This window comes from Urocitellus parryii, chromosome 15 (genome assembly GCF_045843805.1).
Source record: "Urocitellus parryii isolate mUroPar1 chromosome 15, mUroPar1.hap1, whole genome shotgun sequence".
Classification (NCBI taxonomy): domain Eukaryota; kingdom Metazoa; phylum Chordata; class Mammalia; order Rodentia; family Sciuridae; genus Urocitellus; species Urocitellus parryii.
Genome location: NC_135545.1, coordinates 53,757,254 through 54,020,572, shown reverse-complemented (window position 1 = coordinate 54,020,572; position 263,319 = coordinate 53,757,254). Strand labels below are relative to the sequence as shown.

The window sequence follows — 263,319 nt, the reverse complement described above, 5'->3', positions numbered from 1 at the left end:
AGAGCCCTGTTGATTTGCAACGAATGCAGCACCTTGGAGGCAGTAGTTATGGAATATCAATGCACAGTGAGAAAGATGTTGGGCCTCACCCCTGCCATTTCCTCTCCCTCTTCCTTTGCCCACCTCTTTCTCTGTCTCTCTCCTCCTCCTCTCTCAGCAGGCAGTGGAGCTCCTCCTGGGTATGAATTTTGGCTTACTGTTCACTAGCTGTGTGACAATGAACTTCCCTGGTCTTTCATAGCCCTACCTATCAAATAGGGGTCAAGACCCCTTCCTCAGTTCTGGAACGAGACCTGGAGGATAGAGCACAAGCATGCCTCATTTTATTGAGCTCTCCTTCACTGCACTTCACGGAAATTGCATTTTTAGGAATTGAAGGTTGGTGGCCACCCCGTGTCAATCAAATCTATGGGTTGCGCTCACTTTTATCTCTCCATCACATTGTGGAAATTCTAGCAATATTTCAAACTTTTTTATCACTATCATATCTTGTTATGATCTGTGATATTTGATGTTGCCATTGTCATGGGTTTGGGGCACCACGGGCCGTGCCCACACACAGCGAACTGACAAATGTCACCTGAGCTCTGACTGCTCTACTGGCTGGCTATTTCCCACGTCTCCTTTCCTCGGGCCTCCCTACTCCTCGACACACAGCAACATGGAAATGAGACCAAGCAACAGCCTATGATGACTTCTCAGTGTCAAAGTGAGAGGAAGAGTCCCAGGTCACTCCCTTTAAATCAAAAGCTAGGAATGGTTAAGCTCAGCAAGAAGACACGGGGAAAGCTGAGGCAGGCCGGAAGCCAGGCCTCTTGTGTCAAGTTGGGATGCAAAAGAAAAGTGCTTGAAGGAAGTGAAAAGTGCCACATGACTGATAAGAAAGCAGAAAGGCCTGCTGCTAGGCTAGAGAAAGTTTCAGCGGCCTGGACAGAGGGTAGCACCAGCCACGGTGCTCCCTTAAGCCAGAGCCTAAGCCAGAGCCAGCTCTCTCATTCCAGGAAGGTGGAGGGAGGTGAGGGAGCTGCAGGAAAGGCTGGAGCTAACAGAGGTGGGCTCCTGGGGTTTAAGGGAAGAGGCCGTCTCCACAGATGCACGCTGTACTCAGTGTGGACGAAACAGCTTTCCCTTGGAAGAAGATGCCATCTAGGACTTTCACAGCTTAAGGGAGAAGCTTCAGAGGACAGGCTGACTCTCTTGTTAGGGCTAATGTAGCTGGTGATCTTAAGTTGAAGCCACTGTTCATTTACCCTCCCAGAACCCCTATGACCTTTAAGCAGGTTACTAAACCAACTGTGCCCGTGCTCTGTAAATGGAATAACAGTCTGAGGACACATGTATTCACAATGTGGTTTACTGGGAAATTTTTATGTCTGCTGTTGAGAACTACTGCTCAGGGGGAAAAAAAGGGTTCATTTCAAAATATCACCACTCATTGACAGTGCACCTGGAGTGGACATGTACAAAGACATTAATGTTGATTTCCTGCTGGTGGATGCAGCATTCATTCTGCACCTCACGGATCAAGGAGTAATTTTAATGTTCAAGCCATATTATTTAAGAAATACATTTTGTAAGGCTGTGGCTGCCATGGATAGTGATTCTTCTAAAGGACTTGGATAAACCTCCTGGAAAAGATTCACCATTGAAGGTGACATTAAGGACATTCTTGGTTCATAGGAGGAGGTCAAAATATCAACATGAACAGGAGTTTGGAAGAAGTTGCTGCCAATGCCCATGGATGACTTCGAACAGTTCAAGAATTCAGTGGCAGAAGAAACTGCAGATGTGAAAAATAGAGAACTAAGATTAGAAAAAGCCTGAAGAGGTGATAGAATTGCCACCATCTCACTGTCTTACGAAACTGCCACCAGCATCCCAACTTCCAGCAGTCACCACCCTGATCAGGCAGTAGCCAGCAACGTGGAGGCAAGACCATCCAAGGCCAGAAAGGACTGTGACTTGCCCAAGGCTCAGGTGATTGGTAATTTTTTTTTAAGCAATAAATATTTCTAACTAAGGTAAGTACTTTTTATACATCAAGCTCTTGCACACATAATAAACTGAGTATGGGGCAAACACAACTTTGACATCCACTGGGAAACCAAAACCCTCGTGTGACTTGCTTTATTGCTGCATTCACTTTACTGAGTGTCTGAAACCCATCCGCAGTTATCTCTGAGGTAGCCTGTATCCGAAACAATCCAGGGCGTGGCAGGTACCAGGTGTTCTCCGCGGGGTTGTTTCTCGCCAACTCCAAGTCCACTAACACACTTGGAGGGCATGGAAAGCAGGAAATGGCTTTAATGGGAAGCGCCCAGTTTTGCTTTCATTCTGCCCTTGTTCTACTTAGGCGTGCTTAGAGCTCTGGGCATGCCCTTTCTTTTGATATTTTGTTTTTTCTCAAAATAATCAAGGAAGCTGGTAGGGAAAAAGAAAGCAATATTGAGAAACAGGGAAGTCAGTTTCCCCGGTGCATAAAAGGCAGAGGGGCTCTGGGCGGAGACAGCGTGCTCCACGTCGCGGATCACCGGGGTGATGTCCGAGGAGGTGTAGATTCCCATCCGACGGAGGAAATCCTTCTGCCGGAGGATGTAGTCCCGGCCGTAGTCCTCCTGCAGCTCTGGGGGCAGGTGGTCCAGGATAACCTTCTCTTTCTGGTTCCAGCTCTCACTTGTGCCCGCTATATCTGGGACACAAGAAGAAAGGGAGGGTCAGGGGCCAGGACCTGGCTGAGCCGGGGAAGCAGCTGCGTGCAGAATTGGCCTCTGTCGGGAAGGACGGGAGGACCCACATGCACAAAAGCCATTCCCAATAGTGCTTCCTGAGGGCGTTCGTTGTTGTTGCTGTTGAATGTATATATTTTAGTCGTAGTGAACTCAATGTCTGTGTTTTATTTTTATGTGGTGCTCAGGAGCGAGCCCAGCGCCTCGCGCGTGCTAGGCGAGCGCTCTGTCCCTGAGCCTCAACCTCAGCCGCTCTGGTTGGCTTTCAACCAACATACAGAGCACTCGGGGTTGGGTTTTTGCCAACTTGATAATCCACAGAATCAGCGACCAGACCAAAAGTAGAACGGGACCCGAGGTCCGTCCTTCAGTCCTCGGTCCCTTCCCAGCGGCTACTGTCCCCACGGACAGGCAGGTTCATTTTGCCTGGGTTTGAACCCTGTATAAATGCAGTCCAGTAGACGGCCACAAGGATGTGTGTCGTTTCTACTTGACGCTCTTACAAAAAACGGCTGACACGAACATTCTAGCACATGTCTTTGGTGACTACTACATATAATATGTCTACAAGATAACATATATCACATATAACCTATTTTATCAGTATACCTGCACCTATGTAGTATACATATATAATTTGTTAAATACAGAAGTAACACCTACTCTAGTTAAAAATATACAACTTAAAATATCATATCTATATCATTTTTAAAATGCAGATGAAATTTAATGTTAATATAACTTAAATGTGGATTTAAGTTTTAACATAAATTACATATGATTAAGTATAAATGTATTTTTAATATAGAGACAATGACAGCTTGTTAGATAAAAATTAAATAATATATATTTACTCTAAAATATATCAGCAATGCCTGCTTATTTTATAATAAGGTGACTAACAGGAAGAGGTCTATATTTTTAAATTGAAAGAAGGACCTGAACCTGGACACTGCACCTGGGGGGATCTGGTTGCTGCTCCTCCATCACATGGTGAGCCAAATACCTGCTCTGGGGCATAGTACTCCTAGCTCCCTCACCTGGAGAATTATGTCAATCAAAACTATGCCTTATGTATTGTATAAAAAAATATAAGATGGGAGTTCAAAGGCTCCCAACAGGAAGAAATGATAACTATTTAAGAAGTTGGAAATGCTAATTACCCTGATTTGCTCATTACACATCATATACACATATTGTATTATCACACTGTACCCCACAAATATGCACAATTGTTATATGCTTATTAAAAAATAAAACATATATAGAAAAGGTGGAAGTACAAATTGGAACAACATTTTAGGAAACAATTTGCCCCATCAAACTGAACCTAGATAAAGTTTTGATCTAGCAGTTGTGATCACTCCTGGGCATATATCACAGGAGAATTCATGTATACCAAAGCCCCAGTTTATGTACCAGAAAGTCCAGAGATGCATTGTCCACAATCTAGAACTGACCCAAATATCTCATCAACAATAGAAAATTTGTTGTGGCATAATCACAGAATATGCAATAAAAACAAATGAGCCACAGCTACACCCCACATAGATGAGGTGTAAAATCACAGTATTGAGTGACAGAAGGATATATGCATATTCATTCTATTCAAAGCTCAAAAACTAGTAAACCAAACTCTGTTGTCTGAGGGTAACTGGGTGGATGTTAATTCTGTAAAGAAAAGCAAACAAATAACCATTAAAAGGTGCAAGAGAGTGGTTACCTCCTGGGTAACCACTTCTGGGTGCTAATGGTCTTTTATTTTTTTTTTATCTTAGCATTAAGTACATGAATGTTCATAATATGGTTAAACTATACATGTTTGTCTGCTTTTTTTCCTATATATGAGATATATTTCCCCATTTAAACAATAAGATCAGCTACACCAGGAATACGTAGTGGGTGAGAAGTGGGTAGCCCATGCCCGATAAGAGCAGATCCCTAGAAATATTAGGTATAATTGTTTTGCTGAATCCCTGAAAGTACAGTTTAACTGCAGGGCTGTTCTCTGGTCCAAATGGAGTCTTACATCTCTGTGCTAGAATTTTTCCTGGGATTATGCACCAAACTTTAAATCGTCCTGCCAGGTGGCAAGACCCAGTCTATCATCTCCCTCCTCCACTAGCTCCAGCTGGCTTCCCTCTCTCTGTAATACCCTTTCCCTCCCAGGCCCATTGTCTGGAACACCTGGTTTCATCATTGACCAACTCCCATTCTCCACCAACTCCCCTCAATTCTCCTCCCTCCCATGGAGTCCCCAAGTTGCAAACCCCTCCCAATGCTTCATCTTCTTTCCACGTCTACCAGCTGCTCCTTCCTCTCAACCTAGATGGCCAATGTCCTTTTCTCTCCACTCTTCCTAGAACAGCCCTCTGGGTGCCTTGAGCAACCCCCATAAGCTGTGAAGTTCCCAGCTGCTAAGTGCTTCAAGCCAAAAGTTCAGTCTTTCTTTTCAGAATTTATCTTTGGGCTAATATTCGAAGCTTTAGGGCTTATTCTTGTTGTGTTAGTGGAGCCTCCTAATATTTGGTCTTTAGTCACAGATACATTTTACATCTTCACTGAAATTACCGATTAAAATTTTGATGACCCAAAAAAGGACTGGGCCTGGGGTGATCTATCTCTGCTCAGAGTTCAGAAGTTCCAGGAGGAGAGAGGTGAGAATGAAAATCTCCAGGAGTCAGGGGAGGCGGATCATTTTCTTTAGGAGGAGAATAACTGTTTTCCAAACACAAATAAGTGGGAGGAATGAAACCATTTTAGCCAATGAGAATGGGGAATTAATAAATGTTACCAACATATCCACTGAGACTTCTATGGGAAAATAAGTTCTAAATCTAAATCAACAAACCCGATAAGAGGTTCATGGGTAACATATTGGAAGAGAGGTTTGGGTGGTGTAGGGAAAATGATCAAAGTTGGTCAAAGTCAGTCAAGAGCAGTTCTTCGCCGTTTTCTCACAGGTCAAACAAAACTCAGCCCCCAGGAAGCAGGTGTGAGTCCTAGGAAGGCCCTGTTCCAAGGGACATCTGGTTTCATACCCGAATGGCCTCTGCTTGCTTATAGCTTTGAGCTAACTCCAGCTGTCCAGGGAAGGAAGCAGAGAAACAACCCTTTGTGAAGGAGCTTGGTACTTGCTTCTCGAGTCTTAGATGAAACCACTCATTCTGAACTCTGGTGGACATGGAGAGCTACAGCATGCTGGCCACATGATAACTCTGCCAAAACCCCTGCACTAAGAGACTTGGCCACCCTGTAACATAGCTTCCAGCAAGCCCTGTCCCTCAGATGACACCAGTTCCTCACTAAAATGCCTGCCTGAGGAGCCTCCAGGCTTCCAGGAAAACTATTTGATGGGTTCCTGAGTCCACTTTCTTGAAGCATTTGAAAAGGTCTTTTAAGTATGAATCTGTATCTCTTGAACTCAGAAATACCTCCCTCAAGGACCTGAGAGCCATTCCTTTGAAATGGAATCACCCAGAAGGCTGAGGCTTCAGCCTCCCAGCCTCTTTGGGAGTATTGAATCCTACCTTCATTCCATTCACAGTGCCCAGCTCTTTGTACTTTACCACTTGTCTGACTCTACTGAGCCCTGCTTTCCACCCGCCTCCATTTTCCCTTCAACACACCCAAATGTCATCTGCACAAATCAGAATGGAGCTTAGCTGTCATTACTACTGAGTAATATATGTTTTCACCACTTTAACTAATACCTGGCTGTGTTTATCTTTGAAACCCCGAGGTGTCAAACTCATGCCCTATCAGGCCCAGAGGACCCTCGGGCTTCCTTCCACATTGAACATCACAGGGTTCTCAGGCTCAGGCACCTACTTGTTCGGAAGCCTCCAGGTTGGATGACAGAGACTTTTACTCCCCACTTGGAAAGCTCTTGTCTCATAACTGATGAGAACATGGTGAGAGCTGCCTTGGATGAGCTGTAAGCTGCCAACTGTTGCATTGGGAACACTCCTGTGGGAATAATGGGAGGAAAAAATCAAATATTATGCTTCTATTCATTCATCCAATAAATATTAAATCAGCACCTAACTGCAGGCCAAGCCTCATCACAGGAATAGTGCTCTTTTATGAAGTCCCACAAGATGGTTCACTCTCTCTCCACCATGTGAGAACACAATGAAAAGACAGTATCTGCAAGCCAGGAAGAGGCCCTCACCAGACCCTGACCATGCTGGCACCTTGATCTCACTTCCAGCATCCAGAACTGTGAGAAATGAATTTCTGTTGTTTATGCCACCCAGCCTATGGTATTTTGATATGGCAGACTGAGCAGACTCATATCCAGGATGGGGAGGAATAAGAGGGATTAGGAAGGGAACAAGGATGCTTCAGGCAGGGGATACACCCATACGCTGCTTTGACTGTGGTGATGGTGTCATGGGTGTAGACACTTAAAAACTTATCAAACTGTACACGTTAAATATGGTCAGTTCAATGTATTCCCATTGCATTGCCCCAATTTAAAAAAGAAAGAGGAAGAGGAGGAGGAAGAGAAGCCACTGTACTTCAAAAGCCCATGGACATCCCAGCAAAAGCTAGAGAGGGTATTTTATTCATCCTCACATAATCAGGACATTTGTGCAATATTCAGAAGCGGAAGGAGGAACTCCATTGTTCCTTGCTTCTATGTTCCCACACCTCCTGGTTCTACCAGTCTTCCCATCCTCCAGTGATTCTTACCAAACCAAATATGGAGTTTGTATGTGTGTGCATGTGTGTTTTCTCCTGACTATAGCATCTTGCAATTGATACTTTTTCCTTGCAGAGTTTCTTGTCCTTCCTCAGTTAGAGATGCTACATCCATAGGAGAAGAGCTTCTTAGTATTGAAGTCTCTTGCCTTAAGTCCTACCTCCATTCAAAAGTTAAATTTTGCAGAATGAATATTTGAATCCCTAAAACACAGCTCATACTCTCGTCTGACATTTATTAAGGCTCACTGGTTAAGGCTGGCCTACATCCTTACCTCATACTCTGCCCTAGGTAGGATGGATGCTTGTTCATATGTAGGCTTTCAGGAGCTCTAGCTAGACACCCAGAAAAAAAAAACTGGATTCAGCATTTGCTCTGTGACTCAGGATTCAAGCAGTGAGAGTACTGCTTCTCATAACGTGTGTGAAACAGGGAATTCACTGAAATTCAATATTGGACAATTAAAGTCTCCTAGAGACTCAAAGCTTCAGGGACATTGAAAAAAAGAAGAAAAAAGAATACTCTGAAGGCAAGCCAATTAGAATGGTGGCAGCAAACTGGTTCATCAGAAAGGGGAGGTATAGCACAAACAGAGAAACACAGTGGACAAATTTGGCATGGAAAAATCCACAGAATAAAAAAGCTCCCGAACTTGAACTAATTTAGAGGCTGCACATCAAACTGGTATTTGAAAAGTGATCTGGGTTTCTCAATTGGCAGATGGAGAGCTGAGGTGGGCGCCATCTTGAGGAGGCCACGCAGCAGCCTGCTGCTGTGGGAACCCAGGAGATCATAGCAAACATTGCATTCTGCCCTGGAAAGGGCCTACTGTGTGGCCTAGGGTGTACTTAGCAGAATGTGAGTGAAACAGTACAGAGAAGATTGTACCCAGGTTTTCCAAGTCAGAGATACAGTAGGAGTGCAATTTGCTTTCCCTTTGAGTCTGGAAGTTCATGTGACCAGCTAAAGAGGGCCAGGAAACAGAACAGGTGGGCATGAATACTCAGGGACTAAGCCTGTGAGTGCCATGTCCATGGAAGCAGGTGTGAGAGACCTGTGGAGGGCTGGCTCCACTGCCCTGAGAGTAGAATTCTTGGGAAGCTCCTGAGATCCACACTCCCAGCAGAGATCAGCATCTGCCTGGCCCAGAGATATGTTGATCTGATCTTTCTTTTTTTTTTTTTTTAAACAATCCTAATTGGCTTCATTTTTAATTTTAAAATCAGGTAACACTTCATTCCATAAAACAGAATCAGTTTTCCTATGAGCCAAGCACTCATCAAAAATAATTTGATGAGTTAACATCAGATTATTTATTTTGCTTGCACAAAATAAGGACAAGGGAACGTCACTATTTCGCCAGTTGAGAATGGCTGTTCTCCCTCCAGTCCAGATTTCTCTTGGAGGACCAGATGTGTCAGCTTGGTTTGATTGACTCCATGTTGTTGTTGTTGTTGCTTTCCCTGGAATATTGTCTCTGTTGAAAAACTGGCTTCACAAAGAAGGTGGCAGCAGGAAAATTTCAGAATCCAAAGCTTAAAAATGAGTCTTGGGCAGTGTGGGGTTATTTTCTGTCTCTGGGAGGGATCATCCCTCCCATTTCTGAGGCCTGGGGACAGAGGCAAAGTCCCCAGCTGCCTATCCAGAAGAGTCACTCTCAGTAGCGTCTGGTGTCCTGACCTGTGCTCGCCCGGGATGACGGTGGGTAAGGAGCAGCAGGTCACAGGGGAACCCTGACCCTCTAGGAGACAGCTCTCCCTGGGCAGACCCCGGGGCTGAGAGTCAGCAGCCAGGGGAGAATCATGTCAATGACTGTCCTTGCTGTGGTCCCTGAGGTCCTGGGGCAGGGATGCAGGAGGCAGCCAGTGTCACAAGACATCCCTGTCCCCAGCCAGGCCAGGTGCCTGGCTAAGCGAGGAGAAAGACGGTGTCCCTCCTCAGGGCCTGACCACTGCGCCTGGTCTCACTTCCTCCCCGGCACTGCCTGGAAGGGGAGAAAGGGACACCCAGGGGAAGGCCGGGAAGTGAGGCCACCGTCACATTCAAATTCAGGGTGTGACAGTTCAGTCTGCCCCCAACAGGCCCCATAATCAGCTCCTCTTCATGGGCCACGTCCCTCCTGAGGGTCATGCCCTACCATTTATAGGCACAAGGACCCAGAAGTTCCAGGGACGTGTCCATGTTTAGGCCCTCGGATCCGGAAGTTCCTCAGACATCCATGTTTAGGCTCCCGGATCCGGATCCAGAAGTTCCAAAGGTGCACGTCCATGTTTAGGCCGTAGCATCCGGAAGTGCCTCAGATGCACGTTCATGTTTAGGTCCCTGGATCCGGAAGTTCCTTAGTTGCACGTCCATACTTAGGCCCCCGGATCCGGAAGTGCCTCAGGTGTCCATGTTTAGGCCCCTTGATCTGATCTTTCCAGAGAAGATACCACCCAGCAACCTCCTCAAGTCCCAGAACTCTGCAGCAGCCCAAGCCTTTTTCCCTGTGCATTAATCTGCTCTGCCCAGACAAAACTCCCTTCAATGGTACTACTTTATGCTGGTGAGAAGGGGAAGCTGAGAGCTATTTCAACCAGCTGCAGTGACCATCCATCCTCATCAACAACTTTGACCACCTCACTGGAGACAATTCTTACATTTTTCATTAAGATTTGTGTGTGTGTGTGTTTGTGTGTGTGTTTTCTTGCTGTGCTGGTTAGTTTGCAGATATATATACATATACATTTTTGTTTCTTTTTCTCATTTTAAATATTTTTTCACAATAGTTATTTTTTCTTGTCTTTTAAGAATGAGGGTTTCTTTAAATTTATTTTGGTTGGGTTTGGTTTTTGTTTCTTTATTTCTCTTTTTCACTTACTCTACTTTATTCTCCCATTAACAGTCAAATCTCTTCCCTCCCTTTGTGTTTTATTCTGTTTAACACCTCCTTCTTCATAACCATCATTTGCTACATCTCTTCTGCATTCTCTCTGTTCACATTTTGACCATTATAAGTTTTCTTTATCTTCCTATCACATTTTCTTTTCTCTCACTGAACAGTATTTTTAGCATCTTTTAAAACTATTTGATTGATAGAACTCCTGCCTCTACCATTCACATTGTTGCAGTTACTAATACTAATACCAATACTGTGGATTGCACAGTTAAAACCTGCTTTAATGCCAAATCTAGTTCATGGTTATTTATTGTTTTGCTGTCCCCAACATTTCTGATTGCGGTAGTTAACGTTGTAGATGTCATAATTGGCACTAGGCATTTATTTTAATTCTGTACATTGGTTGCTGCTATTGTTTGTTTCCCTCTTTTCAGTGAGATGCTGGGAATACACAGGGACACTACAAATTCACAGGGTACAGACTCAACTGCAGAACTAAACTCAGTCAGATACAGCACACCTTGCCACTCACAGATTAACCATACTCAAAGTGAAACTATAATACAGAGCTGAGGATATAGCTCAGTTGGTAGAATGTTTTCCTCACATGCATAAGGCCCTGGGTTCAATTCCCAGCAACAACAAAAAAAAAACAAAAACAAAAAAACTTTAATACAAATAATAGAAGAAACAAAAATTCCAAACTGGTAAAAGTAGGAATGGTTAGCAAAAAACATCAGGTTCCATTTATGAACATGCACTTTTACAACAAAAACAGAGAGAATTAACACAAGGGAAGGGAAGGCTGTGAATACCACTACAATGGGTCTCAATCTAGATCATTCTAGGACATTTTGGCAGGAAAATATTGTGCTAAAAATATCCATTCATAAAAGTAGAAGAGAATTACATCGTAACAGATGCATAAAACCCAACACAGGAATCAAAATATATGAAAAACAAGGTAATACAATGCCTCCTAAATTTCATAATTCACCAGCAACTGACTTCAAAGATATTGAAGTGAATGAAATATCAGATAAAGAATTTAAAAGAATGATTTTCAAATTACCCATAAATTCCAAGAGAACACAGAAAACAACTAAATGAATTAAGGAGATCAGTACAGGGTATAAAGAAATATTTAATAACAGATAAAACTATTGAAAAAGAACCAAACAGAATCCTTGTAGTTGAGATGTATACTAAATCGAATAAAATGCTTAGTTGGAAGTCTCTCTAATAGAGTAGGCCATACTGAAGGCAGAATCACAGAGCTGGAAGACAAAGTATTGAAAATTCAGACAGTATTTTTAAAAAAGTAAAGAAGTAACCATGATAAGAATATATAAGAACTCTGGGACAACATTAAGAGACCAAATTTAAGAATCACTGGAATTAAAGATGGATATGAGATGCATGCTAGTGGCATGACTAATCTCTTCAGGGAAATAAAAACAGAAAACTTTCTAAACCTTGAGAATGAGATGGACATTCAGATACAGGAGATATTCAGACCCCAAATAGGTAATATTGGAAAAAAAAACTCTCATGACACATTATAATTAAAATATCTAACAAAGAGAACAATAATAGAATTTTATTTTTTAAAAAAAAATTCATTGTTGATGGACATTTATTTTATTTATTTGTATGTGGTGCTGAGAATCGAACCCAGTGCCTCACGCATGCTAGGCAAGCGCGCTACCACCGAACCACAACCCCAGCCCCCAATCATAGAATTTTAAGAGACTCAATAGAAAAAAATGTTAGGTCAGGTCATAATTGGAATGGTATGTCCCAAGTCCTAAAAGAAAATAAGTCAACAAGATCACCATATGCATCAAAGCTATCCGTCAGAATTAAAGTAGTAATAAAAACTTTCCAAGATAAGCAAAAAACTAAATAGAATTCAAAAATACTAAGCCAGCACTACATAAAATATATAAAGAAATATTACACAGAGAAGAATCAAAAACAAACCCCAGAGCTCAAAAATGTACAAATCTTAATTAAAGAGTACTTAAGCAAATGAGAAACAGGACCAAATAATAGACAACAAAATACATAGGAATAAATTTAACCAGGGAGGTGAAATATCTCCAGAATGAAAACTATAGAACACTGAAAAAGAAGTTGAAAAAGACACAAGAAAATGGAAAGACCTTCCATGTTGGATAAGCAGAATAAATATTGTTAAAATGGCCAATATTTCAAAAGCAATAAATAGATTAAATGCAATTCCCATCAAAATACCAATGTTCTTCACACAACTGGATAAAATAGTCCTAAAAATCATTTGGCAGAATAAAAGCCCCAGAGAAGCCAAAACAATTCTAAGCCAAAAAAAAAAAAAAAAAAAAAAAAAGCAATGCTGGAGGTATCACAATATCTGACTTCAAGTTATACCACAGAGCTATAGTAACAAAAACTACATAATACTGGCATAAAAACAGACACATAGACCAATGGAAGACACAGAGACAAACCCACATATTTACAGCCACATGTTCCTTGAAAAATAGGTTGAAAACATGCATTGGAGAAAAGACAGGCTTTTTAACAAATGATGCTGGGAAATATAGGTTATCTATATGTAGAAGAATGAACTAGGGCTGCGGCTAGGGCTCAGCAGTAGAGTGCTTGCCTAGCACGTGCAAGGCCCTGGGTTCGATCCTCAGCACCACATAAAAATAAATAATAAAATAAAGGTATTTTAAAAAAAGTTTTTAAAAATAATGAAACTAGACCCTTATCTCTCACCCTGAACAAAATTCTACTCAAAATGGATCAAAGACCTAGGGATTAGATCAGAAACTATGCATCGCCAAGAAGAAAATATTCCAGTGTATAATCACAGGCAACAACTTTCTCAGTAGGGCCCCTAAAGCTCAGGAAATAATTCCAAGAGTTAGTACATGGGATGGCATCAAATTAACAAGTTTCTGCACAGCAAAGGAAACAATTAAGAATGTGAAGAATCTACAGAATGGGAGAAAATCTTTGCTAACTACTCTTCTGACAAAGGATTAATATCCAGAATATATAAACAACTCAAAAACCTTAACACTAAAATAAACAAATAACTGAATGAAGTAAACAGTTTTCAAAAGAAAAAATATATGAAAAATATATATTTATATAAAATATATGAAAAAAATTCAACATTGTTAGGTGTGAGGGAAATGCAAATCAAAACTACACTGAGATTTCATTTCACTCCTGATAGGGTGGCAGTTATCAAGAATACAAATAGTAATAAATGCTGAATAGGATGTGGAGAAAAAGACTTTTACACTATTCAGATTGTACACTTGAACAACTACTATGAAAATCAGTATATCAGTAAATCAGTTCTATTCCTCAAAAGTTTAGGAAGAGAAACTCCACACGACCCAGTTATACCACTCCTCAGTATTTATCCTAAAGAACTGAAGTAAGTTCCAGGTTTTTTAAAGCATGCCAATAATCCCAGCATCTCAGAAGTCTGAGGCAGGGGATTGTAAGTATGAGGTCAACCTCAGCAACTTAGCAAGACCCTGTCTCAAAATAAAAAGTAAAAAGAACTGAGGATGTGGCTCAGTGGTAAAGCACCCCTGAGTTCAATCCTCACTACCAAAATAATTAAAAATAAAAATCAGCGTACTATAGAGGCACATGCATACCCATGTGTATAGCAGCACAATTCACAATAGCCAAGCCATGGAACCAGCGTAGGTGTCTGTCAATGGGTGAATAGATAATGAGAATGAGATCTATATGCACAATGAAGTTTATCCAGCCATAAGATAAAAGTTCTCTGCAGGAAAAATGGGTGGAACTTGAAAACATTATGCTAAGGAAAATAAGTCAAACACAGGAAATCACAGGTCATATATTTTCTCTCATATGCAGGAGCTAAAGAAGAAAAAGGAAAAGAAAGATAGGAGTGAATCTCAGGAAAATCAAAGGGAGATCAGTAGAGGAAAGTGACCAGAGGGAGAAAGGAAGAGAATAAAAGGGGAAATACTAGGGAATTATATTGGCCAAATTGTATTTTTATATTGTGTGTATGCCTGAATATATAACAATGAGTCTCAGCATTATGTACAACTATAATGCACCAATAAAAAAAAATGGGGAAAAAACTGAGATCCTATCTACCCATAGAGGGAGCAGGAATCTCAAGGACATGGTGCATTGCTTAGGTCTATTTTTTAAAGGTAATCTGAGTGGGGACATTGATCATTTCCAGGTACTTAACAAAACCGTATCTTAAATTGGGGATTGAGGTTCAATTGTGTGAAAGTCACACAGCATAATAATAAATAACATGGAACTATAAAATTATATGGAACCATACATAAACACATATCATACATACACATACATGTAGAAGTAAAACTGGGTAAATGTGAAGAAAATTGGTGAATTTTAGCAATACCAATATGCTAATAATATCATACTATAATTGGGGGCATTGGGATATGATATGTAAAGGATACACAAGATCTCTCTTATTCTTGTCAGCTTCAGGCAAATCTACATTGAACTCAATAAAACTTTCCATTCAAAAAAAGAAAAAGTGCATTAAAGTGCAGATACTGTGCTAGTAATGTTTCCATCACTACAAGAATACACCTGAGAAAGTCAACTTAAAGAAGAAAGACTTATTTGGGCTCACATTCCTGAAGGTTCAGTCCGTGGTCACTTGGCTGAATCGCTATGGGTTTGTGGTGAGGCGGAGCATCGTGGCAGAGAGGGTGTAATGGAGAACAGCTGCTCACCTCATGGCAGCCAGGAAGCAGAGGAAGAAAGAAGAAGTGGCTGGGGAGAAGACACACCCTTCCAGGGCACACCCCAGGGACCTATTTGCTCCAGTAGCCCACCTCCTACGGTTTCCATCACCTCCCAATGATGCCTCAGCTCTGATCCCATCAATAAGGTCACAGCCCTCATTATCCAATCACCTCCCCAAAGCCCCACCTCTGACAGTTGCTGCATGGGGGGCCAAGCTCTCAACACATGAGCCTTCGGGGTACATTTCAGATCCAAACCAAAACAGAGAGCCAGCCTCGTTCATGTCAAATGCCACCATTATTCTTACATTATTATGAATGCTTTAGTCTGATCACAGAACTTCCTTTTGGGGCATGGGTCATCTTGATAAGAAGGATATCCATCAATGGTTCTGTCCGGCTCATCTAGAAAGAGACGCTGACCAGTCATAATACCCCATTGCCTAGCCACAGAAATTGAGTCTATCAAAGGAGAAGAGGTGTTTTCAGAGAAGGGTCAGAGGAGTTCTGGAAGGAAGGGGGAACTTGACTCTGGAGCAGTGGACTCCTTGGCTCATATGATAGCAAAGAATTTCAGCATGAGCCAAATAGAGACATAGAAGTTTATTTAGGAAAGTAGGTACACTTTCAAGGAAGAATGTGGGCCATCTCAAGAGGAGCAGACACACTTTGGGGGTCCTGGCTTTTCTTTTAAAGGACACTTGGTGAGAGGTGGGTATGGGAAGGGTATGATATCAGCCTGGCGGTCTCAAGATGGTTTATGTTGTCTGATCAATTGCAGGATCCTAGGTTGGTGTGGTCTTCATTACCTGATCAACAGATAATGCTGGCAATTCTATGTTTCTCTTTGCTTAATCTACTTGTTGGGAGGTTCATTAACAGTTTCCATGGAGATTTACAGATTGACCAGGAATTTGAGGCTGATAGGTCTGGGAGAGAGACTGGCATAGGAAGTGAGATGCCTAGAAAAGTATGTAGAACTTATGAAGAAAAAAATGTATTTCCTTGTCCTTCCTGTGTCTCTTTTCTACCTGTACTTTCTGATCTCTTCTATCCTACCTCAGCTTGGGGTGGGCACATGACCCACAGTGAGCCAGGGTCCTTTGGGAAGAACTGATATGTATGATGGAGAAAAGATGGTTGGAATATTTTTTCCTGGCTTCTTCAGTACATTATCACACCATCTTTGGAGGAAGACTGGTTCTTAGGGGGGCTGCTTTTGCTACGGGAGAAGGTAAGCTGAGAAAACAAGGGAGGAGGGGTCAGAGATGGGGGGAAATTGTGATGACTTCATCCTGAAGCGTGGTCTCAGCCAAACGGTAAGCTAGTACCTTCTTCTTCCAGTTTTGGTTTAAGCTAATTTGAGGTTTGATCCTGTCACTTGCAAATGAAGAGCCCCAAGGCTTAACTGATGTAATTTAAATAGAACATCTGGCATCAAAAGGCTCTCCTTAAACTGGTTCCCTTCCAGCCACACAGATAACCATCTGATTTTTATTTAGGTGATTTTTAGTTTACAAAATCTTTGCATCAGAAAATCTAATCACTTCCTTCTATTATTGGCAAGAGAAACCAAAGACATTGCATTATTATTGAATTGTGGAGTAACCACAGTCTAGGGGATTGATCTGTGTTTTCACTGCTTGGCGAGTTTACAGGTGACAGAGGTTGCCCAGCCAGGAGGCAGGCAAGCAGATCAGGATTCTAGAGCCAACACTGCCTGGGTTCAAATCACAGCTCTGGCATTAGCCACCTGTTCTCAGGAAAGTGGCCTTGTTGTTTACGTGACTCTGCCATTTAATCTGCAAATTAAGAATAATGATGATACAGGCATCAGAGGGTTGTTGAGAAGTTTCAATAAATTAATAGGTCGGGAGAGTGCCTGGCGGAAAGTGGGCCCCATGTCAGGGCTTCCCATTGTTCGTGCTACTCTGTCCCTCACAATCGAACCTTGACAGCCCAGGCTCTGTGTGCCCAGGGTTTCTTAGCAGGACAGGCGCCCTTGCTCCAGCGTCTCTGGGATCACATGCTGTGTGGGTGGTTAAGACCCACCTCAACCTGAGTCACCATCTGCATTTAAAACCCCAAACCCAGTCCAAGCATGGGCTGGAAATTTAGTCCTCGGTTCCACAGTGTTGGGAGACTGGGGCCTGATGAGAGCCCACTGGGCCAGGACACTGAGCCATCATGTCGGGAGGGGTTTGTCACAGAAGAAAGTGTGTAAACCCCCCCCCCACTCCCTCCCTCTCTCTCCTTCTTTTGCCCTTTTACCTCCTGCCAAAGAAGGCACTTGCTGGATGCCAGCCCCTCAGTCTTAGACTTTCCAGCCTGTGGGACCACAAGCCAATGAGTTTCTGTTCATTATGAATCATCTAGTCTCAGGTATTCAGTTACATCAGCACAAGAGGGACAGTGAGTCTGACATGTGGAGAATGATGAGAGTACGTTACATCCCACAGTGTCATCTAAAAAAATCACGTTTTGGACCAAACATTCAAGACCTATTTATCTATTGTACTATATTGAACCCTGTGAAATTGCCATTAGACCTCTTAATCACAAAAAATGGCCTATTGTAGGGTCCAACCCCACAGACCCAAGTTCATGGGTGCTGTCATTGATGCCAAAGATCCCTGATGGCCTAAGATGAAATGAACACAAGTGTACCAGCCCCAACAGCCCAGGACCAGATGGATTTTCAGCCAAGTTCTACAAGACTTTCAAAGACGAATTAACTCCTCAAAGTATTCCATGAAGTAGAAAGGGAGGAAATCCTTCCAAACTCATTCTATGAGGCTAATATCACCCTAATACAAAAACCAGACAAAGACACATCAAGGAAAACTTCAGACCAATATCCCTGATGAACATAGATGCTAAAATTCCCAATAAAATTCTGGCAAATGACATGTAAAAATATATTTAAAAGATAGTGCACCACAATCAAGGGGAGTTCATCCTAGGGATACAGGGTTGGTTCAATTTACAGAAATCAATAAATGTAATTCATCATGTTAATAGACTTAAAAACAAGAATCATGATCATCTCAATAGATACAGGAAAAGCATGTGACAAAATACAGCACACCTTCATGTTCAAAAAACCAGAAAAACTAGGGATAGTAGGAACATACCTCAACATTGTAAAAGCTATATATGCTAAACCCAAGGCCAGCATCATTCTAAATGGAGAAAAACTGAAAGCCTTCCCACCTAAAACTGGAACAATACAAGGATGTCCTCTTTTACCACTTCTATTCAACATCATGCTTGAAACTCTAGCCAGAGCAATTAGACAAAAGAAAGAAATTAAAGGGAATCAAATAGGTAAAGAAGAACTCAAACTATCACTATTTGCTGATGACATAATTATTTATCTAACGAAAAAGAAAATTCCACCAGAAAGCTTCTAGAACTAATAAATGAATTCAGCAAAGTAGCAGGATATAAAATCAACACCCATAAATCAAATTCATTCTTATACATCAGCAATGAATCCACTGAAAGACAAATTAGGAAAACTACTCCATCCACAAATAAAGAAAACTGGGAATCGACCTAACAAAAGAGGTGAAAGATCTCTACAATAAAAACTACAGAACACTAATGAAAGAAATTGAAGAAAACCTCAGAAGATGGAAATGTCTCCCATGCTCCTGGATAGGCAGAATTAATATTGTCAAAATGGCCATACTCCCAAAAGCATTATACAGATTTAATGCAATTCCTATTAAAATCCCAATGACATTATTCATAAAAATAGAAAAAGCAGTCATGAAATTTATTTGGAAAAATAAGAGATCCAGAATAGCTAAAGCAACCCTTAGCAAGAAAAGTAAAGCAGGAGGCATCACAATACCAGGCCTTAAAGTATACTACAGAGCTATAGTAACAAAAGCAGCTGGTATTGGCACCAAAATAGACTTGTTTCATTTTAATTTTTACTTAACTGTCGGAATATGGGATCTACCCCCTGAACAGAATTTCAAGCATACGATAGGATTAACAAAAGGCACAATGTCATTCAGGAGAGCAGCAGAACCGGCTCATCTTGCGTTACTGAAGCACTTTGAGAGAACTGCTATTGGTGAACAGAATAGCCCTTATTATGAATCGAAGGCTTGCATTCCCCCCAAATTCATATGTTGAAGCCCTAGCCCTAGTGTAGCTGTATTCCCCTAGTGTAGCTGTATTCGCCCTAGTGTAGCTGTATTCGCCCTAGTGTAGCTGTATTTGCCCTAGTGTAGCTGTATTCAAAGATGGGGCCTCCAAGAGAGTCATATAGGTTAAATGAGATCAGGATGGGGGGCTAATCGGATAGGTTAGTGTCCTTTTAAGAACCAGAGATATTCACGTGCTCTCTCTCTCTCTCTCTTTCTCGCTCTCGCTCTCTCTCTCTCTCACTAGCTGTGTGACAATGAATTTCCCTGGTCTTTTATCTCCCTACCTATTAAATAGGGGTCAAGACCCCTCCCTAAGATCTGGAATGAGACCTGGAAGACAGAACACAGGTATGCCTCATTTTAGTGTGTGTGTGTATACTCCTTTCTCTCCATCCTCCTTCCCTGCCTCCTTGCACACACACACACACACACACACACACACACACACACACACACACCAAGGAAAGACCACATGAGGACAGAGAGAGAAAACAGTCATTTACAAACCAGGAAGGGTATCCTCACCAGAAACCCACACCTTGATCCATGGCTTCCAGCCTTCAAAACTGTGAGAAAGCAGTTTTCTGTTGTTGCAGCCACTCAACCTAAGGTGTCTCATTATGGCAGCCCAAGCAGACAAATTCATCTGTCAACAGCAGGACTTGTTTTAACCAGCCGCCTACAGCCCTTCCGAGACCTAGTTGGCAGACCTGCTGTCCTGACTCCCTGTGCGACCACTAATGTCATCCCCCTCACCTTTTCTGCCTCTAGGAGCACTCAGTGAATTAGTTCCTTGACCCCGTGTTCCCTGCCTGGAGAGTGAATAAATCCAGAATTCACTTTGTTGACCACATGAGTGGTCTTTGTCCTTCCTTTACATTGTGGTATGTTATCACTAGGATAAAAATAGGGCACCTGAAGTTACCATTTAGGAACTTACAAAAGACTTGAGATGCTCTCTCTTTCCCGGAGAATGGATTCAAAGCCAGTCTTTGGCTCCCTTGGTGTAGCACAAACCAAAGTTAGCAATGTTCCCTGAAGTTCTACCAGCCGAAGGTCTTGATGTCAGCTGAGATTTCACAGGACCTTAGAAACTCCACAGACCCACAATAAGTAGCACCTCCATAGTGATCCCTCTTTTTACAACAGGAAGCTAAGAGAAAGGGCTTTGCAAGACAATACCCAATCAACACAGCAGGGGGCAGAAATCTTTCAGCCCTTCAGCCCCAGGCTGTATCCATCAAGAAAGGGGACCGAGGTGCTGAGCCCGTGGTGCTCAGGAGAACACCATAAGGGCTTTCAAGCAGCTTCTGCCTCCTTCAAGGTCAAGTAGACAACTCAAGGCAACAAAGTTTGCTCTGCATGGCACTTTTCCAAGCTGAAGAATACAAACCAGTTCCATAACCTAAGGAGAGGCAGGTCTGCGAATTTCTATTAGGCTCGAGGAGCAGAAACTTAAAATTGCATCTGGTGGTTTCCTTATAACATGACAGTCTCTGGGACTTTGACCAGCTGCTGAGTATCACAAAGTTAGGACCTTGTCACTCAAAGTGTGAGTGAGAGCCTCTTGCAGCAGCAGTATCTAGGAATCGATAGGAAACCCTCTGGTCCCACTTTAAACTGTGGAGTCAGAAATTCTTGGGGCCCAGAAACTTTTATTGTGGTAAAATTCACCACTTTAATTCTCAGGTATACAATTCAGTAAGCAAATTAGTGGCATTTGATACATTCAGAATTGTGCAGCCATCACCTCTATCCATCAAGAATATCTTCACCACCTCCAAAGGAAACCAGATACTTATTACTACCTACTAAACAGTCACTGCACTGGGAAACACCAATTCTGCTTTCTGTCTCTATGGGTGTGCCTGCTCTGGATATTTCATATAAAGGGAATCATACAGTAGGTGGCCTTGTGTGTGGTTTCTTTCACTCAGCGTCATGTTTTTTAAGGTCCATCCATACCATAGCACGAATCAGTATTTCACTCCTTTTTGAGGCTGAATAATATTCCACTGCATGGGTACACCATGTTTTATTTATCCAATGATTCACTGGATGTTCGGGTTGTTTTACCCTTGGCTATTATGAGTAATGCTGCTCCGCAGAGCCCTTCCTGTTCATCTGTTTTCTGTTCTCTTGGGTATACACCTAGGGGTTGCATTGATGGGCCACACGGTCCTTCTGTCTACCTTACTGAAGATCTGTCAGATGCTTTCCACAGCAGCTGCACCTGCAGAGTTTGAGGGTTCCAGTGTCTGCACGTCCTCACCAGACTGTGTTGTTTTCTGTTTTGTTGCGTATAGCCATCTTAGTGGGCACGTTAGTTTACTGTGGCTTTCAATTCCAGACATTGTGTTTGTAGAAGCCCTCTTGGTGATTCTCATGCAGCTAAAGCTTAAAAGAGTGGCCCACAGATGAGTAGCATTAACATCACTCAGACACCAGCACAGAAATGCAGAGTCTTGGGCTCCTCCCAGAACAACTCGGTCAGATTCTACATTTTGGCAGGTGAGTCCCTCAAACATTTGTATGTTTGAGAAGCACTGATGTAGGAGATAGCCCTAAACCGCCAACCCTTCCCAATCATCATCTAAATAGAACAGAGTTAGGGATTTTTTTTTTTTATGCCCCTGCGTGTCTGATAGGGTCTTCTTTGGTGGCCTGGAAAAGCGGGAAGGACGTAGAACTTGGGGCAAAACAGAGACACCCAGTTTCACACCCTGACTCCATCACCTTCCCGCTATTTGAATCTGGGCTAGCAGAGTTCCGACATGAAAAATCAATCTCTGCATCCTGCAGGTGTTAGAAGTGCGCGACTTTAGACATGTAAACGCCTAACACATCCCACCGTGGACAGCATGGAAGCGCCACTCAGCCTTGCTCTACCCACTGCCCACTGCCCCACAGCCCTGGACAGTGTCGGGGAGGTAAGCCTCAGTCTTGGCGTGCTCAGTCAGGAAGCAGTTGGAGTCCAGCTGACTGATTTTCCAAAAGATTCCCTTGAGGCAGCAAACTGGAAAGAAGTCTAGGAATGACCGCATGGTCAACCTTAGGCTGAGTTAGATTAAGCCTTGAACTCTACGGTATCCCTTGAATATATGGTCTTGTAAGGATATCCAAGGCTGCTTCGTTTGGTGTAAGGTGATTTTAAATCAGCTCGAGATGGTGGGCAATGATTACTACAACTGAGAGGTCCCTTTCATAGGGTGGAGATACGATGGGATGTGGTTTGTCCCCCAGAGGTGCATGTGCTAGAAGCTTGGTCCCCAGTGTGTGGGTGTTGAAGTGGTGAAACCGGGACTAGTGAAAGGCAGTTAGGAAACTGGGGGTGCCGCAGTCTGGCTGGGCACAAAATCACGAGCCACTCAAGCAGGAACAAACTTTTTTTCCAAAACTTCCGCGAACACCACGCACACGGCCTTCTGCCGGGCCACACCACACCAACCGGAAAATCCCTCCTACGGAAATCCCTCCTACCGAACTTCCCCAACCAATGGGAACTCTCCGGGAGTCCCCGCCCCAGAGCTCCAAAGTAGCAGGCCAGGCGGACAGCAGGGGTCTAATATCCAATTGAATGCACATCTTAACATAATCATTATCATCTCAAAGGCTTGCTGGAGTCACCTTTCAACCAAAAATGCCACGAGTCATTCCTAACCCTGGCCCCATGATGTTTGGACCTTTCAGTCACCAAAATGAACTGTATATATAAAGTACCTAGCTTAGGTTCTGTGTTATAACACCAACAGACTGAGATGGGTACTTTCAATATTTCACTGGCTGTGTTCAGGCTTCAGAGCCTGCAATGCATTTAAACCAACAGCTGAGACCATAGGTTCTCAGCTGGGGTGAATTTTACCCCCCACCCCAGGGGTCATGTGACAACAGCTGAAGATTTGTCACAATGGGGGTGGAAAGTGGGACTAGGATCTAGTGGGTGAAGGACATGGACACTGCCAAACACCACCCCCACTATAGGACAACCCCCCCCCAAAGAAAGAAATAGCCTCTCCCCAAAATGTCAAGAGCACACAGGTTGAGAAACACTGCCCCAGGTGCCCTAGATGCCCTAGCGCCCTTGAAAAATGCTCCCAGGTGTTATATCACACCCACTTAAAAGATGATAAAACAGAGTCAAGACAAAACAGAGGGCCTGCCCCAGGTCACCCAGCTGATTCAGCAGAGCACAATGCAAATCAGGACCAACTCAAAATCCCTGTGGCCTGAGTCCCTTCAGAAGCATTTGCCTTCTCATTGAAGCTCAGCATGCAAATGTGTAGGAGTGGCTACTCGGTAATTTCCCAAGAGGAAAACAGGCAGAAAAAGCTCCTAGGCCTCAGGAACAGGAAGATTATCCAACTGCCTTGCCAGGATGGGGGTTAAAGAGCATAATCCTGGTGTGGGAGGGACGATGACTATCTTATTACAGGGAAAAGTCTCCTAGAGCAGGCATGGCCCCATCCAGAAGTGGTGGCCTGTTGGGGTTGTCCACCCCTCACCTGAGGAACCACGCTAAGAACTTCAGGTGGATTATTTTATTTAAGCCTCGGAACACCTCTGTGTGGTCAGCACTCTGGTTTCCTCCACTTCGTGGGGAGAAAATGGGAGCTTAGAAAGGCTCTGGGAGTTCTGGGAGGAGGTTTCTGGGAGTGTCACCCGATTAGGAGGTGGAGTGGAGCTCCCTGCCCCACCCAAGGGGCCCAACCTGACAGAGAGGAAGCGATTGAGAAATTGATAAGGACTCATCCCTGGATTGGGGCCCTGGGTAGAGGGAGGGGCCCAGAGAGGGAAGGGCCAGCAGGGAAGAGAAGGAAGGAAAGCAGGAGGAGGAGCAGGGGTGAAGAAAGGAGAGGGGGGTGGAAGTTCACGTGGATGGCCTCCGTTTGCTCGTGAGATGCAGACAGGAAGTGAATACGGCAAGCACCACTTGTAACCAGGGTCCTCTCTCCTCCTGTGCACACTCTTGCCTCCTGGGGAAGGCAGAGCCTGTGGGGGGGTTTATTTACTGAGCGGCTCAGAGTAGGTGGATGAATATTCTGGGCATTGGGAGGGGGTAGAGAAAGAGCTGGGAAGAGGAAAAGGAAAAGGACCATCAAGATTTGGAAGCATGGGGAAGGGGAGGTGACCCAAGGGGAGGTGGCCAGCAACTGAAGACCACAGGGCATTTGCACCAAAATGTGTTGTGAGCTATGGGATTTAACCTCTACTCCCTCTTTGCACAGAGTCTTTACAATAAAATCTTATTTTATTTGGGCTTTGCCTTTGGGGGTGCAATAAAGAGCTGAGTGTCAATTCAACATGGTGTAAAACCTCTCCAGAAAGTGCTAGGAGTCTCCCTTGTGTTCCTCATCCATGAGGGTGTTAGAGACTGCATTGGGACTCCACTTCCTCCTAGAAAAATTCAAATGTTGAACCCTGGCCCTTAGTGTTTTGGAGTGTGACTGTATTTGGAGATAGGACCTTTCTAGAGGCGATTAAGGTTAAATAGGACCACAGTGCAGTAGGGCTAGCATCCTTGCAAGGAGAGGAAGAGACCGCTGGGATGGAAACACACAGACTGTCGACATGAGGAGGTGGCCATCCACCAGAGAGACTGCAGGAGAAACCCTGATCTTGGACTTCAGCTTCCAGAACTGCGAGAAAAGAAACATCCGTTGCTAACATACCTACATTTTCTCCTGGAAGCCCTGGCAGACTAACACAGAGCCCAAGTGTTAGCCACAATTTTAAGAGCTGTGTTTCTGTCTGCTCACGAGCTCCCTGCCCTGCGGGTACACAATCCTCCACATCTGATCTCCTGGTCTGTTGGGTGATTTCTAAGTCCTATCAATAGGATCATTTCTAGAGCTTCTCTGGAGCAGGGTTTCAAAGCTGGACATGATGAAGGAAGACTTCATACACTTCAGGGACACACAAGGAGGAACAAAACAAAAAGGCTCCCAGCTCTGAACCATGAAAAACCGGAGGAAGCCTGGACCGCAGGCTCCACAGCCCGAGAGCAGGACCGGCTTCAGCCATGTTGGCTTGGAGCTGATCCCCAAGAAATGGAAGAGTGAGGTCAGGTGTCAAGAGTTTGCATAACCCGGGAGTGAGAATAGATGTGAGATGTGTGATTTATTTTAACACTCAAGGTTACTATTTGAAAGGGATACAAGAAATCAGAGAAAGAATTTCTGGCTTGAAAAGAGTGTTCAAGCCACGCTGGAGACACCCAAAAGGGCGACCTCTGTCCTGCAAGCCCTTCACTCACCCATCTTCCATTTCCTGCTCACTCACACATCTGCATTTCTTTCTTTATTAATTGAGCTGGTGCTACCAGACGCTGGGCCCACGGCACCGATCCTGCATGTTGGAGATAACCAACATGAAACTTTTCAAATGAGTGAGCCGCTCAAAGTGGGGAACAAGGTGGAGAGAAAAGGGGAAAAACATCCTAGTTAATGTGCCAAGAAGGCCATGATCAATCATTTCAGTAAATACTTGTTAAATGAGTGAGGCAAGGTGTACTTGAGACTTTGCCAGAAGTACCAGACCGTACCAGGGAGCTGCGAGAGGTGATGCTTCCACAGAGGTCAAACACATCAAGGCCAAGTTCAGAACAAAGTCAAGGGTAAAATGCTGCTAGGTCATGGTGGTGGTGGTGATGTGGGGGGGTGTTCCCCTCAGAATTCATTTGCTTCCTCCAAGTAACAGAAATTGGAAAAATTTAGGAGTGGTCATACAAGTTAAAAGATAACACTGGTTGCTCCTAACCCCCCTGGAATCTGTCTCTCTCGCCCACTCCCCATCTTTCCTTCCCTCCCCCTCTCCCTTCTTCTGCCTCAGGCCAACCAATGACACCGACCCAAGACACACACCACAGTGAGATTCAAGGAAGTGACTGAGTTAGGAGACAGGAAGCAGAATGTGACGGACAGCGATGATTGTCTCAGAAATACAAATGCCCTACAAAAAAAGAAATTCTTCTAGAACCTTTGTTCATATTGCAAAACGCAGGTCCGCTCCTCCCAAACCAAACAAAGAAAAAGAAATTACACAAGTTGGACGCAGGCAGGGTTGCAGGCAGGGTGCTGGAGTTCCACAGTGCAACCCCGTGACTTCCCTCTCACCCACCCCGTCACTGGAGAGAGCTTGTGGGCACTCCCCAAAGCTGAGGAAGGATCTGAAGGACCATTTGAAAATGTCTGTTCTAGAAGGAAGCCTATGACATGCGAGGCACGGGTGTTGTTTATGGAAAGGGAGACGACAAAGCCTTTGAATGACTGAGAAAGTCATCAAATGTCACATCCTGACCCAGCTGTGCCCGTCTGCATGACACCAATGATCCTGGGTTCAACAATGGTGGGCAACAGGGGGGCACCAACAGGACCAACAGAGGGAAGGATTTACTCCCAGCTTGCAGAGAGCAGCAGCAGCAGCATGCTGAGTGCACAGAGGGTTGGACACAGGCTTCCTGCCACACCGGTGTCACCTGTGATGTGGGATTTCCTGTCCCAATCCAGGAAAGCCTTGGTTATTGCAGCATGAAGATACTTAAGAAATCTAAAATCCCCAGTAATGAATAGATGGATTAAAAAGTAGATAAGAGTTTGTGCATGAAAGGATTTGAAAGGAGAGAAAGGTCTCATTGTTGTTAAGATCAGCTGGGGATATTCAAACTGACTAAACCTGACCCAGCCCTGTCCATGACTGCCCTGCTTGCAACAGGCACCCATGACCATGGGTGAGGAGGCTGACTCACCTCCCATGCTGCTGATATTCACCAGCCTCCCCTTGGATTTCCTGAGAAGAGGCAAAAATGTCTTGGTGACTTCTACGGCTCCGAAGAAGTTCACGGCCATGCAGGATTTGTAGTCGGCCATGGGAATGAGCTCCCCGTCCATAGGGAAGCCAATGATCCCAGCATTGTTGATCACCGCCCACAGTCCTGGGGGCAGAAAGGAGCAGCTGTGAGGAGGGGCAGGACAGGAGAGCTCTGGAGACCCACATGTCAAAGGACAAACAGTCTCCACGAGTAACCAAAACCACCGACCATGGGGTGCTGTGTGCAGAATCAATCTGTGAAATATCAAAAAGGGGAGGGGTGCTTTGTGGGTCTTTCCTTTTGCCTCAAAGTCCTTGCCTGCACCCAGGAAACTGGCTATGTTTCAAATATGGGAAGGGGCACAAGCAGAGGGTAAGAATATCTTTGCCTGGCTTCTTTGAAGTTCAAGAGCTTCCGCCATTTCCCCCTGGAAGGAGTGGGTGAAGACAGTAGGATGTCTTTGCAACAATGTAGGATGAAATAAGAGCCTGTCTTCTCTCATCCTTGATCTGGTAACGATTCCCTAGTTCAGGGAAACAGAAAAAACTAGGTGGGAAGAACAAAGACCTGGGATAATTATGGGTCGCTTTTAGGGTTTTGAGCCCTATACTCTGCCTGCACCAGCCTGAACCCCCAGACGTGTATCAGAATCACCAGGAAGGTTCCCACAGACTGCTGGCCCCGCCTTCAGAGACTCTGAGTCAGGGTGTTCGGGGCAGGGCCTGAGAATCTGCATCTCTAACATGTTCCCTGGTGCTGCAAGTCCAGACCACCCATGGACAACCACTGCATAAACAGTGGTTTTCAACCCTCGCTGCACATTAGAATCCTGTGCGGAGCTTTGGTAAATCCCAGTGCTCAGGACTCATCCCAGCCCAATTGTTCAGAAACTCTGGGGTGGGAAAGACTCAGAACCTAGGCACGAGTAGTTTCTAAAATTCCCCAAGGTTCAAGGAAGCTTGGGAACTACTCTCTAAATGATAGGATAGAGGGAATATCACAACACCCGTGGGGTTCTTTGGGGTTTTTTTTCTTTTCTTTTGGTTTTTTCGGAGGAGGTGAGGGGAACAGGAACAGAGGTAAAGATCCGGGAGAAGCAGAGATGCTAAGATCTGATAGAGCATGGTGGGAGATGTCCCCAAGGCGTGGTCCTCACCCAGCAACATCAACTGAGAACTTGTTAGAAATGCAAACTTTTGAACTTCACTCTGACCCGCTGGATCAGAAACATTGGATCAGGAAGTGTTGCTGAGCTCAGCATCTGTGATACAACTTGCCCTCCATGATCCTGAGGAACACCAGGGGGTGAGGACCCATGATGAGGGGCCAAACAGGTCTCAGGTAGGAAGGACAGCACTGGCCCTACTGGTGCCTGTCTGATGGCAATAAGGAGGTGGTGCCAGCCAAACTGCATGAGGACTCCATGTAGCAGGGATCTCTCAGCAGGGACCAATTGAAAAACCCCAGTCATTTCAACACTACCCCAGGGGAATGAGACCTAGTTCAAAGGGGCCCATACTGTTTTTGCCACATGGCAGAAAGATGGCTCTAAGCATAAATTGAGTTATAGAAAATAAAATCGAATTTCTTGCACACCAGTTTGACCTGAATTTGCACACAATGGTGATGGTGAGTACTAAATGAGAGGGTGCCTGGCACATAGGAAAAGCTCAACAGCTATTAGGTGACAAGTGGGAGGATGTCACCTTCATAGCAAGTGCTAGTTTCAGCCTACCCAGCCAGATGCACACCTCTGGCCAGTCCACACAGAGCCTGATAACGTCCTAGACTAGACACTGGGAAAGTAAACATTTCATCTTTGCAGGCGCTGCTGCCCTAACTCCGCTGTTACCACAGAAGCAAGGGCAGCCCCAGGCCACGTGATCCAGAGTGGCTCTGCTCCAATGAGAGTTTGCACATGGTCATTGACATTGAATACTATATAATTTCCATGTGTCTTTTTCTGATTTCTTTTAATTGCTTGAATTAAAAGAAGCCGTTCTTAGCTCATAGGCCACACAAGAACGGAATGTCAGACCTAGATAACCTTCTTTAAATAACGAAGTTAAAGAGGTGGAGAACAGATTTGCAATTGCCAGGGGTTTAGGGATAACATATACAGCAGCACCAGAACTTTTTCTTCTATCTACCTGAGTTTTGGTACCTGTTAACTGCTATAGAATTCTAAACTGGCCACTAAGCCCACTATGGAACTTAATAACAGCTTAACCATAATTAATATTAGTTAACAATTAGCCGTCTGTTAACACCGAGTCAATAACATGCTTTGTAGGAAGACAGCACCTACTGGTCTGTCTCCAGGTCCCCCGTGGTTCTTTGACAAATAAAATCCTTGGTCATGGTAAAGCCCTGTCCCTCTGCTCCAGTTCCTCTTTGACTTGGGATATGGAAGTTAGAAAGACCCCAAGAAGAGCAAGTAGAAGGTGTCCTGGCCGTCCTGTTCCAGAGGAGGGATGCTGGCCACAAAATAGCCGGTGCTCACACCATGGAAACCAGTCCCCTTCCTGCCTAGACATGGGGATTTCCATTCTCCAGGCGCTCAGCACTGTCCTTCTGGGCCTCACAAAAGGGTTCTGAATTGAACTTGACCTTGAATAAGAAGCCATGGAGCCAGACTCATGAGAGGGATGAGCCCAACCCCTGCCACAGCAAGACTCCAGGCCAAGAACCCTGCCTCTCTGCTAAATGACTGCCAAGGCTACACCTGCTGAAAATTGATCCCTAGTGACCAACAACTTAGTTTTTCTCTCTTCATTTCAGGTTTTAGATGTTTACTTAGGATTTACTGCTCTGAATGTTGAGTGAGTGGAAATACAAGCTTTTTACTAAGCCTGTGCCTTGTGCCAGGGACCCTTCTAAGTGTTCTCTGTATAATAGTTAATCCCTTGAGTACAAACCAAGGCAGTCGCCATTATCTCTTTATTCTAGGAATGCTTGCTGAAAAGGGGTTGTAAACTGGAAGTACCAGAGGCCTCCATGGGAAACCTCCAACAGGAGCCAACAGAGGAGAAAGCAGAACTAAGAAATGGATACTGGATCCAGCCGTGCCTGAAATCAACAAGCCTTTTCAATTATATAAGCAACATATACATCTTACAACTCCATCCATCTTTCTTTTCGCTTTAGCAATTTTGAATGAGGTTACTTCACTTGTAACTGAAAAAATCCTGGCACATATGTGGTTCTTGTTCTCAAGGAACATAGGGGTGGGGAGTGGGAGATGGGCAGATACTTAACAACTGTGCAGTACAAGAGGTGCAAGCAAGATATAACGAAGAAGTGTCTGGAAGAAGAAGCAAATAATGAGAGTTGAGTTACCAGGAATGTCATGCAAGAGATGTCACGTGTGCACTGGTCTCCTACAAGAGCAGAGTCGGCCACGAAGATGCTGTTGAACCAAGGCAATGAACAGTCTTAGGGAAAGGGAGTGGAGGTGAGGGGCCAAGTCAAGCAGGAGGAAGCTGGGTGTGCAGAGGTGGGAATTATACATCCTGTTCTGGAAACACTTCAGAATTTATTACATAGACAAGCAGGTATTGCAGATTAAGGATTTGGCAGGGGCCCTTATCCTGAAAGTCCTTTTGATCCTCATGATGGTGCTTCAGTTCTGTTTGGTGACAGATAGGAAGCCACTGAAGCAGCCAGTGAACCACTGAGAAGGCAAATGTCCATCCCCAGTCCTGGCTCGTGGGAGGAACTGAGTCCGCAGAGGCTCTTTATATCGAAGGGTTTTTAGGATCCTACACGTGGTAAAGATTACTCTCCCTTTGGAAAGTGGTGGGGAAGGGAAGACGGGTTGCAGGGAGGTCACTGGGGACTCAGGCGGAGATGGTGGGGGCCTGCAACAGGCTGCCACTTCTAGGAGATGGTGGGAAGCAGCTGGATGATAAGTGTCAAGGAGACGGAACTGATAAGGAGTCCACAAGATGCAAGATCAAGGGAAAGCTGGAGGTCACAGTGACCCCTGGATTGCTGGCTTCAGTGATTGATTAGGTGGCAGTACCAGCATCTGAGCTGCGAAACGTGGGATGGCACATTGATTTGCAGCCTGGCACCAAGGGAAAAAGACAATCAGGTCCGTTTTTGGCAAGTGGAAGTGGAAGCCTGAGATATATTGGAAATGTCTGGTGGACAGTTTTCTCCGTGTGTAGATCTGGATGTGGAGAAAAAGAGCTCAATTGTCCACACAGCTCTGGAAGCCAGTGGCATACATCAGTGTTTCCTCCACCCTCACCAAACTCTGGCATCACCCAGGGACCCTTAAAACCACCGACAGCTGAGGTGCTCCCCAGAGGACACTGATGATTTGACTGGATTTTAGGGTGGGAGAATCCAGGCAGGGCAGACCAGGACTGTGGGATCTATGATGTCAGAGAGGGTGGGAGTTCGGAAGGAGCCCACCCTTGGTTAATTCTCTGCTGTCTCCATTTTAAATTCTCAATCATTTCTTAAACAAGGGAACCCCCCCCCGCCCCCGCCGTTTTCATTTTGCAGCAGGTCCTGTGGGTCATGTGTTCCATCCTGGACCCAAGACTGGTAGTTTCAACCCCCCACAGGTGGTCACAAGGTGAGTAGGAAGTTGGGGGTGGAGCCTCGGAAGCACTCGCGTTTGCTGGGGAGAAGGGAAAGACGCTCATCCAGGAGAAGCAGAAAGGGTGATTAGAGAGCTGGGAGTCGAGGAGGGAAGCATGCTCTCCTCCTCTAAGTGCCAGAGAGGAGCTCAGATGTTGGACCTCAGATCAACACCGATGACCTTGGCCAGGTCAGTTAGAGAGGCATGCAAGAGTCCACTATCACTTGGGCATGAAGTAAAAAGCCAGGGGGACGGGCTGCAGAGAGCTTGCCATGAAGAGAGAGAAAAGAGGGTAATGGAGGCCTGTGGCCGTGCCGTGTCTTCTGCCAAGCTGGGGAGCCCGGTGCATTTAATACTGCTGGCCCTGAGGAGGAGGAGATGGGGAGCGGAGAGTGACTGAGAGGAACTCAGAGGGAGACGGGCAGAGACTTCTGCAAGTGCCCCAGGACAGGGCCTGTGTCTGAGTCATCCCTAACATCCGGGTGTCTACATTGGCCACAGCATGCGAGAGGGCTCAGTGCAGATGTTCTCAGGCGCTGTGAGCCAGCAGCGTGGGACACAGGATGTGATTTGCTCATCGGAGGCCAGAAAGAGTGCTGGGTGTTGGTGAGACAGGCATGGGCAACCAAGGGCTCAGGTAGTTTGGCAATACCTTTGTCCTGCACCTTTTCTACGACTTTGCTGTGAGCATCTTTGATCTGCTGCGGGTTGGTGACATCCATCTGCAGCACCGAGAGGCGCTTGGAGCAAGATCTTCGCAATTCCTCTGCTCCTGAGCCCTTTTCATCCAAAACCCCGGCAAATACCGTGAAGCCCAGCTTGTCCAGATGCTTGGCCAAACCATGGCCGAACCCAGAGTCACCACCTGCAAAGGGCCAAAGCAAGACAGCATGAGCACAAACCAGAGCGGCAGGAGAGATGACGAAACAGGGAAAGCCTCATGTGCTGTTCAGGGATGGCCAGGCTCTCTGAAGAGGGGATATCCTGGGAAGTTTGCTAAGCAGGGAAATGGGTGGCAAAGGCAAGGCAGACAACTTCCCCATAGAATGAAAGGGAGGTATAGACTTGGGTGTGGAAGGAGTCGATGGACATAGGGACAATGAGCAAGACTGGGGAGACGGTGGTGTCGGATTGGCTGTGGCCAAAGAAGAGAGGACAGAGAAAACCAGCAGTATGTTGTCATATTTTCTATTTTTGCTCTGGGTACATGTTTTTCTTGTGTAATTCCTTTTTCCAAAGGTCGTGCTGATAAGAATGGAGACTGGCCAGCCCTGCAAGGGCAGAGGAGGGCGTGAGAGAGAGGCCAGCCTGCCTAGCATCTGCAGACACTGCCCGAGAGAGCGAGCAGCCCGGACAGAAGGCCATAAGCACACTGTTCTGTGAGGACACAGGGTAACACAGTACGGGGAAGATGTGTCAGTTCTCTCAGAAGCAGAGATGGAAGTTTACCCAGTCCCATTTGGAAGATATTGTGGACCATAGGAAAAATGTCTCCCACCCACAAGTACAAGTACAGATCTCTAAAATTCTAAAGTTGAAGAGACATGAAATCCCTGAGCATAAGAAAAGGGTAACAATCAGTTATCCCAGAATAACAAACATGTAACGATTAGTTTGTCTCTACAGTTGTAACAGTGAGAAAAACGTTTACATCGGCTATGTCATGTGGCCCTTCCTGCAAGCCTTGAGGGCTCCCTCTTGTCAGTACTTGGGGACTGTAGTCAGGCATCCTCCCTATACCTGTTGCCCGAAAGGATATGAATTGACCTGAAGGTAGCTTAGAGCCAGGATTGCAGCCAGTCCACGCTCCTCTGGGGAAGCCAGGTGTTTGCTGGACGGCCCCTGACACTCTGTTCTGCTTCCCACCCTACCCTCTGCTGCACCATTGGCACAGCTGGACATATGGAGGCTCCTGGTTCCCCTCAAGTGGTGTGTGATCTCGGACACTAATTAGCATGTTCCCTCTGCACCAAGAGAACAGTTCTGCAATACAGAGACGCTGGCCGGGGCTCAGCTCTCTGCAGCACCTACTGACCTCTGCATGCGGACAGGCTCCTCCACCCGTTCAGGCTGCCAACCACAAAGGTACACCCACTGTCCACTTGCACCCAGGCCCAGCTTCTGTCATCTGCTGCTTAACTTTGAAGAGAAGCGTGAACTCTGCCCTTTCTTCTTCTCATCTGGCCTTTGTGCCCCACTCGCAGGTGAGGTCAGTGCCTTTCCTTGTGTGCCCCCGCCCACAATGCCAGGGCTGCCCCTCCCCCACAGGGATCCTCGGGCTCACCAGTGTCCTGTGAAACTCCCCCACTGGATGAGGGCTGACTGAGGCAGGGCGACCAGCTTTCCCCACTCAGCGCTGTGGAACTGTGACTTGAATGTGCTCCTGCTAAGATTCAGGTCTATGTAATGGTGGTAAGAGGTGGAAAACCTTAATTAGGCCACAAGGGCACCTCCTCTCATGAATGGGAATAGGTTCCCAGATCAAAGACCTTGAGGAGAGAGAGCACATCCTGTCTTCTGTCATGTGAGGAAGCAGCAAGAAGACTCCACTCAACCCCAGATGCCAGGACTATGACCTTGGACTCCCAGCTCCAGGACTGTAAGAAACTCCTGTTTCACCCAGCCGGTGGGGTCCTGTTACAGCAGCACCAGCAGACTAAGTCTGCCCCGGAGGACAGGAGTCTCACAAGCCAGCTGGGCAGCGACCACCCCTTCCATCATGAACGCACACGAGGCACTGCTGCGTTTTTCTGAAGCGTGGTAGCAGGCAAAGCCACAAATAGAGTCTCACGTCCCGTGGTATCCACAGAAGTAGGACAGTAGACTTCTGGCTCATGACAGCACCCAACTTGGGGTGAACCTCAGGTGAGCTCCATCACACGCAGGCTTAGAGACACCCCACACCCTGATTATAACCCCCGCCTCTTTCTCAAATTAGTTTCAGTGTCTTGCCTGAACCCCACCTTTTTTCCTTATTATAGACTCTGACACTTGCCTCTTGGCATTTCCTCAGAAGGCTAAACACAGAGCCCCAGGTGACCCAGCCATCCACTCCTAGGGTACACCCAAGAGAAGCACAAGAGGTACACAGTGCCCATGGCTACTCTCTTCACAAGAGCCCAGAAGAGGGAAGTAAGCCACGCCTGTCACCCGGGGACGGATCAACAGAATGTGGTCTTTGCCTACAATGGTTTATTCACGATGGACAAACAGGAGTGACACGGGCTGTCACCCAGAGGAACCTGGAAGCAAGAAGCCAAGTGGCAGGGACAAGAGCCAGGAAGAGCTGTTTTCACCTTGTCCCCATTTTCTCTGAGTGTAGAGTGACTTGGCAGGTGGTGTCCAAGGCAGTGCCTTTGACCATCTTTATGAGTCTGAGGTCTTAGGAAAGTTCCTAGGGCGAGCCTGGCACGGAGCAGGTGCTAGATGCAAACCGAGCAGACTCAAGTGACTCAAGTCCTTTGATCCCCGAGAACAGCGAGGGTTAAGAAATCCTCCACCCCCGAGTTCTGGGAAGGGCTCCCATGAAGGGCTCCCATGAAGGGCTCTCCTCTCCCTGTGGGATTTAGATAAGACTCAGAGCGCCCTTGTTCTAGACCAGAGCTGCCAGACTCCTCATCTGTCAGGTAGTAAGAGATTAGCTGAGCTGCTCATTCCCACTGATCAACTGCAGCTAAATATCTGTTAACCTAAGGATTCTGTCCTCCTCCCCAGGTCCTGGCCCACCTTCAGCCTGGGCCAGAAGGCCACCCCTTTTCCACAGCCCCTCCTGATCTTGCGGCTCCAGTTATCTAGACTCCCAGCGCCCAGTTCCTTCTGGACTTGTTTATTCCTCCCTATGAAAGCAGACTCCTTTTGTCTGATCCTTGAGATGTTTTGCAGATCCCAGGGTCCCTGCCTGGCCAGTCCCACAGACTCCTGCAGTAATCCTCAGGCATAAAGTTTCTCCTAACTACCCATGATTTGTTTTGATCTGGAGGAGAATGAATGGACCCAGAGTTTACGAGAGACCATCTGCTTGTGCTCAGCTGTGTGGGTGCTAGCCGACTCCACATCCCTGCTGATGCCGTCCGTCCTACCTCCCTGCCTGAGCTTCCTTATTCGCAAAACAGGTTTAATAATAGAACCTGTATCATTAATATCTGTGAAGGGCCTAACAGCGTCTCTGAGTGATGACTCTATAGGTCTGTTTTTAAAACACTGTCATCCTTCCTGGTTTTCAGGACTTTGCACAGACAATGTTAGGAGATGGAGAGTTTTTCCCCATGATGGTCTGCTGAGCATCCTGGTTAAAAATCAGACTGCTTGGCTGCCTCTGCACCTTGGGAGACAACATGGCACCTTGCAGAGCCTCCCCCTCCTGTGGGAAAATGGGGTTCTAACAGCGTTCCCCACGTAGGTCAACTGAGGAGGTCACAGAGACAGAGGGTTTCACACAAGGCCTGGCATGTCAGCAGTAGAGTGACCAGCCTGCTGACTCTCACCCCAAGTCACTTCTGATGTGCAGGGTTGGAGATCAGGCTGTGCTGAGGGGGGCCACCCTGAAGCTGTGCAGGGGTCAGGGGACCTTGGGAAAGTCTGTGGCCAAGAGCCCCTCTCTATGGAGATAAGCTTTATGTACTCTGGAAATCCTGAGGACGGTGACGCCCATGTGAGAGGGAAGAGGATGCCCCAGGAGCTGCACAGTCATTCCTAGAATGGTTGACGCACTTCCTGCATGCCAGCCAGCCTGGCAGAGGCCCACTCCCTGAACGCTCCAGCCACCTCGGGACAAGTAATGCTATTATGACCAGAGGAGGAAACTGAGGCACAGAATGTTCCATCTCTTGGCCAGGACACAGCAGAGGTAGTCTAGACCCAGACATGGCTTAGGATCAGAACCCCTGGGGGAGAAAATATTAAAACCCTTCACGACCCAGTAGGTGGTCAGTAAGAGCATGTGTTGAATGAATGAGCATTTTAGAGGTCTCTGGAAGGTGAGTGCCTCAGAAGAGAGAAGGTCCTTTTTCACCAGGCTGAGAGTACCTGATGCATAAAGTGCTCAACAAATCAACTAATGTTTGTGGAGTCAGATGCCTCTCCTAAGAGAGGGCAGAAAACCGCTGAGGCTGGTTTTAGCTGTGCCCCTTGAGACCATTCTCTCTCTAGCGGGCTGGAGACCCATCCACTTAGAGCAAGCCATGAGTCTAGAGTCTGGTCTGTGCACTACTGGAGTGAATCTGGAATCGCACTTGATCTTTAAAGTATTGATAAAGGCTTGATTGATGTGCAAAATGGAAACATTGTGACTCATCTTGAATATGTAAGAGTTCACAATTGTACAGTTTCTAAGTGTGTTTGTGCTCCTGCCACCGGGCTGCTCTGTGTGGGCTGGGGAACTCCTCGGTCAGGTCTTCCAGGGAGCAGGCTGTGAATAACGCAGGTTGGGGACTTCTTCAGGCCACACGCACCCTACCTACCGAGAGGGATGGGTGAAGGGATGTGAGGGCTCATTGACAAAAGTGGGGGCCCTTCCAGAGAGAAAGAAGAAGGGAGAGGAATTAAAGATCTGTGAAAGGTATCTAGTCTCTGACACGTCATATAAGTAATGAAACCTCGTGGTCAACGAGACCAATGGAAGAGGCATTGTCCATGTCCTCAACAATCTTGCATAGTTTTCATAATTTTCTCCTTTTTTTTCAGGTCTTTTTCCCCATACAGGTAGTTCTTTAACGGGACTATAGCACACATAAAATTTGCCAGTTAATTTTTAAGTTAATACTATATAAAGCAGTTTTACATATTTTGCATAGTCTTCAGAATCCTAATTTTTTTATTGCTGGATAAAAATGTGGCCTGGAAGAAATGGTGAAAGCCCACATTCTAGAGCCAGCAGACTTGGGTTCAAATAATTCTGCCACTTACCAGCTGTGTGCCTTCAGCAAGTCACAGGGCCTCTCTGTGCATTTGTTTCCTCATCTGTAAGATGAGTGCTGCAAAGGACCTGCTGAGGACCTGCTCAGAGAGTTGTTAGGATTAAATGATTCAATGTAATAAGATAATTAGAATAATGCCCAGCACACAGCAATTGCAAACTTGGTGTTTATTCACCAAAGAGTAAATTTTTTTTCTTTAACCCATGCTGCACTTTCATTGGCTACTTCTAGTTTCTAGAACAAAAAGGGTTTCAGTTTGATTCTCCCTGCAGAAGATTGTCACAGCTATCAGAACCACAGCAATGAATCAGCCAAGGACACGGCTCTGTCCCAGGGTTCCTTTGAGCCCCTCCCATGCCAGTGACAACTCCAACCCACAGCAGCCCCACGCAGAGCCCCTCAGGGGCCTGCTGCTTCAGAGGCTCCAGACTCCCTCTCATAGTGAAGTCCACTTCTAGCGGGGGACAGCCAGAAATTGAAGACCTACTGTGTTTCGGGAAGAGGACATGGTCTGAATATGTGTTCCATTTGGCCCACACAAGGTTACTTTGTAAAAATTTGAACCAAGACTCAAAAGCAGGAGAATTTTCACCTGCAAAACCCAAAGCAACAGCTTCTCTTGATCAAGCAGGCCCATGTCACCGGGGACTCACGAGCTGAGGCTCAGAGCCCAGTGGGCACCCCCCAGATGGAAGCAAGGCTCCCCACGTGACCTGCCCTGCCTGGGGCCCTGAGCTGAGGCTGTGACATACATTGTCCTACTTACAAAGTTCACTTGGATCAAGAGTTGTTTATCTGGTTGGAAGCCTGTAGAGAAAGGCCTTTCCCCTCCCTTGGGATAAGGCTTGGGCAATCCATCCATCACCACCTCATGTTGACATTGCCTGTGCACCATAAAATGGCCAAGGTACGATAAGCTGGCAGGTAAATAAAACAAAACTAGTGCACTTTAGACTTCCCCGAGGCCCCAAAGGCCTCAACTTCTAAATTAGGAAGAATAAATGCTTGGCACCCCACCTCCCTTGTTGGTAGCACTCCTAAGAGATTCTTTCTGCTGGGTGGAGAGACCCTGGAAAATAGCTTGTTCCTTCATGTCCCATTTCTAATGGAAACAAGTATATTTTCCATGGAACATAACCTCCGGGAGCGATTGTCCCATAATCTGTCCCTCTGTTAACACGGGCAACTGAGACGCAGAGAAAACACTTGTTCCAGGCTACCCAGGGGATACCTAGGGTCAGCCCTCAAGCCCAGAGGCACTCTTTCTGAAGTTGTTCTTTTACTGCTGGGATTCGTCATCTCTGTGAGCTCCGGGTGGGTGAGGGGAGGCATGAGCAAACTGGGGACCAGTGATGGTCGCTCCCTTCACAGTGGGTGGATGCTGGGCACCACTGCGACCGCGCAGACTCCTTACCACTGCTCTCCCAGCAGGGGAACTGCAATGGGTTTGTGCTCAGTGGTGTGTGAAGAAATGCCTCTAAGCCTTGCCAAAAAATAGGCAGCCAAAGTGGGCCAGCTAGATTTGAGCAAATGGTGGTACTACGGTTTGGATCTAGCATGTCCCCAAAGCCCATGTGACAAAGGCTTAGCCCCAGTCCATAGTGCAACTTTTTGGGAAATAGGGAGAACTTTAAGAGGCGAGGCCATCAAAGGGGATCATAGGACCCTACCCCTTCCTCTGCCCCTCTCATTCCCATCCATGAAGTGAACAGTTTGCTCTGCCATGAGCTCTTGTCATGATGTCCTGCCAGAGGCACAAAGCAATGGGGCCAGTCATGGGCTGAATCCTCCAAAGCTGAGCCAGATCCACTCCTCTTTATAAACTGATTGTCTCGGGTATTTGGTTATAGTCATGGAAAGCTGACTCATGGAAATGAATACTCAAGACACAATTCAACCTCTCCTGAAACCCACCTGCTGCTCTACTCTCACCTGTTCAATTCATTGCTGCTCATGCCCAATGCTTCACCTTCTGAAACTCCTTGTTCTACACAATGTCACCTCCTTCCAGTCACCCAAAACCAACATCTTCTCTCCCAATCCACACACCCATTCAGTACCCACACATTCCAATCCTAAAATTTGGACATCTATCTCCATATTTCCTTTTCTGTACCTTATGGCAAAAAAGAAAAAAAAAACAGCTCAGCTCAATTTCACCTGCCCCCAGATTGCCCACACTGGAGCCAGGCATTCCCAGATGTGGACATTATGACTTCTGTATTTTCATATAGCCTCTGTCGAGGTCTGCACAGAGCAGGTGTCACCCCACCACTCAGTTAAAAAGAACTACATGTGACTCACGATGTTGACATCCCTGAAGTCCATGCCCCTGGGACTGAGGTGTGGTCAGCTGAGATATGCAGAATTTCAGGAGTTCCCAGCCAGGCAAGAGGACATTAGAAAACAATGAACTGAGTATCCAGACAAGGGTGAAGAGCTCTCTGCTGGCAGCAGTTAGGGACCAGCCAAGACCCCCCATCTGTTTCCTCTCAGAACATCCAGGGAAGATTTTTTTTTTTTTTAATTTATTAGCTGTCCTCCCCAAAAGGAAATAAAACAGGAAAGTCCCACCCAACTGCTTATATCTATGACAATAAGCAAACAGGTGATCTGGCTTACCCCAAAGGCCACTGCTCACTCCCGATACTTCTGGCCTCTTCTCACCTCCCTTCATTCATTGATTCATTTATTCAGGGGTCACTGTGTTGGGTCCTAGCAATGCCACCCTTAAAGACAGTCCCTGACTTAGGAACTGGCCACCAGGGACAGAGGTCTTCAAACCTGAGTCCCTCTAGAAACTGAAAAATGCCAAAGCCCAAGACCCATCCCAGAGTCTCATTTAATTAGTCTGGGAAGAGGCCAGTACTCATAGGTGACCATTTCTAAGTCTCTCCAGGTGACTCCAGAGTGCATCCGGGGTTGAGGAACACTGATGTAGGGTAGTGGGGTTTTGTTCCCCAGGGAACATTTATTAATTCCCCTAAACAACACTGTGGTTGTGGGTGGAGGCCATGTGTTATGGTTTAGATAGGAGGTGTCCCTCAAAGTCCCTGTGTTATTCAGGAATATTCAGAGGTGAAATGAGTGGATTGTGAGAGTGTGACCTAATCGTCTGTCCTAGTTTGAATGGACTGACTGGATGTAACTGTAGGCAGGAGGGATGGCTGGAGGAAGTATGCCCCTGGGGGCATGGCGTGGAAGGGTTCATCTGCCCTGCCTCCCCTTCCCCTCCTCTCTCTCTGCTTCCTGGCCTCCAAGAATGGAGCCAGGCTCCCCCACCATTATGAGCTGCCCACCCTGGGCCCCGAGCCATGGAGTGGACCCACCATGGACTACACCTCTGAAATTGTGAGCCAAAATAAACGTTTTCTCCTCTAAGTTGTTCTTGTCAGCTATTTTGGTCACAGTCCTGAAAACCTAACAAACACATCAGAGATGTTTTTCAACATCCTTGGGGCACAGGGCAGACTCCACCACGGAGAACGATCCAGCTCCAAAGGTCAATAGTGCCAAAGTGAAAAACCTGATCCAGGGAGAAGGCAAACTTTAGAAAACAATTAACAATATTGATGAATGGTATAAATAGAAAAGTTCTGGGATTTACGGGCCATCATCAAAGTTTATAAAGAATCAAAGTCCCTCCTGAAGAAATATTCTCTGGAAAAGAATTTTGGCAGGGAAGAAGAGGAACTTGGTCACCTCTGAAACAGCATGAACTCCTGCTGGGCTATCTGGTTTGCTGTTCTGACCCCCACAGTTGAAACAGCGCCGGGCACACTGTAGTTGCCAAGCGAGTATTTGCCAAATAATAAAATGACCAGCCGGCTATACAAAAATATCATAGTCCAGGGATACCACATGTCCCCTGGCTTAGTGTCAATATCCTGCCAATGTTGGCTTCCTGGGTGCCTCTTACTCCTCCTCTGACCTGCACATGTCCTTCCAACTTTGTGATCCTCTGTGCCTCCCTCTGCCTCCCAAGGGTATCTCTGAGCCTACTTTTCTTTTGCTTCACAACCTCAGTGCTTTCCAACAGCCACAGAAAAAGATTCAAGCTTGTAACCCCAGCCTGCAACCCCAGGCTGCAACCCAGGCTGCATGGCCTGATTCTAATCATCCCCATTGTCATCCCCATTTCTCCCCCTCCCGCCACCTATCCTTTCTCTCTCCCTTCCTACTCTCAGAATCATGTGTTGGCTTTCCTTTTTGCCTATTCTGGACTGTTGCCACAATTTAATAAATCCCACACTTAATATCATAAGTGTTACCTATAAACCTGTCAACCTGTTAATATATTCCACTCATAGATGAGGCCATTGTAAAATGTCATATCATTGCAAACCTGGTAAAATCAACACTTCTTTAAGATCATCTCACACTCAAAATGTACTCAAAACTTCTTCTTATGTTTTCCAAACATACTTTCTTACAGTTGATCACACTCAAGATCAAACCAGGTCTACCCATTGTATCTGGTTTTTACACCTCTGAAGCCTCTTTTAGAACAGCCAATGGTGCATCAGAGATCTATTCTTCCAGATCCTTTCTTTTTAATGACAATATTCATCCATTCATTTCTTTCATATGAGCCTATTAAATTTTTCTCAAATTTATATTTGTAAAGAAAACTGGAATCCAGTTGTCTCTGGGATTGAGGGACTGGTTCCAGGATCCTTGCAGATACCAAAATCTGTGGATGCTTAAGTTCATATATAAAATGGCATTGCATTTGCATATATCAAATACACATCCTCCCATATATTTGAATCATCTCTCGATGACTTACAAAACCTAATACAATGCAAAGGCTTTGAAAATGGTCAGACTATATTATTCAGTAAAGCAGCAGAAGAGAAAAAGTCTGCACATGTTCAGTACACATGTAATTTTTTTTTCAAGTATATTTGACCTCCCAAAGTTCAAGTCTACAGCTGTGAACCTACAAGTTCAGAGAGCCAGCTGTACAGATATGACTTTAATGCAGCATTCAGCTTGGATCCGATCACCATGAAAACCCACACTGACCTTAGGACCCAGGTGGAGTGACACAGACGTGTAGAAATGGGAGGGAAGGTAGGCACTGAGGACATTCACCCAACTCAGGGAACTAAGCCCAGTGGGTGTGGGAGCCTGATGTTTAAGTGTGAAATTTCATGCCTGTGATCGCAAGGTAACATCGGTCTTTCCCTGAGCTTTTTAAAGAGCAATTTTAGAGTTACAGAAAAATCAGGAATGTAGTATTCGAGAGCTTTCATATTCTTGGCCTATGGATTCCCCTATTAATATCTTCCACCAGTATGTTACATACTACAACTAATGTCAACACAGTATCATTAACTAAATTTCACATTTTATTAAGATTTCAGTACTTTTTACCTAATGTCCTTTTTCAGTTCAGTGTCTCATCCAGGACCCTCCTTATATTTAATCATCCGGACTCCTTAGGCTCCTCTGAGCTGTGACAGTTTCTCAGACTTTTCCTTGTGCTCAATCACCTGAAGGAGCAATGTGTGTCAGGTTTCTCCTCACTCTCTCCCACTTGCCGCCCTTGGAAAGGAGGTCACTGGGTGCAGCACACACTTCAGGACTGAGTGGTCCTTATTTCCCTTAGGGCAGAGAAGCTACATCAATTATCTGCAATTCTGCATAGAAGATTTTTGTTCTCACTTATTAATTCAGTCAGTCACTTATTTATATCAGTATGGATTCATGAATATTTATTTTATACTTTGGGAGAAAATCCAATACTACTTTATTTTAGTGCCCAAATTTTTTCAGCTTTAGCCATTTAGAGCTTTTTTCTGTTAGCACCTATCTTTTCCCCATTTTTCAGATAAGGAAATGAAGCTTCAGGAAAAATATAAAAAGTTACCAATGTCACCCAGCTAACAAGAGAAGAAGTTCTATTTGAATCCACCTCCACAAGATTCTAAAGCACGAGTTTGTTCTTCCTACCCACCATACTCTATCTAAATATAGTCAACCTCTGCAAATCAACGACCAGCGTATATTCACCTGATAGAGACATTTAAGGCAGTAACATTGAAACCACCATTATTGAGAAACTTCCTTTTTTATTTAAAAACTTTTCACTAAAGTAAATATACACAAAGAAAAGTGCCCTCAAAAACCTAAGTGTACAGATTACTGAATATCCAGAGTGAACCTACTCATGCAACCAGCCCCCAGATCAAGAAACAGAACATAACCGACTCACCAGAAATCTTCCCGTGCCTCTTTCCCATCATCCCCAACCCCCAAGGATCCTATCCTGACTTCCAAAAATCATAAATCAGTTTTGACCATTTTTTGCTTTAAATAAATGGATGCATGTATTAGCCTTCTTTGTGGCTGGATTCTTTTGCTCATTTTCCCATGTCTTCATGCGGTTTGGTTGGTGGAATTTTTTTTTTTAAGGTTCCAACCATATATTTACAAAAAAGGTTACAAGCAAAGTAACACTTGTAAAAACATGCTAAGTAACTGCATAAAAATAGTACAGTACTATTCGGAAGAGTAAATTTACTTAAGATTAAAATAACCAGAAGGGAAAACTACTTAGAGATATGGCCCATTATCCCAAGGTGGCTTAGTTCCCCTTCGCTATTCTTATCTAGAGTCTTATTTACCAAGGTCCGCCTTATTATTGTCCCTGAGAGACATTCACGCAAGAAGCCTGCTTCCTGACTGACAGGGTGCCGTTCTTACCAACACATGGTCAAAAACTTACTCAGCTGCCTCTAACATATAATGTTACAAAATGCTGCTCTCCAAGTTTGACTAAAATACTGCTCATCAATCCAGAAGACCTATGATTTACAAGTGTCTACATTTTCTATCTCACTAATAATCACTGCCTCTGACCTGCCGTCTCACACCAGGGATGGCAAACCCTTGGCTTCGTGCCGCAATTCATTCTCACGTGGCCATAGATACTGTTGAATGAATGCACGGTCCTCTTGGCATCTCCTCGGCCCAGCACGTCTCACCAATGAGAAGGAATCTGTTTGCCAGCTCTCTCTACTCACGCCCAAAACATTGGAGTAATTTTCTACTTGGCTTCTGGCTTCCCCTGCATCGTTTTTAGGCTTCTCACTTTTATCACATCTCTCTCCTACTTATGAACCTACTCTGGCTCCCACTTGCCTGATAGGTAGTAGACAAGGTACCCTGTCTAAGTTTCAATAACATCTGTATGGAAAGCCTACATCCTATCAAGCTTTCCATATTCCCCAACCTCAGAATTTACTTTCGTTCCAGTTGGCTGGCTCCTTCACCATCTCACCCAAGTCCTGTATATCCCATGCTGGGTGTTCCCACCTGCCCTTCTAATCATTTCTACAACCCATTCTTCCAATGTCATTTTATGAAGCACCTATTATGTGCTATGCTCTTTTCTAGATCATGGGGGTCATAGAAAAACATAAAACCATCCAAGTCCCCACTCCACAGAGCCTGCGATGTAGAGGAAGATGGGTAAATCCTAAAAACAAACAAATGCATGTGGTGTATCATGATGATGAGCATCTGAAGCAGCACAGTGACTGTGGATGTCATTTCCTGCATATCACACTCTGTGTAGGGGTCAGAGAGGGCACCTCTGAGAGCATCACAGTTGAACAGTTAGTTATTCCAGGGAAAAGACTACCAGGCACAGTGCAAAGCAGGTGCAAAGGCCCTCAGACAGGAACATAATTATCAGAAGATGCCAAAAAGTTTATTTTAGCCAGAGCAGAGTGAAGGAGAGAACAGGGGGAGGTAAATCTGAGCAGTAGCTCTAGTTAACATGGGACCTTTAGATCAGTGGCTGTTTCCTTAGACAATTACCCCCATGCTCCACCCAGGTGACATCTGACAATGTCTAGCAACATTTTTTGGTTATCCCTCCTATTCCCAGGACAACAATCTCCACGTTTTCTGGAAATTCCTGAAAAGGAAGTCTCCTAGTGGATAATATTCTGGGTGAGTTTTCTAAGTAGTTATTGCTGTACCTTACTACTCTCTGCTTGTAAGAATTCGTTTATTCATTTATCAAATGTGCCCTCCGGTGCTTGGCACTGGGATACACTCATGAGGAGGAAGGTGTCACCCGCCCCCTTACTCTTCAGCTCAGCCTGAGATTGTAAAACTATCACAGAACAAACAGGTGGCTTAAACAACCAAGTCCATTCTCCCACAGTCGTAAGCCAAAGTCTGAGACCAGGTGCCAGCATGGCCACGTTCTGGTAAGGGCTCTCAGCCTGCAGATGGCCACCTCCTCCCTGTGTCCTCCCATGGCGGAGAGAGGGAGAGGAAGAGCGAGTGTGCCTCATGTGTCTCTCTCCTCATCAGAGCAGTAACCCTCTCATGAGTCACCCCCCAAGAGGCTCGTCTCCTAAGGCCATCACATGAGGGGCTTGGGCTTCGACCTCTGAATGGGGCAGGGGGACACACAGTCCTCACAAAGCTACCCGTCCAGTGCTGGACGCAGACGCCACACACACGACAGGAACAGTGAACTCTGCCTGTGACAAGTGGCCCCAAGAGGAGCCAAACTGAGCCCTGGGAGGAATGATTGGGTGGAGCTGGCCACAGAAGACCCTCCCGAGGGAGCACCTTGCAACAGTAACCCTTCAGCAAAACAGCTGGTTCACAATGAGTATATCGACGGCATGCGGAGACGACACACGGGTACACTGCTTTAAATAAAAGGTGTTGCTAAAATTATGTTCACCTATTTCTCTTTCTACTTTTTAAAATGTGACTATCTGAAAAATTTAAGTTGTGGCTTGTGAGCACTCTCTCTGTCACATGGGGTTGTCACATGGGGCTCTAGCACAGGATATCTCCACCTCCTGGGTACGGCGCCATCTGAGTCCCTGATTATCAGCAACAACTGCTGAGTTAAATAAAAAATAACAAACTTCTACCTATGGTTATATATATATATATATATATATATATATATATATATAGAGAGAGAGAGAGAGAGAGAGAGAGAGAGAGAGACAGAGACAGAGAGAGAGACAGAGAGACTGAGAGACAGAGAGAGAGAATGGCACCCCCAAAGAGATTAGGTGGGATGGGCAGGGATAGAAGGCAGCCCACCAGGAGTAGAGAAGGTGAGTTGGTAGGTGGCATTTTAAGAATAGGGCAGGCTGTGCCAGGTACGGGGCTCTCTCCTGTAATCCCAGCTACCTGAGAGGCTGAGACAGAAGCATCCTAAGTTTGACCACCTTGGGTAACTTAGCAAGACCCTGTCTCAAAATAGAAACTAAAAAGGGACTGCGATGAGCTCAGTGGTAGAGCGCTTCTGGAATCAATCCCCAGTACTGCAAAACATAAAGTTAAAATTAAAATAATAAAAAGAAATAATATAGGCTGTTTACGGGTTTCTTTTGATAAAAGCTGTAATTGGTAGTTATGGTCGTATAATTCGTGATTCAATTTTTTTTAAATTACTGAACTGTACTCTGTGAAGGGTGGGTTTCGTATGTCAAGTACATCCCAATAAAAAGGAAGATAAGAAAGGAACAGACAGTCTAATTTTAAAATCCCTGATATGCAAGAGGAGCCCTGAATTCTCCAGTCAGTCACCCCCCGTCTGATCTAATGCAGCTTTTCTTTATCGCCTTTTAAATGTGCAGGTTGAGGGTGAGTAATTAAGGGACGGGCTCTGGCATGTTTGGGGTGATAATGGGAGAGGACATGAGAGTTCACCTTCAGGAGCAATCAGAGCCAGAGGTGGCCTGGAAAGGTGAGCTCGGGAACTGTCAAACAGGCTGGGAGGTCTGTGGGTTGTCACATGGGGCTCAAGCACACGATACCTCCACCTCCTGGGTACGGCGCCATCTGAGTCCCTGATTCACAACTGCTGAGTTAAATCAAAAATAACAAACTTCTACCCATTGTATGCATCCATGTTAGAACTTCCTCATGTGATGCAAAAGGGGACACTCTACCCTTCTGCCACCCCACATCTAGTGTTGCGTTGTTACCCAGGAGCAACCGGAGATGAAGCTTTCTCTCTAGACTTTGCACAGAGGAGACTTTGTGCAAAGTCTCACAGTTAATTTAGAACATCTTTAGACCCTAGCCATCACCAAGTTGTCTCCACTGGCTTCTCTGCCCCACGATGGGCTGGGTGCTGCAGGTAGGTACAGAGCCAGGTGAACCCAGCACCTGGCCCAGGGGCTTGCATCCAGGAGAGGACTCAGAGTCCACAGCCAGAACCTTTTTCTAATCCTGCAAAATTTATCACTGGTTATGCCAGCATTTCTTATTTTAGTTTTCCATTTCTGCTATTTGTTTTGAATTCAGAAGAATTTTGATAACCAAAAAAATTGAGAGGTAGGCAAGGCCTCAATTCAGACCCCAGCTTTATCACTTAGTGACCCAGTGGGACTGGGGTGACCTGGTCTAAGGCAAAGCTTACCCTGGGGGCTGCCTCCTTGACTCAATTTCCAAACATCTAGAAGTGCCTTCAGAGGGAGCAAAGGAGCATCCCACTGTTTTATAAACTGGAGCTCACTGGCGACTCTACATGTGGGAACCCCTCTTGAGCACCATTTTGGAAAAATGAAGATAACTTCATTCTGGCCAAGGAGGAGCCACTGGGTATTACTGCCACACTCAATTCCGGGGAGTGTCAGAGATGCTCAGTGAATATGATTGTTAAATTCACTATTGGCAAAGGATGTGGCATAAGGAAAGAGAGAGAAATCCTGAGGTGCTGGCCTACCTTCCTAGTTCACTGCAAGAAGCCAGAATCCCAACGTGAAGAACAGAGAGGAGTGTGGCCTCCCCAGTTCTTCAGTCCAGCCTGGGAGGACCTGGATTGGTTCCTTTTCTCAGGGACCTTTCCCTGTGGAAATTGTTTTAGCAGACTGTTAAGCTGTGGATACAACTTGGCTCCTGGCCATGCTGCACTGAGGTCATCTCCTGAGCGTCTACCATGTGCTTGGCTCTAAATGAAGGACAAGCATTCATTGAGAGCCTGATCCTGGCAATGGTGAACCCTGGAGACCTGTGCCAGGTTCCAAGGGCACATGGAGGAGCATCTAAACCCCAATGGGCCCAGGATTGAGCAGGGAAAAAGACCACACAGAGCATCCCCAATCTGCAGATGAGTAAATTAAGACTCTGAGATGTCAATTAAGCCGCAGTAGAAGGCAGAGTGGTGAAGCTGCAACTCAGTGACTTCAAAGTCCACATTATTTCTGCTGCACTAGAACACCACCCCGCAGAGTTGCGTCCATGGGAAGCATTCCCACCCGCTCCTACGTCCATTCTCCCAGAGCTGCACTTGTTAGTACACTCTTCTAAGTATATGCTGTGTATGAAGGAGCTGTATTCGATGCTGGTATCACAGGACTGAGTGACAGTCAAGGTAGTCTAGAGGGGCTGGGGCACAGATCTTAACAGCTAATGATAGATGTAATTTCAAGGTGAGAAAAAGGCTATGAAAGTAACAAACAGGACTTGGAGATTGAGAAAAACAGCTGGGCTCTTAAAACCTAGAGACCTAGGAACACCTGTTCTAAAAGGTAATTCTTAAGCCAGTAGTTAGCACAATTTGGGGCATTTGGCAGTGTCTGGAGACCTTTCTGTCATCACAACTGGGGAGTGGGATGCTACTGGCATCCAGTGAGGAGAGGTTAGGGGAGCTGCCAAATACCCCCCAGAGCCCAGAACAGCCCCAGCAACACAGAACTCTCCAGCCCGGCACATCAGTGGTGCCAAGGCTGGGGGACCTGGGTTTAGACTAAAGTATGCAGGTGATAAAGAATCCAGCCCTCTAAAGGATCGGGGAGCACTCCAGTGCAAGGAACAGCATGAGGCATGGCTGGAAAACCATGCTTCAAGTTCAGGAGTTTGTGGAGGGATGTGACAGGAGGGGCCAGACCACGCACAGCCTCAGTCTTGTACAGAAGTTGCCCTTTTCATTCTCCGTAGTGGAAAACCTTTGAAAGGTCGTAAGTGTCAAAAGGACACTCTGGCTGCTCTACAGAGAAGGAGGGGGGAAAGGCCAAAAGCAGAATCCCAGAGGTCAAAGTGCGGCCCTGAAGAAATGAGGGTAGATTTGACCAGCATTGAATCTTGAGATTCAGGTCACTCCACAGTGCTGGCTGATACAGCCCACCAAGGGCCAGGTAAGAGAGGGATCAAGAACTCAGCCTCAGACTGTACAGTGTGAGCCACCCAATGAAATTGGGCACAAAGGGTGCTGGAAAGAGCAATCGTTTATGCAAAGTTATGAGCTGTAGTTTGTTCTCTGTATAGGGCTACATCAACTTCACCTCGTATGGGGGCTTTCAAAGAAACACCAATGCCCAGGCACACAGCTTAGATCAGGTAAGCCTGAGCTCCAGGAGCGGGTCCAAAGCCTCAGTGTGCTTTAAAAAACCCCTGGTGATTCTAATGCACAGTGCTATTGACATCCATCTTCCAACCTTGAGAAACTGTCCCAAGGTGGAGAGCTCTGTGTGCATGGCAGCCCCTAAGGGGGCTAAGAAGCCTCACCTTTGTGCATTACCAAAGGAACTCTCTCTGTTTTGTGTCTATTTACAATTCTGTCTCTGCTGCTTCTGTGGGTGGCTGAATTCTATCTGTCAAAACAATGAACCGCGGGTAGTCTCGAGTGTTCTTGGTTACCTGCAGTTCCAGACCTTTGGTTCTGAGACTCTCTTGTTTATAGCAATGTCAGTCTCCTGGTGACGCCCTGGGGCTGATTCCTCTCTTCTATCCTCTGAGAGACAGAATATTTGCATTTTCCTTTGTGAACTTTCTTTCCAAACAACCCCCAGCACCCTGTGCCACTGTGTACTCAAAGCAGAAGATAAAGCAAACCTGGCCTATTCTTCAAGGTCCAGTCCAATCTCCATTTCCTGTTATTATTGGGAAACCATCATGTGACTTTCTTTGTACCTGGTGCTTGGGGGTACCATGATCCATGTGAATGTCATGGTCCTGGGTCTAGGGAGCTCACCCTGTAGGTCAAGGTGTCTCAACCTGAGAGCTATTGACAGTTGACGTGGGGTAATTAATGCTTTGTGGTGGAGCCTGTCCTGGGCATTATGGAGTAAACATCCTGGCCTCAGCACAAGATGCTGGTTCCCATGCCTCCCAATGTGGCAACCAAAATTACCTCCAGACATTGCCAAATGCTCCCCTAGGAGAGCAAAGTGTCCCCATAAAGATAGTGCTCAAGGGGGAAGATAACAGCACATAAATACTTACTCATAGAAAAAGCTGATGAAGGTGATGAACTGGCATAAACAAGAGAGAGCTAATTGAACTTGGCATGAACAGAGAGATAAGAGCTCAACTCAAGAGGCTCTGTTCCAGCCCAGAACATAGCTGGTATTATCTCCTTAATGTTGCTTCCTCTGATGGCCTTATTGCTTTTCTCCATCTCATTTGATTGTTTGCTATGCAGCCAGGTATAATATTGAACATTCACCCAGCTCTATTTCATTTTATTCTCATAACTATCCAATGACCACAACTGGCACCACAAATGATTGAAGTTTTTTTTTTTTTTTTTTTCTTGGCACTGGGGATTGAATTCAGTTGTGCTTTACCACTGAGCTATATCTCCAGGCCTATTCTATTTTTTATTTTGAGACAGAGTCTCAGTAAGTTTCCCAGGCTGACCTCCAACATGTGATCTTCCTAACTCTGCCTCACAAGTAGCTGGGGTTATAGGCATAGACCCCCATGCACAGCTTGTGGATTTTATATATAAGTAAATTTCCCTTATAATCAATAGCTGAGAGGTTTTTCAAGATGGCAGAGCAGAGAAAGTCGCTTTCTTGGCTGCTCCCTGACGTGAAGCCAAGAAAGCAGGCAGGCAGCTTCTCAACAAAGTGGGTAAACAAACAAAAGAAAAGTTGGGGAGGGGGACTTTACTGGAATTTAAAACTGGACATACTAAAGAGATCATGGCTCAAGAGGTTGGATATGATAAAATAAGGAAGAAATCCCCAGCAGCACAGCTGCTGCTTATTACAGGTGTGCACCACCATCCCAGGCTGATCATATCATTTCTGTTTATTGGGATAATTAACACTGTAGATGTCATAGTAAGAACTATTTTGTTTAATGCTATATGTTTTTTGCATTGGTTGTTATTATTATTTGCCTCCCCCTAAACAATGAGGTACTGGAAACCTTCAGGTACAATATAAGTCCACAGGGTAGAAACTCTACCACCTCAGATCCATGCTGTTAGATGGGTAGACACACAAACAACATGAAAAATCGAGGAAACAAATCACCCGAAACAAATCAATGTGCTCCAATAATGGGATTCATTATACCACAGTAGGAAAAATGTCAGAGAAGGAGTTTAGAATATACATAGTTAAACTGATCTACAAAGATCAGTATAAGAGCAGTATAAGAAGTGAAATCATAGAGAAAATATAGGAAGTTAAAGATTAATTCAATAAGGAGATAGAGATTCTGAAAAAAAAACAAACAAGCAGAAGCCTATAAATGAAGGAATCAATTAACCAAATTAAAAATTCAAATGAAAGTATCGCCAACAGATTAGACCATTTGGAAGACAGAGTTTCATGCAATGAAGACAAAATGTATAGTATTGAAAACAAAGTTGACCATGGAGAAAAAAATCTCAAAGAGACCACGAACAGAACTTCCAAGAAATATGGGATAAACTGAAAAGACCAAATTTAAGATTTACTGGGCTAGATAAAGGCTCAGAGATTCAAATGAAAGGAATGTACAAACTTTTCAATGAAATAATATCAGAAAATTTCCCAAATCTAAATAATGAAATGGATAATCAAATACAGGAGGCTTACAGGACCCCAAATATATAAAACTACAGCAGACCCACACCAAGTCACATTATTATGAAAATGCCTAACATATAGAATGAAGACAAACTTTTAAAGGCTGCCAGAGAAAAAAGACAGGTACCATTTAGAGGAAAACCAATCCAGATGGCAGCTGATGGCTCAACTCAGACTGTCAAAGCTCGGAGGCCTCGGAACAACATACCAAGCTCTGAAAGAAAATAGACGCCAACCAAGAATACTATATCCAGTAAAATTAAGCTTCAAAATTGATGATGAAATTAAAACCTTCCACGATGAACAAAAGTTAAAAGAATTCACAACTAGAAAGCATGCATTACAAAACATACTCAATGAAATATTCCATGAAGAAGAAATGAAAAATAAAAGTGAAAACCAGCAAAGGGAGGAAGAACAGTGAATCAATGAAGAAACTAATTCAAATCAAAAACCAGAAATAAGTCAAAATGACAGGGAATAAAAATCTTATCTCAATAACAACATTGAATGTAAATGGCCTAAACTCACCAATAAAAAGACACAGACCAGCAGATTGGATTAAAAATAAGACTCAACAATATGCTATCTCCAAGAGACTTACCTCATAGGCAAAGACATCCACAGACTGAAAGTAAAAGGATGGGGAAAAAACATATCACTCTGCCCTTCAATAGATGAATGGATAAAAAAAATGTGGCATTTATACACTATGGAGTATTACTCTGCATTAAAAAATGACAAAATTATAGAATTTGGAGGGAAATGGATGGCATTAGAGCAGATTATGCTAAGTGAAGCTAGTCAATCTTTAAAAAACAAATACCAAATGACTCCTTTGATATAAGGGGTGTAAACAAGGACAGGGTAGGGACGAAGAGCTTGAGAAGAATATTTACAGTAAACAGGGATGAGAAGTGGGAGGGAAAGGGAGTGAGAAGGGAAATTGCATGGAAATGGAAGGCGATCCTCAGGGTTATACAAAATGTCATATAAGAGGTAAGGAGGGGTAAGTCAAGAGAATACAAATGGAAGACATGATTTACAGTAGAAGGGGTAGAGAGAGAAAAGGGGAGGGGAGGGGAGGGGAGGGGAGGGGAGGGGAGGGGGGATAGTAGACAATAGGACAGACAGCAGTATACATCAGACACTAGAAAGGCAATATGTCAATCAATGGAAGGGTAACTGATGTGATACAGCAATTTGTATACGGGGTAAAAGCGGGAGTTCATAATCCACTTGAATCAAACCGTGTAATATGATGTATTAAGAACTATGTAATGTTATGAACGACCAATAAAAAAATAAAATTAAAAAAAAAAAAAACATATCACTCACATGGATCTCATAAACATGCCGGGGTTTCTATCCTCCTATCAGATAAAGTGGACTTCAAGCCAAAGTTAATCAGAAGGGACAAAGAACAACCTTTCATGCTGTTTAAGGGAATTTTATATCAATAAGACATAACAATCGTAAATATTTATACCCCAAACAATGGAGCATCTACGTACATCAAAACACTTCTCAATTTCAAGAAGCGAATAGACCATAACACAATAATACTGGGTAACTTTAACACACCTCTATTGCCACTGGATAGATCCTCCAAACAAAAACTAAATAAAGAAGCTATATAACTAAAAAATACAATTAGTAATTTAGACTTAACAGACATATATAGAATATTTAACCCATCAATGACTGAATACGCTTTCTTCTCAGCAGCACTTGGATCCTTCTCTAAAATAGACCATAGCTTAGACCACAAAGCAGCTCTTAGCAAATACAAAAAAAAAAAAATAGATATAATACCTTGCATCCTATCAGATCATAATGGAATGAAATTAGAAATCAATGATAAATTTTTTTTAAAAGATACCTGGGAGACTAAATAATATGCTATTGAATGATGAATGGATAGCAGAAGAAATTAGGGATGAAATAAACAATACTTAGAGGTAAATGAGAATAGCAACATATTAAAATCTCTGGGACACTATGAAGGCAGTGCTAAGAGAAGAGGTCATTGCATTGAGTTCATTCATTAAAAGAATAGAAAGTCAACAAGTAAATAACCTAACAATATATCTCAAAGCCCTAGAAAAAGAAGAAACCAACACCAAAAGCAATAGAAGACAAGACAGGAAATAATTAAAATCAGAGCTGAAATCAATGAAATTGAAACAAAAGAAACAATCCAAAAAATCGACAAAATAAAAAGTTGGTTCTTTGAAAAAATCAATAATATTGATTAAACCCTTAGCCAAATTAACAAAGAGAAAGAGATAAAATGCAAATTACTAAAACTTATGATAAAAAAGGAAATATCACAAAGGATGCTATTGAAATACAGATGATAATCAGAACTTATTTTGAAAATTTATACTGTAATAAAGTAGAAAATCTTGAAGACATCAACAAATTTCTAGAGATATATGACCTACCCAAAATGAATCAGAAGGACATAGAAAATTGAAACAGTTTAATTTCAAGCAACAAAACTAAAGTCGCCATCAAAATCCTACCGAGAACAAAACGCTCAGGACCAGACAGGTTCTCAGCGGAGTTACAACCAGTAGCTTTTCACTGTAAACTAAGTAGGACAAAAGTTGAGATACCCGTGGCTTCTACTTTTTCTTTTATCTCCTATGTCATTAAGTATCACAATCTTTTTTTCCGTGGTCAGTGTCTTCTTTGTTGAGTTCTTTTGTGTTAGTCAACTTTTTTGACACTGTGACTGAAACATTTGACAGGAACAATTTAAAAGAGGAAAAGTTTATTTTGGACTCCCAGTTTCAGAAGTTCAGTTCCTGGTCTGCCAACACCATTGCTCTGGGTCCAAGATAAGACAGAACAGTTACACAGAAGGGCATGGCAGAGGGAAGCAGCTCAGCTCATGGCATCCAGGAAGCAGAGGACCCAAGGACAAGATATATAATCCCTAAGGGCATGCTCCTGGTTACTTAATTCCTCCAGCCACATCACACCTACCTATAGTGACCAGCCAGTAATTCATTCAAATTATTAATCCATCATGTGCCTAACCCACTGGTTATTACAGCTCTCAGAATCTGATCATTTCACCTCTGGACATTCCCACATTGACTAGCATGAGCTTTTTGCAGGATACCTCATCTCCAAACCATAATACCTTTCTTTGGACCTCCACAATCACTCCAGATTTTCTCCCTTTCCCCCCATTTTTTCTTTTGATGTCACTGTGTTATTGTTCCCTACTGCTGATTTACACCTTGCTCCTTCCCTTTTCTACTGGTGTTCCAAAACTTCAGCATTGCCCAGTAACATCTTCTACTCACCAGCTTTGTACTGGGCCTCCTTCCTACACCCTTCACTAGACCAATTCTGTTGTGGGATGCAGAAGTAGCTTCTCATCCCATCAGTCTCTGCTTCCAGTCAGATGCTGTTTATAACTCTCTCCCTTGGAACTTTCTTCTTCCTTGGAACACTATCCCACCTTCCGCCTCCTATCCTATAAACATAGGTGGACTCCACTGCCCAGTTCCTTGTCCTAATCTCTGTCTATACTCTATGCTCAGATGTCTTTTTAGCTTCCTGGGCTTTATTGGTCCTACCCATGTGGAAAGCTAGCCTAATTTTATCTCCTGTCGTGGGCTTTCTTAAATTTTAGTCTGACTTCTCCATTTTCATCTGAACATCTCCATATGAATAGAAGAATGATGGCCTTCAAATCCAATACCTCTCAAACAAAAGACATTGCCTTTCTCCAAAGTCAGCTCCTTCCTCTGGCTCTCTCAAGAACTGCTCTTCCTCTTTGTGGTAAAAATCATTCTCTGCATTTCTTTCCTGGAGCACCCCTTCCTGGACACCATCCACAACAGGGGTCAGTGCCTCCTCTCATGGAGCTACAGTCCACCCGTCAAGCCAGACGTTCAAAAGAAGGATTACATGAGGCGTTGAGGGAGTTGCGATGGGGAACTGCAATAGTCAGAGGGTCTCTCCTCTGCTAGGTCTAGTGAGCAGCAAGTCCTGTGATTCTCCCAGCAAGTCCAATGACTACTCCCCCAACTCATGGCCTCTGCCCAGCCTCCTCTTACCTCCTCTCACTTCTGCCCATTTCTCTGAATTGTCACACGTGACACTGCCTTGTAATGTCCTGGTTTCTTCCCCCTCCCCCCACTGCATTAAAAGCTTATGAAATATAATGGATGCTTGCCATTTGCCACTGTATTCTCAGGACCTGTCACAGAGTGCTCAATAAATATGGGAAAAATTGGGAAGGCATGGATTCTAAGTCCTTTTTGGAGTTCTTGTTTCTTTTTAAGCCCTCCTCTGCAGAGTTCCCTTCTCGAGCTCTTCCTGAAGCTTCACCTCAACAGCATGCCATGTAGGTTCTGAAATAAGGATCTAGAGGGAGCCAAAGTCACAACAGCACAGCGGGGGATATTTGGAAAACAGTGATTGGCAGATGAGTAATGAGAAGGCTCCTCGCACAGGGCACATGTGGCTTCTCCTAGAGAACTGCTAATAGTGGAGGGGGACAGGTTTCACCTAGCTGCTGGGTCTTCAGTGTCCTCTGATGCTGTTGAAGGGAGCCTTGCTGGGGAGCCTCTCTTTTCATTGCCGAAAACCAGCATTGCTACAGGAGCCAAGTCTGAATGCAGAAGCCCAGATTCCTGCGGCCCTTGACATCACCGTCCTGTCCCCTCAGAAGTGCACACACTTGTCCTCTGCCTGACTGCACTGCTTATTTGATTTCCATGAGCTAAAAGAGAGATGGCATACAGTGCACTTGGATTCCCAACACTATCACTTACTTATTCCTTACGTGATCTTAGTTATGTAAACTGAAAATCCTCAACGTCTCCTTCTTTGCGTGGAGTTAATAACAGAAATCATCTCATTGACATCTTGATCATGGTCATCTTAGCATGTGAGAATTGGTCATATTGTGTCCACTGGCTCTTCTTTTTGTATAGTTAAAGCTTTAAAAAAATATCTTATAAGCTCTTTGGGAGAATTAAAGGGAGTTTGATGTGGAAAATGCTCTTCACCATACCAGGGAAGCCTTGGTGACACCCCTGTCCTTGCCCGGAGGGTCTTGTGGTGCTGAGATGGAAACGGAGCCCTTTTAAAATTAAAAGCAAATTTTCTGATAACTGATTTTCTGGATCTGGAGTTTCCTCATGTTGAGAACAGAAACTGAGAAATGATTCCCTGACCCAGATGGGCACCAAAGAAACTGCACTGCGGTGTCTTCTCCCACTGTCACACCCTACTGGAATCTGCATGTGTCTCCCTCCTGGCTTCTGTTTCTGTGATTTGTAGTCGTGTCTGTAGGGTTGGTGGGAAGACAGACTAGCTGCCTTTTCCCAGTTTGGGCAATCCAGATGGCATTAACTGCACTTTTCCTTTTTTATATTATTTATTTTGCAGGTGGTGATCAATCTAGCCAACCAAAAACAAAGCAGTGTCCTTGGCTTGGCTGCTGGAGATAAAATTCTTTACTCTGTTCGTTGGTTTGTTTGTGTCATCTTTGCCCACTAGAAGTCAGCTTCATGAGGACAGGTCCTTATCTGTCTCTTCCCCCTCTGTATGGCAAGTGTACACAGCAGGCAATCCACAGACGGTTATTCAAAACAACTGCACACCCTGCTCCTCTCCAGCACCCTCCAGCCCAGCCTGAGAGGGAATGTCCTGTCATGGGGAGCTGGGGATCCCAGAGGAAAAGAAACAGATGACCATTTTGCCTAGATCAGAGGTTTGTGCAATCCAGTGCCTCCCTTCAAACCAAAAAGACAACTCAGAGTAAGGGATCAGGGCTGAGAAGATTCAGAGGAGGAAACACAGGAGGCTGGAGTGGTCACAGGGGGATGCTCTCAGATGAGGTCAGGGTTAAAAGGGAAAGAACCAAGTGTCGACACAGCACACAGCCAAGGGACCAGACACTGGAGAAGCCCTGTCCACAAGCAGGGAAAGCATCTGTAAGTGAAAACCCAAATAATACTTGGGCCTGAGAGGTAAAGTTAGCTGCAAAAAGAGGGTGTGCCAGCCAAAAATGGTCAGAATGCAAAAGAACACAGGAGTGGGCCGCCTCCTAAGGCCTAAGAGGCCTCATCTAGAATACATAAAAGGTGGAATTGCTGGACTCCTCCTGTTGCCCTTTGGTCTCTTTGTCAAGGGGATGGCTGAACAGGAAGAGACAAGAAAAGGATTAAAGACTTTATTGTTGCATAAATCATTCACTATGTTCAGTCAGTGACACATATTCACAATCTTACTTAACCCTTAGAAGGTTTCACCTAGATATTGTATAACTTAAGGCGGAAGCTTGCGGTGTGTGGGAGGGGTGGCTGTGGGCCAGCAGTCCAGCACTGACTCCATGTGTGTTTGTAGTCCCGCATCCCTGGCTGTTCTCACACAAGCTGCAGTTTAGACATAGGGTCCTCCACCCAGAGTTGATTTTCTGAGCCCAAATCGAGGAAGGAACACTTCTTCCCCACTTCTTATGTTTCCTGCTGTATGGGGGAACATTATCAGTGTGACGTTCCTAGCTACTGTGGCTCCTTCCTCTCTGCTTCCTGAGGAGATGGAGTAAAGTATCGGATTGGTGAGTTTGACAGAAAGATCTGTACCAAACACTCAGACTTGTGCAAAAGTCTTTCTTTCTCCAGCAGAGAACCAAAAGGACAACTCAAAGCCAACAGAGGGCTGGGAAGTAGAGAGGAAACTCAGGAGGCCAGAGTGTCCCTTGGAGGCTGTCCTCTCTGCCTCATGGTCTACAAGGTGACCACTGTGAGCACCGCCAGAGACTCTCCAACCCTGCCTTGACCAGCTGCGCCTTTGTCACTACAGCAATGCTGCTTCCTCCAGGAAGTTTCAATTAAGAACAAAGGTGACATCTGATCATTGCCTGTTCCTCCCACCTTCTCATAGTGCAGGACTCACGGGGGAGATGGGAGTCGTGAATTCACCCCACCAAACTGAGCAGTGACATCCAGTGAAGAACTCCCTTTAGTTCTGATTTAATTCTTCGCACTGGCTCATAACGTTAACCCTGAGTCAACATCTCAGAGGAGTCAAGAAACAGGAGTTGGGCCAGAAGAAACCCAAGAGAATGGTGGAAGTTCTGAAAACTGGGCCATGGGAGAAATGGTGAGAAGAAGAAGAATATTTAGTTCAAGGAAGATTTTGGCTATGGTAGGATGCAGTCCGTCTTCACATGCTTCAGGAATGGCCAGGCAAAGGAGTATTTGACTTAGGCTGTGTGATTTCCAAGGGCAGAACTAAGTCCCAGGAAGAACCGGCTCATTAGAAGGAAGATGTTTACAACTGTTCTCATTGTATACAAGCAGAACGATTTCCCTCAATGGGCAGTGAGCTCCCTGTCACTAGGGCTATTCAGACAACCTCACTCCATTAAATGGAATGATCCCCAAGAGGACATTCTGGTGTTGGGAATTGGCCAGTTTAAAATAAAGTTCATCTGAGCTTTTTTAAACCACACGGTAGCAGAATGAGATGTTCTTGCCTCCTCCCCATTTTCTCTCCCCAGGATCACAACTGGCCTATAAAAAGGAGGGTGGGCCAATTGCCAATGTCCAGACCCCACCTGGGAAGCAGAACACAAGCCCGCACCAAGCTCATCACAGTGGTGGGGGGAGGCTGTGGAAGCCTCAGCCCACAGGATCCAGGGGGAAATGTTTGGCTCAAGAACACCTTGACCCTCCCATGACCCTTCCTTGAAGGAGTCTGCAGTAAAGCCTAAGAAGAAAGAAGCCCTGACAGCAAATCCATGGATTCTACCGGAAGAGAATCAAGTGATGTAAAGATATGCGGTCATGGGAGCAAGAGAAGATTTCATTCTCTTCCTGCTCCTCTCTAAAGAATTTAAAGGAAGCAACGCAGAGCTTGCAGCCTGACATCTGGCCATGAGGATATGTTTTGTTGGACCAATGGGATTGTTTAAGATATAAGAAGGAAATAATTACCACCTTTTTTAAATAGGAGATTTTTACACACAGAAGTCCACAATTTCCTGCTTCTCATGAAGAATCAGAAAAATCTAGCCAGCTGGCAATACTTGGCGGGAGGTGAGAAGCAGCTGCCTTCTGTGGTCAGGGGCCATATCCTCCAGTTTGTGTGGGACTCGCCACCCTGTACCCACTCCTAGATACTGAGGCCAAGTATCGAGGTATCAGTTGCCATTTTCTGCAGTCAGTTCTGTCTCTATCCTGTGTTGCTATGGGAACAGAAAAAAACTCATCTTGCTCAGGAGGCAGGTCGTGTTTCTTACACTCCTCCTGGCTCACCACCCTTCATCCTCTCCCCAGCGTCTGGGTGTCAGGACCAGTTGACATCCCTGGGTGTCTGGTTTACAGCTTCAAACACCGATGCAACCTTCGGAATGGAGCTAGGGGGGCGGCAGATGAAACTGTGGGGGCATCATGGGAGCAGAGAAAAGGAGAGAGGCCAGAGGCAGACAGGTGCTGCCAGGGGCCATCTGAGACAGTCTGTCTTGGCTGGGCAGGGAAAAGCCAATGTGTTTGACCCCATCTTCTGCCAGGTGTGTCCTGGGAAGCTGATGGTGACTGAGTGGAAATTTCTCCTGGTCATCAGGGTTTTACATTCCCCTCTGATGACCTCTCAGGTCACTATCTGTTGTTTAGACACAGCCTTTATGTGGTTTATTCTAGAGACTTCCCTAAAACTTCAAATGGGAAAAGGTGTGGGTGTTGGGTGGGAGTATCCTGAGTGACCCCCACCCCAATCTCATACCCCACGGTCCGCTGCAACCCCACACACTCTCATTCTTCCCTTTCCAGAGCTGGAGCCTCCTTTGGGACTCTCATCAGCATCCCCACCCTGACCTCTGAGAAGAGTGGCCAGCTCCAGATGGCCCTGCATATATGTTATCTCAAGTGCACTATCCTGGGGACAACCCCAATGGGATCAGTATATCAGGACTGCCCCATTTTACAGGTGAGGACACCGAGATTCAGGCAGGTTAATTAACTTTCTTCTGGCAGAAAGCTATTAATTGGCAAGGCAGGCGCTGGCTGCCAGATCACTCTCCTAAGCACGTGATTTTAACCCCACTGCCTCCCCCCGTGAAGGACGGGGCTGGGCCTGCAGCCAGGATCACTGATGCATGTGTGTTATGACTTTGTTTCAAGAAAATAGCAGAGTTTGGGTTTTGTTTTCAGTCCTCCTGTTGGTGATGCCAAGGTTTGCTTTGATTCTGTTGGCCACAGAAGCCCTATAGACGTGACTCTGAAAGACAAGTTTCAACAAATCCCAGGTCCCTCTCTGATACTTCAATTCACCTGTCAGCACCTTGGTCCCATAAAAAAATAAACAAATAACTTGGATTTCATTCCCTCAAAGGCCATGTTGGGCACTGACTGGCTCAAATGGAAATGAATCCTATGCAGTCCCTGGACCTTGAGTTCTCTGACATCAAGAATATGCTATGAAAGAGCCACAATAACTCCTCTTCTTGAGCTTGGGATTTGTTCTCCGATGAAGGCATGTCTTTTACACATCCTTTCCTCGACACGCAGTCCAGGGGATTTGGCAGTGCTGATTCAGAGAAAGATCTGAGCATGGCCATGGGTCAGGGCAGGCCAGGGGGAACCAAAGTAGTATATGTAGCGGGTCTTGTGTTAAAAAGAGGTTGTCACTTGGTGATGATGGGGCATGGACAGAAGCCCCATGTGACCCCAGATCACCCAAACAGGACACGATCTCCTCCTGGAACTGGCTGAGCCACTCACTGGCCTGTCCACCTTGTTGTTGCACTGGTCTTGCTCAGAATCTTCACCCTACCATGTCCTAACACAAACATCAACTCTCCCTGGTCTAACATAAGCCTCCACCCTGAGGGCCCAGCATGGAACACCAAAATCAGGAAGGCAGGGGTGGGGCACAGGAGCCACCTGGGAAGGGTTCGTCTTTAGGAGCATAAAGCATGAAATCTGTGGGACAACAGAGGTCCAGACACTGACATGAACAAGAGGACAGGCAGCCATGGCCAGGAGGCTGTAAACAAGATACCTTTGATAATTTTCGAGACCAAGACAAAGCAAAGAAGAACAACCAAGACTCTATTACAATAGTTCAAATGAGAAGTGACAAGACCTTGGACACAGGGAGTGGCAGTAGGGATTGAGAGGAGAAGAGAGAGTCCAGAGGGAACGAAACGCCATGAAGCATGAGCAAGCAACTGGTTGGACGGGACAGGAGAGCAGAAGGAGCTTTCGAGTTCCAAGTGGTGGATTAATAGGAGGATTAATGGGGGCAACTGTGAACCTTCTGACTTGGGCAGGCAGGGGTCGGCAAGGGACCCATGGGCTGAGCAGAGAGTGCAGAGACATGGCAGGACTCAGCAGAAAGTTTGAGTGCAGGCTGGGGCGTGTTGACTCTGGGACCTTCAGGTGGTGGCTTTCAGGAAGCTGTGGATAAGCATCCAGAGAGCAGGAGACAAGTCTGGGCGAGACAAGAGATGTGAGCATCACCAGAACACAGACGGTAGCAGAAGTCCTCCATGCAAACACGATGACTACAGGACAGTATGAGAAGTGTAGGTGGCACCTACAGGACAATGCAGAGAATTGGGGTACAGGGAGTGCTGGTACCTGGATGGGGAGACAGAGTTAGATGAGCCTGTGAAGAAATCAGAAAAAAGTGAAGTTGGAGCTGGAGTGTGACTTGGCCACACAGCACGTGCTTAGCATGCACCAGGCCCCGGGTTCCATCCCCAGAACCATAAAAAAAAAACTGTAGTGGAAACCTGTAGCAAGTGACTGACATTAAGTAGTGGAAGGTGGGGCGGGAGATGGGACAGTCAGCCTAGAGGAAAGATGGGAACCAGAGAAGTTAAGGAAAGGAAAAGAAGGAGGAGGAAAGGTGGTCAGAGTGTCCTAGAGCACGAAGCCAAGTTTAAAGCCTCAGGCTAAAATCCTGGAAATGGGTCAAGAGCTCATAAGGACACTGGATGCACCAAACCAAGAACACTCCAGTCCTCAACAGGTGAGAAAGTCAGGTGGGACTTTGCTACATGGTAGAGAATGTAGCAAAACAAGAGGACAAAGGACAGAGCCCTAGAGGTCACCCTCGGGGAAGCTGGGACAACCTGGAAGAGCAAAGGGATAGGGAAGAACGTGCAGCATCCTGGGAGGCAAAGCAGGCCAGGCCCTGGAGGAAATAGGGTCGGCAGTGCTGGAGCCGGAGTCAAGCTCTGGTGACCCTGGAGGGCAGCTTCCACAGCTGTCCCACTCGCTCGGGCCACATGCTGTAGGAGCCCACTCAGAACCAAGTAACACAAAGCCCCGTGCAGAGCAAGCCATCAACTAGGTGGCTGGAGAACAATAGGGCCCCCCCAGAGCTCTGCCGTGTCACACTGCCCTTTCTGTACAGGTGACACCAGCAAAAAGAGCCAGCAGAGATAAATGCTGAACCCGCGGGCCAATTGGGACAGTCCTATTGTGTCCAGCCAATGACCAGAAAAGGGGGGGGGAGGACATTTCTTCAGCATGACTCACTATACATGGCTCACTCATTCTCATCGTCTTGAGTCCACTGTGCCTCAAGTCCGAGAAGGGGGATGTAGACATAGAAGAGATCCCGTCCCTGCCCTCAGGCAGCTTACAATACAGTTGGACGGATTTCCATCCCATGGGAATATCCCCCCATCAAAACTCCTCATCCGCAATGCCCGGTGAAATCACCACTGGCGCTTTTTCAAAATGACCTGAGTGTAACAATCATTTCCATGCTTCCCTGGAGATGGTTAAATTCAAACTGCATGATTAAAGAGGGATGTGGCTCAAGTGCCCAGCATGTGCAAGGCGCTGGGTTCAATTCTCCAACATGGCCAAACATAAATAATCTGATAAAGATTCTAGGCTCTCCCAGGCCCTCGTTGCCTCCCTAACAGCAAGGTGCCGCAGCAACCCTTCCCTTAGGAGCCACCGTCACTGCGCCACTCCTGCTTCTCCAGCCTCCACCCCCAAACCTAGCAACTTCTACTTCTGTGTTTCCACCTGTCAGTGACATTCTACTTGAGCCACCTTCACTGCCCTCAAACTCATTCTGAAGTCATACTTACCATAAGACATCTCTAAAACTGTCACCCTCTTCAAACATCGCTATCCCTGTCCATGACACCCTCCTTTCATCATCCCTCGGATGCGTCTCCTGCATTGTTCAACTGTCAAGTTCTGGGCAAAGCAGAGTCATGTGCACACGGTGGGTGTTCAATGTTTGCTTGCAGATTGAATGTGTATGTTCCGGTAGCCTCACAGTCTACTACCAACTGTGGCTACAGCCCTGGTGGTCGAAAGGATGGCTTTGGGAGCAGGTGGGTCAGAAATCCAATAACCCAAAATTGAGTATCAAAGACCACAGACTAGTAACAGGTGTGTAGCATACGATGCCTGAGGCCCCTGTCACTTTCACCAGAGCCTGCTGCTCCTTTCCCCAAGCAGCCCCAGGATGTGGCCAGTGCCACAGGGAGCCAAAGTGGGCACTCCCAGGGACTGGTGGGCCACAAGATGGGCAGCCCTTAACTAATGATTGGCAGACGTGATGAGACTACTCCCTGACCCTAATGGGGTAGCTCTGATGTGAAACCCACAGAGCCCCACACCCACCTGGGCTGAAGGCCTCACTTGGCATCTTCCCCGTCCCTGTCCATCTTCCTTAGAAAAACCTCACCATCACCACCAAAAAAAAAAAAAAAAAATTCTTCCACACCAGGCCCCCCACCTCTTGCCCTGGCCCTGGGGAGCAGGATTGGGGGAGCGCAGTCTAAGGCAAGGTGGATGAGGCTCCTGCCCACACCTGTCTGACCATGCTGTGCTTGAGATGTTTTTGCAATCACTCTGCTCCGCTCTTTGTTAATGTTACCGTCATTTAAAAAGTCAAATGACCATTGTCGTTCCAGGAACCTTGGAGACAAATCCATTCAAAACACTCTCTGCAGGCTTATTTCTTCTTCTTACTATAATTATATTGTCTCTGAAGTGAAAGAGCTTTGAACATCATAGCGAAATAAAATAAAGGACTCAAAGGGAGAAAAAGGGATTTTTTGAACTTGTCTTTATAATTGTCCTTTACCTGGGTTGATAATTAAATAGAAACTAAAATGAATTTGACCAGTTTAATGTTCTCTCTCTTCAACGTTTTTATAATACAAATCATACGATGACATTAGAGAAATCTGAAATCCGGGGTGGGGAAACATCTCAATACTCTAACCATTTACAAACTATTTTCTTGGTACTATGCCTCCCTGATCTCTGCCCTTTACAAACTACTTCCTTCCAGCTGTTCCCGCAGCGTTTCGCCCAGGCACCTCTTGCTCAAACACTTGGCTCTCTGGTGTATTTTCCTGCAGCCTGGACCGTTCTCCATGCTGTAACACAGTCCTCGTGGTTGTCAACATCAATGGCTGCACGTTGTCACATCGGGAGGACGTGCGATAGACTGTTACCATTTTGGTTGCTTTTGATATTTCACTATTTTAAATAAGACTGTGCTGAAGAGGCCACTTTGTTTTGCATCTATTCTTTCTCGATTTCAAGTATGTGTGTTTTGTTTTGTTTCTGGGCTGTGCTGGGGATGGAGCCATGGTCTTACAAGTGCTGGACAAGCACTTCACCGCTGAGTAACATCCCAGCCCCCAGATGATATCTTTAAGAGAATTTTCAAGATTTGAATTATCAGATAAAAGAATGCTTAAGCCTCTTTATGTATACTATGACATCTTCCCCCACCCCATCCCACCAAAATGCATACCAATTTACAACACAAGCCAGCTTGAAAACAAGATGATTCCAACTCAGGGTGGTTTCTCAGGTTTTAAAATGAGTTCTATCTAACTAAAGGAATTTGTTTGAAGTTTCTTCATTTACTGCAAAGGGTACAAGTCCTCTCTAGCATGACACTTAGACTGTAACTTTCTTGAAAACCATAAGGAACCTGATTGTGACATTCCAGGTCCTCAAGTACACACAGCTCTCTTCCTAATTCCAAATTTTCTAATTGCTGAGAATTTTATTTAGAAATTAGTCAGGGGACTTGAAGTGCTTAATTGATTCAGTTATTTTACTGGACAATAAATACAAAAATTCCAAAGGCTGTCATGTGCTCCTAGATTAGGTATGGGTTTCATGAGATTAGTATGGTGCTACGTGTTCTAAAGCACAGGATGAAAAAATGTTGACAAGATAAGCAAGCAAGAGTGGATTCCTATTTTCTCAATTGCCCTAAAGTTGGCCTGAGTTTGTCGTAAGATTAAATTTTTCAAATTTTTGAACCATGGAAGCGGTATCCCAAATGGGATTCCCCAGGAAGGTTTGGACCCGTAGGAAAGACACACCTTGAGTGGCAACCATGGCATTGCTAGTTGTTTTGAAGCATGCTTAATTGTTCTGTCTTCTTCCATGCAACTGGAAAAGCACAAACAATAAATTTGACCTGGAATTATTTGGGTGCCCACTATTCTACATAGAACAGAACAGTACTCCAGCTCCCCCTCCCCCACCATCTGAGATTCTAGTGATAAAGTGAAAGACCCAACAGCCTCCCAGACACAGACCCCCTGGTGAGACCAGAGTCCTGTAGATAAATGTCCCATGGATTGGCTGAATTGCCTACTTTTGACTTTTCTTCCCTTAATCTAAAGAAGCTCATCTTCTGTTACACTTCACAACTCCAACAAGAACCAACTTGCATTTCATGAGAGAATGTTGTCATTGGGTTAAAGTAAAAAGCAAAACAAAAAAAGTCACTTTAGAATCTGTTTCTCAATGACTGTCACCCCACTGACTTTCTTTAACCACACCCAATGCTGGCCTCCAGCGGGGCACAGGAGGGGGTGATCACCTCCCAGCACCTCCCAGAGATTCTGCAGCTGATGGCCTTTCTGCATCTTGCCAGAACTTCCTGGGTTAGGATAACTCTGGGTAATCCTAAACAAGGCTCTATCCAAGCTACAACTTTGCGACCAAACAAGCCAGTTTTACAAGTCAAAGGAATTTAATTTGGTCTCACACTTGCAGTGAAATAAAACACAAAAGAAGAGAAAAGCTGGCAGCTTTGCTAATGAGCAACTAGCTTTCTGGACACACTGCCAACTTAGTCTAATTAAATAGCATTAGCAGTCTAATGACACACTTAAAGAGGAAAAGTTCAGACAGGATGCAGGGTTCTTGACAGCAGCAGGGCAAACCTCAAAGTCTCCTGCACAGGTGAGTCCCCAGAGACACAGCAAGGTACAGGGGAGCCAGGCTCTGCAAGTTTTCCTAGGGAAGAAGACCAGGCACAGAACCTAAAGAAGTCCAAGTGCAAGGAAACCTGAAATATTGCAGTTTTGAATGTATTAATTCTTATTCCTGAAAAACTAATAAAAATTTTGGTAAAGTGACTTCACCTTCACTTCCTCTCTTACCACCAGCCCCTTCCAGTTCACCTCCTGAAGAAAGTGCACCAAAAATGTATGGGAACCACAGATAAAATTGGCACATTATGTGCATGTATGAATATACCGCAGTGAATCCCACTTTGATGTCTGTCTATAGTGCACCAATTTTAAATACAACAAATTAACAGAAGGAAGACCAATAAAGTAGAGAAAGGGGACCAAGGGAAGGGAAAGGCTAAGTACTGGAAATTGAAATGGAGCAAATTATATGACATGCTTGTATGAATATGTCAAAATGTACCCTACTATTATGTGTAACTATAATGCAGCAAGAAAAACATGAAAAAAGGAAAAAAAGAAAGAAAGAAAAACACTTGGGTCTATGCTCTGATTTAGTCCATGCCAAATATATTATACTTAAGCCAAATTTGACAAAGTCCTGCGAAGGCAGTGCCTCCACTTACCTGTCACCAGGACGGCCTTTTGATCCACAGGTAACAACTCTTGGCTCGGTGAGCGCATATACAAAAGGAAACATGACAGGGAGAAAAGAAGCAAGATCCAGAAGAGGGACAGTCTGAGCAGGCAAATCCCTCCCCAGAGGGCTGCGAGGCAGATCGCTTGGCTTCCCAGCTGCCCAGGGCTCTTGTATTTGCAAACAGCTATGCTTCCCACACCTGCAGTGACAGCCAGGCACAGCCACACCGCCTCTGAGAAAGGCATGCTCATTCTCCACGACTCACTGCACTTTCACGCACTCAGGGACAGCAAGCCTAGTGGGCAAAGGCTAGCAGGAGGCAGCTGGGGTTATATGAATGGAGAGGAGAGAAGGGGGGCGGACACAGGCCCAGCACCCTTTGAATGAGCATGGATTAAGTGTAATCACCCAGACACATATTCCCACTGGCTAAGTTAAACCCGTGTGCATTGCAATATAAATACCAGGGCCCTTCCTCTTTGATCAGGCCCCCCCTCCCGCCCTTCTGTGCACACAAAACACACACACACACACACACACACACACACACACACACACACACCCCACGCTCTCCCAGAGACAAACATGCACATTTGATTATTTTAATGATGGTTCCACCTCTGGAAAGATGATTAGTTGGATAATAATTGACAGACTTGGAACGGAACAGAAACTAACAAGCCCTCCGGTTCACAGGGGCATAGTCTCTTATCCTTTGAGAGCTCACAGTGAGTCAGTCTCCGAGTCCCTTTTCTGACTCAGGAGAGTGTGTGTGTGTGTGTGTAAACCCAAGCAGTCAGTGAGATTTGGAAGGTGGATCGTGGTCGGGGGAGGCAACCCTGATCTGGCCCATGTCCACGGGACTCCTGCCTCTGATAACTCAAGAGGCTTCAGGGCTGGACGGAGGAGAGGGGATCCAGAGGAAGAGAGTCCTCAGTCTTCCCGCAGGGGAGTTATGACAGGGAGAAATGAGAACAATGACAACAGAACTGAGCACAGTCAGCACTGGTGCTTCATTGTGACAGGGCTGTGCTCAGCTACTCCACTCATTCATCCTCTTTATTGAGAGGCTCCTATGCCACGCTCTGTTCCGGGCAGGGGGGCTCAGCAGTCAACATGCTCAGTCTCTCTGAATACAAAAGCCTTATAACAGATTCTGTTATTGTAGCAGTTTTGGAAGAAGCTAGAGCACAGAGAGATCAAGAGATATACCCCAGATCACACAGCCTTGGAGCCAATCAGCCTCATCTCAGCACTTTAAAGCCTTAACTATTCCACTGCCCACTTTGGGTTAGAAATGGAACACAATCGGCAGGTTCATAATCTTGCTCTTTCCTGCTGCTGCCTCATCTGCACTTTAGGAAATACTTTAAGGTAGTTCTTTAAGATAGAAATCAACATTCTCAGTTTTTAAAAGGGAAAATTCAGTCTGGAGAGGCTAAACCACACTTAGCCAAGACTGGTGAATCCAGACCCATACTCACATTTCACCAGCTCAAAAGCCATGATGTGGCTGCCGCTCCATGCAGGTCACAGCGCAAGGCTGATGGCCCCAGGGGGAGCCGCTCCCCTGGACAAGGTGGGCCTTGACCTTGCCACACTTTCCTGGGAAGGGTTTAGAATTCTAATAAAGTCCTGGTGTTGGGGGAGCCTGAGAGACAGAAGAGCTCGCACTCTGAGTTCAGATTGCCAGAATGAAAAGCCGGACTTCGCTCCCGGCTCATTAACCAGGTAGTCTGGTGGGGGTCACTTCATCCTGGGGTCTCATTCTACCTGGAATGAGACTAGAAAGAGCCTCTCAAATGCTAGTGGTTTGCTTTTTACAAATAAGAAAGAAAAATCAAGAGGAGGTCATGTAGTGTCCAATAGGACAGAGTGGAATTGTCCTGACCACGGGCTCCTCCAGGAGTGGCGGGGAGAAGCCAGCTGCTGCGGCTGCCGTGGGGGAGGCAAGGTCGGCGCAGGGTGAGAGGACGGCTCAGCTGTAAGGGGGCCGAGGCCAGGTCAACCTGGCTTAGGCTACCTCAAGACCCAAGGGAGAGGGGTGGGAAGCAGCAGCCTGTGAGCTACCCCTGCTGTGAGCTGTGTGATCTTAGAACCCTCGAGAGGTGGCAACTCACATCTGCCCTCCCAGCTTCGCGGGTACCTTGGTAGGAAGGTTTTGCCAACTCCAAGCCAGAAAGCTTCAGCCTAAGGATCTGGGGTTCTCTTTGGCTAGCCTTGGACTCTCCCTCTCTCCCTCCACAGACCCCACTTCTGCTGTTGACTGTGCCACCGAGGGCCAGGGCACCTTTCACGGGTCTTGTGCCCTCACGAGCCAGGAGGATTCTGTTGTCAGATCCAATGGACAAATGCCTTCCCTCGTGGACATGCCGGACAAGTCGCAGCCCTTTACAGGGGCTTTGGCACTTTGTCATCGACCCCCACATCTGGGCTGGGCCAAACATATCTGTGTAAGTTTCCTGACGGGTGCCCACCCACCTGAGACCAGGTGACTCTTCTCTGGGAGGCAGCCAGGTGGCTCTCCGGCTGGAAGCCCAGTCCTACAGCAGCCCTCGTGAGACACGGAAGCCTAGGTGAGGGTGTCCCTGACCCTGCTGAGTTGGAAGCCTGGCTCCACCACTTGCTGGCTGTGAGGCGTTGGGCAAGTTAACTGCCCTCCCTGAGCCTCAGTTTCCCCATCGGTCAAAGGGGGGATGGAGACAAGTCCTGCTCCCTGGGTTGTTCACAAAGCAAACCACTCGGTTCCTGCAGGGCTCCTGGCACAGACAGGTAGTCATAAAGGGAAGCCACTTTCCTCGTTGTCAGCAGAGCTTAGAAGTTAAAAGAAGTTGGAGTTAGAAGAAGGGACACCCTTGCCCGTCTCTTCCCTAGTCACTAGTTCTCCATTCCGGCCATCCCTCAGCTCATCCCCTTGGGTCCTTCAGACTTCCGCTTGATGTCACCTCTTCACCACCCACTCTGTGCCCACACCTGATCCAGCTGCTTCATGACACTTAGCCCAAAGTACAATTACGGACTCCATTAGTTCATTCAAGGAAAGCGCTCTGTCACTTCTTCTAGACAGTGGACTTCCTGAGGGCGAGGCCCTTGTCTCAGTTGTCCCCATTGTTGTTTTCCCCCCCGCTCAAGTGCCTGGTACACTTGTGTACCAAATCATAAGTGGCCTCAGGGAGGAGCGAGTCTCTACTGAGTGCCTTCTAGGTGTCTGGCTCTGCACCAGCCCGGGTGGAATTCAGTGGGGAACCATAGGGACCCAGCTCCTGACCTGCAGAGCCAATGACCAGAGCTCTCGGGAGGCTGCCGTGGTGGGGGTGAAAAGGAAGGCTCTCTACCAACCAGGGTGCAGGTGGAATTGCAGCATTTCCAGGCTGAAAACTCTCCCAACCCCTTCTGAGCCCTGAATTCCCTGAGAGCTGCTCTTGGTCTGGATGAAGACTCCTCCACCCAGCTGGTGGAAGCCTGTCTTCTTTTTGTCCCCATCATTTTGTCCTGAAGCTAGATCCTCAAGGACATCCGTGCTTGGCTGGTGCCCTGTGCCTGTCAAGCCTGAGTGCAGCTTTCCAAGAAAGAGAACAATTGGATGAATTATTGCTATTGACGCCAGTGTGTTGGTGTGCTAGGTCCTTCTGCCAGAGGAGGGGGGGCCTCTTTGAAAACAAGACAGTCTTACCAAAGGCAAGGATTTCTCAATCTGGGCAAAAGAAAAGAAGAGAAAAATATTGCTGAGAATCCTCAAATGTACACTTTCTTAGAATAAGTGACTCAAGTTTAGACTGGAATTTGAAGAAGTAACTTCCCATCTAGAGTGGGGAATTCTCTCAGTAACATCCCCACCAAGTGGTCATCCTCACTATTGCCTGAGAACAGGCCCTTCACTGCCCCTGCAGGCTGCGTATCCAGGTCCCAGTGGCTCAGGGTGACACAACATTCCCCTCTAGGCTCAACTCAGCCTTGGCCTTTGTCTTCCTTTCCCACTTGGAGACACACAGAGGATGGCTGGTTCTATTGTTCTCAGGTATTTGAAGACTGCTCTCATGTCTTACCTTCTCCAGGCTGATGGTCCCTGGTTCTCTCAAATGTCCCTGGCACACAGTAGAATATGTCTTACCTTGTGCTAAATTCTTTTAAAAATTATGTTGTTGCAATAACTGAAGAATATTTTGTTATGGTGCATGTGTAGCATGGCACGATTCAGCAAGCAGAGAACAGCCACATGTTGGTGTTAAAGTTCAAGACATGAACAGATCGGTACAGGTCATAGCCGATAATCTCAGGGACATTGGGAAGATGTTACCAGTGATGCACATTTGTATTGGTTTCATTGAATGCTTGGGTAATAATTAATATTTTAAGTATACAATTGTAATTGAGCAAATATTAAGCATTTCTTTCATACAGTGAAAGGGACAATCACATGCAGTGGACAACCAGAAATTGGAGCTGGATCAAGTCTTTTTTTTCCCCCTGTTCTTGCAACACTGTGTAGTGAAGATGTCTAAACTCCACAATTATCATTAATTGCAATCTCATTTATCGTAGGACATAATTCACGTTTCTTTAGCAACATGACCCTTCACAGAATGGCAGCTATCCAGCTGCTAATTCCCCCTGAAAGACTCGACCCAGAACTGGACACAATAATTTTAGGACAGTGCAAACATCACAGAATAGAATCAGATTATCACATCCCCATCCTGAAGCTATGTTTTCCTTTACGCGTCCAAAGAATCATTTGCCCTTTTGACAGTAATGCCCTATTGGCTCCATAATAGAAGTTTATCAAATAAAATTCCAGATTTTGTAGGTATTTCATTTTAGCTTTTTATTTTAAACTAAAATACATGTGAAGAATTGTCCAAAACATAACTCTAAATAAATTTCCATGAGTCCATACTGATATAAATAAGTAGTGGGGGGAAGCAGAGAGAACTTTATAAAATTCCAACATGACAATCTTCTTCTCAGCCAGATTGGCTTATTTACATTTAATGCAAATATTGATGTGTTTCATTTAAATCTGTCTGGTCTAATTTCTAAGTCTCTGATTCATTTCCATTTCATTGTTATGCAGCATGAGAGATAAGGGTCCAGTTTTCCCAGCACCATTTGTTAAAAAGGCTGTCTTCTCTCCAACATATATTTTTGGCACCTTTGTTAAGTATCGGGTGGCTGTAGGCATGTGGATTTTTCTCTGTGTCTGGTATTCTGTTCCACTGGTCTTCGGGTCTATTTGGTGCCAACACATAGGCTGGGTTTGTTGTACAGTTCTATAGTATAATTTCAGGTCAGTTATTGTGATGCCTCCTGCTTCGCTTTTCTTGCTTAGTATTGCTTTGGCTATTCTCTTATTCTTCTGAATGAATTTAAGAATTGCTTTTCTAGTTTTGTGAAGAATGTCATTAGTATTTTGATGGGGATGGCATTGAATCTGTACATTGCTTTTGGCACTATGGCCATTTTGACTCTATTAATTCTTTGGCAGTTGTTTTATTTCAGCATTTTGATGGCTTTGAGGAGATCTTTTTTAAAAATGTTTTATCAGGCTCTGTTCAATAAACTTTCAGCAATAGTGTTGATCCCAATTACCTTGTCTGCCATCCCCAGAAGCAAAGTTCTGAAGTCTTTTTTTAATATCTTGTGGTAAGGATCAACTCCCTCTATTCTTGAGACATTTTATTTGACTCCAAGTGGAAACCTTCTAGATTTCATTCTATTAAGATGAGGTCCACAGTTCTACCCTTTCAGCACCATGTCACTAGAACCAGAACTCTCAAGCTTCTCTTCCATAGCATTTTCTATGTATTTAAGATATTTAATAAAACATTAGTCCACTGAATATTTATGAGAGTTCCTACTATGTGCCAGGAACTACTCTAGAACTGAGAACATAGTGATGAATAAAATAGACAAGGTTCCTACACTCACAGAGCTTAAATTCTAGTCTGAGAAACAGACCAATAGGTTGGCAATTCTAGCTATGAGAGACAGACCACGGGCCACCTTTTTCCAAGTTGAATTAATCACATTTCTTTATCTTACCAAAAATGATATCTGAGTGACCTTGTCAAAACCCTGGTTGAAATGCAAAGTCACTGTTTTTATGCATCCTTCTGATCAGAACGGTCATTCTACCAAAATGCAGAAGCAGGCTAACCTGATCACTTATTTATTTATTGACTGTGTTAATAACTGATGACTGCCCTTTCCTTTTCTAAGATTATGGGAGCTGATGCTGATGGTGTCCCTGCTCCTGCAGCCTGACCTATAAAACCCTGGGCACAGAACCGAGGGCACTGTGGAAAGGGTCTGCGTCACTCATCCAGCCAGTCACCCCTGGACAGATCACCGTGAGGAGGAGGAGGCACCATGAGGGACAGGGGTGCTGGCACCACGGCACTCTTCCTGGGGCGGTCTCTGGTCTCTTGTAAGCCTTCCCAGTAAATCCTAGGTCTTGCTCACTGGCTCCGGGCACTTTCTCTGGGCTTTCGGCAACCTACCTCACTGCCCTGGCACGATGGCACTGTGGATGTGGCAGCAACATTTATGATTCTCAATTTCTAGGTTATAAACCTCTTCCTGCATATTCTTCTTAGAAATCCTTGATGTGATTCTGACTAACAATTTCCCGGGGCTTTAACGAAATAATTGGACTTCAACTAAACAAAGGAACCGCCTGGCTCAGCAGTTCCCACAGCACAGGGAGGCGCTGCTGCTGGGTAAGGGGTGTCTGCTGAAGTGGGTGAAGGGGCCGTACAGAGCCCTGGGCAAGAACGGCCTGAGCACACTGCCCCTCCGTCTGCTCACGGACGCCCCTCCACCACGTCGGCACCTGGTCAGCCCTTTCTCCTGGAGCTCTACGTTCACTTGTTTCCAAACTTTTAAAGACGGGACCCTTTCATGCAAATAAAATCCTTCAGTGAAACGCAATGAAGGGCAGGGGAGAAGTCTAGCTGATCTGGTTTAAGCCAGTGTTCTAGACTATTTCCTCACCACAAGGCAGGCCCAAGGCACATCCCCAGGGCATATAATCAGATGGTCACCAATTTAATCCAAACTTGGAGTTTGCAGTGAAGCACCAAGGAACAGGGAGGGGACAATACCTGACTTCACTCAGAGAGACAAGCTCCAGAATTTGGTGAATAACTGGGGCTTTTGCTCTGGTGTGTGTCTGTGTACACAAGTGTGTCTCTCAGGACGAGTGTATATGCATGTGTTTGTGCATGTGCACTTGTGTATGTGGGGGAGTATATGTGTGTATGTGTGTCTGAGGGCTGAGGGGAGTAAGTGTGAGGAGTTGAGGGTATTTCCTTTTTTTATACTAAAACTTTTTTAGAATATTTTTATAGTAGATGAACACAATACCTTTATTTTATTTTTATGTGGTGCTAAGGATTGAACTCAGGGCCTCACATATGCTAGGCAAGCATTTTACCAACTGAGCTATAATCCCAAGCAAGGATATTTCTTTATATGTGTGTGTATGCATGTGCATATTATAGATCTAGAGATAGAGACACAAAAGTGTGTGGCATAGGTGTTTGTGTGTGCATGTGCACACACATAGGGTGTGTATCTGTAGCTGTATGTGTGGAGGATGTAGACAAGGTGTCTATATATATGTGCACATATGTGTGCAAGCATGTGTAAATACATAGGTAGGGGTGTGTGTGCATGTGTCCCTGCATCTGTGTGCATGTGTGTGCGTGTATGTGTTTGTGCACATGCATGATGAGCTGCGAGTGAGTCAACGGTTAGTCTGTCTCCAAGGCAGAGGCCTTCTCATACCTCCTGTGGGAGGCCGGTGTGCATTCCCAGCTGCTCAGCATATCCTTGGGCTCTGCGCTCTTCAACCAGGGGTAACATTAGCCATTCTCCCTCATCCTGTGCATCTGAGATTAATGCTGGTCAAATGTTTAGTACAAAATCTGGCCCAGGATTTTCATTCAATACTGTGTAACTTCAAGAATTTTATTCTTGTATTCTGCTGCCTTTCCTATCCTCTACTATCCCCCAGAATACAACAGACACTAGAATGGCAATGTGTAAATCAATGGAAGTGTAACTGATGTGATTCTGCAATCTGCATACGGGGTAAAAATGGGAGTTCATAACCCACTTGAATCAAACTGTGAAATATGATATATCAAGAACTATGTAATGTTTTGAACAACCAACAATTAAAAAAAAGAATTTTATTCTTATGGTAAGTCGGAACATCTCCACTTGCATTTCTTTCTTTCCTTCTTTCTTCCTTCCTACATTCCTTCCTTTCTTTCTCTCTCTTTTTTTTTCTTCTTCTGGCAGTGCTGGGGGTCACACCCAGGGCCTCGTGCATGCTGGGCAAGCGCTCCACCACTGAGCAACACCTGGGTCCACTGACCTGGCTCTCCTTGACCTCACATCTGACCTTGTTATCTACAGAGACAGCACACAAGTCAACTTTGCTTTTATGTCCATAAATCCATGACTTCAACAGCAGGGTGAGTTGGGACAACAGCTGGGGTTAAACAGTAGCAGACTTACCTAATACCTGGCTTTTAGTCGTCAATTATTTACTGTGTTCATTCCAGGCCAGCCACTCTTCCAGCATCTCCTTGCTCAAATGTGTGAGGACGTCCTCTTGCACATGTGTCCTTGCCTCTTACACACTGAATGGGAACAATGGCATCACTGGAAGGCCAGCGTGAGAGTCTCCCGAGTTCTATGCTGGCTCATCCCCTTGGAGAGCCGCAAGGGATCTCCGTACAGCTCTCTTCCTAGGAACCCATGCAGAGATCCTGGTGTAGAAACATCTTGCTGTCCACGTGTCCAGATATTTCTCTTCTCCCCTTTAAATTCAAGTAGAATTTCACATCTACTGTCTCCACTCCCTTTCCTCATTCTTGGCAAGGACCTGAGTGTAAGAAATCCACCCTGAATAGAAGGAGGTGAAAGCGTGAACCCCTGCTGTCACAGTTTACGTCATCAGAGGGCAGGTGTCAGCTGGACACAGCTCCCTCTGCACTGGCCAGCCAGCCACTCCGGGGTCACCATCTGGAGGAACAGTGAAGATATTGACAGCACAACCTCTAGACATGGTTTGTAGAGAGTGCCCACTTCTCCCCGGTCCATGGAGAGATGATGATCAACAATAAGGACAATATACTTCATTTCCACCAGATTGAATTCTCATTATTACAAGGACTGTCTTTCAGGGCACATAGCTTTCCTTTTCTTTTTGGCATGAAAATACCTTTCAGTGTGTGAAATCGTGGTGGTGACACAAGATCATGGCTTAGTGGCTGCTCAGTTTTGGTGCTTGGCAAAATTAAAAGTGGGCACACCTATCCAGGCACAGTGATCCAGGACCTATAATTTCCAGCTACTCGAGAGGCTGAGGCAGGAGGATTGCAAGTTGGAGGCCAGCCTAGGCAACTTAGCAAAACCCATCCCTAAAGAGAAAAACAGTTGACATACTATATGGCTTCTTAAATTTTGATCTGAAATGTTACCACTATTCAAAAGGCAAAGACACGGGCGCCCCATGGACACAAACAAGATGGGTTTGAGTCGAACACATCTGGGCTAGAATTCCAACTCTGTTACTTAATTGACTGTGAGGTCGGCACTCCCTGCGGAGCTCCAGCCTGTCCTCAATAACAGAGGATAACACGTACCTCAGATGGGTACATGTTATCATCTGGGAGCTGGGCAAGTCACCCGGCACACCACAGCCTTCAGTGGCAGCCACAGTCCCAGGAGTGGTTTTTAGTCCCAACAAAAGCCCCTGGACTGTACTCCTTTCTGTTGTCTGCCCCACCTCCTGGGCTTTTTCGAGTTGAGAAATAATTTTGTGGCAACTAACGCAGAACTTCAGCACTGCTTTTCTCCTGAGGTCAGGGCTCCCGGCCACAGTTGCATAGGAAACACACTTGCATCTGTACCTCCAGAAGGGAGATTAAACCTGGGATGACTCCATTAGGAAGAAGACATTTCAGAATTGGAGAGCACAGCTGAATACCAAAAGTAAATTACGCCATAAGCCAGATGTTCCAAGAACTTCTTTTCCATTTTTTTTTTTCGCCTCAAGGAAAAGTGTTAGTTCATAAAGAAAACAATGAGCAGAAATTGTGATCACAAAACAGCAATTCATGGTTCATGGTTATTTAAAATGAGCCCATTTGAAAATAATCAAAGATGTGCACAATGATTTATAAAGAGAGTTGTTCATTTCAGTGGTATTTATCACATGTACAATGTAGCCCACATGGCTTTCTGTAAAGGATTCATTATATAAATTACGATACTTTCATTTGATGAACTGCTATCTGGTCACTAAAAAAAAAAAAAATTGTGATGTTGAAGAATATTTAATGATTTTTTTAAAAGTTTGCAATATTTTTAAAGCAAGAAGAGCAGGTTATAAAGTAGAATAAATGGTCTAATCATATTTTACATCATTATAAACCAGATATCAATCAGAACCTCCTAAAACTTGGGATCCAAACAAAACTGGCTCAAATTCCCCATCCCATGGCTTTGGAAAGTCTTGCCAAGATTTTTTTTCAAGTTTTTGGAGACCCACCTTGGCAGTGTCCCTTCTACCTTTTCAGTCACCACCTCCTCCACCATTTAGACTTCAACATGCAACTCAACCTCTCTCACCTGAGGGCAGAAGAGAAGTCACAGCCGTAAAGTCAGACTTACTGACATTCCTCCCACCTTTGGTGCCTGCGAGTTGGAGTGAGATACATAATGAAGCGGAGGAAGAGTTTGTAGCACTGTAGTGGCATGAACAGTGACACCCCCCCCCCCACACACACACACACTAAAACACATCCATGTCCTAACTCCAGGATCCTGTGAACGTGGTCCTATTAGGAAAAAATGGATCTTTGCAGGTGTAATTAAGAGAAGGCTCTCCGGATGAGCTCCTCTTGGATCAGAGTGGACTCATCCAATGACGCATATCTTCATAAAAGACAAAAGAGAAGACGGATGGGATTCAGGGCAAAGGCCAACTGAAGACAGGTAGAGAGTAGGTGCCACACCCAGTCAGTGGGGCTGAGTTATAGAAGCCCAAACTATGACACTGTCTATCAGAAATGAGTGGTTTTCATGAGAGTCCCGTTCACGTGCCTGTTGGAACTGAAGCCACCATAAGCTGAAAGAGCCTTCAGAGAACATGGCCCTCCCCGCCTGCTGACCTCAGTCTTTTGGCCTCCAGAACTTGTGAGAGAACACACTGCTGTTGTTTAAGTCACCCGGGGAATTTATTATGGCAGCCCTGAAAACCAACACCGTCACCATCAACTGTGCAGATGACACTGTGAGGTCCTTCATCTCCTCCCGCCACGGCGGAGTTCCAGTCCTCTCACGGATGCCTCCTCGATGGCCTGAGGGTCCCTGTGTGTTTGCTTCCTCCTCTTGTCCCCTCCCACATGGTCCCAGGGACTCCTTCTCCCTCTCCTCTGCACTCGCCCCAGCTCCTTCTCCCCGACTGCCGCGCAGCTCCATCCTGATTCAGGCACTGAATCCCATGAGCTGCTCTTGACTCAGCCCACACCCAGGCCATCTTGCTGGCTCTGCCTGACCCACTCCCACCCCCTCCGATGCAGCCGACCTGAGCAGATCCTCTTGGCCTGCGGCCTGCATCCTGCAGTGGCCCCCACCAGGTCCCTCCACCACCCTCACCCCACCGTCCATTCTCCCTCAGCCCTGGAGAGAGGCTTTTCTATCCTTGGTCCTGTCTTCCCCAGCATCTGCTGAAAACCTGGCAAAGGCTCTCGTTTCACCCAGAGTAAAAGCCAAAATCCTTAGGCCCCTCTAGTTCTTGGGCCTCATCTACGACTTCTGTCCCTCATTTACTCCATTCTAGTCACAAGGGACTCAGCCACTTCTCAAACCCACACACACCCTCCCGCCTTGGAGCTTCCCTGCAGTGGTCCCCTCCACCTGGACACGCTGTCCTCTGGCCTGATTCCCCCATGTCCTGTAATTCCTGGCTGGAGGAGTCCTGCTCAGGACACCCTGCCCCACTTAATGAGCTCCCACTCTTCTCATGAGGATTATTTAAATGAACGGATGGCAACAACAAACTTCATGCTCCGTCTGTCTGTGTGCAATGGATCGAACGTTTGTGTGCCCCAAAATTCATGAGTTGAAGTCTGAACCCCCAACGTGATGGCACTTGAAGGTGAGCCTCGGTATGCATGTAGAGCCCTCATGGATGGCCTTAGTGCCCAGGGAAGAGTCCCAGGGGGCTGGCAGTCCACAGAGTAGACCAGGGCTCTCCACGGAACCCCTGGCACCCTGTCCTCCAAGGTCCAGCCTCCAGGACTGTGGAAAATAAAATCCTGTGACTTAGAAGCCACCCAGTCAGTGGGGCTTAATTATAGAAGCCCAAACTATGACACTGTCTATCAGAAATAAGTGGTTTTCATGAGAGTCCTGTTCACGTGCCTGTTGGAACTGAAATAAAGAGTCATGTTTTTCCCAACAGCTGACTGTTAAATTTGATTGGACCATATAACTCCAAAAAAATTCAAACACTTTGAATCTGCAATCTACAAATCATGGCTTTGCTAATTGTATGTTGACTATTTTCCATAAGATCAATGGATTAAATCTTCAGTTATAAAGTTGTTTTAAAATAAATTTAAGACACATAAAATCAAAGCATTTTGTCAAAACTACTGCATTCACAATGTTGTATTTGTACAGTTTTGATTTTCCCAACTCTGAGAACATGTAGTTAAACAAGATGTTGTTAAGTAAGAGAATGACAGGTATGACTATCATTTGATTTGGGTTTAAATTCACTTTGGTCTACTTTCCAGAAACTGAGATGGATTGAGTTATACATTCTTTTCTGATAATATTGTTTCCTATTCTCAGCTTTCAGAAAAATTGAATAAGGACCTAACCTAGTTGTCAACTGATCATTAAATTTCGTTTGGGATATATAACTCAAAAGAAATTTTTAAAATTGAGTATCCCATCTATTCCTAATTTACTAAGAGTCTTTATCAAAAAAAGATGTCGAATTTTGTCAAATGTTTGTTCTCCATCTATGAATATGATCATATAGTTTCTCTTCATCTATGAACATTGTGAAATATATTGATGGGTTTGAGAAATACTAGGTAACTTTGCTATCTATATCTGGTTGTATTCCTATCTACCAAACTCTGCAAATGAGACTTCTCAGAGATTCATCTATAAAAATAAAAATATATTAATAGAAATCATGCTGAACTTACTTATTCTACTTCCATAAAAATAAATAGCAAAAATAACACTCATGATGACCCTATCTGAGACTATTAGCAAACAACATGCAGTCATGAATACGTGAACAAATTGGGGTGGGGAGTTCTACAATTGGGATGGGGAGTTCCTACTCTTTATATTTAATAATTAGATATATAATATTATTTTATTTGTGCATATGATTTAACAGAAATTTGAGACTGAATACCTATGGTCACAGGGCATAAAAACTAAACATACATACATACACACACATATTACAGAGAAATAGGAAGAAGAGCTAATAAGAAATAAGTAAGGAATATATTGCATGAAAGTCTTTGAAAGCAGTAGGCTAGAAATGTGGGTGTAAAAAGATATATATAAAATTTTCAACTGCTAAAAAGAGACCCTTCTTATAATGTATCTTATAATGTTGTAAGATGCTGAAAATATTAACTGTCAAGCTATTTAGATTCTTCTAGATATAATTAAAATTGTGATATAATAGTTTATCTGTTACCCCCAAAAAATAGTTTATCCTAAAATGTCATCATTTATAATATGCTAGTTATCCCATTCTTTACAACTATTTGGACATTAGCCAAAATTTTGAGACATTGGCTTTAAAATGTGCCAAGAAGAATATAATTTTTTAAATTCCCTTTAGGGATAATGAACAAAAGTGAAAATATCTAAAAGCAAGCTATTCCATTGTGTTACTGTTTTCTGTCACTATAATGAAATGCCTGAAGCAATTAACTTATAAAGAGAAAAGGTTTATTTTGGCTTACAATTCTAGAGGTTCCAATTCAAGCTCAAGTGACTCTATTGCTTTGCGTCTCTGTCAAGGGCAGTACATTATGGCCCAGGGGATTCTGTGGTAGAGAAATGAGTCAGGAAGCCAAGCGACTGATGGTATTCTTTCAAGGGCACACACCCAATGACCTAAGAACCTTCGACTAGGCTGCTCCTCCTGAAGATCCCACCATCTCTCTGTAGCTGCTGCTCTGGGGATCAAGTCTTTAATACATGGACCTTGGGAGGCTGGCCATAATCAGACCATAGCACCCACTTATTAGCAAAAAAATCAATATAGTATTTTTGTAAGTAAGCAAATAGAGTCATCCTAGCCGACTGTGCCCTGGCTTGTCATTCAAGGTCCCTTCCAAAGGAGATAAGACACTTTCCCAATGTACCAAACAAATGTGCCCTGACTCATGTGGGGCAAATGGCCACGGGGGGTGGAGACTCGGATGTTCTTCACCACGTGATCCATGAGGCCACCTGAAGGGGTCCTGCGTCCCCTCTCACCGCGGTTCTCTCCTCTGTGACCCAGCCTCATGGAGATGCTCCTGGGCCCCCGACATCCCAGATCCATCATACTTTGTGCCCCTTGCTGCTCCCTCCCCATCCCTTCTGCTCACTCCCTTTTCCCTCCAGGACTCAGCTTACACACCACCTCCAAAAGGAAGCCATCTAGTGTCCCTGCACAGGCCCCAGGGTTAGGACCTCCTCCCGTTGCCCATGCCTACCACCCAGGTTCTCGGCATTATAACAGCCTCTACTTATGGCAGAGCAGTTTCAAAAATGCACTGAGAAAACAGCTTCTGAGGCATGTTGCCAGGAAGGCTAACTCCTGGGCTGGGTGAGGGTGGGGTCCAGGAAGCCATGTTTAAGACACACCCAGTGATCTGATCTGTTCCAAGTGGCACAAGGAACACCTCTTGAGAAATTTTATTGTTATGCAATTGCTTGTTTATTTGTCTGAGCCCACACTAGCCTCTGAACTCTGAAGAATCAGAATATCTTGATGATTATCATCTCTTTTACAGTCTTAAAACACTCCCTGGCACATAGGAGACACTCAATAAACGCATGTTGAATATATGAAAAAACGAGTTAATTAACTGGCCAGTGCTTCTATTCTCCCCACCCCCCTCTCTCTCTCATCAAGGCTTACATTAACCCAAGTCAACTAAGCTAGCATGTTCTTTGGTTGGATTTGAGCTACATGCAGTGAGATTAGTCAGGTTTACCCTTACGGATCAGAAGCTATGTGCGTCTCTGATAGTATAAATTCCAAAGCACCCTAACTTTCACCAATGATGCTTTTTCGTCGACACCAACTTGAAGAGTCTAGCGTCCTTAGTGTGCAATAAAAGGTTGCGAGCTCTTGCCCAAGCAGCCTGCCGCAGCCTGTAAACTCTGTCTATGTGCCATAGCTTGTGTAACCACCTCCCTCAATTCAGTGCAAAAAGGAGCCGGGTGCCAGGTGGGTGGCAAACGGCTGGATGCTTGTGTGGAACCCGGGAGAACTTACAGGGTCCAGGGTGGAGCCATGCACCACGCCTTGGCATCTGCAGGGGAGATTCTGGAATGACTTTCCTCCCTACTTTGTTCCTCCCAACCTCCCGCCACCTCTCCTCTGGCTCCAGTGTCCTGGGGATCACTCAGGGGGACACCCACAGGCAGTCAGCAACCTTTCCACTGCGTCTCTCCTTCCACATTCCCAAGGCCCTGCAACCCCTGTCCCTTCGTTTCTCACACCCTCCCCTGCCTTGGCCCAACTGTTGTCCTGCTCTCTGACCCAAGGCTCTGTCTCAACTTCGGCTCATTCTACAGGACTCAGGGGAGTGGTTCAGGGGAAGGTGTCTCTGCACCCTGGGAGTGGGAGTGAGAAACTGATGTGACTCCATTTTTGAAAATAAATAAATAACAGCAGCTTCTACCTCAAGGCCTGTCCTAAGGAAGGGGACCTGACCCTTGTCCTTGGAAAAACCCACAGAGCACTCCTAGGCACATACCCACCCTGCTGAGTTGTTTGTCTGCAAATAACAGGAGAGATCTGTGGTGCCAGGTGACCCTGACTCAGTCAGGCTAGGTGGGGACCCATAGCAACCCCCCCTAGCAACCACCAATCAGCATGAGACAGGGAAATACCTGGGATGCCAGATGACCCCCCCCCCAGTAGTTTATGGTGGTTGATAACATGTTGGGAAACCATGTAGTTCAGCACGTACACCCCCCCCCCATGGCTTAAACCAATCAGTTCAAAGGAATCCCCCTCTTGTACTAACCAATCACCCCTACCCAAATTGTTCCCGCCAGTGAATGTGCTAATCAATGTTAAGAGTTGTTGTTTGGTTTTCCCACGGTATGGAATGATTTGCTGTGTGATGTGTGACACATAGAATATCCCCCCCCCAAAACCTATAAAATCTCAGTGAACAAAGGACTGGGACTCACTCCCTGGGACCACTGTGTTGGAAACAATTGTGGTCCAGGCTCAAGCTTGCAATAAAGACTCTTGTGTGATTGCATCAGATTTGGCTCCCGGAGGTCTATTGGGGTCCCACAAATCTGGCATTATAGGAGAAAGGCGTGGAAGGCAGCACAGTGGTTTGGCCGCAGGATGGATTGTCCAAGAGGTTCTCAAGCCCTGCAGGCCCTGGAGATGAACTTTCTGACACTCTGGGGTGGGACTCTGGTTAGGAGTCCATCAGGAAATCAGGCAGCTGACAGAGACAATGGACAGAGAGAAAGAGTCCAAGAGGCTTTGCAGAGTCAGATTAAACTAACCTGGAAATGAAGGAGAAGAAGAGAGTGTCAAAAGAGTCCACCAATGCCGGGTGTCGCTGCAGTAAGGAATCCACCCTGACATCAGTCAAGATAAACCCGACCACCTCCATGACCACCGTCCAGCTGCAAGTTCACGTACATCTGGGGGTCATCAGCCTCAGGTTCAGAGGTGAAAGAAACTAAGGGGGTTGAAATGTTCTTTCAGGCAAAGGATGTAGATGTTGAAAGGGGAAAGGCTGAAGGTTGATTCTGGGGCTTTCCCCAGGGAGGAGCTAGAAAAGGAGCCAGAGGAAGGAAATGAAGATGGAACGTCTGAAAAAGTGGTTGGTTTCCATTTGTCTTCCATAACTGAATCCCTAACAAAACATCTGTGCTAGAATCACAGGGAGCATCACATACTGAGCCATGGCACCCTCAGTGCCGTCCTTAGCTCTGCAGAAGCATCTGAATACTTCCACCTTGCTCCCCAGGAAACACCACCTGAATGTTCCTTACACACAGGGGCGAGGAACTGAAAGGAACAGCGTCCCGCACTGCACCACCTATAATATTATATTGCGCGACCGCCATCTCTGGGGAAGAAAAGACACGTGGGTATGCCGCGGTTTAGGCAAACACCCACTAAATATTGATGCAGGCATAATTAGAATGACTAAAATAAACCTGGCATAAAATTATCCTCCCAGTCAGAGGAGAGACAAAATGAAGTAATTTGGTCATGAAAATTAATACAAGTTGACTCTCAATTTTCAATGCAGCTAATTGGAAACCACTTATTATTCAAACTTCGCTTTTGCCTCCTGCCTGGTACTTTTTTTTTTTTTTTTCCTCCTGGCTCTGAGAATGAGGAAAGTGAGACGGAGGCCTCAGGGGCAAACTCAGGGTATTAAGATAGTGGAGCAAAGAGAGTCATGTTTATTTTTCTAAGGTGGTGGCTTCCAAAGTTACACCCCTGCTAATTGTGCCATTCAGCACACACCTCTGTGGGCATGGCTCAGGAGGTATGCCATCCTGTCCTCTCCTATTCAAACATTAAAATTAGAATGAGATTGACACCATTGTAGGTGTGATCGCTCGTATGACAGCTTTATTGGGATATAATTCATATATATATTATATGTTATCTATTCCTTACAGCGTTGATCAGTGGCTCTCAGTATTCAGAGTTGTGCGGCTGCCTTTACATTTCATCACTCCAAAAAGAAACCCTAAGCCCATCAGCAATAACGATTCACTCCCAGTTTCACCCCCAACTGCCAGCAACCACCCACCACTTTCCGTCTCTATGGATTTGCCTGTTGTGGACTTTTCCTCTAAATGAAATCATGTATTCGATGGCCTTTGTGTTTGGCCTCTGAAAATGGCTGATGAAAATATCAGCATGATGTTTTCATGCTTCGCCCACGTGGTAGCTCACACCAGTATCTCTCTGCTTCTTACAGCCGAATCATTCATTCACGGGATATAACAGACTTAATCCGTTTGTTCATCAGTTAATAAACAATAGGGTTCTTTTCACCTTGGAGCTCTTACGATAATGCTGATATGAATGTTCCTATACAAGTTTTACCCACATAACCTTGAACCTGATCTGTGTTGAGGGCAGCTCACCCGCCCAGGGGTGTCTGTGTGGAATGCGGGCAGCCTCTGCTGCAGCTCAGGACTTCAGTGTGCGGAGACAGATCCGCGTCTCCCCTGCTCTCACGCCAAAGTCCAGGCTTCTGGTCTTGCTTTACTTCCTCCAAGGTAAGAGATTAGAAAGGGCCCATCTTCCATGACTCTGGATGAAGTACTAGACTATAAGTAAGACACTGGTTACATAACTCGGGGCTTATTCCAACCATCCTGTTGGAAACCCACGACCCCTAGCGTGTGGCTCCCTGGAGAAAACACTTGGAGGGGTAGCAGGAGTCCCTTGGAGGATATGGAGATAGTTGTCAGCTACTGTCACTCTATAAGCTCTCAGGAGGTTTATTCTCAGAAAGAGGATAGGGTAGTCTGAATGTTTATGCCCCACCCCTAAATTTGTGTGTCGAAATCCTTGCCCCCAGGGTGATGGTATTGGGCCTTGGGCCTCTGGGATTATTTAGCAAAGCCTCATAGACAGAATTAATGCTCATGAAAGAAAAGGTCAGAAAGCTAGCTCATGCTGCTTCCTCCACGTGAGACAGACCCAGCAAGAAGCCAACGTCTGTGACACAGGAGGATGTGTCACCAAGAGGGTGGCGCATGAGGATCCAGGCTACACCCCCGCCCTCCCGGAGGCTTCCTCCATCTTGCTTTGGCTTATGGGACAGTTCCAGCAGGTGGACAAGGTCTTCCTTTTCAGATTAATCGTGACACATACTGTACAAAATAGTGCCTCCTCCAGCCCTCATGACGCGACACCCAGCACCTCTCCATCCCCCAAGCTCAGTCCTGACTCCATGCCTTTGCCCCGTTACTTCTACCCAAATTTCCCTTGCTTCTCTTCTCCCTAGGCAAACTCCTCCGGTGCTGCAGGACTCACCTCGCATGCCACTTCCTCAATAGACATTTAAAGAGCTGTGCCCAAGAAAACCACCTCCACGGGAGACTATGGAGAGGGGCTGGTAGGGCGACCCTCGAGGGCACAGCTCTGTGGAATTACCATGTGTAGCAGGTACTATGGGTGCCCCCAGCCTTCCCCTCAACCCTCCCCTGCATGCCAGCACAGCTTCCAGATGCCAGCCAGCAGCTGTGTTCTTGTGTGTTGCTTTCTCATGGGGTGACTTGTAATGACAGCAAATGAATTCACCTCCCACACATACACCCTCAACAATAACAAGTCAACACTGACCATGCTGAGACATGAATGAAGACAGCAGCGTCATCACGCAAGTAGGACAACTCCCCAGAAAGGTGTGACACTGCATTCTAGAGCTTGGGAGGGGGACAAAGCTCTTTTCCTTACTAATGCTGGCTGCCTTCCCCTCCCTGTCTCACTTCCCCGATCCTCCTGGTATTTCCTAGGATCACCTCCCAAATAAGCTACTTGCACTTGAATTCTCTCAAGGTCTGCCTCCAGGGAGACTCAAACTAAGACACAGTGGTAATCTCTTGCAATCCAATCACACCGGAACTTCTCGCAGGGACTCCTGAGATACTCACTCCTTCCTGAGGGAAATGTCCCTCCTATAAGAGAGACGTTTGTGCTTTGTGCTTCATTGTCTAAGAAGGTTCAGAAAATGCAGGGCAGGAGTGCATGTTTCCTGGGGAATGCAGACGTTATGGAATGAGTATATTTCATATTCAGGTGGCTGCAGAGCATCAGGAGCAGGTGGTGGAACCTGCGCTGGATGAGACACAACCACTGCAGCCATTGTTCCTGGGACTATCTTACCTCTTGCTACATTCTCCCAGCACTTAACAAGATGCTTGGTACAGAGCAGGTGTCCAATACAAGCTGACTATCTTCAGTAAAGACAAGATTTGCAGACCAGTGCACACAATACATTTCAGGATCTTTGCCTTTGGACACATCATTCTTCTTTTGTTAATTTTTTAATTTGTTTTAATCAGTTATACATGATACTAGAAAGCATTCTCTCTTGGCATATGTTTTACTATGTTGCATTTACATAAAGGTTAAACTACGGAACAAAAAACCAAATCCTCAAAATATAGTAGCTTAATACATAAACCTACATGTGATAAAATCATCAAGACTAAACACACACACATGCATACACACACACAAGTGGGTACAAGTAAAAAAGAAAATCTGAATAAGATCTGTAGGTTGTACCAATGTCAACATCCTGGTCATGGTATTTTTTCAAACTATTATCATTAGAGGAAAGTGAGTGAAGTGTATGTATGCAGGAGTTCTCTGCATTGTTTCTTAAAATGGCATGAGGATCTACAAGTACCTCAAAATTTCAATTAAAAATATACAGGGCCATAAATAAGAGTACAGGTAATCTAGATTTGTGAACCTAGTGAGACAGCTCCACTCCATAAGGTCATTCAGGGATCTAGGTTCCTTCTTCCTGTGTCCAACATCAGACCAAAACCTTGACATTAGCCCAGTGAAAGTGATTTCTAATTTCCGGCCTCCAGAACTATAAGAGAATAAATGTGTGTGGTTTTAAGCCACCCAGTTTGAAGTAACTTGTTACAGTTGCATTAGGAAACTGATACACCATCCCAGAGTGGGTCAAAATTCAGTTTCAATCAGTCAGAATGTATCATCTCCAGCTACAGTGATCAGTTAAGAGGTGGTCACATGGCTCATGGACTGCCCAATCACAGTCTTCCCTGGGAGTTTTACTGGAACATTCTGAAGGATTTGGAGAATAAGGAAGTTGTTGACTTTGGCTACCACAGGGAGAGGCACTCAGCAGCAGCTTGGAACTGAGAGGTGGAGACAGAGAGCTCTGATGAAGTTTGAGGCCCTGCAACTAGATCCATCTTTTGAGCTTCCAGTTACCGGAGCCAATCATTCATACCTTTGACTTTCCTATATCAGAGTGAATTTCTGATTTGCAGTTCAAATATACCAAATTAATCTTGTTGTGGATCCATGTTCCTAAATTCCTGAAATCACTAAAACAGCAGACAATCCTCAGCATATCAGGGAGTCCACTGTGTCCCCTCTAGGAATGGTCCAAAGGCTTGAGCCCTGTGCAGCCAGCCCTTTCCCAGTTTTAATCAGCACTACTGAAACACTCAGATTCATCAGTACCGAGAAAGGCATGCTTACTAACAAAAAGATATTTCAAAAGCTTTTGAAAGGAAAAAGAAAAACCATTGACCCAAATAGGATGCTTGATAATTCTTAATAAGTGCTATAAAACCTTATAAAAGGATGTTAAGATGCTTAATTGCCAAATAAATGAAATATAAACATTCATTATATTACTTGGATAGTTCCTTAATATGTGGTGGGAAAACATTTCATCAAGTGACACTGTAAGTAATAAATGCTTGTTGCCTTTTCCAAAACAAATCAATTATTGAAATCATTAACCACCACTTAAATGTAACTTGAATTTTTTTTCTATTTATTCCCCTTTTAATGATTTCTTGTTATTGAGTAAAAATAGGTTGATCCAGGAGAGAGCACAGAATAGAAAGAGTGTGGAGTGTAGAAGAACTTGGAGCCAGAAGCTCCAATTAATGGCTAACCCTGTCGTTTATTAGTTCTGTGGCCTTGACCAAGTCATTTAACCTCACATGCTTCCAGGGGTCATCTGGGACTATCATAAGGACCTTCTTACCCACTCCAGAGAGCCACAGTAGTACTACTACTAGGTCACAGCACCTCTAAGGCAGTGCTTCTCAGACTTTATTGTGCATAGGAATTACCTGCAAATTCTACTAAAATGCAATGTCTAGAGTTGGTCAGATTCAAGACCCAACATTTCTAATAAATTTCCAAGGGATGATGATGTTACTGGGACACACTCTCAAGTAACAAGGCTTTGGGGTGTCTGCCAAGCACATGACGATTACCTTTCTTGAGAAATCACCTCAGTTTATAGTGGCAAGCCACTAATAGTTGTTTGTACACCCCAGTGTCGTAGCTGACTATAATAGAGATGATTCTGACCCAAGCTGGGCCACAAGAAAGCCTCACCTGCAGACCTGAAGTTTTGAACAGGAACAACCAGAGACATGACATTTATTTACCTGCTCATTTATTCAGCAATTTGAAAAAAAAAAAATGTCTCTGTCCAGACACTCTTGTAGGCAGTGGAGATGCCCCATCAATAAAGCAGTCTCTGCTCTCTGGGAGCTTTCACTCTCGCAATGTGCAAGATAATTTCAGATGGGCTAGGTGCTACAAAGGGACTGAAGAATTTCAAAACTTCAATCAGAGGTTTCAAATCCAAACTCGTACATGCCCCTGTGAGGCAAGCCTGGGGTCGACGTGTTGAAGATGATGACGGCACAGCAGGTGAAGGAGGCCTGGGTCCTTGAGTGACTGTATGCAGCACAGCCCTCCATGCTTCCCTGCAGACCCAGTTAAACTGCAGTGAGAGTCAGAGTCACACTTACTGCACAAAACCACTGAGATTGCAGGGCTTCCTGTTACAGAAGCTAATCATGCTTACCAAAAAGTAAATACAGTTGTTCCACCCTTTCTGAGACTCTACAAATTGCACTTTTTAAAATTATATTAGCTGGAGTTACTCTCTACTACTTGAAACCTTAGAGCCTCAGCATCACTATCTGAGAGAAGTTGATGAAATAGTAAGTGTGAATGTACTTTGTTACAAAGAAAATGTTGTATCCCTATAAGGAAGTCTGATAGCATAGTTTTGTGGGTTTTTTTTTTCCTGAAATGCACCCATTGTCTGAAATTTTTAAAGGGGGGAAACAAAATTAGATAAGCAATGACATAAGTTCACACTGAAGTCAAGTTCTTTATCTAGTCATTTCTAGCTTAGATATTACACTTTTACAAAATCAACTCACTAAATTGCAGTTGAAACTAAGAAAGCAATTATACAGTTTATAATTTTCCTTCAAAAATAAGTGCTTATATTTGGGAAGAGTCCTGGGTGTCACAGACTATTAACACTTAACTTCACCATTTCTCATGTTTATCAACACACAATAAATCACCACCCGCCTTGAAGGATCCCGGGGAATGTATCCTCTGTGCTGCATCCTCAGTTTCTTCTTTGACTGCTGCTCCCCAGAGCATCTAGCTGGTTTCCCACCTTCCTCTTCTCTTCTAATCTTTCTATATAAGCCACAGCAAAGCCATCCCTTCAAACTACCTGGAACCATCTTAACTCAGTCGCTCAGAACTTACAACTGGGTCAAGCTGAGGACCAGACAGGCAGGGAAGTCAAGGTCTTATCAGAAGGGTCAATGTCTCTCTCCATTTTCTTCACCTGGCCCTCGTTAGTTTTTATTTCCCAGGGCTTCTTGGCCCCTGTGACTTCATTTGCTTTTTAGTGAAAACTGAGCAATAAATGGCATAATTCATATGAGCCTCTTTGTGTCTAAATGTGGGACCAGTGCAAAAGCAGCCCAGGGAGTCAACACCTCCAACCTCTGAACCACCAAAATGATATCCTCCCAGCCAGGGGTCCATGTGTGGGGAGGGCCGGAGGAGCGTCCACTGAGCAGCTTTCCATAGTTCCCCACTCCTGATGGGGGAGAACTTTGCGTGAGAATGTCCGCCTTCCTTTCCTCGTGGCTTTTAAGTCCTGGGTCCCTTCAGCAACAAAGTCTTGGCATCATCGCCTGTCCAGTGACCAGAACAAGTGGAGCTGGAAAAACAGGGAAACCAGGGACATGGGAAAACGTAAGAACACACAGAGATGTGGGCACTGAGGTAACAGACTTTAAAGGACACATGGAAAGTAAATATTCAGTCATCAGTGGAGCTCATCCCTCACTCATCCATCCTCCACCCATCTATCCATCCAGCCATCAACCAGCCATCCACTGCCCATCCACCTCCCCAGGGCAATACTACTGAGCTGAGCGCCTTCTATCAGCCCTGTAGTCAGCACTGGGGATACACAAAGACAGAGGGAAGTCAAAAGACAGAAATTGTAGGTGGGAAAAGGAGTAGAGATGACCCTCAAAGGACTCTTGCGACACGGGAACGTACGGGCTGGGAAGGTCGTGGAGATCATGGCCTGAACCTGCAGCCCCAGCCTAGCAGGAGGTGGACAAGACACCTGCGCATCATAGAGAGGCCGACACCTCCAGGCTTCCTAGAGAGGCCCGGAAGTGGCTTCTGGAGGCCTGTCCGAGGGCTCCGGCGCCCCGCGTGGGCTGCGGGCGGAGCGGCAGGCGCGGACCGCCCATCCTCGCGCAGTCCTCGCCGGGAAGCTGTCCGCCGCCGCCGTGAGTGGGCCAGGGTCGGGAGGGCGGCCCTCGGGGACCCGGCCTGGGCCGGGTGGGCAGAGTCCCAGGGGCGAGGGGCGCGGCCCTCCTCTGGTTGTGATTCCAGATGCGGCTGGCTGGGCCTCCGCGGCGACCACGCCCAGGGCTCCCTGCCTTGCCTCGCCCCACTCTGCCCCGTCCTCCCGTTTCATCGCACTTTGGGGGAAGCCTTGCCTTCTCTCTGCCAGGTGATCGGAGTCCCCATCTCAGGTGGCAGTGTGAGGTTCCCGTTTAACCTGAGTTACTTACTGTAAAAAAAAAAGGTTGGAGTCAAGTAAAACCTAGCAGGCGAGTCATAGTACCGGGCAGGTAGGGCAGGCCTTATAGAGGTCAGATGATGCCCCAGGTGAGCAGGGCCTCCTCCCAACCCTAATGTGAGACCTTGCACCTCGGCCAGACCCTGCTGCAAGCCCTGGATCCTCGCCTCTTAGGACCTGTGTGATTTGTGGGCAAGGTCCTCCACCAATGAGCTAAAAAGGTTATCTCTGAATGAAGTTTATCTCTGAAAAGTTGGTGCTAATACTAGAACTATCTCCAGATTGTCCTGAAGCATAAATTGTGGTCCTTTAAAGCACCTAGCCCACCATGAATTAAAAATGTAGCCATAGTTGCTGTTGTTTTTAATCAAAGAGGCATAATGAGTTGCCCGGGGTCACACAGGGAGCTGGTGGAAGAGCCAAAATTTCCTGATTTCCAGCCTAGGAATCTCAACCCTGCATCACTAGTCTCTGCCTCATGGGAGGAGATGGGCAGCTCTTTCTTTCCCCTCCAGGAATTGCAGGGGCTCCTGAGGTGTTGTAGAATGCCCTCACTGTGAAAACACATAGGGACTCAGGTCAGCAGGGACTCTGTCCCCAAAGCTTCAGGTCAGGGCTCTGCCCAGCCCCAGCTGTTGCTTTGGTTGTGACATGAACCAGGCAATCAGATGCACCTGGGTTCCAATGGTATATGGAGCCCTGTTCTACCATTTACTAGGGTGGGACTTGAGGTCACTCTGTATCTCTGAGCCTCCAATTTCTCATCTGTAAAATGGGATCCACAAATTAGTACTCATCTCAGAGGGTTGTTATGGGCATCAAGTGAAATCATTTGTGGACAAGAGTGTAGCACAAGCCTAGCACAGTAAGTGCCTAAGTGAATGGCAGGCTTTACTACTTAGATGTGTTAAAGTGGCAGACACACTGACCTTGGGTGAGGACTTCTCTGTACTTGCTCTCCCTTGCAGATGTGACAGATGGGGACATGTGGAAAGCCTGCTGGTTCATCCCATTTACATTACTGGGTCTATAGTCTGCCAGATGTTCCCTGTCCCCACAGATACCCCTGCAAAAGTGCTTCTGTGCTCACATGAAGCTTGAATGGAAGTTTGGGAAACATCGGTTATAAAATTATGTACCTCCTTTTCTCATCAGCTTTGTGAAGAATGGCAAGAACCTTTTGTGCAACAGTTATCTGAGTAAAGAGGGTTTACATGCCAGCTAGACAAGAAGATTTGATATACCTAAGGTGATGACCATGAATTAAACTGAGCTGCCCGGCCACCCTCACTTACATTCAAAGTGGTGTGCACAAATACCACATGTCATGAGTACACCAATTTTTCTCTTAATGCTGTGCTGTCAGTTAAATTTCCTCCCAAATGTTTGGCCTTTTAGGTGTTCTACTTCCCATTCCCTTTCATCTGTATCTGGTTTCTATCCTTAATCTACGGTGTCTTTGTTGCTTTGGTGGCAATGCCCCAAGCATTGTGTTACTGAATGCACAGAGATGCACCAGGATCGAAGAACTGAAGAACCGCGCACATAATCCAAGGTTTTCCTGCTGTCTGTCTTGCTAAATTCCTGTACTTTCCTCACCTTTCTCTTCTCACCCTCCTAATGAGGTCAGTTATATAAGTTCTTGCTTCAGATCATTCTGGAACTAGTTGGAAGGTAGTGAAGAGAAGCATCAATAGATCTGGCAAATTTCTGAAGCATTAATAATCTGTAATTGCACATTAAACACAAATAGATGAATTTCACCTCCTGCATGGAGACTGAACAGCTCCATCTCATAAACCCTGGAGCTTCAACATGTTTTCCGGGTCTCAACACACATGAACACAGGTCTGTGCAAAAATTTAAGACACCTAATCACAGGGTCACACCACCTGGAGGTGTTTTTATCTTCATTACAGTGAGTATAATACTTTTTGTTTTTATGAACTGGTCAACTTCCCTCTGATCCATCCTACTGCTGAAGGGCTAATGGTGCCTCAGTTTCTACATGGCTCTGAGCTAGGAGTGAGCGCATTGTGCTTTTTTTAAAAAAAAATTTTTTTTAGTCGTAGATGAACACAATACATTTACTTTATTCATTTATTATGTGGTGCTGAGGATCAATCCCAGTGCCTCACGTGTGCTAGGCAAGCGCTGTTCCACCAAGCATTGTGCTCTGAATGCACAGAGATGCACCAGGACCGAAGAACCGTGCACATAATCCAAGGTTCTTACTACTGATCCTTAGCATTTAATTAGGTCTTTGTAAATCTAAAGTACTCACGGTCATCTTTTATTAGTTTCTTCTCCTAACTTCCCTGTGAGATGTCAACTTTATTACCCTCACTTTGCCTTGGCATTATCAAAAGGTCAGGCAAATTTTAAATTTCATTTTTTCCTTGTTTGTAATTAAGATTCCTTTTTCTTGATCATGTGCTTAACTTTAACCTGTTTCTGCTAAAATGACAGCTCAGGTCAAAAGTGACCCTCCCCCACCCCAACAGGAAAGCAATTACTGAACAAAGCCACATTTTGGAAGAGCCTTCAAGCAGTTGCCATTAAAAGGCAGGTCTGAGTGCATGGCCCTAGAAAGAATCAGATGAAAACTAATTAATAAAACTAAAAACTGGCTGAATAAAAACTATGGACACTCTTTTTCTCCCCTCTGGCTTGTCATTCATGAGGCTTTAGGGGGGTCTGAAAAACTTGTTTGCTGAGAGCCAGGAAGGAGGAGGTGGCTCCCTATGGTACCATGAGGGCTGGTAACCCGAGAAGGTGTCACCGACCTAGAGGATAAGCTGCTTTTCCTGCTGTCTGTCTTGCTAAATTCCTGCACTTTTCTCACCTTTCTCTTCTGACCCTCCTAATGAGGTCAGTTATGTAAGTTCTTGCTTCAGATCATTCTGGAACTAGTTGGAAGGTAATGAGGAGAATCATCAATAGACCTGGCAAATTTCTGAACCATTAATAATCTGTAATTGCACATTCTTGACTTGCTTAACATACACATAAGCCATGATTGACTTGTGGTCTGTAGCTGGGCTGGAATGAGTAATTTTAAAAAACAACAAGTGATTAGAAGTATTTTTGTTGGAATTTTAAAAACTGGATTCTTAGAAGCCTTATCCATTTCTGGATCCCTTATGGTGGAATTTGTGTATAGACATTAATAAAATCTGTAACTTATCTGACATCCTGTTAGCCAGATGCAGCTTTCCCAAAACCCTATGTTCCCGTTAACCCTGTCACCTTCCTCTGGCTTCACCCTGCCTCTGCCTGTCACAGCGTCATTCAGTGCCTTGCCACCTATCACCTTTCACCCATGGTTAGTCCTCACTGTGAACACTCCAAGTCAGGTCTTCCCCAGCCTGTTTCCAGCCTCTCCCCCCGAAGGAAAGGCTCATTCCTCAGTGGAGGACCAAGGTGATCCTACTGTTCCCTGCCCTCAACCTACAGAATAGAGTTCCAATCCCCAAAAGAGGACGCAGAGCTGTCTCTAGGGCTGACCCAAGGCTGTCCTTCCACCCTGGAGTACAGCTTGGTGCTGGCTTCAGTTTGTACCCATCTACTGGTTGCCCAACACAGCCTTCCCTGTGGCTCTTCCTAACCCTAACACCTTGTCTTTCAGATGTTTACAAAAGCCTCTCCATTAATTTCAGGACCCCTATTTTATTGAGCCTTGTGTCTTTTTCACTTCATAACTGTACTTTTTAGGAGGTTAAATGAAAACGGCAACATTAAATGATACACTTAACAATGACTGTTGGACATTGTAGGGCCCTGCGTAGTTTGTGCTCATAATTTGTACAGTTTTACTCAACTGGATGTAATTTATGGTGTTCAGAATCATCCATAAATTCAGAAAATATTTGTTGAGCATCTTCTAGGCTCTGGGAGGGACACCCCAGTGAAAAAGACAGGCCTCTGTTCTCATGGAACTTACATTCCATGGGAAGGAGAGCAGTATATTTCTCTATAGTGAAATGTGCTGTGAAGGAAATAGCAGCATTTACAGCAAGGGGGACCTCTGTAGATGGCATGACCAGGAGCCTCTTTGAGGAAGTGACACCTGAGCAGACCTTAGTATCAAGAAAGCTACAGCCAGGCAAGGACCTGGAAGAGCTGTGTGTCACACTGAGGTGAGAACAGGAAGCACTACTGAGCTTGGCATCCTTAAGGAGAGGAAAGAGAGTCCATGGGGTTGGAGCACAGAGTACCTCGGTGGAGGAAGGGCAGCTGGGCCCAGATCATGGAGGTGAAAGTCGGAAGTCTGGATTGAAATCTCAGTAATTGACACCTACTGTGTTTGTAAGTAGCATGTGTAATAAAGTCATGTGACTCTGTTAATAGCAGAATTGACTACATTTGGTTTTATTGGTACTCAGAATCCAAAATGGAGCATTCGGCACTCAGAAATGGGAAACTATGGCTCAGTGGCAGAGGGGTTCCCTGGCATGTAAGGCTCAGGGCTGCAGCAGCAAGGAATGGGATGGGCAGTGGACTGTTGGACATACCAGAGGTGGGCTGAGGCAGGCAGACAGGCAGGCAGTGGACTGTTGGGTATAACAATGGTGGGCTAGGGCAGGTAGAAAGGCAGGCAGTGAACTGTTGGGTATACCAGTGGTAGGCTAGGGGCAGGCAGGCAGGCAGTGGACTGTTGGGTATAACAGTGGTGGGCTAGGGCAGGCAGGCAGGTGAGCAGTGGACTGTTGGGTATACCAGTAGTGGGCTGGGGCGTTAATCTATGAACTTTCTTACAACTGTGGCAAATGCGAGTGGAAACTTGTGGCCCAAACACCATCCTCCACACCATTTTGCTCAGTTTCCCTAACATTTCTTCTCTCTTTTTGTGCATACCCTCAAGCTACTGAAACTGCCATTCAGTGAACCCTGTCTTCAGTGTCCCACCAACTGATGCTGCATGAATGATCTGATTAGACTCATGGGCAATCTGAGATACTCTGACAGGTCTCCAGAAGAACTTGTGAAACTTCATAACTGTGTGCATTTGAGAGATCTGATCATGGTGTATGGGAATGTCATAGATGTCAAATCCCCAAAATTTAGAGCTTGAAGAAAAGGAAATCTGAGAAATGGCCCCTATAGAACTCTCAGGCTGAGTCAGACTTGCCAGGTGTTTTGAGGGGACATTTTGTCCATCACCTCATTCAGATCTTGTAACCCTGGAGGTTTATCTTCAGCTGTACATCTGGATAAAGCAGCAGGCTCAGAGTTCACTAACTGGTCCAAGGCCACACAACTGGATAGGACCCCAAAGTACACTCTGTCCTCATTCAAAGTCCATGTTTTCCGGGTTAGGTCATGGACTCCTAGGGCCAGCCTTCTAGTGGTTATGACTCCAGGTCAGCTTGAGAAATTTATTTAAGTTCCTTGTTCAAGGACACTTACAGGTGCAGTGGCTGCAGTTATGGACACCCCCACTGGGACTGGTCGGGGATTGGGCCCTTGGTTGCTTGCAGCCTCCCTACCTAACCATGCTTCTGACTTTGGAGTGCGCATGTGTGTTCAGCGTTTATTCCCAGAGCCTTTGAGGACTATGTGCCTCCGGTTCTGTTCCCTCCTTATGTGGAAGGAGTTGGGTAGCCCCTTTTTTGTTTTTGCCAAAAGGGAGTCTTAGAGACTTGAGAGGACTTTGCAGGGGACATAGATGAGGGGGAAAGAAAAGCAGGACCCCAAAGGCATTGAGCACTGAAGCACTTTCAGGATTTCTGAGTGGGAATGTACTTTGCTACATAAAGGAGGGTTTTTCCTCATTTTTTAAAATAAGTGTAGGACTAAAGCCGTATTAAGCAAACCTTGCAGCAGTATGCCATTTTAAACAAAAGATGTCTGGAAGCTTTCTTTAGAGTTCTATCTTTGATTTTCTGGTACATGGGGGAGAAGTGCTTCTTCCTTCCAAATTTGAATGAATTCTTTTCAAAAAGACTCTAACCTTTCCCAAGAATTAACATCATGCCTTTCATTTGAAAAGCGCTTTGTGGTCCTCAAAGCACCCCCAGTGTTATCCTCTTTCTCCTTCACATTGGCCTTGTCAGGTAGGCGGGCAGATGTTACTGTCCCATGTTCTATGTAAAGAAATTTGAAGCCAAAATGTGGAGAGAGGGGGTGGCTATTGTCACACACCTGTGACTAGTACCCAGATCTGAGAGTCTCACGCTACTAGATTATACTACCTGTTAGGTTTTCTGGCTTTGTTTATTTGTTTCAGTGCTGAGGATCAAACCCAGAGCCTTGAGCATACTAGGCAGGCACTCTGCCACGGAGTACAGGCCCAGCCCCTTTTTGTTCTTTTAACTTTAAATTAGGGTGGTGAACCATATTTGCATTTGGGTCATAATAATTTTCATACTTACTCTTTTAGGTCCAGTTTTACCTTTTGACTGCCACATATGGACTCCCGGAGATCTCCAGAGGAAACTGTCCTCATCACAGGAGGGAGTGGCTATTTTGGCTTTCGGTCAGTTCATGTACAAAATATGTGTGTTGAATTACCTTACTGGTACTTGTTGAAAACAGTGTGGCTTTCGATTCTGACATTAACACCGCGTAGACTTTTGGCCATTCACGTGTGTTAAACCAGAAATGAACCAATTGCCTATTGCTGGATGTTATAATTGAGAACCACAGGCATGTCCCATTTCAGGAAAAATTCTTTATAAAGCCAGTAAATGGGGAAGCACGACATCACCAAAAACAATTAAGAAATAGCTATTCTTTCACAGCTGTGTCATTGTAATTTGAGCAGATAAGAGGATTCTCGCTTTTTAAATTTTAAATAAATAAGAAATAACAAAGAACGTGTGAAAGTGAGGCACTCGGGATGAGTCAAGAAGACTTGGATCAGCCACCTTGACTGATACAGCACAAGGGGGACTTGATCTAACTCTTAATTCTTCTCATTTCAGCCTCGGCTGTGCTCTGAACCAGAAGGGAATCCATGTGATTCTGTTTGACACCATCAGGCCTGCTCAAGACATTCCAGAAGGAATCAGGTTCATATGTGGAGACATCCGCCACCTCTCTGAGGTGGAGAAAGCCTTCCAGGGCGTGGATGTGGTGTGTGTGTTCCATGTTGCTTCTTACGGGATGTCAGGGCGCGAACAGCTGAACCAAACCCTGATCGAAGAAGTCAACGTGGGTGGAACCGACAACCTCCTCCGTGCCTGCCAGAGGAGAGGGGTACCCAGATTCGTTTACACCAGCACCTTCAATGTTGTCTTCGGAGGTCAAGTCATCAGAAATGGGGACGAGTCTCTGCCATACCTGCCTCTTCACCTGCACCCTGATCACTACTCTCGAACCAAATCTATTGCAGAGAAGAAGGTGCTGGAGGCAAACGGTTCCATCCTGGAAAGAGTCGATGGTGTCCTAAGAACCTGTGCTTTGAGGCCAGCCGGCATTTATGGGCCTGGAGAGCAAAGGCACCTTCCCAGGATAGTGAGTTACATTGAGAGGGGCCTGTTCAGGTTTGTGTACGGGGACCCCAGGAGCCTGGTGGAGTTCGTCCACGTGGATAACTTGGTGCAGGCCCACATTCTGGCCTCAGAGGCACTGAAGGCAGACAAGGGCCACATTGCCTCTGGGCAGCCCTACTTCATCTCAGATGGCCGACCCGTGAACAACTTCGAGTTCTTCCGACCCCTGGTTGAGGGCCTGGGCTACACCTTCCCCTCTGCCCGCCTGCCATTGACCCTCATCTACTGCTTTGCTTTCCTGACAGAGCTGATCCACTTCATCTTGGGTCGATTGTACAACTTCCAGCCCTTCCTCACCCGCACTGAAGTGTATAAAACTGGTGTCACTCATTACTTTAGCTTAGAGAAAGCCAGGCGAGAGCTGGGTTATGAGCCCCAGCCCTTTGACCTACAGGAAGTGGTGGAGTGGTTTAAGGCCCGGGGTCATGGCAAAAGTCCTGGAAGCAGAGACTCCGAGTGTCTTATTTGGGGTGGTTTGCTGGCCTTCCTCTTGGTTATGTCCATGCTCACCTGGCTGCCCTCTCTGACTCTGTCAGCGTGAAGGGAGAGCCGGAAACACGGAGCGGCTCACGCGTGGTGGCATGGGTTCGGGAACTGGTTTCGGGATGTGCAGTGTTCTCTTTGGCCAGGTTTGGACGCTTCAGATTATGATTTGAGAACAGGGTCTTGGACTAAATATTTTCATCCTCACACTGATTTTGCTGGGAGAAGAGAAGAGGCAGAGGTGAGCTAGGAGTGTGGCTTCTGGTGTCCCTGCATCCTAGATGGGTGCAGTGTAAGGCCTGGAGCCGCAGAGAGAGGCTGCATGGCTGGTAATGTTATACTGGAGTATATCAAAGGCCAAACATGCACTTCCTTCTGTTTCATACATTCTGCAGTTACCTGAAATAGACTAAAATTCTGACTGATGTGGGAATGCAAAACACTCACAGACTTGAAAAAAGTGAAAAATACCAAAATAGGCCAGAATCCTAACAGACTTCCCCTCAGGATGGCCACTGCTGCAGGGAGGCAGCAACCAGCATAGCCGAGTCAGGGCACTGCCCCTGTGTGCCCATGTGGTCATGTGGGTGTTTAGACTAGCAGACCTCTGTACTGCCTCACTGGATTCTTTTAAGGATTAAATTAAACAAAGCATACAAAACACACACATAAGCCATTATTTTTATAGAGTTGATACTGAACATTCCTTATGAGAGTTTTCTTTCTCAGAATGTTATCTCTAGAGGGCTATTGTTAGTGAACTTTCTGGAATGTCTGTGGGTGTGCATTCAGAGCCTGCAGCAGTATATGCTCAGTGTTTATAAAGTTCTGGCCTCCCAGGATAGACTGAAGTTTAGCAAACAGCTCAAAATCTGATGATTAAGGAAGATGATCAAGCTGATGATGCTGTCTTTAATTCTAAAATGTAGCATGGCTTAGTGTAGCATGATTCAACCAATGGCTTTCTCACTGGGGAGAACTTTGGCTCTCTGAAGGCCACTTTCAAGGAGGAACAATGTCAGCCTTCTCTGTCCACCCATGGGGACTACCGTGGAAGATGTTCAAGTTATATGGTTGCCTAGGAACCAGAGTAGGAAGCAGACAGAGTCTCCCTGTGCCAGGCTCTCGCCCCCAAGGAGGGACAGTACTAAAGCCCTGGAGTTTCCATCACTGTGGACAGTTATACTAGACTTCCTCTGGGAGTGGTTAAGAATACAAACAGATGAACAGCCTTTGGGGAATGCTGCCCAAAGGATTTGGAGGAAGCCTTGGACTTAGTGTCAGAAGACCTACACTGGGAATGTTGTATGGCCTTAACCAAGTATCCGAGCCATTTAGAACTTGGAGATGAGACCACGCATTGCCCTTTTATAAACCCCCCCACACACCTCACAGGGTTTGCTATGAGCCTATAATAACATGTGGTGGAAGTACTTTTAATAAATTGCAGCATAGATGTGAGGTGGTGGTCATCATTGTTTCCGGGATCATGTTGCTTGAGTCTTATATCTCAAGGAAGTGCTTGCTTCAGTCTTGAGTAACTTCAGTGACACCACAGCATGTCTAAGGCTCAGGGCGCCCTGGGGCAGGTTTCTCTGCCCTCTGCACAGTCACAGGCTCGAGTGAACAGCACTTCCACAGGACAGGGTGCTGATTCACAGGCAAGCCCAGGAGAGCATTCCCATTGTCTTTGAGAGGCAGCACCACCTTTCAAAACATGCTTTCCGTGACACCCTTCAAAAGAGTCGGAGGTGCGTCTCAGTTTTCTCAGACCAAGCACTCGGAGGAGAGTGAGGCCCTCGTTGGTTGGTTTGGGGAGTTTTCCCCTCATTAATTACATAAGTGAAATTCATGATCGGTGTTTGTAAAGTTCATGCTCAGTGTTTATAAAGTTCTGGCCTGTTGTCAGCCTGGTGTTTTAGCTTATTTTATTGCTGTGACCAAGAGACCTGACAAGAACAATTAGAGGAGGAAAAGTTCATCAAGGTTCATGGTTTCAGAGGTCTCAGTTCACAGACAGCCAACTTCATTGCCCTGGGCCCAAGAGGAGGCAGAACATGTGGCGAAGGGCATGACAGAAGACAGCAGCTCAGGACATGGCATCAGAAAGCAGAGAGTTGTCCACTCACCAAAGGCTCACCCTCAGTGACCCACCTCCTCCAGCCACACCCTACAGTCACCACCTGGTTAATCCCTGCCAGAAGATTAACACAGTGATTGGATTAAAACTCCCATAGCTCAATCATTTCACCTCTAAACTTTCTTGCATTGTCTCACACATGAGCTTCTGGGGGACACCTCATATCAAAACCCTAACACCAGCCTGTGACCCGCCTGGGCATTCTGCAGCACTGACATCATCGTCTACTCCCTCCTTGAAGCGTAGTTTATTTGTGTTTCAAAACACACCTCTCCCCTGTCAGTTATCTATTATTACGTAACAAGTTACCATGACCTTCAGTTTCTGTGGACAGGAATTTGGTGCCACTTGGCTGGTAGTTCCTTAGGGTCTGCCACGAGGGTCATCTCATGAGGTTGCCTGACAGTTTTACTGAAGCTGGGGGACCCACTCCAGGATGGTCTGTCCCTGTGACTGTTGGCAGGAGGCCCCCCTTCCCATCCTAATGAGATGGTATCTGGTCTCCCCTCCAAAGGCGATCCAAGAGGGCAAGGTGGAAGCCACACTTTCATGCCTGGCCTCAGATGTCACACATCGTCACTCCTCAGTGTATCGGTCACATGGATCAATCCCCTGCTGTGTGGGAGGGATGTACACAAAGGTGTGAATACCACAAGGTGGGGACTGCCAGGGTCCCCAAGGAGGCTGGGCTCTTGGCCCCGCCAGGCCCTCCTCCTGTTTCCAGGAAAGGTGGCCCACCTTGCCCGCTACCTGGCTTCCTCAGCCTGCTTTCTGCTGCTGGGATTTCAGAGGTCTGGAGACGCTGCAAGGTTTTGTGCTGGGTCTCTCCCAGTCCAAGCTGGCAGTGTCACTGCAAATATAATTACTCGGAGCACTTTCTGTTTCCCACGAGTCCTGTCGCAGTACACCCCAACTCACGAAAGCTTCACCCACAGACCTCTTTGAGCTTCTGTGGGGACTACTGAGGGACATGCTCAGTCAGAGACTTACTGGATTACTAACAGCTTTCTCGTCTAAAAAGCCTTATCAAGCTCGCTCTCTGTGGTCCTCTCAGGAGCCCCCTCAGGCCTTTCTGAGGTCTTAAAAGATTCCACAGCCGCAAACTCAGCCCTGCACTGACATTCCCACAATGCCATGCCATGAGAGGGAACTGCACGAGGCCATGACAACATCAGGAGGCCAATGTGGAGCCTGCCTGCCTCACTCCGAGCTTCTTCCTTCCTGAGGGCAGTTGCTCTCTGGCACAGAGGTAACTTGTTACCTCTAGCCACCCCACACTAGGACTGTGTTGACTAAGTCAAGCCTAAAGGAGGTTGAGGCCGTAGCTGAGGTTGGGACTACTGAGGGGCAGTGAGTTCAGGGAAGGGAGGAACGTGAGCCTCTCAGATGGAAGCTGATGGCTTTACAGGACCTACCCTGTTTCCTTCTTGGCTCGGGAGACGTGCAATTAAGGAATTCCATCCATTCTAGGGCTTCCAGCTGCCTTTCCCTGCCCTCAGCTTAGACGGGCTCACCCAAACCTGCACAGAGCAATGCAGAGGGAGAGGGGTCTGGAGGGCCTGTCAGGAAATCTAGTTGGATTCCCTCAGAGCTGGTCACAGGGGCAAAAGGCACTGCACTGTGAACTGTAGCAATTACAGTAAGACCAAAGAACCGTATGTCATATAATACAATTAACCAATTCATTGCAATTAGAGCAATGAAATTATGATGATTATATTTCAATTAAAAAGTAGATATTTTTGAAAAATTTAATAAATTTGAAAGTTATTCCAGCACCAGTTTACCTAGGGAGGACATTTTTCAAGCCCGGGGTCCAGACCAGGGCTGTGTTCCAGAGGAATCACCAAACAGTGTTGCTCAGTCAGAGACTTACTGGATTACTAACAACCAGCAGGTGCCTCCTGCCCTACATGCCTTTCCAAACCCCTGTCCACCCAGCCTCACAGACATAGGGGCGAGGCAGCCTGCAGATTTTGCTTGCGGCCTCAGCACCCTGTGCACCCAGGGCCGTGGGGTGAATGGCGCCCCCATTGGGTGCCCCTGGAAGCCAACATCACACTTATGTCTTATTAAAACCCTGTTTACTAGCATCCCCTGCTTTGGCAGTGGTACTCCACACTCCTTTTTGATGAGAAAAACCCATGTCCGCCCTTCTTTTCCCCGAGAAAGAAATGGAGCTGCCCTCCAGGTGCAGCCAATCAGGACACCCATCATCCTACCCCCAGTCATTGGGCCCACGTGGGCCAGCCAGCATGCTCCAACCTCTCTCCCCACCCACTTAAAAAGGACTTGCTGCTGGGGTGGCTTTGTTGGGAGGATCAGCGTTTGCTGCTCCCACGATTCTCCTACCCTGATGGAGAGGACTGAGCTCTGGTGACAGTGTTTAGGTTTCTGGAGCCCACGTGTTAAGAGAGTGAAGAAGTGGAAGCAGAAGGTCCCGGCTGACATCACTGCAGCTACTTCCCCACGGTCATCCCGTCATGTGAGTCACGGAATGTTTTCTTTTCTGCTTGAGGTGCTTTGAGTTGGGTTTTTCTCCAGGAATTAGTAAAGTCTTGGCTTAGGGTCTCCACGGTTCATAAGCCCCTTGGCACAAGGGACGTCGCCTTGCAAAGGCGGTCCCTCTCCGCTGGTCTCTGTGCTCCCTTCCTGATAAAAGGGACCTTCTTTTCTCCTCTGGTTAACTGAACATTGGCTTGAGGGTTTTTTCCCAGAATCAGATTAATTTTCTTTCTTGTAATCATGTTTATTAGAATCTTGTATATTTAAGCCATGAATATTTGGGCTCAACACATCTTTAAGCAGTCTATTTCAAACTCTCTTATTCCATAACAAAATTAACAAAGTGACTTCTCCCCAGAACGCAGACACCTCATCAGGATGTATGTTTTGTCTGCTCTCATATCCAGAGATCACAGAATATCCTTCATGTGCCCAATAAATGCAGTTGACTGGGTGGATGAGTCTATCCACCAGGGCTCTTATCTGAGATTACAGTTGATTTCCTAATTATCCTTTTCCTTTAAACCTGTGGCTCTACCTAATAAATACGTTTAAGGTTCAAGTTAAAAATACAGACTCCAGAGAGCTGACATCCACATTAAAAGGCAGACAAGGAAGCTCTGGGATTGGTCCTCTACTGTAACAACCAGAAAACTAGGAGAAGGACAGTAACTAAATTCATGATTTAAAAGCTCTTTATGTATATCTTACTATAAAGAAAAAAAAAAAAAGATACTCAGACTTCAAACTCTTCCCCTGGCTGTTCTGATTTGGAAAATCTGTGTTGACTGGGAATCCACACTCCAGGTGCTTTTTATCTTCCCACAGTGAAAAATGCTGCCAGATACTAAACACATGCTCCTTTGCAAAACGCTCCGTACGAGCCTCCTGAACCCCTGCATGGCTCTTCCCTTTAGAGTGTGTTGCTATAGCAGGTGCTGAGTGTTTGAAGGGGAAGAAGGACCTTAGATTCAAGTGACCTCCCTCCTGCCAGCTTTTTATGCAGGGCCTGCATGTCTCTCTTACCTGAGAAGCAGGCCTCATCCCAGAGCCCTCATTCTTTGACCAAAGGGCTTTTTTTTTTTTTTTTTTTTTTTTTTTTTTTTTTTTTTTTTTTTAAAGAGTTTTTATTTTTAGTTTTCGGCGGACACAACATCTTTGTTTGTACATGGTGCTGAGGATCAAACCCGGGCCACAAGTATGCCAGGTGAGCCCGCTACCGCTTGAGCCACATCCCCAGCCCCGCTTTTTTTTTTTTTAACCCATCTGGTCAAATCTGGCTATCTAATATTTCAGCACATTCAGTCATTGGCTAAAGAAACTCTAATCAGAAATGGGGCTAGTCAGTGGAACATCTCTAAGCCGAATATACAAATTGATAGAATGTTATCCTCCTATAATTTAGAACCCATATACACCAGGAAAAATACCTTTGTGGTTGAACTCAAGTCAGCAAGTCATTATGACTGAGGCCACGTCTAGAAAGAAATTATAAGTAGCAAAATAATTGGGACAAGTGTCTTTAAACCACAAGGAATTTGTCTGCAATATTTTACAACTAAATAACAAGTCTCTAAGTAATGAGACTAGTTAAAGCAGGCCAATAACTTAAAAAACTCTACATTACTAAAATATAGGATTTTAATCCTATAAAGTATTATAGGTATCTTTTTTTTTCCAGTGGAGACTTGTTACAGATCTAAAAGTAAAATATATACACACACATACATATATACATACACACACACACACACACACACACGTATATGTACACATACATTCACACACCCAAAAATGTCTTTTTAATGTTGTAAGAATGTGTCTTCTTGTGCTCCTAACAGTCCCTTAGAATTAGCATCTTGAATAGCCAACAGGGGTCATTTTGAAATATTGACCAGTTTCAAGAGGAAGTCTTGCTAATGCTGGGGCACTGGGTTCTTGGCACAGGGGATTTTTCTCTACATGCTCAGCTTGAGGGTAATTATAGGTAGTAACCTGTCACCCCAGTCAGCTAAATTACTCAGGTGACTCAGATCATTCTTCATAGTTAATTGCTGCTGTTTGTTGAGAGCTTGCTCTTTGTTACATTCTCTATATTTCTTGGAACCATTTGGTTTTCTCCATATTTTAAGAGATAGGTACATTATAATCTCTAGTTTACACAGGAGGAAACTGAGGTTTGGGGAGATACCTTGCCCAAGGTTATCCAAAGTCACCTAGCTAGCAAGTGACCAAGTTTAGATTTGAACCAGGCCAAACTGACTCCAAAGGCCAAACTCTCAACTATGGTGTATGAGGTGGCTTTATTGTTTTAGCCAAACATCATTCAAAGCCAAATGTCACACAAACTGCATTGGTAATTAAAATAAGCTGCTGTAAAAGATGAGTAACTATCAACAGTAACTTTTGCTCTACAAACTCATCCTAAGTTATATCAACAAAGCATTATTTTACTGTGTGTTCAAGGGGTGACAGTCTACTGAAATTTGTTCTGTGAGGAGTATGGCATGTTGGAGCCCTGGGGCATCTCGGAAGACCTCCCCCAAGAACACTTGACTCGGTTTTATGCCTAATCACATTCTGACACTGGCGTATTGCACATGTTCTGTCTCGTTGGTTGTAAAGTGGGGTGATCAGGTTTTAATTCATGACTGCAGCGTTTTTTAAAAGTTAGGGGTCAGAAGTATGTGTTCCTAGAATGGAGACGAGGTGTAAACAGTCTTATCGTGTAGGCTTTTTATTCAATTGTGTAAAAACCATGAATCAGGTACTGTATTTTAGTTAAATATTGCTTTAATTGCAACAAAACAGCTTTTGTGGCTGTGAAATGAAACCTGTAAATAAGAGGAAGAGCTTAAGCCATCCTGACTGAGCAGTTTTAACTGCAAGGCTCTAAAATGTGTCGAGGAGTGGAGAGAATATTCTGGAAGCTAACTGTTTACCACAGAGACAAAGCATTTGGGTGACTCACGGAGTGTGCAGTTGCAGTGACGTGGTCACGGACACGTTCCGTTTCAGGTCTCTGCATTCTGGGTTGCGCGGTCCGTTCATTCACTCAGAGGTCCCCGACTGTCTGTCCTGACTCCTTGAGCTCAGAGTCCCGTGTGTGTCCATGCTAAGGGTTCAGCTGGTGCAGAGCGTGGCAGTGCAACAGGGGGCCCGTTGACCACGTCTGGCACCTCTGACAGGAGTGTCTCTGAGCAGTGGAGCTCTGTGTGCGCTGACCCAGGTGCTGGGACACGGCCAGGCCCTGGAGGCAGTGGTAACCAACGGGGGTGTCTGGCAGGCTACAGTGGTAGGGCTAGCCTTAAGTGTTTAGATTTTTCTTTTTTTATTATAGGGAAGATTCAGCCATCACTGGGATATTTTAGAATCCCAGGACATCAGAGTGAAATTATCAGTTGTCAGATTCGGTTGTCAGTGTTTGCTTTAACATCTGAAAAATGTTCCTATTCTACGTCTCTTCAGACCATTAGGTGCTGTGGGTGAGGCGATGTGCTCCTCTGCCATGGCCCCCTAGGAAGCTGTCCTTGTTGAATACTGTACCTTCACTCACTCTCAATTCGAGTGGACTGTGCTTTAGTGTATTTCTAAATGATGGATTCAGTTTCTGAAATTAAACTTTTTATTTGCGGTTTTCCAAAAAAAGAAGAAAAATCTGCCAGAGGAAAGGAAATGCAAAGTCCAAATCACAGAGCTGCCCTAAGATGCTTAAATTCTCCCCGTAAGAAGTGAACTTTTTCCAGGTGCTTGAGAGAGAGACTGTCTCTGAGCCCTGGGGCACCTTGGGCTTTCACTCCACCTTCCTTTGGTGGTGATGGTCATTTGCTTGCTTGCAGGTCCTTGGGCCTCTCTAGGATCCATCTCTTATTTGCAAAGTGACTCTGAGAGAAAATGCCCCCCATCTGTGGAGTGGAGATAATACATTCCCTGCTCATCTCCTGGGGGAACTTGTGTGGATTAAATGGCACAAAGGCCTTTTGTGACCTGCAAGGCACTGTGCACATGGATCCTTAATTAAGAATGGCTCCTCTGGGAGAGGCGGCAGGGTGTGGAGGGAGAGCTGGTGGCTCACAGCAATGGATGCAAGGCCAGCTAGCTGAGGGCGAGACGGTGAAGCGGGTGTTCAGTGAGCAGCTGGCCGCAGAGGCCGCAGTGTGAATGAGAAGAGCTCGTTCTCAGTGGCTGTACAGAGAGCACGGTGCTAATGAAAGCTCTCATTGATCGCTGCTCTGTAGCAGGTGCTGGTTTGTTTACCATGGCTTTAAATACATCAATGCAAACATGTTTGGGGCTGTAAACTGAAAATGGGAACTTTCTTTTTTATTTTTTGATGTGGCAGAGATCATACTGGAGGAAAAATGGTCATTTGTGTCTTCCTGCTCACCATGGTGTGTCTTGGTTTTAAATCACCCAGCACTAGAAAGTCAACCCCAAAATAACATGTTGGTCAAACTCTTACTTCTATACACTTGGAGTACATTTTTAATGTTTAAAAATTTAATGACAGGTAGTAACTGAGCATATTTATAGAGTACAGTGTGATACACGTGTACAATGTATAATGATCAGATCAGGGTAACTGGTAGATCCATCACCTCAAACATTAATAATTTCTTTGTGCTAAGAACATATTAAATGTTCTCCACTAGCTATTTTGAAATACACAGGTAAATATTGACAACCATGGTCACTGTCCTATGCCATCAATGTCAGAATCTGTTTCTCCTACCCAACACCACTCTTTTTAAAATTTTTTTGTCTTAATTAGTTACACGTGACAGTAGAATGCATTTATGCACTTTCATATATCATACATAGATGGGATATGATTCCTCATTTTTCTGAGTGTACATGTTGCAGAATCATATTGGCCATACAGTCACATATATACATAAAGTAATAATGTCTGTTTTATTCTCTTTCCTATCCCCACATCCCCTCCCCTTCCTTCCTATCACTTCCCTCTATCTAATCTAAGGTAACACTATTCTTCTCTAGTGCCTTCCTCCTTATTGTGAATTCGCATCCGAATATTAGAGAAAACATTCAGCCTTTGGTTTTGTGTGATTGGCTTATTTCACTTAGCATGATATGCTCCAACTCCAGCCATTTATTGGAAAATGCCATAAATTCATTATATACCACATTTTCTTTATCCATTCATCTATTGAGGGACACCTAGGTGGGTTCCATAGTCTGTCTATTGTGAATTGAGCTGCTATGAACATTGACATGGCTGCATTGCTGTAATATGCTGATTTTAAGTCCTTTGGGTATAAACCAAAGAATGGGATAGCTGAGTCAAATGGTCCAACACCCCCTTGTACTTGTTAACAATCCTCCCTGCATTCTATCTCCCCCTACCAGCTTCTAGTAACCACTGGTATGTGTGTGTGTGTGTTTATGTGAGTGTGTGTGTGTGTGTGTGTGTGTGTGTGTGGTTTGTTCGTTTTCAGTACTGGGGATAGAACCCAGGCCCTCGATGCATGCTAGGCAAGAACTCTCCCACTAGTCACACCTCTAGTCACACCTCTTTTTCTTTTTTATTTGAGACAGGGTCTGGCTAGGTTGCCTGGGCTGGCCTCGAAATTGAGATCCTCCTGCGTTAGTCTCCCAAGTAGCTGGGATCACAGGCACGAGCCACCACTCCAGCTTTCAGTAGCCACTAGTCTTCTCTCTACTTCTAGGAGATCAACATGCTTAGCTTCCAACTATGAGTGTGTCTGACTTATGTCAGTTAACATAATGTTCCCCAGTTCTACCACAAACGACAGGATTCCACCCTTTATGGCTGAACACACTCCCATTGTGTATGTGTACACGACATTCTCTTTCTCCGTTCACCATGGACACCTAGAGAACACCTCTTTTCAATTCGTGAACATAGATTTAAAAGTGACTAAGTAAAGTGTGTGAACACCTCCTTACAGAAGGCTGAAACCCTGCAGATACGACCAAGACCCCTTTGCAGCATCCCAAGTTTGTTGTGTATGTTTCTGTAGAAAGCAGGGCCACGGGGCTCCTGTCTCCCATGCCCCTGCCCTGTTGCCCTCTGCTACTTCTGTATCCCATTCAGTTGTCTATCACGATGACCTGCCCGTATGGTGTGACACTCCTCTCTGCTGACATGGGAGGTGTGACCCTGGGTCCCAATTTTCCCAGGACAGTTCTATTTTATGCCTGTGGTCTTATCCTAGTTTTTAATAATGTCCCTTTTCACTCTCAAGTGGGTCCCCTTTATATAATAAATTATATTGTCACTCTGTGTGGAAGATAGACCCTCAATTCTTTATGTATTTGTACTTTTTTCTATAATCTGTGTACTAGAAGTTATTGTAAACTGGCTTTGAGGAAGTTTTATTTTGTGCATACACAGTAGAACACAGGGTGAAATCCCAAAGTCTAGATTTGAGCTCTTTGAGGGTTTTGCCTATTTTGAACAGCAGTACTATGAACACTCTGGTACACATCTTTTTGTGCACATATATGTGCACACATATAGGCACATTCATATTAGGCATATATTTAGGAGCAGAGTTGCTGGGTCTTAAATGTGTACATGTTTAACTTCAGTAGAGGGTCTGTGGATTTTGTACCAATTTACCCCACAACCAGTGTGCTAGGTGTTCCACATTCTTGTCCCCATTTGCTATCCAGCTTTTAAATTTTCAACACGCCAGTAAGAATATAGCAGCCTCTCATGGTTTCATGTTGTATTGCCCTCGTGAATAATGAACACCTTCTCTGCTTCCCAGCCATCAGGATGCACTCTTGCAAGGGGCTACTCATGAAGTAGGCCCACTTTCCCTACCGGATTGTCTGTCATTGACTTGGAAAGATGGAGTCAATTTACTTCAGTCGTGCTTTGACTGAAGTCTGTTGTCTGGTATATTATTGCAAGTGCCTCCTTCCACTTTCCCATTTGCCTTCTGATTAATGCTCTTTGAGACACACAGCCTGAACTTTGGTGGTCAAACTCAGCAGTCTTCCTAGGGTTAGGTTTTGCTGTTCTGTTTGAGCGGCCTTCACCTACTTCAAGGTTTGATTGCCTTTCTTTCCATTTTGGCCTATAATCTACTGGGCTAAACCTGTATATGTGGTGTGAGGCAAATGTTAGATTTCAAGTCATGGATGATACTAAAATAAATTTGCTTAGTGGATACCAAACTGGCAAGATCAGTGGTCAGTGCCCACAAGGCAATGCATAACTGAGTCTCCAGTCACAATTTGCATTTCTGCAGACAGGAATCAATTGAGTTACTCAATAGGAGGTGTAGAGACCCTACAGAACCAGGCCCTGGCAGCCCGTGTATGCATTGTGTACCTTGTTCTTTCAATTCTCCTTTGCTCCAGCTGGACTGTTTTATGGGTCCCCTTGAGATTAGTGAGTTAAACAGAATTTTTGACATATGTTCCTTTTGTATCTTTCAGAGTTATGGCTGCATCATTTTTTTTTTCCCCCAAATGATCAAGCCACTACTCTAATTTCCTCTCTACTTGTTACTGCTCCATCTCCTAATGCAGGTTTGGCATAGGCCTTTCTGAAGTCTTGCGGTGGGGTGACTGATCGCTGGTGGTGAGGGCCAGGGTAGAACCGTCATGGGACATACAACATGGCTTCTGTGCACCGGGGACTGTTGCTGTGGCTGACAGCCCCAGTGACACCCATCACTGTTCTGAGAAATCCACTTACACCGACCTCAGTGCTCCTTCTAGCCCTACACATTCTTCCAAAGCAGATAAATTGAAGAGTCACATATTCATTGTATATCTGAGTTTTGCCCCCAAAAAGACCTGTAACCTAGAAAATGTGATAAATAGAATAGGAAATAATGTTTTTAAAAGAATTATAACTATCTCATATCTGAATCATTCCATTGTTTCATTAGGGAGTGTAAAAATCAAATAGTAGTTTAAAACAAGAGTTCTGGACAGATTACTATATTCATTCAGGCCAAATTTTTATTTTTTTAAATGCGATACAACCATTTAATTTTCACAAGAACCATAGCCAACATCTGTGTGACTCATTCACATAATCCTTTACGTACACGGACAAGCACATATATTTATATAAAAAAAATTAAGCTTTAACAAGGAATCGAGTTTACAAATGCAGCTGTGTAAAGCCTAGTGAAAAGTAAGAAAGTGGAAATTTCTGAAAAAAATGGGATCGCTGTGTGATCTGGCTCTTCAAGAAAATATTTTGATCAATTAAAAACCTAGAACAAATCTCTTAAATTTTTTTGTAGTTGTGGATGGACAGAATGCCTTTATATTGTTTATTTTTATGTGGTGCTAAGGATCAAACCCAGTGCCTCACACGTGTTAGGCAAGTGCTCTGCCACCGAGCTCCAGCCCCAGCCCCAGCCCCTCATTGAATAATCTTAAATGTCAATTTTTTTAATTCTGCATACTCCTGAATCTAATTAACTTTCTGTTGGCTAGAGTACCACATATAGGCACATTCATATTAGGCATATATTTTAGGGTTGCTCCCAAAAAGTTAAATGTCACACAAGTTAAACGCTGAGTGACATTCCTTTTAAAGTAAAGAGCATCAGGGCCCTTTGTAGCTATTCTTGCTTCCAAATACAACTCGTCACTTAGTGGCCCTGGATCAGTGATCTTAAAATGTCATGCTCTGATATCTCTTAAATTGGCATCTAAAATTTTTCCTCACAAACAGTTGCAAGGATGTAAATGCTGGCATATTGTAGTACAGTATGTTCAAATAAAACCACTAAATCCCTTTTCAAATTTAGCCAAGAGGCTCTAAATATAAAAGTTATTTGACAGACACTCCTTCTTTCAAAAATGACATGAACAGGCGATTTTTTTTAAAAATATTTATTTATTTATTTTTTAGTTATTGGCAGACACAACATCTTTGTATGTGGTGCTGAGGATCGAACCCGGGCCGCACGCATGCCAGGCGAGCGCACTACCGCTTGAGCCACATCCCCAGCCCCATGAACAGGCGATTTTTAATAGGAAATCCACATTTCCTTTTACACCCTGAATGTGTAGTTTTATACCTCTTCCCCCTTGAAATTTTAGCCTAATTACATAGGGCTTTTATATTGTTTAATTTTATTTTTAATAAAATTACATAATATCATACGATCATAAGGCCCTAGGCTTCTGGATGGAGCCTGATTAGCAAACATGGAGTACAAATTTTACATGAATTATTAAACATTGTCAAACTTCATTGGAAATGTATTAATGGAGATTGATTATTAATTGGAAATGGTGAGGGCCTTCTCCTCCAATTATTTTATCTACCTGTGAATTAATGTTTTCAGAATGAGCCAAGGTGCGGCTGCCCTTTCTCCCTGTTACATGTGGAAGCTGTGATGACCCTTCTCATACAGCTGAGGAACCGCAGCGGTTTTGTGATAGCAGTATCCAAGTTCTTCCGTCTCCTCTCACAGGCACATGTCCAAAGACAGAAATTTCTTGAGTATCTCATCCATTTTGTGAAAGCAAAGAATTAGGCACTGCCCAGTTTGTAAAAGGTCTGCACCCTGTTTAGACCAAGCATCCATATTTTGAATTCTCTACCTTGGGTCCTGGTCTCCAGTAGATAGGAAATGAGGGAAACTTGTTTTCTTTTGCAAGATTAAAAAGGGCATCATCTAAAGGTAGATGACCCTTGGGAACAAGTGCAATAGGGAGATGAGGATCTGAAAACGGATACCTGAAAGACTCTTTGCCACAGGGGTAAGGCTGGCCTGCCATGGCATGGGTGGCTCAAAGGCCACTGGCCTTGGTTTGGTGGCTTGAGGTTAAATTTTTAACCAGGTCAGAAAACATGTAAATTACTAGATTTTGTTGTCTGGCTTCCTTCTTAATGGACCATCAGATCCTCAGATGTTTCCTATGTACACTAATCTCTCAGCCACTGCTTGGCCAAAGGATTCTGAGATCGAATTGGGGAACATGATTCTGGACACCCCTCTTACCTCTTGCATATCTAAGTCTCACCATGTGGAAATTTAGCTTGGTACAACCTAAGTTTCCCAAACTTAACAAGCCAACCAACCTCCTCCATTTATGTTTTCCATGTAGTAATCAATATTCCCAATAGCACATGTAAGGAATTGGCAAACAAGTCATGTGACACCCATGCACTGGCAGCAGGGGCCCATAGGGCTGCTGCCATCTGTCGGAATGTTGCATCACCCTGCAATATAGCCAGTGGTTTAAGTCGCATGGTGAGCCATCTCGGCTAGATGACTGGGCTTTGTGGCATCCAGACTCTGGGAAGAAACATGATATCATCTATTTCTTTCCTGAGAATTCACTTGGTCCCTGGCATTACCAAAAACCAATCGATACATAATCCTATTAAGGGAAGGACAGAAGAGCCAAAGCAAGTACTCTCTAAAGGTGGGCTCTCACTGGAGCACCAGGAGGAGGAGACGGGTTCTTCCCAGCATCACTGTGGTGGCCCCTGCCTGCCTTTCCCACAGGGGTCAGCTGGGCAAGTCTCCACACAGCAGCAGGCAAAGACAAGCCTCACTTCAAGCTTCAGTCTTTCTGCTACTTCTCCATATCTTTGATACAGTAGCCAAAATGATACAGTAGTCAAAAGTTCGTTTTAAGTGAAAGGAGATGTGGGCTTGGAATTTGGCTTAATACAGAGTGATGTGGGAGCTTCTGGGTAGGGTAATGATATGGCTAAAAGGGACTGGGATACTTGTCACACTCCTGGGGTAGGCTCCAGTAGCTGCCTGGCCACCAGCCAGCGGGGCACTGGCTGGACAGTGTGAAACTTCCTTCCCTGTGGCACTTCAGCTCCTTGCCTTTCTTGAAAGTCGCTTTGAATGATGACTGTTATGAGGACTTCTGATGCTGACGGCCACACAAAGCAGCAACTCACAGAGCAATAAATAATGTCCCACGGTAAGAGCCCCCCCCCCCCCCACGACAGACTGCTGTTCCTGGCTTTGGGGAAGGTAATTGCCTCTTCCAGGAACTCACGATGGATATAGGTCCATGAGACCAGTAACCACAGATATTTCTCATGGTCAAAACTGTCACTGTGCTTGGCATATGGAGGTGCTCATTAGGTTTTTGCGGACTCGAGGGAGAGCGCCTTTGGGTCAGACAGGGCCTGACTTGTATTAACTGCTTGCCAACAATACATGCATGCTGAGCCCGACATTTTGTATAACCGGGGGAGGATTGAATGGGTTTCTAGGACCAAATTCCACCCAACCAAAGCACCAGTTTACTGCTAACTAGTTCCTCTACACCGCACTTGTTTTTCATATGTACACCTGTTTCCTCAAGTTTCAAGTCACTCTAACTTGTGACTCTAGTGACCCAGCATGATCCTCTCCTTTAAAAGGCTTACTAAGTCATTGAAATTGAGCTCGGGATGCAGAGCCACCTGTGTAATCAGGATGGAGGTGCCTTCCCCTGCTGGGAGAAGCTGCGTCTGCAGTGTTCTACAACACTCTAGTGCTCAATCCCCAGAGCTTAGCTCACTGCTCCAGAAACTGAACAACCCAGAGACATTCCCCCACAAATTCAACCTTTGTCCTCTTTAAACCAGCAACTGACCTTGTCTGAGGACCCAGGGCTTTCCCAGCTGCTGCCAGTCAGTGCCACAGAGCCTGGGCATGAGGAGTGGCAGAGACTCCCAGCAGCAGGCAGAAGAGGGGTGGGAGGAGCCTCCACAGAACCTGAGCTCTGAAAGCCTTAAAACGGAGGCCCCAAGATTCCCACCCCCAGTAACCCTATTGACAAAGCAAGCCTCTGCCATTAATTAGAAATTGTCCTAATGAACAGATGCCATCACCCAGCTCTTTCCTGGGGCCTGTGGTGGTCCATGCAGGACGTCTGTCTAGCCAGGCAGTTGCCCATGGTAGGGAATGTGCACTGAGCTGGGTACTCACAGGGCAGGCTTCTCTGTGGAATCCAATGGCCTTAATTGTGGAATCATCTGCTTTTTAGTTAAAATTCTTTTCAGAATCTAATTAGTTCCTTACATTTCTGATTCATCTTCTGTGGAAGTCAATTACCTGGGTCATTAGTAGAATCTTGTCCACCAGAAAAGAAATCCTATTCATGGTATAGGTCATGCATAGAAGGCTTAACTGACCAAGATTTTTTGTTGCTTTTATTCAATGAGGTTTGGAATATGAGACACCAAAAATGAGCACATTTGGGCAATTCTCTATAGAGAATATAAGTTAAAAAAAAAGTTGTCCTAGTGAGGAAAAATTAGCAGGAAATCACCCCAACTCATGCCAGCTAGGGCTTCTTCAGAAACATCATCTTGAAGGCAGACTTGGAGACGGGACAATGTCACAGATTAGCCTCTTCCCAGGAACCAAACAGCACGTTTTCCTACATGCACACACAGATACCCCCACACATACACTCGCATCTAGGAGTAAAACTTGCTGTTACTGACTCTCTTCTCTCTTAACCTGAAAGAAAAGAGATTGTGCTGTCATTAGCAGTTATGACTTGGAGCTCAGCGCAGAGATTATATCATTTCTCCATCCATACATTTGTAGTCATTCCTGGCTGGATGGTTCAGGGCTGGGAGTCAGGAGGGTCCCAGGCTCCTGGCAAGACCCTGAAACTCAGATCTACCTCCTCCTTGGTAAAATGGGGTAAGAGCTGTGCTGTAGGCTGGCCAAATGGTTCAGTGAGCCTCTGCGGTGAGGAGTGCAGAACAGTGCTGAGGTTGTCAGAGTCATTTTTAGTTGCTCAGTCACTATCTGGCACACTGGAAGCCACCTGTCAAGTCTAGCTAGCTCTCTGCCGTCACGTGCCTGGGGCACAACAAGAGCCTCCCCTGGAAGGATTCTGCCCTGATCTTGAACCACAGGACTAGCCCATTCTTGGGAAGTCAGTAGGACTCCTTTGGAGTCCGTAGTTATTGGGGTGGCAGAGGTCGCTCAGTGGTACAGCCCTTGCCTTAGCATAGTAGCATGCACAAGGCCCTGAATTCAGTCCCCAGCACCATAAAAAATTAAAAGTTAATGATCCTCATTTATTTCCACTATTATTGAAATGTCTGGAAAACAGTTCTAGGGAAGTGTCAGGTGCTTGAGGTCTTCCTGTAAGTTCATGTACAGAGCAAGAGAATTAGAGCAAGGGTAACCAAGAATTCCTAGAGAAGCCATGCGGGGGGCTCTCCAGAAGCCTGGCCTGCACACCCGATGTCACTGCCCAGACGCCCAGGATCTGCTAACCCACCTCCGGTTGCACTTCTCCTGGTACAGTTGGAGCTGGTTCTCATTGACATTGAACTCCTTGATGAGGGCATCACGATTGGCACTGCGCAGGTTCTGGTGCGTGTCATACAGAAAGAGCTGGTTGTTCAGCTCTTCTTGCCGCCTCCGCAGCTGGCGACAGGAGGAGTAAAGTTCCTCTTCACTCTCCTGGGGGCAGGGGCGAGAACCACCTTGAGTTTGTGAAATGACCACATCTTCCAAACCAACACATGGGACATGGGTCTAATGCATGTGCCCAGGCAGAGGCTTTGCAAATGGGACTATCAGAGATAAAGCTCACAGTTAGTCATTACGTGTTCTACAGAAGCTACCCCTTTTGTAAAGTCCCTGGATCCCACATCTTAATCTAAGATGCTTTTTCCTTGGTCTGCATCACCTCCCAGCTTTTATCTAAGAGCAAAGGTCAAGCAGCTACTGGCTTCACTAAGGAAAGAGCAGCACAATGTGAGGATAGGCAGGAAGCAGATAATTTAAGATTTTATAAGGACCTTAATGGGGCTGGGGTTGTGGCTCAGTGGTAGAGTGCTTGCCTAGCATGCGTGAGGCATTGGGTTCGATCCCTGGCACCACCACATAAAAATAAAAATAAAAATAAATAAAGGTATTGTGTCCATCTACAACTTAAAAAAAAGGCACAGTAATAGGTTCCACCTGGAAAATATCATGCTAAAAGATGACATATTGTAAGATGCCATTTATGTGAAATCTTCAGAACAGGTAAATCCATACAGCAGAAAGTATATTAATGGTAACCAGGGGAGGGGTAAGTGGTAACAGCCAATTATCACAAAGTCTCTTTTTGGGGTGATGAAAATGTTCTAAAATTGGTTGTGGTTATGGTTGTACAACTTTGGATATGCTAAAAACATTGTGTGCCTTAAATGGGCGAGTGTGAAAAATGAGTTTTATCTCAACAGAGCTGTTATCTCCCTCCCCACCCCTGAAAAAAAGCCAAGGTACTGTAGACTACACCCCCAGGGATAGGCAAGTGGCTCAGTTCTAGGCATCACCGATGTGTTATTCCTCGCCATCATCTCCCAGCAGTGACCCCAGCCATGCCAATTAAAAGCATCCACGGGATTTTTGCTGGTGCTCTCAGTGTAAAATTTTCCTGGGACTGGCTGAAAGAATGGTGGATGTACCCAGTTCCTAGTGATCTCAATTCAGCCCTTTTGCCGTAATGTAGAGAAAGTTGAAATGAGACCAGGAGAGGGGCAAACGGAGCTGCGGGGTGAGCACTAGGGTGCAGCCATGACTGGCACAAGACCCGCCCCTGAGCCTTGCCACCCAGGGAGCCCACAAATTCCCGAATATTCCTGCCAATGTGCTTGTGGGGTGGGGGGAAAAGAATGCTTCGCCACCTGTGATTTTTGAAAGGTCACTGACCAGTGTATGCAGGCTGGCTACTCCAGAGGTCAGTCTAGTGACCACTACTCCCCCACTCGTGGACTACTTTATGAGAGACTCCAGGGCTACAAAATTGTGGATCAATATACATTCTGGGCTGCTTTTGTCTTTTGCTTTACAAAAAGCACAGACTCTGAGGATACCTGTCTCTGCAAATCTCTTTCCACTTTAATGGCCTCCAAAGAGTCACAGAACATGCACACAATAGAATTCTACTCAGTCACAAAGAATGAAATTATGTCATTTGCTGGTAAATGGATGGCACTGGAGAAAATCGCACTAAGTGAAATAAGCCAGACTCAGTCAAGGGTCAAATGTTTTCTGTCATACACAGAAACAAGAGCGGCAGAAGGAATAAGAAAGGGGGGTCTTATGAAAACAGAAAGGAGATCAGCAGAGTGGAGGCAGGGAACCAAGGGGAAGGGAGGAGGGAAGAGGAAGGGAGAGGATTAGAGCAGGAAGTTGACCAAATTTTGCTATGTGTATATAGGAATACATCACAACGAATTCTCCACTTTTATACATAACTATAATGCACCAATTTAAAACAATCAACAAACAAAAGGAAGACCGACAGTATAGAGCAAGGGGTAGGAAAGGGCAAGTGCTGGGAATTGAAATGGAGCCAATTATGCTATATGCAATTACGAATGTCAAAATGAGACCCACTGCCAGCTGTGTCCACTATTATGTATAATTATGATGCATGAATAAAACCATAAAAAAGCTACCATGGACATCCCCCAAGGGAACTGTGAGAGGGGAGAGACGACCACCCCATCAAGAGAGTGTTGCCCACCCTGCACCCCTCCTAACCATCTCCCTCTTCCCCCATAGAAGTTTTTAATAACCATTTCTTAGTTTTTTGAGTCTGTTTGACATATTTTCAGTTTTTTGCTTTTCCAAGTCCCTAGTTAGAAAATACTTTGGTACTAAGTTCTACCTGGCTCTTGATGCAATCTTAGGGCATTTCCTTTTTTTTTCTCTTTAGCAGGAGGAAAAACATGAAGAAAATTCCCCCCACTGATGCTACCTTCTCTTGTTTTATATTGAAATTTTAAATTGTACAGAAAGGCTGCAGCAGTGGTACATTTCTCAGATACTGCAGCGTCATCCTCTTGCACAACCACAGTTAGGAAGGTCACGTTGATAAACGGACGCTGGTGCATCACTGCTGAGCCGCAGACCTTACTGAATGCCCTGTTGCCATTCCGAGCTCCCGTGCTGTACTCGGCCAGCGTTGCCTTGGTCCCCCTAGTCTGTTTCTGCGGTCCTCTCTGATGTTTTATGGTGGTGTGGTGTAGTGTCCCATGATGCAGGGGGCTGGTGTGTCCTCGCGATCTAAGGCTCTTGGTAAGAATGTCACATCAGGAAGGGCATGGACGTGCAGTCACGTGAGGCACTAACGTGGATCATCTGGCTTCGATGATCTCTTTTACTCAGGGACAGGTGGATATTTGACCTTGTGCGTTCTAATCCAGGCCGATCGTTACTTGCTTGCTCACGTTGTTCCAGCTTTGGTAACGGGAGCTCTTTCCAGTTGGCTCCTCTGCCCACTTGAAGTGCCCACATCCTATTTTCAGCACTTATTGATGTTCCATGTTCATTTTAACCCAGCCCTGTAACTAATCATTTGTCCAAGGAGTGTTGATTTCTTTTATTGGGGGATTATATTTAGAAAGCAACATCTAGGTGTGTAGGTGTGCTCATTGCTAGTAGGACATCAGTAGTTCTGGGCTCCCTCAGCAGACAGAGCAAGGATATACACTTATCTAACTTACACAAACACATTTATTTCTGCAGCTACCTCCCACCTTTCTCAATAAACACATAATTGTGAGCTTATATTGATGACTGGTATACATTTCTACTTGTCCCGATGTTATTTTATCTTTCAGTAAGATTTTATACTTGACCTTATATAAGTGCAATCTTTCCTATTTAAATTTCTTATTTAAATTACTGCTAAATGAGGAACTGTTTTTGTCAATGTCATGAACAGAATTTCCCATATGTCCCTGTCTGCTGCCCTACATTTCCACATGTTAGTTCCAGAATAGAGAAGTGATTAGATTTAATAAATGCGAGACAAATATATATCAGTCTCCCTTTTATCTTTCTTTCCACAATCTATGCTAATTATTTGGCCAGATACAGTTGTGGCATTTAGTGGCTTTTGCTGTTTCTCAATTTGTTGCCAACTGTGCCAATGGTAAACTATCCTTGAATTCCTGGAATAAATTCCACTTAGATTTAATATATTGTGCTTCTATAAGAAGCTGAAAGTGAAGTTTGGGGTTTGCCAATGCATTTTAGTCACAAGTGACACTGACCTGTGGCCGTGGTGGGTGGATGGAGCACTGGAGTCCCATCCACCTCTGGTTTTGATTTGAAAGTTGTGGAACTCAAGACAACTGCACCATTTCTGAATTGCTGGTGGCTTCTATGGAGTCAAACTGGAATTATATTCTTGGGTTTCAGAATTCAGTTAAAAAGCTATGTAGATCTAAAATCTGTTTTACCCAATAGGTATTTTAATACCCTTCAAGGGACTCCTGTAGGACTTGTCTCTAACCTGGCTACTCCTTCTCAGAACAATTTTAGCCCACTGATACACTTTAAGACAACTGCCAATTTGCTCTGGTTTGGGGTTTGGTCTCCTTTCCAATACCCATTCCAGTGTGATTTTTTGCTCTTACTTTGTTCCCATATAAAATAAGCAAAGAACTGTTTTAAATGGTCTTTCTGGCAAACCATCATTAATTTTTTCTGTTCTTCTCCTTTTGTGTTTCACTTTAAAGTTCTTAAGATGAATATTTAGGGCATGCATATGTAGTATTTATCCTGTGAGGTTCTAAGGCAAGAATTTTCCCCTTTAAAATACAGGTAAATCTAAGAGACTGTGGGTTTAATTCCAGACCACTACAACAGAGCAGGTCATGTGAAGTTTGCATATTAAAGTTACACTCACACCACCCTGCAGTCTGTTGAATGTGCCATAGCCTAATGGCCAAAAATCAGTGTGCATATCTTAATTTAAAAATACCTCACTGCTAAAAACCACTACCAGTCACTTGAGCCTTCAGTAAGTCATAATCTAAGGGTTTTTCCATGACCTTGATTGCTGCTGATGGATCAGGGTGGTGGCTGCAAAGGATTGGAGTGGCTAGGGAAATTTCTTGGGGAAAAAATAACAAAGTTTGCCACACTGATTGATTCTTTCAGAAACGATTTATTCACAGCACCTTCATTAGAAGTAGACTCCATGTCAAGAAACCACTTTCTTTGCTCACCCATTTATAAAAGTCCCCCCCCCCAGTTTTATTTCTCTTGTTTTATCTAAAGTTCCACTAAAGTTCTGAACCCCTTTAAGTCATTCATGAGGGTTCGGATCAACTTCTCCCAAATGCCTGTTGATGTCGATCCTTTGACCTCTCCTCCCCTTGGATCACAAATGTTCTTGACGTCGCCCAGAATGGCAAGTCCTTTCCAAAAGGTTTTCTGTTTTCTTTACCCACATCTACCTGAAGAGTCATTATCCAAAGGAGCCACAGACTTAAAGATGTATTTCTTAAATAACAAGCCTCGAACATCAAAACTACTGCTCTATCCATGAGCTGCAGAATGGATGCCCATCCACCAACAGGAATCGACATTGATGTCTTTGTACATGCCCACTCCAGCCCTGGGGGGGGGGGGGGTCAGGTGCACTGTGGACGAGTGGTGATATTTTGAAATGAACCTTTTTTTCCTGAGCAGTAGGTCTCAACAGTGGGCTTCAGCTTTCCAGCAAGCCATGTTGTAAACACGCGAGCCGTCATCCAGGCTTTGTTGTTCCCTCTACCCCAGGCAGGGTCCGTTTACATGATCCTTGAGAGCCTAGGATTTTCAGAGTGGTAAATGAGCCGAGGCTTCCACTTAGTCACAAGCTGCATCAGCCCTAATAAGAGTCAACCTGTCTCTTGAAGCCAGGCGCTGACTTCTCTGTGGAACTCCTAAATGCCATGTTCTTCCAGTAGAAGCCTATTTCATCTGTATCAAAAGGCTGCTGTCGGGTGATCTCGGCTAGCTCTACTGCGGCTCCTATCTCAGCACTTGCTGCTGAACTTCCCACTTTCAGGTAATGGAGATGGCTGCTGGGGGTGTAGCTCAGTAAAAGAGTTGTTGCCTAACATGGGTGAAGCCCTGGGTTCAATCCCCAGCACAGCAAAAACAGAAAAATTACTTTGGAGACAGCTTCTTCTCTTAAACCCCAGAAGGCAACCTCTGCTAGCTCCAGCCTTTCTTGCACCTCCCTCACCTTCCTGGAATTGCAGAGAGCACCGGGGCCAGTTCTCTCCTCTGTCCAGGCCACAGAACCTTTCTCAGCAATCCGCCATTCTGCTTTCTTATCAGTCTCAGGGCACTTTTCACTTCCTTCAAGAACTTTTCTTTTGTGTCACAACTTGACTGTTGGCACGAGAGGCCTGGCTTCAGGCCCACCTCAGCTTTCCCTGTGCTTTCCTTGCTGAGCTTAACCATTCCTAGCTTTTGATTTAAAGGGAGTGACCTGGGACTCTTCCTCTCACTTGGACACAGGGAGGCCATCATAGGGTTATCGCTGTGTCTCAGGGAATATGGAGGCTGTAGGAGATTGGAGAGCAGCAGTCAGAACACTCACAACATCAATCAAGCTGGCTAAATGGGTGCAGCTGGGGTGCCCCCAGCCATTACAACAGTAGCATCAAAGATCACTGTAATAGATAGGAGAATGATGGAAATGCCTGAAATTGGAGAATTACCAAAATGTGACAGTGACACAAAGTCAGCATGTGCTGTTGGAAAAGGGCCCCATGTAGCTTCAGATTATAAACATCACACCATCTGCCAAGTACAGGAAAACAGTACACCTGTACGGTAGAGCATAAATGTGTTATTGCATTCTGGGTAATTTGTTTAGATTGGTTATTTAGGAAATTCTTGTTTTCAAGTATTTTGCATTTTCAGCATATTTTTATCTGCCAAATAATAACTTATAAAATCATTAATTTTAAAACTATATTAGGGTTCTCTTTCTGATCAAGTATATAAGCTTATACAGTTTGAGACAAAGAAGCACACAGAACATATTATCCCTGAGTAGGATACAAAGCTGTACATCTCTGAAGTCAAATTATTGTAATCTTTGATCCTTTTGGGGGGAGAGGGGAATACTACAATATCATTCAAACTCTGAAAGCCTTTTATCTGTTGTATTGGTAGATTTTATGTATTCTGGCTGGATGCTGTTTCTTTGTAAACCCAGCATTTTTTTATCCTCACCCCTCGTTCCTCTTAAGCTCTCGAGTGCTCTTCATATTGACATTTCCTTCCCAGTTTACCCAGTAGCTCTTCCATCAGGTTGCTCCTGGGTTTACTTCTGTAAACACTGCACAGATGGATCTCCCTTTCAGGAAAAGAATTTAGCCCACTTACCAAATTAAATACAAGCGCTTTCCATGTCATTTTGATTACTCTTTGCTTTAATTCCTTCTTTGATCCTTTTCCTTATTTTTACTCCTGGTTCAGTTTCTGTTTATCTCCTCCTCGCTGCGCCACTGCTTCTCAATTTTTACAGTGGCTCTCCTTAGTTTTTCAACAATCCAAATTAAAATTACATGTTCCCTTTATAGCAGAAGGCGCTTGTCCTCTGCAGGTGCTCCATGGGCCTGATAACCCAGGAGCCGGAAGCCTCAGGACACCTCCATCTTCCCTCTCAGCCCCTGGGCTCTTCTGAGGATTCTCTGCAGCTTCTGATTATGGAATTTGGCATCAGAGCGTGTTGGGTTTCAGGAATCCTCATTTGAGACTTGTCACCATCCTGTAAGATGGAATTCTGCAGAATTAGACGTTTCCTGTCTAGAGGTCCCTCTTCTGAATAAAATGCTGTCTACTCGGGGCCACCTGGAAGCTTCTTTATGTAACACACATGCCTTCCTCCTGCCTTGACGTGGGGTCACTGCATCCCCCGTCTTCCTGTGGGTAGGGGCATCCCTCTGTCTTGGCTTTTCAGTGCTGATGACAACAGGTCTGATTGACTTTTCCTTATAGACAGCCATTTGTGTTGGGAAGTCTAAGGTTTTTTTTTTTTATTCTTGGAATTTAAATATTTTACTAAAATAAGCCCAGGGCTGTGGATATGTTCTCTATTCATTCCACCTGGGTCCAAGCGGCCAACCAAATCCGTCTTGGGATTTGCTTCTAGCCTCTCGTTTCCTCCATGGTTTCCATCTCCCGGGATGCTGTCTGGATGGAAAATAGTTCTTCTACTTTATCTTTTCATTCAATAATGTCCATATCTTCTCTTATATAATAAATTCTAAATTCAAGAAGTCAGGGTTTCCTAATGTGTTTCAAATGCCTGAAAGCCTTTTTCAGCGCTCAGCTTTGATGGCTTTGGAAGGTGCCAGACTTACGTTTTACAGCTCAGCTTCAACTGCCAGCAGCTGCTCCATGTCCACGTGGGGGTCTTTCTCCCCTGGTCACCGTGCGCCGTTGCTTTTCCCTGCAGGATGGTGGCTCTGTGTTCAGTAGTCACACAGGCATCATGGCTTCAGCACTGGTAAATTTCAGCTGGCGAAGCACAGGAGGGTCTTCCTCTGTGCCTCCGTGTCTCCCAGGTAGAAAGAAATCTTTTCAACCTCAAAAACTAGGACCAGTTCAGCTCGAGAGTACAGCCCCTGGTCCTCTGGGGTTATGGAGCGTGCTGGGCCTTCTCCCCAAGGATTCACACATCTGCTTGGCCTGGAATCCCCACCAATAGGTCTTGGCACTGAGCCTCTCCAGCACTTGCACCCAGCAAACCATGTTCCAACAGGATCCAGACCTGAGAAGCCTCAGGCAGTGAGTGTCCTGTCCTCAACACACCCCCAGCACTGCAGGCTGGCCCACTGTGAGGATAAGGAAGGACATTCAGGCTTCCCTGCCTTGCCTAGTCCTATTTTTCTGAATCTGACCAGTTTAGATCAGTTGAGTGGAGGTCCCTTCCAATTAAGGCAAGAATGAATCTAAAACATCAAACTTTCAGAGAACAATTCAACATGTATCACAGAAAATGGCCCTTTTTTCTTTGATCTATTATGCCATTACTAAATATCTAGCCTTAGGGAATAATTTTTAATTAAAAAATGGTTCATGAGGACTCTATTATTTATAAACTGCCAACAACCGAACTGTCCATCGGTGGGAGAGTGGCTAAGTGAATTAGGATCTTCAGCGGATGAAACAGGCATCAATGGCTTTGAAAATCCTAACAGAAAAAGTGCTTAAGGTCATCTGTGAAGTGGAAAGAGGGCACACGCGTGAATCCAACTGCAGAAATATTATGTGCAAAAAATTACAAGGCAAAGGAAATACAGCAGGGTGCTAATAGTGGTTATATAATGGCCGTTGATGGTTTTTTCCCCATCCTCCTCCTTTTTACCCTAGTTCTCAAATTAAATATAGTAGGTAATAAAATGGTACTAAAAATACTCTGTATAAACCATATATACAGCTAACAAAGTAAAGGACTGAGAATTGATAAAGTAATTGTGACATGTAAATGGCTTCCTCAGAAGGGGCTTAAAGTGCTTATTGACAGTTTTCTAGGGCTTTAAACTCTGTCTCAGCAAATGTTTTATGAGTAAACTCCATCTCAGCCCTCACTGGATCAATCACTTGCTCAGACAAATCTTGCTAGAGGTTGTTTACCCAAGTCTCTCCCTGGCATCAGAGGATATAATGATAAATAAAAGGATGTTCGGCCCTGGCCATCAAGGAGAGAGCCTGGGCCTACCAAGTGCAGCCCAGTTTGACTTCCAAGAAAGGCCCTCATTCAGTGTGGATGGAAATGCCAAGTGGCACCTTCGAGTGGCACAGAACCAGGTGACAGATGTAGGATTAAGTAAACCTCGAGAGCCAGCAGCTGAATGATATCCGCACACACTCAGACAACCCCTCTACAACAACGTGTTCAGAGAGCAGATCTGAGAGCTTCCACAGGGAACCCCACCCAAAGCCCCAGCAGCCGCTGTGCATTAAGCTTCCCTCATCAAGGAATGCAAATCTGGATAAACAAGAGTTTCTTTTAAATATACTAATTTTCTCTGCGGCTGGTGATACCTAATCACTTAAATTATTTATGATACGGTTCCGGCTTGTTTACACAGGCTTTGCAGAGCAGTCTCGGCTCACACTTTCCTGCCACCACCTCAACCCAGCGCTATCACTTGGCCTTTCTGCGAAGCGTCCGCAGATGGGCTTGGTGGGCACAGAGGGATGAGTCCAGGGCCCGGACGGGGCAGCTTAACCAGACCAAAGGCCTTCACTTACCTGCTCAAGGCTTCAGCTGAGGGCCCCAGTTCCACCATCCCGCCAAATTAATGGGTCCTAAGCAAATAATTCAGACTTGAAAGAAAAGGAAACCACATAGACAGGCTTGGTGGCCTTGTTGTAACCAGGTGGCACCCAAATGCCTGACGTGGAAGAACACAGAGCTCATGTTCATTGATGTCATTGAGTGTTTGTGAAGACTGGGTGACAGTATGAAAGTGCTTCTAATCTCACTTCAAAGCAGTGGTGACTTTGCCACCAAGGAACAAGTGACCTGTCTAGATATAGTTTGGGTTATGGGGGGGGGGGGTGCCACCAGCTCCTGTACATGTAAACATGAATTTTTGTATTGTGCTACATAAGGAAGATATATGACTAAGAAATGAAGGACGCAAACAGACCCCTGTCCCTTTCCGTGCCCCCCTCTAATTATAAAAATACACTCCCCACAGTCTAGACTGGGGTTTTGTGGCAATTTCTTTAAACCATTTATACAAAACAAGAATTCTGGCTTAAATCTTTCAATAGATTTAATAAATACCCCAGTCTCAATGATAAATTAAGAAATGCATGATTCACTCCAAAAGAGGAGAGATTGAACTAGGAATTCTCAACCAGGCAGGGTCTGTTGGCTAATTCACTAGCCCTGGTACGGGAGGGGGAGGTCTTTATATAAATTTTCCTGACCAAGCCTTTTTATTACAGAAAGAATCATGGCAGTTGATTTTTTTGGCCCATAATTTAAGGTTCAAGTGAAAACTAGTTTCCATATAAACATTACAGTTCAACATTTAAATTCTGTTTCAAGATAAGATTCGGGATGTATAATAGAAACTCTCTTAAGACAGAATTTCATCATCATGAGATTACTTTACACCAACAAAAAGTCGTGCCCCTGGCTGAGGTCTCTGGCCCCAGGCACTGGGCCTTTATGTCTCTGCTCCTGTCTATATTCTCTTTCATCTCGATGCTTCTGAAATCTGTGGAGTGGAAAACTACCAAGGTTGCAGAAAAAAAAAAACTGAGCACAGGGAAACGGCTATGCAAAGCAGCCTGATGTTCTCGCCTCTCAGTCAAGTTCATGAATTTTTACTGCATGGGCTATCACTATGGCCGTTAAAAAGCACCCCTCACCTTCCCCATTTAAAGGCTTTCAGCTATATTCTGAAAGTTGCCAAACCAGCAATTACCAAGTCACTGGCTAGTTCTTATAGCCAAAGAATAACACCACAGGGTATGGACTCTACCCAGAAAATACAGGTTGAGCAAATACGAGGAGTGTCTGGGGGAAGGACCAGCCCATCTCAACCACTGAGGTCCAGGCCCACAGTTTTTTGTTTTTTGGTGTGTGTGTGTGTGTGTTTTGTTAGCTTAGCCAAAGAGAACTTGAGGGATCAAAGAACTCACCTGGCCCTTGATGGAGCTTTGTGTTTTGTGATGGATGGGAAGACCTTGGGGGAACACACTGACTACAGATCAGGCATTATAAAAACCATTTACCATACATGGGTCTGCATCTATGGAAGAGGCCACCACAAAGCCTCTGAAGCTCCAGAATCACAATACATTTCCAGGTCTTCTACCATCGAACCCAAGCCCCATCTACCCAGAGTTTGGTGTTCTGTTCTTAACCCCTTTGTCCAGAGAAAACTTATCATATCCTTTAATGCCATTCAGTGAGGCCAAGACCTTTCTGCCAAGCCCACCCAAACTGGTTCTTCAAAGGAGAGACCCAAGAATCTCCAAAGTTTTGGAAAACCAAGGGGACCAAAAGGAAGGCGCCTCCAGTAGTAGAGGGGTGCAAAAGGAGCTGGGAATCCATGTAGCTCCTTCCCCAGGACTGGCCAAGGAGGATCCTTGTTGGATATTCTCAGATCCTTTGAAGGGATGACCCAAGACCAATAAAAAAAAGCACCCCGAAAGTTGAGCTTCTCTAGAAGAGCCAGGTTCTTCTTGGTGAAAGGCAGCTGAGGAACTTCTAAGGACCATCACCTGTCCAACTACACTGCCTATTCTCAGAATTGTACAGCATTCTCTGAGAAATAGAATGCTAGGAGGAAAGACCCAGGACCCCTGCAGAATTAGATGACGTCTTTTATGACGTCTCGTGCTTGGGCAAGCCGAGTCTCAATGGTCTTAAGTTCATCAGCCAACAATGATCATGAGCCACTTCCACCCCCAGGACTTGCTGGTGCTTCTCTACTCACCAGGACAGGCCGCATCTCACAGAAAACCAGGAGGGAAGCCAGCTCGATGTCCTCGCTGTGCCCATTCTTCAGAGGAACAGATCTAAACCCTGCAACAGGATGGGGAAAATGCAAAGGCAGGAATTAATGTCCGATCGTGGCCTCTTGAGGTACCCAGAGATCATATGCCCCAAGAACAGGGAGGTCAGTGCCCCATGCGGGGGCTACAGTACCCCCTGAGGGTTGGGTATAGAGGCTAGAAGTCTTGACAGACAGGTCCACACAGGAAGTAAAGTTAAGTATCTGCCATCTAGAAATGAAAATGATTCATTCAGAAGGCATTAAAGCCCATAGAACATGCTGTGTTGACTTTAGAGTGACTGCAGCTATGGTTCAATTCCTTAAAGACTCCAAGGAGCAATGAATCCACAGCCCCTGTCCTCCATATAGGCTTTTACAAGGCACAGGATGGGGGGGGTGTGTTTTATCTTTAAAGATTTCCAATCTTCCTGTCCCTTGGTAGCTCGTGGCAGTATTGATCGTCCTCCTCTGGCAGCCATTCCCTGTTTACCATTAGGACCTGTGTTTGACAGTCCTTTTAATGTTTCTTTTTACTTAGGATTGGGAGGAGTTGGAGCTGAATCTCCTCTCACCCCATTAAGTAATGTCTAAGTCAGCTCATCGGGAGGATTGGTTTCCTTGTTTTAATTAAGTAGTATGAAAGAGTGCACAGTAAAATAGAGCTCACTCCCACCCAGATGCTCCACTTCCTAGAACAAACCATTGTTAACTCTTTCCCAAGATGGTCAGTGCCCAGAGTTTGTGCTTCTTTTAAGTCACAAATGAATAGGACCTTAAAGTTTCCATTTAACGTAATTTAGGGATCCACTCTGTGGCCCCGATTTGTCTTCAAAGCTTTTTAATTACATTGTATTCACGGATGCTCCAGGATGAGCAATGCCCAGCTAGAGAACCCACACTCTTCCCCCCCAAGTTTCGGCTCATTTCTCAGTGCAAAATGTGCTCTGACTCTCTCACTTTCCGCCACTCAGGAAGAGGGCAGAGGTACCCATCCCAACCTTTCTTTCTCTTCCCCTAATTTGGGTAAAGATAACATTTCTCCCCCCCTTGATATCGTTTGTGGTATTTGCATTCCGTTTTATAACCATAATTCTCCCACAAAAGGAGACTTAGTTATATTTTTCCAACATTTTATCATAAATGTTTTTAAATATGCAGAAAAGTTAAAATAATACAAAGAACATTTGTATACCACGCACCTAGATTCTACCACTAACCTTTCACTATTTACCCAACCACTTTCCCCTTAATGCATCTCATTAACCAGAGCCCAGTATTACTTTGTATTGTTCTTCTCATATAAAATTTACACATAATGAAATGCACAAACTTAAATTGTACAGTGCTCACTGTGGATGTCTTGGTTATGTTCTTAGTTGTACATTTTCAAAAGCCGACTTTGATTTTACAGTTGAGCGACAGTTTGAGTGGGTATAAAATTCTCAGGTCACAGTCTTCCCTGTAGGATTCTGAGGACATTGGTCTCATTGGATTCTGCTGTAGAGAGGTTCTGGTTTTTACCTTATGGGTGATGTTGACTTGTGGATTTTCTGCCTGGATAGCAGATCACAGAATTCCTACCTTGCAGCTGTCATTACTCCAGATGTGAGTCCCTGAGAATTTTGTTCAAAGGCAGATCCTGACTTGGAGGCCTAAGATTCTGCATTTACCATGAGCTACAGTCTACTGATGACAGGGAAGAAGTCGGTTTAGTGTTGACATGCTGTTGGGTGCTCCAGGAGACGGTCAGGTACCCCGTGCAGTCCAATAGCATGGTTCCGAGCAGGAAGCCACTCAGACACTCCCCCTGTGCCTCTGAATCCAGCAGCAGGAGCTCTGCCCCAGACCCTCGAATCCTGCTCAGTGCTCACTGTCACTATGATGCACTGGGAGCTCTTCTCATACACTGGAATTAAGGATGATGAAAGGTGTTCCTCAATTTCACCAAAAATAGAATTTTTATTCTTTTTCGTTATATCCCAGAGGAAAGAGAAATCATGACATCTTTTAAAATAAGGTCAGTGTTTGGGGCTTTAAGCACCCAGTGGCAGTAAGAGGACTCAAGAGGCAGCATAGGAGGAATTAGGGGAGGGGGAGTCCTAGCTCTGGTCTTGCAACCTTGAACTAGTTAATTCACAAAGTGATCAGATTTTAAAGGCAAACACAACAAAATCCCTTTTGTAGGATTACTATGAGGATTAAAAGAGAAAGACATTAAGATGCCTAATGCAATAACTGGTGTTTCCTTCCTCCCCGAGCCCAGCTGGTGAAAGGCTTAAATGCATCCTTCACAACATGGTGCCAAGCTCGTTTTCGAGTTCAGAAGGCCCTCGATGCACTACTCATTTTGTTTTATTCCTCCCATGAATATGAATGCATCAGGTGCTACTAGGAGCTGGCAAGGAGAGTAAGGAGGTCCCCGGTGTATCTCACAGTTAGAGGAGGGTCACATCTATAATCGTCCTTGAGATTTTGTTCTTTCTTTATATCTCCAATTTAGTCATTATCTAGGTGGACTGTACTTTGGCAGGGACACTGAGGAAATTCCATCCATTCTGACCTTTCCCCAGGGGACTGGGAGAGAGTACAGGCTCCTGCCCCATCTCTTAGGAGAACATCAGAGTAACAAGGGGTAGCAGTATGGTCAGGAATGGTAGGCACAGTTAGCATAAAAAGAAATCCATTATGGCATTAGGACTGTTAGGATTTACCAAAATCTATACCTCCTGCCTCATTCCTAAGCCTTCTTGATGAGGCTAATCCAAACAAAGCACATGGCAAATTAGAGCATCGCAGCTTAACTGCTAGGTTTAAAATAGTTCACAGGATCTGCAAGTTACCCAGTAAGGGCTGCCAAACATCAGGCCTCTGGGACTTACAAATGAATAGGCATTAAATTATGAAATCAGAGGGTTTAAACATTTTCTGAAATGCTTGTTCAACCTACTTGCTTAGGGACTGGTTTCCTCAGCGTAAGATGGGCAGCCTGAGCCCCACGCAGTTTTCTCAGTGTCATCCAAAAGCCACTTGAGGAGCTGGCCAAACATGCAGATTCTTGGGCTGATTAGAGGCCCCAGTATGCCTGCTACTCAGAAGCTGGGCTAGTACCCAGTGGAAGAAATGGCCAGATTTATGATACGAAGAGGAGGAGAAGTTCAAGAACACGTGATATGTTCCAAGTTTAATAATAACACCCAGTCCAGTTCTATAAGTGGCCTAAGTTTCCCAACAACACCAAGAGACTGTATTTTTTAATATAAATGACTAAAATGATAGTAACATCTTTCTCTTGAAAAATGTTTCTTAGAAAAGAGGGAAAAGTGACTTTAAGAGGGTTTCCAATCTTACCTCTCATTCATCAGAAACACCCAGGAAGGGCAAGGAAGAAATTCAACATCCAGTGGACACCTGGTTGTCAAACCTCATACACAGAATCCCACAGGAAAGGAGATTAGAGAAACTGCCTTCCACATAAGGACAGCCATCTTACAGATCAGCCCTGAGCTCCTGGGCCACAGCCCCTGCCCACCAGGACTCTGGCAGCTGCATTGAGGGGCTTGAGCATTTGAGACTCAATGGGCAGTCTCAGTACCTAGTTTCTTACAAGCTGGTCCCAGACAAACACAAAATGACCCTTCTCTACCCATGAAGGGGTTGTGTTCAGCATGAAGGAAAATTAACAACACTCCAATTTTATAAAAGAGGAAGGTGAGTTCTGAAGGCCAGCAGAGTTGGACCTAAGACTGAGCTCCCATCAGTCACTAAATCCCAGCCAGGGGGCTCAGGCAGCAGCACCAGTTCAATGACAGACTAATACTCCAGTTTGCACATGAAAGTCTTAAAGGACACAGCCCCCCATCTCACCCTTTGCCTCCCACCTGTGGATGAAATAAATGTTCAAAGGGGGCCCAGCTCCAAGCCACCCAATCAGTTTTGCACCAATTTAATCAAAACCAGGTAAAATGCTTTTTCATTCTTTTTAAAGCAAGCAGCACAGATCAAAGAACAATTCTGGCCCAAATTAAGTTTCTTGATTAGAATGCCTCTTGCCTGATTTGATGCCTTTAATGGGGTACGTGGCATGAGCCAGGAAGTTGGGGTCGCTGAACATGTCTTCCTCATAAACCACAAAGCGCAGGAATGCAAGGTTTGGGTCATAAATTTCAAATGTCACCTTCTCCTGCGATGGAGCCCAGACAGGGCTGAGGCCATTGTCATCTGTAAGGAGACCAAAGCTCGTCAGAGGCTGCATTCGCACTGCCCTCCTGGAACACATCTGCACCAACATCTAAGAAGATCCGAGCCATCATCTTCAGGTTTGGTTTTTCCCCCTCTTTCCCAGTGGGCAAGCCGCAGTTGTGGGTGTGGCCCTCAGGGACAGAGGAAGAGAGCACATCTCCCACCTCACCTCCTGTGATGGGAGCAGGAGGCTGGAAGAAACACGGGTGAGAAGCGGCCCCTGTCCAGTAAGGGGAGTGGGCTGGGGGTCGCTGAAGAGCGTATTCTAGGGTTGACAGGGAGGACCTAACCTCTAGAAAGGCCACATGGTCAGTATCCAGTCGTGCAGTAGGCTGCCTTTGGCCAGGGACAGTGATTCTGCTCTTAAAAGGCCCATAATTGACAGGTCCTTCCTGCCCTCTATGGCTGAGGTTACCCTAGTTAGACTGAACGGTGCCAAGTCAGCCACATGTGTCCCCAAGTCCCCCACTCTGCTTCTTAGCCTTCAATCCACAGGTGTGTCAGGTCTGGGTTGTCGCAGAGGAAACCCACCGAGTGTCACAAGGCAGAGCGAAAGCCCTGCCTTCCAGCCCTCACCCGGCTCCCGCAGGCAGAGGCACAGCACTGGCTCCAGGTCCAGTGCACTAGGAAAGTGGCCTTGCCTTTCCCCTCCCCTTCCAGAACTATGGTGGACAAGAGGGGTACAGAAAAAGGCTAAACCACAAAGTGCACTCGGAGTCCCCTGGGGACAGCATGTGCATGTGATCCAACTGGGTGGCATTTCAGGAAAGGCCCAGGCTACTCACTCACGACCGTCGTCTTAAACTTGCTGTTGTCATACTCGGCTCCACAGACTTCCACCTCTACGAAGGGACAAGCGATGCTGCGCCCAAGCTTGGGGAGATGGCGGGCACCAAGAACCTAGGACACCAAGGTAAGCAGGTTGATCCCCCAGGTCCGCCCATGAGCAGCTGAGCCTGTCCCACATGTCAGCCAGGCGTGGGCTTTGTTTGAGTCTGGAGTCCAGCTGCATAAGTTCAAAGCCAGCCTCGTCCACAGGAGAATCATAGCAACCCCTTAGGGTGTGGCTCCAGAGTGCCCACCATCACTGCTTCCCACTGGGAAACAAGGAAGTGAGGTGGAGAGTTACGGGGTTCCCAGGTGGAAGGAGAAGTCTGAACCAAGCCACTTGTCATCTGACCCAACAGGTGGGTCTCCCTGAGCACACAGGTATGCACACTCATGCCAGGTGGGCACCTATGGAGGCTGGGTGCTCCAGAACTGAGATAGGGCAGAGGAGAGCAGGGCACTCTATTAAACAAAGACCTTAGGTGGCATGCATTTCACTTTTTCTTCCTTAATCTCATGAGAAATGCAATCCACTTCTCGACTTTCCAAAAACTCTTAGGAAAAAACAACACATTGTCTGAAAATTGGATTAAATTAAAAAACTTTGACCCCTAAAACTGGCCCACAGGGGGACAAGCTCTCCTGGGTTGAGACCCTATGACATGTCCACATGGCCCTTCTCTCTCTTCCTGGCCGGAGGCTGACCTCACCCAGGGAGAGATTCTTGCCTCTCCCGCAGAGGACCAGGGAAGTTCACTGGGTTGGATTTAAGGAGATCCCCTCCTCCCAGGACAGCACTCGAGAGGGGACTGCGCCCCCAGATGCCCTCTGGGCCTCCAGTGCAGCATGGGCCCAGCCCCCGGGAGGGCTCTACCTTGACGGTGAGAGTCATCAGGATCTTCCTCTGCGACTCTGGTGGCATCGGGTCGTACTTCTCTGTCCGCATGCTCTCCGGCTGTAGGACGTAGCCCGTCCGCCCGTTGAGCGAGAACAGCGCGTGGTTCATCTGCATGTACTTGTCTGCAAGGACAGCCGAGAGAGCATGATGTAAGGCCGCTCAGGGACATGGCCCTGGGCTGGGGGTGCTGTCTGGGAAGCGGTGTACCGCTCTCCTAGACAACTTGGGGCAGTCATTCCAATAGGTATGTGACTTAAAAGACAATGTCAGACGTAGGAACACTTTTCCAAGTATGACAGTAGGACCACAGATGATTAAAACAGGGCTGGGCGTAGCTCAGGGTTAGTGCACTTGCCTAGCATATGCAAAGCCCTGTCTTCCATCCTTAGCACCACAAAACGACAACAGGGAAAAAAGGCTAAAAATTGGAAGCTCAAAATATCTACAAAGAAAAAACAAACTGCATCACAGTGAAATCATTTTAGCTGGGTAGGGTGACACATGCCTGTAATTCCAGTGACTCAGAGGTGTGAGGCAGAAGGATTGAAAGTTCAAGGCCAGCCTCAGCAATGTAGTGAGACCCTGTCTCAAAATTTAAAAAAGGACTAGGGATATAGCTCAGCAGTAAAGCCCCACTGGATTCAATCCCAAGTACAAAAAAAAAAAAAGTTAAATCACTTTACTTCAAATGACAAGCAAATAAATACATATAAACCTTTAGCCTCTTAAGAGCTGTGGTAAATATATGCTATAAAAACCTACCACATTAGATAAATCACATGAATGGTATGCATGAAAAAAATGCAAATTCTCCCTAAGTAAGTGAAAAATAGATTAACATCATCACTGGTAGGAGAAATGCCTGCAAGAGCAGATTTAATTATCTACAGGATAATATCAGTTTTCACTTATCAGCAGGCAAAAATTAAAAAGCTCAATAAAATTACATTGGTGCTGGGTGCAATAGCACACACCTGTAATTCCAGTGGCTCAGGAGGCTGAGGCAAGAGGATGGCAAGTTCAAGGCCAGCTTCAGCAACTTAGCAAGGCCCTAAGCAACTTAGTGACACCCTGTCTCAAAAAATAAAACATGCTGGTATGTGGCTCAGTGGTGAAGCACCCCTGGGTTCAATCCTCAGTACCAAAAAAAAAAAAAAATCTGACCCTGGTGAAGTTATGCCAAAAACATGAATTCATACTTTCACCCATTTGTGTTCCTCTCCACTGTCTCTAGGGAGGCACTGTCTGCACAGGGTCTCAGCTCAGGCACAACCCCACCCAGGTGCTCAGTGGTTTTCTGCAGGTAAAGCATATCAAATGAGAACACAAGTGCGGGTGCCCCACCCAGTCCTTCTGAGACCCTTGCCCCACAGATGTGCACCTGCATCTGAATGATGTTCCCTCTAAAAGCCAAGGATGGGCAATGGCCCAGATGTACCTCCGTGGGAGGCTTGTTAAGTAAATGGCAGTTCCACTCAGTGGCGATGAAGAGAATGTAAGGAGTGAAAGCACTGTGATTTAAGTCCGTGTGTGTTGGTTTTCCCCGGCAGCTGAATACCGCTGCGGGAGGAGAGAAGTCCTCAAAGAGGGATGGCCAAGAGCAGAGAGCCCCCGAGATGGCCACTGCACACCTGGATCCTGTGAGCCTGAAGCTACAAGTCGGCTCCTAGACTTTTTCGTTATATAAGCTAAGACAGCTCTTTCCCTTAAGCTAGACTCGTGATCACACGGCCAGTGGCCACAGTGCCCGCCCTTCGGTTCAGCTGCTGGGCTCTGCATTCACTGGCATTCTGCTTGAGCCCTGGCGGTTCCTAAGACACATCGCTGGCCCCCAGCTGACTTTGCCTGGAATGATGCGGCCACCATCTGGCCCCCGGCTGCCTCCAGTTACCTGGGGTCTGGAAGTTGAGTGCCACCATCTGGGAGCCACACAGCCACAGGCGGAAGGGATCGTAGTTTGAAGAGTCAACTCTCTGTCCCTTCGGGTAGACGCGGGTCAGGCCCTTTTGGTTATACCTCAGGAGATCGAGGGGCTTCTGTCTGACGATGCTGTCGGCCTTCGTCTCCACGAAAGAGCGGATTTCCCGGAAATCAGGGTTTTCTGCGGACAGAGGTGGGTGGATGGCACTTCACTCTCGCGGGTCTCGCTCACACATTTTCCTAATACCTGCTGCCATGGGTGGGTGCTCAGGAGGTGAAAGGTAGCCAGAAGTCCCTCGACAGGACGCTTCCGGCAGTGATGAAATGCTGCTGTGGACTCCTCCCTCGGGGGCCCCACACAATAAAAAGGAACCTCATCTTTCATACGAGATGTAGGACAATTTGTGATTAAAACTACGAGATCCTTGAAGCACACAGCACTAACGAGGAGCAGGTGTGTGGGCGGCAGCAGGAAGGTAATATGCAGAGATGGGCTCTCTCCTCAGGATGCCAGAGACACAAGTAGCACAAACCCCGCATCGTGGAGGAGTGAGAACCAAATGGTACTGCCTGTGGGCGGGATGTGATGGGAAGGAGTGCCTGGACTGGTAAAAGGAAAGGCGAGGTGGGAGGGTGTGGACATGTCACCTCACTTGCTCCCGCCCTGCTGGGGTGGGACAACCAGAAGGAAACTGGCTAGACCTGGCCGGGCCCATCCTGCACTTCAGCATCTTTCCCTGGACCTGGAGGCTGGGACCCGCCTGCTATGGAGAATTTGGTGAAGATCCACTTTATAATTTCTCCGAGGTCAGCTGAACAGTGGTCCCTGGCCCACCCAGGACCTCAGCCCCAGAACCTATGAATCTGCTGTTAAAGGGCATCAGGGACAGTGCAGATGTGGCTGAGGAGCTTGGAACAGGAAGACCCTGCTGGATCATCCAGGGGGGCCTGCTGTGCTCACAAGGAAGAGAAGGCCAAAGGCCAGAAGCCACCAGAAGCTGTGCAAAGCAGGAAATGGACTCCCCCTGGGGGTCTGGAAGGACTGCAGCCCCTGGCACCTTCGTTTTGGCCTGGTGACAGTGGCCTCAGACGTCTGGCCTCCAGGACTGTGTGACAACAGATGTATGCTGTTTTCAATCACCACATTCATGGTCATTTTTACAGTGGCTGCCCTCCAAGCAGGTAGGGGCCAAGGACAAAGGAGTCGGGCCTCTGCCAGGAGCAGTCAAGAGCCAGCAGGAAACGCTTTCCCCTGGAGCATCAGATTCCACAGGGAGCCCTGCTCATGGTAAGGGAGTCGCGGGGAGGGCCTTACCCAAGTTGTCCTTGGTCTTGCTGGTGGGCTTGCAGTAGACGACCAGGTCCGAGAGCTCGATGGCAATGGACTGGTTCTTCTCCCAGTACTTCAGGTTGTTCTCCTGTTCCAACACCACCATCTTTAGTTGCAGCCGCAAGACTGCACCCCAGCAACCCCAAGCCACTGGGCCCCTCCTGCCTGCTCAGACCTTCCATGGAGCTGAATGTTCTCTTGTTCTGAAGATGCCCTGCCCCTCCTCCACAAGCAGCTTCCACCCAGATTTGGTGTCCAGCCCAGTCCTGGCCACAGCTCTCACAAGTAGATGGGGGCCTGGCTGGCAGGGGGGGACACCTCTGACACTACCTCTCTTTTCTTGTTCCCCCTGCCTTTCACCCCACCCCTCCCCTGAAACCAGTGGTAGTTCATCAATTCCAGATCTCCGCACCCTGTGGGCCAGCTCCAGCACACGTGCCTCAGCTCCGCACATCCTGGCTCCATCCAGAGGGCTCTCCTTTCTCCCCAGGGCCCGGGCGGCATTTCCCAGAAGGTCTGCTGCTCGATCTAACTCTACCCAGGTAAGGATGAGCTGCTCACTTCACCCCACACCTGGCCCCTCAGATTCTATCAGCCTCTCCCTGGCCTGGGGGAACCTTAAGAGAATATTTAATACAGTCACCATGGGGTAGTACTCAGCTCCAGGCATGATGGATATTATTTGATCCACAAATGTCAAGAAGCAGAAATTATCGCCATGTACACAGAGAGGTTAAACAGCTTACCCGAGGAAACGCAGCCAGCTGATGTCAAGACCAGATGCTTAAGAGCAGGGACCCAAAGTCCCTGGAGAAGATGTCACTAAACTGCCCCTACATCTAGCACCACAGTTCACAGCCAGTCCCCAAGCCCCAGCAGCACCCTCAGACTCCTCACCCATTGGTGGCTCCTGGGCCTGTCCAGCAGAGCTCTCCTGGACCTATCCAAGTCCTCTCTTTTCTGGGAAGCCTTCATGGGGACGGGGAAGGGACCTGGCCCTCCTGAAGGCATCCACGCCTCTCTGCCCCAGCCAACTTCTGCCAGGCTCAGCCTTGGCAATCCCTCTTCCATTGTCCTGCCTTCATGCTAATATGCAGATGGTGACTCCCTAGGGAAGTCCCTTGGCAGGAGGGCCCTGCAGACAGCCAGTGCTCAGGTGGTTACAACGGTGGAAAGGGGAAACCAGGCCCTGAGAATTACTGGGTCACCTGAGCAAATCCTACAGTCTCTGAGCCTCAGATCCCCTCACTGTAAAATGAAGCTCACAGGAATGCTCCCTCACGGGGCCATTGTAGGAATTAAACAAGGAAGCCTCATGGATCAGTAATGGGGGCCACGCAGGTGGCCCCAGGAGGCACCTCCCTACGCAGGTGAGCAAGCAGCAGGCTCTTCCGTGCAGACACCTGCACCAGGGTGCTGAGTTAACTCTGCAACCAAAGCAGACTCTGGCCATGCCAGGTCCGCACCCGAGAAAACACCCCAGCTCCTCTACCAGCCCGACCCTCACCAGCCCTTCCCATGCTTCACAGGAGTCCTGGGTACAAAGCAACCAGAGGAGGGAAGAAGTCACGGCGTGCTCCATGCCTACTTAAGACATCAGCCCGCCTAGAGCCAAATGCTCCCAGGAGACGAGGACCTTCCCAAACCTCAGGTCGCTAGGTCCTCATCAGCCCGGCCCTGCACTCCCGGTGCACGATCTTCACTGTGAGTGTGTGGGGGTACAGGACACCCCAGCAATAACACTGTTTGCCTCCGCTGACAGGGTTGCTTAGACAAAGGTGAGTAGGTGTGCCACACATAGCTGTCCCAGAAGCCCACCTATGTATGACAAGTGGGGACTTCACCCCATTTTCAGCCTCACCGGACAATACCAGCTCAAGAGGAAATGCCAGTTGCTTCTTCAAAATTGCTTAATGTCGCTCTGCACTGAAGGTGCTACCCACTGGGCCACCTCGAAGTGTGGACAGACGCCTGAGCCGGCCCCCAGGCAGCCTTGAGGCCTGCTCAGGGCCTTGCCCCTCAGACCCACACCAGCCCCTCACACAGGGTGGCTGTGCCAGAGCCAGAACGCGGTCAACTCTGCCGACTCCCATTTTTTTACCCTCAATGTAATAAGAAGACTAAGATTGTTCTCACGAAATTTTAGCAAATGTAAAATCCAATTACAGAGGATACAGATCAAAGGCGGCAGAAAGCAGCCTTGAAGAGCTAGGCTCAATTTCAGAAAACTTCACGGGCAGGAGAGGGAGGGGCCAGGGCACCTCAAGTGAAGCCACACTCTTCTCCAGGAGGTGCCAAGCACAGGCGCCAGTCAACGCCCTGTGCCAGCCCACACGGAGGCGTTCCCCCAGGAGGCTGGTGCTGGGGACGGACTCACAGGCTGGCTTTCTTCATCCTCAGCTAGAGGACCCAGACCAACCAGAACCTGCTCAGGAAGGGACGTGCCATCAGGTGGCACCACACAGATCACAGTGAGGACAGTGAGCCAGCAAGGAGGACACACCTGGGTAGGGACGATTTTTCAAATGAACCTCAGGGCTGTGGTGCCCCCGACCTGAGTGACTAGGGGACAGATGAGACGTCCCTATCAGGGAACGTGTGAACAAGCCGACTTGCTGGCCACAAGCTCACAGGTCACCCCAGTGACTAGGGGTGGTGTGACAAGGCCCCTGAATTTCTAGGACAGGGAAAAGTGGCAGGCCCTGCCAGGAGGATGCCATTGACAGGCCTTCTGAAGACAGTAACTGTCCTGCAGAAAGGGTGAGTCAGCAGACCCCTGGTGGCCAAGGACCAGGGCAAGGGGCTACCAGGCTGCTGGCAGGTGGGCACTCCAAGTTCTTTGGAGGAACAAGAATGGACTGCATCCTGAGATCATGGGGGACTGGAGAGGTCGAGATCTTCCTCAGAAGCAAGCCAGCTTTGTAGCCACAAGAAAGAGCAGAGCACCTCATGCCATCCCTGAGATGTGGCAGCCCTGCCACGTCATCCTGGCACAGGGATGACCAAGGCCATCATGGGCTGCGGTCACTACCTCACCTCATCCTACCAGTCAGGTATTTGGCTCCTCGTTCTGCAGACAAGAAAGCCGAGGCCCAGTATCCAACCCTGGCAGGATTCAAAGTCCAGCCTGCTGTCCCTACCCAGAACCCCAAAACCCTCTAGCCAGGTTCTGATGCTCAGAAGAACCCAAAAAAGCCCATTCCCATCTAGAAGACGATGTGCCATAGGGTGGGTCTTGGTCACCCCTGCGTTCCAGGGAGGAGAGCTCCATGATCGCTGGCTGTGGAAGGATCTAGGCAGCTTTGAAAGATGCACAGGACCAGGAAACGGGGAAGAGGAAGGCGATACTTCCTGGGTAGGCTATGTTGGCAGGGGCGACGCTGCACACGCCAAGTCTTCTGAAAGCTCAGACGGGGCCCAGCTTCCCAGGGATCTCAAGTGTCCCTGCCTGTCACCATGTGCCCAGGTGAGCAGAGGCCTACCTTGGTGTCGATCTTCCAGGTGATCTCTCGGATGCTCTGAAACCACTCAAAAAGCTCCTCCACCCTGTCGGTGGCGAACTCCACAGGAGGGTCACCCTGCTTCTTGGGCTCCAGGATGAAGACAAAAGACTTCTGGTTCTTCCCCTGCGGGGCTTTCACTGGGGGGGAGGGAAAGGAAGGCCCCGTTAGAAGCCCCGAAGAGCAGACCGCACGCTGCCCGAGACGTTTCCCAGGAACCACCCCGAGCCACCTCTGCGGGTTGTCCTGGCACTGACTGGACAACACACGTCCTGCCCTAAGGTGGCTAGTGGGTTCAGCAGTGGTGTCCCAACAACGTCAAGTCCCCAGTCCCTGAGAACCTGACCTTATTTGGAAATAGATGTGCTCGGTGAGGGATTCCAAGCTGAGACAGCTGGATTTGGGGTAAACCCTAAATCCAAGGACTGGTTTTCCATTAAGAGAAGGAGGGGGAGACCTGGACTCAGACGCAGGAGCACAGAGACATGGAGGCAGACACCATGGCGGTGAAGCCACAGCAAAGCATCAGGGACCACCAGCGTCAGCCAGCGAGCAGAGGCCTAGAGAGGCCTCCACGGAGAACGTGTTTATAAAAGAAACAGTTATGAGGGGTAGATGACCTGCCTAAAAAGATCAGCTCTAAGATTTCTGAGCTCCTGGATGCCAGGCGATACTCTAAGCAGTGACAGGCAGTGTGTCTTGCTCGGTCCTCATCACAGCCTCATGGGGTACCACTACCTTGTGTCCGTTTTACAGGACACAAAACTGAGGCTCTGGAAGAATGAAACTGCGAGGCCACACAGGTGGCAGAGGCAAGATCAGACCTGGTAGCGACTCCCTACTTCGTGCCTCTGCTCTGCAGGAGGGGAGGCAGATGCTCCAGGGTGTCGGGGTGTGGAGGGGAGTTCCCCCAGCCCTGTGCACCTAGGAGCTCACCTTGGGACCTCAGGTGTGGGGGTCCCTAAGGAGCTCGGTTCTGTCATCTGGCAATGGCAGCAAAAACTCCTGTACCCGGCCACCCTACTGGTTTCCAGGGGAAACCAGAACCAAGTGATGCAGGCAGAAAGCAAAGTGCTGGGACACTGTCCTCTGAGCCCTCAGGGACCAGGACTCCCCAGGGAGAACCTCGTGGGGAGCAAGCCCAGGCTGACAACCCAGTGTGCTCCAGCAGAGGGAGGCTGCCAGGCCCTCGGCCCAGAAGGTCTCACTGCCTGCACCCCGCTTCGGGGGAGCTGCGACCTGCCCCTAAACACAAGCCAGCTCCCGCCCCAGCAGCCCATGCAGATTCAACGCTGCCACCACTGCACAAGCCCACGCCTGGGCCACACCCTCACTTCCCCTCACCCCAGACCCCCTGTGGGCAGTCTTGGTTTCCTGGTCCCTGGCCGAACAGAAGTGTCAGGATGCCATCTCATAGCGACCAAGTTGCAGATCTGACCTTAGAAGCCAAGCCTCCTGACCCCGAGTTTCATCTGGGCCTGGCCAACAGCTTCAAAAGCCAGTTCCCAAAATAATGACGTTGGGGACAGCAGCTAATACTCATCAAGAGCTTATCGGGTCAGACTCCGCTTCAGCACCCACTGCCTGGCTGGTTCCATCCGCATCACTGACCAGCCCAGCCCAGATGTTGGCTCCTGCCCTGCATGAAGCCTAGTGCATCAGTGCCCACTGCACAGAGCCAGCGTCTGCCTGGGGTGGTTCCAGGGTCAGGCCTTGGGGGACTTGCTAAGACAATGCATGCACGTACCAACATTGTAGGTATTGAGGTCCAAGATTCCTCTGCAAAGAGACCCTAAGGGATTGTCTTCAATAATCTGTGGAGAAACAAGACATAACTCACGGTAGTCGTAACAAGAATAATAAAAAGACAACCGGTTTCCAAAGCACACCGTTTAGCAGACACTGCCTGTGGAATCGTTTAAAATGCGTTTTCATTACAGGACCCATCCACCGGGAGAGCTAAATAACGAAGCTCGGAGATGAAGGGGACTGAGTGGTGAGCAGGAGCCACAGGGTCAGCATTTCATTTTCCCCATCCATAAAAACAAGGCCTGTGACTCCTAGAACAGATTTCAAAACACGCCCTAGACCCATTATCTGACAATACTATGAATGGGACCCTGTGGCCTACGACACCCAGCTCGAGAACCCTCTGCAGCTCCCCAGGACCTATTGAAGCAACAGCTGTGCTCTATGATCTTTCCAAGCCCTGGTTGCCCCTGCCCCCACCAGCTGGCTCTCCCAGCCACTGCACACCCACACCATCCAGCGTCCAGCTGAGACGGAGACCATCTTGTTGCCAGGAGAGAGGGCAGACCTGTGAATCCACCTGGTGGTTACACAGCCCCACCGTTCCCCACCAGGCTCACACTGACTGTAGGCAGGAGGGACACAGGACCCACATGGTAAGAGGACCGCACCTCAGCCTCAGGGGGAGCTCGCAAACAACCCCCTCTTTGCTTAGCCAACCTCCCGCCATTTTGACTTTTCAGGCTCACATGTCCCTTCCTCTAGGAAGCCCTTCCAGATTTTCCCACCTCCCTTAGGAAATAAATGCTCTGGGCCCCTACAGTCCTCAGCAGGAAGATGTCACCCTGGTGCAGCCACAGTCAAAGTGGCTGTTCCCTGAGCCTCTGGGCACAAGGCAGAGGCTGGGGAACAGAAACCCAGCTGGCAAAGCCACACGAGGACCTCTCCCCGACCAGCTGGGCCCACCACACTCCTCACATCAAGCCCGCTCTGCACGTCTGGCTGCCCAAGCTCAATGATTTCCACTGGCAAACTGCTTGAAGCAAAGGGCAGAATCCCTGTTTGGCCACTTTCCCTCCCGTGGGAATTCTCTGCCTATTCAGAGCCTCCAGCCCAGCACCGCCTGATTAAAGTAGGACTGGCTCATCACAGAGAATTCCACCCATGACAACTTGGGTTCAGTCCCAATTTCCATGTCACCCTGTGTTCCCCATTCCAAATCTCAGAAACTACAACCAGCACGTGTCAAAATTCACCCCCCACGATGGCTCCGGACTCCCCAAAAAACAGCATAGGCAGGATGATGGACGGCAGGACTCACCTGCTTTTCCAGTTCCTCAACATCAACTGTTGAAATGTCCTCCACGTAGTTGGACGGGAAGTACTGCTGGATTCTGGTGCCATAGTCTCCCTTCCACCTGGATAAAAGCAGAGGGCATCAAGAGCCTTCGCCCCCCGGTATTAATAATCCATTACCGCTCATTAGATCCCAGCTGCTGGCTGGCTGTGATGGGGAAAAGCGGCAACTGGCCAAGTGACCAGAGGGGGCTGTCATTATGTGACAGCAGAGGATTTCAAAGGCAGCTTCTGCCTCCTGTTTTAATCACCAGTGAGTTGCTGGGAGCTCGCTGCTCTCCTCGTTGCAACCATGCTGATGGTGGGTCCAAGACACGGAAAGTCAGGCGCTCCTATGCTTCAGTGGAAGCCGCAGACCACCCACCCTCTCTGGCTGGCGCCCACCCCGTTTCAGAAAGGGCTGCAGATGTAGACATAAAAACCATACAAAAAAGAATGTTCTGGAGCCAGACAGCCCTGAATCAAATGCCAGCTTCACCACAACCGTGTAGAATGGGACGAGTAGGTCCCGGTCCCTTCAGCTGAAGCACTGCTCCCATGTGATACCGAGGACACCTGTGGTCCAGCCAGACCCACCAGACTTTGGTACCGCACATTCTCCCAAGTCTCTTCAGGGGGGCAGGCCTCCTCTTCTAGCGTGGCCATCCTACAGCCAGGGGGCTTGTGCCAACATGGACCTCACACGGCACCTCCTCCAAGCCTCCAGGACCCAGACTCCAGCTTGACGTCTCCAGGCAGCCCGTCTGCGCTGCCACACCACCAGGCCCTTCATGTGCACCTTTCTCCTCCTGGACCCTCAGACTTGGCCACCCCCTGTGCTCCAGGCACCAGCTGGCAGCAGGGGGACCTTGGATCTGCCTCCCCACTATTCGAGACCTTTCTTGATGCTGATCAAATCTCTTCTGTGGTGACAGGAAGCACTTTGATTTTGGGCCTGGACAGGCAGAGTGAAGATGGATGGTAGCGATGGCCTAGTGACTGCCAGCTCTCAGCCCATTTCACACCCTCCTCCCCTTCATTTCTCCACACCCATCTCAGGTAAAGGCAGTAAAGTTCACCCTGTATCTAAGGTGACCACATGAACCGTCTGCCTAGGACTAAGCAGCGCCACCTGCTGACAGGTATAATTATTAGCAACAGCATTCCCTTCACTCTCAAAAGTATCTCTGTTGGGACATAAATTATTTGGTGCCCCTGGCTCTGCAGCAACTAGTCTGGGAGGATGAAGAAAAGTTGGTCCAACAATAGGTGGCGCTATGGCCATCAAGGAGTCAGAAGTGACACCTTGGTGGGCAGCTTACCCACGGCCCCTTGCCAAAGGGGAATTGGAAAACTGAGTTGGGGTCATTATCTGGGCTGTACCCCCACCTCCACAGAAGTCCATCATCTGCCCACAGTGAGAACTGGGACTCCCACAGAGGTAAGTTCAGGAGCATCATGGGGAGCACCCACAGCCCCAGGAGACCAAATTCTGGTTGTGCCACTCAGAGGGGAGGGACCCCAGCAAAGCCAAGTCCTGCATTGGGAGAGGCAGGTGGACAACACTGTTGACAAGCAGGAGCTGCAGCAGGGACGGAGCCATCTGCAGGACAGCTCCAAACCCTCACTCCACAGGGAACTCCACTGTTACCTGCTTTTTATTCTGGGGAACCAAGTAACAATTGGTTGGAGTGAGGGTTCTCCTGGCTTTAAAGCAAATTTGAAAATCCCTGGACTGAGGTCCCTTGCTCAAGTCCAGAGAAGGGCCTCACTCTTATGAAACTAGAGTGTGGACCCTATAATCACCTTCTGTGTGATCCTGGACAACTTACTACACTTCTCTGTGCCTCAGTTTCCTCATCCATGAAAAAACAGGTGACAACAGAACTCACCATCATGTGGACAAATGAGCTTTCAAAGGAAATGCTTACCACAGTGTTTAACACAGTAAGACCCCAACACGAGCTGCTGTTGGATTTCTAAGTCAGGTCTCACTATCATGTTGGGAGGAAGAAATGCCAGTCTAATGTAGTGCTAGAATCTCTGCCAGTGCCCCTGGTCATCAGCGAGTTCTTACTGCTCTCGGGTAAGAAACCACTTGCCTGGAGATGTATCATCAGGCGACAAATTTTTCTTCCAAGGTGAAAGAAGAGAAGAGGTAATTAAACCTCAGCAAACCCAGGTACCCCTGCCCTAAAAACCTACTCTCCTCAGTTTAGGATGGGGCCATAATACAGAGCACAGGACTAAGCGATAGCCTAGGAATTTGAATTTGACATAACACACGGGCTTGTGTAATGGAAGTGCCTGTTGCTGTGGAACCTTGGGAAGACTCATGGGCCACATTGTGAAGTGGGGACAATATCAGGCACAGCTCCACAGGATCGCAATGAGGATTTGGTAATGTGTAAAAGCAGTTAGCAGAGTGCTGTTGTGACTGCAGTGATACCCGGTATGTGACGATGTGAACTGTGCAAGATCTGGTCATCGTTAACACCGCTGCTTACCTACTTCCCAGTGGAGGAGCATGGCAGGCCAAACCCAGCCCAGGAGGTCAGACAAGGGGAGCAGAGGTCAGCCAGCCCTGAGTGCCACCACGAGAAGAGACGAGTGGCACCCACCTGCCAAGCATGCCAGCCACCCCCACCAGCCTTACCAGCCCCCGGGCTCCTTGGAGACGTTGTGGATGAGGGCCCCGCGGCAGAAGCTCAGCTCGTCACTTCGCTTGGCTTTGTAGTCGTACAGAGCTTTCACGGTTCTCTGAGGCTTTCAGGGAAACAGGAAGGAAAAGGTCAGGCCTGGCGACAGCCGCAGAGAAGAGGCAGCATCACGGGCAGCTGTGAGGCTCCTCTTAGGAGCAGGAGGCTTCAGAGGCCAGGATGACAGCGCCACCTGCTGGCCAAAGGGCAGCACTGCAGGGGAGCCAAGGCCCCAATGTCCCCAGGAGGCACTGACAAAGGCCTGAGCTGGGTGTGACCCAATATGGCTCAGTTTCCTCAACAGGAGAGGACACACCTTTCAGAGCACACCACAAGCACCACTTGAGGCCCTCAAAGGATCGCTGTGCCCCAGGTGCCCCCAGAAGTTAAGGACAGCACCATTTCCGGGCCATCCAGGGCCGCACGGTGTTCTCATTAGGCGGGTGGCCCTCTAACCAGCCTCCCGCAAGGCCTGACATTTTACAGGAACAGCTGAGGCGCTGCTCCATGAAACTCATCAGACGGTCAGCCCTTGTTGACAGGAACAAGACAGGACTTAAGATACGATCTTTCTTCAAAGAATTTGCTGGATGCCTGCTGCTTGGCAAGCAGAAACCCAGACAAAACTACACCCTTGTGGCAAGAAAGTCTTCATGGCAGAGCTGTCGAGTCTGCCTAGATCTAGGGCTTCCCTTCCTCTCACCCAAGGGAAATGGGAACAAGGAGCAGGCAACCCGCTCTCCAAGGCAGACAATGGTGTCGACACGCAGGGTCCAATCATCACTCTGCCCCTTCCTAGCTCTACATTTAAGGCTAAGGCTCAGTTTTCCCACCTGTGAAATTGGAATTAAAATTTTACATACCAGGTTTGCTGAGACTATGAAATGAGGTACTGCATGTAATGACAATTGCCTACCACCCCGTCAAAGACCTGTTCTAAGCCTGTTTTACCTACGGTGTCTCCTTTAACTCTCACAACCACCCCAATAGGGAGGTAGAAGTGGTAATATGCCCGTTTTACAGAAGAGGAAAATGGGGTACAGAGAGATGACCTTGGGTGATCTGCCCAAGGTCAATAGTTGGTAAGCCCCTGAGCCCAGAACTGGATCAACTAGCGTGGGTTGTTGCCATAGTCCATGATGTTCCATAAAAAGCAACAAGGATTCTAGAAACTCAGGACCTCCAAGAGGAGGCCACCCAGACCTCCTGCCTTTCTTTCCTCACCTGCAAATGGAGCAGGCTCTACCTGGGCACTCTGCTTCCAGGCAGGTGGAAGGACCAGAGCTGGGCTCAAGGCCTCAGTGGGAGGCAGCCTGTGGCAGAGGGAAGTGCCACATGGCTTCCATGAGGAGGAAGACTCCAGCCCGCTGGGTGGCAAGAGAGGTCCCGATAAGCTACAGAGAAACCAGCCATTCCCCAGATGCCCAAGTAGGCACATGGCGGGCGGGTCCAATGGCTAAGAGCCAGCCTGCCCAGGACCAGAGTCCAGCACCACGCCACCGCTCTCCTGGCAGTTAACCTCGAGGTACCTCAGTTCCCTCCTTTGTAAAATGGGCATCAAAATAAAACCTGCCTCGTGGGGCTGTCGTGAGAGCTGATGGTCTAGCCACTGCCGGGTACGTGGTTACCTAGGATTATTGATCTGTCCTCCAGTTTCAAGAGCTTACCCAAGAGAAAGAATGCAAACATGCCGGGAGCCTCTGCGTGAAGCGGCTCACTTTAGAATTAACTGGAACAACAAAAGCCAGAAATGACTCCAGTGGCCACTGATGGGAAAACAGCTAAGTGGGCAGAATAGCCAGGATATTTCACAACACTTAAAACATTTTTAGGTTAAATTCCAATATAGAGATTTTGCTTAAATTGCTCAGCCTACCAGGTTTGACAAAATGGTCACTAAGAGAGAGATGAGCAAAGGAAACTTAAGACGGAGCAGCAAGGAGGGTCAACACAAGGCACAGGTGGCACCCGGGGTGGGCCGCTTCCTCTCCGCCACGTGCTTTCTTTCCTTCCGTCAGTTTCCACGTGACAGTCATAATCTTACTTGGAGGTGCTGATCACAGGTGGCAGTTTGGATCAAGTGCTGCCTTCAGGGGCATCTCACGGCCCACACGGTGGACAGAGGAGACCGTCTCTACCACTTGGCTCAGTTGCCAGAGTTTTAAAATTAGGAGATTTCATGTGAAACACCCAGATTACTGGCTTGTCCCACGAAATCCGAAGAGCCAAGCTGCCCGCCCGCAAGGCAATGCCAGTGGCTGCTGTGGAGCGGTGCCCTTGAGGGAGAGCGTCCCTCAGAGGACCGCAGGCTCCGTCACCCCTGCCGACCAGCTGACGAAAGGCCAAATGCCAGTCGCCATTCATCACCAAACTTGCACTATTTTGTCACTGTCGCAGAAGATTTAAAAGACTGAAATATTTCTTACGCCCGGACAGCTCCACTCACCCATGTTATCTGCCTGACCTTCACGGACATGTGAGCTGGCAGCCCCTGCCTTAGGAAGTCACATTTAAAAGGAAAATGAGAGACTCAGCCCCGAAAAATAAACTCCCAAGTACACCCCGTCAAGGGCAAAGACGAACAGGCCCCTGGCCACTGCTCCAGAGGGCCCCAGTCAGATGTCCAGAACCTGTACGTTGGGCAGAGGGGCGACATTTCTCATTCCAAATGTTCTTCAGTGCTAACCAAAGTCTCTGAGGCCGGCTGGTGCAGGACGACCGGCTCCTCAGGACTTCATTGCTTGCTCAAGATTTGCATCAGCCGAGGATGAGAAATTTTAAATAAAGAAAGAAAAAGACAGGGAAGGAAGAGAGGAGAGAAGAAAAAAATCCATCTGTATTTAACAGAGGCCACCAGCAGGCTGCTTCCTAGGCAGGGGCTGCACACCAGCCGAGGGCCAGTCTCCCACACAGAAAACCAACTGTGGCTCTCCCTCCTGCTCAAACCACATGTGAGACAAAACCAGAGCGAGGAGGAGCCGGGAGCAAAGGCAGACCTCGTGCCCACCTGTTTGGAGGTTCATAAGAGCCAGGTGGGAAAGCAAGATAGCGTCTGCATCGAGGAGGTCAGAGAACCAGACAGAACACACACCACAGGCTCAGTTGGCTAGAAAAACACATTTGAAAGACTTCTAATTGGAAGCCATTTGGCCAAAAGGTGGTTCATCAAACCTCAGAGTTTTAGCAAGGCCCAGCTGCTTGTGGATGGATTCGATTAACCTTTGCCCTGAAACCAATCATCCTTTCTATTTAAAAAAAAAAAAAAAAAAAAAGTGTGTTTGGAGAGAGAGAGAGAGAGTATGCACGCCCGCACGCATGCGCACGCCAGGTTTTCCAGAACCTTCTCTGGTCCTGTATAATTGCCATGGGGCAAGCAGGACCTTACCATAGAAGGGTTGATTTCACTTGGGTCCACGTACATCCTGCTGACATCGTAGAGGGAGTTTATATCTCTTTCCTGAAAAAAGAGAGAAGTCAGTGGACAGCACTGCCGCTGGAACAGCCCTTGGACACAGCAAGGGCTACAGATGTCCTGCACTCACCCAAGAGGAGGGTGGAAATCGCACAGAACTTACTGTGGCTCATGGGTAGAAATGGTTAGAAGCTACAGAGAAGTTCTCCCAAATTTGGGAACCTCCCCCAAATCACAGGGGCCCTGTGCTGGCCTACTGTGTGCCAGGCACTGTGTTTCCCTGTAAAAACATCAACCTGCAGAGCCAACTGTGGGGGGAGTTCCTGGCTCACAGAACCACCAGCACGTCTCCTCCTGTCCTGGAGTTCAAGGAAGGCACACCGAAGCTTGAAATCGGCCACCGAGGAAGGATTCACACCACGGGAACTGGCTGGCACACGCTACAAAGCAGGGCCTTTTTCCCAGAGCCTCTGTTCCCTCCCCCCAGAGGCCGCCAGCCTCTGTCCATCAGCAGCCTCAGGGACCTGCAGTGGCCACTCCCTCTACCTGGGAGGTGTCCCAGTTCCTTCACCCCTCCCAGGCTGACCCACTGGGTCTCAGCTCACGTTCTCAGCCACTTAAGTCCACCTCCTCTGACCACCCCCAGCCTGCAGCAGCGCCACCCTCCTCATGCTATCCAGTATCACTTGCTTCACTGAAAACATGCCAGTGACGTCACGTGCTGGCTCTCTTCTCTCCAGAACCTAAGTTTCCCAAGGGCAGGCATTGCTCCCAGTGTCTACAGCAGTCCCTGGCACAGTCAGGACTGTCCACCTTTTTTCAGCAAATGAATAAACCCTTCCCATAGGAAGTGAGACACAGTCATCACAGCAGGTTTACGCTCTGCTCAAAACCCTCCAATGGTCGGAACACAAGCCAGTGACTCACAATGGCCTACCAGGCCCTACCTGAACCGGCCCCACATTGACCCATCCTTATTAAATTCTACCCCCACCTGGGCACACTTGATTCTAGCCATGCCAGCTTCCCCTCTGTGCCTCCAGGCAGGCTCATACCTCAGGACCTTCACACCTGCTGTCCTTTCTTCCCCCAGATACGATGCCTAGCTCGTGCCAGGCCCTTTGAAAACTGAAACCTCCCCCTTAGTATTCTGTATGCTCTTACCCAACTTCCCATGTTTCTCCTTAGCATTTATCACTGATGCTTGCTACGTATATTTTCTTATTTATTGTCTGCCTCCTCCAAGCTAGGCTGTACGCAGGAGGGCAGGATCTTTGTGTTCTTTTGGATCCTCAGACTTGCAGCAGCTGCAGACACACAGTAAGTACTCAAAGTTATGCCAAAGGAATGAACAAAATCCCAAGCTGGCCACCTACCATGTTGTAGCGCTCCAGCAGCTCAGGGGTCACAGGGTAGCGCAGGCGCATCTTCCGGTACAGCGCGTGTTTCTCATAGTAATTGACAAGTTCCACGAGGCTCTCGAAGTAGGCAGAGGTCCCCAGCACAAAGTGCCGGCCGTCCCGGTTGATGCGACAGTGCTTCACCTTGCCCCTGGCCCTAGGGGAAGGGGGAACCACGTGGAGTTGGCACACCAAGATTCTGATGGCCACACACTCGCTGTATAGGCCCTGCCCACTAGAAACCACCTGGGCGTCCACCCTGAGGATAAACAGTGGCTGCCCTCCTGCAAACACAAGACTGCACTGGAAACGACAGCATGGGTCTTTCTGCACCAGAGCTGGCTCCCTGCCCACCACAGGCTTGACTGTGGAAACCCCCGAGGTGTCCAGACCAGGGGTCGGCGCCCAACGGCCCAGGGGCCAAGTCTGACTCACTGTGTGTTTTTGTAAATAAAGTTTTATTGAAATATTTACCATTCATTTGTTTATCTACTGTGCACAACCACGCTCTCCCTGGAACAGCAGGGCTGAATGGCTGCCAGACAGAGCACGTGGCCTGCAAAGCCTCGAGAAAATCGCTGATGCCCACTCTAGACCTCTGGGACTAGAGTGAATCCAAATGTGGCCCAATAAGGTAACTTCAGAATTACTTTTCAAAAAGGAAATGGGTTTTCTGTTTTTTCATGCATTTGAAAAAAGAGAAAAAAAAAATCCAAACAGAACACTCTTCAGTCTCACTAGCTCTTCTAAGAGCAGAAACATTTTGAAAAATAAAATTTTGATCTTAAATTTACTGCCAAGAAGATCTTATAAAAACAAATGGTTTTTGTTTTGTTTTTTTTAAAGTCTACCCTGATGTGCTCACCAAGAAGGTGATGAAAGTGTAAGGTGACAGATATGTAGTCGCCCCGAGTTTGCTGCCACCCAAGGAATATATGAACCAAAACATCACGATCTCATAAACAGGTACAAATATTATGTGCCAATCAAAAACTCTTAAATTTTTTTTAAAGTCTATTCTAAATAGACAAAGCAATTTTGAGCAGGAATAACAAAGCTGCACTTCACACTCTTTGACTTCAAAACATACCCCAGCTCTTGTCATCAAAACAGGACGGTGCTGGCAGAGAAGCAGAGCCCTAGACCAGCGGAACAAAATAGCCCAAAAGTAAGACCAGGCACTTATGGGGAATCGATTTTCAGAAGAGAGGCCAAGGACACACAGTACAAAAGGAACAGTTTCTTCAATCAATGGTGTTGAGAAAACTGGAATCCAACACACAGAAGAATGAAATAATCTCACACCACATAGAAAACTCAACCCCAAACAGACTTGAATGTCAGATCTGAAGCTGTAAAACTACCAGAAGGAAACTAAGGGAAAGCCCGGGGCACTAGTTTGGACACTGATATTTTAGATACAACCCTAAAAGCACAGGCAACAAAAGCAAAAACCAGACAAATGAGGAAACATTTACCACCTGAACATCCAATAAAGTATTAGTATCCGAAATACGTAAGAAACTCAAATAACTCAATGATGACAAACTGATTTTAAAAAGGGCAAAGTATCTGAATAAATATTTCTCAAAAGACATATAAACGGCCAACAGGTATATGGAAATGTCCAACATCACTAAAAATGTAAATTAAAACCACAAGAACATCGAGATTAGCTCACACCCGTTAGAAAAGCTATTACCAAGAAAAGATGAAAGCAAAGTCCTCTCTGGACCTCTGTCTCCTCACTGGTAACACCTGTCCCTGCCCACCACAGGCTGCAGTGAAGGGCTCACTCAGATGGGACCTCGGAGGCCACCCAGTTCAGGGACAGTCAGGAACTCAGTGGATGGCATGACGTCACCATGAGCACAGAGCTCAAGGGAACCTGAGGCTGGGAGGTGGCAGGCCAGCATGACCCTGGGGTCTGAACACCAACCCTCTCCCCCATCACTGGTGGGAGGGGAATTGGGGGTGGAACTAGAGAATCCCAGTCCTGGAGATGGCTGGGTGGCAGATGCTGAGGGGCTCAGGCCAGAGCTATGACATCACACATCTGGGCTGTCTGGGTTCAAACCCCAGGCCCCGGCTGCATGCTTCTACAAATACTTACCCTCCCTGTGCCTCAGTTTCCACCTTGGAGAAACAAGGTATTGAAATGCCACAAAGAGGGGGCACAGGACGTAGGCGTGTCTGGACACACAAGCACAGGTGGCGCTTGCTGTTACCCTAGTCATCAATGCTGCTGAAGCTGGGGAGAGAACCCCATCACGAAGGACTCTTCCAGAAGCTCCGTCTTGTGCCCCATGCCTGCCCTTCCTTACCTCCCCCTGCCACGCCTACCTGAAGGTGATGGCATAGGAGTCGGTCCCCTCCCGCCGTCTCCGGATGAGGAAGGCTCCGTCACGGGGAATCCGCATCAGCATGTCCTCCGCTTCTCCACGGCTCAGCCTGTCATAGTACCAGCTGTGCCCAGGACACAGAAAAGAGCCAGGTGAGGGCCCTCTGGGGTGCTGAGCTGGCCACCCATAAGGGATGAAATAATGGGCTCCAGGAAGTCCTGGAATTTGTCCCTGGAAACAGCCATGGAAATCACACTGGGACTTCCCTGGCCATCCGCAGCTCTGAGGACAGTCATTTTTTAAAAGAACACTGGAAGACTGAATGGGTTGGCCCGAAGGACAGAAGAATAAACCCACTTATCTTCACCCACCCATCCAGCCCAGTCTAAAAGGCCAGCCTCAACAGTGGGGCAGAAACCATAGCAGGTCTCAGGAAATCTGAGCAGAGCGCACAGCGGGTTCTGGGGGGACTTTGCTTGGGTCTTGGTTATTTCATCATATGTGAAATATCAAGTTTTAAAAGGCGACCCAAATGAAAACAGACAGGAAAGGTTAAAAAAAAAAAAAAAAAACCTTAAGTTATTCTTCTTCCTCAGAAATAGAATTCTGCTTAAAAGTTATTTACACACTGTGTTGGCCTTTTGCAAGACATAACTTGAGACTCACTTTGCTAAATAAAGAAATGAGGGAAATACCCTTACCATCATTTGCCTTTCCTGTTCACTGTCACAGTGAGCTTTGACAGGACAAAGGACATCATTGGGCCAAATTTCACCTCTAGAACGAAGTCCAAGACCTCAGGACTATGCATAGAAAGGAAAGCGAAGGAAGGAGACAGTGGGGGAGGGGAGGAGACAGAGAGGCCAAGGCCATGGCCAGCTAGTGGTTCAGAAGCCCCCTGGCTGGCTGCTCCGACCTGTGGACCCGCCCCAGGGCCTCCCACCCGCCAGGGACCTACGGCTTGGACTCGTGCGGGTTGGGGTTGGGCACGGGGTCGGTGAGCCGCAGCTCGAACTCGGCGCAGCGCAGGTGCGACTCGCGGTAGTGCTGGACGAGCGCATAGATGCTGTCGAAGGTGAGGTTGTCGGTCAGGTAGTACTTCAGGACCCCGCCCTCGGTGGTGGAGCGGATCCGGCAGTGCTGCACGCGGCCCGACCGCCTGCAGGGGGACCAGGTCAGCGCCCGACCGCCGGCGGCAGACCCGGGCCATCCCCCCAGCTCCCGGGAGGGCGGGCCGGGAGGTACCAGAAGGACAGGGTGTAGTCGTTGGGGAAGGTCTCGCTCTCGCGCACCAGGAAGGTGCCGTCCTTGCCGCCGCTCTCGGCGCAGTACTCCTGCAGCAGCTTCTCGGCGCTCGTCCTTCTCTCCACCTTCTTGTGGAACCACTTCTCCCCAAAGTGCAGCTCCGTGGGGGGCGTGTCCTGGCCCGCAAAGAAGAGGGGGTGCTCAGGATGGCTCCTGCTGCCCTCCCCTGCCTTCTCCTCGCAGCTCCCATCTGCAGTGGCCTCTTGGAGTCCTGAGACATGGGGTCAAAGGTCCCCAGTAAAGGCCTCGATTCTGCTCTACAGGAAGTTGAGAGCCACACTCTGAGGTGTATGGGGTATGGCCAACAGCTGGACACGGCAAGAGAGAGTATCCAAATGTCCATGTACTCCCTGGCCAGCGAGGGCCACCATCTAAGGCCAATTGGGTCCTGCAGACGGTAGGAAAGAGTCTTGAATCTTACTGGTTAAGCCCCGGGGCCAGCCAGCCAATCAGAGAAGAGCCAGCAAGGCTCTGGTACCCAAAGAGGAAGCTCCTTATGGATGAGGATCCTGAGCCCATCCAACATCAGGATAAAAGGCCACATGGCACCAAGGCCCAGCAAGAAGGCGGTCCAGGGGAGTGGACAGGAGCAGCGGGGTCTCCACCTACCTGGGGCAGTTCATCCTCCACAGTCTGTTCAATGTCGTCACTGAAGGACAGCTTGGCATCGGCAATGGCGCAGTAGTGCCGAGTCCATTTCTAGAGGGCAAAGTTGGCCATCAGTCCCCCAAGGTCTCCACCCCGTCAACTCTGGGGCCCAGGGCCCTCCCTGCAGGGCACCTCCCCAGCATTCACTGGGGATTCCCCCTCCCAGGTTCAGACATTTATGGTGCTTTCTATGAATCTGTTCCCCTCTGAGACATTTCTTTTTTAAGACATCCATTTTTTACTTCTTTTATCATTCTCAGGACTTTTTAAATCAGTGTGTCTAGGAGTAGATACGACTTAATGTCAAATTTTCTCCTGCATATTTAATTTGCAGCCTTTCTTGATGGATGGGATTGTTTCATGCCCCACATGACTATCTTTTCCTGTCGCGTCTACTTTAAGTAATTTTTCTGGATTTTTCAGCCAGTGAGTCTAAAGATATTTTCTGCAACATTTAATTATGACTTTTTATTTACCATAAATTTTAACCACCTTTATGTTTATTTCTAGAAACGTAAGAACAGATACATAAAAATATACCCAAATGGATTTGCCTATTAGGTTAAAGGACACGAGAAGAGGCCCTAAGAGTTTTAAATGCCTTACTCACACAAAAAATAAGATTTCTAGGGGAACTATTCCAGCTTGGAGGACAACTAAATATAGTGCCATGGGGAACAGAGAAAGAACGTCAGCAGACAAACTTGTAAAGCTGAAATAAGGTCTGTAAGTTAGTTAACAGTATTATACCATTGTTGATTTCCTGGTTCTGATCATTATACTGTACAGGGTTATGCAGAATGCTCATTTGGAGAAACTGGGTGAAGGATATATGAGAGTTTTTCAACTACTGTGTAAATACATATTACATTTAATATAAAAGTATTTCAAAATAAGACAAAAATGCAAATGGAAAAGTTTAATTGTGAAGACCAATTCACTTGGCTTAAAATGGGAACAAGACAGGCAGGATTTCAGAGTTCCCCAGTGGGGCTCTAAGAAGGGTGCAGGAAGCCACATCCACTGCACACATGGGAAGGGACCCAGGCCCACCTGGTCAATGGAATCCCACATGTACAGTTCACCCTGCTGCTTGCGCTCTTCTTTCTTGTCCTCCACATTGACATCAACGTCACCTCGAGGGCCCAGCTTCTTATGCTGAAGGAAAAGAAATTCACACAGTCTGTCTCTCTCGAAACCCATGTTGAAAATCTGGAATCCGCAAGAACTCCTCCCCATCAGCCAGCCAGCCAGCCAGCCAGCCAGCGCCCACCTGCATCCTCCTGCCTCAGAGCTCTGTCTGTTCCGCTGCCTGGTCATCTCCCACTGTATTCAGCTCTGTCCTCGGGGCTTTGTCCTTAGAGGGGCCGTGCCTACCACTCAGTCCAAAAACAGGCCACACCACCTTCCCATCCCTGCCACCCTCCAGCCCCAGTCCTGCTCTGTTTTTCTCATATTCTTGGCCCCAAGGACATCTGCTTGTCTTTAGTCTGTTTTTTTGTAAGAATATAAGCCCATGAGGCAGAGATTCTGTTCTGCTTCCTGTTGAGTTGTGTGCTAGAGCAGCACTTAGAGATAGTAAGTACTCAACAAATGCACAGAGAACAGTCACTACCTCGTGTGCCCAGGTGAGCCAGGAACAGAGAGGAGCAAATGAGCCAGGCCCCCTGAAGCCCCACCTGCCAGATGCTAAAGGAGCCCTGGCCCCCACGCACCTGGTCCGCCTTCACCATGCAGGGAGCTCCCTTGGTGTTTCAGTGACAACCGCCCGAGGAGCCCATGGCGTTGACCCAACAGTCCCAGTGCACTGACACTCTTACCCACAGGACACCAATATCCCCTCATCTGGTGGGCTTGACGAAAGCCCCCTCACACTGTGCAGTGTCTCTCTGTTGGCAGATCTGTCCCCCACAATACCAGACCTCCTACAACAGAGGGACTGTGCCCAATGTTTGTTGGTGGCCCAGTGACGATTTAGGGAATGTGCCATGTGCTGGCATGGCCACACCCTCACATTTGTTACTTCCCCCATCTGGAAGGGCATCCCCCCTTCCCTGCCTATTGCTGTAGTTTGAATGTTTGGGTCCCCCCCCCCAAATTATATGTTGAAACCTAATCACAATGTGATGGTATCAGGAGGTGGGCCCTTGGGAACAGTAAGGTCATGGGGTAAAGATGGCATGAATGGGATTAGTGCACTCCTAGGAGGACCCAGAGAGCTGCCCTGCCCCTGCCACCACATGAGCACAGCAAGAAGTTGGCAGTCTACACCCAGAAGAGGGCCTTCGCAGTGCTACCCTGACCTCAAACTTCCCAGCCTCCAAAACAGTGAGTGGGAAGTTAATTTGTTGATAAACCACTCAGCATATGGTACTGGTTATAGCAGCCCAAAGGTGCCGAGGTGGACCAAGGCACCTGGTGAAGACCTGTCCATCCTTCCCTGTGGCCTTGCTAGTTGTCTACAAAATCCATCTCCCTCCTAACAGCTGCCAGGTACAGCCTTCAGATTCGGCCCCCATTGGATGGTCATGGACAGAGTTCACATCACTGACCATGAAGGAAGAGCCATGGACAACAGACAGCTCTTGCTCACAGGAAATGCTCTGCCCCAGAGGCCCAGCATGCTGTCCTGTGTGAGCTGCACTCAGACATGCCAAGCCTCAGCTCCCCCACAAACGAGGACCATGCTCCCGGGCAGATTGTCCTCATTTTTGTGCTGTGGGGAAAACTACGGATCCCATTCTCAGAATGTTAACAATGCATACAATTACAAGGGAAGCCAATTATACTGAAATACAATTATTAAGATATTAAATAAAAATAATTCAATATAGTAATAGGCATGCTTCCTCATTAGCATCTTAAATAAGATGCACAGGCAGATCTAATCACCTCCATAATTCCCACATGGTAACAAACACAATGCTATTTTGAGATATCTGCAATAACTGAATGTGATATGAAAGTATCTGTGCCTTCTGCTGGTGACAAAGCCCAGGTGGCCTGCTGCCGACACTCACAATGGAAGGAAGCCCCGAGCTTTGCAGCGTTTCCCACTCAAGTTCATTTGCCCTCCCCCATCCTAGCCAGGGGCTCTTCGGGGTCTGTAGAGCCCTAGCTAAACCCCTTAGGAGATGGGAGAGTAGGTGGTGAAGATCTTGGGTCCTTGGGTCACCTTGCAGGCTGGAGCTCAAAGCTCCTAGAACATTCTCCTTCAAATGAATAAGAAATGGTTTCAAATACTCTAAGCCACTGCTTCTGGTCTCCATCCTATTAATACAAATACCCAAATGTTCCCTTGGCATCACTGGGCCCAGGACCATCATCCCATCCACCTCCCTCACAGCCCTGGGGACTCCCAAGGGTTGGAACAGCTCCTGGGGTCACTTGGAGAGGGGCGTGGTACCAAAGAACAAATGAACAATCACAGATTCCTATTACGACCAATCACCAGTCAGTGCGTGGAGAGCGCCTGCGCGGGACGGAGCCGCAATCGCTAGGGCACCAAGCAAAGGAGGTGGGTTCTACATGACCCCTGAAACCCAGGGGGACACAGGGGCACCTCAAGAGTAAGTGGCCTTCCCGAGGCCATGAAGTTGGTAAAGAGCAGCACCTGGGGCAAGGCGGCCTACCTTGATGATGATCTTCTCCCGCAGCTGGCTGGGCGACGGCAGCTGGTCGGCACTGGCCTCCGTGGGCTTTGTCAGCAGCTGGTCGCCAAACACCTCCTTGAAGACCTTGGCCATGTGGCGCTGCTGCTCCACGCAGCAGTGCTCCTCGATGGACAGGATCACAGGGAAGCTGCAGCAGCAGGGCAGGGTCAGTTCAGGAGCAGGGCGGGCACCTCCACGGCTGCCCCACACGGACCCATGACACCTGCGCCCTGGCTCAGCTGAGGAGGTGGACATCGCGCCAGAACTCAGGCCCCGCTGACCCCAGAGCAATCGTCAGCCACTTTCCTATGTTCATTGTGTCCAGGTACAAACTATAGCAACTTTTCTCAGTGCTTTTCTTTTAACCTATGCACAACTTTAAATTTAAAAAATAATAATAAAATAAAAAAGCCCCTGAAGTTTTAGCTTCTAATCTACAAAAGAGGTGAGAACAGTACAGTGAGGACTCATGTGTCAACTAGAGGCCCCAGTGTTAGCATTTTCCTGGGTGCACCTGCTTATCCTATTTATTTTTTCCTATTTTTATAAAGTGTAATTGTTTCGTTATGTTCATTTATCACACATATGGGCATTGTATGCACGTGTATACACTGAAATATTATTTGTGTATCTGTGCATCATGCACATTTTGTGTGTGCAGGTACAGCTGAATCTCATTGTCTGTGGGGGCCATGGTCCATGAGTCGCTGCCAACACTGACCTGAGCCATCTGCTCCTCAGGGGAAAGACTGGCTTAGAATCTCAAGCCTTTGGTCACATTTTTATCAACCTTTAATTTGAAGACCTTTTTTAATGAGCTTCTGTTTGGAGACACCTCATTCAGTATATCCTGCTGATTCATTAACAGAACTAGAAGTTGTGCTTGAAGGCAGCTGATCTATCACATGGATTTTCGGGCACATCACAGCCTTCTCGTTCTCAGGAACCCCACCCAGCACTTCTGCCCTGTGCTTGGGGCCACTTCAAAAGGTGAAGTCACCGGCCAAAGTTCAAAAATATGAAAAACATGGCATGAGAGAGATGACCAAAAGGACACTTGTTTGCATTTCAAGGACTGAAAACAAGAAGGCAAAGCATCTCTGCATCTGAGCTGGGCACGTGCCCATCAGATGACTCAAATTTCCCACCACTTGTCACATGCCCAGAAATGACCTCAAAAGTGCTTTGCAATTTGGAGTTAGAAATAAATTTTGGAATACAGAAGCCACTGATAAGAACCGATTTTTTTTTTTTTTTTTTTGTGTGTGTGTGTGTGTGTGTATCATTTGAACAAGTATATCTATGCCTATATATGATTTGTGATGTGCCCAAGGTACATACATGCACACATTTACATTTTTTCCTGAGCCATTTGAAAGGAGGCTCAGAAATCCCCCTCCCCCCACCTATATCTGCTAAGAACCAGGCCACTCTCCTGCCTGCCCACACCACCATTACTGAACTCAGGAAATTATCATTAATTCAATATCACTGAATGGATAGTGCATACTCAAATTTCCCCAACTAGCAAAGAAATGTAATATATAGCTAGGTTCTTTCCATCTAGAATCCATCTGAGGTTTGTGCAATGCATTTATTATGAAGCAAAACTATTTCGAAGGCAGGTGTGTCACTGCCATAAATAGGAAGCCACAGCACCAGTGGAAAGCAGAGTAAGTGGAGGGGGGGCTTTAAAATAAAATCATTTAGCCACGTTTCACCTCAAGTCAATCCTGGGAAACACAGATTTAAGCCCCCATCCTGGTCCACACAGCCGAGCTTCCAGAACAAAGGAGACCCAGAAAACTCCATTGGGAGCCAACTCTGAATGGAACGGATGCTGCTTATAATCTTTTTAAAAATCCTTCTTAATATGAACACTCATCCATTTTACCACGAAACAATGCAGTTGACTATAGGGTCCCGCCTTGCAGGTCCCTTTTTGACCACAAAGCCCTCCCTCAGCTATGAGCAAGGCCATGCCCTGTGACTGCACAGCCACTCCCAGCCACAAGCACAGTGAAATCAAAGCACTCTCCCCAAGAAGTCTGCTATGGCATGACGGCTGAATGTCCCCCAAGGCTTGGTCCCCAGGTGGCAGATCAGAGGTGGAAACCTTTAAGAAATGGGGCCTAGTGGGAAGTCCTTAGGTCACAAGGATGAGCCCTCGAAGGGGACTGTGGGACCCTGGCCGCCTCCTCTTCTTCCTCTTGGCTCCCTGGCTCACCGTGTAAGTGGTCTTGTTCTGCCATGAAGTGCTGCCCCACTACAGGCCCAAGACAACGGGACCACTCATGGCCTGGAACCTCCAAAACTTTGAGCCAAAATAACCCTTTTCCTTTTATAATTTTATTATCCCCAGTATCTTGTTACAGTGACAAAAAGCTAATAGAGTCTGATTGATTTCACCACCTCTGTTAACACGGGGTCCTTCATGGCTTCACGGACCGTGGAGGTCAGCACAAGCAAGGGCCGAGGCTCTTGGGGGAGGGATGCCAAAATGGAGACCGTGTGTGCACCGATTTCAAGGTTTCCTACCAGGTAGGAAAAAACACTCAGATACAGTGAGAGGACGGGGGAGATATCACCGTGTCTAGTCTTCACTGCCGCTCTGTGAGGTACGCGTAATTATCACCTCTGTTTTTAAGATGTGGGAACCACAGCAGTGAACGGTGAGTGCCTATCAGGTTGCTAATGAACAGAGTGGGATTCAGACTCCGGGAGAGATCCCAGCGCCCACTCTCATGGTGCTGCTACCTGCCAGGAACGTCAAAGAGACCATCACGCCGCTGAGGTCACCGTGGACCTCTCACCAGCCCCTGGCAGTGACTTTGGCCAAGGGGGGCTGCAGCCCTCCAGTGCTTGGGGAAGGAGGGGGTGGGCAGTTCAGTGTGTCTGTCTGTCTGTCTGTCCCACACTAGCCACTTTCCCCTTAAAGGCAACTGGCCAGCTGACCTGGAGGCAACGAAGGCGTGGTCTTTGATGGCCTGGACGACGTCGTCAAACTTGATCTTGGTGGTCCGCGTCCAGCCGTGGTAGATGATGGGCTTCCCATCAGGCCCGTCCCAGCAGTCCACTACGGGAGAAACAGGGCAGCTCAGCAGCAGCCATCCGGCCAAGGGCAGCAAGGTCAGGGCTGCTCCCACAGCAGCCCAGGGACAGGACTCCGAGGAGCACCCCCCAGAGCACAGAGGTTCACCGTGAACCCGGGGTTACCCGCCCACTCACATAACCCAGTGCTTCTCCAAAGAGAAACAGTCCCAACGCCTCTTTTTACTAAGTGTTCACTTTTCCCACGTCCCCCTGGGGAAGCCTTGCTTGCCTCTCGGCCAGTGGAAGTAACAGAGGGCATGAAAAGACCGTCAAAGGTTCAGGTGAAATATTCAAACAGAAGCAGACTATGGAGGTGAGCAAGCGACTCCCAAATTTTCAACCCCCCCAGACAGCAGAAGCCAAGAGCTTCTGACTTTATTTTTTTCATTTGCTTTTTGGGAGAATCTATAGAATAATTACTACTCAACTTTATACCATGGTGAGTGTTTTTGGTAAAACTGGAGTCTGAGCCCCTGGTTTATGCCTTCTTCCAGCCAAACCCACTGCTATGCTGTCCCAAACACAGCCGTGTTAGAGGCTTGGTCCCAGGGTGGAGGGGAGTGCTAATCAGAGGGGACAGGGCCTTTAGGAGGTGTGGCCTAGGGGGAGGTCTTCAGGTCACTGAGGGCGTATCCTTGAAGGGGACTGTGGGACCCAAGCCCCTTCCCTCCTCTTAGCACATGATGTGAGAGGGTTTGCTCCACCATGCTTTCCCGCCATGATGTGCAAAGCCATGACCCCCACCCTGTGAACCAAAATAAACCTTTGTCTTTATAAGTTAATTATGACAGGCCTTTGTGACAGTAAGCAGAAGCTGACTAATACACCTGCCTAGGAACTTTTGAGATCAAGTGAGGCTGGAAGGGAGAAATAGATGACAAGAAGGCAGGACAGAAATAAGACCTCTGCCATCAGCCCAGCCATGGAGGCCCTGCTTGTCCTTTCCACAGATGCTCACGAATGCCCCAATGGCAGTGAGACGTGGTGCCTGGGCACACGGGAACCAGTGCTAGAAGTAGAGGGCATTTACTTGCCTTCTCTTAAAAACAGAGGGTGGCCCAGCCTCCCACTCTGTTGGGACACTCTCTGGGTGCCCCAAAGCATTCTGGGCAAGGCTTGACCAGTCACTCCTTGACTCGGGGACAGACGGGTGTCTTCCAGGGAAAGGTCCTTGCCACTTCCCTCACTACAGGTACTTCTGGCACCAGGCCTCCCTCGGCCTGTCCTGCCCGTCTCCGATTCAGCCCTTTAAACCCAAAAAGCTCCGAGCAGCTACAGAGGCAGTGGCCCCGGTGGCCGTGCCACCTCCTCCAGGACGGGCTACTCACGTTCGATGCAGCGGCAGCCCATGCGCAGGCAGCGAATATACGCTTCCGGGGACGACTCGCTGCGAAGCTGGTCACCTGTGAGGTACCTGAGACAGGAGAGTGGGTGGCCATGAGGGGAGGGAGCACACGGGGCAGCCGTGCACCTCAAGGTGTCCTCAGGGAACATCGGAGCCCTAGTCCCCACAGCCCTAGTTCTCCCTGTCCAGAAATGCCCGAACCAAGCCCGGTCAGACACACAGTTCCCGGGCTGCACTGGTCACAAGCTTGGACATAGGCCACCTGCCAGAAGTGAATGATGGCCCCTGGCAACCCAGAGCCTGGGATGGCGTGTTCTTTCTAGAACTCCGTCAAAGGGTGTCAGGAGTGAGAAAGAGCAGATGATAAATCAAGGACCACGGCCGCCCACTGGGCCTGGCTGTCAGCAGTGCTGGCCATCAGCAGGCTCTCGGGGCTGCAGGCCGCACGGAGTAGGTGCCCGGCAGCAGCTGGTGGCCTTCATTGCTGTGAGCCACACCCACCAAATGTCCACAGGGACACTCATACACTCCTCACGGTGGCCACCCACGTGTCAAGGGACTGTGTCCCTTCACTGTCTCCTACGTTTGGGAAAACCCACTCCGACAAGAATGGACAAGGCAGGGAAGACAGAACCAGGGAGTCAATTTGCCCCTGAAATACTTCACTCTCTGAGATACTCAGAGGATGACGTACCCACAGGCCTTTTCTCAGTCCCCGCCCACCTGCAGTGACACTTGAGGGAGCACAGCCTACCCCTCTCGGGTGCCCGAGAGCCCAGGACTGCGCCCCCACCCTCAAAGGCAAACACTACCAGAACCCGATGTACCTTCCCCGTCTCCCAGCCCACCCACCTTTCTTCTCTCTCTGCACCCACCAGGGACAGGGCCCGGCCCAGAGCAGACAATCCATAAATACCAGTTAACGGCCAACTCAATTGCTTTGCTATGTCCACCGAGACGCCCAACTTGCAGAAAGGCAGGTTTGCTGACTTAGGGTTTAGGGCCGTCGACAAAGGATTATTACTCCAACACCAACTTGGAGAGGAAGCTGTGTCCCCCACCCCTTCCAGAAGCTTCTGCACATCCCAGTGTGAGCAACTGGCCCTCCCTCTCTACCCTGTGTGACAGGCCTTGCCAGGGCAGCCCCCTGGGGCACCGGCTGCTTGGCCCCCGGCCCACTGGGCTGGCAGGAAGCTCACGTGTTGTGGGACGAGGAGATCCAGTAGTGTGACAAGGGGTTATTCATGTCCTGCATGTCCACCACGTCGTACTTCTCGTCCCAGATGCTGTTTTCTCGTGAAAACAGGTACGTGAGGAACTGAAAGAGACACAGAGGCAGAGCCGTGGCTTGAGGACCCCGTCTGGCTGTTTCTGCTCTGTGCCCTCACGGGGAGAGGGCAGCTCTGACGCATGCACCCACACACGGCTTCCCGGAGTCTCAACACACCGGCTCAGGAGGCATCGGGCCACGGCCACCCTGGGCTTCCTGCACCCAGCAATGTTTTCTTTTTTTAATGTTTATCCCACCACGTTTTCTTCCTACACAAAGTTTTCCGTCATTACAGTAACAAACGTCTGTGAACTCGCCACCCAAAACTGAAAACCCAGAATGTTCCCAGAATCACAACACCCAAAGGCAGGACACTTCCTATCCCAACACCTAGCTCCTTAAAATTAGAAAAAAAAAAAAAAAATCAGAAGCCCAAGTGACCTTGGTGGCACTCTACCTGGGAGCAGCCTCCCCCACCCTCCCGGCCTCGGGCCTCCCCTGCTGCCCTGAGCAAGGTGGACACAGCCATCCCTGCCCCACCCACACTTTTCCATCTTGTTCACAGTGACCTGTCTTCCCTGGTGGCAGCGCCCTCTAGTGGCAGATCACACAGCCACACGGGGAACAGGCACAGGAAAGGCAGGAACGACCCCAAACCTGGGGAGCCCCCCAGAGACAGAGGGACCCGGGGCCGCTGACGGCAGTGCCCTCTGAGGGAAGAGACCCAGGAAACAAACCCTGGAGGACACAGGCACAGCCAGCCGTGCCCACTCACCTCATCCACAAACAAGAAGGGCTCGGCCGTTTCCCTCACTGTGTCGTCGATGAACTTGGTCATCCGCTCCCGGACCTTGTTCAGATCCTGAGCCCACAGCTCCTGGAAATGACGGAGAGAACAAGAAATCACCAAAATGACAACTGACAAAATTCCTCACCACTCAGGGTCTTTCCAGTTGTAAAGACCAAACTATTGACCAATTCTGAATCCCTTGGCCATCAGGGGCCACATATCAAGATCTTGGCCAGGGATCAGCAAATAGACTCTATAAAGGACCTAAGAGCAAATATTTTAGGCTCTGCAGGCCACAGGGTGATAATTCAGCCACTGCCTGTGCAAACACAGCCACAGACAATATGAGGCACATGGGCGTGGCTATGTTCCAATAAAACTTTATTTGCAAAAACAAGAAGAGGGCTACACTTGACCCATAAGCTGGTTGTCGATGCGTGCCCTGCAATAGTCCGCTACATTGGTTGGTAGGAAGCAGCCAAGGAGCATGGTGGTTGTGTCAGCCTGCCAGGGTTACCTGCCCGGCTCATCCTCTCCTTCCATAAGGGCAACCTTAGGCAAGATATATGCCCTCTTTGTGTGTCCACATTCATGAAATTGAAATTATAGTGTTTGCTGCACGCTTCAGCAAGGGACTGCATAGAAGAAGGTTATGGGCTTAACGTGGCACCTGGCACACACTCAATTCATGAAAGTTTGTACAAATAATTACCATCCCCAATGGCCATCTTCAGCCCATCCAAGGCTGCAAGTCCTATACTGTTACTATCATTTTAGAGACAGAACACAGAAGCCCAGGACCATTAAAAAATGACCTCAAGTCCACAGGGCTCATAAGTGGCAGAGTCCAGTTTCCAAGTAACTAAACTTTGGAGAGTGGAAATAGAATCTGATCATGCCCTCTTTTCAGGGAGTCAGCCAAGCAAGGCTGCTCAGAGATGGCTAAGGCCTGAAATACACCCAGCCAGTTCCAACACAGCTTCTGCAGACTTGGAATTCCAAAGTCCTTTAGGAAAAGAACACATCGCATACAGTCACTCTGTTTTCCTCTCCACACCCCCAAACCCCCAAGCCCCCAACATTCACAGGCAAAAGGAATGAACTGTGGCACACTCTCCAGCTTTGACTGTGGGTTTCAGATATCCTAAAACCTCCGTCCTTATGGATCATAAAAGCAAATGTGCTGGCAGACTTGAGTGTGGTTGGGTGGGAAGGGTCAGAGGAGGGTGTCAGGAAAGACAAAAAGCTGAAGCACAGGTGCAAATGGCGTGGCAAAGACCTGCCTCGCTGGCACGGGGTGCAAAACCACAACAAGCCCTGCCGCGGCCTCATGCAAATCCGCCGGGATCTGCAGCACAGAACGGTTGGGAGGCTGAGAACGGTGAGTTCATCTCCATGTGGTCCTTAGATCTCTGACTAGGCAACGTGAAGCTTCAGGGGTAGGATACTGATGGCAACCCCTTGCTGGCCCAGATGTCCCAAAGAGGCCGGACACGGCACCCTTCCTTCCATCCCCACGAAGCATTCGATTTTATTAAAAGGCACGGTTCTTAGCAAATATAATCTGACACTGGACTGGCTATGCACAAAGAGACCTCTGCCTGAGGGAGACGACAATTCAACGTTCTAGGAGGGAGAAAAGCATCTACATGATGTGGGTGGCTGCACTAAGCACCTGCGACAATGAAAACGACAAAGAACGATGACGAAAATAAAAATAAATGGTGCTGGCAGTCACCCTGGGCACTGGCTCTGCCGGGGCCTGTGCTGAGCTCTCTCAGCAGAGTGACTCATCCAGGATGTACCAGGACTCCAGAGGGTGTGTGATACTCTCCATGCAACATAAACGGGGAACAGAGGCCTCTGTGTTAAATAACGGGACCTAACGGGGAAGCTGAAACCAATCCCAGGCACAGGGGCTCTGGGGGCAGAACTTCAACCCCTTTTTGTGGAGTAACACCCAGGGCTGGCTATACTTAGCCAGGCCCCTGCCAGAAACATGGTTGAGCTCCCAGTTTCCATTCCTACTAGAATACTGCTGTTATTTCCTTGGGACATGTGCCTAGGAGGGCAACTATTTAATCAAACTGTATGCATCTTGGTTCAGTGTTTTCATCTTAATAGCACATAGCCAAACGGTTTCTAGAAAAGTTGTAATAATTTGCACAAAGTACTACAGTAGCCATTTTATATGAGCACCACCACCCTAAAAAAATGTCACACAGATCCCCAGGTGCACAGAGCACCCCTGCCCTTTTCTCCTGGCCCTATGACCCTAAGCTCTAAGGGCACCCAGCCGCTGGGGCCCACCCAGGGAATCCTGCAATACAGTAGGTAACCACTAGGTGGGGCTAAATCTACACTCAAGTCAGCCTACTGGGAAGTTCTGGAACATCCTGGCTACTGGTATCAGTAATTGTATCAACTTAACTCCAATAGTTCCCTGCAAAACTGAACATTCTAAGCAAAGAAGAGCACAGAATCTCACAAGTAACTGTGCCCAACAGAATTAATTTTCCCCCTTCCTTTTAACCAACCCTCTGTCACTTTCCCTGGGCCCTACACAAGCAGGATATGATGGGCACAACGCCCATCAAAGTCCTCTTTCACCATGGCCCAGAGCGCCAGGGACCTGCCGCCACTGCCTGGGCTCTTATGCAAAACTGTGCCTCCCTCTTGTCATTAACCTCTCTACCATCAACAAAACCCAAACCCGGGCAGGGTACTGGGTGGCAGACACCAAGAAACCGCTCACTGTGTCAGGTGAAATAGGAGGACTGTGGCCGTGGCTTTTAAAAACAAGTCCCCTTCTGTGCAAGAGAGCTACTGAAGCATTTATAAGTCAAAGGCTACAAAATCCAGGCCACAGAGTTCAGCAAAGGAACGGAGAAGGGGGCAGGACAGGGAGACTCGGGTGGAGATGGGAGGGAGGTGAAATAAAACTGGTAAGATGTTCCTAATTCTAAGTCTGAGTAATGGGGACGTGTGGTTCACGATCTCCTTCTGTGTGTGTTTGAAATATCTGGCAACTCAGTATTTTTATGTAAATGAACTTCATTTTGTCGTGAAACGTAAACAGTTCTGAAACTATAAAGTCTATTCAAAAAGATAAAGAAGTCAAATAAAAGAGAAAACGTCAATGAGACTCCAGTAATATAAAGAGAAACTTTAAGATCATGCAACTATACTTGTGTACACACACACACACACACACACACACACACACACACACACCCCTGCTGCAATCTTCTCTGATCCCCCACAGTTTGGAGCAGTGTGAGCTCTCATCCCTATTTACCAAGGGGAAATGGGTGGAGAGGCTGAGCGCCCTGCCCAAGGCTGTGCAGCTGGGGAGACTTCAGACCCCAGGTCCCCACCCGTCACAGAGCTTTCAACACCAGCCTGAAGCACAAGGCACCACGGTCAGAGAGGCTACTGCAGTTCCACGACAGTCAGAGGCCAGGTGGACACGGTGTCCCCGGAAGGCACCCCCAGTCTCAGCACCCTTGCCATTCTCTCACCTGCTGCTCATGTAAGAGAAACCTCTGGAAGTCCTGCAGGTAGACGGCAGAGGCATCCGGCCGGTCAGTGTTGCTGCCCTCAGGGAAAGAGAGCACATTACAGAGAGAAAAATCAACAGAGGGCCCCGCTCCGCCCAGAGTGCCCAGCCCCCACTCTGCCAGGTACCAGGCTGGCCCCCAGATGATGCAAGGGAATGACACAGAGTCCTTGACCTAGGAGGACTCAAGGAGGGGCCCTAACACCAGAATCTCAGAAAGTGGAGCCTGGACTCTGAATTTGGCCATTCCCAGTGTCATCCAAGGTCTGGGGCACACTTCTGGAGTGTGACCATGGAGAAGACAGAGGAACGAGGCAAGAGAGATGAGGCAGGAAGGGGCTGCCCGGGGATGAGCCCAGAGGGCCCCACCCAGACCTGGAGGGCCAGGGAGGCCTTCAGGAGGACAGTGAGGAGGGGCGAGTGGGGTGGAGATGAAAAGTGTCCAGCAGGGGCCCAAGGAAGATGGCGGGGGACGATTCCAGAGGGGAAGGTGGGGGCCAGGAGGCGGGGAGGGCAGGACCTCAGGGCCACAGCGTGCACAGCCCCTGCTGGACAGGGCCACATGTGGAGCCCATTTAGCAGGAGCTGATGCTAGAGGAGCAAATGGACCAGAGCCTGGGCCTCCTCAGAGTGTGCGGAGCCCTCAGGGCTCTGAAGACATGGAGAAGCAGCTGCAGTGGGCAGGACTCTGCCAGGGAGCCAGCAGGGGCCCTCGCTCTGGAGACCCTTCCTCTGGATAGAGAGATCCTTCACTCTGAACCCAGGCAGGACCCCCTCCCCAGCAGGCTGTGGACGGCTGCTTCCAGGAGAGGACATTTGCAGCTACCAAAAGCCCAGAACCTCACTGAATGGGCACAAGCCTCTGCTGGTTTCCAGGGAAGCACATTCCACAGAGGCGAGAACGGCCGAGCACATGCGGGAGGGTAGGAAAGAGCTGGACCTACACTACATAGGAGACCTCACGTGCTGGAGCCGCTCCCCTTACCCACGCCAAGAGTCACAAGTCTGCCGTCTCAGACTTGTTACAAAGACATTCCCCAGCAGCCTCCGGGCCTCACACTAACCCTTCCACCCAAGTCCACTCATTTGACACCTCCGCTGGCATCTTGGAGCTCTAGTTTAGAGAGTGACAGAGGGAAAGTCACTCCTCACTGAGGACTGTCGGTGCCCCACAGGCCATCTTCTAGGTGCCACTTCACTCCATGGCAAACGCTTCCGGTCAGAAGGCTTGGGAAACACAAGACCCCTGACAAATCCCCCACCGGGGACTCCCGAGGCACAGGAATGTCCTGACAAGTCCTGCAGCACTGACTTTGGATAATGCTCTCACCATAGACCTGAGTCCTCACCACGTGCCCAGCACCAGGAGGCACCGTACACGCTTCACCCACTTTAATTCAGTGCAACCTGCTTAACCAGGAATCTCCACTAACCTCACTTTAGCTTCTGTAGGAACCCTGCTAACTTGTCAAGTCCAGGAAGCACACTCTAGGAAGGAGCCCCGAGGCTCACAGGCTTCTCTGTAGAGCCTTTTGGACCATCCACCCAACACTCTCCACCCCGTTGCTGTGGCCCCTCTCCCATGCCACCTGCTCAGGGTGGCCAGTCCCCTGCCAGGGACCCTGTCCCTGAAGATCAGTAATGGCACAGTGGTGTCCCTTCACAAAGGCCAGCTGCACCCAAGGCAGAGCTGACCTGAAAAGCAATGACATATAGAGGTGCCTCACCCCAGGATGAACACCGCGGAGTCCTTCTTGAATTCGTCAAGAATCTGAAAAGGAAAACATGCACAAAATGATATGGGACAAGTCGCACGATGCCAACAAAAAACCTTGTTAAAATATCACCACGGGAATCCATGTTAGCTGTAACCATTTAGATGGAACAGCAACTTCTGGAGCAAAAGGGAGAAGTCTCCCTCCCCCATCCGTCCTCCTCCTGAGAAGCGACCGCTCTTTGTGATCAGATCGGCTTCCTCCTGGAGCTTGGTCCACGGGTGTTCATCTACCTAGATCTCACTTTAGCACATCACCCACGTCTCCCACCACTTCGGGCTGGTGTCTCCTGCTTCACGCACAATTCTGCAACCTCAAGCAGCGCCACTTCACTGGTTTGAAAAGCCACATTTTATTTCATGACACGTGTCCGTCAACTTGCTCTCACACCAGTCTTATAAGGAGCCCCCTGTGTGTTCACACGTCCACCCCGGCCCACACACCAGCGTTCCCACAGGCCATCTTCCTGGAACCAAATCCCAGCGTGAGATTTGCACATGAGCTCCCAGACTCAGACAATCACTCTCAAAACATCGACCCTGCTGGGCAGCCCCACTGGACCATGCCACCTTCCCTCCCAGCATCACTACATTTCAAATCCTCAGTGTTTCAAAGATGGTATTTCTCGTCTTCAAATCCAAGGGCAGGAAGAAAGGCCAGACGGCTTCAGTGCTGCTCTACCAGCCTGTGACATAGGCACCTTCCTCCTGCTTCTACTCACACCAGCTCATCTGCTGAGCACTGGACACACAAATGCACACACACAGCCCTTGTCTGTGTCTAAACACTGCAATTGTGTAAGTATTTGAGTAATTCTTCTGGACAGAAAAGGAAATGCAGCCACTGGCCTGTGACTAACACTAATGATATCAAACAGCCACCAGGCCACCTGGGTCCTCTTGCCAAACTGCCTGGAATTGTGAGGATGAGGAATGTCGCCGACAGTCCAGAGGCAGCCCACAGGCTGGGGAAGCCCAGGGGAGGGTCCACATCAGTGTCTACAGGTGTGTTATTTTTTTCTGGAAAGATGATCCCTATCTTCCATCAGCATCCCAGAGAAGTCGTTCACCCCCAAAGGCTAAGGGTCTTTCAGACAAACGCAGAAGTACTTCCTTTCATGGCACAGCTGTAAATGGGGGGTGGCTTTGCCAGCTGCTCTCTGGGCTCACTTGGCACTTGGGTCACCAGGTCAAGCTGGTGCTGAACTGAAGGCTGGGTGGTCTGGGGCTCTGCAAACCCAGGACACCTGAAGACAGCACAGCGTGACACCCCTGGGGACTGCCCCACCTTCCCATCCTTCCTGTTCCTGTTGATCGGGCTCAGGAGCTCCACCACATTCTGTGCATGAGGGACATGGATGGCGGAGGAGGTGCCACTGGACACAGAGCTTCCTGGAGCCAGGAAAGACCCTGGCTTCCCCTCTCTGTAGCTCCCAACTTCTTACGGGGACACCCTACATGCTGAACCAACCAAAGACCATGCACAAAGGTGCCTGGGGACGCGTTTGCAGGAGCTGCACTGGGGCACAGAAAGGAGAGGAGCCCTCAGGGAAGAGCTAAGAACAGGGAGGAAAACATTGCTCCCCGTGCCCAGCACTTGGGCAGCCCAGGGGGAAGCAAACCCGGGACTCAGAACGTAGAGACAAAGCTGCCTGGAAATACGTTCAAACCCTGGTTGACGGCAGCGGGTGTGGGGCAGGGAGCGAAGGACAGGAGTGGATGATGCTTCCAGGCCCAGCTTCCCCTCACATCCATCCTAGTAGACAAGTAATAAAATACCCCCTTCTCAGAAAAACAGGAAAAGGGTCAGAAAGGACAAAGACCTGTGCCAAAAGAACACGCCTAATAGTTCCAGGGTCCAGAATTTCACCAGCTGGATCTCCAGGGCCCCACATGCAGATGCCACCACGCATCCAGGCAAGATCCCAGCAATCAGAGAATATTCTAGATGCTCCAGGCACATAATGGAGGCAGCAATTATCTTAACCCAGCATTACCAAGGAACACGCGGTCAGATCCTCCCTACCCAGGGAACCAGGGTGGATTTTGCACAACTCTGGGCAATGCCCAGGACCCAGCCACCCCAGCAAGGGATGCGTGTGTGGTCGGGGAGCTGTGTGCTCTGCTAACCTCTGTGCTCCCTCTGGGGTCCCGCAAGCCTCTGCAGATGAGTCAAACAAATGACTGAAACAACAGACAAGTTCGCTTTCCCTGGAGCTAAAAGATGACAAGGAGACCTCACCTTTGAATTGGCCCCAGGAGAAGTAGAAGTCATCAGCTGGAAGGAGACATGCCAAAGGGAGGGGACAGCAGACCCCAGAGGCATGCAGATCAGGGTTTTCCCACATGGATGGAGGAAAGCCCAGCATTTGAGAGCTGTAACTCATCATGCCTGATCACTGCACTTAGCAGGTAGGAACTCTCTGGTCCTAGGAGGCCAAGGGCCAACCAGAGAGTCACTGCCAACTTGTGCCCAGAGGACTCTCCTCCTCTCCAGCCATCATCATCCACAGGAATATCTGCACCATTCCCGGGGGCCCTCGGCCTAGGCATCTTTAAGAAATGTAGATCACTCATGCCCTCCATACTTGCTCCCGTAGGAAAGTTGCAAGAATAATCATTAAACTTCTCATTGAATGTAAGGCACAACCATAGGTAGGTTTACAGGCTTTTTAAATTTTTTTTTTTAAGGTACTAGGGATTGAACTCAGAGGTACTGTACCCTGAGCTACATCCCTAGCCCTTTTCTTTTTTTATTTATTCTAATTTGTTATATATGACAGCAGAATGCATTACAAGTCATATTACACATATAAAGCTCAATTTTTCATGCCTCTGATTGTACACAAAGTAGAGTCACACCATTCATATCTTCATACATGTACTTACAGTAACAATGTCCATCTCATTCCACTGGCATGCACCACCATGCCTGGATAATTCTCCTTCCGTTTGTAAGCATTTTCTCCTTTTATATACTAGGTGTGCTCTACCCACCGGGGACCTCACAGGCCTGACCAGGAGGTTCCTAGGAAGTTCTATTGTACATGTTTGAAATGACTTAGTATCAAAGTTTTAAGAGTCAACAAGAAGCATCAGTGGTTGGGCATCAAAGTTGGTCAGGAGAACTCAAGTCCTTGATCTGCGGCTTACTAGGGGTGTAACCTCCAGTGAGGGGCCTCTCTGAGCATTAGCTCCTTCATCCGTAAATTGGAGATTAACAATACCCCTTTCACAGGGCTGAGAATTAAACGTTTGTACTTAGCACTTAGCACAGTATCTAACATACAGTCCACCCAAAGAAATGTAAGCTATTATCTGCATAATGATATTATTATAATCTACTTAGATGTATATCCCCTCGTGAGGAGGGCACACTTGAAATTAAATTACCTTCCTGCTGCTGCCCAACTTTCAGAAGCCTTGAGCCTTGATAGCTGAGGTGTAGGCAGGTAGGTGATTAACACAAGAAGGAATGGGCATCCTCAAGCTAGAAAGCATTTGGCTACTGATTAGCATAAACCCACTCCCCAGTTTCAAATCTGAGGCTCATGAGTCTTCAGGACGGCTCTGTCTCTCCAAGGCACCTGAGAAATCCAACTAACGCCCACTCCCCACTCAGGCAGCTATTGCCTTTCGTGCTTCCAGCCAGCTCAGAATGGGAACAGTCTGCTAGCAGACTAGGGGAGGGGCCAGGAGCCCCCCACCCCAGGAGCAGCTCAAGCAGCCAAGACACGGTTTACACAGCTGGGGGCTTTGTCATTCAAATCCTAAACCACTGAGTTTGCAACTGCAGCAGAGGACCTTTATAGCCTCCCACGGTAAGACCCAGAACTGCTGTGGCCTGGCAGGCAACATGAATGAGTAGAGAGCTGGGCAGGGCTGGGACAAGCAGGAACGGGCCACATTCCTCCCTTTTGCTGACCACCACAGGGAGCTCTAGACCCATTTTTAGATGGATCTCGATTTTTTTAAGGATGTTCAAAAATCTGAATTTTAATATATGCTCTCACAACCTTTAAACAAAAGCTTGATTTTTAAACTATTTAAACCACTGGACAGGACAGGATCAATCAGATGCAGGCTCAATTGGTGGCATTCTGGCCACCAAGGGGCAACCTTGGGCAGAGTTCAATTTTCCCCAAAGTCCCACCCAGGGATACTCCTGGGGTTTCAGGCATCGCGCAAAACTAAGATTTCTCTCTCACACACATGCTTTAAAAAGAACCCATACAGCCAGGCGCAGAGTGGTGCCTCAGGAGGCTGCGGCAGGAGGATTACAAGTTCCAAGCCATCCTCAGCAACAGCAAGGCACTAAGCCACTCAGTGAGATCCTGTCTCTAAATAAAATACAAAATAGAGCTGGGGATGTGGCTCATGGTCGAATGCCCCCGAGGTCAATCCAGGGTAACCCCCCCAAATTTTTTTAAATAAAAAACAGAACCCATATTATAGGTGAAATGTATCTTGGGCTGGGGATATATAGCCTAGTGATAGAGGGCAGGGTTAGCTTGTGCCAAGCCCTGGGTTCAATCCCCTGCACTGCAAAAACAGAGAAAGAAACACAATGTAGGTACAATTTTCCCACCGAGGAGGCCCCCACCTGTGCAGGCAGGGGGAGGAGCCTTTGGCAGACCTACCGATTCTCAAGCGTTGCCATTAGTCCAATGGGACAGCGTCCTGAACTTTCAGGGCAAATTATCACAGACACTGTCAAGGGCATAAGGCAGCAATGGCCATCACCAGGATTTCACATGCACGTCACCATCAAAACACTTTTGTTATCCTCAAGAACTAACTATGGATAAAAGTAATAGATTCTGACCTAAAAGAATATTGTGATCAGCTTTTATGAAACATGCAGTTTTGTTGTTGTTATTCAGGTCTCATATTTAAAGGAGGACTTCTACAGTTTTGGAAGTTTGAAACCTTTGATCTGATTTCATATCTTCATTTTGATGCAGAAGCTGCATCAGGGAATAAAGATGGCTTCCCCCAGCATCACTCGGGTCAGTTAGAGATCAAACTGAGGTAGAATCCACTTTCCCTAGCTCCAAAGCCTATAATCTTTCTCCTCTTATTTAGCAAACCAATAATGAATTTTTATATATGTGAAAAGTAAACACAGGGCATTTGAATTTTTTACTCCATGAAATATGAGTCTTCCCCAATCTAGGCAGAGAGGGAAAGCTTCTCCCCTTTCTCCACCTCTTGTGAAGTTCCATGGCTAACAGGTAGCCACTGCATAGTCAGCCTGCCCTGCATGCAGAAGACAATCAATCATAATAATCTAGTAAAATTCATACAGGCACTTGAAACTCCTGGTCTCCTACCCGGATCCTCCCAGTCCCCTGTGGGATGGGACTCATCACCTCCATTGCACAGAAGAGAAGACTGAGATTCGGTGCAGTCGGGGGCTTGTCCAAGATCACACAGCTAGCTGGCGGGAAAAACCAGAGCCCACTGGTGCCAAGTCCCACGTGCACCCGCTCCCTGGAAGCTCCCTCTGGAACCCCCTCTACAGTCTGCAAAGCCCTTTCCAGCTGTAAAAGCAAGAGCTCCATTGAACGTGTGCCGCCCACCAGCTACAGCATGGCATTGCCCTGCATAGCCCATCTTTCAACTTGATGCTTTACGGGGCATTTTTATTACCAAAGTAACATGCAACTTGGAACCAGTCGGAGGAAATGATGTTCAAAGAAGAGTTACTTCTTCCTCCTACCCACCCTCCCAACCCCTCCAGCACACGGATGAAATCAACATTCGGTGGGAGTTACATATTCTTCCTCACTCTCTCCTGGCTCCTAAACACGCATGCAAACAGACCTTGGAGTGCTGTGGTGGGCCATGCTTTCGTAAAACAGAACTAGCTCCTTGCCCTCCCCACAGGACAGCACCAGCATCCTCCCAGGCCAGGAGAAACAGAACTGACTGTCATCAGCCACTTAAAGGCACACAGTGTGGAGGGGCCATGAGTCACCAGGCTACTCCTCTTCTGAGGGGCATTCAGAAGACCCCAGGTATGTTGGCAGCATAAGAAAAGCTACCATAAACATCTGGACTACATCCTTAATCCCTCATTCCTGCAAAACAGTCTCCAAAATGCCACTTTCAGGTCAAAACGTACGTGCATCTTAATTTTAAAAGTCTACTGTTTTCACGAAAAAATAAGTCCACATTAAAAAATAGGAATAAAAGTGTTAAAATAAGAAACACACGTGACCCCTCAGCGCAGAGCCGGCTGCTATGAATAATTTGCTAATTTCCTTCCAGAATGAGATAAGACAGTAGTCGTTGCACTCTGTACCTTCATAGGCTCAGATTAGGTTCACGCCCCACCAGAAGGGACGCGGGCCTCAAGCCACCACCCCGTCCCTTTCCCTGTAGCTCCCCCCCAGTTCGCTCTTTTTGCCAACCTAACAAATGAAAATGTGTGTCACCGTCATTCCCATCTTATGTTTCCTTGACCGAACGGGAGGTCAGATACTTCCTGTGGGTTTTTCAGACACCAGCCAGGCTTCAAAACAGGAGACAGAGCATCATTTGACCCTTTGCTCAGGATTCCTCTTACCGATTTCTGCTGCTCAAACATAAGTTTTTTATAGAAGAGGTGGAACTGTTCAAAGCTGAGTTCGTCTTTATGTGCACCAATTTCCTGTAAATACAAAAAAATTTTTAAAAACAGTGACCACATAATGTTGGGTGTCCACCATAAGAAGCCTCCTCCCCCTGCCTGCAGGAACTGGACACCATTCCTTCAAGGACAGCTCAGAGCCTCCTGTGTTCCTCTGAGCCAAGCTGTCCACAAGTTTCCCAAGTCACCCGTCTGGGAGAACGTACAGGGACTGCCACCAAGGACGGCCCTCCCTTGAGCCCCCAGGAGTCTCGGCCAGGTTTCCAAGAGCCACGGTGAACAATGCCTCCTCCTGTGGGCAGGAGGTACTTTCTTTGGAATTCTGAATCCAGACATACTTATACAGTATATATACATAATTCATTTTTTAAAGCATAAATTAAAAAAAACCTGATTGTCAATCAGAAGTTTGACAGAATTCAGCTCCAATCAACTGCTATTTAGGGCTCTGAGCAATTTAATTGACCCTTTCAGAAGCCTCAGTATCTTCATCTATTAAACAGGAGGCCCATCACCAACCTCCTTATCTTCCCTGAAACCAAGTAAGATAACAGATACAAAATGCCTGGCTACACAAATGCCCGATAAGAACAAGATTCTGATCACTCAGGGATCAATGATAAATGCTCGCTTCATCTTCCTTCTCTTCTCAAATCCTGCCTGTCTGTTTCTGTTGAGGACCAGTGTGGGACAGTGGGGTAAGTCAAAGCATGGTGTGGTCAGCCATGAAACGGGTCAGCTCCCCAGGCGCTCGCTAGGACAGAATGAGCAGAGGAATCCTATGGATGATGGCCGACACTGGCATGGCCACAAGTCCCATGGGGCTCCTGAGATCCAGTACCCGCTTCCTGTCAAATCACAAGGTGCCTGTCCTTCATTATCTTTGTGCATCCTTGTCCCACCCAGAGAAGACCCCCAACCCTCCGTATCCCATGACTCAGGGGCTTCACTGTCCTGCTCCAACAGCTCCAGAACACGACAACAAAAGCAAACTCAACGAGAGGTGGAAGGACAGACGGCTAGAGGACAGGTGGGGGGAATCCAGAGCCATCCCTCATGAGCACACCAACAGGACTTATTTACAAACACTGTTTTGCAAAAGATACACGTGTTCACGCTACTAGGAAGAAATGACGCAGCAGGAAGACCAGGCGACAGGGAAAAGAGCGATGAGTACAGGTGCTCTGCCGCCGACAGCCCAGCGGTCTTCACCACGTCCTGGCAGGGACGGGGAACACGTCCGCAGCCATCACCCCATCTGCTGACTGGACGGGAACAGGTGCACTGGAGGCCGGGACTCTCTGGGCACCACCCCACAGAGCTCCTGCTCCCAGGCAGCCATGGGCTCGGGGGAGAGGCTCCACGTAGCCCTGAGTTCCTGAGATTCCCAGGCTCAGCTTTGAAACTTACCGTAAGCTTATCTTTGAGGAACTTGGCACCGCTCACTTTGAAGTTGACCAGGGGTAAGATGGCCTTCAACTCTCGGAGGCTGATGCTGCAAAAGAGGAAAGACCCAGATCCATGGGCCTCGAGGGCTCCGCCGTGCAGGCTTCAGCCCGCCCCATGCTCCCACCTCCCACCTCCTGAGCAGCTGGGAACCAAACACTCAGGGTTCATGGAGGGGACTCCAGTGACGGAGGCTGGCCCCACCCCTCAGGGATGTCCACGGTTGTGGTAGGAGTCGGGTGGATGGGGATGATGCCCCATGAGGAGGGCTGGCCTCACCCTCCAGAGATGGCCCGCGACCCCCAATACCAACTGCACAGGGGCTCAAGGCCAGGCCAGGTTACCAAGGCCGGAGGGGCAGGGGAGGGGCAGGCAGCACCTGAGCTGGTTGTGCCCCAGGCCGCCCAGGCATCAGCGGCCTCCCCCTGTGAAGCCCGCATCAGTGGGCCCAGGGTTCAGACAGGTGGGGGTCCCTGGGGAGCCTACCAGAGGCCAGAGCTGCCCAGCCAGAGTCAGAAGCAAACTCCAGAACAGCCAGAAGGGCTGCGCCCCCACCTCCAGCGGCCAGAAGGGCTGCGCCCCCACCTCCACGCACTGCCCCCCCACCGTGCGCTGGCCGTCAGCTTCGCTTCAAGAGGACAGAGTGCCTCCAGGAAAGGGGACACGAGAGGTCATCCAGCCACAGTGGTGACCGCAGCCGAAACTCACGAGTGTGAGCCAGGCGCAAGGTGCGCTCCAGGTGCCCTGTGCGGTCCCCGGCTTCCACAGCCCTCCAAGGCGGCACAGCCACTACCATCTCCTCCGGCAAGGACAAGGCTCAGAGAGGCTGGGACCTGCCCACGCCAGACTCACACTCCAGCCCAGACTGCCACAGCAGCCACGTCCAACTGCCACCAGGGAGGGCACACACCACAGGGACAGGCGAGACTAGAGTCTGTGACCCACAGGCAGGAGATCCAGACCCTTCCGGCCAGAGAGCCCAGCGTCTGGTGGACTAGAGAGGGTGAAGGGTCAAAGGACCCTGCCCCAGGAGTGGGCAGGAAACGACCCAGCTTCCTCCACACGGGAGCTCCGCCCCACTGTCACCTTCAGAAGGGAGCACAGGTGACCGTCCAGTGGCGGCCCCTGAGGAAGGCTGGCCTGCTCTGGCCACCCAGAGTCCCCACCGCCCACCTTCTTAAACTCTAGTTCTGACGCCTCTCTGCCACCAGAGCCCTTGACCTGTGAGCTGCTCCCCTGTCCACCCCCACTGCAGGGGCAGCAGTGCCTCCACAGAGAGAAGCTCAGAGGCACAGAAAGCCCCCAAGGGCTGGGTGGGGCTTAGTGGGCAGAGAAACCAGCAGCTGGGGGGCATTACCCCCCACAACGGAGAAACCCCTCCAAACTCAATCCCTGAGGGCCGAGGGGGCCAGCACGGCAGAGGCAGCAGAGAAAGGGTCTGGACCCGGTTGGTAGTCCCGGGGTCTCACACTGGGAGACGTCAGAGTCCCCTCAGGGGCCCAGGTTGCCACTGGGCAAAAGAAGCTTCCCATGTCCAAGAACAGAGAGGGTGAGGTACACAGAGCTGAGGACCAGGGGAACAGATCTGGGACCCAGAGCATGAGAGTCAGAGCTTCCGCAACCCGTAAGCCCAACTGTCCCAAAGGCTTCGCCTTGGACCGCAAAACCAGAGCCAGAGCTGCTCTAGAGGCCTCCTCTTCCCCACTTCTGGGTGTGCGGTCCCCAGCCAGCACTGGACATTCGTGGAGCTGAGCTGATCATCAGCCCAAGGTAATGCCCCCCCAGGGCAGCTAGCATCCAATGACAGGCCCATGCATGGGAATAAAGACCTGCCATCTGGCCTTGGTTCCAGCTCTGTGAAGCGGTCCCTGAGCTGCCCAGGGGAGCAGCAGATCCTCCTTCTGGGGAAGGATAGCAAACCCCCCCCCCAGGAGCCACCAATGGTCCCTCCCTCTTCATCACTGAACAAAATCATGCTGCTCTTCCCTTCTCAGCCTGGCCAAGTCCCAGGACCCTCAACGCTGCACCCCAGGTGGCCACTGCCAAGCAAGTGACATTGGCAGCTCCCTAAACGCACCCCACCATCGCAGACCTCTACTATGACAATGACAGACACATGATCCGGGCCTTGCCCCAGGGTTTCCACAGACCAACCCCAGCTGGGAGGCAGGACTATTCTCTTTCAAGATGAAGAAACTGAGGCACAAGAAAATTAAACCATTTGTCCTGATTCACCCAACCAGCAGCAGAACTTTCTCCACTGCTGAAGACGTTCCACGTCCAGGCCCTCCGCACACGGCCGCCAGCCTCATGTGGCTTCTGCAACCAAGGGGCTGCTTGTTTGTTTTTTGCTTTCAGGGTACTGGGGACTGAACCCAGGGCTACCACTGAGCTACACCAGCCCTTTTAGGGGTTTTTGTTCTGTTTTTTTGAGACAGAGTCTCGCCAAGTTGCCATGCCTAGCCTTGAACTTGATCCTCCTGCCTCGGTTCCCTTGAGTGGCTGGGATTACAGGCATGCACCACCATGCCGACTCTGAGATACTATTTTCAAACCGTGTTCTAGGTTCTCTCCACCAGTAGCCCTTAGCCGATGGTCCCTCCAGCTTTATAGGAAGGGCTCGCAGCTGGGATTATGATTTTTTAAATTCTATTTAATTTTCACTATGTTAAACAGCCGCTAGTGTTCAGCAGCTCCCAATCTGCACAAGCGGTTGGAGCGTCCTTCTGCAAACAGTTCCTGGACCCGCGGCATCCACCTCACCCAGGAATTCGTTAAAATGAAAATTCTTCAGCCCCAGCCCAGATCCACTGAGTCCACTTCCTTGGTCCCTGCATTCTAACCCTTCAAGGGATTCTGAGGCTTGCTCAAATTTAAAAACCTCTCTCTAGCTCCCAACCCCCCCAAACCCCCCCCCCCTTCAAGGAGAACTTCTAAAAATTTCCCATGGCGGAGGCAGTGCCCAGAACAACAAAATCTGCCCAGGGAGTTCTACTGTGCTGGAACCTCCGCTACTAACCACACGAAACCCATTTGCATTCAGGGAGATAAATGGACCCACACCTGTCTCCCACCTGCAAAAAACCCGCCCTCCCCGCCCAGCTCAGTGGCCCCTTTGTCCCTGCAGAGCTGAAGGAGAAAGGAAACCAATCCTGCTATGCAAATTCAGCGCTATCCACCCAGCGGGCAGGGAGGGAAAGAAAAGTCTGTACTGGTGAGGAGGTGGGGAAAACGGAACCCGGGCTAGGGGAACCTCTCAGGGTGCCCCCACCACGGAAAACAGGGCAGCAGTCCTCCAGATGCCAAGGAGAATCACCACCACTGCAGCACCTGCACTGCTCTGTGCAGACCCAGAGCAGAAGGTAGAGATGGCAGAGACCACCACCCCCTGCTCACACAGCACACTCACCAGAGCGGAAAGCCCCAGCACCCACCGTGGAAGAGCGGACAGACAAGATGTGGTAGGACAGACACACAGCGCACCATCACCTGCCTCGAAAAGGCAGGAGATTCCAACTCGCGACAGAGGGACGGGCCTTGAAGACACTGCTCTGGGTGAACGGGGCTGAAAGACGGATGTCTCCCCATTCCACCCAGAAGAGGGGCTTCCAGGACTGGGGGGAGGAGTGGGAGCCGCCCCTTAATGGCTCCAGAGTCTCAACTTGGAAGAAGAAAAATTTGTGGAGCGGACAGGGGTGGGGGTCGGACAGGGGTGGGGGTCAGCTGCAGACTGGGAACACCTGAACCCCACAGAACCACGTGCCTGAAGGAGGCTGCAAGGCGTCGTCTTCTTCCACAATAAAACAAAATTGAAATCTTATCTTTTTAATTGTCAAGTGACCAGTCAGGGTGAGGAAGGAAAGATTTCCCTGACTTTCAATAACACAATTTTTTTTTAAATTTCCAACAGCGGGACTACAAACCTTAGTGCCAACCTCAACAAGCGGGGCGGCTTTAGACAACTGGCCGCAGGGACCTCATGTAGAAAGCGGGTCCCTACCTGGGCAGTGAGCTAAGAGCGTCCCACAAGTATGCAAGAGCTTTTTGGGGTTGGGGCTGCTCAGCAAGTTCTCCACAAAACCAGTGGCGTCCATTTTGCTTCTGCAGAAGTTGAGAACCAGACGGTGGCTTGGGCCAAGCAAAGCCCCTGTGATTAGGGCTCCACGCCTGCCCTCCGGTCCTTGTGCTCCTTTGTGGCTGCTTGTTTTCACAGCCAGTCAACTGACGTCGGTGTCAGGAAAGGGTGAGATATTGGCAGAGCTGGAAGGAGCAGCTCTTCACGGCTTCCTTGACCAAGCTCCCTTTGAAAAGCTCCCTCCTGTCCTCACGGAAAAGGTGGGATTGTCCACACGTTGGCAGAGCAGCAGGGCTCAGCCACTGGGAGGGAGAGGGAGCGCCTGACCAGGGCCCCATCCAGGACAGGACGCCCCCTCTGCTGAGGGCCCGGACCAGAGCGTGGAAAGGTGGGTCTCCACACAAGACCTGCAGAACCTCCCGGGGCGACAGCGAGGTTTCCAATTCCTGGCCACATAAGAAGGAGGAGCAGAGTCTGAACTCAGTACCACAACCTCATGCCACCACGGTGGGGACAGGGGTGGCCAGGATGGCTCTTTCTGTCACCCTTTGCCAGTGTCCATGGTGAATCACATAAACCACAGAGAAGGAAAACACAGCGGGGAGGCGCCCCCTCCAAGGCTGAAGGAAACCAGGGTGTACAAAATCTACAACATGGCCTCACCGGCTCCAGCCCAGTGGCCCCAGAGGAAGGCCATCTGTGCACAAGACAGGGAACATGGAGGGGAGGACAAGGGAGGGGACCCCAGGAGGAAGAAGCAAGGCAGGGGCTTCTGGCTGAGCTGATGTTCCCAGGATTTAACCACCTCATGGTGAATAGCTCCAAATCCTCCTGTCACCGCACTGAGGGGAAGCCACAGAGGCCACCCAAAGCCCGACTTCAATGAGAGATGGACTCCGTAAGGATGGAAAGGCTCTTGGGAAGGTGAGGGAAGTGCTGGCTGTTGAGTTACTGCCTTGAGTATGACACAGATATTTCTAGACCAAGAATAAATGAAAAGGAAAAAAAAAATTTAAAGGTCAAATGTGAAGCTAAAAAGAGAAAATCATTGCAAAGTGCACAGAGCCCACCAGCCGAGCGTGAGTGCTCAATAAATAGCTTCCATCTTTTCATTATTAACAAGAACTGGATCATAACCCCCAAGAAAAAGGAAAGGGGTCAACCCTGTCCAAAAGAAGGATATGCAAATTTAAGCAAAAATACACCCCTGCCTTTCACCCATCAGATTAACAGAGGGCGAGGTCCAATGCTGGGCTCCACGCCCAGGCACATGTCACACCAGCAACACTCAGCAGCCCATGTTGCCCCAGCAGGATTTGCAGATCCGCGTTATTGACAGTAACAACACAAGGATCAGGAACAACTCTGTCCCTTGATAAGGGAATGATGTTTGCAACGACACCACATTCAGCTAAGGAAAAACCAAAACCACATATTTGTTAAAGAAAAGAAAATGCTTAGCCCAGAGCTGGGTGTGCTGACTGGGATACTCCACCAAGGTCCTGTCCAGCACGCTGCATGGGGTCGCCCAGCGTGCTTGCCCAGCCCGGCCCACAAGCCATGGCCAAGTAACTCTGTTTGCCCCTTCACGGTCAGCCTCGCTCCCACCACAAGCTGTAGGCGTGAGGGATCATGCGTCCCACTGTTCCCAAGGTACAGAGGTGCTCAAATGTCTGTGAATAGGGTCACGTCCTCTCTGAAGCTGGACTGGGATCCTCCCTGGAATGGAGGCTCAGCCCACACAGAATATACTGTCACCACTAAACTCAGCAGCCCTTCATGGTATCCCTGAAGACATTAGGGATTCGGAGGAACCTGCCTCAGCAGCATAAAGGCTATAATATGAAAAACCGAAAGCCGACCTCAAGGTAAATGGGGAAAAACTGAAAGCACTTCCTTTAAAATCTGAGACAAGGATGTCCCCTCTCACCACTCCTATTTTATATAGTGCTACAAATTCAAGCCAGAGCAATTAGACAAGAAAAGGAAATTAAAGGGATAAAAATAGGAAAGAAAGAAGACAAATTATCACGGTTTGCAGATGACAATAAGCCTGTACCTAGAAGATCCGGAAAACTGCACCAAAAGACTGTGAGAGGTTATAAACAATTGCACCAAAGGAGCAGGTTACAAAATCAACATACAAAAAATCGATAGCTTCCCTATATACCAACAATGAATCTGCAGAGAAAGAAATCAGGAAAACAATTCCTTCACAATCACCTCAAAAAAAATAATATATATTTAGGAATAAACCTAACCAAGAGGTAAAAGATCTCTACAGTTAAATTTAAAAATTTTAAAAAACTATAAAACATTGAAAAAAGAAATTGAAGGAGACCCCAGAAGATGGAAAGACCTTCCATGTTCGTGGAGAGGAAGAATTAACATTGTTAAAATGGCCATAGAGTGCATGGTGAAATGCCTGGGACGCACGTTTCTCGGGTCCATAGCTTATATAGGCGGATCTTGCAACTACACCGGGTTCTACCCCCAGACCTTAAATCTCTGGGTGACCAGTACGTGAAGGACGAATTTAGGCAACATAAGACCTTGCAGGAATGGGAGGTGTATGCTTCAATGTTATGGGAACAAGCTAATGAATACAGACAAAATTCAACTGAAAGAGCATGTTTTGGCACCTCCCTCCCAGAGGAAAAACTTAATGACTTTCATGATGAGCAAATTGGACAGTTACAGGAACTGATGCGAGAAATTACTAAACCCAATAGGCAATTTAGTATCACGGAGTCTACAAAACCAAAATTTTAGTAAATACAGTAAAGTTTGACAAAATATAAAATTTAGAACCTTTTAATTATCATTGGATTTTTAAAGTTATTATTTCATCCTTACGTATTATTTTATTTTTGGTTTTTATGAATGCAGTATGTGGATCAGGATCACCAGCAGACAACTGGAAAACTTTAGGACATTGTTGGAATAGCAGTATTTACTGAATGGAATTTGATTTTGTGCATTAAATAAGGAAGCCTCCAAAATGAAATATTGAGAATTTTTTGTATACAAGTTTGTTTTAAATGCTGATGTTCAAGCATTAGAGATTTTCTTTTGCTACATCAGTCAAGTATATCATAATGAAAAATGTAGAATTTCAACAAGTTTATTAGATTGTCATTGTGAAAGTATCATTTCCACTTTAATAATTGCATAGATGATTATTCTGCATGTCTCCTTCTGACTCATTGTTTATTCACAATGAAATGTTAAAGAGAAGCTTTAATATTCAGTATTATATTATCATTTGCATAGTAGATTGTACAAAGTATAATAATGTTTCTACAGTATTTATAACAAAAGGCCCTTCAAATAAAAACAAATGGCCATATACCAAAAGTAATGTACATCTAAAGACCAATGACATTCTTCACACAACTAAAAAAAAAAAGCAGTCCTAAAATTCATGTGGAAGAATAAAAGACCCAGAGTAGCCAAAGCAATTTTAAGCCAAAAAAGCAATTCTGCAGTGATCAAAGTACACTATAAAGCTGTAGTAACAAAACTGCATGGTACTGGCACAAAAACAGACACATAGACCAACAGTACAGTACCAACAGAAGATAAAGAGATAAGCCCACAGGTACAGTCACTAATCCTTGACAAAAGTACCAGAAACATACATTGGAGAAAAGACAGCCTTTTTAACAAACGGTATTGGGACAACCAGTTATCCATAGGCAGAAGAATGAAATTGGACCCTTTTGTCTCACATTGCACAAAAGTAAACTCAAAACGGATCAAAGACTTCAGAATTTGACCAGAAACTATTCAACTTCTAGAAGAAAATACAGGGTCAACACTCCAACTTTCAAACACAGGCAACAACTTTCTTAGTAGGACCCCTAAAGCTCACGAAACAATTCCAAGAGTTAATTAATGGAATAGCATCAAATTAAAAAGTTTCTGCCAAGCAAAGTACGCAATTAGGAATGTGAAGAGAGAATCTATCATGTGGGAGAAAATCTTTGCTAGCTACTCTTCTGACCTCTGTCTTAATATCCAGAATATATATGGAGCTCAAAAAATTTTATACCAAAAAAAAAATGAAATAACCCAATTAATAACCGGGCAAATGGAATTAGACAAGTTCTCAAAAGAAGAAACATAAATGGTCAATAAATACATGAAAACAAAATTCAACATCATTAACAGTTAGGAAATGCAAGTCAAAACTACATTGAAATCTCACTTCACAGCAGTCAGAATGGAAGTCATCAAGAATACAAATGATAAATAAACGCTGAAGAGGATGTGGGGGAAAAGGAACACCTTTATACTGTTGTGACAGCAAATCAGTACAATCACTGAGGAAATCAGTAGGACGTTTCCTCAAAAGACTAGGAATGGACCATAGGCCCCAGCTATACCAGTCCTCGGTATGTTTCCTGAAAGTTAAAGTAGGTCCTACTACAGATACATACATGCATCCCATGTTTATCACATCACAATTTACAACAGAGAAAAATGAAATTACGGCATTTGTAGGGAAATGGAGGGAACTAGAGACTACCCTGTTAAGTGAAATAAGCCAGACTCGGAAATTAAGGTTCACATGTTTTCTGCAATATGTGGAAACTAGAGAGGAAAAAGGAAAATGGGGGATGGGGGGAATCTCATGAAAATCCAAGGGAGACCAGTAGAGGAGAGGAGTGGAAGGCACCGAGGGAGGGGGTGAGTGCTGGGTACTGATAGTAGCCAGATTATATTGTCCTATGGCGTGCATCTAAAAATATTAACAACAAATCCATCCATCTGTATAACGATGTGCACCAATTAAAAAATGTGGAGGAAAAAAAAAATTTTGTCACCATTAACCCCCAGCACCTAGCTTGGTATCTGGCCCTCCATCAGCCAAGTGTGATCTCACGAGGACCTTGTCCACCACAAAGCATGCTCCAAGCCCCTTGGAACATTTAAAGAAAAAAATGAAAATTAGAGTCCATGGAAAACAGCAAAACTGTGCAAGAGTCTTACCTGTTTCTTCTGGTTTGATCTACAGAATAAATCTGCTTCCTCAGCCAACTGGAAAGAGATTAAGACAAACAAAAAAAAGAAAGAAATTAGAAAATAGTGAAGTCTAAGCAAGTTCTAAGGGGTGGGGCCAAAAGGAAGAGAAGCAAAAAGTATTTGGGCCAGGTGTGGTGGCCTACACTTGGAAGGCTGAGGCAGGAGGATGGCAAGTTATCAGCCAGCCTCAGCAACTTAGTGAAGCCCCAAGCAACTCGCAAGACAGTGTCTCTAAATAAAACACAAAAAAGGACTAGAGATGGGGCTCAGTGGTTCAGTGCCGCTGTGTTCAATCCCCAGTGCCAAAAACATAAAACAAGAAATGTTTGGGCAGCTTGGGAAGAGGTTTCCCTATGGCTGAAGACCTCCATTTGAGCCAAGAGGGCTCCTTCCACAAGAAGGGGCTGGGCTTCTGCGTAACGGTGTTTCCTTCTAATGACAGTTACTAGTCCCCAAATAGCTGGTGAAGAAAAATAGCAGAAGTGGGGCCTTTGGTTTACTGGGGGCAGTAACTCATGCTCAGATCCCATGGATACCCATCACCTTGAGAGACTACCCTGAGAAAGCCTCTGTCAACCAGAGTTTGTGACAGGGGACAAACTCCAGCCCTGACTCTGGCTGCCTCGGTTTGGGCCACCTGCCCCCCACTGAGTCCTAACAGAAGGACGCCCTCCCGACCAGCCACACCAGTGGAAGTTTCCATTTCAGTCCCGTTGCTCTGCTCACCCGAAGGCCAAGGCTAAAGAGTAGCCCGAGAGGCCCGACTGGAAGCACTGGAGAGCCCACAGCCCCACGCGCCCACGGCCCACAGGCTCCGGGTGCACCTCCAAAACGCAATGCCCCACCCCCTTCCCTTTAGCCCATTGCCCAAGGGGTGAGTGAGCGAGGACAGAGACAGGTAAGCCAGGCACCTCTCGATGATGGTGGGGGTGGACGCACTCATCGCTTCTTGGTGCAAGATCTTCAAGCCAGAGAGCCACTTCATGGCGTCCTCCCTAGAGTCAGCTGGAGAGGGGGACGGCACAGAAGCATTGTTAATCACTGGGAGACTCTGCCTGGAGCCCCAACCCCAGCAGAGTTACAGACCAGGGGGACGGGAGAGAGCTGCGCTGCCTTCCAGGTTGGCAGGACACCGGGGGCGTGTCCTTCACATCGTCACCGTCCTGGGGCCTGCTCCCAACGGAGACGAGGCTGCACTGGAGATGGGCCTCCTCCCACAGGTGGCAGGGGGGCTCCCCATACCACCTGGACCCGGCCGAGAGTGGCAGTGACTACCACAGAGGCCACTGCTGAAAAGCTGGTGCCGTTCTGAGAGCCTCCCTGTACCTGCCTCCTCTTGATGGGCCCACAGGGGGCGCGCCATCACTACCCCAGCGTGGAAAAACCGAGTCTAAGGTTCGGTGATGTGTCCAAGGCCACATGGCCCCTAAGTGCCATGAAGGACTGAAGGTGTGTCCTCCCAGAATTCCTGACAGGCCTTAGAGTGGGCATTTGGGGGTGACTAGACTGAGATGAGGTTATAGGGATGGGTCCTCCACACGGGGATTAGAAGGGAGGACAGACCCAAGCTCCCTCCCTACCAGGGCGCACGCTGAGAAAGGCCACGTGAGCAGAGAAGGCGACCATCAACCAGCCAAAGGGGACGTCACCAGAACCCACCATGCTGGCAGTATGATCTCGGACTTCCCGGGCTCCAGACTGTGAGCCACCCAGTCTGTGGCATTCTGCTACAGCAGCCAGGGCAGACTGGGACCTGCAGCCCCCCCCAACCCTAACCCTAATGGCGCCCGACTCTGTGGATAACAAGCTGAGGATCCTGAACTCTAAGGTAGGGGTGCTCAGACCCAGCTTCAGACAATCGCTTGGGTGGCCTTCCAAAATCCCAGGGCCTAGGCCCCACCCCGAGATACCACTTCAGAAGGGAGGGCGGGCAACTCTCCCGGGGGTGCCAGTGGGAACACAGGCTGAGGTCTCAGGGCCTCTATCACAATAACGAGTTACCACAAACCCAGCGGGTTAAAGTAACACGGAGGTATCTCTTTCCATTATGGAGGTCAAGTCCCCAACAGGTTGGCAGGGCCGCACTCCTGCTCGGAGCCCTTGGGAAGGACCACCTCCTTTCCTCTGGGGGCTGCCTGCCCTCCTTGGCTGGGTTCAGCACCACTCTGACCTCTGCGGCTGAACCTCTTCCCTCCTGTGATTACACGGGGTCCTGGCTAACCTGGGATCGCCTCCCCATGGAGACCTTAACTCAGTCACATCTGCAAGGTCCCCGCCTCTTGTCAGATGAAGCACGCACAGGCCGCGGGCATTAGGACGCGGACATCTCCGCAATGGAGGGCCTCTGGCTCAGGGCGTTAACTTCTTGTTTTGTCTCATCGAAATTTTTTGCTTTTAGCCCAGGGTGGTGAATCAGAAGCAGGGCCGGGGAGGATGTGCGCCACAATCCCAGCGCCCTCCATACACATTTCCTGTTTCCAAGGAGGCTGGCGGGAGGCGAGGTAGCACCCTGGACAGAGGGAAGCAGCAGCAGGTGGCGCACAGAGCTTGACCTCTCTGCAAGAGGAGGCCGGCCCCTGCAGTCCATGACACCACGGCAGGGCTGTCCATGACGCCACGGCAGGGCTGTCCATGACACCACGGCAGGGCTGTCCATGACACCACGGCAGGGCTGTCCATGACACCACGGCAGGGCTGTCCATGACACCACGGCAGGGCTGTCCATGACACCACGGCAGGGCTGCCATGGGCAGGCCACCCCACTGGCTGGGCCCCCCGAGCCCTCAGGATCAGGGAGCAGCACTGCAACACTTGCCATCCATCCACTAAGCACGTGCAGAGCACCGGCACCTGGTTCCCCTGCCAGGAGCACCCCAAGATCTCCACTCTCACTCCTTCCCCAGGATGAGGAGGAAGCCAGGGCTCAGAAGGGCAAAATGTCCCAGCGAGTGAACCAAGGTCATGGATTCAGGGCCCTAGAAGGAACTCATGCCAAAGCTTGGTATGCACTCAGCCTGCGTGTGGGGCTCCGTGGGCGTGGGGCTCCGTGGGCGTGGGGCTCCGTGGGCGTGGGGCTCCGTGGCTGGAGCTGTGAAGGCCCATGTCAAGGGGCCCCTTTCCTCTGCCCCCTCCCCTGCCCTCCACACACCAATCAAGTGCTCCCCGTTTCCGGCCTACCACCCTGCTCAAGCTCCGGCTCAGGCCATGCCCCCTCCCTGGACCGCCCTCCCTCTTTCCTTTAACTCCTATCAAACCGGCCTTAAAACCCAGTTTACAAGTCACTTTGCAAAGCCTTCCTGGGACCAGGCACCCCGTTTTCCTGCTGCAGGGCACTGTGAACTGCAGCTCTCGTGACGGTGTGCTATAACTTCCTGTCCCCACAGCCATCTCCCCAGGCAGACTGTGAGCTCTGCGACAGCAGCAACCGGTGTCTTTCCTCTTTTCACCCCACTGACACCTCTCTCAGAGCAAGTGCACACAAGATGCCTGGCAAGAGCCATCAGTAAGGGCTGGCCAACCCTAACCGGACGTCCCACACTGCTCGGCTGTCACGGTCCCTCTTGGTCTACTTGAGCAGGATTTATTTCCTCTCCCCTCAGTCACGGTTGTATACACACAGAGGCTGGACCTTAAGCAACCACAGCTTCAGCCCTGTGTAAAGAACCCACCCTCTCCATCTGCTCTCAGAAGACCAGAGTGGGCTCTTCTGCTTCGTGATGATGCACAGGGATGACCAGAAACCTCATGTCCGGATATGTGTGTCTGTGTGTGCATGCACATGTAGCGTGTATTTGCAAGCACATGCATGTAAGACCTCAGCTCCTTCAGATCAGTACCAAGTTTTCTGGGCAGGAGCTCTGGTAGAAAGCAAGGTGCCTGCCTGTGGCAATCACATTAACCACCATTTACTTGACTCTCAACATGAGCCAGGCTGACACTTAAACTCCTCACAGCATCCCATGATGCAGGCATGATTGTTCTTTCCATTTCACAGCTGAGCAGTTGCAGCTCAGAGTGGTTATGTAGCTTGCCCAAAGACACACAGTAGGGCTGGGATTTAAAACCATGATGCTCCAAAGGTATGTTAGTGGGTAAGGATGAGCATCCACTACCAGAAAACTTCCTCAGATGGAAACTGTGGCCCAGGAAGGGAGAAAAGCACACAAAATGACACCCACTTGCCAAACTGAGTGTGCTGAGGACGAACTGGGTGCCGTACAGGATGGTGAAGCAGCAGTCTTCCTTCTGGCGGACGGCTTTCGCACGCTCGAAATCCTTGGAGTTCTTCCCCGGGCGGATCTCCTTGATCTCCATGATGTCCACTGAGGAAATAAGCACGGGCCAGTCAGAAGCAGCCCACCCCTCCTGATCAAAAGCTACAGGGCCAGGACAGCCACAGGGCCCAAGGGAGACTCCTGGCCCTCACAGGATGACCACTGAATGATGGACCAGTCCAAACAGCAGGCCTGACTAGTCCCTTCCTTCCCTTTCTCTGTCCAAAAACAAAACAACACAACTCCCCCCCTTCCTGGGTCAGACCTGTTCCCTGTGCTGGCTCACCCCTTCCCCCACTGCCTTCAACCACCAGGTGAAGGGGGAGCAGGAGTCCCGGGAACCCCCAGGTTGGCTGTTGACTGGCTCAGTGACTGGCCCCAGGACAAATGATGGCCCCGGCTGGGCCCTTAAGCCTTCTCCTGGGACACACTTGGCCAAGACCATTTATGAAGAGTGTTTCAGGGCTGCCACCAGGCTGGCCCCGAGTTGGGGTAGCGGCACCCTGTTGCTGGCCACGTGGAAAGAGACTTCAAGCCCCATCACACCACCAAGTCCGACTGCTCCCAGTCAGGCTCTGAGGCAGCTCCGCCCTGGGAGGTGCCACTTACGACAACCAATGAAGCCAGCGCAGGTTAGTTGGAGACAAGTTTCTGTCACTTAACAACCAAAAGAGCTGCTTCCTACACCTCAGTTCACACATGCAACAGAGAAACAGGAAAGGCAGGGATTCCCAGACGGGGGTGAGGAAGGCAGGACCAGCTCTGCGCCCAGAGGAGGCTGGCTTGGGGAGGAGGAGGCTGGCTTGGGGAGGAGGAGGCTGGCTTGGGGAGGAGGAGGCTGGCTTGGGGAGGAGGAGGCTGGGTAGATCTGACAGGGGGGAAAGCTCATTTTATGTTTTGTCTGTTAATTAACAGAAGAACTGTATACATTTGTCACATACAGGGTGATGTTTGAAACGGGTATACACTGGGCAATGGCTTCACGGAGCCGATTAGCCTATGCATTACCTCCCAGACCTACTCTCGGCGATTTCCAAAAGGAAATGCCTCGTCCAGGGGCTGCAGCCACCAAGTTGCCCAACAAGAAAGGGCCCCTCGGAGTCAGAGCTGAAACAGCAGGAAAGACTCGGGCCATCCTCAGGTGACAGGCCCGCGGGATGAGCGGACAGCCTCTGCCTTCTCACCCCAGGTCTGTTCAGCTGACCATGGTCATGACAGAGGAGGGGACCATCAGCACAGCGCTGGCTCTGGACCCCAGGCGTATCATCACACGCGGCTGCTCCTGGGATCACTCCATGGGACCACGCCCTACAACTCCACGGAAGGAAACACCAGACCAAGGGGCTGAAAGCCGCGGGGGTGCACGGCTTAGTCAGAGGTACCGTCCCAGCGACGACACCCTAGTTGTCACCACGTTAGGAAACTCGCCGTCACCGGGGACCCTGGAGGAACTGGGCACAGGAACGCCACTATTTTGCCACTGCCACATGAGTCTAAAACAATTGTCTAAAACAAAAGGTTTTAGAAATCATCTGTCAATTATGGGTGGCCTCACTGTGGTCAGCTGAGCACGCCCCCTTCTTCACCCAACACAGACACCCGCGGGCTTCCGAGCTTGGCTCTTTATCTGTTCCTCAAAAATAAATCCATCCCCTGCGCTGGAGTTGGTGAGTTTCTAGGGGAAGTCCGCATGCGCCTGCCTTTGCAGTTACCTAAAACCTTTAATGACGTGAAGGTTCATTTACAAAAACAGCTGTCACCCACCCAGTTGACTGACAGGCAAGAGTCCAGTGACAAGTAATGAACTTTTTTTTCCCTTGGTACTGAGGATTGAACCCAGAGATGCTCTACCCCTGAGCGACACCCCAGCCCTCTGTATTGGAGAGTCTTGTCAAGTGGTCAAGCTGGGCTCGAACTTGAGATCCTCCTGCTGGGATGACAGGTGTGCACCATCACGGCCTGGCTCTTTAATTTCCAATCTAGTCTAACTTTTCTCTTTCCCCACAAAATGTCTCGAAAAGGGAATCTGACCTTTTCACCTTGCATAAGAATAATACAAAAATTGACATATGAACATGAAACTAAGGAAAAATGTCCAGACCATGTAACGCTGTCTTCCCACCATCACCAAGTCTATTTCTACTTCCAAAATTGCTGTGAAGCTGTCAACTTCTTTCCATTTCCATGACCAACCCTACAACCCAAGCTGTCATGAGAGGCAACCAAGCTGCTCTGTCCTCTCAGGAGCCTCCTGACACACCTCCTTCAGCAAAGCCCATCACCAGAGCCATCTCTATGAAGGGCCCATGCTGTTCCTGGCATCAGCCTTCCAGTGGTGTCCCATTGCTTCTTAGGACTAAGAACCACAGGCTTTTATGGACACTACCCCCAGCCTGGCCCACTCCCATGCTCCAGCTACGATTCTCACTCCTACCACAGGGCATTAGCATGTGCTGCCAGCTCACCCAGGAATGGTTCTCAGCCCTATTAGCTCCAAGTTGTCCCTCCCAATGTGAGGTCGGTGGCCACTGAACTCGGACAACCTCCCATGGCCTGCTGAGATACATACCAGGCACTGCTCCTCCCCTTCACCCACAGCACTGAACAGGCCAGAGCTTATCCAAGGGAGTCTGTGCATCACTAGCCCTCTGTCCCCAACCCCACCCCAGCATGGAGGCTGCACACGGTGGGCCCAGTAAGAGCTGTTAGAAGAGAGAAAGGGACAGAGAGGAAGAACAGAGAGGAAGAGACAGGGCAAACAGGGTCAGAGGGATCAGACTGGCACAGAGAAGGACAAGGCACTGGGCAAGGAAGGGGAGACAGGCACAGCCCCCAAAGAAGGATGAGAGACGAAGACACATGAGGAAAAGGAAATGCAGGCGGCCCCCAGGCCACCCTAAGGCCCCTCTGTCCAAGACCCGCGGAGGTGACTGTGGAGTCTGTCTCTGGGTTCCTGGAGGGTGGCATGCCTAGGGCGGGTGTGGGAGCCCTACCCTCCTTCCTGCACCCCTTGCCCTGTGCACCTCCCCCAGCTAGCTGCTCATCTGAAATGTTCTTTACAATAAAGCAGTAAAAATAAAGTACCCCCTGGTTTGTGAGTCGCTGTAGCATCCTGAAGAAGGGTCAGGGGAACCCTGATGTGCTGCTGGTCAGTCAGAGGCACTGGTCACAGCCTGGGGCTGGAGAGGCAGGGTGGTCTCATGGGACTCTGCCCTTAACCCATGGGATCTGACACTACCTCCACATAAACAGCACCAGAACTGAACCGAATCAGAAAACACCAGCCAGCATCCACTCGGAACGGCGTGCTCGACATGAGGGAGAAAACTCTGTCTGGAATCGGGAGCCCTGAGCGGGGAAGAGACAGAGGAAAAATCACGCTCTTCCCTTCTCAGAGTGAGGCATTTCCTGCTGTCCCGAGTTTCTGAGAATGGGAAAGAAACGCATCTGGTCCCCCCCCCGCCCTCCCCCTTCCCCCCTCCCCCCATATTCTATCAGGTTGCAACTGGGACTGTCTGGACCTCCGGATCAAGCCAGGAGACAGCACCGGCTTCCTATCCATGAACATGGGCTGTCTTCACCTTCATCATTAGCCCTGAGCCAGACAGCTTGCTGGATGTACTTAACCTGCCCTCAACGTCTTAGGCACACCTGCCTCATCCTGGAGAATAAAAACAAGGCTCTAACGACACAGGAAAACTTACCTAGCTTCCTACATGACAGACGCCTCTCTAACACTTTGTGAATGGTTGCAGGATGGTTCCCTGAAAGCTGAACCAGAGTCGGGGATCCCTGCTCAAGTGATGACGGACGAGTGCTGGAGCGTGAACCACACCAGAGAAGCGGTCCACCTGGAGGCAGGGAGGCAGGCCTCTTGTCCTCCCTGCTAGGCGGTCACTGACTTGCAAGTACCATCACTAGCAAGACCTGGGGGGCTCATTAGCATCTTTGTTGACACACCCAGCACCAATCCTGGAGCACGCAGGCACGCCTCACCAGAAATGATCCTCCCAGCCACAAGGCACAGAGCAGCAAGGACCGGGATAACCCAAGCCACTGTTCCGACCTCGAGCTGGTGACTAGGCAGATGGACTCCGGGTCCACCCAGCCCACCTGGGGCTTCAACCAGTAGCTTCACTCCTCAGTGCCTCCTTTTCCTCATGTGAACACCAGGAGCAACAGTGCTCACACTCACTGCTTCTGTGAGGATCAAGTGAGTGTGGCCATGCGTGTGCACATATGTTTGCCAATGAAAGTAAGGCCGACAATTTTAACTGACAATATAGAAGCTTCTATCACTTGTCACCTATTCTAATATTATTAATGTAATCAAACAAGGCTGGACACTTTGAAGTCCTAAGGAAGAACCCAGTGTCTCTAATTCACCTGTGTGAAAACTGAGGCAGAGATCCTTATGTTGGTAACATGGAAAAAACCATGACAACTTCTGTTACTAGGACATGCGCATCTCTGAGTCCACATGTATGTGTGCATGCGTGCACTGCACGGCATGCCGACACCATCCTCGCTAGCTGAACATGCACTAGAACTTATAAAAATCTTCTCCCCAAATGCACCATCCAGATCTCAGAGCTGCTACGAGGCTCCCGGGCAGTCTCCAGGGAAGGTGTGCATCGGCCTGCGAAGGACAGGAGCAAGCCTGTCTAGAGGTCGAGGGTCGTTGTGCATCGAACCTGGTGTCCCACCCACTCCTAGCCCTTCTGACACACCTGGTACCAACCAGGGTCCCATCTAAATGACATCTTTAGTATTTTTAACAGATTATTTCATTGCTAGTCTCATTACAGTGCAAGGTAGTTTGAGGGTTAAAAAAAAAAACAGTAATTCAGAACAATTCCTGTACAGTAAATTTTTTTTTTGTAAATATGCCCAGTAATTAATTTATTAGAAAATCAAATACCTAGGTATCTATTATTGTTGATACTTTGTATTTGTGAAAAAAAATGGGGTGGGCTGCTTTTGGTACCTAGAGCAGCGAGCAAGGCTGAGGAAGCAGGCGGGCGCTGAGGCGTGGGTCACCCGCAGCGTCTGTACCCACTGGATATGATGGAGTGAGATGCTATCCAAAAAAGTAGCTCTCTGACACACTTCCAGGCACATGAGCTCAGCTGGGGAGGAATACCCGTTCGCACACTGCACCTGTCTGTGTGATGGGAAGAGGTGCCAGGAGATTCCCACCAACGGGCATCCCTGGGGGCAGGACGACGGGCCAGGACGGATGACATGGTCGGCACTGGCTGGATGTCTTGCCAACAGCACAGTCATTAAAGCGACTGACATTATTTCAAAGTCAGCTACGGTTGGCTGGCACAGCTCAGACCGTGCGTTCTTGTGTGGTGGGGCTCAGCGGCCGGGCTTCCTGCTTGAAGAAGCAAGATAACTCGGCCACAAACCAGGCCCGACTCTGCTCGCCCCACCTCCTTCCCAGCACCGCCGTGGGTCTTCCCCGTCCCGCCACCTCCCCACCACAGCTTCTGGAGCTGGCCAGCCCCTCTTCCTGCCCTCCCACCCATCACCCTCAAACACACCCTCGGGGTTTCCAGCCCCTGGCCATCTCCCCTCTTCCTCTCCCTCCCCGCTCACCCCCCCAACACCTGGCCAGGCTGGGCCTATGACCCTTCTCAGACTCCATTCCCCTTCCTCCTCCCACTCCCCTGCTCCTCGAGACCCCTGGGGCATGCTCCCATCCTGACACCAGGGCCGTGGCCCTCCCCCCAGTTCCTAGGCCTGTCCCGAGGTGGCACCCTCTGCCCACAAACCTGATGAAAATATCAAGATCAAGTGGGGAAAGACAGGCAAGTGACCTGGCGCCCACATGCCCCCCACCTCCTGCGACTCCCACCTTCAATCGGCCAAGGCCCTCGAGCTGCTGAGTGCCGTGGGCGCCAGGATGAAGCGACAGCGGTCCCTGCCCTGGCAGAGCTCCAAGGCTGGGAGGGAACCCAAAGACCTGGTTCCAACCCGGCAGGTGGACCCAGGTGCCGGTGGCCAAGTGCCTCCTTTCTCTTTCTTTGTGTAAACCTATGAAATACCACAGGGCCAGGCCCTGGGGACCCTGGGGTCTGTCCAGCCTAACTTGGCTCTTAGGATGACCTTCTCTCCCCCTCAGCAGCCGCTCCCTGCGGGTGGGTTCACATTAAGTGAAAAGACCAGAGCTGCGGCCCAGACAGGCTGCTGTAAAAACCAGGGGTGAGGTCCTTTCACAGTGCAGCATGGACCCTGAGCTGGATACCGAGCGAGAGGCACAGAACGTGGAGCTGCAAAGGGCTTCGGGGCCCAACACAGACCAGCAGGAGGAGCCCGGCTGCGGAGAATCTGGCAGACCTGATTCAAAGCCAACTCTTCCTTTCCTGGATGTGCAGTGTGGGTGGGTCCCTGTATCCTGGATTAACCTTCACTTTTTCCATCTGTAAAATGGGGAAATGGTTCACTTCCCACAGGTAGATACTCCACAAAACCTCAGCTGTCCTGAGAGCTACAGATGTTAGAAAGTGCTATACCCCTGGGGCGGGGGCGAGGACGCCTTTAACTTCCTATATATATAATTGATGGACGGTGAGTACAGCCAGCCTGCTTCCACACAAAGAGAACATTCCGGATAACTCACATCTTTACGTCGTTGGTACTCTAGTGCCTTCTGCTCACACAGAAATATTCCAGGGACAAGAGTTTGGAGGGACAGTGGGGAAACTGAGGCTCCTCCCCCCAAGGGAGGGGCAGGGAAACTGGCGACTCCAGAGCTGGCCCTCAGCTCCTGTTCTGACCCCATCCACACACCAGGCACCCCCTGCCCTGCCAGAGGGCCGCTGCCCCCAAGATGCCTGTGGCGTGGGCAAGTCCGGGGCCAGGGCTGGACCTAAGCCACGCCCCCTGGGCAGCTCCCAGCACAGAGCCCACCCACTCCACGCCCTCAGCAGTAGCCTGTGTTTCATTTTCCAGTCTCCACACTCGGGAGATAAAGGAAGAAAGAGCTTTGTGTCCAGGGCTGCCCATTCCCCCAGCAGGCACCGTCAAGGTCCTCTCCCACGTCCCCTGGTGGACGTCACTCAGACACGGTGCTCTTCCTTCTGCTGGAAGCCAGAAGAGAACACTCCTGTGCGTGGGGCGTGGGAGACAGGTGGCTTGAGGCAGTGCCCACCTCGCCCTGTCTCCATTGCAAGGCATTTTAATACACCTTGGGCAAAACACGCCCCTAGCATCTAGGCTGTGAAATCCAGTTCCCATCCCATACCAAATTAGGTCCTTCGGTAGAGCGCCTCCGAGCATGCACAAGACCCTGGGTTCGATGCCCAGCACCGCAAAAGAAAAATAAGTGAGTCCATTTTAAAACAAGCCTTAGGTATAAAACAGCCCAGGTAGTGCACAGACAGAGCAAAACTTGAAAAGATAATATAGGGCGCAGTCACTACCTTATACAGCCTGTGAGAATCTAAACTTGTTCTGCTTTAAACCATTGCTGAACATCAAAATTACCTCAGAAAGCCCTGGATATATGAAGACCCCTTCCCCCACAGATGTGGGCTGATCCTTTTTTTTGGTTTTGCTGTTTCTGGGCTTCATGGAGCCACAAAGCTCTCAAACGATATCTCATTTATCAACCTTACAGCTCGCTCTAGCTGCAGGCAGCAGGCACTATTTATCTGTATTTTTCTTGAAATTAATTCACCTTTTTCACTCCAAAGGACACATTGTAAGAATGATTTTAGGTCTCTGGCAAAAATAAAACTAGTACCACTCACCATATGAAACAGGAATCACAAAAAGTCAAGTCGGTGGAAATAAGACACCGTGTTCAATTTTACCTAGAAACAGGCCTCGGCTCCATGCTCTGAGCTACAAAGGGAGGAAGAGACTGTGGAGGGGAAGGGAGCCAAGTCCCCAGGTGAGACTCATGGGTGGAGCAGAAGTCAGAGCAGGGTCCCCTGGAGAGGAGGCTGGTGGGGCCCAGGGACTGTCTAGAGTTGTCGGGATGGTCACCAAGGGGCACGCATGTAAGAACAGCCACTTGCGCTCCATCTGTGCGCTTTACCAAGTGTAACAAAGAAACGTTATGTCTTTGATGACAAAAGACGCTGACATTTGAGGAACAGAGGATGGTAGGGACAATTGCAAGGCCTGACCTTACTGTGGTAGAGCACACAGGGCCCTCGTGTGCCACACAGGTGACGAGATCATCCGTCACACACACAGGTACAAGGAAAACCGGGGAATCTGTGACGTCATACTCCATGGTTCTGCAAGACGTTGACCTGGGGGACGCTAAGTGAAGTCTACTATTCCTACAACCTTATGTGAGTCTACAATTATCTAAATTGAAAGGCCAAGGAAAAAATGCTCAGTATCAAGAAAGAAAGACATTTTAGTACACAACAGGTGTTCTTGTCCTGGTCAGAAAGACGGGCAGGAACTGAAAAGGAAACCGTGCTCCCCACACTGCCCACGCCCCCAGGCGCACCTGGAGATCATGCCAAGCCATGGCGCCTCATGCACCATCTCTGGGGACCCTGGGAGATGGGCCCTCACTCCTCCCAGCCGGCCACTCCCAATCCTCCACCAACCCTGGGCTCCACCCTTGAAACAGCCACACTATTTCTAGCTGGGCCAGAAATAGATGCTCTTGCAGCCTCCTGATAAGCCAGGCCTGGAAACCCAAAGGAAGTGCCCGCAGGGCCCAGAGCCCGGCCTGGCACTGGGGTCTGTTTCGGAAAGGGTAAAGGTCATGCGGCTCCCCAAGAGGCTGGGAACACAATTCCATGAACGTGAGTCCAGGTATCCTGGGCACCTGCGGAGGAAGTGCCAACCGGGGCTCCCCTCAAGGACGGCCCTTTGCCGAGGCACACCCTGCACTGACCTGGCCCAGCCAGCACCACTGAGCACCTACATCTCATTCTTTGAGCTCATGTTTTGTCTTTCCTGTGTGTTTTTATGTCTTTTGGGAGGAAAAGAAGGATTATAAGAATATTGACAGTCATCTCAAATTCTAAAGGTTTGACTGCGATCGAATCCTCCCATGGAAAACACTGGTCCTCGTTCTCCCTCCTGGGACCTCCTGGCACCTGCGCACACATGAGGCAGAGATCACTGTCTCCATTCCACAGATGGGGAAAATGAGGCAGAGAGTGTCCAGGACTGTGGGTGACGGATGGAGAGCTCTCAGAGCTGCTGCCATTGCTGTCTGGGGCTTCAGGGTTGTGGCTCCTTCCACAGCTGCTCCAGAGCGGAGGTCTGTGGCAGGGACGGCTTGGATGGAAGCAGGGCAGGAGGTCTTCCTGGATGGGGACCCATGGGGACAAGGCATGGCTCCCCTCTCCAAGGGAGAGTCCCTGGAGCTCCCTGGTTGGGCGTGGAAGGGGTGTGTTTGCTTGGGCTTCTATAGCTCGTTCGGGACTCTCCTTGTGTGGATGGGAGGAGGCCTTTGTCCATCACAGAAATGGACACTGTACGTGGCTTGTCCTGGCTGCAGTCCGGTTCTGGGTCTGGATTCCCCCACCGGGCCAGGACAAGGCACTCTGGGTGCTGTTTTTCTCAGAGAAGGAGGCAGAGGATGATGAGCTTCATGGTGCCCCCTCCTTGGCTTGGGTGTCGGCTCTGCCATTTTTGTCTGAGTGACTTGGGCAGGCTCCGAGATTGCCACAGCCCTGGGCAGCGGCCATCATTTTCTTGGCCTCCAATCTGAAGAGGAGGAAACGGGCTGAGGGAGGTTGGGCGCGTGGGTTCCGAGCCCTGCCAGTCCATCAGAGCCTGTGCGCCCCAGCACCCCGCAGGCTGGCTCCTGGGCCGAGACGCTGAAGCCACCTGACAGCAGCTGTAGGAACAGAGCCCCACAGAGGTCAGGTTCAGGACAGAAACACCCGACTGGGACAGAGGACAGACAGACCAGGTCCTTGCCGAGTGCCCAGGGGTGCCGGAGCTGACGTCGCCGGCTCCTTCATCTGCACACCAGCGTGGAGAAGGCAGCCTCTCTTCCCAGAGCTGGCTGGGAGGTGACGTCATTCATTCAGGGCCACCCGGCGGGGCTTTGGTTGTCAGAGGCATCAGGGCGGTGGGTGGGGGCATCCGTCGTGAGAGGCCTGAAGACCAGGCGAGCCCCGCCACCTCCCCTGCCCCTCCCAGCTCCAGGGAGCCGCTCCCACAATGTCCTCTCAGAAGCCTTGGGACAGTAGGACAGCTTCTGGCTAAGTGGGACCTTCCCTGAAAGCCAGGGGTCTCTCCCGGCAGAAGGAGGTCAAGGTGCTCAGGGCTGCCACTGCCAAGGCCACCCATGTGGTGAGTGGGAGCAGGACAGGGAAGGAGTTCCAGGTGCCTCCGCCTCACTGCAGGGACTGGGTCACACTGGCCACATGCTGGCTCCGTGGGCTGACAGAGCCAGGCCAGGAAAGGCCCGGGGGTGGGGGCAGATGACAGAGGGGACCCGGTTTCCCAGGAGCCTTTTCTGAGCCCCAGGACCCTACACACACACAGGCTCAGGCCTACCCAGCCACCTAGGGCTGGAACGCAGCCTCAGGGAGCCAGGGCCCTCGTTCTCGGGAAGGGCAGGGCGCCCCTGACTGGCAGGTCCAAATCTGACAACTCCTCTGGAGGGTCCCCTTCCCCTCCCAGACACCTCCAGCTTCTCTTCACACCTTAAGTGACCACGCATTCCACGCTGCCTCCATGTTCCAGGACAGGACGGTGCACACAGGGACCTTGGAGTAGTTGCCAGTGGAACGGCGAGCTCCTGCCCGACCTGGCACTTACAGCTGCCTACAGCTAGCTGGTCACCCTCCCAGACAACAGGGCGGTCTCCTCCTCTAGCTTTGTAGGCACCGGGTCTGGCCTTCAGTGGATACCAGCCACTCCTGGACGTTGAATAAAATGACAAATCATCTTCAAATAGGAAAAGAAGAGCCTGCAATGGAGGAAACCCTTACCCTCAGGTGCTTCACCTGAGGATTATTTCTAAAGCGAGGCTCCCTGTACAGGGAGTGTCCTCCACTATCACCACAGTCACAAATATCCCCGAGTACTCACAATGAGCCAAGTCTTATGAGCATTTCCTCATTCAAACCTCACAGTATCATCATCACCCCATTTATCAGAGGAGAAGACTGAGGCAGGCAGATGATAAACCCACTGCTGATAACCAGCCACCTCCCAGCTCCCAAGCTCAGTTGGTTCCTGCAAGACCACAGAAGCTCGTTCCTTCTGCTCAGGGCAGAGCAGACGCACTGGCCCCCCGTGTGGCCTCTGCAGCGAGTCCTCCCTGTGGTGAGCAGGCCGGCCCTCCATTTCCCCACCAGACTCAGCGTTTTGCAAACCAAGGCTGGGGTGGCCAGTGTGGCCTCCTGCAGTTCCTGTTACAGAGAGCGAGGACGTGAGACACTTCCTTCCCTTTCAGAGATGGTGGGATTGGGGCAAGAGGTTGGTCGGGCCTCTAGGGTCCCAAAGCACCCTCCAGCCAGGCAGGTTCAGCCGGAGTCTCCTCTGCACAAGGACCTGAGTCCTACTGAGGGGGTACAAAAGCCAGGCTGACTGCACAGCCTGGGGACAAAATCCACAACTGGCCTCCTCCTTTCCTAGCAGCAGCTGGGGACGCAGGATCACAAGCCCGCCCCAGCATGTCCAGTGTGCTGCCCATAAGCCCCTTTACTTCCATGTCCCCACCAGCAACTGGGGGACACCAACAGACTTGACAGACAGGCTGGCCTCCTGACAAGGGGGTTCAAGGAAACAACAGATCACGCCAGCAGGGCGCCAGGCACAGCTGGCGCTCAAACACTTGCTGCTGCTACCCCACAGGTCCTCCAGCCAATGCAACGTCCCCTCATCAGTCAACAAAGTCTCTGAGGGCCCGAGAGCCTAGCGCAGTCTGGAAGCCGGGGAGCCAGCAGCGAACAAAGCAGATCAAATCCCTGTCTCCAGGAGTGACATTCTGACAGATGAACAAACCAGTGCAAAAATGACACCAAGGCACAGCAAGGCGCCGGAGTGGGTGAGAGAGGAGGAGCTCCCATAGAAAGTGATCAGGGAAGCCTCCCTGGGGGAGGGGACATCTCCCCCAGGGTTGATGTCTGAGAGTATTCCAGGCAGAGCCCATAGAGAGTGAAAGGCTCTGAGATGGAAAGATGTGTGGTGAGTTCCAGGAACAGCAGGGTCACTTCCTGCTGCGACACACAGCATCTGCTCCTGGGAGCCTTCTTGACCCTGAGCCTGCCCCACTGCACATCTCCTCCTGGGCACTCCCTTTGCACCAGCTCTGCACCTGCACATCCAGGTCTCAGGAAATGATTTTGTGCAGGAGAAATGACAGAGGATTTATAACCACATCTATCATTGTCAATAAAGAGCTCAAGCCAATGACAAAAACGTTAAGAACTGCAGAACGGGGTGATGGGTGCATTATTCCTGTGCTTTGCTCTCTATGTTCAAAATATTTTGTCATGTCAAATCTCAAGCATGTATTATTTAAAGTAAATAAACATCCCCATAAATGAATGCAAATCACAGACATGGAAAAAGACAGGGCAGGGGGCAGACCCCTCGTCATCATGAAAACCCAGATTCTACTACGATTTCTGGCTCCAAGCATAGAAATGTGTGAGGAAAAGTGCCTGTGGCGAGAAATTCAATCAAAGACCCCCCAAATCAAGGATGCAGTTGGTGAGGGGAAGGCATGCCCATCTACGGAAAAGGGAACTGTGCATATGGTGGAATTCTGCTTCTAGGAATCTACCCTGCAGATGGACCAGCACACCCATGCGAAGGAGCAGGACGGGAAATTTCTATTCTGCATGATCAGAATCACCTCTTGTCCACAAGCGGGGGACCGACTAAAGGAACAGCCATGAGGAATAGAGGAGCCACCCACCATGACCGACCAGAGGACCATCCAGGGCACCTCAGGGGCAGATGGCAGGCTGCAGGACCACAGGTGGTCTCCTGTTTAATAGATGAAGAAACTGAGGGCCTGAAAGGCTCAAGTAAATTGCTCAGAGCCATAAAGCAGTTGGAGGTGACTCTGTCCCACTCCTGATTGAAGGAGTCAGGGGTTTTTTTGAATATTTTTTTAGTTACAGATGGACACAATATCTATTTATTTCTATGTGGTGCTGAGGAGCAAACCTAGTGCCTCACACGTGCAAGACAATGCTGTACCACTGAGCCACAACCCCAGCATCAGGTTTTAAAAAATTTTTTATGCTTTAAAAACTGAAGTATGTATACCTGTTTTATAAGTATGTCTGGATTCAGAATTCTAAAGACATTGGCTCCAGTCTCGTTTAAAAACTATATGTGCATGGGTGTGGAAATACACCTAGGAAAGACACTTAAGAAATAAAAATACCCACTAAATAGTAAACACGTATTGCCCCTGGGATTTGGGAAAGGAAGAGCCCCTTTTGAATTCGCATTTGCATTGTTTAGGTTTGTTGGGATGAGCAGTGCTCCTCAGTAACAGAGTGAGAGCGAGATCCTCCCCGGGTCTGCAGTGGCCAAATCAACGGACAAAACCCAGAATCATCCTGAAGGTACAGGAACCCGGCCGAGGCACACCCAGACCAGGGGGCTGTGCAACTCGCAGAGGGGGCAGAGACCTTCATCTGCATCAGCCGAGTTGGGAAAATTTCCTGAGGTGTCATGGAGGAGCAAAGGCCAAATGTCGCTGCTTGGATGACAAGCCACAGAGAAGATGAGAGCCAGCGGGGACAGGGCAGCGTTCCAGGCCTGGGTCGGGGTGAAGCTGCGCACAGCGGTTCATCTCATGACGATTCGTTATACTGAATACCTGGATGTTGCTTCCCATTTTAAAAGGGAAAAACAAAGGGGTTAAGAACACAAGATTGAGCCAGGAGCGGTGGCGCACGCCCATAATCCCAGGAGCTTGGGAGGCTGAGGCAGGAGGATCGCAAGTTCAAAGCCAGCCTCGGCAACTTAGTGAGGCCCTAAGCAACTCAGTGAGACCCTGTCTCTAAATAAAATACAAAAAAAGAGCTGGGGATGTGGCTCAGTGGTTAAGGCCCTGGACTCAATTCCTGAAATCTCTCAATGGCTGCATGCTCTCTGTTTTCTGGTCTCATTCCCAGCCCCTCTTCCCCGCTGCTTGCCCTGCCCTGGTTTGGTTTTGGTTTTGTTTTTAAGAAAGACCCTGCCAGGATGAGGACCAGCACGTTCTCTTGTCGCACTCACTGTTCCCGTACCCCACACTGCCTCGGACGGAGCATCTCCAGACCACAGCCAGGGCTGTGCGAAGCCACCATTGTCAGACAAGAACTCAAACAGTAGGCGAGGTGGCAGGATGCCTGGGTGACGGGCAGTGTCCCCCTGGAGAGAAGTCTCTGGTGATGAGCCCCAGGGCTCTGGCCTCTGTCAGTTCCTTTTGCCATTTTTCTCAAGTTTCCTTACTCGGAGAAGGAACGCACACTAAGAAGCCCATGCTGCCTGAGCTCGCCTGCGTCAGTCTGCCTCTTCCCCAGGCCTCTGGAACGTGGTCCTTGTTCCATCATCACAACTGAACTCGGAAGGCTGGAGCTGAAAAGGTCACCTTCTACATGAGCAAACCGAGTCTCAGAGGAGCTTTGTAACTTGCTAAAGGTCATGTCTCCCCAGGATCCCCCCAAGCCCCCAAGGACACATCATCCATCAACACTGTGGCTGATCAAAGCAAAGGAAGGGACGCTACCCCACCCGACAGCTGCGAGCTGTGAGGAGCTCACGGGCTGAAACAGACCACAGAGCTGCAGGTCTGAGAACCGCAGGGGGCTGCAGATGTGCCCTGCTCGGTGACGAGCTTGCTGTTTGTTTGTTTGTTTAAATGAGTCAACGCCCATTTTAAAAATGAGACTTCACAGTATCAACCTACGGACTCCAGCCACCGATCTGCCTCATAGGAGCCTCCACCTGCCTGTTCCAGTTCCAGCTGCCCCGCCAGGGCTGCAGGGTGTATGCAGCCTGGGGCTGTGATCATTCGTCTCCCACTGCTCTAATTCAGGTCACCTCACCTGTACCGGAGTCTCCGGTCCCTCCTCTGAAACACAGAAGGCAAGATCTTAGAGGAATGAACACAGTTTTACTTTCGAGTCTAAAAACTCGATTGCACCTGTTCAAAAGAGCCAGCAATCTTTCCCAGCTGAAGTGGGCAGTCATGTACTAGGTACCTTCCTGTGTCCCACTGCGGGTGGACCGTGCAGAAGTCCAGTGAGTCTTATTTTGGCATAAGGTCCACAGGGACCTGCAACCTGAGGCTACAACAGGAGCCTGCTCACAGAGAATCCATGGGGCACAAGGAAACCCCTGGAGCAGCTGGGAGGCAGAGGCCGGAGGCAGCTAATCAGTTACCTGGCTGTCCAGAGGAAGCAGGAGGCTGGTCGAGAGTTGTCCTAGAAATCCGTGGCAGAGCCATTCCAACAGAATGGCTTCAGTAAGTTCCTGCTACCTTTTGAGACTCGGTTTCCCCATCTGTAAAATGGGTAGACTCCTCAAGAAGCATTAGGGGGGCTTTTCAAGCACCAAGGACAGAGGCTAATAGGACCACTCAGGACACAGTTAATAAACAACGCTGGCTACCACCATGTTCAGCACTGAACACTGCATGGAAGGTTCCCTCACAAGCACCAACGCCAGTCACTGGACCTGCATCGTTCTGAGTGCTTTCTTAACACACGAGATTCTAAAAATCCCTATGAGGCAGGTACCTTTATTATTCCCATCTTATCAATGAGGAGACAGGCACATGAGCAAGCAACTTGACCTAAAGCTTCATTGGTAACACAGCTGGAGTTTGGCCCCAGGAAGTTTGTCTTTAGAGTGCCCCATCCCACCCCCCACTCAGTGCTGGGACTCAGACCCAGGAGCCCAGGGCTGTGTTCGTGTGGAGCAAGCCTTCTACTCCCGAGCCACAACCCCAACCTAGGTGCCCTCAGCACTGGGCTGCTGCCCCTCTATGAGGACACCTTATCCTGGGTGCTCTTCTCAGGTCTGCCTTCTCTGAACCTGGAATAAACACAGAAGAAGCCTGGGGTGGACCCAATGTAGGAGATGGGGGTGAGAGGAAGGAGGACTGCAGGTTGTGGCGTGGGTACTGGAGTGTGGTGGTGCACCTCTTAGCGAGATGGGGACAGCGGAAGGAGTGGATTTTACAGAGGAAGATCCTCATGTCTTGGTGACAAGTTCCACTTTGGATGGCTAGGTGTAAAGGAATGATTATGTGATAACTGGACATTTGCAAAGCTCCTACTTCAAGTTCAAAGTTTCTCTCAAGATGTCTGAGGAACCCTCCCTGGTTCCCAGCTTCCTTCTCTCCAATCTCACAGCACCGCATGTGACAGTCTGAGCATTACCATCTTCTTATCTCTCTCCCCCTTATGCCCTGAGCCCCTGAGAAATGGGGGTCTCACTTTGGTCAACCTGGTAACCTCTGTTCCCAGCAGAGTGTCTGACAAGTAGTCAGGGCTATGTAGATACTTAAAGAATGGGTCAAGCAAAGGGATGTCAGGCGATGCCTATTTGAGAGTGTATGAGTTTCGTATGGCTGCTATAACAAATAGCCACAAACTCAATGGCTTAAAGCAACACAAATTTATTATCTTAGGATTCTGGGCTGGGGATGTGGCTCAAGCGGTAGCGCGCTTGCCTGGCATGCGTGTGGCCCCGGTTCGATCCTCAGCACGACATACAAAGATGCTGTGTCCGCTGATAACGAAAAATAAATATTTAAAAAAAAAAAAAAAAAAGGATTCTGCAGGTCAAAATTCCAAGATGAAAAAACTTGACCTCAAAGTCACACTGGTGAGAAATGCTTAGATTTCACCCCAGAAGTATGTCATTAACTAAAACCAAAGTGTCGACAGGACCATGTTCCTTTGTGGAGGCTCCAGGGAGAAGCTATTCATTGTCTTTTTCAACTTCTGTGGGTCTTCTTGGCTCAGGGCCTCTTTCTCCATCTTCAAAGTCAGAATCTTTAAATCTCTGATTCTGACCTTCCAGCTCCCTCTCTGAAGGACCTTGGGAGCTCACTGGGCCCACCTGGACGACCCATGGTGATCTCCCGGCTCGTGGTCTCTGCCTTAACTGTGTCGGCAGAGTCCCTCTCACTACGCGAGGTCATGCAATCACAGGTGCCTGGCATTAGCTCCCAGTATCTCAGGACTGTTGTTCTGCCCACACAGGGGACCACCATCCAGCCAGGTGACGCCCCAGCCAGGACAGAGGACAAAGGTCACAAATGGCAACCAGTGGGGCGAGTCCCACCATGGGACGTTTTCTCAGCCTCACTGGAATAACTGTTGGACACTTAAAGGCCCAATCCCCAGTGTCCTATGACCTCACAAGGTAGCACAGGAGAAACGCGGTACGAGGATCCAGGACACAGCCGACACGGCGCCACAAAGAGCCTTGGGCCAGCCCTAGAGTCTCCTGAAGTCCAAGTCTGGTCTCTCCACTGAAGCCCAGATGCCCCTTTTTTTTTTTTTACCTCCTTTTTATTTAATTTTATTTATTTTTTTTGACAGGGTCTCCCTAAATTGCTCAGGGTTTCTCTAAATCGCTGGAGCTGGCTTGGAGCTTGCCATCCTCCTGCCTCAGCCACTTGGATTCCAGGCCTGCCCCACCACACCTGCCCTTGAACTCACATCCCTAGGGGCCATTTGCTGCCAAACCTAAAGAGAACCATAGCTTGAAATCCTCACCAGACAGGGAGGCCCACACTTCAAAGAGCCCCTGGCCCCAGCTGGACCGGGTGAGACGGCCGGGCAGCACCTCAGGGTCTGGCAACAGGAAGCCACTCTGCCGCGAGCAGGTGGCATCTGTGCACGCAGGAGGCCTCTCTGCAGCGGTTACTGGCCACCCAACCACAGAGCCGGGTCTGTGGGGTCAGCCCAGGCAGGCCAGGGCACCCCCGTCCCAGAAGCCAGACCGTCCAAGTCAGGAGCATGGAAGCTTCAGGTGAACGCAAGGCCACCCTCTGAGGGTGACCATCCATCGAAGCCATCACGCACATGCCTAGCAAGCTCGGCGCCCTGGGTGTGCCACAGAAGATGTCCGCACACTTTGAGGCTTAAACCAACACAAATTTACTTTTTCAGTTCCTAAGTCAAAACCAGTGTCATGGAGCTCACTCAAGGGCCAGCAGGATTGGCTCCTTCCGGAAGCCCCAGAACTTGCTTCCAGCCGCCACCTCCCCACTCCTTGGCTCATGGCCACTCTACCTCTCCTTTGGTCTTCATGCCACGCCTTCTACCTCCACACCATCTACGCTCTCCAACCACCTGTCTCTAACAAGATCCATATTGGATTCAGCTAAATAATCCAGAATCATCTCCCATCTCAACCTCCTCTGCTTAATCCCATCTTCAAAGGCCCCTTTGCCAGGTACACACCCACAGGATCCAGGGATTAGCCCTCAGTCCCTCTGGAGGCCATTATTCATGTCTAGAATGAGTGCCCAAGTGCTATCTGTCTGGCTAGTGACCTGCAGGGGAGGCTTTAGAAGTCTCTTCCCAAGAAAGCCAAAGCTTAACCCCCATCCCCTCCCTGCCTGCCACGCCTCCAAGCTAACAGGAACTGAGCTCAGGTACTGGAACAAGCAAAGAGGAAAAAAGGGACAGACCAAGATGGAGACAGTCCCCATGGGCAGCATCTCTGCTGTGTGCAAATGTGGTACCAGCTGCTGTGCACACGCACACCTGGGAATCTGGGCTCACCGTCACTAGTGAACACAGAAAAGAACTGAGGCCCAGAGATGTTAAGGAACTTGCCCAAATCCCACAGCTTGTAAGTGGTAGGTTTGGATTTGAACCCGAGCCTCATTTTGACCTTTTTGTATCTTTTTTTTTTTTTTTTTTTTTTTTTGGTGTGTGTGGGGGCAGTCCTAAAAGGTTGTTTGCAATAAAACCTTTCCTTTTGGGTAGGAAATTATGCAAAGCATTCACCGCCACCCCCCTCTGGCTCGGCAGCTTAGAGAGAAAGATCTATTTTGGGGCTTTGCGCTTCAGTGACCTGCTCGCCTGGCCAAGCGCTCAGCACTCACTGCTACAGAGGCCACTTCCTGAGTGGTGGACGAGCCCCGATCAGACTCACGCCAGGTTCAGGGCAGGGCACAGGGTGACAAGGAGGGTCCCACCAGGCACATCAGAGTCCCAGGACCCACCTCAATTACAAAAGCCACCCACCTGGGGAGGCAGTACCTTCCACTAAGCAGCTCCAAAGCCACAGCTACAGATTTGCATTTTTATTGCTTTATTCCTCTGCACTGTTCAGAAAAGCCCTGGACTGAAAGCAGCTCCAATACCCACCACTAAAACTGGGGGGGTGGGGGTACACAGCAATGGATAAAAGCCATCGTCACCTCCATCAGTCACCACTCTCAGGACCCTCTTGCCGTCACTCACAAGCTAACTCACTGAATCCCCAAAACGATCCCATCAAGTGAGAAAAGTCTGCCCTTGTCTCAGAGATGGGAACTGGTCTGCCCAAGGTCACCCCTCAGGGCAGTGGGTGAGCAGCCCCGGGTGTATTCACACCAGGGAGGGCCACCCAGCAACAGGAAAGAACACCCACGTTCTCACTGAAAGCCGAATTTGTGTGATTCCGAGTTCCTCCACCAAAAACAAGACAGAAAAGCCCAGCGACTCCCCACTCATGTAGGGAAGAGGAAGCAAATCCTCCCACTGGAGATCCACCTAAATACCAGCTCCCTGATGCTCCCTCATGCCAGAGCCATGGTTAGGCAACCCTCGGTTTCCATGGAGATTCACGACAAGGGGCATCTCATGCAAGCCATTCCAGCCATTTCCCTCTGCCCACAGCGCCAACCAGGCCTGCCACATCTGATGAAGGGTGTTCCCAGCTTGTTGGCTCTGGCCTGGCTGCTGTCCAGGCCACCAAGGTCTCCAGAAGTATGGTTCTTGCTGGACAGACAGTTCCCAAAGCTCTGGCCTCCGGAGCTTCATTGTATTGCAGCAGATGGACGTCCCTCGTGCCCAGGCAGGGGGAGAACAGCATGCCCCACCTGGTCTGTGGGCCTCATGCAAGGCTCTGGAGCAACGGAGAGAGCAAACACAGCCCCCTGATAGGCTGAGAGTGTAAGGGAGAAGGATAGTAAATGTCCCCATAAGTGTAAGCACTGGCATAACAAACCTCCAAAAGACAGAGGCGTGATGGAGCGAGAGACCAACAGGGCCCTATTCCAGAGGGACAGGAAGTGAAGTCCAAACTGAGCCCAGACTCTCAGATAAAAAGGAACTCGTCTGAGGAGAGCGAGGCTAAGAGGACACAGAGACACTCGGGTGCTAAGAGCCGAGTACTCGGCTCCCTGGATGCTCATGACAGCCATGCAAAGTAGGTGTTGCAACCTCACTTCACAGATGGGGGCCATGCGCCCACAGGGAGGAAGTGTCTGGGCCAGGCCACGTGACAGGAAGGAAGAGAGGGAATGGCAACCTGGTCCGTCTTGCGCCTTGCCTCTCAGCACCGGACTTCTCCTTTGGGCTCCATGAGGGCTCACTCTTCTCCAAGGACTAAGGATGCTGGCCCACAAGCAAGGGGGCTCACCTGGCCCTGGCCTGATGTACAGAATCTACTCAATAAACATTCAGTCGAAGAGTGTCGGTGCCCCTGAGCTCCACATGCACGTCTGGCGTCTCCTGGAAGGGTAGAACTTCTCTCCTTGCCCAGGAGAACTTCTGCTATCAGCTGTGTTTGCTGAAGCTGCGGCCACACTGAACACCATCACTGATGGGCATCTAAAGCTGCCCCAGGACCCTGTGCCAGGAAAGCAGACCGTGAGCACCCCTCAAGAGAATGGCAGATGAGGGGGACACTGTGGGCCACTGAACCCCACAGCCATGATATCCCACAGTGCCTTTCACCATGAAAACAGATCTAGTTCCCCTCCTTGGCCTGGTGACCTACTTTGACCAATCATAGGAAGAGACAGGAGAGACATCGTCGAGTTCCAGAGCCTGGACCTCAGTACCCACCGAGGCTTCTGCCTGCCACCTCCGAGAATGTCTCAGAGACTCTTGGGTCAGGAAACTGGGCTTACCCACTGCAGGATGAGAGGCCATGCGGAGAGCAGGGGCTCCTACCAATGGCCAGCCTGGGTTCCCAAGGTCATCCAAGGTCAAGGCCGGATGAGATACCCTGCCCACCAGGTCTCCATCTCTGGTGGGTTACAGACAGCCGCTCTTCCCATCAACAGGTGGAGTCCATTTCCCATCCCCCTAGTCAGGCTGGCTTTGTGACCAACTTTGGCCAACAGAACACAGTGGAAGCCACCCTCTGCCCGTCTCAGGCCTAATCCACCTGGCAACCACCCTGGCAACACCAGGTGAGGTGGGGCCCCCACCCCAAGCCCTGCCCCACAGAGTTCTGGCTGCTTTCAGGCCCCGTGTGCATTTGTTACGCAGCAAAAGAAAAGTTAAACCACAGCCCAAAGCGGGGGGGCGGGGGGGGGCACATCTTCCTCCCTCCCCAGTGACAGCCTCTGGTGATGGTCTTGCCCTTGGGGCGCCCGAGACCCAAGAGAAGCCAAGCCACCCCTCCTTATTGGTAGTGCCAACCCAAGTGCCCAGCGGAGCACTGAGCCAAAGATGGCACCTGCCCAGCCCCCAGTCTCTCTCCAGCCCCAGGTCAGTGCCACCATATCCCCGATTTACTGATGCAGACACCGAGCGGGCGAGCCAGGAGCCGAGACCAGGCTCGTGAGATGTGATGCTACGTGACCTCCCGAAGCAGAGGGGCCACCTCAGGGTCATTCCAGGAAATACATGCTCACACCCTTCTGGGGTCACAGATTAGATGTGGCTGTGGGCCAGAAAGGTCACCATTAGTCAGTCTGGTTGCCGTTTCCTGGGCTGCCATCAGATGCAGAACTTCCCCCAGACCCCCTGCTCGAGAAGCAGAGACTACTTTCACATGCACTGGGAACACAGTCACGAGGACATCTGACCAGTGCTGGCCTCCTTGTCACCACAGAACAGCAGGGCCTGGGACACTGAAGACCCATCCCTTTCCATCAGAGCACAATGCAGTCCTCAGCAGCCGATGGACAGAAGGAATGAATGACGGGAGGGGGCCGCAAAGCCCAGCAGAGCAAGCGCTGGGCCTGGGGCCGTTGAAGCAGCCTCGAGGCCAAAGCACACGAGACATCAGAAAGCAGGGCACCAGAGAGAAGGCCGAGGACACCTGTGTGCAGCCTGGGGTCAGAACCAGAGGACAGAGAGCCCTGTGTGACCTCGGCTGGGCACACGGATTCTTCACTGCACCATGTGGGGGGGACCGTGCGCAGTGGATGACCACAAAAGTGAGTCCTGGTTAGGGGCTCACGGATCACTGTTGGCGAGTAGGCAAATTCACAACCACCGACTCCACAAGCCATGAGCGAAGATGCCGAGAGGAAGATGTGCCCGCGTGTGTACACACACACCCCAAGGGACAGAGAAACAGGGAGTCCCGGTGTGGCCAAGCCCACGTGTTTCCTGATGCAGGGCGGAAGTGGATCTGTCCTCACCCATACTCCCCAGAACAGGTCAAGATGGCGTGTGAGCAGCTTCTTTGGGAGGGCACCTCAGGAGTCACTGGAAGGTGGGGGGGTGGGCAGTGAGACGGGGGAAGGAACATGCCCTAAGGGAGTATGTTATCAGGTCCATCACCCCAGCCAGGGAACTCGGAGCCAGTGCAGAACACGCAGAACTAGTGGTCTGGACAGAGGGCCGCGGAGGGGATGGAGGAGTCTGGGGATGGATGCGCCAACTCCACGCCCAGCACAGGCACCCCAGCAGGCAACACCTCCCTGGGCTTCCAGGCCATCTGCACACAGCTGGGTGGTCACCCCCCAGGCGTTTGCAGCCAGCAGCCTGTCAGGCAGGAGGGAGATGAGGCCCAGCTCAGCACTGGCATCCCCAGCCACTCCAAACAAATACACACCCTCCTCCCTGCCCCGCTGTGTCAGTGCTCAGCCTTGGACAGACTCCAAAAAGCACAGTTCAAAATGCCTGGAGGAAGTCACCAACCCCGTGGGCCCTGATCTTCACCACTCGGCCCTGCGGGCTCTTTTCTCCCTTGATCTCATGGGAGCCTCATGGCACCCCGAGGATCCCCATTTTGCCGGGGGAAGCAGAGGCTCATGGAAGTTAAGGTGTTTGCTCCAGGCCATGTGGTCGATGGCAGAGCTGGGACTCTGCTGTAGGATTGGGACCACATGGCCCTCTACCATACACTGTTGACCCTCCCACTTCTCTATGAGGGTCTTCTGGACATTTTGATCTTGAAGCATCAGGGTTCAACCCCAAAATAGCCCAAAGAGCCGTGGAATGCAAAATTGCATAGCCTCTTTGAAAGCCAGTCTGGTGGCCCCTCCAGAGGTTAAACCAAAGGAGACCATGTAATCCAGCGAGCCCATGTCCAGGCACATGACCCAGAAAAGTGGAAACACTGCATGTGGATACTCCTGGCAGCACCATTCACAGAGCCAAAAGATGTCCATCAACCAAGGAATGGCCATGTTGAATGCAGTCCAGTCACACAATGGAATGCCATTCAGTTATAAAAAAAGAACCAGGCACTCACACATTCCACCCCATAGAGCAGCCCCGAAAGCACAATGCTGAAGACGCCAGACACAAGAGGCCACAGCGTGTGCTGCCCTCCCACTGCAGAATCCACAGCAGAAAACAGATCAAAGGTCGCCAGGGCTGGTGGAGGGAAAACATGAGGAGCGCGGCTGCTGAAGGATGGGTGGGGGGCATCCTACTGGACGCTACGAACATGCCCTGGAGTTACAGCATTGGCTGCACAGCCTTGAGAGCACTTGTACCTGAAAAGGGCGAATTTTATGGTGTACAAATTCAGTCTCGATTCTTTAAAAGCAAGTAGGAGTTCAGGTGGTGAGACTTCCAACCAGGCTGGCAGCTGCCCTGCGACAACCCCAGCAAGGATGAGGCTCCTCCACGGAGACGAAGAAGCCCTGGGAGGAACATGCAGGCTGCCCTTAGGCCTCACACACCAGCTCTGGAGGGACAACCCAGAATGAAGACAGGCTGATCCAGGGAGACCCGACGCAAGGAACAGGACTTTGGGCTGTATCAGGACAATAACCAAGAAGATTTCTCATCCGTCTGCTCATGATGGTGGGTGGTCAGGGAGCCAAGGGAAAAGGAGGCTCAGCAGCCTGGCAGCAGTGGGTGTCCAGACATTCTGGGTCTCAGCTGAGACCAGGATGTCTGCCCCTGGAGGACTCTAAGGTAGTGGCTGCAACCCAGAGCCTTGGGGTCAAATGCACTTGTCTAAATGTTGCCACTGTTAACATCTTTAATCGAGGGAAGTCACACAGGAATCCAGAATTCTAACATCCCTTGAAAAATCCTGGGTGTCGATTGGCAGGCCCGGTAAAAACACCACGCCCCCTCCCCAGGCGGGCATGCACCCCCGTGGGCACAGCGCTGCCCAGTGAGGGCTGCTCATTGTGCTACCAACCAGCCTTGCACCAAAGAGGAGTTGCACCTTTGGAACCCATGGCCTCGACTGCTCCATTCCCTCCAGATTCCCAGAGCAAACCCAACAGCTCAGGGTGGACCATTCCATTTTCTTCCTCTCCAGGATCCAGGGCCAGGGCCAGTGATGGAGTGAAAGGGCAGCTTGCACCCAAGTGTGTCCCACGTGATGGCACAGTGGAATAAGAGGCAGCAGAGCTTGACCTGGCCAGTTTTGCATACCTGCCCTCAGATCCAGCTGGCCACTTCCTAGCTGGGTCACCCTGGTGACTGCCCTCTGTGCCTCCCTTTCTTCATCTATATAATGGGGATAATAAGTATGACCTTGGATTGTGGGATCGAGCAAACAATAATACATGGTACCCTCTCAGAACAGGGCTGAGTGTATATCAAGAGCTCTACAAGCACCAGCTCTGGCAATGCAGGTGGTGACAGCAACAGGAATGATAATAGGTGGGGGGTGGATGAGGGTCCTGCCTTGTATGAAGCCAAAAGTGGCCCTTTTGCCTACAAGTGGCTCTTCTTTTGCCGCCTGGACCTCAGCCCTCCTCCCGTGGACCACACCACCCAGCCTGTGGCTGGCCAAGGATCCCACAGGACTGCCCATCTCGCCTGGGCCTGAGCCTCCTCCCTCTTTCTGGTGTAAGCAGGGGACCAGGCTGGCTCAAGACATCAAGTTACCACGTCAGTCACCATGTCCAGCAAGACAGGCTCTGCTGCAGGCCCCCAGATTATGTCACGAGACTCAAAATGGAAATCTGGACTTGCAATGTGAACCGGGGAGCCTGGGTGGCAAGGAGATTGGCCAGGCCGAGAACCGGCAGCGGTGAGGACTGGTCCTCTGCTACAGACTCCCGAGGCTCCCAACTTCCCTGGAGGAAAAGCCCAGGTTCCCAGCAGTGGCCTCCAAAGCCTCACACCGTGGCCTCCTTCACCCCCACCGCCCTGCTTGGCCTCCTCCCATCCAGAGCACCTGGCCCCTCAGGCTTGGTGCTGCTGCTCCCAGTGCATGCTTCCCCAAGTACCCACCAAGCTCACTCATTTCTTCCAGGTCTCTACCCAAATGCCACCTTCTCAGCAGAACCCCAGCTCCAGCCCTCGCGGTCTCCCTGCCAGGGCTCTATTTTCTCCCACACACATGTAATTAACTCCATCAGTTTTACAGTGGTGGGACCCTGGGACATGGGTCTGCAGACTGCTCTACGTCCTTTTGATACTGCAGATTGCCGAGTCTCAAAGAACAGACGCTCCCAGCTACAAGCCACAGAAACCAGGCAGTGCCTAAGAGAAGGTCCCCCAATCACCACCCAGTAATTTGCAGAAGCACAGCTCGAACCAGATGCCCAGGCCCAGCCACGGCACCACACCTAAGTCCAGGGCAGATGCCCAGATGGACAAACAGGTAGATGTCCAGGAGTCCACCTGTTCAGGCTCCAGGGGACATGAAAACTGTGGGACCTCACCAAGCAGAGTGACGGCTCGGTCACCACAGCACCTGCCACGTGCAGAAAACTGGATCATGCAAAAGGAGAAAAGAACTGTATTCTAGAACCACGTGTCCACGGTGGCAGCCACTGACCTCACGGAGCCTCGAAATTGACTTGGTCTGAATTGACATGTGATGTAGCTATAAAACACAAACTGGACTTTGAAGATTCAGACCCAAAACAATAACATTAATTGTCTCATTGATTAGATTGTATATATGTTTTAAAAATAGCTTTGGATATACTGAATTAAGTAAAATGTATTTTCAAAGTGAGTTTCACCCATTTCTCTTTTCAACTACACACATGACTGACACTGGTGGCATATGTCATACTTCCCCCAGACAGCGCTGGCCCAGAAGTTGCCAGCTGTGGCTTCACAGGGTGGAGAGGTGGTGGGAATGGGTGGGGTAGGAGAGCGGGCATCTCTTCAGATCTTTTGTCCCCACATTCTACTTGGGTTGCTTTCTCACTGTTGAAAGCTCAGGGTTCTCTGTCTATTTTGGATACAGATCCTTTATCAGCTGTGTATTTTGCAAACATTTTCAGTCTAAAGCTTGTCTTTTCAACCTCCTAACGATGTTGGGCACACAATAATTGAGGCTGTCTGGTACAGCCCCTTCCAAGGGCCTGGTAACCTTGTCAAGGCACTCAAGTTCACTTTACTTATCAGTAAAAGGGGCAAAACTCACGGGTTGATGGTGATGACGACACACTACCCTCGAATACACACACACCCAAGCGCCTCGCTGCACACATGCTGGTCAGGGCCAGCGCAAAGGGCAGATGCTCCATCAATGCAATAAGTACCACTCCTTCCAGGTGCCCTACTTCTGCAAACACACTCCCCTGTCCCAGGGCCCACAGTGCTTCCCAATGCCATTTTCCTGGCCCCTCTTAGAAGTGGTCAAACAGGAAGCAGAAGTGCTCAAGTGGGCATCTAGGAAGGGAAGAGGCAGCTCCAGGACTTTGCACAAAGGGTCACTAACCTTGGACACCCTGGGCTGAGGCATCGAACCTTGAAATGATGGAAGCCTGACTCACTTCATCCACGACACAAGCCTGAACATCCACTGAGCAAACTGAGACAGGTTACCATCTGCAAAGATGGGTCCTCTGGAGGGCTGCGGTGGTGTCCTCAGAAGGGACAGCACGTCACCTCACTGGGTTGGTATGACAGATAATGACAAGTGTTGGGAGGATGTGGAGAAGTTGGGCTCCTCGTGTGTGGCTGGTGGGACATAAAATGCAGGACTGTTCTGGAGAATGATTGTCATGGCCTCTTAAACAATTAAACAGAATTAAAAATGACCTAGCAATCCCACCTTGGATACATAGTCAAGAGAAACAAAAATATAGCCACACTAGGCCTTTAACACAAATGTTTACAGCAGCATCCTTCACAGGAGCAGAAAGAGAAAACAATGTAAATGTCCATCAACTGAAGAACAGATAAATACCATGTGGTCCCTACATACAGTGAGCTTACTCACTCACAGAGAGAAATGGAGTCCCAGTGCATGGCACTAGGCCGAGGAACTTCAAAAACATTATGTCAAATGAAAGGCTGCTTATGCCAGAGGCCACAGATACGTGATTCCTTTATAGGAAATGTCCAGAACAAGCAAATGCAGGGAGTAGATTGATCATTGTCAGGGGGTAGGGAGAAGCAGAGGCGACAGTGTTAAGGAACAGGAGCTGAGCGTGGTGGCACATGCCTGCGATCTCAGTGGCTCGGGAGGCAGGAAGGCTGCAAGTTTGAGGCCAGATTCGGCAATTTAGCAAGGCCCTGAGCAACTTGGAAAAATCCTTTCTCAAAATTTAAAAAAAAAAGTGAAGGAAAGGGGGGGGGGCTGGGATGTGGCTCAGCACTCACTGGATCCAATCCCCAGCCCCCCCCAAAAAAAGAAGAAGGAATGGGAAGAGGACTTTGTAAGGAACAATGGAAACATTCTAAAAATGACTATGATAATGTCTGTGAATACGCTAAAAACTCCTGGGTTGTACGCTTTAATAGGTGGATTCTAGGGTATCATAATTATGAATCATGAGTCAATAAAGCCGTGGTTTCAAAAATTAAAATGATAAAATCTTAGGTTCCTTCTCAGAAATATAAATCAATAACTCAAGGTGGCAGTTATACATTCAACAGCAACAGCTCCCGAGTACCTACTGGGGGCAGCTGGACAGAGGACAGAGACGAGACACCGCCTCGCGGAAGCGGCTTCCCGTCTTTCCATCCCAGGCCGAGCTCCTCTGGCAACTCTGCCCAGCCATATATTTTTAGAGCCAATTCCAAACTGGAAGGTCACCCAAGCCCTTCTCTTGGGGAAGGAAAACACACGCAGTCCCCATCCCAGCAGTCAGACCAACCAGGATTAAATCCCAGCCGCCAACCTTGGGGCGTGACCTCTCCGTCCACATCAGAGTTCTCCTGGAGAACTAAGAGAAACATCAGCCTTGGGGGTCGATCCTGGGACCAAGAGGCAGATCAGGGGGCTGGGGATGTGGCTCAAGCGGTAGCGCGCTCGCCTGGCATGCGTGCGGCCCGGGTTCGATCCCCAGCACCACATACCAACAAAGATGTTGTGTCCGCCGAAAACTAAAAAATATTAAAAAATTCTCTCTCTCTCTCTCCCCTCACCTCAAAAAAAAAAAAAAAAAAAAAAAAAAAAAAAAAAAAAAAGAGGCAGATCAGCAGCAAGGACTCAGCCACCCCCCTCCGGCCGCAGTCCTGGTGGTGCTGGGGCGGATCCACCAGCCTCCAGCCAAGAGGGGCCCGATGGCTCCTGAGGTTTCCCAGCGTGGGCCAGAACAAACAGCCGACAGGAGGGAAGGAAGAGGAACCACACCCGCAGGACCTGGTCTGTGCGATGCAGTTGTGACTGTAAAAGCTGCGGCCCAACACAGGCAGGGTAGGGGGGACCTGCAAGTCAGCAGGGGCTTCCTGGGAAACGGGAGCCCCTGGGCCCAAGCCCACCACACAGCCTCCCCATCCTCCCAGAAGCGACTTAGAAACACGTCCCGTGGAATATGCCAAGGACAAAACATTCCCAGGATGAATCAAAAATTATAAAACTACATAATACCCCAAAACTAGGGCATTGGTTTAAAAAATAAGCTGGAAAACTCTAGTCCATCAAAACAATATGGAAGGGGCTGGGGCTGGGGCTGGGGCTCAGCAGTAGAGCACTCACCCAGCACAAATGAGGTGCCGAGTTCAATCCTCAGCACCACATAAAAATAAATAATAAAATAAAGGTACTGGGTCCAACTACAACTAAAAAAAAAAAAAAAAAAAACTGAATATGGACGACATAGATTTGTTGGAATGGAGATTTTTCACATTTGAAAACAAGTTAAAGGTCAGGCATTGTAAGGACAAACCTAGCACACGTGCTTGTCAAGTAGAACTGTTCGTGGCAGTTCAAATGAAGCCACTGACCCGTGCGGACCATGGCAAGCCCAAATGCAAGCTGTCGGAGGGCCACACACCATGTAGCATCCATTATGTAAAAACACAGACAAAACATGGCATGTTAATTGTTGACCAAATTTTCAAAATGGTGGGGGAAGCATGGAATGATAATACTGAGTCGTGAGAATTACTAATACTCTAAGGATACTGCAACTACATGAAAGATCTGAAGTAAAATCACACAGTCCCATCAGTTCACAGAGCTGAGAGAGAAAATAAATCATTGGGTGAAGCCACTAAGTTTAGAGTGGTTTGTTATATACTAACAGAAAATTAGAACTTCTTTATCAGATTAATAATATGACCATATTTTTCTCTTTGTTATCATTTTCAATTTATTCAGCAAGCATTTACTAAATGTCATGGACTGTGACGGGCTCAGGGCATAAATAAAGTACACAAAATACCAAAAAATAATAATAATAATACTCTCTGGGGAGCTAGTGTACACTCAAGGACTTAACTTATTTATATTCTATTTCTTACAAATAAAAAAGATCCAAAGCCAATATTATAACTTGTCCAAGTTGACTTGGAGAGTGTATTAGTTTCCTGTTGCTGCTATAACAAATTATCAGAAACATGATAGCAGAAGACAGCTCAAATTTATTATCTTACAATGCCAGAGGTCAGAAACCCAACACCAGTCTCCCTGGGCTAACATCAAGGTGTCAGCAGGACTGGTCCTCCCAGAGGCTCTGAGAACTAGTTCCCTTGACTTTGCTAGCTTGTAGAAGCCACCTGCATTCCTTGACTCCTAGCCCCTTCCTCCATTTTTAAAGTCAGCAGGGTCCCATCTTCCAATGTGACTCAGACCCTTGAGACTTCATCAGACCCACCTATACAGTCCAGGATAATCTCCCATCTCAAGATCTCTAACATGATCACATTCGCAAAGAGCCTTTTACTACATAGGGCAAGATATTCACAGGTTCAGGGGATTAAGACATGGACATCTTTGGGCCAGTGCAGCATTAGGGGACCCTATTCTGCCTACCAGAGAGTATAGAACTACTACCCCCGCTAATAGCAATGGCGGCTCACTCTCATCTAAGCCTTGAGATCCGTGGCAAACACCATCTCAACATGCCAGACATAGTTACCTCCCCCAATCCAGTGAGGGAGACCCCATTGTGCAACCCATTCTACAGATGGGTACACTGTGGCCATGGTCACAAATCTGGGAAGTGGCGGGGCTGAGATCTGAATGCAGGGAGTCAGACCATAAAGCCCTCCCTTCTGAGCCTGGACTGTGTGTCATATTATTCTCTGGACCAGCCTCAACATTTAAATTCATTATAATAAGATGGTCACTATAGAGTACCAAATGGAAAAGGCAGATAACTAGCATGTCCAGGGAAAGACTGCCCTTTATGAAACATATCTAACCTTGGGGGAAAAAAATAGGCGGGGCAGGAGGTGGGGATGCCGCATGTAAACACTCAGGGTGGAAAAGGGGATTTTTCCTCACCCCAAGGTAGTTTATTTCTACTAATGAATCCTATTGCTTCTAGGGGGCAGGGGGAATAGGAGTTGTTTTAATTAGGAGAAATAAGGCTAAGTCAGAGAGACCCGACCAGAGCTGCCCTGAACAGGAAGCTGGCATGTCCCCTGCCTCAGCACCCTGGCCTGACCCCTTGCTACTCCAGGGACCCCACCCTTCTCCAGCCATGCCCTGGGGAGGTCCTTCCATACGCCGAGCTGGCAGCAGCCAGGGAGAGACCACGGTGGCTGGTCTGAGGAAGCCAACAGGACCAGGCCCAGGCTGCAGCCGAAACCAGCACCTCCTCCCTCCGCTCTGCAGGGTCTCTTCCTGCTAATGTAATTTTGCTGGTTTCCATTCTACAAATTAGTAAGTTCCCATTTGTTTTCTCAGAACACATCCTTTACACACCAAGATACTTAGCCCCCAAAACTCGCGCCCACCCGTGGCCACCAGCACACCAACCTGTGCAAGGTGAAAGCAGCAGCTCACAGCTTCTTCCCAGTGGTGCCGAGACAGGGGCTCAAAACAGCAGCGCAGAGGCTGCCCACAGAACTTCCCGCCTGTGCACACCCCTCCTGCAGCCCCGGCCTCCCCTCCCTGCAGGAGGGAGGCAAAAAGTCAGGCTGCCCGTCTCATACAACCTCAGACCTAAGGGTCCTTCTCCAGCAGGACCCCTCACTGTGGCCACAGCCCAGCAGGAGGACCTTCCACACGTATGGGCTGTCCCTGGGCCCCATCTGTGCTCCAAGCACGCTCAAGGCAGGTACCTTCCACCTAGGCCATCAGCACAGCATCAGTGGAGGCACCTGGGGTAGGCACAGCCCATCCATCCGCCCAAGGTACAAACTGACGACTGTGACCCTCACAACCAGCTAATGAGGCAAGATCTACCATCATTCCACCTTCAAGTCAGAAATCTCAGACTCCAAGAGACAGGTCAAGCAGACAACCTGGGGTCACATAGTAAGTGCCAGACTCAGACTGGAACCGTGATGTACCATTCAAAAGGAGGTGGTCTCAGAGGAGCCCTCTCTTCACCCCAGACACAGCAGGCAGTGGAGACTCAGGGGGTGCCCAGGTCATTTTCCTGACTGGTTTTTTTATTGTTATTTTTGTCTTTTTTTTTTTTTTTGATACCAGGGATTGAACTCGGGGGCCACTGAGCCACATCCCCAGCCCTATTTTGAGAGACAGGGTCTCACGGAGTTGTTAAGCACCTTGCCATTGTGGAGGCTGGCTTTGAACTTGCGATCCTCCTGTCTCAGCCTCCCTAATTGCTGGGATTACAGGTGTGAGCCACCACACCCACCTGCTGGGTCTGCTGTCGGGTACCCGAGGCTTAAATCCCTTCCAAGACAAAACAAGACACGCAGATTTGCTGGCCCACTAGGCGACCTTCTGTGTCCGAGGCAGGCGGGGCTGGAGGTGGGGGTAATTTTCCTTCCAAAAGGATTCACCCAGGGGCACCTCTTTTTTTAAATATTTATATTTTAGTTATAGGTGGATGCAATATCGTTATTTTTATGTGGTGCTAAGGATCGAACCCAGTGCCCCATGTGTGGTAGGTGAGCGCTCTACCTCTGAGCCCCAGCCCCAGCCCCAGGGGCACCTCAACAGATCACTCCCCCTCACGGACTGTGTAGGTGTGTCCTGCACCCACCACTCAGCAGCCCCAGCTACACCAAGCAGGGCACACCTGCATTCTGGGGCTGGGCACTGCTTTGATAGACAGTCCCTCCCGTGTCCCTAGCCTGCCTTCTCAGAGTGGGATGTGGCCTCAGGCCACCTGCTCCCCATCCCTTTTCTCCCTACTGACAGAGAGCCTGAGTTCTGGGCTGGGCCACCTAGCCCCCAAAGCCCAGAGATAGACGCTCAAGTCCCAAAGGAGACCCATGTCAACACCCCATCCCACAGGAGCCAGCTACCTAAACCGTGGCGGGAGGAAATTCAAGGGAATGTTTCCAAGAGAAGGGAAAGCAGCCTGGGCCGTGGTGACAAAGCTTAGGAGTGCCTCCCAGAGCTCTCACATCAGCCCTACTGAAGTAGGTGCTGTCACCCGCTTATTCCACAGACAGGGAACGAGGCACAGAGAGGTTAAGGTCACACGGCTAGTGAGTCAGAACTGAGACCCAGGCAGGCTGGCCGCACGTCCCCACCTCTGACCCCCCTGCTCCTTAGGCCAGCACAGCTCTGGCCCAGACCAGCATGGCTGGGAAATAAGGTGACACTGGGGTGACGCAGGGCTTAGGAGTTCTCTGATGGCAGCTCTAACTCGCAGGTGATGCCCAGTCACGCCAACGTGCCCATCACCGTCTCTCCTCCACCTCTCCTTTAGCAGGCTGTGCTGAGCCACCTCTCAAGTACCCCACGGGGACACCTCCAACGACGGGTGCTCGGCCCTCGGTCCTGAAGGCCAGCAGCGCGAGATCAAGCAGGGCTGGTGGGTTCTGGGGGAGATGGTCCCTGCCCTCTGCTGGCTTTGGCAATGGCCGGCACCCCGATGCTCCCTGGCATGCAGCTGGGTCTGCCTCTCCCCACGGGTCTCTGCTCTTCTCGTGGGGACCCCAGCACACTGGATGAGGGGGTCCAGCCCAGGATGACTTCACCTAAGCTATGCCAAGACCCTGTTTCCAAACAGGGTCACATTCTGAAGCCCTAGGATGGGGACACACCGTAACAGGCACCTGCCCGCAGCCCCAGGAGCAGAGGAAACCTCATCTAACCCACCTGCAGGTCCAGCCAGAGCTGCCCAGGCCAGGGGACACTGACCTCGGGACGCACCAACTCGTGTCCACACCATGGACACCTCTTGTAGGAGTCCCCCTCCCCTGAGAACCACAGCCAGGCAGCCAACGTGGGGACAGAGGGGTCGTGCTGGGCGATCCAGCTTTGGCTACAGGAGAAGGACCGAGAAGGCAGAGGAGGCTGTGTGCCGAGGAACGTCACCACCCCGGGCTGCCACAGAGCAGGAGGCTCCCGGCACCCTCAGCCTCCATCTGCCCTCCCCAGTCGTGAGGCTGCTCGTTTTCCTGAATTCCCACAAGACCTCAGATTCCCACAACCTCCCTACTTGTCAGGAGCCATGGAAAAGCCTAGAAGGATGCCCAACAAACCGCCTTCCCGTTCTGGCCCACCCTTGCAGCTAGTCACATGCCAGATTCTGTCACCAGGAGGTGGGAGGAAAGGGCACATGGGTTCCAGGCCCCACCTGCACAAAGCTAGTGAACCACTTTCCACTCTTCCCCCCCCCCCGCCACGTGCTGACCACACAAGGATCTTACAGTGAGTGAACTCTACACCTTAGGGGCTGGGTGACAGCAGACTGCACAGTCCTGCCACAATCCCACTGGACCGTGACTTGAGCAGGAGGAACCTGTATCAAGAAGTAATTTACAGCTGGGTGTAGTGGCACACACCTGCAATCCCAGTGACTCAGGAGGCTAAGGTAGGAAGATCACAAGTTTGAGGCCAGCCTCAGCAACTTAGTAAGACCCTGTCTTAGAATAAAAATAAAAAGGGCTGAGGATGTAGCTCAGTGGTAGAGTGCCTCTGGGTTTGATCTTCAGTACTGTTAAAGAAAGAAGAAGAGGAAGACGAAGTAATTGTAGTAGTAATTTGTTACTGTTGTCAGCCTCACTTAATAGAGAAGCTTTATTGCTGCCTCCTCTGCTGGAATGCTTTCCCTCCAGAGCTTCCCATGGCTCCTCCTTCTCACCTTCAAATCTTTCTTCAAATGTCACCTCCACCAACAGCCTGCTTACTCTTTGTCACAACACCGTTTCTTTCACTCCTAACATCCATCACAATCCAAAAAGACAGAATGCATTATTTTGGCTTTTTTCCATGTTTCCTGAGACTGCAAGCTCCTCTAGGGATCTCTACTGTCCTGTTCACCTCCTTCCCCAGTGACAAGCACCAGGTGGGGGTGACACACACGACCCTCCTGGAGTATTTGCTGAATCATAATCAGGTCAGAGCCTGTCATCCAGAGTGGAAGACAATCCTCGACCAACAGGAAAAACCAATACCCCACCACCCCTTGTAAGGCAGGGCTGTCAGGCCAGGAAGGGGAACACCCTGGAGGCCCAAGGTGGAGGCACCCCAGGGGGACGCAGCATCGGCCCAGAGGCAGGAAGGAAAGGGGCATGGTGTCCCGGAAGTCCCCACATCCATCTCAGCCCTGCTGTGGCGCCATCCCCTCTGCATCCACGGTGACACTTAGCACGTCCTCTGGGCCAGGCTCCTTGGAGGTGCCTCAGGACTGCCTTTCACCGAGTCCTGCAGGGACCCTGTGGGAACCACCCTCTTATTATCCTCATTCTACAGAGAGACAAAGAGGTGACCAAGGCCACACCCCTAGCAAGCAGCAGGGCCAGGATTTGAACTCAGGCCCCTGGAGCCTGTGCTCCTGTCCAGCCACCGCCCCCCTGTACTGAAAAGTCTGTGTTCACGGGCCTCGGGCTTCGGCCCAGTCTCACTGTGGGGACGAGGCTTCACGGAGGCAGCACAGGGCCACTGTCAGGCAAGGACACAGTGAGACAGAGACCAGGGATGGAGCCACCGAGGGCAGCACACCACAGTGACCCACGAGGGCAGCACACCACAGTGCCCCACGCACGCCCCACGCACGCTCATGCTTACAGCAGCACAAGGGCCAGACTGCAGAACCCACTAGGTGCCAGCAACCATGGACGAGGATGAAGACGAGGTGGAGAGCACCACAGAGTTTTATTCAGCCATAGAGGAGGAGATTATGGCATTTGTGGGAAAGTGGACGGAACCGAGAGCAGCAGGTTAAGCAAAATCAGCCAGACTCCAAAGGTCAAGGGTCATGTTTTCTCTCTCATGTGGAAGGTAGAGAGGAAAAGGGGGGCAGGGAATGGTGGGGAGATCTCACCGAAAAGAAAATCGAAGGGAGATCAATATAGGAAAGGGAGCAGCGAGGGAGGGAGGAGGGAAAGGGGAATACTAACAACCAAACCACACCTCGTGTGCGTGTGTGCGTGTGCGTGTGTGTGTGCGTGTGTGCGTGTGGACAAGCCTGCCATTAGGTGTGGTTATAATGCACCAATAAAATATGGGAAAAAAGAACCCAGGGAGAAAACAACTATCACATTGTTTCACCAACTTTCTAAACTATTCTATTTTTTTTTTTTTTTTAATAAATGGGAACCCAAGGATGGATTCCAGAATGAGCCAAGATACACGACAACCTGACTTGACCGCCCCTGGCCCCACGGGCCCTTTCCCACACTTGGTTCGAGGTCCGCACCTCCTCCCACCTCCCTCCCAACTCCCCCGGGGGCCAGGCCCCCAGATGAGGACTAGTCTCCTTCCCCGGGCACCTCCAGCCCCGGGCAGAGCTCCGGGCTCACAGGTGCTGACCCGTTGCCCTCCTGCCATGGCACAGCGTGAACAGGCCCCTGCCGGCTCCCAGGCAGGGCGCACCTTGCATCCTTGGTCACTCTGTGAAGAAAGTGACAACCCTGAGCAGGAGAAGGACCCGAGCTTCCGACAGGAGGTGGAATGGGTTCCAGTGGTAGTCCTGCCCTTTCCTGACCTCTCCTGGCCTTGGGCATGTCACCTGGCCTCTCCGAGTCTCAATCCCCACATAAGCAAGATGGGAATGATCCCCGATTCTCAGGATGGTCTGGAGGCAAGAGTCGCACAGCACAGGCTGACACAGGGACTCCTGCCCAGAGCACCCTCAGGTCATCGACGTTACTCCTATTACTGGGAGGCAGGCACCAAGAACCTAACTCCACGGCCACAGCGCCTGCTTGACAATCTCCTCCCACGGCCACACTTGCCCGACGTCAGCAGACAGAGAAACCGTGCCTGAGCCAGGGTGGCAACTTGAAGAGGAGCTGTTCAGCCGGGATGGACTCGGTTCCAGCCCCCAGAGCAGCCCGTGGCCCCGCCAGCCTCCGCAGACAGGCTCCCACGGCACATTCCAGGCCTCCCAAAGGCCTGGGATCAAGGTGACAGCCAAGGCTCGACCTAGAGAGGCCCAGGGGCAGCCCCTTCCTACCAAGAGACGGTGCAACTGGGCCAGGAAGGGAAGAGCAGCCACACGCTGTCACCCACAGTCCCCAAGCTCCCGCCACCTGCAGCGGCCCCGGCTCAAGAGCAAGGAAAGTTCTCTGCTTAGCTCTCAACGCAGAGGGTCAGAGAGGGCGGGTCCTGCCCCACCCCCTGTGCTGTAGATGGGTCTGAGTGTCCCCAGGGGCCCATGTGCCAAAGGCTTGATCCCCAGGCCATGGCACCCCTGGGAGGTGGCGGGAACCCGGAGAAGCGGGTCGAAGGAGCTCATTAGGCCACTGGGTTGTATCCTTGAAGGACACTTTCACTTTCTGGGCAAGAGCAGCTGTCCTCCGCCGTGCACTCCCACCACGAGGTGCCACCGCAGGCGCAAAGCCACAGAGCCAACTGATCAGGGACCAACACCTCCAAAACTAGAGCCAAGCAGGCTTTTCTCCTTATAAACAGACCACCTCAGCTGTCGGCTGAGGTCACACGAAGCCGACTTGTCCTCGTGGGAAGGAACAGGAAACGGATGGCCATGCGCTCCTCAAGGTCCACCCCCGCTCGCCAGAGGCCGGGCCGGGGACTCCCCACCAGTGGCTCTTCACTTTTGGCCCCTGTTGTGTTCAGTTGCCGCGATGCAATGTTTCCCACATGTAGAAAAGTCCAGAGGATGAAATCCACTGAATTCTCACCCCAGAGGATAGAGACTACCATGACCTCACTTGATGGACACGGAAACAGGACATGGAGTGGCCTGTCCACTTCCAGCCACACCTCCAGCCAGTGGCACAGCAGGACCGTGAGCCACGATTCCAGGTGTAGAATTTGCAGGTCCTGTGACAGCATGTTGCCCACCTGGATGACACGCACTCCCTCCCAAGGGGAGCACCCCTCTATGAAACCTGAGCCGGCTTAGTGACCTGAGCTCGTGCAAGGGATTTCCTAGGACTTCCAAGGCTGTCCCAAGATGCCTCACACCTGCTGCCTGACCCCACTATGTGATAAGCCCCTGGTGAGCAGTCTCACTGAGCCCTTCCAGCCTTCCACACCAAGGTACCACATGTGTGAGTGAGGATTCTGGAAACTTCCAGACCAGGTGACATACCAGCTGAGCACCAAATAACCATAGCCCAGGCCACACACACACAAAAAAATGAAGACTCACCCAGAAGGGCTGGTCCAGATCTCAGCCCATCTGCATCATACGGCACCCGCCAGACACCCGGCCCATCTCTACCTCACTCACCACACTCCATAAGAGGCCTCCTCCATTCCCCACCTGGTCCCCACCCCAGAAAGTAAGAACCTTCTCTGCTTGCCTGGTATCCAGCACACAACCTAGCTGTGCTACCAATCACGTGGTCTTTCAGTGGCTGGACTCAGCATCCGACACCCACTCCTACAGGCTGGAACTCCATCCTCCCTCCTCGGCACAGTTGAAAGAAAACCCATTTCACCCGGTGACACTCCAAAACTCTCAGCGAGGCAAGCACAGGACTTTGAGCAGTTTCTCACCTCAGAACCACCAGTACTTTGTCCCAGGTAATTTTTTGTCCTGGGGCCTGTCTTGTGCATCCCTGGCCTCTGCACCACAGATGCCAGTAGCACTGTGTCCCCATCTGTGACCACCAAACACCACCAGACTCTGCCGAAAGTCCTGTTGGGCAGGGGGGAGGTAAAATCACCACGGCTGGGAACCGCTCACTTCCTTAGATGTCACCCAGGGGCACTGGTCGGGAGTGGGTGTCACCCAGGCCTACACTGGGGTTCTGATGCCTGTCTAAAAGGCCTATACCACTCGCCAAGTACCCTCCAAACCTCACGCCCTGTGCCCCTTCCAGCCACGGTTCAGCAACTTCTTATTAAAGTAAAAACCCTGAAGGAATGCTAGAGTGGCAGGGTGCCCTGGAGATAGCGCCCCTTATAACAGGAGACTGGAAGCTGGCACTGACCTGCCCACCCAGGGCCTGGGGGAGAACGTGACCAAGCTCCTCATCCCTGCCCTGGCTGCTCTGCCACCACCAACACCACCAGGGCCGCAGCGTGTTCAAACTCACAAACGCAATCTCATCTCTGAAACCCTGGTCCCAGCTGCCACCAAAAACATCCAGACACCCAGGTGGACCTCGACTACCCAGGTAAGGGGAACTCTGCTCACCAGCAGCAGCAAACTCTGGGATGGTGGCAGCTCCCAGGCTCTGAGCGCTGGTCAAACGCTGGGGACCTGGGACCCCGCGGAGGAAGCTCCTCTTTGCTTATTCCCAACCACAACCCTGTGGGGAGGACACAGAGCTTGCTCCATGTGCAGATAAGGGAATGGAAGCTCAGGAAGAGGAGGCTGCTTACTCAAGGTCGCACAGCACCGAGCACCAAGCAGTGCTCAGAGTCTGCCCCCGCCTGACCCAACAGAGGCCCAGGCCGTGAGGACGGAGTCCAATTCAATCACTGCTGGCTCTCCAGGGCCCAGGACAGTGCCTGGCAGAGCTGCCACTCAAGTGGGTGCAGGGGGATGAGGAGGAAGGAGGTGGCAATGGAGAGGGGGAGGGGGAGGGAAGAGGAAAAGGGGAGATGAAGGAGAGAGGAAGAGGGGAAAGATGGAGGGAAGTGGAGGAACGGGGAGGGGAAGGGGCCTCTCTAGGGTGGTGACAGTGGGGAGGAGGGGCAGGGGCGGGGCTTGTTCTAATGCTGTAGGAGCCCTGATGACCATTCTTGGCCCCTCCAGGGAGAGGGAAGAAGAAGGCCACCAGGAGGCTGGGAGGTGGAATCAAGGTAGAGGACAGACGCAGGGTGGGCATTCCAAGCAAAATCCTCCCTCGTGTGCTTTAGAATAAGCTTCTGGAGAGGTTCCAGTGACCTGAACTTTAACACTCTAGCCTGGTGTTTCTGCGGCCAGCCAGGCTTGGGCCTGCAGGTCTTCAAGAGAAGGAGCCCGCGGCCCACTCTCCATGTGGCACACCACGTCCACCTCAGCGTCTCCCTCCCATCCCACAGGCCCCCGCCACAGCTGCAAGTCTGGGCTGCCTGGGAGGTGGGCAAGGCCAGTGGGAACTCACTGCCTAAACATAAGGACCTTTCAAAGCAGAGCTTCGCCGTCACCTGAGACCTGCTGCCTCTGACCCCAGAGAAACCTTTCAGAAAGCTCGTCAGCCTCACTGGTGACAAGAAATCAAATCCAGAACCACGCCAGGCTGTCAGAATCTACCCGTGAATGGCCAAGTGCAGAAGCCAGTGGCATGTGGGCGAGGGTGTGGGCTCTCGCAGAACTCGTGGCTGAAGTGGAACATGCGGCAATCTCTTGTGGGGTGTTGCAAGCCGCCCTTTAAAGTTGAAATACACTGTACCCCTGAACTCTCATAAGTCTCCCAGAAAGCCAGCCCCACCGATGGTCGTATGTGCACATAATAATGCAAGGACACCACACTGCGGGTGGCCACATAAATGTACAGTCACTTTGGAATCTTGCAGTTCCTAAAATGATTAAACTAGTTAGTATGGGGCCGAGCATCTTCACTCCTAGGTAAATACCCAAAGAAATAAAAAACATACATCTACACAAAAACTCGTACACAGCCAGGCAAAGTGGCCCATGCCTATAATCCCAGTGGCTCAGGAAGCTGAGGCAGGAAGATCGCAAAATTCAAAGCCAGCCTCAGCAACTTAGCAAGGCCCTAAGCAACTCAGAGACACAAAATAGGGCTGGGAGGTAGGGCTCAGTGGTGGAGTGCCCCGAGTTCAATCCTCAGTACCAAAAAAAAAAAAAAAAAAAAAAGAAAAAAGAAAACTCTTACACAAATGTCCATAGCAGCATTATTCACATTAGCCATTAGCCAAAAGGTGGAAATAATCCAAATGTCCATCAACAGATGAATGGAGAGACAAAGTGTAGAATATCTCTATGATGGAATATTATTTAGCTGTAAAAAGGAATGATTGGCCCATACTACAAAGAGGATAAATCTTGAAAACATTGTACTAAGCCCGTCACAAAAGACCATGATAGAATCCCTTTTGTGTGAAATGTCCAGGACGGGGAAATTTAAACAGTAAGTTAGGGCTGGGGTTAGTGGGATGGTTAACAGGCATGGGGTCTCTTTTCTTATTCTATTTTTTATTGGTGCATTATCATTGCACATAACGATGGGATTTGTTATTGCATATTTGTATGTGCATGCACTACAACAATTTGGACAAGGGGTCTCTCTTCTTGGGGAGACGAAATGTACTAAAGCTGACTGTTGTGGTTACTGAATATATTTGTAAGTATTCTAAGAGTTCTGCACTGTTCATTTTAAATGGGTGAATTGTATGTAAGATATGGCAATTATCTCAATAAAAATGCTTTTCCTTTCTTTGAAGAACACAGGGGTAGCTACTGCAGCTAGTAATAAATGCCTAGAAACAGCACAAAATGTCCATCTGTGGGCTGAGCTGTACACTGTGACCATGCTCCGGAATGCTATGAGGCTGGGAAAGAATGCGGCAATCCTGGTAAGGAACCACTCCCAAGTGAAAAAAGAAATGAAGGTAAGAAATGTTACATAGTAGTTCTCATTTGTGGAGGTTTTTTTTTTTTTTTTTTTTTAATCTCTTGTGAATTGAGCTGCTAAGAACATTGATGTGGCTGCATTACTGTAGTATGCTGATTTTAAAGTCATTTGGGTATAGACCAAGGAGTGGGATAGCTGGGTCAAATGATGGTTCCATTTCAAGTTTTCTAAGGAATCTCCATACTGCTTTCCAATTGTTTGGACCAATTTACAGTCTCACCAGCAATGTATGAGTGTGCTTTCCCCCGACATCCTCACCAACATTTATTGTTGTTGTATTCTTTTTTTTCCCCTGTATTCTTGTTAACTGCCATTCTGACTGGCATGAGATGAAATCTTAGAATAGTTTTGATTTCTATTTCTCTAAATACTAGAGATGTTGAACATTTTTTCATATATTTGTTGATTGAATGTATGTATATCTTCTTCTGAGAAATGTCTGTTCAGCTCCTTCACCCATTTATTGATTGGGTTGTTTGTTTTGGGGGTGTTAAGTTTTTTGAGTTCTTTATATATCCTGGAGATTATTGCTCTATCTGACATGCTTGTGGCAAAAATTTGCTCCCAAAATGTAGGCTCTCTCTTCACCTCACTGATTGTTTCTTTTGCTGAGAAGAAGCTTTTTAGTTTGAGTCCATCCCATTTATTGACCCTTGATTTTATTTCTTGTGCTTTAGTAGTCTTGTTAAGGAAGTTGGGGTCCTAGATGCCCTTCAATAGAGAAATGGATAAAGAAACTGTGGTATATATGCACAATGAAATATTACCCAGCATTAAAAGAGAATAAAATTATGGCATCTGCAGGTCAATGGATAGAGTTGGAGAATATCATGCTAAGCGAGGTAGGCCAATCCCCAAAAACCAAAAGCCAAATGTTCCCTCTGATAAGTGGATGCTGATCCATAACAGGGAGCGGGGAGGCTTAGGAAAAATGGAGGAACTCTACTGGGCAAAGGGGAGGGAGGGGTGGGAGGGTGCCGGCAGGAAAAATGGTGGAATGAGATGGACATTATTACCCTAGGTACCTGTCTGACTGCACACAGGGTGTGAGCTACATCATGTACAACCGGAGAAATGTAAAGTTGTGCTGCAACTGTATCCAATAAATCAAAATTCATTCTGCTGCCATATATACCTAATTAAAATAAATTAATTTTTTAAAAATCTCCCATTACAAAAGCACAGGATATTTCTGGAAGACAAAAGAAACTGGTAATGAGCTTGCCTCTGGGGCCTGGGGGAGGTGGCAGGGGAAAAGACATTTATAAGCTGACTCCCAACTCCCAAGAGTACAGCTTAATTCTTCAATTAAAAAGCAGTTAATAAAAATAAAAAATAAAGCAATATTCTGCAACTGCAAATGGTTGAAGTGCCCTTACTCTTATTTGTTAGAAACAGTCTTAGAAACTTCAGAAACTGAGCCAATGGCCCAATCTACCAGGGCTGGGAAAGGACAGGGACCTCCACCAGGACCAGAAGTTTATTGGAAAGTGACAGAGGGTTCAATGACATGCTCTCAGCCCCTGGACACAGAAGCAAAGGCCTTGGGCTGCAGCAAAGCCCAGCAGGCATCAGCCCCCAGCTGGGAGTCTCGGCAAGCTGGGCTCCACCAGCCGTGACAGCTGCCATCCCCGACACTGGCCAAATGTCATTTCCAAGTAGGCAGCTGGGCCTCTGGGACTTCCCAGGACCTTCCTGGCTCCGCTTCCCCACCTGCTCTAGACCTCCCCCTCCCCAAGACCCCTGACAAGTGGCAACACTGGGGTCTGTGTGTTTTGATCCATTGGTGCTGGAGATGGAACCCAGGCCCTCCCCCGTGCTAGGCAGGGGCTCTACCTCTGACCCCCAGCCCTCGCTTACATTAAAGATGCGAAACCAACATTCACTGTAACAATTGTAATAGCCAAAGGAGGAAGACGAGAAGGCGCTTGGGCCAGGAAAGATGGCCACGTGGCCTCCCCAGCTGGTACTCACAGAAGCCCTCGATTTTGTCGGCAGTCTTGCTCCAGGCCACCTGCCGTGTCTCCATGATCACCTGCACCGTCCTCCGCTCAGGAGTGGACTTGCGGAAGCTGAACACAGTCATCACTGTCCCCAGCTCCAGGGCTCTCTTGATCTGACTCTTCTCGTATTCTGGAAGAGCGTCCACGTTGACCATGGTGGGCATCATTGGTCCCTCCGGGGAGGTGGGAGAAGGCAGGAGAAATAGGAGGCTGGAAGAGCAGAATAAAGGGGTGAGTCGCTTTTAATAACTGAGGGGTGGCTTAGGTACCAGGTCATGGAAGTCAGGCCTATCGGGATGCACTTTAAGAAAAGGTTCTGCAGATGGAGAGTCTCTGGCCACTCAAAGAGTCTAGGCAGGCCACAGAGGTTTAAATGAAGTCAGGTATGGGAGGAGCCCCCAATCTCAATGTCCCAACTGTCAAGCGGGCTTTGAATAACCAAATCACCCCAGCATGGTGGTGGTGACCCCTTCTCTCCCTGTAGAATTATTTGACTAGCCAAAGCAGCCAAGACTGCACCCCACCCTACCCCAGCAGCCTTTTCTATCCTGCTAGGGAATTTCTAACCACCCCTGGTCTGCCTGCCTCTGCCCTGGCCCCCTGTGGTCATCAGTCCAGTGGTCAGAAGGATCATGTTAGAACATGAATCAAATCATGACACTCCTCTGCTCAACTCCTGCAGTAGTTCCCAGAGCCCTCACTCTGCACCTCCCCCACTAACCTGCCCCAAATGTCCAAAGGCACAGTGACTGTCCCCTGAGGTGGCATCTAAGAGTGAGGGGAGCTGGACCACCAGGGCCCAGCTTGCTAGCTGGCTGCCACTACAAGAAGTCCCCTAAACCCTCTGGACCTCATTCTCACTCCTGTTAAAAATATATATATATATCTTTTATAAGGATTAAACAAGATACTATGTCTCAGGCCCTTAAAACAATGACTCTCCTTAGATTTAGCCAATTTGACTATTACCATCAATTGTTCTGTGTGTCCTTCTTATCTCCTCCCTTTTCTCCAAATCCCAGAGTTGTTGTTACTCTGTAACCTCCAAGGTTACAAAGTAGCAATAGAGAGAACTTTCCCAGCCCAGAGACCGGGAAGTGAGCAGTGAGCCGCAGAGGTCTGCCAGGCGGTGTGGCCTTCCAACCTTCTCAGCCTCCAGTTAAATTGCTCAAAATCTGGGGCCCCTCACTTGTAACCTGGGGCAAACCGCCCTCAAGGAGCAGCTGATAGAGGAGATGCTAGAGTGTGTGCACCACTGGCGGCATGTAGCAGGGTCTCAGTTAACATTAATCAGCCCGTTGGTGCATACATTAACCAAGCGTCCAACTCTATGCCAACAGGATGCAAATGAGGGGGAATGGGGAGAGGCTAGGCCTTGCCCTTTGCCCCTTCCTCCTTCCACTGCATGCCCTAACCAGAGCCACCTTTGGGGTGTGCTAGCAATGCATAAACTCACTAATTGCACCTGCTCTCTGCCAGGTGAGCACCTGACAACCCTAAGGCAGAGCCAAGTGCAGCCAAGAGACACACATGGGCCACAGGGCAGGGAGAAGATCCCCACGTTGGTCTGGGGTGGGGTTAGGAGCTTAGAAGGCTCAGAGAAAACTTCTGGGGGAGCCAGGAGGGAATGAGATTTCAACCAGAAGAACCAACTAAGCAAAGACCGGGGCGGGCCCAGGAGGGACGGACGCCAAGAACTCTGTGGAGCACTCAAATGCATCTCCTCAAGGAGTTACCTCCTGCTCATCAGCCAGGAAAAGGAATGAACGGGGTGCCCCATGCCCAGCTCACCCTTGGGAAGCACCCGTGACCCGGCCCTCCCCAGGTGCCACACCTGTCCATCTCAGCTGTCTCAATGAGAAATGCCTGAGGGGAAAATGAAAGTCCCGAGAGGAAATCACTTGCTCAAGGTCGCAGACCAGGGGCGGTGCAAGACCGGGAACCCAGTCTGAGTGCCACGCCCCTCATTCTCCAGCACCTGCCTTCTAAACCTCAGAGTCCCATGGCAGAATCTGGCCAGATATTAACTAAACTGGCAGCCCCTACCCCTTTCAACAGAGGTTAAGGGACTTGTCCAAGGCCACACAGCTCCCGAGCTCCCCACTGCTAAGTCTCCAGGGCAACTCGGTCTTTCCAACCCTGACCCTGGGAGAGACTTGGACTTAACCTTCCCCAGAATCCAGTTACTCCTCACTCAGAAGCCCATGGATCAACTCAGCTATCAACACCAACTCTTTGATGTTGCCTCTCACCAAGTGGAAAGAGATCCTTTCAGCCAAAGACCTTCAGAGTCAACCACCCAAACCAGCCGGTTCTCAGCTCAGGCTTCCAGAGTTCCATGCTTTAGCACCTAAGGCAAGGTCTCCAAGGCCCTGACCCCAGGGAGGAGCACAGGTCACCAGGCAATCTCCATTTTGTTTCTGCTTTTTTATTTTAAAAATGAAATAAAAGGATTTCCAGGCTATTTGTTGTTGTTGTTGTTTTGTTTCTCACCCTCCATGGGTAACTGTGTGATATGACTTACAGTGTAAATACAAACATGGCTGAGAGATAATAGGAGGTTTTGTCAATTTTACATTTCATGTCCTTTGCTTTAAAGTGAACTTGATACACAAGAACCCCAGCCCAGGAAACAGAAGCTTGCTTCCCTTCAAAGCCCTTCTCATATTTTGGGCAGTACAGGATTTCATGAAACAATTCTGTTAAAATCTGGCCCAGCTGAAGCCTGAGCAGTGCCTGCCCTCCTACAGGCCCCAGCCACTGCTGGAGCGGAGAGATTTTCATAGAAGGAACTGAGTGTGTGGGCCGCCACAGGCCAAGCGGACCTTGGTTCAACTTTTTCTTTTTTTTAAAAGGCAACCTGTGAGAATCTTTTAAAATATGAAACATGCATATGCTCTGATCCAGCAAGAACACGGGTGCAAAAAAGAGACATGGAGAAGTTCACCGAAGGGTTATTTGTAGTAGAAAAAGGGAAAAAAAAAAAAAAACAGTAAACAATTCCACTGCTCATCACGAGGTGGGGAGAGGGATCTCTGAATGGAAGATGCACACAGAAGAATTGGGGAGCCACTGAAAGAATGGATGAGATCTATAAGCAATTTGATGTGGAAAGATTCATGAACTACTGGACCGGCAAGTTGCGAGCCCCTGACTTAAATTACATTTCTTTAAAAGCTGTCTGCTTACAAACCCAAGAGAGGGGTCACCATTGGAGGCTAGGGGAAGGGATGACTCCATTTTATGTTCATTAAAGTGGTGACATAAGGATACCCTTTTCTTTTTTTGAGTTGTTAACCGTTTTCTAAACTAAGAAATGTTTCCAAAAATTTTCTCACCAGTAGTTTTCCACTGACTCCACCAAGAGGGTGCAGAGGGGCTATTCATGGGGGCCCTGCTTTAGCTCCTCCACCTGCTGCACCTGGCCTGGTCAGGGAGGCAGCACCAGCTTTAGGCAATTTAAGCATCAGTGAGGCTGGTAACACGAAGCCCTGGCCCACAGAGTTAGCAATCAGGACGACTACTTGGGGCCAAGGTGAACGTCCAATTCTGTAAAGCCTCCCTGCAGGTCTAACAATAAGGACGGTGGTCCGCACCTAGGCAAAGGCCTTTGGCCAGGGGTGGAAACTGCCAGAGTACCCTTCCCATGGAATGGGCTCCAGTTCTCAACCCAGCCCTGAGAAGCAGGCTGCAGTATTTAGGGGAGAAACCAAGACTCGGGGCTCTTCAAGGTACCCCAGGTCACACAGATGGAAGTGAAATTCAAATTAAGTTCTGACTGACGAGGCCACCTGTTTCCCTTTTGCCGTGTCACTCCCTCGCCCCACCAGCCTCTCACCAAATTCAAAACGAGGTGCCAAAATGACTGGGCCCCGCCTCCGACGGAGTCCGGGCACCAAAGGCCTGTGCAAAAGTGACCCATCCCACCCTCGAATTCTTCCGCTACGAGGGCAGTGACCTCTCTGGGGTTCCCAAACGTGAATCGCACAGGCGCGCGCACATAGGCTCCTGCGCACGATCGTGGGGTGCGGGAGGGACTCCCGAATTCCCTGGAAACTCCGAGCGTCTCTGGGGAAGGTCTGCGCCTTCCGCGGAGTCGCTGCCGCCCCCCACCACCTGGGTAATACGGGAAGTGCGGTCCCCAGGGGCAGCGAGCTCCACAGAGGCGATCAGGAGGGACCGCGCCACCCGCGCAGGACCCCTCGGCGGCAGGAACCCCGAACGTTGGCGCCGGCGAGACCCTCTGGCCCGGGACCGCGCCGCGTGGCCCCGACTCCCATTCAAACCGGGGCTGCCCGGCACCGACCCGCGAGGTGGCGCCGGCCGGGGTGAGGAAGTGGCTGGCGGCTGGGCCGGACCCGCGCCGCCACCACCCCGGCCCCGGGGAATGCTGGCCGGGAGCCCTGACGGCGCGCCCCACCCCTGCCCGTGCCGCCGGCGCTCGGGCCAGGTCCCCGCGGGAGGATGCCCACCGTGCGCGGGTGCCCCCGGGGCGCAGGTCTCCAGGCGCAGGTCCCGGGTGTCCCGCGTGCGCTCCTGCCCTGCCGGGCGCTCACCTGGCCGCGCCGCCGGGGCGCAGCCGCCCGCTCGCCGCGGGTCGGGGCTCCGGGGCTCCGGGCTCCGGGGTCCCGCGCGCCGTCCGCCGCGGATCCGGCACTCCCTGCAGCGCACCCCGCCGCCGCCGAGCTCCCACTTCTGCTTCGGCTGCGGCCCGCGCCACGTGACTCGGCGGGGCCGTCCCCCTCGCCGCCCCGGTCCGAGGCGGGCCCAGACCCGCCCGCCTCCCCGAGCGCCCCAGCGCAGCGCCCCTGCCTGGAGCCCGCCTGGGCCCGCAGAGGGAGAAACTGAGGCAGCGCGGGGGCTACCTTCTGCCCCTGTCACTTGGCCAGGTGGAGAGAGAATTCCCCACCAATGTAGCACTTATAGGGCTCCTGCTGCACGCACTTGGTAAACTCTCGCCCTTCCAGAGGCTGCGCTGGAGTCGGAACACCTGTTACTACCCTAAGGCGGGTCACTTAAGTACCGCAACTTCAGTTTCCCTTTCTGCAAAACGTGATCAAAGTAGTGCCAGTCCCAAAGATGTGTGGTAAGGAACAAAGAACACCAGATATAATTGATGCCCCATTTGCCCAATGAGAATGTAAAAATTCTTCAGGAAAAAACTTGCTTTTGGGTTGGGGAATGTGGCTCAAGCGGTAGCGCGCTCGCCTGGCATGCGTCCGGCCCGGGGTTCGACCCTCAGCACCACATACAAAGAAAGATGTTGTGTCCGCCTAAAAAATAAATATTAAAATTCTCTCTCTCTCTCAAAAAAAAGAAAAGCTTGCTTTTTTCCATTTCAAACCCTTCCTATGCACATTTGATGGAAGTACCCTCTGGGTGGCTTTAAGTCACCTTCAGAGCTGCCAGGGCACTCCAATTGCACTTCTCAGTTGCTTGGGTCACGACTGTCCTCTCCTTGTGAATGCTGTATCGGAAGCCACTGGATCTGTGCTGCTCCGTGGACTCTTGGCTTACCTTGTGACTGGGGTGAGAACCAGGGTTAGTCCCCACAGGTCTAGTGCTTTCTAGATATCAACCACTTGAGACCATGGAGCCAGTTCCCCAGGAATCATGGCCAAATCTGACTGAAATTTGCCCTTTGTTTTTTATTAGAATTTGAACTTCTTTATTTCAATCAATCCTTTAAACAGCACTTCTGGTTGGGCTCATATTTTGCAATGTGCATAAAGTATTAGCTAAGTCACACCTGTGTAACTCATTAATACAAACCTGCAATATGTATATGAGGAACAGGTGAAACCTCTTGCTGACAAAATGTGCAAGCAGAAGCCAGAGACGGCTGTAGGGAGCCCTGACCTGGAAGAGGCTAATTAATTTCAGTTGGAATTTTCTCCCCTCACTGGGAGCCAAGCTAGAAGAGAACATATGAAACATGGTGCAGTTTTCGTCCTGACTGAAGCCTACAGCATTTTTGGACTTCAGATGCCCGCAGTGCGCGAGGCGGTGGGTATGGTACATAGCAATTTGCTTCTCCTTTTTCTTCATATTTTTAATTCTTTTCTTCTTTGCCTCACTTTTTAATGACCCTCTCCCCACCCACACCAAGGTGACCAACTAGAGGAATCCAGAGCAAGGAATGGGAGTGTGCCGGGCTCCTCATCTCTTCCTCAAACTTCCATTTGGTTGTTTAAAAGTAATTGAAAGGTCAGCCCCAGCTCTGGGAGGTTTCAAACATAAAATGATATTTATTTTCCAAGGGATAATGGGGGGGGGCAGTCTGCACATTCAGGCATGTAGGTAGCTGTCCTGGGCCCCAGGTGTTAGGTCAGTGGGTGGTAGAGGCAGGACTTGAACTAGAGTCTGGTGCCAGAGCCCGCGGGCACCTGACCCTTTGCCCATCCCCAGCATTAACAGGAGGTGCTTGGGCAGGGAGTCCTGAGTTTGGAACCACCCCACAAGTTAATGAAGGGTCAGGAAGTGACCTCAAAGGGTGGAGGGAACTTTCTTTTCCTTTTCCTATAAAAAGAAAGGAGGAGGGGGGCAGGGAAAATAACTGGAAAGAAAAGTCCCTTCATCCACACTAACTCGGCTCCTTTTATTCTGCACCCCTCACCTGCCCTCAGGTACACACATGCTTTCCCCCACCACCCTCTTCTGTTTGCTGGTGGCCCTGGTACACTGGACCCTTAGCCTCTCTGTGCTCCAATTTCTCCTCTTCGAGGTGGGTATCACGGGGCTGGGGTTGTGGCTCAGCGGTAGAGCGCTCGCCTACCATGGGCAAGGCCCTGGGAGCCATCCGCAGCATCACACAAAAACAAATAAATAAATAAATTGTATTCAACTATGACTAAAACTAAATAAATATTTTTAAAAAAAGAAACAAGTATCACCACAACCCACATCCAAGGGTGAGCATAAGGACTGAGTGAGATGATGGGGGTTAAAGGCCCACCACAAACAGCACTGGCTATTTTTAATATCATTGCTACAAGAAGAAAAAAAATCCATATTTTAAATTCTTTTCTTCTTTATTTTCCAAGGGATAAGGGGGGGGGGCACGCTGCAGGGGATCTAAGCTCAAGTCCAAGGTCTGCCCCTTCCTTAGCTGTGTGAATTTGACCTGCTCCCTGCTCAGTGACCCTCTCTGAAACTCCCAATTTCCCCACAGTAACACCTACCTTTGGAATATGCAGAATTAACAAATCTATAGAGACATAAAATAGATTAGTGGTTGCCAAGGAGTAGGTGGGTATGGAGGGTATTGAGGGGTGATGGAGAAGGTGTACAGGATCTCTCTTTGGCGTAGTGAAAATGTTCTAGAATTGACCACAGTGATGGTTAAACAGCTCTGTAACCGAAAGCCATTGGAATGTACACTTGGAATGGGTTAACTGTGTGGTATGTGAATTATACTGTCTTAATGAGAGTGAGGGGATTGGGGCCCAAACCCAGGGTCGCTTTACCACTGAGACACATCCCCAGCCCTTTTTAATTTTTGAGGCACGTTTTCACTAAGTTGCTTAGAGCCTCACTAAGTTGCTGAGGCTGACCTCAAACTTGTGATCCTCCCGCCTCAGCCTCCCAAGTCACTGGGATGCTAGGTGTGCAGCACCACACCCAGCTGTGAACTATCTCAATAAAGTTTTTCAAACCCTTCCCTTGTAAGTTAAAGACTTGAAAATAATGAGTGACCCAGAGTAAGGATGACAATGAGCAACAGCGGCTCTGGTTGCCATGGTCATTATTTTACTGGGGAATCTTCCCATCCTGGACTCCAGTCTCCACCACGGAAGGCAGTGGCCAGGCTGAGGTCACCATCCCAGCCCAGGGAACTTCACCAATTTTACCCCTTTGGCCTCAGAAATCCCCAAGAGCCCCTGAGCCTGGTTTCCTTTCCCGGCATTGTTCAGAGTCGTGCCCCTCCCCTGGGGACAAGGCGAGTCCCAGCAGCCGGTAGGCTGGCAGGCTCTGTGAGAGGAAGCACCACCCAGAACCCGGCAGACCTCAGTAGGGTCACGCTGGGCCTCGCCTCCAGCCTGCGCATCAGAACAGCCCCCTGGGCTGCTGGAGCCCAGGCCTGCCTGCCTGGAAGAGCCTCTGGGCTGTGGTCTTCCGCGGAGCTTCTTAAGCCCGGGGTCCTGCTGGGATCTTTGACCCTTCAGTCCCAAGTTTCCAATTCTGCAAATATTTCAACAAAAAATGTTGCATTAAAAGGTGCATTAAAATGGATTGGAGAATCATAATCTAGAGCTTATATATCATAGTGATTAATATTATATTAAATATAATTATATTATTAGCATATAATTATATACTAGTTTTTATAGGTGTTCCACGTGTGGGATGAGGGGACAAAGTCAGTTCACTCAGTCAACAAACACTTGCTGAGCAGCTCTGAGGAGCCGGGCACTGCTGGGCTCCGGAGGATGTAACAGCTGTCATCAAAGGCCTCCACCGAGGAATCAGAGATAAACTCCCCTTAAATACCATTTCACTTGATCACTCATTCAATAGATTGGTTCGGTCAGTCCACAGCATTTACTGAGCACCTACTACATGTCTGTCGCTCCTCTAGGGTCTGGGGATAAGAGGAAGAAAGATTCATTCTGTCAGGAGCCACAGACCCGGGGAAGGGGCCAGGGGAAGCAGCTGACTCCACACCCACTGAAACGGCCAACATGACCGCTGACCGTGCCCAGTGCAGGTGGGACGCCAAGCAACTGGGGATGTGAGCAGGGGCGGCCTCGTGGGGAAACAGAGGGCAGTGTCTTAAAAAGTTAGACACACACTTCCCACAGGACCTGGCCATCTCACCTGTGTTTACCCAAGGGAAATGGAAACATATGTCCGTGCAGAAACTGCACGGTCATGTTTACAGTAGCTGTATTCACAACCACTGAGGAGCGGAGGTCCCCACCGTCCGCCAGCTCCTGAGTGGATCCACAAACTCGCACCAAAGACACAGCCCTGGGCCGGGAACGTCACGACTGGCACGGCTCGTGCATGATGCCAAGGGAGGACACCAGCAGCAAGAGGCTGGGGAGAGCCTGATTCCACTTACGTGGCCTTCAGGAGGGACCACGGTGTAGACACAAGACCGAGCCGTGGACGCCAGGGGCTGGGCTGAGGGCCAGCGCTGCTGCAGAGGAGCTGGGGAGAGCTGGGGGGCAGCTGTTAGGTTGCTGAGTTTGCTGGCTTTTTCGTTGTCACTCTGGTGGAATCACCCAGCTTCATAATTTGCCAAACCTCACAGAAATGTCCGCCCAAGGGGTGAGTCCTGCTGAATGGAAACTGCAGTCTGCAAAAAGGTGGAAAGGGATGGCCCCGGGGAGGAGAAGGAACGGTGGGGCAGGCCAGAGAAAGTCAGGAGGGCTTCCTGCAGGTGGGCGCCCTCCAACGGAGACCCCTGAAAGGGCCGAGTGGGTGAGCCACGGGTGGGGGAGGGGGAGGAGGGCGGGAGTCCAGAAAGCAGGATGGGTGACAATGACGTGCCCCTGGGAGCCACTCTGGGTGCTGGAGCACGGTGTCTGTGGCAAAGTGACACTGGTCAGCTCCCGCCCGCAGAGCCTGCGAGTCCTACTAAGGGATTGGGGGCAATGGGGAGCAGAGGAGTGGCCAGGACGGGGCTGTGCTTTGGGGAAAGCCCCCTGTGAGCGGCCGGGGGGCAGGGGAGGGAGCCAGGCCTGAAGCAGGAGGGTGCCCAAGGTGCTCTTTCCCAGGGGAAGGTCCCATTCTCAGCTGAGACGGTGTCACCTGAGGAACACTGACAGACGCTTGCTGTGTGCACGGCACTGGTCTAGAAGCCGGGAAACCAAAGGAACAACGGAAACAAAGTTCAAAAACCAAACACTCCCTGAGGCTCTTCCATTCCACAAGGAAGACAGACCCAAGCAAGGACCCCCAAAGAGGGCCATTTCAGCTGGGCCTGACCATTTCAGACAGCAGCTGAACATCCCAGGAGAGGCCGGGGAAGGGACTCACACATGGCCCCCAGGCTCTGGAGGAGGGGACATTTGGGCAGCCCGAGCAGGAGGAAGAGGGGCCTGTGAAGTCAGAGCCCAGAGGCTGACCTCCCGGCCACCGACACAGCGGTGCAGGAGGCTGGGGCAGCTGGTGCACAGCCCGGGCTCCCCCAATCCCCGGGGCCTGCCAGGGACAGCCAGGTCCTCCCTAGGGGGTCAGCCTGGGGAGGAGCCGCAGAGCCTGGCCCTGGGAGCAGCTAGGCCTCACCCCGGCTGCAACCTTCTGCTGGGTGAGTGATTGCTCAGGCCCGAGTGTTGGAGAACCAGCCGGGTCAGGACAGGCAGGTTTCCTCCTGGCCCTGACAGTCACGGCTGTTGCCATTATAAACAGTGCCCGTGTTGACAAAATCACGCCAGCTCCAGAGACACCTGGGAAGGTTGAGCCTGGATCTCAAATTGAAAAAACAGAAAGTAATAAAAGACCCAAGCAAGCAAACACACATTGGCGCCTTATGACTCAGGAGTCCCTGGGTCCTCTGTCAACAGACCTGGCTCCTTCTTGGGCCCTGCAGGATCCTCCAGTGTGTCACCTCCTTCCCCCCAGCCACACAGCACAGTGTCCACAGAGAACATCTGCTGAGGTTCTGCAGCCCGCCTGATTTAGCTGCTGAACCCCATCAACCCTCCACTGTGTGAGGGGTCAAGGTGTCGTGGAGTTCCCTGGGACGCTGTAGCAAGGGCCACACCTGCTGACCTGCAGGCTAGACACCTGAGGCAGGTGTCAGTAGGGCTGTCCTGCCCCAGACTCTGAGGGAGCCTCTGTTGGGGATGTGGGTTGGGATGTGGCTCAGTGGTAAAGGGCTCCCTGTCCTTGGGGTACCTTGGCTTATAGATGCACCACTTCAGTGTCTGCCTCTGTTGCCACTTGGCCCTCTCTGTGTCTCTGTCTTCATGTCATTTTCCTTCTTCCCATCTCTCTGTGCTCGGGTTTCCTTCTCTTTCTAAGGACAGCAGATGTGGGTGTCCACCCAAATCCAGTGCGTAAACTTGACAGTAACTGCCAAGAGCCTCTCTCCAGATATGGTTGCATCCTGAGCCTCCAGGTGGACTTGAATCTTAGGGTCACTATTCAACCCAATTCTGAACAAGATGGAGAAAATCAGGCTCACCAGACCTCTGAGATGACCGGGATGCCGAGTGTTGGCACAGCTTGTGACTGCCAAGGGCGGGAAGCGGGGGCCTCCAGGCAGCATGTTAATGATGGGCAGGGCTGACCTGCCTTTGAAGGAGGGATCTACCCACAGCCAGCTGTGGATTTCCCAGCACCCCTGCCCAACACCTATCACGAACCACACGTTCTTCCCCAATGTGATACCAACGTGCCTCCTCTGAGGGGTGGGGTCCAGGTTCCCTTCCCTTGAAGATTCTGGTAACTTTTTCTAACTGCCCCCAATGGACAGTGGCAGAAGGAACAACGCATGACAGCTTCTTCCAAGCTTGGGACACATGTCCTAGAGCCCAAAGCCGACAGCACAGCCAGCTCCTCTACATTCATTACGCTGGGAGACCACACAGGGACACGGGGATCCCCAGGAGGCCCGGGTGCTCCAGCCCCTTGTCTCAAGTCCCCCAGCATGGGCACCAGGCCTCGGGGAGGAAGCCTGTGAGACGATGTGAGCACAAGCTTGCAGCTGCATGAGGGACCCTTGGTGGGCAGCGCCCTGCCACTCCCAAGTTCTCCTCCCCTGGACCCCATGAAAGACAACCAGCAAGCATTATTGTTTTAAGCCACTGCCTTCTGCACTGGATTCCTGTGGAGCAGCAGGGAACTGATCCAGGGGTTTGTCTGCTGAGTGAGGCTTGCAAGTTTGGGACAGAGCAGAATTATCCAGGGCAGTGGTTCTGCCCTCCTTCCACCCTCTGAGCCCTCCTCTTCTGCCCCCCCTCTCAGTCAACCTGAACAAGTGCTTTAAAATGTCCACCTGAAGGGACTCCATAAGGTCAGCCTCCGGAAAGTCGCATCTCAGAGCAGCCCTCCCGTCATAGGGAGACCCTGGCCTCCCCTTCAGCTTCCCTCCACCTGAAGAATCTGGTTCCATCCTGTGGCGCTCTGTCCTATGTTAAGGAAAGAATACAAATTCTACCTACATGTCATTTAAATTAACAGCTGAGAGCTGCTTTTTAAAAATAACATAGATACAGTGGCACAAGCCTATCATCCCAGTGACTCAGGAGGCTGAGGCAGAAGAATTGCAAGTTCAAAGCCAGCCTCAGCAACTTAGCAAGACACTGTCTCAAAATTAAAAATAAGAAGGGTTGGGGATGTGGCTCAGTGGTAAAATGCCCTGGGTTCAATACTCAATACCCCCCCCCCAAAAAAAAAAACCTTAAGCTGCATGGAGAGATGGATAAAGACAATGGGCCAGGTTCCGTTCTAAACCTCACGCCTCATTGCTTTGCTCAGCCTATCCCATGAGGGATGCACTTACTGTTTCCATTTACCACGTAGGAAATGGAGGCATAAAGAACTTTAAACCATGACTGAGGTCATAAGGATAGTCAGGGAAAGAGGTATGACTCGAGTGGGTCCCTCAGCCCCGAGACAGCCCACACTGGACCATGACAGCACCCACCTTGCACGAATGCACTGCTTTCATGTCAAGATGACTGCAATTTTACACCTGAAAACCACTTACACTGAAGCACCACACAGTGGGCTTCTGCCGCGCTCTTAGGCTGCCCAGTGAAACTGCCCTCCTGTATTTGGAGGAGTCAAGGGGGAGCCAAAACCTGCTTTCCCAGACTCCCTTGCAGCTAGGGTATGGCCATTCCACCAGCCTCATGTTCAAAAGCTGGCTGGCTACAAGAGAAGCAGGTGTCAAAGGGCACGTACCCGGCAGAGGTAGTGGCAGAGACACCTGGTGTCTGGAGGCAGCAGGCTCAGAGGTTGCAGCACCCTGAGCCCCAAAGAACCTGCTCTGCTGTCTGAGCCAAGTCCTGGCAGGGGCCACTGGACAGGAGCTATTGACACGTGATTTTGCTTTGGCAGGCCCAAGACTTGGATCTCTGCCCTCCTGGAGACTCAGCAAGCCACCTAATACCCTTTTCCATGAAAATATTTTTTGGTTGTCAATAGACCTTTATTTTTATTTATTTATATGAAGTGCTGAAAATTGAACCCAGTACCTCACACGTGCTAGGCAAGCACTCACCACTGAGCCACAACTCCAGCCCTTAGTATCCTTTAATAAGTCCTTGTTTCTGCTAAGGTGAGAATGGGCTCCAGTCCCACCTCCTACAATAGACAGATATACTGTACCTTCAGGGTGGTTTAACTATGCAAAGAAAGCTCTGCAGAGCTAGCTCCAGAAAGGAGCTACTACGAGTGGGTGCTCAGGAGAACGGATAATACCCCGTTATGTATTTATGGGGAAATGGGCCACATATGTCCATCTAGTCAGCCACCTCGGGGAGGTGGTAACAGTGACTGTGCCTAGGAGGAGTGTGAGTGACGGGCCTCAGGGGAGAAGAAGGCTTATTTTAGACTTCTATAATTTTGTATCTGTGTAGATATTACCTGTCAAAAAACAAAAACATAACTGAGTGTACTGAAAAGACAAAAGGGAACATGATTAAATATTAACTAGGCTGTTCTTGGGGTGGTTATTTTTTCATCTCTCTATATTTCTGCATTTCTAAAATATGAAAAGTGAACTTTAAAAATCAGCTTTAAAAGGGACCGTGGATGTGGCTCAGTGGTAGAGTGCTGGCCTGGCATGCATGAGGCCCTGGCGGGGTCCAATTCCCAGCACTCCAAAAAATAATAATAATAATGCTAATAACAAAAATCAAACGAAAGATATAATGAAGAACTGGAGCCCACAGAATGGGAGAAGATATTGGAAGGCCGTGTCAGATAAACACTTAGAGTATATAAGGAACTCTTACAACCCAATAACAGAAAACAACCCATTAAAATGGGTGAAGATGAATAATGGCTACTAATGACATGTAAAGGTGCCAGCCAGGAAGTGCACGTGGACACTCTGGTGCAACCCACTTCACACCTGTAGTAAGCTTAGTTTAAAAGACAGACAACACAGTAGAAATACTCCAGGCGGAGGAGGCGGCGACTGCCTCATTAGGGCTCCCAGAGCTCAGGAAGAAAGCCAAGCGCTAACCAATGGCATGAAGTCAGACTAAGAAAACCTACAGAATGGGAGAAAGTATTTCCAGTTACTCTTCCTACGGAGGATTAATACTTGGGATATATAAAGAACTCACTGGGGGCTGGGGCTCAGCAGTAGAGCACTCACCTAGCACGTGCAAGGCCCTGGGTTCGATCCTCAGCAGCACATATAAATAAATAAAATAAAAGAATTGTGTGCAACTACAACAAAGAAAGAAAGAAAGAACGAACAAACTGGGCCAGGCGTGATGGCACATGCCTATAATTCCAGCAACTCAGGAGGCTGAAGCAGGAGGATCACAATTTTGAGGTCAGCCTCATCAATCTAGCAAAGCCCTAAACAACTTAGTGAGACTCTGTCTCAAAATAAAATATATATATATATATATATATATATATATATATATATATATATATATTTTTTTTTTTTTCCTTAAAGGGCTGGGGATGTGGCTCAGTGGTACCCCTGGGTTCAATCCCTGGTATAAAAAACAAAATAAACAAACAAACAACAACAACAACAAAAAAAAAACCTCACTGGAACATAGCTCAGTGGTATAGCTCTTATCTAACATGTGCAAGACCTGGGTTCAATTCTCAGTGTCATTAAAAAATGATAACAATAAAGCTGGGCACAGTGGCACATGCCTATAATCCCAGTGACTTGGGAGGCTGAGACAGGAGGATCACAAGTTCAAGACCAGCCTCAGCAACTAAGCAAGGTCCTAAGCAACTTAGTGAAACCCTGTCTCAATTAAAAGTAAAAAGGGCTGAAGATGTGGCTCGGTGGTAAGGTACCTTTGGATTCAAGCTCCAGTACCAAAATAAATAAATAAAAGGATATATAAGGAACTCAAAAAACTCAACACCAAAATTAACAAATAAATAACCCATTAAATAAATGGGCAAATGAGTTAAACAGAGTTCTCAAAAGGACAATTCTATAAAAAAATGTTCAACATCCTTAGCCATCAGGGAGATGCAAATCAAAGCTACACTAAGAGTCCACCTCAATCCAGTGAGAATGTCATCATTAAGAATGACAGTAACAATTGCTGGTGAGGATCTGGGGAAAGGGACCCTTACACAATGTTGGAGGAAATGTGAATTAACACAGTCACCCTAGAGATGAGCGTGGAGGCTCCTCAAAGCCCTAAAACTGGATCCAGCTACACCACTCCTGATATACAACCAAAAGACTTAAAGCCAGTGTACTGTAGGGATACCTGCATCCCCATGTCTCTAAAGCACAACTCACAATAGCCAAGTTATGGAGCCAGCCTAGGTGTCCGCCCACAGATGAATGGATACAGAAAATGTGGTGTATAGACATGACGGAGTTTCACTCAGCCATAAAGAAGGAAATTAGGTCATTTGCAAGAAAATGGATGAAACTGGAGAACATCATGTTAAGCAAAATAAGCAGATTGAGAAAGACAAGGGTCGTGTGATTTCTCTCATATGTGGAAACTAGAGGGAAAAAAATGGATCTCATGAGAAAAGAAAGAAGAATGTGTGCCTGACCAGCAGCGTTATGCATAACAACCCAAGTGTCCATCACCGGATGAAGGGATGCCCAAAATGTGGTCCACTCACACACCGGAATGTCAGTCAGCCATAAAAAGACATGAAGTCCTGAGCCACCGTACTGCAGGGTGAACCGTGAAAACTTTGGGTTAAGCCAAAGGAGAAAGTCACAAAGGCGACCTGTTGCGCGATTTCATACACTGAAACGTCCAGAGAGCCAATCCAGACACGGGAGAAAGACGGTGGCGGGAGGGATGGGGACCCAGGGCAGGGTGGCGTCACGCCACTCTGACTGCCCTGAGACCACGAGATGGTGCACTCAGGTGGGTGAGCATCGTGGGATGCGAACCGCATCTGACAAAGCTGGTTTAAGTGTAGAAGGGGGCCCTGGGGGGCCTCTGTGGGAGGAGCTTCCCGGCCTGTGCGGGGTCCTGGGTTCCGTCTCCAGAACTGCAGGATCCAGCCCGGAGGAGAATGCCAAACAACGGCTCCTCTCCAGAAGCTTACTTGGGGGGTTATGTGTTTGGGTTTTGTGTGTGTGGTGTGTGGTGTGTGGTGTGTGTGTGGTGTGTGGGGGGGTGGGGGTGTGGGTGTGGGTGGATGTTCTTGTATGGCTGGGAAGAAAGCTGGAGCCCAGCCAATGCGTCCTGCGGGGATGGACAGACAGATGAAGAGTGGGGGGAGGGATGACTGGGTAATGGGGGGTGGAGAGGAGGAGGGGGGTGGAGAGGAGGAGGGTGGGTGGGCCCGTGGTCACATGGGGGGATGAGCAGAGGAGCGGGTGGACGGTGACTGGGTGCCCTGGTAGGTGGGGGCCGATGAGTGCCTGGGTGGGAGGCTGTTTGGGTCCCTCCTCGAGCTTTCCTTTCCCTCTGACTCACCCAAAAGTGAAGATGATATAACTACCCCAATGACTCTCTCCTAAAACAGCAGAAACGCTTCTCTGGCACCGCCCACTGCAGCGGTGGCTGGGCCAGGCGGACATCCCTGCTCCGGGCTGTGTCTGTGCTGCCCTCTGCACTTCCTCTCCTGTACCAGGGCAGGGAGAGCCCATCCCTCCCTGCACAACCTCTGGACACTGGCACAGAGGCTGGTGTGTGGGGCCCGGGCCACCTGCAGGATCGCGGCTCTCAAGACACTTTAGTTGTGAGCAAACTGCAGAGGGACGCGGCGAGGGGTCCCTGGAAAAGCAGGCTCTGCGGGAGCCGTGTCTAACTCTTGCTTGGGCCACCCCATCTCTCCTGGCTCCCAGTTCTTCAGCTATAAAACTGTGCTGGTGACACCCTCCACGGGAAGTCTGTGGCTCTTCACCACTGACACCAATGAAAAGCTACAGGGCCAGGAACCAGCACTCACCTTCCTTCCACCCACCCGGCTCCTTGCTTGTCCTCCCCTGGCCTGAGACAGTAGATGGTGTGGTCACCTGCATGGGTTCTGTGTTCTGATGACTCAGATTTGAGTCCCTGCCCTGCCCCCTCTACTGTGTGACCTCAAGGAGGATCCTTAACCTCTCTGTGCTGCTTATAATAGGGTGATAATAGGAGCTGTCTTGCATTTTTTTTTTTTTTTTGGATCAAGGAGATAAACCTCTTGAATTGCTGAGGATGGCGACTGGTACAGAATGGTGCTCCATGGAAACTGGCACACTGCTACCAATCCAGCCAGCGCCTCCCTCCGGGCCCTCCAGGGGAAGCACCCCCAGTGCTGGGCCACGCCCACCCCTAATCTCACAGTGTTGGCCTCCTCTACCCTGCGTCAGTGCCCTACCAGCCTCCAAAGCCCTCTGTGGCCTTGAACAGGATGCCCATCTTTCCTCCCAGAAATGCTGTTACCTTCTTGGTCTCCATGGAGACAGCAGGGGCTGGAGTCAGGCCTGGATGCAGTTGGACGGGAGGCTCAGCCGTGCCCTGACGTGGCTCATCAGGGAGGTACCCCAGCTGCTTGTGGACCTCGAGTGGCGCTATTTGCTGAGGGCCAGGAGCCCCTGAGAACAGCACGAAGGGGTCCTCAGGCTCCTGCAGAGACAGCTCAGGTGCTGAAGTTAGGGGGTTGGGCAGGGGTCGACCCCACCACCTCCGCCTCTGAGTTGGCTGGTAGCACTTCTCTGCTCGCCAAGACCCCAAACATCTTTTGTCTCATCTGAACCCCCTGCTCCTGGCTCTAACAGTTGATGGAGGCAGAGGTCCAAAGCCATTTGGCAGATGAGGAAGCAGGCTCAGAGAGGTAAGGCAATTTGCCTAAAGATACACAGCTGGTCTGTCCTCTTCCAAAGTGTCTCTCCCTTTGTGCCATTCCCTCCATGGTGACCTTGGTCGAGGACACTGCTTACAATCCAGACTCGGAAAGTCAGTGTAGCTCTAAGGACAGACTTCCAGTGTTACAGTATCTGGGACAGAGTTGTAGGTGTTCAATAAATATTCTTGAAGCAATGTCCTACCATTTTAAATTTTAAAATGGTAATTTTTGAGTACCCGCCAGGCAGCAGGACTTTCCTACACGTTATTCTATTTACTCTTCATAATACTCTATGTAACACCCCAGAGTAGGCGTCAGGGCCCTCGGGTCCCGCCAAACACTTAAGGCAGGCTGGTTTTGTCATTGCTCATGGCAGTGTCGTGGAGTCAGCGTCCATCGACGGCCCCGAGCACCTGCTCCTTTCCAGCCCTTGAGGCTGACACACTGTTGAGTGGGCGCGCTGCCTCGTGAATGCCCACCAATCGCCCCGCCTGACGCGAGGTGAAAGGAGCAGCGGAGACCCAAATGGAACAGGAGAAGGGCTGGAAGTCAGAGAGCTCCCGGGAGACTTCCCTGTCCCCTCCCCTGGGGAGAGACGGAGAACCCAGGAGTGGGTCCCTAGATCAGCTCCCAGGCACGGTCCCCAAGGAGCAGCGTCCTGCCAGGCCTGGCCGTGGCCTCCCCGGGGAATCAGCCCAGTGAGCAGTACATCTCCTGAGGGTGGCTGTGGTGGGGACCAGGCCAGTGCAGTGCCCTCGGGCTGCTCAGCCTCCACGAGCTGGGACCTTCCTGGCCCTCCAGGGAGCCCTGGCTACTGGAGCAACTCTCCTGCCCCCAGCCACCCCTCACCCCCCAGCCCCACGGGAGCCCTCCAACCACGTCTCCTGGGGAGGCAGGGCCTGGCCACCAGCCCGCTTCCTCCGGGTCCTCAGCCGCCCCTCCTGCTGGCTCCTCTCAGCCTGTCCCCACATGCAGCTCCCAGACCAGCCCAGTCATGGGGAGTGGTCGGTCAAGGTCAAAGGGAAGGAGAAGGGGCTCCCCTTGGCCTGGGCCAGGTCAGCCTCCCAGCGTCCCCCTCCAGGCCTGGCTCAGGGTCTCCCAGAACTGGCTCTGGAGGTCTTCCTGGCTCAAGCCATGGTGGAAAGAAAGGCACGTCCTCTAGATGGACATAGGGTCCCAGAGACCAAAATGACAACCTTGAGTCCTGGAGAGGGACGAGGGCCAGCTCCAAAAAGATGACCCCTGGAGGGCCAGGCTGGCAAGATGCCACCCAGGCAGTGAGACCTGGACTGCAGGGCTGGGCTCAGCAAGAGGACGAGAGGCCCCGGGACCCCAGGTGATGTCACTGCACCAAGCACCAGCCCCAGTGCTGCAAATGTTCTGTGTCTGGGACCCATCTGTCACCATGGCCTAAGGTGCTCCACTCTGTCCATCTCAGGCCACCAACAGCAACACAGCAGTGGGAGCAGCCGGCCCGGGAAGTGGCCGAGCCAGGCTCTGAACTCATGATACGTCCCCTGATTCCATATGGCCCTGGCCACAGTATGGCCAGAGGGGCCTCCCCAGCACATAGCCCTACTTAAAACCCCAGGGCTTCTAGCAGCTTCTCAAAACACTAAACAGAGCCGGCCACAGTGGCACATGCCTATAATCCCTCCATGGGCTCAGGAGGCAGGAGGATCTGGAGTTCAAAGCCAGCCTCAGCAACTTAGCGAGACCCTAAGCAACTCAGTGAGACCCTGTCACTAAATAAAATACAAAATAGGGCTGGGGGTGGGGCTCAGTGGTCAACTGCCCCTGAGTTCAATCCTGGTACCAAAAGAAAAAATTTAAAATTTAAAATTAAAAAAATAAATAAACTAAACACAGCACTACCAGTAACTCTACTTCTCTTGGGTCATACCCAAAAGGATTGAAGGCAGGGACTTGGGTGGCATTTGTGCCCTGCAATTCAGAGCAGCCCAAAGTCAGAAGCAACTCGAGAGTCAGTTGACAAAATGGACAGACCAACTGCACCTGGGGGTCCCCGTGGAATATTAGTCAGTCACAGAAAGGAGACTCCATGTGCTGCCCTGTGGGTGATCCTCCAGGACACTGTGCCAGGGGACACAGCCAGTCATGACAGGAGCGGCACTGTGTCAGTAGGAGGTCACATTGAATAAGGAGGACACATTCATAGGGTCAGAGGGGGCAATAATGAGCCTTGGAGGAGGAAGGCAGAGTCCCCGTTTCATGGGGCCAGAATTTAGTGTGGAGAGAGGAGAAAGTTCTGGAGGAAGATGATGGTGACGGTAACACAGTGTCACTCAACTGTGCACTTAGGAAAGGCTAGGGCTGGGATTGTGGCTCAGCCGTAGAGCACTCGCCTAGCACAGGTGGGACCTGGGCTCGATCTTCAGCACCACATTAAAAATAAATAAATAAAAGGCATTGTGCTAAAAAAAAATGTTTAAAAAAAAAAAACGGCTAAAGTGGCTGGGTGGGGGCTGTGGCACACACACCTGTAATCTCAGTGACTCAGGAAGCTGAGGCAGGAGGATCTCAAGTTTGAGGCCAGCCTCAGCAACTTAAAAAGACCCTAAGCAACTTGGCAAGACCCTGGCTCAAAATAAATAAGGGCTGGGATGTGACCCAGTGGTGAAGCACCCCTGGGCTCAATCCCAGTACTGAAAAGACAATGGCAATAGAAGGCTAAAGGGGTGGGTTTCATGTCACGTGTACTCTATGACACTGCAAGGGCACAGGCTCACACACCCACGCCTGGGGCTGGCCACCTCCACCGTGAAGACACCCACACTTTACCAAGCAGGCTGCACCGGGCTCCAAGTCTAAACACGCATGCTCTCTGGGGACTCTGGGGACCCGCAGGAGCTGGGGTCAGGCAAAATGAGAGATGGCGCAGAGCCGGTCGGGGCAGGCCGGGGCAGGCTGGGGCAGGCTGGGACCAGGCAGGCTGAGGTGCCTGCAACTGGCTTCCTCAGCAGGGGGTGGCGGGGGCATCCCAGTGGCTCAGGCAGAGTCACAGGCTCTGGCTAATGCCATTATTAAGCACTTTCTATGCTCAGCGCTTTGTATGCATCACTTCATTTATTTCTATGACCCTTTGAGGTTCTGCTACTTATCTCCACTGCTCAGATGAGGAAACCGAGGCACAAAAGATAAAAGCAACCTGCCCAGGGCCCCCAACTGAGAGCAGCAGGGACAGGCCGGGAACCCACATCTTAACAGGCCCAGCCTCCCCGGCCCCATCAGGCATCGCTGGGGAGGTGCTGAGTCTCCCCCCAGGCTGGGGCCTCCCCCCTCAGGGAGTCCAGAGGGACTGTGGGGCCAGGAGTCCTGGCCCCGGGCCCATTCTCCATGGAAACTGCTAGAAGCAGAAGCAGCTCAGCCTCGGGGCCAGTGCTGCTGGTCTTCCTGAGAGAGGACTTGGGTAGTCCTGGCCCCCACTCCTCTTGGGGCCACAGAGACTCTGGGGCGGGGGCAGGAAGTGGAGGTGATGTGACCCAGGGGGGTGAGCCATCCTGAGCGTCCCCCGGGCCTCCTCGGCCTCTGTGAGGCGGCTGCTTTTAGTGCAGCCACTCTGCCTCCGCCCAGGAGAAGAGGAAGTGGTCAGAGGCCAGCGAGGGAGAACCCTCAGAGGACGTGTCCCAACCCACACCACCCCTTCCCCCCAGGGAAGAGTGGACTGAGCTGGGGTGCCCAGCGCTTCGGGGAACCGCCCCCCAGGAAGAAGGAACCTGCTTCGGCCCCACACAGATGACCTGAAAACACCCCGCACTCTCAAGAGCCTCAGTGCCTCCAGCCTAGGGAGCCCCAGGGTACACGGGAGGGGACAGCGGGAGCCCCAAACCAGCACCCTGCCCTCTGCAGGCTGGTAGCTCCCAAGCGATGGAGGAGGCTGCATTGCGGTGGGGGACACACCTCTGGGGCTGGAGAAGCTGTGTGGACAGAGGCAGGTTGCTTTCCTTCTCTGGGCCCGTTTTCTCATCTGTAAAAGGGAGCTAACAAGAGTCCTGACCTCTAACAGCTGAGGTGAGAATTCAGAGGGGTGTTAGAGGTAAGGTGTCAACATAAGTCTCAAGTGAAGTGAGAACTTCTTTGATGGTAGCTACTGTTCCATGTCAGGGAATCCCGAGGACTGGGCTCAAGGGTTGCCTGCCTTCTCCGGGAGACTGGACCCAGGGCTGGCAGCAGGTGGAAGCCGAGTGCAGGATATTTCCAGAGAAAACCAGTTATGAATGGAGAATCAGAGAGAAAAGACAAAAAAAATGGATGCTCCCCATCTTGGCAGAGGTCCACTCTGAACCCCTTCCTCCTCAAGCACCTCCAGAGAAGGAGACCTCACCAAGATGTCAAACGGCCTTGCAGAAGGGGTCTGGGCACCACCTCGGGAGCTGAGCCAGATCTGCTTTCTCGCCCCAGGGCAGAGCGCTGCAGAACACCCGTGACCACGTGTTAGGTGGGACAGCTAGCACCTCGCTTCTGTTCTGCCATCAAGAAGCATATGTCAATCAATGGAAGGGTAACTGATGTGATTCAGCAATCTGTATACGGGGTAAAATTGGGAATTCATAACCCACTTGAACCAAACCGTGTAATATGATGTATTAAGAACTATGTAATATTTTGAAAGACCAATAATAAAAAAATTAAAAATAAAAAATAAAAAATAAAAAAAAAAGAAGCAATCCAGGGGCTGGGACTTGGCAAGTTGAGTGAAGGACTGAGAGAGGGAATGGCCCCAGAATCGTGTCCCCTTACACTTTGCAATTCCTTCAGCGTCCCCCTTGGGCTGCTCACTGGGCACCTCTTTTCATTTGCCCTAGTCCTGGCCCTGGCTCTCAGCCCCCACACCTTCCTCCCTTTCCAGTATCCTGACCACTCCCACCTCCAAAGAATTCACCAAGAACCAAACAATACCCTTTATAAGAACATCCTGCAATTAAAAGAAGGAAAAATGGGAGTCGTGATTTGGGCAGGAAAATGACCTTATTTTTCAGAGCACAGAATAATTCATTACCTCAAGACTGAAAGCATCCTCACCCACAGATCTAGAAATCCCATTTCCAAAATAAATTCTTAAGGAAAGCACCAGAGACCTAAGTAGAAATTGTTATGATGAGACACCGTGCCAAATTTTTACCCGATTTCTGTGTGACAAAAGTCCAAGCAGGGCTGGGGTTATGGCTCAGCGGTAGAGCGCTCGCCTCGCACATGCAAGACCCTGGGTTCGATTCTCAGCACCACATAAGAAAGATTAAATTAAATAAAGTATTGTTTCCAACTACAACTAAGAAATAAATATTTTTAAAAAATTTTTTAAAAAAGTCCAACCAACAATTTATAGAAGAGGAACCACAATTCACCAGTTGGGAAAAAAACAAAAAACAAAAAATGGTCAGCCAGGCACAATAGCACACACCTCTAATCCCAGCAACTGGGGAGGCTGAGGCAGGAGGATTGCAAAGGCAAACCTCAGCAACTTATCAAGACTCTGTCTCGAAATAAAATAAAAAGGATTGAAATACATAGCTCAATGGTAGCATGCCCCTGCATTCAATTCTCAGCACTGTAAAAAAGAAAAAGAAAAAAAAAGATGGTCAATTTCACTAATCATCAAAAAATTAAAATGAAACACCATTCTCACAGTGTAGTTAAATAACACGCTATTTTTTTTAACCCAAACATAGCCCGCCCTCTCTCTCTCTCTCTCTCTCTCTCTCTCTCTCTGTACTGGGGGTTGAACCCAGAAACACTTTACCACTATACCACTGACCTACATCTCCAGCCCTTTTTATTTTTTATTTTTAAGATAGGGTCTTGCTAGGTTGCTTAGGGCCTTGCTAAGTTGCTGAGGCTGGCCTTAAACTTGCTATCCTCCTACCTCATCCTCCTGAATTGCTGAGATTCCAGGCATGTGCCACTATATCCAGCCCAAACATATCTCTCTATGTGTATGTATTGAAAGTTATTTTTTCATAATGGAACCATATTGCTCTACTACTGCTTCTTTTACTTTGTGGACTTTTTTCTACATGAGTGACCCAGCAAGCCTCCTTATAAGCCATCACCATTGTGCATGTATGGCTAAACACGGGGGAACAATGCCAGATCACAAACCAAATCATGACATAAGTTTGGATAGAAACGCCAAATTGCCTTCTACATAATTTACTGTTTGAATTGGCAAAAGCATCTGTCAGTGTCTTTAAATTGTTTTAATTGAAAGACTACTTTGTCTGAAGT

At 48.8% G+C, this 263,319-nt stretch overlaps 3 protein-coding genes and 1 pseudogene across 5 annotated transcripts; 2 read left to right on the top strand and 2 right to left on the bottom strand.

Annotated features, from left to right (window-relative positions):
* Positions 1-1,365: 1,365 nt before the first annotated feature.
* Positions 1,366-68,663, bottom strand: Hsd17b2 (hydroxysteroid 17-beta dehydrogenase 2). 2 transcript variants are annotated; one of them, XM_026393004.2, is made up of 5 exons: positions 68,244-68,663; positions 32,307-32,519; positions 26,998-27,183; positions 6,558-6,695; positions 1,366-2,689 (listed from the first exon to the last, which is right to left on the bottom strand). In XM_026393004.2, exons 1-5 carry the CDS (start codon positions 68,506-68,508, stop codon positions 2,346-2,348), a joined length of 1,146 nt encoding a protein of 381 aa, XP_026248789.1. In that variant the 5' UTR covers positions 68,509-68,663; the 3' UTR covers positions 1,366-2,345. The 2 variants fall into 2 exon arrangements, with proteins under 2 accessions (XP_026248789.1, XP_026248790.1); XM_026393005.2 differs by lacking the exon at positions 26,998-27,183.
* A 24,173-nt stretch (positions 68,664-92,836) lies between these two features.
* Positions 92,837-103,189, top strand: Sdr42e1 (short chain dehydrogenase/reductase family 42E, member 1). 2 transcript variants are annotated; one of them, XM_026393001.2, is made up of 3 exons: positions 92,837-92,905; positions 99,584-99,679; positions 100,128-103,189. In XM_026393001.2, exons 2-3 carry the CDS (start codon positions 99,612-99,614, stop codon positions 101,236-101,238), a joined length of 1,179 nt encoding a protein of 392 aa, XP_026248786.2. In that variant the 5' UTR covers positions 92,837-92,905; positions 99,584-99,611; the 3' UTR covers positions 101,239-103,189. The 2 variants fall into 2 exon arrangements, with proteins under 2 accessions (XP_026248786.2, XP_026248787.2); XM_026393002.2 differs by lacking the exon at positions 92,837-92,905 and adding an exon at positions 93,073-93,132.
* A 14,797-nt stretch (positions 103,190-117,986) lies between these two features.
* On the bottom strand, positions 117,987-239,348 carry Plcg2 (phospholipase C gamma 2). Its single transcript, XM_026392997.2, has 32 exons — positions 239,129-239,348; positions 195,546-195,689; positions 192,279-192,372; positions 191,335-191,382; positions 182,229-182,313; positions 180,756-180,839; positions 174,138-174,181; positions 172,373-172,445; positions 168,837-168,938; positions 167,991-168,109; positions 166,775-166,860; positions 165,309-165,429; positions 162,333-162,501; positions 159,754-159,858; positions 158,662-158,751; positions 157,993-158,168; positions 157,706-157,906; positions 156,749-156,871; positions 154,382-154,562; positions 152,979-153,050; positions 149,551-149,660; positions 146,881-146,977; positions 145,558-145,624; positions 143,793-143,950; positions 140,296-140,398; positions 138,952-139,161; positions 137,037-137,182; positions 136,120-136,234; positions 135,146-135,313; positions 131,036-131,124; positions 119,053-119,237; positions 117,987-118,274 (listed from the first exon to the last, which is right to left on the bottom strand). Exons 1-32 carry the CDS (start codon positions 239,322-239,324, stop codon positions 118,232-118,234), a joined length of 3,804 nt encoding a protein of 1,267 aa, XP_026248782.2. The 5' UTR covers positions 239,325-239,348; the 3' UTR covers positions 117,987-118,231.
* LOC113185767 (succinate dehydrogenase assembly factor 3, mitochondrial pseudogene) lies at positions 188,761-189,111 on the top strand (annotated as a pseudogene).
* Positions 239,349-263,319: the final 23,971 nt, after the last annotated feature.

What these genes read in the sequence shown, in the direction of transcription:
- Plcg2 (XM_026392997.2), bottom strand. Translation starts at nt 239,324, where the DNA reads ATGATGCCCACCATGGTCAACGTGGACGCTCTTCCAGAATACGAGAAG. An exon ending in TCCTCAAAGATAAGCTTACG is followed by an intron (nt 180,840 to 182,228) that starts GTAAGTTTCAAA and finishes TTGTATTTACAG; the next exon opens with GAAATTGGTGCACATAAAGA. An exon ending in GACTACACCCTGTCCTTCTG is followed by an intron (nt 157,907 to 157,992) that starts GTACCTCCCGGC and finishes GTCCCCCTGCAG; the next exon opens with GCGGTCGGGCCGCGTGCAGC.
- Hsd17b2 (XM_026393004.2), bottom strand. Translation starts at nt 68,508, where the DNA reads ATGAGCATGCCTTTCTCAGAGGCGGTGTGGCTGTGCCTGGCTGTCACT. An exon ending in AAAGGCCGTCCTGGTGACAG is followed by an intron (nt 32,520 to 68,243) that starts GTAAGTGGAGGC and finishes GGCCCTTTGCAG; the next exon opens with GTGGTGACTCTGGGTTCGGC. An exon ending in AGAAAAGGTGCAGGACAAAG is followed by an intron (nt 27,184 to 32,306) that starts GTATTGCCAAAC and finishes TTCTGCCCCCAG; the next exon opens with GACTGTGGGCGGTGATCAAC.
- Sdr42e1 (XM_026393001.2), top strand. Translation starts at nt 99,612, where the DNA reads ATGGACTCCCGGAGATCTCCAGAGGAAACTGTCCTCATCACAGGAGGG. An exon ending in AGTGGCTATTTTGGCTTTCG is followed by an intron (nt 99,680 to 100,127) that starts GTCAGTTCATGT and finishes TTCTCATTTCAG; the next exon opens with CCTCGGCTGTGCTCTGAACC.